At 42.0% G+C, this 228,305-nt stretch overlaps 5 protein-coding genes and 1 long non-coding RNA gene across 12 annotated transcripts; 3 read left to right on the top strand and 3 right to left on the bottom strand.

The window, feature by feature from the left end:
- Window positions 1-14,466: 14,466 nt before the first annotated feature.
- Window positions 14,467-22,823, top strand: LOC109888758 (placenta-specific protein 9). Of its 2 annotated transcripts, none has more exons than XM_020479928.2 (4): window positions 14,467-14,589; window positions 14,688-14,779; window positions 19,930-20,021; window positions 21,276-22,823. In XM_020479928.2, the coding sequence occupies exons 2-4, from the start codon at window positions 14,716-14,718 to the stop codon at window positions 21,429-21,431; spliced, it is 312 nt and encodes a 103-aa protein (XP_020335517.1). In that variant the 5' UTR covers window positions 14,467-14,589; window positions 14,688-14,715; the 3' UTR covers window positions 21,432-22,823. The 2 variants fall into 2 exon arrangements, with proteins under 2 accessions (XP_020335517.1, XP_020335518.1); XM_020479929.2 differs by having other exon boundaries at window positions 14,494-14,589; window positions 14,699-14,779.
- Window positions 22,824-26,668: 3,845 nt separating this feature from the next.
- On the bottom strand, window positions 26,669-170,087 carry LOC109888954 (serine/threonine-protein kinase 32C). The gene is made up of 12 exons (XM_020480101.2): window positions 169,553-170,087; window positions 114,074-114,129; window positions 72,532-72,683; window positions 57,840-58,013; window positions 46,532-46,569; window positions 45,549-45,638; window positions 45,201-45,304; window positions 44,813-44,929; window positions 39,769-39,894; window positions 38,476-38,604; window positions 37,501-37,568; window positions 26,669-29,950 (listed from the first exon to the last, which is right to left on the bottom strand). The coding sequence occupies exons 1-12, from the start codon at window positions 169,632-169,634 to the stop codon at window positions 29,755-29,757; spliced, it is 1,332 nt and encodes a 443-aa protein (XP_020335690.1). The 5' UTR covers window positions 169,635-170,087; the 3' UTR covers window positions 26,669-29,754.
- A 570-nt stretch (window positions 170,088-170,657) lies between these two features.
- Window positions 170,658-177,172, top strand: LOC109889814 (leucine-rich repeat-containing protein 27). 3 transcript variants are annotated; one of them, XM_031823386.1, is made up of 12 exons: window positions 170,658-170,714; window positions 171,242-171,544; window positions 171,647-171,777; window positions 171,872-171,930; window positions 172,183-172,335; window positions 173,063-173,291; window positions 173,729-173,869; window positions 174,348-174,453; window positions 174,754-174,912; window positions 175,636-175,775; window positions 176,644-176,770; window positions 176,887-177,172. In XM_031823386.1, exons 2-12 carry the CDS (start codon window positions 171,338-171,340, stop codon window positions 176,992-176,994), a joined length of 1,560 nt encoding a protein of 519 aa, XP_031679246.1. In that variant the 5' UTR covers window positions 170,658-170,714; window positions 171,242-171,337; the 3' UTR covers window positions 176,995-177,172. The 3 variants fall into 3 exon arrangements, with proteins under 3 accessions (XP_031679246.1, XP_031679247.1, XP_031679248.1); XM_031823387.1 differs by lacking the exon at window positions 174,754-174,912; XM_031823388.1 differs by lacking the exons at window positions 170,658-170,714; window positions 171,242-171,544; window positions 171,647-171,777 and having other exon boundaries at window positions 172,183-172,310.
- LOC109889816 (uncharacterized) lies at window positions 176,290-183,172 on the bottom strand. Its single transcript, XR_002255334.2, has 2 exons — window positions 183,100-183,172; window positions 176,290-176,747 (listed from the first exon to the last, which is right to left on the bottom strand). It is a non-coding gene; the product is annotated as an uncharacterized LOC109889816 (long non-coding RNA).
- LOC116352705 (PWWP domain-containing protein 2B-like) lies at window positions 177,725-187,252 on the top strand. Of its 2 annotated transcripts, none has more exons than XM_020481549.2 (3): window positions 177,725-178,329; window positions 180,552-182,279; window positions 184,481-187,252. In XM_020481549.2, the coding sequence occupies exons 1-3, from the start codon at window positions 178,190-178,192 to the stop codon at window positions 184,485-184,487; spliced, it is 1,875 nt and encodes a 624-aa protein (XP_020337138.1). In that variant the 5' UTR covers window positions 177,725-178,189; the 3' UTR covers window positions 184,488-187,252. The 2 variants fall into 2 exon arrangements, with proteins under 2 accessions (XP_020337138.1, XP_020337139.1); XM_020481550.2 differs by having other exon boundaries at window positions 177,860-178,329; window positions 180,552-182,283.
- An 8,039-nt stretch (window positions 187,253-195,291) lies between these two features.
- Window positions 195,292-206,300, bottom strand: LOC109888757 (cysteine sulfinic acid decarboxylase-like). Of its 3 annotated transcripts, none has more exons than XM_031823385.1 (15): window positions 205,557-205,578; window positions 205,126-205,221; window positions 204,765-204,919; window positions 204,365-204,491; window positions 204,070-204,160; window positions 203,578-203,800; window positions 203,413-203,492; window positions 203,246-203,300; window positions 202,841-202,957; window positions 202,532-202,596; window positions 202,225-202,306; window positions 197,625-197,824; window positions 196,662-196,713; window positions 196,481-196,574; window positions 195,292-196,341 (listed from the first exon to the last, which is right to left on the bottom strand). In XM_031823385.1, exons 2-15 carry the CDS (start codon window positions 205,205-205,207, stop codon window positions 196,310-196,312), a joined length of 1,455 nt encoding a protein of 484 aa, XP_031679245.1. In that variant the 5' UTR covers window positions 205,208-205,221; window positions 205,557-205,578; the 3' UTR covers window positions 195,292-196,309. The 3 variants fall into 3 exon arrangements, with proteins under 3 accessions (XP_031679245.1, XP_031679244.1, XP_020335516.1); XM_031823384.1 differs by lacking the exon at window positions 205,557-205,578 and adding an exon at window positions 206,271-206,300 and having other exon boundaries at window positions 195,800-196,341; window positions 196,485-196,574; XM_020479927.2 differs by lacking the exon at window positions 205,557-205,578 and adding an exon at window positions 206,271-206,300 and having other exon boundaries at window positions 195,800-196,341; window positions 196,485-196,574; window positions 204,765-204,901.
- Window positions 206,301-228,305: the final 22,005 nt, after the last annotated feature.

Raw genomic sequence — 228,305 nt, 5'->3', positions numbered from 1 at the left:
GTGTGTGTGTGTGTGTGTGTGTGTGTGTGTGTGTGTGTGTGTGTGTGTGTGTGTTTCAGAGCGAGAGAGCACTGGCTTTCTAAACAGGCAGATCCTAGTTGGCCAGGAAATAGAAGGTAGAAGGTTCCCCCACCACTGATTTCTAAACTAGTATGAAGATGTCCCCTACAACTTCCCCCACAGTCAATGGAGGATCAACACATCCTTTGACTTACTTCAGATAGTATAGCTGTATAGCTCACTCATTTGCATATTTCTGTACTATTGTCATAAAAACCTGGAGGTTTGGAGCACCAGGACGCTTAACAGTAAAAGGTTTGAGTTCTTGTGACCAGTTTGGAGTCACAGTAACACAAGGAGTCAAGATTTCTTTAGTAAGTAGATTGGAATTGTATCAAAAATGATGTAGGCCACCCATTAAAGGGGTTAGGGTGGAATCGACTCCACAAAAGGAAAGCAAATGTTTTAAGGGATGGGGGAACTCTGGTAGCCTGCCTGCTCCTCTCATCGCCGCTCCTCGTGTTACTCAAGTTCTGTCCGCTCATCTGAATGAGCCTCTTAACAGTAACAGTCCAGTCTTCAAATCAATAGATACAGTAATGTTTAAATCTTCAACTTCAATCGTCAGTACTTTAAAAGCAGTGAGCCCTCAATAGCAGGTACAGCTGAAGTCGGGAAGTTTACATACACTTAGGTTGGAGTCATTAAAACTCATTTTTCAACCACTCCACAAACGTCCTCCTTGTCTCCATCCCGAACCATTCTGGCACACGTTGCTTCCATGGCCTTTTAACACACACCTCAATCTGGTCAAATGCCAATGGAAATGTACATTGAATTATTGATACCTGCATTCTCATGAGGGGTTGAGAATTTGGCGAAGTGGTGTCCTCCCGTATTCCCTCCATCGTAACACTCCAATGTTGACAGCGATGCTCCTATGAGTAAAACCGTGAAACTCCAAACAAGGGTAAGAGAAATGCTTAAAAATACACTGGTGCAAAAAAGGTGTGAGCAAGCCATCTCATGGCGGAATGTACAACAATAAGACCTTTTTATCATTTTATCTTCGTCATTTCATGACACTATTACACTCGGTGTGATTAAGTCAGCAACATACTATCTAGTAAATACTGTAATATTTGACGTTCTCAATATGTGAATCTGGGAATCAGTGGGAAAGGGGGAGGAACAGTGAGGGAAGAGATAAAAAACAGGGTCAAAGATCATCCATTGATTTATGAGCACAGTAGATCTCTGTATCTCTCACAGACAGTATACCCACTCCCATCTACACAAATAAACACACACAAGTTTGTTTGACTATCCTTGTGGGGACCTAACAATTGATTCCCAATCAAAATCTTATTTTCCTTAACCTAACCTTAACCTCTAACCCTAACCAAAACCAAAACCTTAACCTCTAAACCTAACCAAAACCATAACTTTGACCCCTTACCTTAATTGTTACCCAAAATATAACCCCTAAGCCTAAAATAGCTAACTGTCCCCACTTGTCAGAATTGTCCTTATTTCAATCTCCTTGTGAGTACTTCTGGTCCCCACAAGGACAGAAAACCAAAACACACACACACACACACACCAGATTTAACCCCTAATCCCTTTGTTAGTGAAAAGGAGGAATGTCTCTGCCAAATAGTTAACCGGTATCCAGAGCTGGCCTAATCTTTTGGCAAAACAATTGGGGTTTTCTAGGGTCTGCAGAGTGCTTTTAACTAGGAGACTGGGCATGAACTAAAACACTGAGCATGGGAAAGCTGTCCCTCTTCCCCCACAGCCAACCACTACCCTGGAGCTTTGTGATTTAGATGGCTGGGAGACTCTGTTGCATTCAGCACAGCTCCCTGTCTATCTGATGATGGCGCTCTTGGCAGGCCAACCACTGTTGTTCCTGGAAAGACTATTGGGGAACCTGGTTGTGCTTCCCACGCAACTCTCCTTCCGAGAGAAAGGGAGAGAAACAAAGAGAAAGAGAGAGAGAGATATGATCCCTGCATCCACCCTCACCCTCTCTTTCTTTCTGTCGATTTTCCTTTCATTTTCCCCCACGTTGGCCAGCCCCCTAGCAATTCGAGTTCAGCCAATGAGCTTCAGTCCCTCGCCATGTGAATGACAGCTAGCAAGATGCAACCACAGCAGAGAGAGAGAGAGAGACCTTTTCTCTTGTGAAAGCTACTTTCAAAACTACTGGCTAAAAAGTATACAAAAGTACCCTAGAATCCCTTTAAGTCTAAAATGAAAAGGTATTTATGTTAAATAATTTCACCCTTTAAAACCTTTCGGAATATTGTTTCAAACATTTTCTCAAATGCCATTACATAAAGGATTATTTGCCTTATACTGTTCAAATGTATTATGAAGTTATGAGCAATGTAAAAAAATAAAACATATTCTGTGGTACTAGTTCCATGAATTTCAATGTAGCGTTTGCCCCCACTGTTGGACACGGACAAACAGTATACCAAACGATGCCTATGGACCTGCCCATTCGTTTGGTACTGTACCACTTATCTCTAAAACGAGGTCCCCTACAACTTCCCCCACGGTCAAAGGAGGATCAACACAACCTTTGACCTTAGACTCTCTTCAGATAGTATAGCTGTGTAAATGCTCATTGGCATATTTGTGTGCTATTACACTCACTTGACTAATACTGTATTTTCTTATTGTGATTTAGATAGCAACATACACTATCTAGTAAAGAATGCAATATTTTATGTTTTATGTTTTCAATATGTGAATTTGGGAATCAGTGGGACTGACTAGACTCTGTCAGCAGGAAGGTGGAGGAACCGTGAGAGAAGAGATAAAACAGAGGCAAAGGTCACCATTGATTTGTGTTTATGAGAACAGTAGACTCCCATCTTCTCGGTACACACGACCTCGCTCACACATTATAAATACTTTATTTGAATCCACCAATCAAATGTACATTCAAAAGGATCCAAACATTTTAAAGATCCCTGTATGCATGAACACTCAAGGATACTGGTATTTTAGAAGTTTGTCGGCAAAGGCCTGCTCCATGTAGCCGTCAAATGAGCAGCCCACATTCAAAATGAGAACCTCCCTCTCGCTTCCCTCCACAACAACATCTGGCATATTTGGCACACAGGAAAACACATCATCATCAAACCGGCTTCCTCTTACACAATAATGTTTATGGATGTGCGCTGTTGGTGAGACGACATGTCTCACCTCGCTGGCTATCAGATCGACAAGGTGGTAATGTCTTGCAATGTATAAATCCTTGTATGAACAGCAACCATTCACAACATGGGCAACAGACTCTGTGACATTTGACTCTTGTAGAATACAAAATGGGTCATGGTTTGTAGGGTACCAGAGTGCTAGGTTATTTTTTATTTTATTTTTTATTTCACCTTTATTTAACCAGGTAGGCTAGTTGAGAACAAGTTCTCATTTGCAACTGCGACCTGGCCAAGATAAAGTATAGCAGTGTGAACAGACAACAAAGAGTTACACATGGAGTAAACAATTAACAAGTCAATAACACAGTAGAAACCAAAGGGGGAGTCTATATACAATGTGTGCAAAAGGCATGAGGAGGTAGGCAAATAATTACAATTTTGCAGATTAACGCTTGGCGTGAGTGAAGGAGGCTTTGTTGCGGAATAGAAAGCCGACTCTTGTTTTGTTGGTAGAACTTTCAGCCTTGCCTTAACAGTAAAGGTTAGAATGTCCTCGCCAATGGCAGCATTCTGGTACATGGAATGAGAGACAGAGTGGTCAGCACAGTCCAGAGCAGCAGGTTTCCCCTGCAGCCTCAGGCCAGTCCAGTGCTGCACTAGCTGCATCCGTCTGATACCGAGGAGTGTTGTCCTCGATGTAGCCTCCGCAACAACACAACACTATCTGCCACAAAGGCATCAGAGGCAGACACACACACATACACACATACTCACAATCCTCTTGTTAGTGACAGGGAGACATGTCTATGCCAAAGAGTTAACCGGTATCCAGAGCTGACCTATTCTTTTGGCAGGACAATGGGGTTTTGTAGGGTCTGCAGAGTGCTTTTAACTAGGAGACTCAGTATTAACTAAGTGACTGCTGGCTCTCTTCCCTCACCAAAGGTCCTTGCTGATGGGCTGTGTACCACTCGGCCACCCACTAGCCTGGAGCATTGGGGCTTAGATGGTGGGAGGCTCTGTTCCTCTCAGTATAGCTCCCAGTCTGAAATTATTTAGACATTTACAAATTACATTTTTATTTTATTTTGGTTGAGACAAGTATGTTAATGTTGTTCTTAGTCAATGAAATTTGACTAGCCACAGATCAGATAAACAAGTAAAACAGTTTCACTCATGGTTAGAACTAATCCTCTTACTGTTTCTGTTTGGCCAAGTCCGGGGGTATCATCGGATGGGGCCACAGTGTCTCCTGACCCCTCCTATCTCAGCCTCCAGTATTTATGCTGCAGTAGTTTATGTGTCGGGGGGCTAGGGTCAGTTTGTTATATCTGGAGTACTTCCCCTGTCTTATCTGGTGTCCTGTGTGAATTTAAGTATGCCCTCTCTAATTCTCTCTTTCTCTCTCTCGGAGGACCTGAGCCCTAGGACCATGCCTCAGGACTACCTGGCATGATGACTCCTTGCTGTCCCCAGTCCACCTGGCCGTGCTGGGCTATATAAATCAATTTGATTTTGATTTGAAATTTGATTTGTTTAATGAATCATTCTTCATCCTCTGAAATAAATGTTTTAGTTGTAAAGGTACATTGGGTAATAATGAGACACATAGCCAACACTGTATTTTACATTACGGGTCTCTGCAAACTTAACTCTGTGTGCTCAACCCAGCTAGTTGTTGCAAAGTCATTGTTTTTCAAATTCAACTAACATTCATTCAACTCAACAATTTCCCAATTTGAAGTCTAGCCAACTTGGATCTAGCCAACTTGAAAACGTAGCATTGGTAGTAGTCATAAACATAACATAGTCCCAAAATGTACAAAAAAGTGTAAGTAGGATAACTTAAAACATGAAGTCAGTATTTTCCAAAACAAGAATGTTGGAGATTTAAGGAATCGATTGCATTTCATATTTGAGGGTTGGATTTTCATTTCAAGTAATGCCCACTAACACATGGGTGTTTGTTTGTCTCGGAATGCACACTGACTGTGGTCAATTTCGTTTGATGATTGATATCTCTATGGGGCCAACGTCTAACTAACTTTGAGAAGATAACACAAAGATGAGAGAACACCTCAGTCAATTTTATAAAGCCCTTTTTTTTTACATCAGAGAGCGAGAGAGAGACTGGATCAGCAGCACAACAACAGAGGGGACAGTCAGGAGTCCAGCCAAGTAGTCCTGAGGCATGGTCCTATTTTCAAGTTTTGAAAAACGGTTCATTACTCTGAGCTTTATTATAGGTTCACAATGCACTTTAGTGACATCTGCTGGTCGTTTTTTAAACAGTTTTCATCACAACTGTGGCGCAGCGGTTAGCCGTTGGCTTCAGTATCCCACAATCAGCTTTGTGATTTTGACGATTCCTCAGAAGCTCCGGTATCAAACTACAGAATGAGATAGCAAAATCTTAGGCAAAATCATTCGCAAGGAGATTCCTGCAAAAATATTATTTGAAGATAACTTGGCTATATACACGGGTTACCAGTACCGAGTCGATGTGCAGGGGTACGAGGTAAGTGAAGTAGATACTGTATGTACATATAACTAGGACTAAAGTGACTAGGCAACAAGATAGATAATAAATAGTAGCAGCAAAGTATGTGATGAGTCAAAACAGTTTGTGCTAAAAGGGTCAATGCAGTCCGGCTAGCTATTTGGTTAATTATTTAACTAACTATTTAGCAGTATTATGGCTTGGTGGTAGAAGCTGTTCAGGGTCTTGTTGGTTCCAGACTTGGTGCATAGGTACCACTTGCTGTGCAGTAGCAGAGAGAACCGTCTAGGACTTGGGTGGCTGGAGTCTTTGACAATTTTTAGGGCCTTCCTCTGATGCCGCCTGGTATAGAGGTCCTGGATGGCAGGAAGCACAAACTTTTACCCTCACAAACTTTTACAGATGCACAATTGAGAGCATCCTGTCGGGCTGTATCACCGCCTGGTAAGGCAACTGAACTGCCCACAACCGCAGGGCTCTTCAGGGTGGTGCGGTCTGCACAACGCATGACCGGGGGCAAACTACCTGACCTCCATGAAACCTACAGCACACAATGTCACAGGAAGGCCAACAAGATAATCTAGGAGAACAACCACCTGAGCCACTGCCTGTTCACCCCGCTACCATCCAGAAGGCGAGGTCAGTACAGGTACATCAAAGCTGGGACAAAGAGACTGAAAAACAGCTTCTATCTCAAGGCCATCAGATTGTTAAACAGCCATCACTAGCACATTAAAGGCTGCTGCCTATAAACAGACTTGAAATCATTGGTCACTTTAATAATGCCACTTTAATAATGCTTACATAGCTTGCATTACTCATCTCATATGTATATACTGTATTCTATACTATCTATTGCATCTTAGCCTATGCCGCTCTGACATTGCTCATCCATATATTTATATATTCTTATTCCATTCCTTTACTTAGATTTGTGTGTATTAGGTATTTGTTGTGGAATTGTTAGATAATACTTGTTAGATATTGCTGCACTGTTGGAACAAGAAGCACACAATTATTTCACTACACTCGCAATAACATCTATGTGTGTGACCAATAAAATGTGATTTGATTTTGATTTAGTATGATATGTCATGTTTGGTATGGTTACATAAGACAGAAGGTTACTTAAGGCAAAAACGAATAACGCAAACGTCTAGCTACCCAAAGATCGCGTGTTCGAATCTCATCTCGAACTATTAGCAACTTTGCAACTACTTACTACTTTTTAGGTACTTTGCAACTACTTAGCATGTTAGCTAACCCATACCCTACACTAACCTCTTACCTAGTTAATGTTAATCACCCAGCAAGCGTTAGCCACAACAAATTGGAATTCGTAAAATATCATACATTTTGCAAATTCGTAATATATTGTACGAATTGCAATCTGTAATATATCATACAAAATGGATGATGGACATCCACAAATTACTACCGACTGCCTCGATTTGGACTTATGTAGCAAATTTGGAAATTGTGTTTTTTACATTGGATAAAAGTAGAGACTCAGAGCAAGAAAAAGGTATATCATACATTGCAGTTGAGGAACAATGGGAAAGTAATTCTGCTTTGAAAGTTGATCAACTTGTAACACCACTTTTGAGAAAATGGCCCTTGAATGTTTTGGTACACCTACTGGAGAGCTCTTCTTCATCTACACCCATTCAGCATTGTTCTCACCCTCTTAAGCCTTAGGTTTAAACTTACATTTGATTTGATACAGTGTGTTTACCACATGGCCTCACATGGGAATCCTTAAAGAGAAGGCTGGGGGCCTTCTCTTTAAGGATTCCCATGTGAATCCTTCTCCCAAAAGAGAAGCTGCATGTATGCAATGTGAGGCCATGTAAGTTTATTTGTCACATGCACAGAGTACAGAAGGTGTACACGGTACAGGGAAGTGTTTACTTGCATAGTAGCAATATCAAAAACAGAAAGTGTCCAGATAAAATATTTTATCATTATTAGATGCACTTGTCTAAATTGATGGGTCATGTAAAGGAAATGCTATAACCACCACCCAGCCACATCTATCTAGGTGGACGGGTCACTATTGTCTAGACACATGTTCATGATATACAATAGATGGCACCAATCCCTCCCAGACACACCTGGTTTATTTGATGGGTCATGTAATAATCCAGCCAAAGTAGAGTCTTTTGTATAGACATGTAGCTAGCTAGCTAGCTAAACAATGAGCCGACATAATCCCAACTCATAATACTACTAATACAAACATTGTCATAGCTGTTCTATGAATCTGCAGGTAGATAAAGCTACCAACCTCGGTTCAATCTTGTTTCCATTGATCATCCTTGAGATGTTTCTACAACTTTATTGGAGTCCACCTATGGTAAATTCAATTGATTGGACATGATTTGGAAAGGCGCACGCCTGTCTATATAAGGTCTCACCGTTGACAGGCATTGTCAGAGAAGAAAACAAGCCATGAGATCGAAGGAATTGTCCATAGAGCACCGAGACAGGATTGTGTCGAGGCACAGATCTGGGGGAAGGGTACCAAAAACTTTCTGCAGCATTGAAAGTCCCCAAGAACACAATGGCCTCCATCATTCTTAAATGGAAGAAGTTTAGAACCATCAAGACTCTTCCTAGAGCTGGCCGCCCGGGCCAAGATGAGCAATTAGGGGAGAAGGGCCTTGGCCAGGGAGGTGACCAAGAACCCGATGTTCACTCTGACAGAGCTCCAGAGTTCCTCTGTCGAGATGGGAGAAACTTCCAGAATGACAACCATCTCTGCAGCACTCCACCAATCAGGCATTTATGGTAGAGTGGCCAGATGGAAACCACTCCTCAGTAAAAGGCACATGACAGCCCTTTTGAAGTTTGCCAAAAGGCACCTAAAGGTCACTCCGACCATGACAAACAAGATTCTTTAGATTGATGAAACCAATATTGAACTCTTTGGCTTGAATGCCAAGAGACAAGTCTGAAGGAAACCTGGCACCATCCCTGCGGTGAAGCACGGTGGTGGCAGTATCATGCTGGGGGGGGAGGGTTTCAGCAGCAGGGACTGGGAGACTAGTAAGGATCGAGGGAAAGATGAATGTAGCAAAGTACAGAGAGATCCTCGATGAATACCTGCTCCAGAGCGCTCAGGACCTCAGATTGGCGCAAAGGTTCACCATCCAACAGAACAGCGACCTAAGCACATAGGCAAGACAACGCAGGAGTGGCTTCGGAACACATCTCTAAATGTCCTTGAGTGGCCCAGCCAGAGCCCGGACTTGAACCTTATCGAACGACGCTCCCCATCCAACCTGACAGAGCTTGAGAGGATCTGCAGAGAATAATGGGAGATACTCTCCAAATACAGGTGTGCCAAGCTTGTAGCGTCATACCCGAGAAGACTCGAGACTGTAATTGCTGCCAAAGGTGCATCCACAAAGTACTGAGTAAAGGGTCTGAATAATTATGTAAATGTGATATTTCAGACTTTTAAATCTAAAAACGTGTTTTTGCTTTGTAATTATGGGGCATTGTGTGTAGATTGATGAGGATTAAAAAAACAATTTTAGAATAAGGCTGTAACAAAATGTGGAAAAAGTCAATGGGTCTGAATACTTTCCGAATGCACTGTTTAATGACAAAAGAGAAGCTGCATGTATGCAATTATAGACAAGTTGACTAATAACCGACCAAATGTTGGTAATTATAAGCAGAAACATATCTAAATCATGCATATCTACATCAGACATCACATATAGTCGGACGGTTGCGGACGTGGGGGGATTCTATAAACTAATACATGGAATTGTTTAAAGATGGTCATATCATGGATTATTTAGATATTTGATTTACTTAATATATATATATATATTAAACCGTTCAATGCTTTCGTGAGAAGTTTTTGGAGTTTCGGGATGTCTCCTAGTCTTACAAACAGCGCTGTCGCACTGCCACTTTCCACCACAGATGTTGAAGGCTGAGATAGGTGGATTGAGACGATATCTCTAGCTTAAACTGACTGATTTTGATGTTTTTATTATTATGTTAACTAGATTGACGCACGGGTCTTGATTGACACACACCATCTTGATCCAAGATGGCGTAGTAGTGCAGACGTGTTTGTCATTGTCCGTGTAAATGTTATGTTTTTTTTGTGTCTTTTTTTGTATATATTTCAATCTTAAATTAAATATACCTTCCGGGAACCCGCCTCACCCAATTTTTATACCTTATAGCTAGAACCTCCATCAGAGGCTAGCCATCAGAAGCTAACCAGCTAATTAGCTACTAGCTATTTAGTCATTGTTAGCCACTGCTAGCAGCCTTTACCTTTAGCTCAGACACCAGCCGATTTTAGCCTGGATAATACCTGCCAGTCTGCACAGCGCAATATCAACCCTGAGCATATCGGACTGGTTTTCTCCACTACAACACCGGTTTCCTGCCGTAAGCTCTGGACCATCTGGATCATCGCAGCTAGCTAGCTGCTACTGAGTGGCCCAGCCCCAAAGCTGGCCTTGAGCCAGGCCCATCTCCCGGCCTGCTCAGTGGATCCTATGATCATTTGGCTACACAGCTGATGGCTCCCGGACTCTTCACTAACACGACTAGAAGCCACTACGTCACAGGATTCCTGCCGTAAGCTCTGGACCTTTGCATCGGATCATCGCAGCTAGCTAGCTGCTACCGAGTGGCTATAGTGGCTAACGCCCTTGTCCCGAAGCTAGCACCAGTTAGCCTCGAGGCCTGGACCCTATGTCGATACGGAGCCTCGCCGACCCATCACGGCTCTTCCGCCGTCGTAATTCCGTTTGATGTGCCCTCAACCGGCCTTTGCCGGACGTCGGTGAAAATGCTTCTGCTAGCCCCAGCCTGCTAACTTTATGAACGCTGTGTCTCCCGCTTGCTAGCGTAGTAACTACTACCTAACGGCTTCCCTGTTTCATACATTGCTGTTCACTGGACCCTATGATCACTTGGAAACATAGCTGGTGCCTGCTGGACTGTTCATTAATCACGGTACTCCATTTAGTTTATTTTGTTTATCTGTCGGTCCTAGCCTCGAACTCAGGCCCTGTGTGTAGTTAACTTACCCTCTCTGCCCATTCATCGCCATTTTACCTGTTGTTGTCTTAGCTGAATTATCTGTTGTTGTCTTAGCTAGCTCTCCCAATCAACTCTTGTGTTTGCTTTATGCCTCGCTTTATGTCTCTCTCTAATGTCAATATGCCTTGTATACTGTTGTTTAGGGTAGTTATCATTGTTTTATTTTACTGCGGAGCCCCTAGTCCCACTCAACATGCCTCAGATACCTCTTTTGTCCCACCTCCCACACATGCGGTGACCTCACCTAGCATAACTAGTGCCTCCAGAGATGCAACCTCTCTTATCGTCACTCAATGCCTAGGTTTACCTACACTGTAACCGCACCCTACCATGTCCCTGTCTGTACATTATGCCCTGAATCAATCCTACCACGCCCAGAAATCTCCAACGCACTAGACGACCTGTTTTGATAGCTTTTAGCCGTACCCTCATCCTACTGCTACTCTGTTCCTCGGGTGATGTAGAGGCTAACCCAGGCCCTGTGTGCCCCCAGGTGCTCTCATTTGTTGACTTCTGTAACTGTAAAAACCAAGGTTTCATGCATGTTAACATCAGAAGCCTCCTCCCTAAGTTTGTTTTACTCACTGCTTTAGCACACTCCACCAACCCTGATGTCCTTGCCGTGTCTGAATCCTGGCTTAGGAAGGCCACCAAAAATTCTGAGATTTCCATCCCCAACTACAACATTTTCCGTCACGATAGAACTGCCAAAGGGGGAGGAGTTGCAATCTACTGCAGAGATTCCTGCAAATTTGTCATACTTTTCAGGTCTATGCCCAAACAGTTTGAGCTTCTAATTTTAAAAATTAATCTCTCCAGAAATAAGTCTCTCACTGTTGCCGCCTGTTATAGACCCCCTTCAGCTCCCAGCTGTGCCCTGGACACCATATGTGAATTGATTGCCCCCCATCTATCTTCAGAGTTTGTTCTGTTAGATGACCTAAACTGGGATATGCTTAACACCCTGGCTGTCCTACAATCTAAGATATATGCCCTCAATCTCACATAAATTATCAAGGAACCAATCAGGTACAACCCTAAATCTGTAAACATGGGCACCCTCATAGATATTATCCTGACCAACTTGCCCTCCAAATACTCCTCTGCTCTTTTCAATCAGGATCTCAGCGATCACTGCATCATTGCCTGCAACCGTTATGGGTCTGCGGTCAAACGACCCCCACTCATCACTGTCAAATGCTCCCTGAAACACTTCTGCGAGCAGGCTTTTCTAATCAACCCGTCAGTAGGGGATGCCTGATTGTTCTTTAAAAGAAAATTCCTCACCATCTTAAATAAGCATGCCCCTTTAAAAAAATGTAGACCTAAGAACAGATATAACAGTTGGTTCACTCCAGTCCTGACTGCCCTCGACCAGCATAAAAACACCCCTGTGGTGTACTGCACTAGCATCGAATTGTCCCCGCGATATGCAACTTTTCAGGGAAGTCAGGAACCAATACACACAGTCAGTTAACTCCCCCCAAAATTGGGACACTGTGAAGTCCATGGAGAAAAAGAGACCACCTCCCAGCTGCCCACTGGACTGAGGCTAGGAAACCCTGTCACCAACAGCTCCGCACCCCCCACAACTACTTGCCCAAGCCTCTCCAGCTTCTCCTTCACCAAAATCCAGATAGCAGATGTTCTGAAAGAGCTGCAAAACCTGGACCCGTACAAATCAGCTGGGCTAGACAATCTGGACCCTCACTTTCTAAAATTATCCCCTGCCATTGTTGCAACCCCTATTAATAGTCTGTTCAACCTCTCTTCAATATTGTCCAAGATTCCTAAAGATTGGAAAGCTACCGCGGTCATCCCCTCTTCAAAGGGGGTGACACTCTAGACCCAAACTGTTACAGACCAATATCCATCCTGCCCTGCCTTTCTAAAGTCTTCGAAAGCCAAGATAACAAACAGATCACTGACCATTTCGAATCCTACCGTACCTTCTCTGCTGTGCAATCCGGTTTCCAAGCTGGTCACGGGTGCACCTCAGCCACGCTCAAGGTACTAAACGATATCATAACCTCCATCGATAAAAAGACAGTACTGCAGCCGTTTTCATCGACCTGGCCAAGGCTTTCGACTTTGTCAATCACCATATTCTTATTGCCAGACTCAACAGCCTTGGTTTCTCAAATAACTGCCTCGCCTGGTTCACCAACTACTTCTCAGATAGAGTTCAGTGTGTCAAATCGGAGGGCCTGTTGTCCGGATCTCTGGCAGTCTCTATGGGGGTGCCTCTGTATACGTATATCAATGATGTTTCTCTTGCTGCGTGTGATTCCTTGATCCACCTCTACGCAGACGGCACCATTCTGTATACATCTGGCCCTTCTTTGGACACTGTGTTAACAAACCTCCAAACGAGCTTCAATGCCATACAACACTCCTTCAGTGGCCTGCTCTTAAACGCTAGTAAAACTAAACGCATGCTCTTCAACCAATCGCTGCCTGCACCCGCCCGTCCGACTAGCATCACTACTCTGGACAGTTCTGACTTAGAATATGTGGACAACTACAAATACCTAGGTGTCTGGCTAGACTGTAAACTCTCCTTCCAGACTCATATTAATCATCTCCAATCCGAAATTAAATCTAGCATCGGGTTCCTATTTCGCAACAAAGCATCCTTCACTCATGCTGCCAAAAATGCCCTCATAAAACTGACTATCCTACCAATCTTCGAGTTCGGCGATGTAATTTTCAAAATAGGCTCCAACACTCTAATCAGTAAACTGGATGCAGTCTATAACAGTGCCATCTGTTTTGTCACCAAAGTCCCATATACCACCCACCACCGCGACCTGTATGCTCTCGTCGGCTGGCCCTCGCTACATATTCGTTGCCAGACCCACTGGCTCCAGGTCATCTATAAGTCTTTGCTAGGTAAAGCTCCGCCTTATCTCAGCTCACTGGTCACCATAACAACACCCACCCGTAGCACGCGCTCCAGCAGGTATATCTCACTGGTCATCCCCAAAGCCAACAGCTCCTTTGGCTGCCTTTCCTTCCAGTTCTCTGCTGCCAATGACTGGATCGAATTGCAAAAATTGCTGAAGTTGGAGACATATCTCCCTCACTAATTTTAAGCATCAGCTATCTGAGCAGCTTACCGATTGCTGCAGCTGTACCCAGCCCATCTGTAAATAGCCCATCCAACTACCTACCTCATCCCCATATTGTTTTTATTTACTTTTTTTTGCTCTTTTGTACACCAGTATTTCTACTTGCACATCATCATCTGCATATCTATCACTCCAGTGTTAATTTGCTAAATTGTAATTACTTCGCTACTATGGCCTATTTATTGCCTTACCTCTTTACTCCATTTGCACACATTGTATATAGATTTTTCTATTGTGTTATTGACTGTACTTTTGTTTACTCCATGTGTAACTCTGTGTTGTTCATTGTCGCACTGCTTTGCTTTATCTTGGCCAGGTCGCAGTCGTAAATGAGAACTTGTTCTCAACTGGCCTACCTGGTTAAATAAAGGTGAAATATATATATATATTTTTAAATAGACTCTTAAGGATGATTTTTTTCTTCACTCTGAATTCACCCAGTGTGTCATTACATATCATATCGTTCCACAATGATTACAACCCCACCTTCATGCCCTTTCTGCTAAATGTTATCCGTGTTGGAGTATGCTTCAGTGCAGGCTCCAGCTAGGCTGAGGAGTTCCACCCTAGAAACAACCCCCCACCCCTCCCCTCAGATAAAGGGCTTTTGTTCTGCATCTAATGTTTTCATTAGGAAACTGGGTGCAGCCGAGGGAAGAGGAGAGACAGAGAGACTTTCAATACGCTTTTGGGCACTGAATACACTGTGAGTATTTCTTTCTCTCTTTATTCCTCTTTCTTTTCTACTTCCTCCATATTTCTCTCATTGCAAGAGACAGTTAAGACTCTGCTTTTACACTCCAGCTGTACTCCAGGTTTCCTCTCCTACGCCATGACCCGCCCCTACACCATCTCACTTGGACTCCTGCTCCTCCTCATTGGCTACGCAGCGGCAGGTAAGAGACATGATTGGGTGTTGCTGGGATTAGAGGTCATAGGGGAAAGGGCAGGGGGCACAGGAGATGGGTAAACAAACCATCAATAGGTGTGTTGCTTACTCTGTCAGATTCTGTTTTTATCTGGAACCAAAAATGATTTTCCTATGGGGACAGCCGAAGAACACTTCTGGTACCCTGTTTTCTAAGAGTGTAGCAATGCAGAGTACTCACCATGCAATGGAGTTGAAGAGTTATTTGTGCTTAGTGAATCGCTGGAAATAATTTTTTTAATCAATCAATCAAATGTTTTTATAAAGCCCATTTTACATCAGCCGATGTCACCAAGTGTTGTACAGAAACCCAGCCTAAAACCCCAAACAGCAAGCCATGCAGATGTAGAAGCGTAATGTGATGTCGAAGCTTACATGAATTGGGGATCTTTCCACTGTGAAATGGACCTGCTCTTTAAGGAATATCAATCTTGGTCATTCAGCATATAGGTTACAGGATGTGTGTGTGCGGAGGTGATGGTTGGATGAACATGTGTGCGTGTGTGAGAGAGAGAGAGAGAAAGGCCGTGTCTGAATACCCAGACCAGAGTAGTAAATAGTATGAGAAAAAAAATGATGTTTTACAGTACGTGAAGTTTAGAAAGTCGTTTTCTGAATGAATCATTAAATGCGCAAAAGCGTTGACTCCCGCCATTCTTTAATTTTGGTGCAGCGCGTCAATTTATCTGATTATCAGCTGTTGTCGAATACGTGAGTTGGAAAAGACAATTGAATTAAAATGCCAAAATGGGTATACAGTTTATGTAGTACGCTAGTCTGGGTATTCAGACACGGCTAGAGAAGAGAGAGAGAGACAGAGAGAGACAGAGAGAGAGAGAGACAGAGAGAGAGAGAGACAGAGAGAGACAGAGAGAGAGAGACAGAGAGAGAGAGACAGAGAGAGAGACAGAGAGAGAGACAGAGAGAGACAGAGAGAGAGAGACAGAGAGAGACAGAGAGAGAGACAGAGAGAGACAGAGAGAGAGACAGAGAGAGAGACAGAGAGAGAGAGAGAGAGAGAGAGAGGAGAGAGAGAGAGAGAGAGAGAGAGAGGAGAGAGAGAGAGAGAGAGAGAGAGAGAGAGAGAGAGAGAAAAGGGACTCATGGGGTTAGAACATCTGTTTCTTATTTTTAAAGTGTCATCGACCATTCTCCATGTAGTACTTCATCAGTACAGTGTTTGACTACAAACATCTTCAATCGTATCCATATGTCCCGTGTCTGTCTCAAAACCTATCATTCCAACCTTGTTCATTACTCAAAATGACTTCCAGAGAAAATCACAAACACTTCGGTCACTCCTCCATATCCTACTCAATATAGGCTTGAGTGTGACTTCATACACCAGGAATGGCCAACTGTGGCAACAACACATAGAACCACACATTTCTCGCTCTTTCTGCCAACACACTATCGATCCAGGAAATATCCTGGAGATCTGACTAACAACTTGTTAGTCTTATTTTCATTGGCGGGCCTGTATTAGGCAATAGCTGGTTTGTGGGACCACTGGTGTTGTGTACTAACTGATCTAATGCTCTGACTCAGACTGTGTTCTTCATTATTCACTCCACCGCAAACACGCACGCCATCTTCCCGAACCCTGTCTCCCAGGGCAGAGTGTGTTAGATCAGGATCCTGTGGGCTGCTGTTTTTTCCTTTCCTATAGCCGGTTTCCTCTGAGTGTGTGGGTCAGTATTTCTCAACCTCCTGGTGCAACTATGATAGAATACACAAAGGAGTGTGCACTTCATCAGGCATGTCATCATCTGCCTCATTTGCCTTTGTCCAACACACGCTCCCCCCAGACAAGCTTTAGCTGCAGTCTTAGGGCCTTTTGGTGTCCTGACATGTTGACAGCCAAACCAGAGAAGCAGAGGCTGTTTTAACTACCAGAGCAGGGAATTCTGGCATTCAACAGCAAACCACTACGCTCAGATTACATACGCTGGATAGCTATAGAACCGTGTTTGTTTGTTATCACGCGCTAAACTTCAATTCAAAGACAATGCCCTCCATGCATCTTTCACAGATTGTGATCAATTGACATGTCACACGTCTTCCTCAGGGAAAAAGCCTTGAAGTTTGCCGACCGGCTAATATGTCCAGATGGATTTCACATACGGGAAGTTATGGGACCGTCTGTAGTACTGACGCAGAGACATGTGCTGCGTTTTTCTATTGAGAGAAATCCAAAGAGGAGCTCCATCTCACATTCATCCTTTGGGATTCCTTGGCTTTTCTCCTGGGTCCACTTGGCATGCTCTGTGGTGGTGTAATGGAGCTTGTAAAATTGTACCGTGGGATAGCGCCATAAAAACAGCACAACTGGTAATTCATGACTGCTGTTCACAGGGCACTGGAGGACAGTCATGATGTTGGAAAAGTAAATGCCCCTTATGTTGTGTTACTTTTGTGACCGGCAGGGAACAGACTACTATACATGTGAGAGAGGCCAAATTCAACCCTCAACAGACATATATATATATATATATATATATATATATACAACATATATATATACAACATATATATATACAACATATATATATACACAACATATATATATATATATACAACATATATATATATATATATACAACATATATATATTATACAACATATATATATATATACAACATATATATATATATACAACATATATATATACAACATATATATACAACATATATATATACAACATATATATATATATACACAACATATATATATATATACAACATATATATATATACAACATATATATATACAACATATATATATACAACATATATATATACAACATATATATATACAACATATATATATACAACATATATATATATACACAACATATATATATATATACAACATATATATATATATACAACATATATATATACAACATATATATATACAACATATATATATACAACATATATATATATACAACATATATATATATATAACAACATATATATATATACACAACATATATATATACAACATATATATATATATACAACATATATATATATATACAACATATATATATACAACATATATATATACAACATATATATATATATACAACATATATATATATACAACATATATATATATATACACAACATATATATATATACACAACATATATATATACAACATATATATATACAACATATATATATATATACAACATATATATACAACATTATATATGATACAACATATATATATATATACAAATATATATATACAACATATATATATATATACACAACATATTATAATATATATATCCACAATATATATAATATATACAACATATATACTATTATACAACATATATATATATATACAACATATATAATATAACAACATTATATAGATACAACATATATATATACAACATATATATATATACAACAATATATATTATACACCATATATAATATAATATATATATATATACAACATATATATTATATACAAACACTACTATTATATCAACATAATATAATATACAACATATATATATACAACATATATATATATATACAACATATATATATACAACATTAATATATATACAATATATATCAATCTATATATATAACAACATATATATATACAACATATATTATACAAACATATATATATATACAACATATTATATATATAACAACATATATATATATATACAACATATATATATATATATACAACATATATATATTATACAACGATATATACAACATATATTATACACATATATATATACGACATATATATATACAACATATATATATACAACATATATATATACAACACTATATATATACAACATATATATATACAACATATATATATATACAAACATATATATATACAACATATATATATATATAACGGTCTTTGTTCTGTGTTTGTAATGCCTTTTAGTGTGCATATCTACATTAAAAAAACTTTCCTAAGGTCCTAGGACGATATATAGTAAGAAAGACATTTCCAGCTTGAATGGTTTATGTTAAAACGTTCTGTGACGTCATGGAAACCAGGTGCAACAGGAAGTGTGGCTGAAGAGAATAGACAGGGCTCCATGCCATAGATTATACTGTACATGTTCTATGCGTCATTGAGAAGACACCTGTCTTCACAGACAAACGGACCACACATCCCAGCCACATTCCTCACTGCCATAGCCACCGGCGACCAGCGCTTCAGCTCACAGAGAAAAATAAGGGCTCTTAAGAAGGGGTAGGTGGTTAATTGGAACCATTAAACCTGCATGGCAAATGGAAAAAGGTGGTCGAACAATGTATGGATGTTTTTCCATGTTTCTCCACCACACCCAACCCATAAAGGTTCAAGGTTGATTCCAACTGAGAGCACCACACAGTTCACTGCCAGACAAAGTGTTGAGTTGTGTATCAAAGCTAAGCCAAAAGGTGTAGTCTATTTGGCCTAAGGTTATACAAGTATGCAATGCTGCACTGACTCTGGATCATCGGCATCTCTTCTGAATAAACTGGGTCACGGCCTGGTGAAAGTGAGGGTGTACTGATCCTGGTTACGTTTGCTGGAGCGCCATGTCTGCAGAATGGCATGTGGCTGGGGGTTTATGGTGAACTGATTGGCTGGGCAGCAGGCTGCCTGCAGAGAGGAGATGTAGAGGTAATAGAAAACACGTTGAACCGTCTGTGAACCAGACAGACGGGAGAGGGAGGGAAAACAAGGGAGAGGAGACAAGGAAGACTTGTTTTGGTGACCTTTACAGATTAGTTGGATTCATAATGGAACAGAACTGAGGTTTTTTTCCATTTCTGCTGGGAAGAAATTAAGCTGTGGATAGAGATAGTATAGAAAAAAAAATACACAGGGTTTTCTCAGGGAGGATTTGAGAATTCTGCTCTGGTGTGTATTGAAGTCTATAAGTATGTCCTCTAGTCTAGCCTGTTTGAAGGATGTACAGTAAGACTAAGCTATTGAAATGATAAAAGAACAGGTGTTGGTAAAGTCAGAAATAAAGTGAGAAAACATGATCTGTTCTGCAAGATAACACATATTTGTCTTGTAATCAAAAATGATCACCGATGGCCAGTTGTTTTCCATCAGGACCCGAGTCTGCGCTCCAACCCAGAGATGTCCGGTCGAGTGCCTGTCAGGACCACAGTACTCTTCATGACAGACTGGATGTAGTGGAGAAGGTGGAGTAGTAATCAATGCTTTTCACGGTCTTGTTTGGTCACACATTAAACAAAACACATCTAATAAAGCCTTTATAAAGCCGTTATAAGACATATGTTTCTGCTTCACAAACCACTCATAACCAAACATCATAGCATAATAAAAGGTGATATAACAGGTCCTTACACATGCTGCTTTAAAAAAAAAGTGGTGTGACCTTTATGGCACTCTTTAGTATGACACTTAAAGGGTTCAATCAGACACTCGATCTTTGAAGGAATTTGGAAGATTTCCCAGTGGTTTGTAACATTAATACTGTATATCAACTTGTTTTTCGTTTGATCGACGGCCAAACTATCTGCACTATTTCCTTTTAAGGATCATATTTTTTTTAATTTTTTTTAGCTAAAGAGCCCATCCAAACGACTCAGCAGTGGAATTCACTCAGTTACTAACATTTCTTCCTCTTTAAATTCACGCCACCCAGAGAGTATTGATGTTGAGTGAGTATTGAGTGCATTTGAGGAGAACCTATCCCCGGCGGGTAGCCTAGCGTTTAGAGAGGCGATGCCAGTTTGAATCACGGGTCTGACAGGGAAAATATGTTAGGAAGTGAGCTGATAACTGGAGGGTTGCTGGTATCAAATCCTAGATGCTGTTGTGCCCTTGAGCAAGGCACTTAAACCCTCAAAACAGTGGTGGGTATTGGATAGGTAAAAACAATGGTAATAGCTTCAGCTTGTACATTGATATGCTATATGGAAACTTTGCCATATCTTACTTACGATCCAATTCTTTAAAGAGATTCTCCGGTACTTTTTAGTCATTAGTTCTGAAAGTAGGCTCACGACCAAAAAGTGATCCCCGAAAATTGCTTACTACGTCACATACGTGCAGATATGTGCACCGTGTCATTCCTCTCTCAATCGTTCTGTGTGCATCTTGCTAGCTGTCACTCAAATTGCTTGGGGGCTGGCCCATGTGGGGGAAACTGTAGGGAAAATGGCACCACACAGCTCCAGAAAACAATTGTTTTCACACTAGGGATTTCGTGGGTAATTAAGGTAAAACAGTAAATCTGCTCATAGATTATGCATGTATGAACTACACATGGACACATCCAGCCCAAAGCGGGAGTTAAAAAAAATAGTAACTAGTCGCTAAAGTTCCCGGAGCAAGTCTTTAAGATCGACACTCAGGTCTAGGTTAAAGGGACAGGGCCTAAGAATCCATGTGAATTGGGCTGATAGATGGTCCCTGTCTGTCTCCTGCAGCATGTAGAGGACACAGTACAAAAGCTGGAGGCTGAGCTGGCCATGCTGCTGGATGCCATAGAAGCCCCTGAGTGGAGTCCCCTGCTGGAAACTGTTGGAAAACCTGTGGTGGACATCCTGGACGGCCAGGGACTGGGAGAGAATGGCGACTCCTGAGAGAGGAAGAGGAGAAGATCTCTGTTGAGCAGCTACTAATTATACTTCACTTTAGCTTTAGGAAGTGATGAGGGTGCACCTGGCTAGGTCAAACAATGAAAGACTAATGTACAGTCTCTGCTGTTTTGCTGAAGTTGTATTTTGTAAGTAGACAAAAACGGTATAAAACAATCCTTCTAAAGTGTAAACACAGGCTTAGTATATATTCTGTGGTACAGTCGCTAGATCACAACACTAAAGCGTATTTGTCCCCGTAATACACTGCTCTGTTCCTCGGGCACTCATCCTTTCTCTCGTCTTTGGCTGAACTTGAATCCCTACACCCAGGGGTAACTGTGTCCCCAGCCTCTCCGGATGTTTACATCAAAGTCATAAACCATTGATTGTTTTCTCTGGTAATGTCTTCTGTTTTGGGTGGGATTGACCCTTTTCTGTCCCATATGCCTCTCTTCCGCCCCCTGGTGTTAGTCAAGAGTGACACATGCAGCACCGAGTCACAAGGTAGACCTTGCCCTTTAACACAGATCAAGAATCAGGTTACCCTAACCCCCAATCCAATACCAAACCATTAGGGGGCTGTAAATAATACCTGACCCTGTATCCGTGGTTAGGGACCACTAATCATCTCAATGTGGATGAATGACAAAAACAAAATCATTACAGAGACTACTAGAAGGAAGGTATTTATTTATCAAAGCAGATAAAGCAGTATGTCTCAATACACAGAGCAGTTTGAATAGGTACAGTACAAGGCTTCCACTGAGACCCAGGCTAGTTGCAAGTGTATTTATTTAGTCACCATAAAAATCTTACAGAACATGTTTAAAATCGGATCACAAAAAGGAGGGGGGTCATAGATCATCAAACCAGTTTTTTTTTTGTTCTTAAAAATAGTGTACACTATTTTACTAAATGTTTCTACAAAGATCAGACACTAATGTTAGATGTGAGAGCGTTGATCCTTATCCAGTTCACGGTAAAGGTGCTGTGGTAGTTGGTCACTCGCTCTGTAACAATGCTGTTTGAAACACCCAGGTAAATATACTTACAATGTTATCCGATAAACTAGAATGTAAACACATTGGTAAGAACATAGTTTCGATTTTTTTGCGAGTTAGGTAAGCAACATCCGATCAGGAATGGAGATGAATTTTAGATACCAAGGGAATGATATTAGGCTACAATATTGTTGAAAAAAAGCTATCCAGGGTTCTATTAAATTCCATGACTATTCATTACAAATACTGAACATAATTACATGGCCATTTCTAGCAGTGGAGACTGAGCATCCAATCAACTTTTTAATCTAATCGTCATTAGAGAGGACAATGTAAAGACATGTCGAAGAGCTGTATATATACTGTATATAATAAACCAGTGGTTTGAATTGAAGAGAGCGGTCCAGAAGCGTAGAAGAAGGATATCAAGGATCTGGAAGGATTCTGTATGGAGGAATGGTCTAGAATCCCTCCCAAGGTTCTCCAATCCAGAAAACATTTTTATTTTTTTAAATGTCTCAGTACTGTTATCCTCGTGAGGTATTGAAAGGTATTGAAAAAAGGGTGTCAATAATTTTGACCCCTACCTTTTGAAAAAAGTCATAATATGATAGTATATGCCATTTAGCAGACGCTTTTATGCAAATATGAAAGTATTACTTGTTAAACAAAATATCTTTCTCTGAGCAGTTGTATTAGTATAAAATAATATAATTTCACAAACATTTTTAGCATACAATATAGCTCAGTATTTGAATTATTTATATGGTCATTTTTGCTAATTTCTTTCAAGTTTGTGATTGATTTCAGACCCCGCTGCTTGTGTGTGTACATACATACATACATACATACATTGCATTCGTACAGTATTCAGACCCGTTGACTAAGTTTTTGATACGTTACAGCCTTATTCAAAAATGGATTCAATTGTCCCCCCCCCCATCAATCTACCCCATAATGACAAAGCAAAAACAGGTTTTTAGACATTTACTTAAAAAATGTAAACTGAAATATCACATTTACAAAGGTATTCAGACCCTTTACTCAATACTTTGTTGAAGCACCTTCGCGAGTCCTTTAGGTGCCGAGACTTCTTGCATATGACGCTACAAGCTTAGAACACGTGTATTTAGGGAGTTTCTCCCATTCTTCTCTGCAGATCCTCTCAAGCTCTGTCAGGTTGGATGGGGAGCTTCGCTGCACAGCTATTTTCAGGTCTCTCCAGTGATGTTTGATTGGGTTCAAGTCCGGTTTCTGGCTGGGCCACTCAAGGACATTCAGAGAAGCCACTCCTGCGTTGTCTTGGCTATGTGCTTAGGGTCGTTGTCCTGTTGGAAGGTGAACCTTCGCCCCAGTCTGAGGTCCTGAGCTCTCTGGAGCAGATTTCTTTCAAGGATCTCTCTTTCCCTCAATCCCGACTAGTCTCCCAGTCCCTGCCGCTGAAAAACATCATGATGCTGCCACCACCATGCTTCACCGTAGGGATGGTGTCAATTTCCTCCAGATGTGACGCTTGGCATTCAGGCCAAAGAGTTCAATCCAGAGAATCTTGTTTCTCATGGTCTGAGAGTCCTTTAGGTGCCTTTTAGCAAACTCCAAGCGGACTCTCATGTGCCTTTTACTGAGGAGTGGCTTCCTTCTGGCCACTCTACCATAAAGGCCTGATTGGTGGAGTGCTGCAGAGATGGTTGTTCTTCTGGAAGGGTCTCCCATCTCCACAGAGGAACTCTGGAGCTCTGTCAGTGTGACCATCAGGATCTTGGTCACCTTCCTGACCAAGGCCCTTCTCCACCGATTGTGCAGTTTGGCTGGGCAGACAGCTCTAGGAAGTGTTTTGGTGGTTCCAAACTTCTTCCATTTAAGAATGATGGAGGCCACTGTGTTCTTGGGGACCTTCAATGCTGCAGAAATGTTTTGGTACCCTTCTCCAGATCTGTGCCTCAACACAATCCTGTCTCGGAGCTCTATGGACAATTCCTTCGACCTCATGGCTTGGTTTTTGCTCTGACATCCACTGTCAACTGTGAGATCTTACATAGACAGGTGTGTGGTTTTCCAAATCATGTCCAATCAATTGAATTTACCACAGGTGGACACCAATCACATTGTAGAAACATCTCAAGGATGATCAATGGAAACAGGATGCACCGGAGCTCAATTTCAAGTCTCATAGCAAATGGTCTGAATACTGATGTAAATAAAGGTATTTCTTTTTTTAATACATTTGCAAAAATGTCTAAAAACCTGTATTCGCTTTGTCGTTATGGGGTATTGTGTGTAGATTTATGGGGAAAAACAACTATTTAATCAATTTTAGAATAAGGCTGTAACTTACCAAAATGTGGAACAGGTCAATGGGTCTGAATACTTTCCAAATACACTGTGTGTGTGTGTGTGTGTGTGTGTGTGTGTGTGTGTGTGTGTGTGTGTGTATACACACACTACTGATCAAAAGTTTTAGAATACCTCAGTCGGGTTTTTCTTTATTTGTAGTATTTTCTGCATTGTAGAATAATAGTGAAGACATCAAAACTGCGAAATAACACATATGGAATAATGTAGTAACCCAAAAAAGTGTTAAACAAATCAAAATATATTTTATATTTGAGATCATTCAAATAGCCACCCTTTGCCTTGATGACAGCTTTGCACACGCTTTCTCTAAACCAGCTTCATGAGGTAGTCACCTGGAATGCATTTTAATTAAGAGGTGTGCATTCTTCAAAGTTAATTTGTGGAATTTCTTTCCTTCTTAATGAGTTTGAGCCAATCAGTTGTGTTGTGACAACGTATGGGGGTAATATAGAAGATATCCCTATTTGGTAAAAGACCAAGTCCATATTATGGCAAGAACAACTCAAATAAGCAAAGAGAAATGACAGTCCTTCATTACGATAAGACATGAAGGTCAGTCAATCTGGAAAATGTCAAGAACTTTGAAAATTTCTTCAAGTGCAGTCGCAGAAACCATCAAGCGCTATGATGAAACTGGCTCTCATGTGGACCGCCACAGGAATGTTAGACCCAGAGTTACCTCTGCTGCAGAGGATAGTTTCATAAAAATTATCAGCCTCAGAAGTTGCAGTCCAAATAAATTCTTCACACAGTTCAAGTAACAGAAAAATCTCAGCATCAACTGTTCAGAGGGGACTGTGAATCAGGCCTTCATTGTCAAATTGCTGCAAAGAAACCACTACTAAAGGACACCAATAATAAGAAGAGACTTGCTTGGGCTAAGAAACATGAGCAATGAACATTAGACTGATGGACATTTTTCCTTTGGTCTGGAGATATTTTCTTCCAACCGCCATGTCTTTGTGAGACGCGGTGTGAGTGAACGGATGATCTCTGCATATATGGTTCCCATAGTAAAGCATGGTGGAGGAGGTGTGATGGTGCTTTGCTGGTGACACTGTCTGTGATTTATTTAGATTTCAAGGCACACTTAACCAGCATGGCTACCACAGCATTCTGCAGCGATACGCCATCCCATCTGGTTTGGGCTTAGTCCCACTATCATTTATTTTCAACAGGACATCTAGTCTTGAAGGAGTTCCTACATATGCTGAGCACTTGCTGGCTACTTTTCCTTCACTCTGTGGTCCAACTGATCCCTAACCATCTCAATTGGGTTGTGGTTGGGTGATTATGGAGGCCAGGTAATCTGATGCAGCACTCCATCACGCTCCTTGGTCAAATAGCCCTTACACCACCTGGAGGTGTGTTGGGTCATTGTCCTGTTGAAAAACAAATGATAGTCCCACTAAGCGCAAACCAGATGGGATGGCGTATCGCTGCAGAATGCTGTGGTATCTATGCTGGTTAAGTGTGCTTTGAATTCTAAAATTCTAAACCAGCAAAGCACCCACACACCGTCACACCACCTCCTCCATGCTTCACGGTGGGAACCACACATGCAGAGATCATCTGTTCACCCACTCTGTGTCTCACAAAAACACACCGGTTGGAACACAAAATCTCAAATTTTAACTCATCAGACCAAAGGACAGATTTCCACTGGTCTAAAGTCCATTGCTCATGTTTCTCGGCCCAAGTAAGTCTGTTCTTATTGTTGGTGTCCTTAAGTAGTTGTTTCTTTGCAGCAATTCGACCAGGCCTGAAGGCCTGATTCACGCAGTCTCCTCTGAACAGTTGATGTTGATGTGTCTGTTGAATCACTTATTTAGGCTCTAATCTGAGGTGCAGTTAACTCGAATGTTAACTCTAATGAACTTATCCTCTTCAGCAGAGGTAACTCTGTCTTCCTTTCCTCTGCGGTCCTCATGAAAGCCAGTTTCATCATAGCGCTTGATGTTTTTTCTGACTACACTATCCACTATTATTATTATCACTATTATATTACTTAACTATTATTCTACCATAAAGAAAATAGGAAAAATAAGGAAAAACCCTGGAATGAGTAGGTATGTCCAAATTTTTGACTGGTACTGTATATGTATGCATGTTATTTAGCAGCAATTTAAGACTTTTCACATAGCCAAGACCATCTAAGGGCATACTTAAACACTACCCCAAACCTTTGGGCTTATACCTTTTCCATATACATAACTAAGCACATAAAACTCAAACTTACCCACATTGGAGCATAATTACTGACTTATTAAAACATCCATTTAAGGAAGGAAAAGCCTGTGCACTTGAACATATTCTTAAGACAAACTACGGGATGTCAAAAGTTACTGCATACAATCTAAAATATTATACCATCCTTTTAACACTGGGAATAAATGATTTGTACAGTTGTAGGAGATCGTAAATCTTGTTTTTAGTAAACCTAGACATCACATAGACAGGCAAACAGGGCAGGGCTACACTGATTGGACGAGGCGAAAGTCAAGGTATGCTACTGCCATAGACGACTCATCTTGGTATCTATCCCATTATAGCGTCTGAGAGCATGGGCATCGCCATTGAAGTGGTCAAATTTCTTCTTCTTTTGTGTTTGAAAAATGCATACAGCTTATATTGGTGATTTACCACCACCTGCAGTGCAGGAGTCCTGAACCAAATCTTGTGTGTAATTTATTTATTGTGGCCACTAATGGCATTGATACAGTTTAATTAAAGCCATTTACCAACCAGGTAATCCAATTTGAAGTAGAAGCAAATGCTTTGATTATTAACTTATTGCTCCCAAGCATAGGAATCCCCACCCAGTTGACTACTTTAAAATTGAGGAAGCCCTCAATAGCAATGTCCATGAAAAAACAGATTATTGCCAAGTAAAGATCTCTATCCATCTCTATGGCCGAAGCTTGCATGTGCACATACTGTAAGCCATGCAAACCCTAGCATTTGGCTCTCCTACAAAATCAGAATAAAACCTTGAATAGAGGTACATGCAGGGTTCGAGACACTATCGTTGTAGTTAATGCGCTTATTTTTATAGGAAAACTGCATTTTTCCCACCTCACCTTTAAGAGGCATCTTGATTTTTTATTATATAATTAAATACTATTTAATTCCTCCCAAAAAACATTCATTTATCTATAATCACAATAAAATGGTTGTATACAAATGATAGTATTTTCACTTGCTGAAGGAACAGTGGTTCTATGCAGAGAGGAAACATACATTCACACACTCAAAGTTCCTAAGAATTGGCTATGCAAATGGTAGAAAAGCTTTGGCATATGTGCCTACAAGTTGTGCCTGCACACTTGGAAATAAGATCAGTACAACAATGTATGAAGGTTTGGCTTCATACAACTCTTAATTTAGTAACATTTACGTTAATTTAGTAAGAAGTCCCACATAAAACTGTGGAGAGTTAGGCTAGTCTATTTACACGTTTTACTTTGTTAGGCCTTAGGGTTTTAAGGCGGACTATGCTACATGTTCCCAGATGCCCATGCTGAAAGTAAATGGCACCACCTTAAATGTACCACTGTCTCTACTAGGTGAAAGTTTCAACTACACAACTCAAAACACTGCCCAATGATAACTTTCTATATGAAATGATCGAGACAATCATATTTGAGAGACAATTGTCAAATTCCACTAGGTTATAGCTATTGTTGTCTATTAAAGGATAATGTAGCTATTCAAAAGAAGTTGATCATTTCTGATCCATAGAAATAGAATGACTAGAACGACTGATCCCCTGTTAGTGACAAGGTTTGTGTTTAACAGGTAAGAACTAAAGCAGTACCAGCATGTAGCCCACAATGGAACAGTGTGAGAAGAACAGCATCTTGGCAACAGTCACAGAGATCGATGGTGAGGGAAACCTTCCATTTACACCGCAGTTGTACTTAGGGCCTTTGGAAATATAACACCGTAGGGGAATATGTTTTGGTGGAGGAGCGTAATCACTGTAGGAAAATCAAACTGGCATGCTGATGCATAATGTAGATATAACTATGTGTGATGAATGGCTATTGATTAACAATCAACACCATTTAAAGTGGTTTTACAGTATTGAACTAGTGATTTATTTACACTTGCAAAACCTCCTTATCCTTAATGGCCCATACAGGATTATATGCTAATAAGGCTCACTCTCTGCGACTGGGAACAGTATTAACCTCTTAAAGTCTCTATCCACTGCTTAGAAATAGAATCACATAGAACATAGTAATATAATAGTAATCCTATTTCTATGTGCACTACACTGTATATTGGCATTGTGATACAATTATATATTATCATTGAAATGAAAGGCATTTGGGGAAGGTAACCCAACAGTACTATTGTAGTTCCGAATAGGGTGCACAGAGAGAATGAGAGGGATTGAAAGAGCTACACAGGCAAAGAAAACAAAGAGTGCCTAACTCTATTTGAATAATTCAGCATGTGAGTTTGCAGTGGGAGCTACATCTAGTCGAGGTTGAAAGAGCAGGGAGGCTCTGCTAAAAAAATATCTTACACTCTTAAACCTGGCTCCTATTGCTCTGTATGTCATCAGGCTCATATACTGTGTCTGCGGCTACTGCTGCTTGTTATCCCCTCTCGTAATGATACCGTACCTTCCTGCTATACTGTACGTTGCATAGAAGAGAGTTAGCGCTTACTCTAGGGGCGCGGAGGGCAGGACCGCTCTGGAACCTGCAGTCCCATTCATGCCTTAACGATGGATGCTACAGAAGACAAAATAGGGGAGCCATTTTGTGTCCTGCTGTGTATTGTTGTTCTGCTGTGCGTCCCTGTTCCCACAGTCATCATGGCTACATAGGAGAGGTTAAAGTATCTATAGGCATGGTTACACACACACACACACACACACACACACACACACACACACACACACACACACACACACACACACACACAAGCCTGTGAGACCACCAGGTGGCGGTGCGGTGCTAGGAGCTTCCAGGAGAGGAGCAGACCGAGCCGCACATGCTCAGTTTGGAGGAGGACTCAGGTTCGGGTTCAGGATCCTCATCCTCTGTGCCTCCCTCAGCCTCTCCGGATCCGTCTCCATCACCATCATCACCCCCCTCGGCAGCTCCTTCACACTCCCCTCCCTCTGCACCCTCCTCCTGACTCTTTTTCAACCTGAGAGACAGATGCAGACACACGCACCAACGCACACACACACACACAAACACAGAGACGGAATAGAGAGAAAAGCCCATGTGTGATTAAAATACATAGTGGGAGTCTAAAGACTATGATATACTCTCTGTTCAGAAATGATGCCCAAGTAGTAAAAATAGAACTCAAGCTCCATTAATTACAGCAATAAAGAAACTCCATTTGCCATGCAGGAAGAATTCCAAATTATGCTGCAATCTCAGACACTGGTAAATAATGAATGGGGTATTCATTTAGATCAGGGCTGAACCAATATTCTCTCCCTCATGATCACAGAGCAGTCGCTGTGGTGGTTACGAAATTTAATCAGCCGGTGATTGTCAAGCAAATAACTGTCGGTCTCAAGGTAATTGACCGTTAATTAACATAAACACATTTAGCATCTCCTGGCTTCCACACATAGCCTACAAGACATTTTAAAAAGTCTAATAAATCCATGTAATATACAGTACCAGTCAAAAGTTTGGACACACCTACTCATTTCAGGGTTTTCATTTATTTTTACTATTTACATTCTAGAATAATAGTGAAGACATTAAAACGATGAAATAACACATATGGAATCATGTAGTAACCAAAAATGTGTTAAACAAATCAAAATATATTTTGATGACCACTTTGCAGAATACTTAGTGGTTTTTGAGGTCGGTTTGGTTTTGGTTTAATTATTTAAAAAATAACTTTATTTTATTTTTATAATGACAAAATTATTTTAGTTTTTATTTATTGATTTATTTGTTGCTTTTGATTGGAAATTAGTTAACATTCAATTGCCAAAACATTGAAAATATTCCATTCTCTGTCAAATCCACATTAAGTAGACATATAGGAAATTGCTATGAAATAATAATATATTTCAGTTATTTATACTGTACTGCTTGGCATTCCTTAAAGTCATCATCTCATCTCGGCTCAGGCAGTAGCAGCCAGACCATCTAATGTTATCTCTGTGCTCCCCATACTGTACTGTCTTTAGTCATCCTATTTAGCTTGGCTAGTCTAACTGAGTATGCTGCAGAGCTTTCTCGCTAAATAATTTTACTAGTTCTTCAAAATAGATAAGGCATACTTTCACAAATTGTCTCTATCCCTCTCATCATTGTGTTGTGTACTGTACATTCCTCTCTAATGCGGTCTATGCGGATCTAACCTGAAGTAGCAGGCATAAAAGTGTATCTGTCTGAGACAGAAAGAACAGGTGCAATGGATTATGTTCATTGTAGTCAATTACCACGTTTCTGCGCTGAACTAGGTTGAATATTTGCTTAATGAAAACCAAAATCGCTCTTCAGCCCAGCGTCCCACATAGTTCTTGACTTGATTTCTCTCATTAATTATTTGATTTCTCTCTAGAGGAAAAAAAAAAATAACTTAATGGAATTGATGTAATTGAACCAACGTCGGTGAATTAATTGTTTAGTAAGAAAGTTTAAATAAAAAATGGGTTAATCGCTCAGCACTAATAGAGGAATGTCAGTGTCACTGGAAGCTACATGGTCAGGAAGGATGCAGAATATAAACAGTTATTCACCATAAAACTTAAAAATGGCAGAAACGGAAAACTAATATGAGGCTAATTCATTCTACCACGTTTTAACCCTTGATATGATGACCACATATTGCATCACTGTTCTATAAGGAATAGATACCATTGCAAATAATGGTCATAGCTCTATGATAAGATTATATAAGGTAACAATGATTTTAATGTTAATAAGCTTTTCATTAGACCCTGGGGTTCTCTTTCAGTTGTTAGTTTAAATATCTCACAAGTGGGATTCACCAGAATCTCTAAGGAGCTTGAAGAACCAAATGTACACGTCTGTCAGAGATAGACATGTCGAGTGGCGAATGGGGGAGCCGCTCCCCTCATACTAAAAGAGCCACTCGCCCGCCCCAATCATTCTCACCTCTCTTATTCTCAGAATAGTTATATCCAACTCTCCTCAGTTCTCCCGGCATCGGTTATGATGCCGAGCGCAGGGTTTTCAAATTCCTAGGTGTCTGGTTAGATTGTAAACTCTCCTTCCAGACTCACATTAAGCATCTCCAATACAAAATTAAATCTAGAATCGGCTTCCTATTTCGCAACAAAGCATCCTTTACTCATGCTGCCTTATCCTCGACTTCAGCGATGTAATTTACAAAATAGGCTCCAACACTCTAATCAATAAATTGGATGCAGTCTATCAAAGTGCCATCCGTTTTGTCACCAAAGCCCCATTTACTACCCACCACTGCGACCTGTATGCTCTCGCTGGCTGGCCCTTGCTTCATATTCATCGCCAAACCCACTGGCTACAGGTCATATATAAGTCTTTGCTAGGTAAAGCCCCACCTTATCTCAGCTCACTGGCCACCATAGCAGCACTCACACATGCTCCAGCAGGTAAATTTCACTGGTCACCCCAAAAGCCAATTCCTCATTTGGCTGCCTTTCCTTCCAGTTCTCTGCTGCCAATGACTGGAACGAACTGCAAAAATCACTGAAGCTGGAGACTCATATCTCCCTTACTAACTTTAAGCACCAGCTGTCAGAGCAGCTCATAGATCACTGCACCTGTACTTAGCCCATCTGTAAATAGCCCATCCAACTACCTCATCCCCATATTGTAATTTATTTATTTACTTTGCTCCTTTGCACCCCAGTATCTCTACCTTCACATTCATCTTCTGCACATCTATCACTCCAGTGTTTAATTGCTATATTGTAATTATTTTGCCACTATGGCCTATTTATTGCCTTACCTCCCTTATCCTACCTCATTTGCACACACTGTATATAGACTTTTTCTATTGTATTATTGACTGTATGTTTGGTTATTCCATGTGTAACTCTTTGTTGCTGTTTGTGTTGCACTGCTTTGCTTTATCTTGGCCAGGTTGCAGTTGTAAATGAGAACTTGTTCTCAACTAGCCTACCTGGTTAAAAAAGGTGAAATAAATCAAATAAAATGTTACACAGGGATCTGCTGAACCAGATGAACAGAGAGATTTTCCACCATCACCCGGATGCAATGGCCTACCCTGTGAGAGGTTAAATCTGGATGCAACAGGCCTGCTTCCAAGAGTCATTAAGACTATCCAGAGTGCTAAGAGCCCTTCTAGACACTCACTGTATGGAAATACGTTTTAGAGAAGTGGTTTGACCAAAAATAGATAATTCCTTACCATCCAAGGTTTTATGCTTTCTGCTGGACCTTTTAGACAGAGGGGAGGCTTTTCTTTTTCACTGTTAAGGTCTACCTAGCCGCTATCCCGGCCTGTCATATAACCTTCAACAAGAACATGGTGGGAAAACACCACACGGTATGTTGTTTTATGAAGGGGGTGGCTTGCATACGACCAGTTACCAAGCTTTTACTCCTGGCAAGGGAATCTCTTGTGCTTGAGGCTTTCATAGCCTTTTGTGCCGCAGGAAAACGTATTGTTGAAATTCAGTTGAAGTCGGAAGTTTACATACATTTACATTTAAACTCAGTTTTTCACAATTCCTGACATTTAATCCTAGTAAAAATTCCTTGTCTTAGGTCAGTTAGGATCACCACTTTATTTTAAGAATGCGAAATGTCAGAATAATAGTAGAGAGAATGATTTATTTCAGCTTCCATTTCTTTCATCGCATTTCCAGTGGGTCAGAAGTTTACATACACTCAATTAGTATTTGGTAGTATTGCCTTTAAATTGTTTAACTTGGGTCAAACGTTTCGGCTAGCCTTCCACAAGCATCCCACAATAAGTTGGGTGAATTTTGGCCCATTCTTCCTGGCAGAGCTGGTGTAACCGTGTCAGGTTTGAAGGCCTCCTTGCTCGCACACCCTTTTTCAGTTCTGCCCACAAATGTTCGATACGATTGAGGTCAGGGCTTTGTGATGGCCACTCCAATACCTTGACTTTGTTGTCCTTAAGCCATTTTGCCACAACTTTGGAAGTATGCTTGGTGTCATTGTGCTTTTGGAAGACCCATTTGCGACCAAGCTTTAACTTCCTGACTGATGTCTTGAGATGTTGCTTTAATATATCCACATAATTTTCCTCCCTCAGGATGCCATCTATTTTATGAAGTGCACCAGTCCCTCCTGCAGCAAAGCACCTCCACAACATGATGCTGCCACCCCCGTGCTTCACAGGTTGGGATGGTGTTCTTCGGCTTGTAAGCCTCCCCCTTTTTCTTCCAAACATAACAATGGTCATTACGGCCAAACAGTTCTATTTTTGTTTCATCAGACCAGAGAACAAAAGTATGATTTTCATCCCCATGTGCAGTTGCAAACCTTATTCTGGCTTTTTTTATGGCGGTAATGGAGCAGTGGCTTCTTCCTTGCTGAGCAGCCTTTTAGGTTATGTCGATATAGGACTCATTTGACTGTGGATATAGATACTTTTGTAGCCGTTTCCTCCAGCATCTTCACAAGGTCCTTTGCTGCCGTTCTGGGATTGATTTGCACTTTTCGCACCAAAGTACATTCATCTCTAGGAGACAGAACGCGTCTCCTTCCTGAGCGGTATGACGGCTGCGTGGTCCCATGGTGTTTATACTTGCGTACTATTGTTTGTACAGATGAACGTGGTACCTTCAGGAGTTTGGGCATTACTCCCAAGGATGAACCAGACTTGTGGAGGTCTGCAATTTTTTTTCTGAGGTCTTGGCTGATTTCTTTTGATTTTCCCATGATGTCAAGCAAAGAGGCACTGAGTTTGAAGGTAGGCCTTGAAATACATCTACAGGTACACCTCCAATTGACTCAAATGATGTCAATTAGCCCATCAGAATCTTCTAAAGCCATGGCATCATTTTCTGTGATTTTCCAATCTGTTTAAAGGCACAGTCAACTTAGTGTATGTAAACTTCTGACCCACTGGAATTGTAATACAGTGAATTTTAAGTGAAATAATCTGTATGTAAACAATTGTAGGAAAAATGACTTGTGTCATGCACAAAGTAGATAGTAGTCCTAACCGACTTGCCAAAACTATAGTTTGTTAACAAGAAATGTGTGGAGTGGTTGAAAAACGAGTTTTAATGACTCCAACCTAAGTGCATGTAAACTTCCGACTTCAACTGTATATCTCTTCTTTACGACCCCTTTACTGGTCTCCCTTACATCCGCAAAGTGAGTGGGTGAGCTATACGCACCGTCAGTTCACCATTCGTGCCTACAGTTTGTTTCCCTAGGGCTTTTCCCCCCTAGGTTACCTTGTTGCCCAACCCCGCTAAGGTTAGTGGCAATTACAAATGTCCCCCCTTGGAGCTTGTGGCTTTCCACCCACCGCCTTTCCCATCAGAAATACAACTGGCCTTCTTTAGACTAGTTGAGTATCTGGAACATCAGCATTTGTGGGTTCGATTACAGGCTCAAAACAGCCAGAAACAAAGAACTTTGAAACTTGTCAGTCTATTCTTGTTCTGAGAAATGAAGGCTATTCCATGTGAGAAATTGCCAAGAAACGGAAGATCTCGTACAACGCTGTGTACTACTCTCTTCACATAACAGCGCAAACTGGCCCTAACCAGAATAGAAAGAGGACTGGGAGGCCTCATATACAGTGCCTTCAGAAAGTATTCATACCAAATTTTGATATGTTATAGCCTGAGTTAAAACATTTTTGCATAGATTTTCTTTCTCACCCATCTACACACAATACCCTAGATTGTATTACCTAATTTACATAAGTATTCACACCCTAGTCAATACTTTGTAGGAGTCTTTTTGGGTATGTCTAAGAGCTTTGCACACCTGGATTGTACAATATTTCCCCATTATACTTTATAAAATTCTTCAAGCTGTGTCAAGTTGATTGTTGATCATTGCTATTCAATGTTGATTTGGTAAGCAACTCCAGTGTAGATTGGACTTTGTGTTTTAAGTTATTGTCCTACTGAAAGGTGGATTGGTCTCTCAGTTGCTGTTGAAAAGCAGACTAAACCAGGTTTTCCTCTAAGATTATCCTAATAAAAACTCCCTAGCACAGGGCCTCCCGGTTGGCGCAGTGGTTAAGGGCGCTGTACTGCAGCGCCAGCTGTGCAACCAGAGACCCTGGGTTCGCGCACCAGCGACTCCTGTGGCGGGCCGGGTGCACGCTAACCAAGGTTGCCAGGTGCATGGTGTTTCCTCCGACACATTGGTGCGGCTGGCTTCCGGGTTCGATGCGCGCTGTGTTAAGAAGAAGCAGTGCTTGGTTGGGTTGTGTATCGGAGGATGCATGACTTTCAACCTTCGTCTCTCCCGAGCCCATACGGGAGTTGTAGCGATGAGACAAGATAGTAGCTACTAAACAATTACCATGAAATTGGGGAGAAAAAAGGGGTACAAAAATAAAATTAATAATAATACAAATTTAAAAAACTCCCTAGTACTTGCTGATGACAACACGATGCAGCCACCACCATACTTGAAAATATGAAGTGTGGTACTCAGTAACGTGTTGTGTTGGATTTGCCCCAAACATAACACTTTGTATTCAGGAAAAAAAGTGCATTTCTTTGCCAATTTTTTTGAAGGATTACTTAAGTACCTTGTTGCAAACAGGCTTCCTTCTTTTCACTCGGTCATTTAAGTTAGTATTGCGGAGTAACTACAATGTTGTTGATCCATCCCCAGTTCTCATATCACAACAATTAAACCCTGTAACTGTTTTAAAATCACAATTGACCTTATAGTGAAGGAGCAGTTTCCTTCCTCTTCGGCAACTGAGTTAGGAACGACACCTGTATCTTTGTAGTGACTGGGTGTAAGCTGAATTAATACTTAACCATGCTCAAATGGATATTCAGCGTCTGTTTTTTGTTGTTGTTTTTTTACACATCTACAAATCGGTGTCCTTCTTTGAGGCATTGAAATAGCTCCCTGGTCTTTGTAGTTGAATCTGTGCTTGAAATGCAATACTCAATTGAGGGACCTTACAGATAATTGTATGTTAACCACTATAATTGAACACAGAATGAGTCCATGAAACTTACTATGTGATTTGTTAAGCACATTTTTACTCCTGAACTTAAGGCTTGCCACAAAAAAAAGAGGTTGAATACTTGACATTTCAGCTTCACATTTGTTATTCATTTGAAAAATGTTCTTCAAACAACATTCCACATTGACATTATGGGGTATTATGTGTAGATCAGTGACACAAAATCTACATTTGATCAATTTTATATTAAGGCTGTAACAACAAAATGTGGAAAAAGTAAAGCAGTGTGAATAATTTCTGGCACTACAGAGCTAAGAATGATGTAATATTAACATGTTTTGTATTCGTCTCCCAGGTTCAATAATTGGTTCTGCGTTTATATAATCTTAGTATATAATTATAGAGCTAACAATGCTTGGGTCAGGTGAAACAAACATTTCTAAATATCTAATCACGTCGTGTGTGTCAGGTGTCATATAGTCCTTATGTAGGTGGTATCTCAGCCTCATGCATACCACTTTTTTCAAAAAGCATTCCACAAAGGTTTAACATTAATAGGTTCTGATTTGTCTCCAGGCGAAGGGTTTGGTTTGTGGTCTTACTTCTCGCGGTTGAAGATCATGAACTCTGACTGCACGACTTCAAGGCACTCCTGTAGGTAGTCGTTCTCCTGAGGGCAGTGAAGGAAAGAGAATAGCCATTATCATCATCACCCACACAGGTCGACAATGATGAAGTACGAGATCAACCTCACCTCAATCAATCACCAGTGAGACCTGAAAGATTACAAACACCCCATTCTTCCCTCCTTTAAATCACGCCCAGTGAGATGTTTGTGTGCTTTCCCTCAAATTGGTTGTTTGGCACAGGACAAAAATAGAAGCTCATATTTCCGAAAGCACTTGGAGGCATGACATCACCAACTGATGGCTTCATAATTTAATCATCTAGGTAATAACTGAGCCCCCTCGCACACAAGAAGACTGCTCAGGCCCGGAGTAAGATGGGGGCCTATTGTTAGAAGATACAAGCTTTACTGCTTTTACAGCGCCCAGAGATCACTCTTGATAACACCGAAGGTCGACTTTAATAATGTGCTGCTCGTAATGAGGGGCTTGGCCAATGAAAACCTGGCACAGCTCATACATATGGATTGTCTAAAATCCATGTTAAATAATGGGCGCAATCACAGATGAGGTGGATTTATAATACTGTAATCATGTAAGACAATAACCGGTCTTGAAGACAAAGAGATTCATGATATTCATGAAATGAAGGGAGAAAAATAACAACTGGGGAAGAGGAGGCTACAGACTGCCCTCCGTGCCCTCGGTGTAAACCAGATCTGCCACACTGTCCTAGCACTATTTAACATTTTTTGGGGGCAACATAGAACATTTCTAATTGGACAAATTCAGGTAGTCCCTCCATGTTTCCTTCCATTTGGTTGACTTGTCTGTATTCTGTTTGAACATTGTCAAATTCTGGGTATGTGTTAAATGTACTCGGCGAATAAAGTGATTCTGATTAACATGACCCAGGTACAGTCAGTAGTGACTGGTTGATGTGACACTCACAGACTGGGAATCCTTGCTGGCTTCCCGTGACCTGTTTTTGGCCAGCCTCTTCTTCTTCTTGTGGAGGGGACGAGATTCTAGTATCATCTCCTCCAGCTCAAAGGTGGGGTCGCAATGCAGACGGCCCTTCTGTGGAACCAAGACACACACAGTACACTAATGAATAACTATATACCTAAATCCAGACACATACGTACACACACACACACACACACACACATAAAAACATATTACAGACTCCACAGCATGAATAAAATGGACTAGCATAGTTTATTGGCTACAATAGACTTATTATAGTTATTTATATTGATTTAGTGCTTGACTTGCAAGCCCTAGCCAACAGTGCAGTATTCAATATAAAAAAGGTAATAGTAATAAGAGAGGAAGGTATTTATGGGTTGCACAACTGTCCCTCGGTCGTGTCGGTTGCCTTTGTTATCAACGTTCTACAGACACCACAGCAGTATTGATGCTCAAAAGTAGAACCAGGGCTAATGACTGTTTAGTCTAAATTACACTATAGGGGCTTGGGAATACGATGCCATTGCTAAAGTAGACACATATTTAGTAGGAAACAACTTTGCCATCATCATCATGGTGACAATGTTGGCTGGCAATGTTGGCATTAGCGAGCAAAGTTAATAAAAAATAGCTAGCAATGCTAATGTTAGCTAGCTAAAATCTGGAGGTCTACCCTCAATCTTAGCTAGCTAGCTAACGTTATAATGCATCTAAAGTCCATCTAAAGTCCACCATTCAAATGATGACAAAAGGTTTTCCTACTAATTATTTGCCTTCTTTTGAAATGTAATGTGTTTTCAAGCCACAGTAATGCACTTTAGACCAAATCTTCATCAGCGCCCAATGAGGATGCATTAAGTAGAATGCTCAGTTTGAACATCAGTCCTAAAATGAACGTTCAAAACAATATTGTGACGCAAATTGCGACCCATGAATATACAAGGTCAGTGCCAGTACCACATGTATAATGTGCAGGGATACTGGAGTATTAGAGGTAGATAATGTACAGGGATGAAATAATAATAGAAATAATAACAGCGAAGCAAATACTGGACATTTCACAGAATGTAACAAGTGTGAGAGACTGGGTTATGTATAAGACTACATGTGTACGTTTATGTGTCGGAATAAATGAACAAGATGAGATAATGTAGTTAAGCTTATAAACTGTATGTGTGAAGTGTGAATCAGTGTTTACAGTCCATAAAAAGGTGAAAACACAGGACACGGCATTCTATGCTCCCATGTGATAGATTTACGGTCCATACTTACGTTAGGGACAAAGCCAGCCTCTATCTTCTTCTCGTACACAGCGTCCCAGTTGATTTCAGAGAGGTAGGGAGCCGTCTGCATGTGAGACAGGCTGGAGAAACGATGCTCTGGGTTCACCGTCAGCAGCTGGGAGACACACACAAACAGATTATACTATACTTCATTTAGTTCCATTAAAGTCTCAAACACTATCACCTCTACAGTATCCACTACATTGCTTTCTAATTTCTCCGCAGGGATTAATGAAGTCGTATTGAATTGAAAAACCTTATGGCTTGTGACTAAACAGGTTGAATGTTAAAATCAGATCCAATAATCTAGGTAGTATCGACATTAGTGGGCACTCTTAAATCAACCACAGTCTTACAGTACAGGGATCCACCCCGATTAGCATACATTTAATTAGATAAGGATTGAGATCATTGTCAGGGATACAATAAACTTGTATCAATAGTATTGTATCTACAATGAAGGGAAATCTAGGGTATTTACGAAACCTCGGTTCTATGATAATATGAGATAGACGTCTCACATATGGGGATTCGCTCTAGCAGATTCACGAAATGAAGAACCAAATCACAGCATCTTTTGGAGACAGGCAGGTAAAGTTGGAGAAGAGGTGAGCCCCTCCCCACCTTATAAGGCGCAACTCGCCCCGCCTCTGGTCATTCTCAAGCATGCCTCTCTTCCAAATGAAAGGAGGATCAAGGCACTCTTAATAGAATTCCTTTATTTGTATGGCATGTTCAATGGAAACAAAGTTTAAAAACTCATGCCTCTCTTCCTTGTGAGCATGGAAATGCAGTGAGTCATCTCACTCACATTATCACAAAACCAGGGTGGCCGAACATGCCGCATCGTAAATCTCTTGCAAAGAGATGCATTTGAACAGTGCCCAAGAAGTAACCATACCTTTGGTGGAATGAGCCCTCAGGCCCTCCCGGGGCTGTAAACAGGGCTGGGTAGGTTACTTTCTAAATGTAATCCGTTACAACTACTAGTTATAGTTATGTTACTAGTTACGTCCAAAATTGTAATCAGTAAAGTTACTTTTGGATTACCCAAACTCTAAGATAAACGGATAACTTTCAGCTCCTTTTGAATTACTTTCCCCTTAAGAGGCATCAGAAGAAGACAAAAAGCATCCATCAAACGCATTTGACATGTCATCATAGTGGTCTTGTACTTGCGGTCAGACTCGTTCAGGACGAACAAACTTACATTTGTGTCTTTTTCCAATGCTGAATTGAATGTCATTGAGAAAACAGAAAGGTTTCATAAATGTATCTTGAATCTAAAAGTATCCCAGAAGTAATCATCTAGTTTTTCAAAAGTATATGTAATCTGATTACAATATTTTTGCCTGTAACATAACTGATTACAAGAAAACGGTAACTGTAATCAGTTACTCTTCAACCCTGACTGCAAACCCTTGCTATTATAAGGCAATACAATAGCCTCCACTGTCCAATGGGATAGCCGTTGACAAGAGAGGGGCCCACTCTAAGAGTTGGCCACTCTTTCGACATGCTCTCGTTCTATCAAAGCACTGGACATAAATGGTGGAGACGCTCTTCTTCCGTAGAAGTGAAGGGCGGCGGCTGGAAAGCCATAAGCTCTAAGAAGAGACCATTTTAATTGCCTCTGACCTTAGGCATAAAGGCGGGGATGGGTAACAATGTTACCTTGGATAACACCGGTGCAAACTGTAGGCACGAATGGTGGACTGACAAATCATGCAGGTCACTCACTTGCTTTGCTGATGTAAGGTCAATCACTAAAGCTGTTTTGAAGGAGAGATATTTCATCTCCACACTATCCAGTGGCTTAAAAGGCTGCTGCAAAATTGCCTCAAGCACAATAGACAGGTCCTAAGATGGGGCTAAAGGCTTGGAAACTGGGCATAAGCAACGCGCTCCCTTCAAAAAAACGACATAACCGAGGGCGTATCCCTACTATGTTACTGTCCAAGCCTATATGACAGGCCGAGATAGCAGTTAAATAGACCTTAACCAGTGGAAAATGAAAATGTCTTCCCTCTGCCTAAAATGTCCTGCAAGAAGCATAAAACATTGGATACTAAGCATCGGTAAGGAATTATCTGAAGGCTATTGTTTACACCACTTCTCAAAAACGCACAACTTGTTTCCATATAGTGAGCGTGTCGAAGAGGCCCTTGAACTCTGGATAGTCTCAATGATTCCGATTGGCAAGCCTGTCGCATCCTCTCACGGGCCAGGCCCAGAGGGGCATGGTTTCTGGGTGAGGGTGGAAAACATCTTTATTCACTTTGGGTCAAAAGACCCTAATGGTAGCAGCCTGGGCTTATTGTAAAGCAGGAGAGTAGAGCTTCCATGGCCATCGAGTGGCTATCGAGAGGAGGGATAAGCCTTGTTCCCTCACTCTGTCCAGAGTGGGGAGTATCAAGCATAGAGGAGGAAAAGCGTAAATCATCACCGTTGGCCAAGGAGGTGTCAGTGGGTCCAACCCCAGTGGTGCATCTCCTGCTAGGAACAACGGACAGTGTGTGTGTCTTTGTTCGATGCGAAGAGATCTACAGTGACTAGATCGTGTATCTCCCAGATCTGGTTCACCACCTGGGGATGGAGTCTCCAATCCCCGTAAAGTGGATTCCCTCTGGACAATAAGTCTACTCTTACATTCAGTACACCCAGGAAATGAGTTGCGCATAATGGGAAGAGGTGAGCTCTCTTCTATTCTCAGTAGTCCTAGCGGTACAACTGAGATGGGGGACGCAATCAATCCCAGCACTCAGAGGCAGGTTTTGAGCGTGACCGAGTGGGAGAGGGAGAGGCACTATCGGAACAACGTGATGTGGTTGTCCAATAGTGTAGCACGATGAAAGAGAGAATCCTTGCCTGACAACTCAAACTGAATTAATCTGCTGCTCTATCGTTCGCTACATACTTCAGTCTGAGACTAAAGTTGTTTGTGGTGACGTCAAAATGAGGGGTGTTGTACAAAACAAAGTAAATCAGCGGTTTAGTCATCTCTAACCAATCAGAGTAATAAAGCCAATGACACATTTTCAGTCATCTTCTTCCATGATACTAGGCTAACGTTTGGCCGGTGAGATGGGTTAAAAGGGAAGTCATGTCGCATAACGCTTTTACCTGTGTTGGGGCTGCTTCCACACACTTGCTGAACGTTTGTGGAGCTAGTGCTAGCCCGAAGGGGACAGCGAGGTATTCGCAGGCTGTGTCTTGAAAGGCAAACCTGAGAAACGTCCCGTGTGCTGGCAGAATACTTATGTGAAAATAAGCATTGAGTAACATTGCCTCGACGAATAGAGCGAGACAGCACTTTGAGCGTAAGAATACGAAACGTGTACTTTCTCAGATAGCTGTTGAAGTAGGTCCAGAATGGGGTGAATGATCATTTGTCTTTTTGCCTCAGGTGCTTGTGAATGCACTGAGGGAGAGCTGTGGCACGGGGGACAGGCCAGAACATGTAGTGACCTGTTTGCTGCCCCTCTCTACAGCTGGGAACGCACCCCTAGGTCAGGTGACCCTTCTTCCCAGGGGAATCAGGTGGATGGGACCTGGATGCGGTAGCAGCGAAGGACCACATCCCCCACTGTCGGCCTCTGTAAGGGGAACCAAATGGTGGGTTCGCAGCCTGCTGTGTCGGCTGGGGGTTTTGCATTGCGAAAAAACCCTGTTGCCAGTGTGATGCCCTCTACCTGCCACGAAAAAACCCTGTTGCCAGTGTGATGCCCTCTACCTGCCACGAAAAAACCCTGGTGCCAGTGTGATGCCCTCTACCTGCCACAGAAAAACCCTGGTGCCAGTGTGATGCCCTCTACCTGCCACGAAAAAAACCTGGTGCCAGTGTGATGCCCTCTACCTGCCACGTAAAAACCCTGGTGCCAGTGTGATGCCCTCTCTACATCCGTCAATGGCTCCTCTAATGAATGTGCAGCAGACACGTAAAACATCTGGAAGATGGAGGCGGAAATGCACTCTGTCTTCCCAGGAAGAGAAGCGTCGGTCTGTGACGCAGCACTGGGCTTGAGGTCATTGGCCAGTGACGGCTCAACTACCTGGGGCTTGCTTGTGACGCTAGCTACCACCGGAGACTGAGGTGTAGAAAACTATTTATACTCTAAGCAAAACTTTCCTCTCAGTCAGTACTCAACACTATCGACAGGAGCTGAGGTCCTATGTTCTGCAGCTTTAACCTCACGGTTTCGCCTGAGAACAGTTCAGTAGGAGACAGTGATCTAGTCGCACTGAGGAGAGCTTCTCCAACAGACGCTGTGATTGGTTCTTCAGTTAGTGAATCTTCTAGAGTGAATCCCCATTTGTGAGACATCGAAACAATTATTTGAAATAGAACAGCTGTTAAGTTTCGCCGTGGGATAGCTTAACATAAACCTAGGAGAAATGATTTTGGGATGTAGTTCGGTTGCCATGTCAACCATCTCTCTCCAAATTCTCCCACTCTGAAAATTCAGACGAGTCATTTCTCCCAGAGGGCTGGTTAGGTCCGTCTAGGTGGGTTTCAGACATGGTAATCGATCCGCAGCCAAGCGGAAGATACAGATGCCATCGCCCTGGAGCCTCGTTGGCTCTGACTGGAGCAGACACGCACAGATTAGAGAGTAGTCCCTCACTACTCTGACTCCCTGTCACTCCATTTGTCTCACCTCGTCCTTATATCTCTAAATCTCTCCCTCTGTTCCCCTCGGCCTAAGGAAACTCTCCCTCCATCCACTTTCACCTCAACTACTTTTGTGAGGCCCCCCCCCCCAATGTCTTCTAACCACTGACTCGACTCTCTACTCCACTGTAGACTTTCCCCTGACAACTCTCCCCTCTACAGCAGCCCATCTCTCCACTTCTGCCCCTCATCTCCTCTCCTCACTTTTACTCTCCTTTCCTCTGCTCGCCGCTCTTCTTGGACCCCAGTAAGACTAGCTGTTGCTATTGGCATCGACTAATGGGGATTGTAATAAATCAAACATCGAAATCCCCTCCGCTCATCTTTCTCCGTCCCCCTTCCACTTCCCCTCCCCACTTACCTTCCTCATGAGATGGACCAGATCCTTGGGCCAGGTGGAGTTGTACTGCACACTGACTGTACTGAAGAGCTGCATTAAAGACTCCACTGAGTTACTGGCATGGATCTCATAGGGCCTCTGACAGAGGGAGAGAGCGAGAGAGAGAGCGAGGGAAGGGGGAGAGAGGAAGAGAGAGTAAGGGAGAGAGGGAGAGAGAGAGAGAGAGAGAGAGAGAGAGAGAGAGAGAGAGAGAGAGAGAGAGAGAGAGAGAGAGAGAGAGAGAGAGAGAGAGAGAGAGAGAGAGAGAGAGAGAGGGAAGAAAGCATAGACAGACTGAGAAATGGAAAGAAGATAGTATTAACCACATACAGTAAGCTTCAGTTCCACTTCCCATAATGCCTTTCCTTACCCATCCACGCAGCACCTCAAAAACCGTCACGCCGAGTGACCACCAATCCACCTCAAAGGCATAACCCACCCCCCCGCTCACAAAGGACTGGAAGATCTCTGGGGCTGGAGGAGATACAACACAGACAGAGTCAGTCAGCTAGGCTACACCTACACGAGACCATCAAACACGAATGGATATTTACACAGTATGTTAGTGATACGGTCCCAGATCTGTCTCGTCATAGTCGTGACTAGGACCATAGGAGTTGGCAAGACAGTACAAACAGATCTGGGTCCAGGCTAGTGACAAAGGTTTCCAAGGGCTGAAGGAATAACAGGTATAAAAAATAAATAAAAAAAGTCTTACCCATGTAGGGCTTGGTTCCAGCTAAGGCCGTGGCCCTCTCTCCATCCTTGATTATTGTAGCAACGTTGAAGTCTGTCAGGTGGGCGTGGCCTGTGAAGACAGCGCTCCTTAGAAACAAACTCAAATATACTGTAACATCCATAAAACTCCCAAAAACATGTTTCTTTCCTTAAACAAAACGATCCAAAAGAAACTTAAAGCTACGGTATCTATTTTTGTCTGAACTTGAGTAGGCTTTCTATCTTTATTGCCTGATGTAACCGAAATCAAATTTGTTGTCTCTGACTAACTTTGACTAACTAACTGACAAACAAAAACAAAACACAAATATCTTAGTAAAAACATGATTCAGTGTGTCAACGAGACATTTGTTTGCCGGAGTCTGGTCTACCCGCTGGCGACGGGGTTATGAATCCTGCCTCGGCCCCTACTCCCAGTCTGTATCTGTCTCCGTCTCTACCTTCTGCCTGTCACTGTCCTTAAAACAATAAAACATTACATTACAAATATATATATAAAAACAGACTTGAAGCAGAGAGAGTCTGCCTGAGCATTTTACTGTAAGAGCTGATGTCTATAGACCGCAGTAGTGAAGAGGACTAGTGTGTCCTTGTGCTTCTTTCTGCATGTCTTCAAAGCATGGTGGGGTGTGAGACACACATTCTGGCTATTCTGCATGAGTGCTGACCCCATTACTGTGGTGATACCTACAGTAACGTCCTGCAGAGTCATTGACTGTGTGTCCTACCTGTCACCTTGGACCATTTTCCTTCTCAGAAGCTCGCTTTACTGTACATAGGGAAATTTTTCTCTTTCTCCCTCTCTACCACACATACTGTACACACGCACATGAACAACAATGTCACTCAAATGGCCTACACGTGGCTTCATAAAGCAGGTGACAAAGGTAAAACACACACACACACGTCGTAAACATCTAATGAGTACAAGATAAAGTCATCTCTAAGAAGAGGCATTCTCACCTTGCTCATCTAACAAGATGTTGTCTGGTTTGATATCCCTGTGAGATAGAAACAGAGAGAAACACAGAAATCATTGTCTAAGAATATGGAACTGCACGTGTGTGGAACAGAATGGGTAGCTGTAAGTGTTACACGTGTGTGGAACAGAATGGGTAGCTGTAAGTGTTACACGTGTGTGGAACAGAATGGGTAGCTGTAAGTGTTACACGTGTGTGGAACAGAATGGGTAGCTGTAAGTGTTACATGTGTGTGGAACAGAATGGGTAGCTGTAAGTGTTACACGTGTGTGGAACAGAATGGGTAGCTGTAAGTGTTACACGTGTGTGGAACAGAATGGGTAGCTGTAAGTGTTACATGTGTGTGGAACAGAATGGGTAGCTGTAAGTGTTACATGTGTGTGGAACAGAATGGGTAGCTGTAAGTGTTACACGTGTGTGGAACAGAATGGGTAGCTGTAAGTGTTACACGTGTGTGGAACAGAATGGGTAGCTGTAAGTGTTACACGTGTGTGGAACAGAATGGGTAGCTGTAAGTGTTACACGTGTGTGCAAGTGTATCTGTACATTGAGGCTTGTAAGTATTTCCTGGGTCGTTCAACAAAGAGACCCTTTTGGGGGCGTGTAATGCTGTTAAGAAAAACCTTTTATTTCACCAAATGTTTATATTCTGTCATAAAGAGAGCATGTTCCACTTAATATATAAAAAAACATTTTACCCCATAAAAGAGATGAAATTAAGACATTTTTTACAAGGTTTACCATTGATGATTTAATTTTAAATCAGCCATAGCTCCCCTTGTGACAGAGGGAATGGAAGTGGAGCAAGGAGGGGCAATTGAATGCAAGCTTAACACACAGTAAAAAAAAAAACGTAACTAATTTCTAGACCATCTACTATGGGTAACAGGGGTGACATGTTACGGTCGACTCTCTCAGTTTTCTACCACAAAACACCAGAAAATGCTCACCTGCTTTCTCACTATGATTTGAATGTTCAATGTTTCTTTTGAAAAAAATCTTTTAAAAAGGAATAGTTTCACCATATTCAAATTATAGTTCAGTCCATGTGACAGGGTTGACCTTAAAATGAGGGACAAATAACTATCTTCAGAAATGACTTTGTCAAAGCAACAAAATAACCTGGGCTTTACAATGATGGTGAAAACGTTAAATGGGTTTAAATGTTCCTAGAAAAAGTGACGTGGGACATTTCCTTATTCATTAAAAAAATCTGATTCATTACATTTTCCATGTTGTTTATCTTAAAGCTAGGGCACTGCATTTAATATAACAAGCTTTTAAAATTAAATATTGGAACGACCAACCTGTGTGTGTATTACGTATGTGACTGTGTGCCGATGTGTGGACGTATGCCCATGTACAGATCCCTACACCACTATATTCGACATGGATGAATGAGAACATTGGGAACATGGCATTTTCCAATCCCAACGCCAGGGAGGCACTCCCAGGTTTTCTCCACACATGCTTTTTATGTGGGGCACCAATGCAGTGGAGACCAACATAAACAACAACACCTTGGTATTAACCCACATGCACAGCCCCCTCCAAGCCCACAGCCAATTAACAGAGCCAACCCCGCTTATTTAATTATGCAGCCTGTCACGAAAGTGTGAATAATACATTTAGTCCACATAGAGAGTCTCATACGCTAAACTAACATGATATCAGGCTACAGTAAGTCTTTTTTAACTGGTGTTTTCCTTAAGAGGTTTAATGGAAATGTGATCCCAAACCCAAGCCATTTAGTCCACAGAATCTGTGTCTCAAACACTACACTGACATAAAAAGTAATGTATGCACAAAGGCTATGCTATACCAAGAAGTAAGTCTCCATGTTAACTGGTGTATTTCTCAAGAGATTTCAATGGAAATGTACAGGAGGAACTCAAATATGAAAGTCTCTACACCGCCACAGTGGTTATTTGATGCAAAATCAGCTCATACACTTCACTACAGTAACATTCCTGTTAGCACTGACCCACTGGGAACACACTGGTAGAAGCAATGCTGCTTCCAGGTCAATTCAATGAAAAAAAAAACCAACGTGGAATAAACGTCGTCTTGACGTCTTTGCCCAATGGGGAGGCTATACTGTACCATAAAAGTAAATCTCTATGTTAACTGGTGTATTTCTCAAGAGGTTCATGGGAAATGTATTCAATTCACGTGCTCTATGGCCATGGGAGAAATTCCAATATGAAACCCTCTGCCATCCCGCTACCATGGTTATTTGACGTAAAACCATGCAGAGCATTGCTCATTTAACACACTTCTTCTTTGACGTGACTAGCAATGCAGTCAAATGGGTTTCCTAAGTATGGAATGGAAACTCCAGCAGCAGACGACTAACACGTTTGAGGTCTAATTCCACCTCTAAGGCCTTCACTATAGAAGAGGGAAGAGAAATCAATGTTCACTTTTGAGTTTTTCTTCAGTGCAGAAGAAGTAAAGAGAGGGGGGCCATTCCTTGTGTTCTTTGGGGACTTATTTGGTTGCTTAGACTAATTCCACCTTCCTCAGGCATCATGGCAGCAGCAGACTGTTGCTAGGAGACACTTCTTCCCCCATTTAGTGCAACAAAATAATAGTATTCTCCTGTCGCAAACCCACAGCGTGGAACCAAATTGCAGAGCAGGAGATACAGATAACCAGGGATTGGATTAGGCCTCCTACAGCAGACACAACTGTGTCAGAGTCAGAAGTGTTGATGCCAGGATGAGAAAACAAAACACACAGAGACTTGGGCAAACTCCCTGAATCTTCTACCGAATAACTTAATTGGTATTTAAATAATGGCCAAGCACATTTATCAAGTTGACAGGGTGAATTACTGTTTTAACTTGAGTTGAGGACAAAGTGTGTGTTCATTCTAGTTGGAACTACAGTGCCATCAGAAAGTGTTCCCACCCTTTTACTTTTTACACATTTCGTTGTGTCACAAAGTGGGATTAAATAGGTTTAAAAGTTATTTTTTTACACAAAATACTCTAATGTCAAAGTGGAAGATAAATGTGAACATTTGTTAAAAAAAGAAAGAATAATAGATAATAGATAAGTATTCAACCCCCTGAGATATTACATGTTAGAATCACCTCTGGCAGTGATTACAGCTGTGAGTCTTTCTGGGTAAGTCTCTAAGAGCTTTGCACACCTGGAATGTCAAATATTTGCACATTATTCTTTTTAAAATTCTTCAAGCTCTGTCAAGTTGGTTGTTGATCATTGCTAGACAGCTATTTGCAAGTCTTGCACAGATTTTCAAGGCAAATTTAAGTCAAAACTGGAACTGGGCCACTTTCAATGTCGTCATGATGTATATATGACCTTATGTTTTAGGTTATTGTCCTGCTGAAAGGTGAATTTGTCTCCCAGTGTCTGTTGGAAAGCAGACTGAGCCAGATTTTCCCCTAGGATTTTGCCTGTGCTTAGCTAAATTCAATTTATCACAAACAGGATTCCATTATCACAAACAGGATTCCATTATCACAAACAGGATTCCATTATCACAAACAGGATGCATGTTTTGGAATATTTGTATTATGTACAGGCTTCCTTCTTTTCACTCTGTCAATAAGGTTAGTATTGTGGAGTAACTACAATGTTGTTGATCCATCCTCACTTTTCCACTACCACAGCTATTAAACTCTTACTGTTTTAAAGTCACCATTGGCCTCATGGGGAAATCCCTGAGTGAACTGAATTAGGAAGGACGCTGGGTGTACCACTTTGAATGGTGTATTGATACACCATTCAAAGTGTTATTAATAATGGTGGGGGGGGGGGGTACAGTGATGGGGTAGTCATAAAAAATTATGTTAAACACTATTATTAGTGAGTACATGAAACTTAATTAGGTTACTTCATAAGCACATGCTTACTTTGCCATGACAAAGGGGTTGAAGATCATTCACTTATTCACTCAGCTTGTAAACATTTAGAAAAACATAATTCCACTTTAACATTATGGGCTATTGTGTGTAGGCCAGTGACATATTTTTTTTAATTGAATCCATTTTAAATTCAGGCTATAACACAACAAAATGTGGAAAAAGTCAAGGGGTGTGAATAGTTTCTGAAGGCACTGTACATGATTGCTCAACGGCACGAATGCACAAAACACACTCACCAGTATGCACGCACCCAGATATTTATTTGCACTTTAGAGGAGCAATTTGCTAAAACGAGCTTTGGAGTAAAGGTTAAAACATTGAGGCCAAATGGTTAAAACATTTTGAGTGGAGTTTGTGGTCTACAGGGACCTAAACACTTTCATTTACAGCACCAACACTTTGCACTGTGCTCAGAACTTTCAACAAAAGCTCACAACTGCAAGTCATACCATGCTGAAGAAGATTGATTGTAACAATTGCAGCAATATAGAAAAGCCTTTAAAAAGAGAATGACCAGGTCCTTATAGAAAGAATACTATTCAGCAAACAACAGACTGTTGGACAAACAAATAGGCTACTAAAGCCATTTTAGTTTCATAATCCGATGGATAAAAACTCTGATTCTTAACAAGCACACAAACAACTACACCACTGCCCAGTGATATACTAGTGAATTCAAAAGGTGTGGCTTTTCTTCCAACGAGCACCACATATTGGAGCCTACATCATTAGACCCAGAGCACAGGTTTTCCAGTACTGCAGTGCGGTGAGTATCTCCTGTAGCCGTCAGGCCACACATTAGGTGTCAGAGCTGGGAGAGTGAAAAGGACGATGCAGGACTGCCCGTTCTGCCCGGGGACACTCAAGACAGATGAGAAAAGGATGATGATGAATCATTACACCCCTTAACACAGGGGATTCATCTCCTTTCGGGCATGGAGGTGAGGAGATGTCTGTCTCTGAAACAGGGAGTAGAAGAGGGAGGGCCAGGAGTCCCAGACGTGGCACCCAGGATAGGAGTAATCAGGGAGGTACGTACAACTAAAAGCAGACAAGCAGTGATCCCCTGCTGGGTGTCAGCGAATGATGGCTGTTTACACCATTTCAGAAAATGATCCAAAAATTCTGGTCAGAGTGACCGGAATGTCGCTCTCTGCTTTTAACACAAGAAGCACAGAGGCAGTATTTTGACTGCATATTAATGTCAAAATGTAAATATCTCTGCAATTGTTTAAGTCATGCCCCCCCCCCCCTCTTTGACTTCCGCTAAATAAGTCTATTTAACATACATATGTTGTAAGAATGTTTATATCAGAAACATAATGTGTTAAAGCTGTTTTAAGAGGACATGTCATTTTCACCCAATGCCAAAAAGTGACTTTTTCATAATTCTCCTACAGAGTCTCATTCAGGTAAGACGAACAGACAGAGCCGATTCGGGGGTTTCCAACTATCACTTTTTCCAAGAATAATCGCTGTTCCTTTGCGGTCCATACATGAGCACGCGCCAGCAATTTTCAAGTTTTATGCCTTTCTTGCAAACTCTTTCCCAACAATGCAGTTATCAATATCAGTAGTACTATAAATAAAGTAATGTAGAACAAAAACCATGCGAGAAATAGAAATAAGAAGAACACGAGTAAGTAAGTAAACTAAGTGGTCAGTTCCAGGGTCAGTGGCAATACAATATTTACAAAGTGCAGGGATACTGGAGTGGTAGAGGTAGATATGTAAAAGGGGGAAAGTTGACTAGACATCAGGAGCATATATGATGATTGTATGTGAGTGTGCGTGTGTTTAGTCACTATTCTTTATTTAATTTAAACCTTTAACTAGGCAAGTCAGTTAAGAACACATTTTTATTTACAATGACAGCCTACCCTGGCCAACGCTGAGCCAATTGTGCGCTGCCCTATGGGACTCCCAAACACGGCCAGATGCGATACAGCCTGGATTCGAACCAGAGACTGTAGTGACGCATCTTGCACTGAGATGCAGTGCCTGAGACCTCTGCGCCACTCGGGAGCCCGGGGAGTATGAATGTGTGTGCATGTTGTGTGTGTGAGCAAATTAAGTGAGTATGTGTGAGTGTGCTGGAGTGTCAGTGTGTGCAAGTCCTGTGAGAGTTCATAGAGTAAGTGTGAAAATAAAGTAAAACAGTCAATGCAGATAGTCCATGTAGCCATTCTGTTAGCTATTTAGCAGTCTTATGGCTTGGGGATAGAAGCTGTTCAGGCACCTGTTGGTGTCAGACTTGTTGCTCCCGTACCGCTTGTCATGCGGAAGCAGAGAGTACAGTTTATGGGCTTAGGTGGATGGTGTCTAACAATTTTCCAGGCCTTCTTTTCACACCGCCTGATATAGAGGTCCTGGATCGCAAGGAACTCGGCCCTGTGATGTACTGGTCTAGCCGCACCACCCTCTCTAGAGCTATGCATTCAAGGGCGGTGCAGTTGCCATACTAAGCAGTGATGCAGCCAGTCAAGATGCTCTCATTGGTGCAGTCACCTCCCCGTTTCCTGTGGTCATCATCGCCAGTGATCAGGCCTACCACCGTCGCGTCGTCAGCAAACTTGATGATGGTGTTGGAGTTGTGCGTGGCTACGCAGTCGTGGGTAAACACAAGAGTACAAGAGTGGACTAAGCACACACCCCTGTGGGTCCCCCGTGTTGAGGATCAGCGTGGCGGAGGTGATGCTGCCTACCCTCAATACCTGGGGTCAGCCCATCAGGAAGTCCAGGATGGTGACGAGCTTGGAGGGGACTATGGTGTTGAACGCTGAACTGTAGTCAATGAACAGCATTCTCACAAAGGTATTCCTCTAATCTAGGTGGTTGAGGGCAGTGTGGAGTGCAATTGAGATTGCATCATCTATGGCTCTGTTGGGGAGGTATGCTTGGAGTGTGTCTAGGATGTCTGGGATGACGGAGTTGATGTGTACCACAACCAGCCTTTCAAAGCGCTTCATTATTACAGATGTGAGTGCTACAGGGCGGTAGTCATTCTGGCAGGTAGCCTTAGAGTTCTTGGGAACAGGAATGGTGGTTGTCAGCTTGAGACGTGGGGATTATAGACTGGGACAAGAGAGGTTGAAAATAACCATGAATATTCTTGCCAGCTCTTCTGCACAAACATTGAGAATACACCCTGGAATAGTTCGGCCCCGTGGCCTTGTGAGTGCCGGCTGGGGCCCTCATGCACAGCTCGGTGTTGTTTTTTGCCGAAGTGAGATTGTTTAGTAGAAAGGCACTGTTGGGCATATCACGGCTGGGTCTTCCTTTGTAATCCATCATGCCACATGCGGTGGGTGTCAGAGCCTGTATAATAGGATTCCACCTTATTCCTTCTGTCCTTTTGTTAGTTTGAAACCTCTGCAGCGGTCATAACAGGAGTTGATTGTGTCCTCAGCCGTAATGCTTGGGGGTTGGCAGTGATAGCCCTCTCTACGGTAAGCCTGGTCTTTATCTTAGTGCCAACCTCTGTGTTAATCCAGGGCTTTTGATTGGGGAAGCAGCGAAACTTCACTATGGGGACCACGTCAGAGGTGCATTTCCTAATGAAGCCGGTGACGGAGGTGGTTAGCTCGTCGATGTTATCAGAGGAGTTCCAGGACATATTCCAGTCAGCTCTAACAAAGCAGTCCTGTATTATAGCCTCTGATTCGGCGGACCATAACTCTGTGGAGCGAGTAACGGATAGTTCCTGTTTGAGCTTCTGCTTGAAGACAGGAAGCAGGAGTATAGAATAATGATTGGCCGAAGGGGCGATGCATTGCCTTTTATGCTGCTTGTGGGTAGAGTAACAGAGGTCTAGGACTTTATCACCACTAGTGGTGAAGGAGACGTATTGATGGAAGTTGGGCATCACGTAAAATGAAGCAGCCTCCGTCCGGGTGCATGGTTTTCCTGCTTGTTTATATCCTCAACTACATATCACCTTTAGTAGCATAAATGCTATTGTGTTCTTGGAAATGCATTGTTTCTCGTATTCTAATGTTTTCAAGACTTTCATAAACACAACCAAAGGATTATTTCTCCGATAGCATACAGTATATGACTTTTATTTATTAGACTGTTAGCATGTTGCAGTCAAAAGGGCTGCTTATTGACATAGTAAGGGGGATAGCGAGGAGTGGCAGTTCTAGTGTTAAACAGTTCGCCATCGCAGTGTGTTTGAGCTCTAAAGGAGGGCCAGGAGACGCAGACACAATTTTGGTTAGCGATGGCTAAAATTAGCTGAAGTTAGTAGTGGCTGTTTATAGAAATCCGAACAGTGGATTACTGTCCTGGCCCATAGATTACTGTCAGGGTAAGAACCATATAACGGAAATCCTTTTAGCCTGACATTTGGATTTAACACTATTACGAAGGCAAGGACACACTGTGTCATACACTCAATTAGTATTTGGTAGCATTGCCTTTAAAATGCTTAACCTGGGTCAAACATTTCAGGTAGCCTTCCACAAGCTTCCCACAATAAGTTGGGTGAATTTTGGCCCATTCCTCCTGACAGAGCTGGTGTAACAGTGTCAGGTTTGTAGGCCTCCTTGCTCGCACACACTTTTTCAGTTCTGCCCATAAATTCCCTATAGGATTGAGGTCAGGGCTTTGTGATGGCCACTCCAATACCTTGACTTTGTTGTCCTTAAGCCATTTTGCCACAACTTTGGAAGTATGCTTGGGGTCATTGTCCATTTGCGACCAAGCTTTAACTTCCTGACTGATATCTTGAGATGTTGCTTCAATATATCCATATAATGTTCCTCCCTCATGATGCAATCTATTTTCTGAAGTACACCAGTCCCTCTTGCAGCAAAGCACCCCCACAACATGATGCTGCCACCCCCGTGCTTCAAGGTTGGGATGGTGTTCTTCGGCTTGCAAGCCTCCCCCTTTCTCCTCAAAACATAACGATGGTCATTATGGCCAAACAGTTCTATTTTTTCGTCATCAGACCAGAGGACATTTCTCCAAAAAGTACGATCTTTGTCCCCATGTGCAGTTGCAAACCTTTGTCTGGCTTTTTATGGAGGTAATGGAGCAGTGGCTTCTTCCTTGCTGAGCGGCCTTTCAGGATATGTAAATATAGGACTCGTTTTAGTGTGGATATTTATACTTTTGTACCGGTTTCCTCTAGCATCTTCACAAGGTCCTTTGCTGTTGTTCTGGGATTAATTTGCACTTTTCGCACCAAAGTACGTTCATCTCTAGGAGACAGAACGCGTCTTCTTCCTGAGCGGTATGATGGCTGCATGGTCCCATGGTGTTTATACTTAAGTACTATTGTTTGTACAGATGTGGTACCTTCAGCCATTTGGAAATTTCTCCCAAGGATGAACCAGACTTGTGGAGGTCTACACATTTTTTTCTGAGGTCTTGGCTGATTTCTTTTGATTTTCCCATGATGTCAAGCAAAGAGGCACGGAGTTTGTAGGTAGGCCTTGAAAGACATTGACTCAAATGATGTCAATTAACCTATCAGAAGCTTCTAAAGCCATGACATAATTTTCTGGAATTTTCCAAGCTGTTTAAAGGCACAGTCAACTTAGTGTATGTAAACTTCTGACCCACTGGAATTGTGATGTAAACAATTGTTGGAAAAATGACTTGTGTCATGCACAAAGTAGATGTCCTAACCAACTTGCCAAAACTATAGTTTATTAACAAGAAATTTGTGGAGTGGTTGAAAAACAAGGTTTTAATGACACCATCCTAATTGTATGTAAACTTCCAACTTCAACCCTTCAAGGAAAGTGTTGTCGTGAACTAGTGAATTGTGTGTCTGTATTGAGTGTAAAATAAATACAAATTTGTACACTGCAAATTGAATACAACTAAACCCAAAAGGAGATTTTAATTGACAATAAAAATAATTTCATACAGTTTTAGCTGAATTCCTGGGGAATTCCCTCCACAAAATATATAAACTCAGCAAAAAAAGAAACGTCCTCTCACTGTCAACTGCGTTTATTTTCAGCAAACTTAACATGTGTAAATATTTGTATGAATATAAGACTCAACAACTGAGACATAAACTCAACAAGTTCCACGGACATGTGACTAACAGAGATGGAATAATGTGTCCCTGAACAAGGGGGATCAAATTCAAAAGTAACAGTCAGTATCTGGTGTGGCCAGATCTCCTCATCATGGACTGCACCAGATTTGCCAGTTCTTGCTGTGAGACGTTACCCCTCTCTTCCACCAAGGCACCTGCAAGTTCCTGGACATTTGTGTGGGGAATGGCCCTCGCCCTCACCCTCCAATCCAACAGGTCCCAGACGTGCTCAATGGGATTGAGATCCGGGCTCTTCACTGGCCATGGCAGAACACTGACATTCCTGTCTTGCAGGAAATCATGCATAGAACAAGCAATATGGCTGGTGGCATTGTCATGCTGGTGGGTCATGTCAGAATGAGCCTGCAGGAAGGGTACCACATGATGGAGGAGGATGTCTTCCCTGTAACGCACAGCGTTGAGATTGCCTGCAATGACAACAAGCTCAGTCCGATGATGCTGTGACACACCGCCCCAGACCATGACGGACCCTCCACCTCCAAATCGATCCCGCTCCAGAGTACAGGCCTCGGTGTAACGCTCATTCCTTTGACGATAAACGCGACCGACCATCACTCCTGGTGAGACGAAACCGTGACTCGTCAGCGAAGAGCACTTTTTGCCAGTCCTGTCTGGTCCAGCGACGGTGGCGATGTTGTTGCCTGTGATGTCTGGTGAGGACCTCCCTTACAACTGGCCTACAAGCTCTCAGCCCAGCGTCTCTCAGCCTACTTCGGACAGTCTGAGCACTGATGCAGGGAATGTGCATTCCTGGTCTGCCACTGCGAGGACTATTATCTGCTGTCTGTCCTGTAGCGCTGTCTTAGGCGTCTCACAGTACAGACATGGCAATTTATTGCCCCGGCCACATATGCAGTCCTCATGCCTCCTTGCAGGATGCCTAAGGCACATTCACGCAGATGAGCAGGGACCCTGGGCATCTTTCTTTTGGTGTCAGTAGAAAGGCCTCTTTAGTGTCCTAAGTTTTCATAACTGTGACCTTAATTGCATAACGTCTGTAAACTGTTGGTGTCTTAACGACCGTTCCACAGGTGCATGTTCATTAATTGTTTATGGTTCATTGAACAAGCATGAGAGACAGTGTTTAAACCCTTTACAACGAAGATCTGTGAAGTTACTTGGATTTTTACTAATTATCTTTGAAAGACAGGGTCCTGAAAAAGGGCCGTTTCTTTTTTTGCTGACTTTAAATATATCTATATTTTTTTCTAAAAACTTTGGGGGGACAAAATAAAACACTTTTGCCACCTGTTGCCAACCCCTGTTGTATCTCATACCAGTGCAGTGGATTCTGTGTCTATGGATAATGTCCATACCTGTGGATGATGTGCTGGCTCTGCAGGTAGTCCAGTGCCAGGGTCATCTCACACAGGTAGAGTTTGACAGCGTCCTCATTGAAATGGACGTTCTGTTGGAGGTGGTAGCGCAGGTCCCCTCCCAGCAGCAGATCCACCACCATGAACATGTCCTCCTCGTCCTGGAACGAGTACCTGGGATACAAGGCAGGGGTCAAAGGTCAAGAGGGCTCAGTCAACATCCTGCTAGTGCCAGGACACCGACAAACAGTCAGACAGAGACTCATACACACAGACACTCAGGATTGAGAAACACACACACACACACACACACACACACACAAGGCACAGAAACACACAGAGAGACACACAGACACACGGGAACAAAACTCAGAAACACACAGGTGCAAGACAACATGCTGACCACATGCATCCTGCCCAGATAAATAATAAATAAAACATAGTAGCAATAAAACATAGGAGCATATCTTACTCAAGAAACTCACTATGTATGTGTGGAACTAAGTGTGTGTGCAACGACTGTGCATAGATCAGGGCTCTCAACCCATTCCTGGAGAGCTACCGTCCTGGAGATTTTCACTTATCTAGTGCACATTATTTTAATAATTAGCTGGTTGAAAATCTGAGTCAGATTAGTTACAACTGGGGTTGCACAGAAACCTACATTAAGGGTAGCTCTGCAGGAACAGGGTTGGAGAACGCCGGCGTAGATGAATAGCCGATAACGTGTTAATGTATCCAGGAGGTGGTGTGAATGTGTATTCACTTGTAAGCTCAAAACAAGCACAGTGGGAGCCATTACACTTTGAGATTGATTATCATCTTAATGAGCTGCCATTTGTTTGAGTGAATGCAGGAGAGTGACTGGCAAATTAAGGCAAGAACAGAGCCAGCCTTTGATTGATGTCTCTTAACTGAAAATGGCTGGTGGACGGCTTAAGATCATAATGATCTGGGTGGGGTTTGTGACAATCTACTACACCATCTCGCCACAGGCATCTACTAAACATCAAGCTCTACTGGCACACTACAGCAAGCCTTGTACAATAGAAATCCAATCCAAACAGTACATAAACAAAACGTCAGAAACCCACAATCACCTTTCTGTAATCATGAAAAGGGAGAGATCGAGGGAGCAAGAATAAGAAAGTGAGAGAGAGCGCGCGGGAGAAGCTTTCCGGAGGTTCTCAATCCGTAAAAGGTAAAAAACAACTGTATCAAACCCAGGTTCCAATCCTGGTCACTATTTTTTTCTTCATCTTGGCAGATTTCCTATATAGCTCCATTTCTCCGAGCTTAGCCCCACACACTCAGGGGGCATTTTGATTGGCCCTCTCCAGGCGCAATTTCCTGCTATCTATATCTGACAAATGGAGCGCCATGCTCAGAGCGAGCAAAAATAATTCCATCTCACTGGGACATCAGTTCTGCAAAGCCAAACACCGTTAATAACAGTACACTATACAGGTCCAAAGTTTGGACACACCAACTTATCCAGGGTTTTTCTTTATTTTGACTATTGTCTACATTGTAGAATAATAGTGAAGACATCAAAACTATGAAATAACACACATGGAATCACGTAGTAACCAAAAAGTGTTAAACAAATACAAACATGTTATATTTGAGATTCTTCAAAGTATCCAACCTTTGCCTTGATGACAGCTTTGCACACCCTTGGCATTCTCTCAACCAGCTTCATTAGGTATGCATTTCAATTAACAGGTGTACCTTGTTAAAAGTTGTGGTATTCCTTTCCTTCTTAATTCGTTTGAGCCAATCAGTTGTGTTGTGACAAGGTAGGGGTGGTATACAGAAGATAGCCCTATTTGGTAAAAGACCAAGTCCATATTATGTCAAGAACAGCCCAAATAAGCAAAGAGAAATGACAGTCCATCATTAATTTAAGACATGAAGGTCAGTCAACATTTCAAGAACTTTTAAAAGTTTCTTCAAGTGCAGCAGAGTTACCTCTACTGCAGAGGATAAGTTCATTAGAGTTACCTCTGCTGCAGAGGATAAGTTCATTAGAGTTACCAGCCTTAGATTGCAGCCCAAATAAATGCTTATCTTCTTCTTATTCAAGTAACAGACACATCTCAACATCAACTGTTCAGAGGAGACTGCGGGAATCAGGCCTTCATGGTAGAATTGCTGCAAAGAAATCACCACTAAAGGACACCAATAAGAAGAAGAGACTTGTTTGGGCCAAGAAACAAGAGAATGGACATTTAGAGCGGTGGAAATCTGTCCTTCATCCTGGTCTGATGAGTCCAACCAACGTGTCTTTGTGAGATGCAGAGTAGGTGATCGGATGATCTCCGCATTCGTGGTTCCCACCGTGAAGCATGGAGGAGGAGGTGTGATGGTGTGGGATGCTTTGCTGGTGACACTGATTTATTTAGAATTCAAGGCACACTTAACCAGCATGGCTACCACAGCAGCGATATGCCATCCCATCTGGTTTGCGCTTCATGGGACTATCATTTGTTTTTCCACAGGACAATGACCCAACACACCTCCAGGCGGTGTAAGGGCTATTTGACCAAGGAGGAGAGTGATGGAGTGCTGCATCAGATTACCTGGCCTCTACAATCACCCAACCTCAACCTAATTGAGATGGTTTGGGATGTGTTGGACATGCAGCCAACAAGTGCTCATTATACTGTATGTGGGAACTCGTTCAAGACTGTTGGAAAAACATTCCAGGTGAAACTGGTTGAGAGAATGCCAAGAGTGTGCAAAGCTGTCAACAACGCAAAGGGTGACTACTTTGAAGAAGAAGCTTAACCCTTTTTGGTTACCTCATGATTCCATGTGTTATTTCATAGTTTTGATTTCTTCACTATTATTCTACAAATGTAGAAAATAGGAAAAATAAAGGAAAACCTTGAATGAGTAGACCAAACTTTTGACTGGTACTGTATATACAAAAATATGTGGACACCCCTTCAAATTAGTGGATTCGGCAATTTCAGCCACACCCGTTGTTGACAGGTGTATAAAATCAAATATTGGCAGTAGAATAGCCTTACTGAAGAGCTCAGTGACTTTCAACATGGTACCGTCAAAGCATGCCACCTTCCCAACAAGTCAGTTCGTAAAAAATGTGCCTTGCTAGAGCTGCCCCGGTCAATTGTATGTGCTGTTATTGTGAAGTGGAAACGTCTAGGAGCAACAGAGGCTAAACTGCAAATGGTAGGCCAACCATCTCACCGAACGGTACCACAGAGTGCTGAAGCGCGTCAAAATGATCTGTCCTCGGCTGCAACACCCACTAACGAATTCCAAACTGCCTCTGGAAGCAAGATCAGCACAATAAATATTAGTCAGGAGCTTCATGAAATGGGTTTCCAGGGGCGAGCAGTCGCACACAAGCCTATGATCACCATGCACAATGCCAAGCGTAGGCTGAAGTGGTGTAAAGCTCGCCGCCATTAGACTCTGGAGCAGTGGAAACACATTCTCTGGAGTGATGAATTACACTTTACCATCTGGCAGTCCGACAGACCAATCTGGGAGGGCGCTACCTGCCCCAATGCATAGTGCCAACTGTAAAGTTTGGTGGAGGAGGAATAATGGTCTGGGGCTGTTTTTCATGGTTTGGGCTAGACCCTTTAGTTCCAGTGAAGGGAAATCTTAATGTTACAGTATACAATGACATTCTAGACAGTTCTGTGCTTCCAACCTTGTGGCAACAGTTTGGGGAAAGCCCTTTTCTGTTTCAGCATGACAATACCGCCATGCACAAAGCGAGGTCCATATAGAAATGGTTTGTCGAGATCAGTGTGGAAGAACTTGACTAGCCTGCAGAGCCCTGACCTCAACCCCATCAAACACCTTTGGGATGAGTTGGAACGCCGACTGCAGTCCAGGCCTAATCGCCCAACACCAGCGGACGACCTCACTAATGCTCATGGCTGAATGGAAGCAAGTCCCCACAGCAATGTTCCAACATCGATTGGAAAGCCTTCCTAGAATAGTGGAGGCTGTTATAGTAGCAAAAGGGTGGACCAACTCTATATTAATGGCCATGATTTTGAAATGAGATGTGACGAGCAGGTTTCCACATACACTACATGACCAAAAGTATCTGCCTGACATCAAAAGGAAAACACAGAACAATTGATAAAATGGTTAGATTTTTAAAAAAAGACTCCCATCTTAATGAATATTCTCCATAATATTTCTGTTTAATATTTCTGTCTAAAGCATTGGTTCAGAAGAAGTTCTTATGGACAACTGGTAGGGATTGGCAGAGATCCATGATAAACAAAATATTTGACTTGCTGTGAACCGCATTGTATAAGGTTATAGTAAGTCAGTGATATCATCTACAGCCTAGTTGTAAAGTACAGCCTCTTGAAGCCAAAAACAGCATGAAACTGGAGGATTTCCACCAGACCTTCCCTCTCTTTCAGACCAATAGCAATCCCATGCAGAATCCATCCGTCGACAGCCTGGTGACGTGTCCAATAGAAAATCATTCGACCAAGCTAACAAACCTAACCTGTGCAAGATGACGGGTCCCCCACTCCAAACGCATACAGCTTCAACAGAAGGCCAGTCTGAGATTGGTTGAGATGGTGTTTGCTGGCCACAGGTCCAGATTATTATCACCCTATTATCACCTCCTTGTCATCCCCTGATCCCGAGAAGCATCCAGCTGATGGTGAAGGCCCTCTGTGGCAGCCAGTGTGATGCCAGTGGTATTTGAGCCCATTTTCTGAGTCTCCTTGGCTGAGATTAGTGCAGTTTCCACATTTCCTTCACTCAGTGACAGGTAAACTGTCAGACATGGTGGTGACATCTGAGCCATATGAAAGCATGGAGAGTGATAGCGGTGTGACCTTCAGATGTAACACCAAGGACAGAGAGAACAAGAGAGAAAGAGAGTGAGAGAAATGAAGAGTGATCATTGCAGATGAATGTTTTTCCACAGCATGTGTCTCACTCGATATGTTTGGGGAATTCAAAAACAGAGCCCACACACAATGGCAGTAAAAATTGTTCAAAGAGAGGCCAAGAACGCAGGTAAGACAAATGGATGAGACTAACACAAGTTAGTGAAAGATGAACATTATAAATCTGTGAGACTAGACACAAATGGAATTCTTTAAATGTCTCCTTTTGTCTCTTCTCCCATGCAAAAATATAATACAGAAGTTCAATTTCAGACCAGAAACTTTAAAGAGAAAGTTATAAGAGGAAGCGGTTTGAGAATGGACTTGTCATGGGTCAAATATGCCCAAAACAGATGATTGGGGACCTGGCTAAGGCCTGAGCCCTGGGGGCGCTGTGACAGAGCCAAGGATATGGGCCATGTGGAACAGCCAGGCAAAAAAACTGACTGGGACAGCAGAGCACAATCAGGCCATGATGAAAAATGAGCTGAGGGAAACAGAGGGAGAGGGCGAAAGAGAGAGAGAAAGAGATGAGTGAGAGAGAGAGGGATGCAGGGGGGAGAGAGGGTGAAAGAGAGATGGGGTGATATGGGGAGAGACCGAAGTAGAGCGAAAGAGGAAGAGAGAATGGATGAGAGAGACACTGGGCTCTGAATGTGGTCTGCTTTGTGACTGTGGCCTAGATAGTCTTGTGATAGAGAGACAGCTTGGCTGAGGCTGGTCAAGGGGCTCGATCACAAGACACACCTGGCTCCTCTGAGGATCCATCTAACAATGCAGTGAATGTGTGAGCACTGCCTCTCACCCTGCGGTCCCCCGCCTAGTCCCCCCTGTTACCCCCCTCTGGTCCTGTCAGCACATCTCTCTCTCCACCCCCACTGGCCTTATTTCACAAGGTGCACTTCTGACGGACATCCTACAGGAACTTAAAATGGTAAGGTGGCTCTAGAAAGTTCCAGCCGCAGAGAGAACAGAACACCACTAATGGTGAGGTGGCTTTGGAAAGTTAGAGTCCTTTGACCGTGATGTTAACGCCTGTGACGTTCTATGTCTACTGCAGAATAAATGCGTGTGTAACAGCAGAAGACGAAAGTGAAAAGAACTAAGCCCTCTGAGGAAATATCCTTCAGTTAGTTTTATGGATGACAACAGAACCTAAGCTGCCACTAGTGGCGGCTCGCCAGCTAGGGCGTTAGGGGCGGCACCCTACTTGTGATTGGTCCAACCCAAAAAATATTACCCAACAAAAATATATTATATAATGTTTATAAAAGTGTGGTAAATGTGTACATTTTCCTGCTTCAAATATTGTTCAAAACAAGCTGTTTAGTTACTTAATACTCTGCCCCTCTGTGACTGCCAGCAGTGGCAGCTCCACTTCCATTGGGCGCACAGGCCGTGCAAACATTGCTTGAATTGTTTTGCCAGCAATTTGCTATGAGGGGGAACTGCCCCAATGATAGGATTTCGTAGCATAAATTATAACAGCACAAAGTAAATGGACTGTCCTGGGGTGCTCAAATGTGTGTTCAGTCAGAACTTCTGGGTCTGCTCTAGTCTCCTCCTCCCAATGAGTCTCTTGAACCAGAGGGCTGTGAAGGACTAGATGCTCGATCAGGTACAGAAGGTGCTAAAGCCAAAAGCTAATTGTAATGAACTTGTAAAATAAATAATCGTAACAGTCATAGAGGCCTGGGGCCTGACAAACCAGGCAAGAGTCAAAGGACAGCGGGATACACTAGCTAGACCCTTCTCATCGCTGATCTGGTAGGACAAAAAAAAGCATGGCATATTTCATTGTTTCCCCCTGATGTTGTTTATCAGGTTCTACTCTTCTTATCAGGTTCCTCAGGGTGACATGTGGACTAAAACAGCATAAAACCTGGAGTATCAGAAAGCATTATCAAATTAGCCAGCTAGAGTAATTTTGAGAAACATTGATAAATAGTTAAATAGTTTTTTTTGTAAACTTCACTCACCAATTATTTGCCTTTGATAAGCAGCTGGCTAGCTATTGCTAGCTGGAAGCTTGCTAACTAGTTAGCGCCCACGTAAATTTCAAGCCGTTATAAACTCATATCTGACTAACTCGGAAATATGAAACATGCTTTGTGACATTATGTTAGTAAGCTATCCCCAGTTTGATAATGTGTTTTCACTTACTGCATCTGCATGCTTGTTGGGTTAACAACCATATTGGTTAAATCAGAGGTGGTCAGAGAGAGAGAGAGAAGAAGCAGCATTTATAAAAGGATGCTTCCCCTGTAGATCATGTACCTCTTGTAGCACCATAAGGATGTGTTATAACTTTGTATGCCCTCAGACTTCTAGGACCTATGAGATAAGGTCAAGTATTTATATGTTACAGTGTTCTTGTCATAAGAATTCTATTGGAAAAACATCCCACACCTTGGGAGAACCTAAATCCACGAATAGACCTCAAGATATCACCTTGCCAGTTGCTAGACACTATATAGCAAAAAAACATTATATTAATGAATTGCGTTGCGTAAGAATCAAAAAAGTTAATCCGCCATGTAGATGAGGTGATTACAACAACAAATTACTCCAAAGAGAAGCTCTAAGGTCTAAATTAAGATTTCGATTTCACCTTCTTATAAGCCAAATTTACTGTTATACAAGAACACCGTCCATATCAGATTTAGCATATCGTTTAACAGTTGGCCCCATATATTTATGAACGGCTGTACCTGCTGTCCTCTGTGGTGTGCCATCTCATGAATTGATGATGTATTCAGGTGAGCGGACACCTGGGGCAGTTGATTCGTGAGTTGCCCTTCGTGCCCACTCCCATACCCTATAATTCTGTATTTCCTTGTGTCGAATTTGTATTTCTTTGTGCCTAATTTGTATACATGTAGACCAGAAAAGCCACATCCAGATGAGTGGCAACCATGATTAGAAGCACCTGCTGCTAATCGGTTGTTCTCTATAAATGCTGTTTTGAATAAAACACATTTTTTTTACCTACACACTGAGGAAGGCTGTGAAGCCAAAACGTCTGTGTACGCTAGCCCTGATGCAGTGAAAAAAAAAAAAAATGTAATAATGAAGTAAGATTTTTGAGTGCGAACCCACAACACCTTTTTGAATTCATGGGTTTTACACACCAGCCAAGCTTCTCTGGGAGCGCGATGGTTCTCTTTTGATGCTTCTTGGGTTATCCCCTGGTGCACTCGTTCATTCGTGAGCTGGCTGCTCATTCTACATAGTATAAATCTGTTCAAAACAGTAGCAGCATGTGCAGCAGTGGTCATTCGTTTTTGCAAAAGTGAAATAGATGCATTTCTGCTGTTTGCACAGATCACTGTATATACGGTGCATTCGGAAATTATTCAGACCCCTTGACTTTTGCCACATTTTGTTACGATACAGCCTTAAACATTTTATTAAATCGTTTTTTTTCTCATCAATCTACACACAATACCCCACAATGACAAAGCAAAAATAGGTTTAGACATTTTTGCAAATGTATGAAAAAAAATGAAATATCACATTTACATAAGTATTCAGACCCTTTACTCAGTACTTTGTTGAAGCACCTTTGCAAGCGATTACAGCCTCCAGTCTTCTTGGGTATACGGCTACAAGCTTGGAACACCTGTATTTGTGGAGTTTCTCCCATTCTTCTCTGCAGATCCTCTCAAGCTCAGTCAGGTTGGATGGGAGCGTCACTGCACAGCTTTTTTCAGGTCTCTCCAGAGATGATCGATCGGGTTCAAGTCTGGGCTCTGGTTGGGCCCCTCAAGGGCATTATGAGACTTGTCCTAGTATTATGAGTACTTGTCCAAAACCACTCCTGCATTGCCTTGGCTGTGTCCTTAGGGTTGTTGTCCTGAGGTCCTGAGCGCTTTAGGAAGAGTCTTGGTGGTTCCAAACTTCTTCCATTTAAGAATGATGGAGGCCACTGTGTTCTTGGAGCTCTACTTTGCTCAATTCATCTTTCCCACAATCCTGACTAGTCTCCGAGTCCCTGCTGCTGAAAAACAACCCCACAGCATGACGCTGCCACCACCATGCTTCACCTTATGGATGGTTCCAGGATTCCTCAAGACGTGACGCTTGTAATTTAGGCCAAAGAGTTCAATCTTGGTTTCATCAGACCAGATAACCTTGTTTCTCATGATCTGATAATTATTTAGGTGCCTTTTGGCAAACTACAAGCGGGCTGTGGTGCCTTTTACTGAGGAGTGGCTTCCGTCTGGCCCACTCTACAATAAAGGCCTGATTGGTGGAGTGCTGCAGAGATGGTAATCCTTCTGGAAGAGTCTCCCATCTCCACAGCGGAACTGTCAGAGTGACCATCGGATTCTTGTTCACCTCCCTGACCGAGGCCGTTCTTCCCCGATTCCTCAGTTTGGCCAGGCGGCCAGCTCTAGGAAGAGTCTTGGTGGTTCCAAACTTCTTCCACTTAAGAATGATCGAGGCCACTGTGTTCCTGGGAACCTTCAATGCTGCTGTCATTTTGTTACCCTTCCCCAGATCTGTGCCTGGATACAATCCTGTCTCTGAGCTCTACGGACAATTCACCCCATGGTTTGGTTTTTTGCTCTGACATGCACTGTCATCTATGGGACCTTATAAAGACAGATATGTGACTTTCCAAATCATGTCTAATCAATTTAATTTACCACAGGTGGACTCCAATCAAGTTATAGAAACATTACAAGGATGATCAATGGAAACAGGATGCACCTGAGCTCAATTTCGAGTCTCATAGCAAATGGTGTGAATACTTATGTAAGTAAGGTATTTCTGTTTTATTTTTATTTTTTTATAAATTTGCAAACATTTCTAAAAACCTGTTTTCGCTTTGTCATTATGGGGTATTGTGTGTAGATTAATGAGGAAAAAATTATAATTCAAGCAATTTTAGCATAAGGCTGTAATGTAACAAAATGTGGAAAAAGTCTAGGGGTCTGAATATCGTCCGAATGCACTGTATCTTCTCAAAGAAACTACTGGTCGTTTTAAAACATATCATTATATTTCTGTCATGCTGCTTTGTTGACAACTCCAAACATCTTGCGTCCCAGGTATTCAGCCAATCAGCGGCTGCCGCTGGCTGCCACCCAGAGCTTGTTATGACTATTGTGTTTGGGGTAAAGCCTAATTCGTCTCAACGTCTCCCAGAGCTTTGTTCTGTTCAGCCGGGAATCAATATTCTAAATGGACATCGAGGAGGACAGGGTGTGCATCTATTCTCACCACAGTGACTGCTCCCTTGCTCTCTCTGAGATGATGGATCGACAGCGGAAGATGACTGCGAATCAGCGGATCCCACTGATGACCTTACAACCCTCTTAAAAAAGGGTCTCCAAAGCCGTAGCTCATAGACGACAAAAATCCCAGTGCTCAGCGCTAACATATTCACTCCCTCTTGCTTCCCTTCTTCCTCACTTTCCCACATGGCTGCTTGGCGTCTCACTTGGTTCAGCTTTCAGAGCCTCTATCCAGATCTCCGGGGAATCTGGCCAATGGTGTTTGAGAGTAATTTGTTGCAATGTAATGCTTAAGGCAAAACCTTGCTCTGGTGATGATTAACACTGGAAAGTGCAAGGGATCAATTTCACCGCGTACACTTACGGCATGTAATACTGTCCGTCTGGGTAGGGGAATATGACCTCCAATTTAGAAATACAAATTGATCGCGGTGGAAAGAAAGCATCTACACCTACCTATGCTGTGATGGCTTATGGGATTTGGGTGGATTCTTTGCACGCTGCAGATAATACTTTCAAGGTGGCTAATCCATTTAAATATATCCCACTCCTACACATCATACGGTATCTATCATCAGCAAGTGAATGGTCACGGCAATTACTGCATGCAGCAAACTTGACAGTCCTCCAGGCTTAAGCAGTCTTGTTCTAGTTTTGTGGATTCAGTGCCTAGCATTACAGATTCCCTCTGATTTTCTCTGAAGCAATGGATGGAGCTTCAAAGAAACCCAGCAACATTCAGGACATAATGAAAGCAAACATAGGATTCAAAACAGTGTGTGAGAGAGAGAGAAGAAAGCAAACCAATAGACGTTGAAACTCTGTTGGGACAAAGTAATCAATGGTCAAATCCCTTCTTAACACTGCCTTTTACACCCCACCCCCCCCTCCCTCTCTCAGCTTTCCTCTCTCTTCCTTGCCTTCGCTGTGATTTCAGGAATCATTACTTTCCATGATGGCTGTTTCTCTCACGCTCCCGCTCTCCCCCTTTTTGGCATTGTACCAATAAAACAACTCCTACTAATCTTAATCAAAACTGGCGTTCTCATGAGTTGCATTCTCTGATATTTACTTTGGGGAATATAGGCACTGCAGTTCCTAGAATTCATTGGTTGGCCCATCTTCAGTACATCAATAATGGAACATGTCATTGCCCAAACTCATGCCCATAGATTCTGCAAATGATCTGCAAGTCAGCAGGGATTTATGATGTGCAGAAGCATACCCACACACCGTACCAATTCAACTCCTGGTCATTACACTGTGCAAATTGTAGTAGAGTAGACCATCACCAAATATAGCTCAACATCGTTCTTATGAAAGCAAGTCAAAGTTTATGAAAGGGAGTTTCCTGTTTAAACAGGAAGTTATGTTATTATACACCAAAAAAATGGAGTAATAGTCACTGTGAATGGGGAAAGCATTTATGTAGACCAACAGTAGCAGTCAAAACTTTAGGCACAACTACTCATTCAAGGGCTTTTCTTTATTTTGACTATTTTCTACCTTGTAGAATAATAGTGAAGACATCAAAACGATATAATAAAACATATGGAATCATGTAGTAACCAAAGAAGTGTTAAACAAAGTGTTAAACATGTAGTAACCAACAAATATATTTTTGATTTTAGATTCTTCATAGTAGTAAATTATATATTTTGATTTGTTTAACACTTTCTTGGTTACTACATGATTCCATATGTGTTTTTCATAGTTTTGATGTCTTCACTAGTATTCTACAATGTAGAAAATAAATGAAGAAAAACCCTGGAATGAGAAGATGTCCAAACTTTTGATTGGTACTGTATATACAACCATTCCCAAAGCAAAATAAACAATGAATCACTTTGTCTCGGTGCTGAGCTCTCTTTCTCTGGCTTCAGGAGATAAGTCTGAACTCTCTCAAGAGATTTTTCACAGAGCAAGCAAGTTAGTCTCAGCAGGACATCAGATGTCACCTTCAGACATGCCTAGTAAAGGCCAATTTATGCTTGATCCGACCATGTGGTCCGGAGGCTCCGTACATAGGGTGTGACACAATTGCAATGTCTTCGGAGGCTTGCGGAGGTATCAAGCTCCGTACCGCATCGCCATGCGCCTCCCAAATGGTGTAACAATGCAGAGGGCTCCGTATAGCGCCGCATTGACTTGTTTGGTTGACAGTAGTTGGGGGCGGTAAATCCCGTATAAACACAAACTCACTTCCTTGACAACAAAACATCATCTTTATGATACAGTGTGTAGGGATTTCAAAGACATGAAAATGAGTTTGAACTCACGGAAAGAGATAGGGGAGGTAATGAGGATAGATGCTGGTAAAGAGGTCAATGGAATGCAGACTGTGGGGGAAAGATGGATCCCGGATTGGCGCAATTTTCAACAAATCTGATCTAACAAAGTGGATATTTGTAAAATCCTTCATGATTGCTGTATTTATTGTAGCAGGCCCACAATGGTGGTTACTAAAATCAGATTTGGATATATTTGGCAGTTTTTGCTGCATAACATTTAAAATTAGTCCTTTTTAAGGTTTAGAAAAAGTGACTGGTAAATGCTAACTCCCATTCGTATAAGCTGGTAGCATAGCTAGCATACAGATATCAGTGGTGGTAGTCTAAGTTGTTTTTAAACTGTAATGCAGTTGATTGGTGAAGATGACAGGAACATGCATTGGGGTTGACATCCATACAGCATTATACTCTGACTTTTACCTCAACATAGTGTGAAATACACATATATACAATAGACTAAATGTAGGCTAATTTTGCTGAGCGGCAATGGGGAGACTCGGGATGGAGATGCAGGTGGGAAAACAGTGCTATCTTGGCAGAGCTCCTATGTCAAGCACTGGGAAACGGACTCCAACATCTCAGAAGAGGTACGGTCTTGTCTTTTTGTTTATCCAGTTGCTTTAATTACCGGGATGGCTATAGAGATTAGCTCTGAATCACTATGAGTGGTGCAGCGCAGACCAATTCATTGGATGCACGACAGCTCCCTGAAGCACAAGAAGCATGAATGCTCTCACTACTGCCATGGCCGCATCGCAGTAAGTGCTGTATGGCCACCGCAGACATTGAATTGACCATGCAGAGCCTTTAAGAGTCCAACATAGCCACAGGGGGGCCAAAGCAACAGAGAAAAAAAATTTGTCTGCACAAATAGTCTCTCCATAGATCCACAATGAGGCTAGCGTGATTGATACACTCTGTTAAGTTATTTTCAAAACTCCTTGAGCGGAATAGGTGGAATGGTAACAACTACATCAAACACATGGTTTCCAGGTGTTTGATGCGATTCTATTTTCTCAGTTCCGGCCATTATTATGAGCTGTTCTCCCCTCAGCAGCCTCAGGTGCTGTGGCCTGACAGGCAGGCCATCGCCATGTGTTTTTTTTTCTTCAGATTTCTCCCTTTTGTTGCTCAAATCTGGTCAGTTTGATGGTGACGGCAGGCAGCCGCTTGCGAATGTGTCTCTCTATCACCTCCCCAAGATATTCACCAGCAAAGGGATACAGAATAACACAAACATTCTATGAACCGTCCAAAGCGTATACTGGATGAGAGTGACGTAACCAATTCCACAGCATACAGGAGTGTCTTGGGTATTGTTCAGGAGGCTGTACGAGACTACGAATGATTGTTGTTTTGTTCCAGTGTAATTTGAGATGGGCTGACCACTTTCACAATTTTTCCCTCTGAAGTAGACTTGAATTGCAGGAAGATGCGGTGCGATCTAAGGAGCCCGATAATTTCCGCCTATCCATAACGCTGCTGTCTGCGGTCTTTGTCGCTAATGGGGCTTTGATGTGCCATAGATGTAGAAATACAGAGACAAGCAGAGCAAAGCAGGGAAACTAAAACAAGGATGGGCTGGCAGATGTACACTACTTGAGGGAATTATAATATAAAAAAGACACTGGCCCTACTACCACCTCATTAAAAAACCCTCTGCTTATTTTAGTTGGGAGGACGCTTCTCATTGAGACCACCCCCCCAGTGTTATTAAAACTTTGCCAACTTTGGAGAGAAAAAAAACATGCATACAAGACATACAGTAGTGTGCGGGTGCACAGTGGGTGTGGGTGCACTTTTGTCTTGGTGTATGTATCCGCTCAAATTCTTTATGTACTAAAGGATGTGTATGAAATGATTGATGCTCCCTATATCAATTACTCAGAGAGTAGATAACCACCGAGAGCAATATCATTCTATCAATTACACAGGAGTAAAGTGCTTTGGTGTAATTTGCTGTGAACATTGTGCCACCTGCCCAATTATATTTAGAATATGTGCTGCAGAGACACTGGAGATGGTTAAATAATGAAACGGGTTCCCTACTTCACCCAGATATCATACTCCTGGGAGGGAAATATGGGGTCATCTGACTTTACAGTGCAACAATTAAGAAATGTGTGGTGCAATGGGCCCGCATTCCCACATGCCCGAACACACACACACACACAACACACACACAGGGTACCAGCAGTGGCATGCAGAATGTACGAACAGTATATAAAATGAAAAAAAAACACAGGATAATCACCAGAGGTTTACTAAAAAAACATGTTCAATTTCCTGTAGGATCTCTAGCTCTCTAAAGACGTTTCGGACCTCGTCTCTCTCTATGCACTGCTGTTTGTTCATGTACTTCATGGCGTACATCTTCTCTGTGTCCCTCTTCTGCACAATGCACACCTTCAGGGGAAATAAGGACAGAAGAACAGAGAGTAGGTTACCCACTTAGGACTGGAACCAGACTTGCATAAAGCAAGTAAAGACAGATGCAGACAGACACCTTAGTATACAATTATATACAGTATACCAGAGCATGTGACAGGATTGGCTTTTCATAATGGCTGATATTACTGCCCTCCATTAGAATATTTACAATAGGGCTTGGAAAACATTTACAAAAACACAAACAAACAGTCTCCGACCTCATCATGTGCTCATTAAAAGTTGATGTTTCGTAGAGTGGAGAAATGTCAATGTGAAATGTCAAGAGCAGGACAGGGGGTATGGGAGGGCAAGCCTCATTACTGTAACATTCAGTCATTAGGAAGCTATGACCTCAGCTACTGTTACGTAAACAGTCGCTGCAGAAAATAAACAATGGTTTGGAAAGAAAACTCACTTCTATAAAGAAATACTAATCTCCAATGAAGAACGCCAAATTCTGGCATTATTACAGAAAAATCAACTGTACCGAGTAAAATATTGAAGTGATCAAATATTATATTAACACACTGTTGATACCTATCCCACACCCAAGTAGAGTAATACAACAATTCATGCAAGTTTGGAACAATTTCACAACTTTTCTTTTTATATATACTTTCTTTTTATTGAAGAACACAAAAACACAAAACAGGAAGGCAGGTAGAGCACACATCATACGTACATCAGATTAGTTACAAGTAACATCATCTTTGAATTAGACAACTTCCAAGTATGGATCCCAAAATAATATTTTAGGTTTGGTAAGGCCATACTCCCACTGGGTTTTGGTAGTTGTAATGTTGTATATCTAATTGTTGGTCTCTTACTGTTCCAGATAAACCTTGATATCCGTTTATCCCATTCCCAAACTGTTTAGGTGGGATTTCTATAAGCAGTGATTGGAACAAATACAGTAACCACGGCAGGATATTCATTTTGATTGTTTCAATTCTACTACTAAGATCCAAAGGAAGTGAATTACACCTGTCCAGATCATCATATATTTTCTTGTTGATGGGAACATGATTTCTTTCATAAGGTTTTGGTGTATCTTTTGGTAGATTTACTCTAATATACTTAATGGATGAAGAGGTCCACTGGAAGTTATATTTACTATTCAGCTCTTGCTGTGGGTATACTTATATACAAGGGTTTGGGTCTTTTGTACCCTGAACATACCCTGAAAATGTTCCAAATGTTTATAAAACATTCGTCAATCTACTGTACACTTGAACCTGGGTCTTTAGGAAATATCAGAACGTCATCAGCACACATGTATACCTTGTGTTCATTGCCTCTTATTGTTATTCCCCTGAGGATGGGTATTTTCTTACTGCCTGTGCTATTGACTCGATGTACAAGGAGAAGAGCGTGGGTGAAAGATCACAGCCTTATCTTGCCACTCGTTTTAGACTTATTGTTTGTGACAAATGTCCATTAATCTTTATTCTGGCAGTCGGATATGAATGTAGTGTTTTGATGCACTGTATCACTTTGTTGAAATCAAATCTATCCATAACTTGGAATAGATAATCCCATCCCACTGAATCAAATTATTTTTCTGCATCTAGACTGTCCTCCATTCTTTTTGCTATTATTGATGCATACAGTTTATAATCCACATTAAGAATTGCAATAGGTCTTTTGAAATTGCATTCCTTCTTATCTTTACCCTCCTTTGGAATTACAGATATTATGGCTTCTCCCCCCCCCCCCCCCCCCCCCCACCCCCCACCCCCCACCACCAAGATGCCTTCTATGGTTGCTTGTACAGATTTGTATAGTATGATTCAAATATATTCTGTATTTCATCCCATTTGCATGTAATCATTGTTTTATATTTCAAAAGTTGTATTCTGTGCTTTTTGTTTTCTGAGTCTCCATTCTGGCAATTTTGTTGCCTTGAGCCGGCTTCCTAATATCGTAGTTTCAGGGACCTGGGCTTTTTCTCGACTTCTTCACTATAAATCTGATCAATTTCCTGTTTAACCTTTTGAATCTCAAGCATGCAATATACACTACATGACCATAAGTATGTGGACACCTGCTCATCCAACATCTCATTCCAAAATCATGGGCATTAATGTGGAGTTGGTCCCTCTTTTGAAGCTTTAACATCCACTCTTCTGGGAAGGCTTTCCACTAGAGGTTGGAAAATTGCTGCAGAGACTTCCATTCAGCCACAAGAGCTTTAGTGAGGTAGGGCACTGATGTTAGGTGATAAGGCCAGGCTCACAGTCAGAATTTCAATTCATTCCAAAGGTGTTTGATGGGGTTGAGGTCAGGGCTCTGTGCAGGCCAGTCGAGTGCTTCCACACCGATCTCAACAAACCATTTCTGTATGGACCTCACTTTGTGCATGGGGGCATTGTCATGCTGAAACAGGAAAGGGCCTCCCCAAATGGTTGCCACAAAGTTGGAAGAACAGAATCATCTAGAATGTCATTGTATGCTGTAGCGTTAAGATGTCCCTTCACTGGTTTTAAGGGGCCTAGCCCAAACCATGAAAAACAGACCATTATTCCTCCTCCAAACTTTACAGTTGGCACGATGCATTGGGACAGGTAAGTTCAGATAGCCATCAAGAATATGCCACCGCCTACCGATCAAGAGGGTGCACAAAGGTTCTATGTGCACAAAGGTTAACTATGTGGGTGAATTTGTACCTAATCTGGCAACTCACATGAGTCTACTCTGTAAAACTAGAGTGGTGTTGGAACAGTATAAACAGTTTGAGGAGCTCAAGGCATGAATCACGCATGCTCCAGTACTGAGGTTCTATGATGAAAAGCGCAAAACCAAAATCTCAGCAGATGCCTCTATAGCAGGTTTCCAGTGCCTTGCAACAGTAATCACCCCCCTTGGCTTTTTTCCTATTTTTTTGCATTACCTGTCATTTAAATGGATTTTTATTTGGATTTCATGCAACGGACATTCACAAAATAGTTCAAATTGGTGAAGTGAAGAAAAAAAAATATAGCTTGTTTAAAAAAAAAAACATAAAAAAAAACAGAAAAGTGGTGTGTGCCTACTGTATGTATTCACCCCCTTTGCTATGAAGCCCCTAAATAAGATCTGGTGCAACCAATTACCTTCAGAAATCACATTATTTAATTCATTAAGTGTGGTGAAAACAGTGGCAACCAGATCATATGATGAAATGACACCTGAGGGAGTTACATACAGGATAAAATAAGAGACAAGAAGATACAACACACTACAAATAGAAAAAGGTTGCCGACCCCTGGTGTAGCCTATTAGGAGCATAACAGCAGAAGTGTAACAGCAGCGGGAGGATGAAGGTCGAGAACAGTTTTTTTTTTCCTTCTTCTCGTTAAGCTATCTTGATCTCTGGCTCCCTTGAGTCATTTGGGTCTTAGTTATTTAATCACAGTTTGTTTGAAGCATCAGACAAGCTCAGTAGCCTTCATATAGTGGACTTCATTAAAACACATAGGGTGTGTCTATATAGGGAAAATGTGTTTAAACATTTTGACCAATCGATTAGTCGAAAGAACAGACTACTCTAGGTCGACCAAGATTTGTTGTAGTTGGGGAACAGCCCTCATTTTAATTAATTTGTTTATTTAACTAGGCAAGTCAGTTAAGAACAAATTCTTATTTACAATGACGGCCTACCAAAAGGCAAAAGGCCTCCTACGGGGGCTGGGATTAAAAATAATACAAAATATAAATATAGTACAAAAACACAGATCACGACAAGAGAGACAACACTACACTACATAAAGAGAGACCTGAGACAACAAAATAGCAAGGCAGCAACACATGACAACACAGCATGGTAGCAACACCACATGACAACAACATAGCAAGTCAGCAACACAACACAACACAACATGGTAGCAGCACAAAACATGGTACAAACATTATTGGGCACAGACAACAGCACATAGGGCAAGAAGGTAGAGACAACAATACATCACGCAAAGCAGCCACAAGTAACTCTACAAGATCACGGTCGAACCAGGGCCTGAACCGGTTGTTAATTCTCATTTTCTTTATGAGGGTGTGTTTGTTAACAATAACACTGAAAATATCAAAAAAAGAAGAAGGTCCAAGCATCTTCTACACAGGGGATCAAGCTGATTCTATCAGTTCATGAAGGAAGGCTTGCTCATTAAAGTTTTATAGCAAGCTATGACAAATCAGGACAGCTCGTTTCACTGAGCAGCCAATACAAACACAGGCTGTAAAACAGTGATCACTAAGGTCATTACAGAAAACACCAGACTGATACCTATCAGGATTATTTGTGAGGATAACATCAAGAAGAGTAGCCTTTTCTGGGTGTTTGGATTCAAACCTTGTGGGATTGGTAATAATATGATAAATATTTAGGGTTGTCCCATTGCTTTAGGACTTGGTCAGGTGGTTTAAGTATGTCCCAATTTAGGTCACCTAGAAGAACAAATTCAGACTTAGTGTAAGGAGCCAGGAGAGAGCTTAGGGCAGGTAGGGTACAGGCCGGTGCTGATGGAGGAAGATGGCTCCCAGCAACAGTCAACAAAGAGCTATTTGAAAGTGTAATACTTAAAACCAGCAAATCAAATTGTTTGGCGACAGACTTGGTAGAGACAACTGAGTACTGAAGGTGATCCTTGGTAAAGATTGCCACTCCCCCAACTTTGGAAAATCTGTCTTGCTGAAAAAGGCTATAATCAGAAAGGTTAAGAACAAACACTCTTCCTTATCCACATCTTAGTAATGACCAACACATCTGGATTGGAGCTGTGAACCCACACTTTCAATTGATACATTTTAGGTAATAAGCTTCTAGTGTTAACATACAGAAAACCCAGGCTTTTATGAGAGCAGAAATCAGTGAAGCAGATATATAGCACATGTCAGAATTGGGGCTAGCAACTGTAGATGGGCCAGGGTGTACATGCATATTTCCAAATATCATCAACAGTAATACAATCAAGGCACGGCAGAGGACAGGGAGAGCTCTGCAGTGCTGATTTATGACATCTGAATGTGCATCAGATGGCAAAAATATAATATTTTAAAACAATTTCATCAGGTAACATGAATACAAAGCCGGCGTAGAGGTGGTTAGAATGGGATGGGAGGCCAAAAATGAGTGTAACCAACAGAGAGTATGAGTCCCGAGTGTGGGAACAAACAGTCTGTCCCAGGGTTGGGAAATGAAAGTTCATAGTCAACAAAGCATGCAGGAGTCATGAGGCAAATAGCAGAATGCACAAGAAAAAATATATATATATAAACGACTTGGGGCTAGCCACTAAGTTCAAAGTCACTCGCTCCAGCAGTGAGTGTGTGTTGGAGGCGAGCGAAAGTTGGGGGGGGGGGGGGGGGGGTCAGAGGACTGTCTCCTGCCTATGGAGTTTGAGGGGGATGAGTCTGGGGGATGGGCCCCTCGGCCAAGTATCAAAATACATGCCGCAGTTGCAACCAAAACATATTGGTCACCTAGACACATCGCTTGAGTCAAAGAGAAAGGTGTATTGGTATTGTGTGCAAAGGGGGTGAGTATATAGCCCATAATAACCTACTATGTGTTAATATAAGCCATCAACCATATGCAATTCATTTATTGAATCCTCTTCATGTTATAGCCTTCCATGACGTTGTCAGTGTCATTCATCATTATCTAATAGATCTGTTATTAACGTGACCATACCTAAGGTGCCAGTAGAGGCCACATACTTCAGGCTACTCACCCTTAAAGCAGTGGGGGAAAATTGGGGAGCAGTTTTATCTCTTGCAAAGTCAACCATAACGGCCCAATATGTCTAACAGCTGGCTGTAATTTAAGTCTGTTAAATCCTATTCAGTAACATCTATCTTCGCGTTGGAAATTTCTGAGTCTGAGCCTCTTTCTCCACGACTCTGCTCGCACGCCACGGGTCATGGGGGGAGCTGCTCGAGTATTTCCAATGGTAAAGTCACCGGTCTTCTGGCGGTATACTCCACTGGGATGCCCTTCGACTTCAGGTCCTCAGACGCCTCGTCCACATGTTCGTAAGAAGCCAGCTCGTATAGTGCCTTCTTGATAGCTGTGTATTCCTTCCTTCTCAGTATCTTTCCCACGTAGTCATGATCAAATAACACCCGTTGACCTTGGAAGTTAACAGGCTTTTTCAAGGCTGCACGGAGGACTCTCTTTGACGGAGAATTGTAGGAAACATGCAACTATGGATCCCCACTATGGTGGGGCAACGCTGAGGGGGTTTGAGGCCAGAGCTCTGTGTTCTCTCGATTCCCAAGTCAGTGTCATCTTCTAGTATGTCCTTGATTATAAACTGGATGGTTCAAGCCCTAAATGCTGATTGGCTGACAGCCGTGGCATATCAGACTGTATACGGGTATGCTCTAAGGCCAATATACCCCCGGCCACAGAATAAAGTCTAAATGTTATTATGACTTGAAAAAAATGAGTTCTACCACTTTGCTTGTAGTGCGTGTTGGCCTTTCAAAGACTGCACAAGTGTGTCCTTGACCGCAGTGTTCCACGTAACCGTTTCCCCAATGCGCTGTTCTGCATCCCCCAATTGTTGTAGATATGGGGTGAAGTTCCTCTTTTTTCCCTTTGAATTTCTGGTTCATGACCCTCTTGAACTCATTCAGTTATTTTCGTACATCTTCTCGAAGCCAGCGAGCGCCTCATGCAATTCCTTCTTTATCATATCACGGAATGAGGGTTCTTTTGCTGCTAGCTGTTTTGTGTTAGCGTTAGCAATCTCTGCTTCGTAGACAATTTTAGCTTCTCCTACTAGAGGACTATCGTTGCAGCTCCACTACCTTTTCCTGCTTTCCCCTTTTACATTTTATTATAAGTTACTAAAATACTAAATACTTGAATTTATGAGGAAAATACCCAACCAATGTGTAGTTGCCATTTCCTAAATTACATCACCGGAAGTCTCTCACATAAGAAAAGTTATGTGAAAAAGTCACTTCAAACCCATTTAAGTTAAGAGTACTCAGAACAGGAGGGAAATAACTATTTTTAGAACAATTGGTACACAATTATCTATGCGCAACAATGCCTAATTAATCATAACTATTAGATAACAAATCCTAATTGCCTCATATTCAGTCAATAAAAAACTATTTACATTTAATTTATTTATTGAAACCGTAATATAAACTGATTATATTATATCATGGAACACAATCTTCAAAAAGGCAGTAACCTTGTAAAAGTCTATGGCTGTTTTGTTCATTTAGCAATACACTCTTATTTCCCGTGCCCGTATTACAGTCAACACACTATTTTATAGCAAAGAACATTATGTAATAACAGAATAAAAAACGAAACAATATTTTTCTCAATGAAAACATTTGCCAGTGCGAAGTGATGTGCATTTGGCGCTTCTGGAACAGTTTCAATGAGTGATCATTTGAAACAGGCTTAGTTTGGCACATTGAAATAAAATAACAAAATTCAAGGTTACAAACCAAAATCTGTATTTGAGGAAAAAAAAAGGCCTACAGGTGCTCGATGTAGTTTATTCTGCCTGTTCTTTAGAATTTTCAGTTCCACATTGTACACTGCATGGTGATGAATTACAGCCACTATATCTGTTGGCTGAGTATGTTCTAATGAAAATACACTCTTTGTCTATGTTTAGGGGGTTTATAGCCTAGGCTAACCATTTCTAAATGGCACTAGCAGTTCGCAAAGTAGCCTATGCGAAAAAACTTCAGCTCGTTGTTGGAACACATATTTCCCTATTTTAATCCAGTCCATTTTGAATTTGTGATAAAACTGTCATCATTTGGCAAGGAATGTAGCTTGTGAAACCCATCAGTTAAAATTTCATTTTTTTCCCACGACAAGCCACAAAAGCACATTCTACCAAATAGTTTTACAGTATTTGAAATTTGGGTCTCTGAATTAAGATGGAGTGTTGACGTCTGTTTGAGTACTAGATTACTCATGGCCATCCCTAGTACCAGGATGATACAGCCCACCCCAGCTGTCACGTCTCAGGTATTATCAAGTTACTGCGGCGCCAGAGGCAGAGTGATGTGTTTGAGCTGCTCCAGCTATCCAGCACCATACAGCAGAAGGGTCTAACTGAATTGTCCACAAAGGCCCATGTCTCCTCATTACAGCTCGGCAGATGGCTGGTTTACAGCATTAGAGGAAGAAATGTCAGGAGGAAAGCTATTACCCTACAAAACACAATCTAATTGCCCGCCTCCCTTTGAGCAGGAGCACAAATAAGAGCTGCTCTCCATCTTGCTCTCCTTCCCTACACAGGTTTTTCCCCCCTCTGCCTTTGTCATAGGCTCATTACAGTCTAGTATAAACTAATACCATTTCCCTCCTCCTTAAGGATCAATGTGAGTAAGGAGAGAGGGTGTGGGAAGAGACACATCAGGTAGATGACAGAGGACAGGTTTGTGGTGGAAGAGAAGCTTGCGGAGTAAAAGCAGGCTCTGGTTTCGCCATCATGGAAGTCGATTGGTAAAATGGACAATTCAGGGGATGAAAGAAGTTTTTTTGTTTTTGTACTATTTTGCCCTCTCATGGTGACACTGCGGTTCATGGCCCATTTCTATTTCCTCCTTCCTCCCTTGTTACCCTTCACACAGACCCACTTTCTCTAGCCAGTCATCTGCCCTTTGCGAGGGGATGGACGATAAAGGGAAATAAATGAAACACTGCAATTGCTAACCAAACGTCTAAAGCTTTTCCCTCTCGTCCAGCTCAGGCTGTTAGCTTCCCTTATGATTACACTTGTTGCTGTAAAGCATGGAGAGCTGGCAAAGGCCTGTGATTTCCTGTGGTCCCCAGAGCAAAGCAGTCTTTCACACTCTTGACAGTTAAACTGAACTATCTACTGCACCGAGGAGCCGACGACCTATCAGACCTGTATCAAATCATCAGTCAAATACCCCATCTCTGGCCCCTCATTTGAGTTCAGATATGTTTCTTGACCGACCATCAGCCAGAATTACGATTTGTTAAGAGTTTATTCTATGTCTTGTGAATACATGCCCACTAAGAACATTGAGGGTTGATCAACACTATTTTTATTATAGATGTTTATGTAGTGTATCAAGAGTATACATAATGTATGGAGTCAATATAAGACAAACATGTGGGTAAAGACCCATCTCAATACCACACGTGGTGGATAATACTGAAGATTTGTTATTTATTTTACCTTTATTTAACTAGGCAAGTCAGTTAAGAACAAATTCTTATATTCAATGACGGCCTACAAACAGTTCTGCCTTGTTCAGGGGCAGAACGACAGATTTTTTACCTTGTCAGCTCGGGGATTCGATCTTGCAACCTTTTGGGTACTAGTCTAATGCTCTAACCACTAGGCTACCTGAATACATGAACGTGTGTGACATGGAATGTCAATGGAATTGTGCACCCAGCCCAAAATAATTAAGGTATTTTCTTATTTGAAAAAGAATAACGGCAACATTGTTTATTTTTCAAGAAACTCATCAACAATAGAAAGTGAAAGGTTTGGGCAAGCTTGGGATGGGTTGGCATTCTCCACCACTCAGTGGTGTAAAGTACTTAAGTAATAATTTAGGCTCTGTACTTTACTATTTATATTTTTGACAACTTTTACTTCACTACATTCCTAAAGAAAATAAGTACTTTTTTACATCACATTTTCCCTGACACCCAAAAGTACTCATTACATTACTGAGTCCTCTCACTGTCAACTGCGTTTATTTTCAGCAAATTTAACGTGTAAATATTTGCATGAACTTAAGACTCAACAAGTTCCACAGACATGTGACTAACAGAGATGGAATAATGTGTCCCTGAACAAGGGGGGGTCAATATCAAAAGTAACAGTCAGTATCTGGTCTGGCCAGATCTCCTCATGGACTGCACCAGATTTGCCAGTTCTTGCTGTGAGATGTCACCCCACTCTTCCACCAAGGCACCTACAAGTTCCCGGACATTTCTGGGGGGGAATGGCCCTAGCCCTCACCCTCCGATCCAACAGGGCCCAGACGTGCTCAATGGGATTGAGACCTGTCCTGCAGTGTGATGTTTGGATGTACCGATCCTGCACAGGTGTTACACGTGGTCTGCTACTGCGAGGATGAACAGCTGTCCGTCCTGTCTCCCTGTAGTGTTGTCTTAGGCGTCTCACAGTACAGACATTGCAATTTATTGCCATGGCCACATCAGCAGTCCTCATGCTTCCTTGCAGCATACCTAAGGCACGTTCACGCAGATGAGCAGGGACCCTGAGCATCTTTCTTTTGGTGTTTTTCAGAGTCAGTAGAAAGGCCTCTTTAGTGTCCTAAGTTTTCATAACTGTGACCTTAATTGCCTATCGTCTGTAAGCTGTTAGTGTCTTAACGACCATTCCACAGGTGCATGTTCATTAATTGTTTATGGTTCATTGAACAAGCATGGATAGTGTTTAAACCCTTTACAATTAAGATCTGTGTAGCTATTAATATTTTTACGAATTATCTTTGAAAGACGGGGTCCTGAAAAAGGGATGTTTATTTTTTTGCTGAGTTTATGGAGGTTGTATCATGTCTTAGTCTTTACGTTTGAAAAATAAGACCAATAAAGAATTAGAAATACTAGAACAGAAAGAAAACAGCTTAGATATAAATGTTGACACCCTTCAACAGTTGAACACTTCTTAACTTAAATATAATAAACACCCGGATGTTAGTTAATTCTGGAAAAATCCATTACTATGCTGTCTTTAATTTTTTTTATGAAAAACTGTATCAATCCGAAAACAAGCAGGCCCATATTAACGTGAACAGGGCTGTAGTGGAGCCGGTCAAGAGTTTCAAGTTCCTATGTGTCCACATCATCAACGAACTATCGTGGTCCAAACACACAAAGACAGTCGTGAAGAGGGCACGACAACATATTTTCCCCTCAGGAGACTGAAAAGATTTGGCATGGGTCCCCAGATCCTCAAAAAGTTATACAGCTGGACCATCGAGAGCATCCTGACCGGTTGCATCACCACCTGGTATGGCAACTGCTTGGCATCTGACCATAAGGCGCTACAGAGGGTAGTGAGTACAGCCCAGTACATCACTGGGGCCAAGCTTCCTGCCATCCAGGACCTTTATAATAGGCGGTGTCAGAGGAAAGCCCCCAAAAATTGTCAAACAATCCAGTCACCCAAGTCATAGACTGTTCTCTCTGCTACCATGCGGTACTGGAGCGCCAAGTCTAGGACCAAAAGGCTCCTTAACAGCTTCTACCTCCAAGCCATAAAGCTACTGAACAATTAATCAAATGGCTACCTGGACTATTTACATTGACACCCCCCCACATTCGTTTTTTTACACTGCTGCTACTCGCTGTTTATTATCTATGCATAGTCACTTCGAACCCACCTACATGTACAAATTACCTCAACTAACCTGTACCCCTGCACATTGACTCAGTACCGGTAACCATGTATTTAGCCTCGTTACTGTTATTTTATTGTGTTACTTTAATAATGTTTTACTTTCGTTTATTTGGTCAATCTTTTCTTAACTCTTTCTTGAACTGCACAGTTGGTTAAGGGCTTGTAAGTAAGCATTTCATGGTAAGGTCTACACCTGTTGTATTCGGCGCATGTGACAAATAAAGTTTGATTTGAAACTGACACCATTTTGGGATAATGCCTGTACTATCATATCATTGTATCTAGGAATTTATATCCATCCATCTCGATTATGTCTGTTGGGAAATGTAAATATTGGTGACCAATATCAAAGAAAGTTTTGTAACTTGTGTAATTGCAGATTTTTTTTTTTTATAGCTATTCATCGGAAAGCATCATACTCACTGCCAATAACAAACTCGAGGGCTGAACTGTGAATTGAAAGGGGAGACTACTATGTGTTTTTGTACGTTCATGGACAGGTGTGGGCATGTTGTGGTGTGTATCGGGTGTGGTGGTTGTGTTGTTTTTGTGTTCTGTTGGTTTGAGTTTATGAAAAAACACCCCTACCACCCCACAACATTAATTTATTCATATATTTATAGAGAATATTTGCAATTCAATAGCTCAGAGACCAAGGTATGGAAAATTGGAATCGTTTTTTTTTTTAGCTGGTCTGTATCTGACATTTCCCATAAAAATTACCTCATGAATATAGAGTACAGTAAAGACCTTTCAACTGTCAAAACAATAACACGTTCTATATGCACGCACAACCAAGAGGTTCCCCAGTGAACATCCGTTGCTGCCGCGCACCATAATTGCTAACTAGCACAGCAAATAACCACAGGTCTAGCGTTAATGAAGGTAGAAAACGCTCACCTTACCTTCATTTCTATGAAGACAGCCAACACTATAACTAAACTATAACTGTAACTAGCATACGAGTTCAATGTTTGACTGCCACATTGATGTAAACAAAGTTAGCGAGCAGCAGTAATTACCCTGCTATTAACCTCTCTCTCCCCCCTCACTAATCTCTCTCCTAGCTCTTTGTCTGCGTCCTCCAAAATGCAACTGTATTTTACTCAGGTGTATTGCCCACTTAGTTTCAATTAAGAAACATACTGTAGTTTTAATGAACCGCTAGCTTGTACTAGGGCATGTATTATCGACCTCCCCTTAGGACCTCTAGCTAAGCTAGGCTATAATACAAACGTTAGCGACGACACGTTGTGGTGATAATTTTGAACTGCATATAATTACACCAGGATGATACATAACATGAAGCTAACAAATTGCAACTTTATTTCAAGCAACATGTATTTTGAAATTAAATCAAATTCATTTTTAAAATATTCCTTTCTGCACACCCTCTTGATCGTGAAATTTGCTGATAACGCTTCTCTCCTGAGCATGTCATCCGTAAGGCCTACCTTCATTTCAAGGGTAGGGCTTGCACTAATCAATCGATTTAATGAAGGCATGTGCAGTAGCTGTAGAAGTTAAATGTGGTATCCTTCAACATGGTAATCCTCATTAATTGTTAAATGAAAAAGAAAAACACACATTTTTTAACAGTATAAGCATTTTCTTTGATTTCAAGTTATTAGCAAATGATTAACACACAAGTTCTCAGATGTGAGTGCTTTTCCTATTTCTTGTTGTATCATTTCAAAATGGAGAAAACTCAGCAAAACGTTTTAAAAAAAATTGAGGATTTGCGATTCCTGTTTCAGTAGAGAAATGACAAGCCACATGTACAAGTGCATTGGACATGCCCACGAGGCCAATACTAATCCCATCATGTCTGCATTCGCAATGCATGCCATAAATAATCTCTCATCCACTGTAACCAAAAGGGTAGAGCATATAGAGAAAAATACCCTGGAGAGTGACCACAGCGAAGGGTCACTTTTACATGGGCTGCAAATTAGCTATGTAATATATGAGTTCCATCCCTATATGGCTGACCTGGCCCCTAATCCCTAATCAAATTACATTTGTAGCTAGCATGCCAACCACTGAAGGAGGACAGTGAGTGTAGCAGAATGAAGTAAATCGGAGCATAATTGCAGGAGGGGATCCTCCCGTAGCCGAGACGCTTACAGTATTAAAATATAGATCCATTCATGATTGACAGGTGTAGACACTACTTCCAAGTCTCAGCGGGGAATGACATCTAATCACAATGGCTACTAGAACTCAACTACAGCTCACGTCTGCTACAGTCACACCCCTTTCACCTCCTCCTATGCCACCGACAGTATAACTCAGTTCACACAGTCTGCTCTGCTGGCTGCTGAGGTTGATGAGGACAAGGAGGTCAGTGAGTGTAACAGAGGGGTGAGTGTGTGGCACATGTGAGCTAGTTGACAGGTGAGTGCTAGGCTCTCTCTCAATTCATTCTTCCTCGATTCCTCATCTCCTTCTAAAAACCCAGTGGAGAAGTCAGAGGGGAGGGACCTATTACCTTCTCCAATACAGTTGCTGCTTTGTGGATACAGGGGAGGAGATAGGATGCGAGTAATTAAGGAAAGACAAAGTGAGAAAGCCCTAGTAGCCATCGTGTGGTGATGTCACCCGCCCTGAGATCTAAAGTACTGTTATCCTAGCCCAACTAAGATCAAGGTTTTGGTATGATAATGGATGCTGCTTTGTGGATTTGTAGTGCTGTTGAGGACAGTTAGGGGTGTTGCGGTGACCATAATACCGCCACACCAGCAGTCATGACCGCAGTAAAATTCCACATGACCGTTGAGTCGTGGAATCTCCTCTTATATACTCTTGGACATGCTAGGGTAGTATCCAACTAGCTAATGGCCTGGCACTCAGGGCTCTGTTGTCCTTCTAACCACTCGGACATCAATGCAATCGAAAATGAAAAAAATCACAAAACAGTATCGTGCTTTTAACTCTTCACTGTGATTGATCTTCTTTCTTTAAATTGATCAACAACAGGCTGAAACTGAGTGGAAACAAGGTCATTGTGGATGTTGTTTCAAAGCCAAACAACGAAATGGACAGCGCTTTCTAAAAGGTGATGATTAATTCAAAACACATTAGAGCTTATACATACTCATAGGCCTACATATGAGCCCAAGCCTGAAATGTATTTTTATAAAAATAAAGATTGTGCCGTTCCTCATACAATACCGCATATTATGCACTGCTGAAACACATTTAAATAACAGATTTAAGAGGTCTTTAATTCAACTAGCCTATAATCCAAAATTATACTTTGAGGGTGGACTGTGTTTTTATGCATACTGGATGGACGGGTTACCTTATGCTACGCTCCAAAGTTTCTATTCATGCATCTGGGAGAGAATGTATAGGCTGTTGGATCATTTTTTAAATGTATTTTATTTTACCTTTATTTAACCAGGCAAGTCAGTTAAGAACAAATTCTTATTTTCAATGACGGCCTAGTGGGTTAACTGCCTGTTCAGGGGCAGAACGACAGATTTTGTACCTTGTCAGCTCGGGGATTTGAACTTGCAACCTTTCGGTTACTAGTCCAATGCTCTAACCACTAGGCTACCCTGCCGCCCCACAATCATTGATTGTGAATTTGTATTTGATTTTGAATAGCCTAGTAATAGTGAATTTTTATAATTAATAAGATGACACACGAGCCTACCCTTAGCTACAGAATTTCTCACCACTGAGCTTCCATCTCCTCCCCTTTCTCCATCATTACTTTCTCAAGCATGCAGAAGGTTTAATTAAATAGGTTTTGTTGTGAAAATGTGTTACTTTCAATGTTTCCAAACAGATTTCACATGGTTTCCCAAAATAAGCACTTGTTAGCTGCCAGAACAGGGTTGGGGAGCCCATGGCATAGAGTTTGGATGGAGTTTCACCTGTCACACAGCGTGAGGCTGCTTGCTCCTCAAACAGTGGTTGATGTGGGAGTGAAATAACCTAGCCTACCTGGAAAAACAGGCGGGAAAGCTGCTTCCCCATTCCCTATTTGAGTGTATAACCGGATGATGTCATTTTCCCCTCTGTCCCTGTTCCTGCCCATTTGATAACAGGCCATTCTAAATCAAAACAAATTAGCCGCGTCCCTCAGAGCATGCGCAGACCAGCTGGCTGGAGTGTTTACGGACATATTCAATCTCTCCATATCCCAGTCTTCTGTCTCTACTTACAAGATGTCCACCATTGTTCTTGTAACCAATAAAGAAAACTGAACTAAATGACTATCACCCTGTAGCACTCACTCCGGTCATCATGAAGTGCTTTGAGAGGCTAGTTAAGGATCATATCACATCCACCTTACCTGACATCCTAGACCCACTCACCAATTTGCATACCGCCCTAATAGATCCACAGACAATGCAATCGCCATCGCACTGCACACTGCCCTATCCCATCAGGACAAGAGGAATACCTATGTAAGAATGCTGTTCATTAACTATAGCTCAGCCTTCAACACCATAGTACCCTCCAACTCATCATTAAGCTCGGGTCCGTGGGTCTGAACCTCGCCCTGTGCAACTGGGTCCTGGAATTCCTGACGGGACACCCCCAGGCGGTGAAGGTAGGAAACAACACCTCCACTACGCTGATCGTCAACACTGGGGCCACACAAGGGTGTGTTCTCATTCCCCTCCTGTACTCCCTGTTCACCCATGACTGCATGGCCATGCACGCCTTCAACTCAATCATCAAGTCTGCAGACACAACAGTGGTAGGCCGGATTACCAACAATGATGAGACAGCCTAAAGGGAGGAGGTGAGGGCCCTGGTGGAATGGTGCTAGGAAAATAACCTCTCCCTCAACATCAACAAATAAAAGGAGCTGATCGTGGACTTCAGGAGACAGCAGAGGGAGCACGCCCCCATCCACATCAACGGGATCGCAGTAGAGAAGGTGAAAGGCTTCAAGTTCCTCGGCGTACACATCACTGACAATCTGAAATGGTGGACCCACACAGTGTGGTGAAGAAGGCGCAATGGTGCCTCTTCAACCTCAGGAGGCTGAAGAAATTCCTAACATGGCCCCCTAACATGCTGACCACACCACTCGCGTCACGGTGCGGGAGCATTGCAAAATAAATGTACACATACATATTATTCAAATCATTGCACCCTCACTGCTCACACGCATCAACGAGCGTCTGCATAGCCAGCCACTAAAATAGAACTTGATTCTATTTATGACACTTGAACACGCTGCAGGTTCCGCATCTCCGATCTCCTCATTGGCTTTTAGGAGCATATACACACATGGACATATTCAACTCAACTCATGCTCAGATCCTCATTGCTTTTTTAGGAGCATATACCCACGTGGGTGATTGAAAGATGAACTGAGGTTCACACTCCAGTCCAGTTGGTGGCGGTAATGCACCTTAAAGTTGGTTGCCAACCACCATATCAAGTTTGGAAGTCCTGCCTCCAATCAATTAATTTGTTTTCACAACGAACATACTTCCCGTACTTCCTGTAAACAAAAGCCAATGTGGGTGCTTTATTGTCCATCCAGGATGGATATTTTTCTTTGGCATCACCTTCCATTAAAAGGATCACATACATTCTCACATCAGACACATTTAAACCAGTCAGTCCATCATGTTGCATACACTAACAACATAGAGGACATGAATACATTCACTCACAAACGACCACTGACCCAACTGCACTGGATAGATAAGTACATGTACTGATGCAATTTCCATTGCATTTAGTAGTCCAACAGCACAGGGAACTAATTAATGTTTGAACACGCTCTTCTTGGCCATGAGCATTCTGAAGCGCCTGCCAGAGGGAAGCCTCTTGAACGGAGGGTGTAGAGGGTGGGGGCAGCCAGTGCCAACGGCAGCCAGTGCCTTCATTTTGGTTTACTTGTGGAACAGTCAACCAATTACTTGCCTGGCTGCGTTTACTGTTCTGGTCAGTTTGCTTTTGCTCCTCATGCTCAGATTACCACACCAGACTGTTATACTGAACGTGAGGATGCTCTCCACCAAGCTGCTGTATATCCTCTCCAGAACATCCTGGCTGACCCCAAACCCCTTTAATTTCCTGATTAAGAACAGGCGCTGGCTTGCTTTAAAAAAATAAAAAATACAGTCTGCATTCTCTGCAAAACTCAGCTTATCAACTGGTTGGTCGTTCAGAGATGGTGGTTGGGACATTGGTATGTTACTGCCATTGATGATCATCTCCTTTGTCTTTCCCACATTGAGGTGGAGGCCACTTGACCGGCACCATTGTTGAAGGTTGATGGCCTGTTTAAAATAGCTGTCCATATCTGACGTAGCAGCTTTAAAAAACAGTCCCACCAGAGCCATGTCATACGCATACTTAAAAACATTGTTTCCTTGGACGTTCATCTCGTTAGTGTAGATAGAGAACAACAGCAGTGAAGCCTGTGTTCAGGGTCAGTTCATCAAAGTGGGCCCCATTCGGTGGGCGGGTAGTTTTAAAATCCTTGATCCAACCTGCGAGGCCTCCGTTGACATTCAGGTCCAGTAGTCGTTTCAGCAGTGTGTGTATTTGCATTGTATTGAAAGCTGAAATAAAATCAATAAATAAAACGGTTGCATATGATTTTACATGTTAAAGGTGACTAGCCACCATGCTCAGCAAGGTCAGGGTAGCATCCTCAGTCCCCCTCTGTGCTTTATAGGCACTATAACGGGTCCAGTTGATCTGCTATGGAAAGGGTAAGGTGTTTACTAACAACCCTTTCCATGCATTTGGCCAAAAGGAGGGCCACAGGTCGAAAGTCATTTGGTGATTTGGCCCCGACTTCCAAGATTTTGGCACTGTACAGGTGCTCAGCAGGAGTTGAAACAGTCGTGTGATAACTCCCTTGAGCTGGTCAGCGCAGACCTTCAGTACTTTACCCCATTGTCTGTCTGGGCCCGGTGCTTTGTGTGCTTAATATTTAACAAGCATGAGGCCACATCATTCTCTGTTATCTGGACAGGAGAACATTTAGGGATACTCTCACCTATGTTTACATTAGTCTTTAAAATCAATAGAATCAAATCTTCCATAAAAAAAAAGTTTAGGTTGTTTACAAAGGATGAACAGTCTGCCATATTACTGCTCTCTTTTCCTTTCTCTTCCCATCATTGCATTAAGCCCTTCCTATGCTTGTCTTGGATTGCCTATACAGAACCTCTGTTCCACTTTATCCTGTTGGGTTCTGAGAATATGAAATATACTTATTCATGTCACTGAGGGAGAGAGGGTAATGAATAACCTTTACATTATATCAGGGATTCTATTGAAATATTGAGTGCTTAGGGTTAGAGGATCTACACCAGAAGTTAAATGGTTCTGTAGGAGAGGGTATATAGTGTGTACAATTAAGCTTGTAAGGTGCTGACTGCAGGGAAAGCGATCAGGTGGCAGGCATTGATAAGGGGAGAGCGCCATGGATTAGTGATGAAGGGGGTTGAGGTCAGGTCAGGTCACGTTAAGGGAGAAAGAAAAAAGTGTATGGACCGTATCACTTAGTGTCCTGCTGAGCAGTAAAGATACAATGTTTTTACAGATGTGTAGGAGGAGACTCAGCCTAGGAGGAAGGGTTAAATATCAGTGCTTGTGTGAAAATATCTTTGTCTAAATGCAGCTGTACTAACCCTCTGAAGTATAAACTTGGTTAAGCTTTCATAGTGTCCACAGAGTTTTTTAAATCTGAGAATTAGAACCGAACACCTTGAAGTCCTTTTTGTCTTTCATATTTCTGACCTGACTTAATTTTCTTTCTCCTTTACAGCATCAGTATCTCCTTTCAGGAATGTAATCTTCCTTTCATTGCGGCATATTTTCAGGTCCTTAGACACCCAGGGCTTGTTGGGAAATACTCTGACAGTTTTTGTGTTAATGACGGTATCCTCGCACGTCTTCAAGATACTACAAGGATCCAACTAAAAAATACGTGGTCTGGAGAGAGATAGCAAAGACCAAGCGCATTTCAGGTAAAGTATAACAACCCAATGTTCATCCTCCAGTATAAAACAAACCAGCTAGCTGAATGTGAATGGCATGTGTGCTGTATGCTTTTGTTAATACAGAAATCGTCTGAAGCCAACAGTCATGTGAGAAAATGAGGTGGAAAATTACTAGTATTTCCATTTTTCAAATGTTCATGTCTTTTTGTTCATTGTTGAAATAATGGTGGAATTGTACAAAAGTTGCAAAGTGTAGAATGAATACACAAAACAAACGAAGATGTTGTCAAAGTTGAACTTACTGTCCCATGTTGATAAATCAGGTAGAAGGATTTTTTAACCACACACACAGCTTCGAAGTAGGCCTAGATACAACCATTCGATCCTGGAAGTAAATTCTGCCTGCCACAGAGGTGAAATACTTTGTAAACTTTTGCCTGACAGAAACTGCTTCCTGACCTGCTCTGTTGGCCTAGATGGCTATGCTTTTCATGCATTGCCTCACCCCTGCCCCCTTCTGCTGTAGCCACATCCCCAGATCACAAGGCTTTGTGAGGATGTTATGGGGGATGCATGTTGCAACCACTAGGGTATCAACCTTGCATGGCAGTAGGTTGATTTTCTTGTACAGGATCCTCCATCTGGCCGCAAGGATCCCGAATGCCTTCTCCACTGTCATTTAAGCTCGACAGAGAAGATAGTTAAAGATTTAGTTCTCGTAGCTGATGTTGTGCCCGGCATATGGCCTAATCAGGGAGGGCTTTAGTGGGAAGCATCCCCCAGCAGCGTCCCCCAGCAGTGTGTATTTTATCTTTCCCAAATCTCCACCCCCAGGCAGAAAGGCATCTTGAGGCACCTGCAGAGTTTGACGCCATTGCCCTTCCAAATGGGGAGTTGGCATAGACTCCGTCGTCGCTGTTTCTCCCAAAATCCCCCACCTGAATAGCTGTGAAGCAGTATTTGTCATCCACAAGGGCGAGTAGCACCACGGAGAAGGTTCCTTTATAATAAAAAATAAAAAAACATCTCCCTGAGTTTGGTGATCATAATATGTTTTCCATCAACCAATCCCAACAATTGGGGAAGTCCCATTTTTCATTAAATTCTTGAGAAGTTTGTCTCTACGTTTCCGCAGTGGGTCACCAGCATCCTTCTCTCTATGGCCTCACAGGTCTCCATAATGCACTGCAACACTGTCCCGAATCCAAGACAATGGGTGAAGGCCAGGCTGCAAATAGAGTCTCCAGATGCAAAGTGACAAAATAAATGTTCTGTTTTTGGTTAACAATCAATTCTATTTTACTCTTCACAGAAGTTGAATTGTGCAAAACCAGATGGAAGTCCCTCCGTGACACTTTTGTAAGGCACCTAAGGAATGCCCAGCCCAATGGTACTGGGGGAACCAATCAGAAAAATACATGAAAATATTATCATTCTTGATACCTTACGTCCACCAAGAAGGTAAGTTAAAATATACATTTGAATTGATTGCACTGAATTCTGAATCTCAAGGTCTTGCAGTCATAGACTGTTCTCTCTGCTACCGCACAGCAAGTGGTAACGGAGCGCCAAGTCTGGGACCAAAAGGTTCCTTGACAACTTTTACCTCCAAGCCATAAGACTGCTGAGCAATTAATCAAATGCCACCCAGACTATTTACATTCACTATGCATAGTCCCTTTATAAATTACATCAACTAACCTGTACCCCCACACATTGATTCAACACCGCTAACCCCTGTATATAGCCTCGTTATTGTTATGTAATTTTCTGTAAATATTTTCTTAACTTAATTTGTTTTACTGCATTGTTGGTTAAGGGCTTGTATGTGACAAATACAATTTTATTTGATTTATTATATTTCTGAATTAGTGACTATATCGGCCTATAGATTACGAATCAGTCTCTTATTACAGAGGAATGATGAAAACCATCAGTGTTAGACTTTGTGGCCTAGATTTGAGAAAGATTCATTGAGCCTGAGCTGAGGTTTTTAAAGTTTACTTAAACACATTTGACTTCACATTTATATGTTGACCTATTTTCAGCTCAAGAGGCAACCTCTGCCTTGAAAACGCTGATTCGTCTCAGCTACAACCTGTGGAGCCCGATGACACTGAGGACGACATGGTGTCCCCGAGCTATGACCCTGTGCTTCAGATGCCTGAACAACAGTCAAGACCAACCACTAAAAGACACGGTTCAAGACTAGCAGCCAAGAATTCGAAAACAGAAGGTCAACCATCAAAATGTGGATGAAGAGCTGCTTGCATTTGTCAGGAAGTCAATCCCTTCTGCTACTACCTTGGAGGATGAGTCATTTGTGCCCAGCCTTGTGCCAGAGCTGAAGAAAATAGGAAGAACCAAGGAACGTCTGAAAGTGCAACTACCATCATTGATTGTAAACTGGGATGACCAGCATGCAACACCTCTGCTACCACCACAATGGCTCTTTGATGCTCCGCATGGAAAAGTTGGACTGCAGCCTATGATGTACGGCCAGCCTAGGCATCAATACTCCTACTCACCAGGATCTAGGTCTCCAACACATAACTGGCATAACGAGCAGGTAACACCACTGCCACCACCACCGCCCGCAAGTACTCTGCACAGAAGAGGTGGACTGCAGCCAATGATGTACGATGAGGCGAGGGATCAATACTCACCAGAACCTAGGTCTCCAACATATAGCTGGGATGACAGTACATTCAGTACATTCTCTCAAGAGACCTGTTACAGAGACTCCCAGTCACATCAATAATCACCTCCGAAAGGCAGAACCCAACCCTGCGCATACTTAGGCCGGTGTTCTGTTTTAGAGTTTCAAAAAGGGAAATGTTTTTGTTTACATTATTTGCACTTCTTTGTTGTTGCAGTTATATTTGCATTGCACCTTGTATTTAACTTTCTTTTAAATTGTAATTGGAATACTGTCTTCCTTACATTGAGTATAATGAAAATACACTATAGCACCTGGTGGTCTTGCTGCTCCCTTAATGTAATGAAACAGACCTACATCTGTGGAGCATCATGATCACAAGTTTGCTGGAGTTTCTTTATATATCCATGCTCCTGTTTACACAATACAACCTTTTCCAATAACTAACCTTAGAGTGACTGCTAATCTTTGCTTAGGCTCTTTTGGGGTCCAGTAGTTGGTCATCTGCTTGGTGAGGTCTGGGCCAACAAAAGACAGAAGAGTCTCCATCTCTTCTGCACTCATCTGGAAGTATCGGTGATGTCGGGCAGGGTCCAAAAGCAACTCCTGGACAACTTGGTAGTATTGCCCATGCTCCCTTCTCAGCACATTTATGGGATGCACCCATAACCACCTCCTCCTTCCCTGTCTGAGCCTCAATAATACAAGGGCGACCAACTTGTCTTAACAGGTGGCATCTGTTAATCCATGCTGTTTAGAAAAGCATACAAAATATAGCTTTTTTTTTTTTACTTCTTTGGGTGAGTATAATATTAGTTTATATCTCATACCAGAGTGGTTTGGTTGTAAGGTGAAAGAGACTGGCTAATTATAGTACTCAGCCTGTCATCATGTATACTATAGGAGCATGGGAGTCAGTGACAGGAAAGTGCCTAGATGTGCAAAACTATAATTTGCATTTATTAAAATATACTCCTGTCTTGGCAATAATATCACTATTTTACAATATGCAATCATGTACTTACCCATGTTACCACTCCTCAATCGCAGTGAAATCAGAAGAATCAGAATACATTTCAACGGGGTAACTGAAAAATGCAGGCAAGAAAAGGCCCTAGCAAAATCGTCCCGCCCCCAAAGTAATATCATTGGTTCAGAGTTTGTTTTGATATTTCAAACTGCGTGTCCTGATCGTAGGCCGTCATTGTAAATAAGAATTTGTTCTTAACTGACTTGCCTAGTTAAATAAAGGTTAAAAATCAACATGCGCACGATCGCCAGCATGTAAGACCCACAAACTTTTACAGATGCACCATTGAGCGCATCCTGTCGGGCTGTATCACCGCCTAGTACAGCAACTGCACTGCCCACAACCGCAGGGCTCTGCAGAGGGTGGTGTGGCCTGCCCAACGCATCACCGGGGGCAAACTACCTGCCCTCCAGGACACCTACAGCACCCGATGTCACAGGATGGCCAAAAAGATCAAAGACAACAACCACTCAAGCCATGGCCTGTTCACCCCCCTTATCATCCAAAAGGTGAGATCAGTACAGGGGTATCAAAGCTGGGACCGGGAGACTGAAAAACAGCTTCCATCTCAAGGCCATTAGACTGTTAAATAGCCATCACTACCACCTGGCCACTCCACCCTGTACCTTATAGGCTGCAACCCCATGTACAAAGACATGGAATCACTGGTCACTTTGATAATGTTTACATACTGTTCTACTCATTTCATCTGTATATACTGTATTCCAGTCAAAGCCACTCCGACATTGCTCATCCTAATATTTATATATCTCTTCATTCCATTTTTTAAAACTTTTAGATTGTGTGTATTGTTCAATACTACTGCATTGTTGGAGCTTGGAACATAAGCATTTCACTACACCCGCAATAACATCTGCTAAATAAATGTATGTATCACTCATTCAAGGGTTTTTCTTTATTTTTACTATTTCCTACATTGTAGAATAATAGTGAAGACACAAACTATGAAATAACACGTATGGAATCATGTAGTAAAAAAAAAAAAGTGTTAAACAAATCAAAACATTTTATATTTGAGATTCTTCACAGTAGCCACCCTTTGCCTTGACAGCTTTACACACTTTGCATTCTCTCAACCAGCTTCACTTGGAATGCATTTCCAACAGTTTTCCCACATATGGGAAGCATCCCACATATGCTGAGCACTTGCTAGCTGCTTTTCCTTCACTCCGCGGTCCAACTCATTCCAAACCATCTCAATTGGGTTGAGGTCGGGTAATTGTGGAGGCCAGGTCATCTAATGCAGCACTCCATCAATCTCCTTCTTGGTAAAAATAGCCCTTAACACACCTCTAGGCTGTGTTGAGTCATTGTCCTGTTGAAAAACAAATGATAGTGGGACTAAGTGCAAACCAGATGGGATGGTGTATAGCTGCAGAATGCTGTGGTAGCCTTGCTGGTTAAGTGTGCCTTGAATTCTAAATCAGTGTCACCAGCAAAGCACCCCACACCATCACACCTCCTCCATGCTTCACGGTGAGAACCACACATGCGGCAGAGACAATCTGCTTACCTACTCGTAGTCTCACAAAGACAAGGCAGTTGGAAACAAAAATCTCAAATGCAGATTCATCAGACAGATTTCCACCAGTCTAATGTCCATTGCTTGTGTTTCTTTGCCCAAGCAAGTCTCAAACGCATTAAAAAGGAAAGAAATTCCACAAATTAACAAGGCGCATTCCAAGTGATTACCTCATGAAGCTGGTTGAGAGAATGACAAGTGTGCAAAGCTGCCATCAAAGCAAAGGGTTTAGAATCTCAAATATATTTTTATTTGTTTCACACTTTTTTGGTTACTACATGATTCCATATGTGTTATTTCATGTCTTCAAATATTATTATACAATGTAGAAAATAGTAAAAATAAAGAAAAACCCTTGAATGAGTCGGTGTGTCCAATCTTTTGACTGGTACTGTATACATAAAGTAATTTTGAGTACTTCAGTACTTTTTTGAAGCACTTTTGGGAGCGATTACAGCATCGATTCTTCTTGGGTATGACACTCCAAACTTGGCACACCTGTATTTGGGGAGTTTCTCCCATTCTTCTCTGCAGTTCCTCTCAAGCTTTGCCACGTTGGATTGGGAGCGTTGCTGCATAGCAATGTTCAGGTCTCTCAAGAGACGTTCGATCGGGTTCAAGTCCAGATTCTGGCTGGGCCACTCTGAAGACATTCTTACGGTCGTTGTCCTGTTGGAATGTGAACCTTTGCCCCAATCTGAGGTCCTGAGCAAGTTATCAAAGCACTGGAAATTCTTTAGGATTCCAGGGTTCACCTCCACTCCTCCTAAAAAAAAGTTGTTAAAAAGGTCTATACACTATACTTTCTAAGATTCAAATCATTGGAGATGGGCAAGGACAGATAGATTAGCATGGTGGTGGTCTTAGGACTGTAGCACAGACAGTCAGGGCGATAGCTTCTTGGTATGAGCCTTTCTCACTGTAATGGACACCAAAGTGAGCAAAAGGGCCATCTCTAAAATGCTAATGGTTGGTGCAGTCCAAAGAATTATGGTCCCGCTGGCTATACTTCATTGTTAAATATTAATTATGAACACCATTTAGGCTAATTTCCGAGTAAAAAAATCTGCAGAGTAAAAGGTCAACCCTTTTGGAAACTGGGGCCCAACCCGGATGATGAACTGGCATAATCGCAGGAACAGACTGTGTTGCCTGCTTCCAGATTCCACAGTTTCGGTGGCAGGAGAGGCACCGTGGCCAGCATTGCCTGGAAGTGAGGCACCTGATGTAGTGACAACGTTGGCTGAACTGTTGTCATCTCTGACCACCAGCTGCACAGCACACCTTATCTTGCCCCTTAAGAGGCCTTTAAAGGGAAGGCCTGCCCAAGGTTTGATATGGATTTCATCACTGCAAAATCTTGGGGAGTAGGAAGTGTGCAGCAACTGATTGATGTGGAAAGAGTCAAAGGAAAGGAGGATGCTAGGAAGCATGGAGGCTAAAAATTTAAAAAACATCTGCCCTAAAAGAGATCCACAGCTCAAAGAAACACTGAATCACTGGGAAGGTTGTAACTTTTTTCTCTTCACACAATCAGTGTTCAGTGACCAGAAAGCAGATAATATACTGAACAAAAATAAAAACACAAGAAGTAGTGTTGGTCCCATGTTTCATGGGCTGAAAAAAGAAAATACATTTTGCATATGCACAAATTGGTTTACGTCCCTGTTAGTGAGCATTTCTCCTTTGCCAAGATAATCAAACCACCTGACAGATGTGGCACATCATTAATTGATTAAACAGCATGATCAATTCACAGGTGCACCGTAAGTTTTTAGGGAGGGTGCAATTGGCATGCTGGCTGCAGGAATGTCCACCAGAACTTTTGCCAGAGAATTGAATGTTAATTTCCCAAACATAAGCCATGTTCTTGGGGACCTTCAATGCTGCAGAAATGCTTAGGTAGCCTTCCCCAGATCTGTGCCTCGACACAATCCTGTCTTGGAGCTCCACGGACAATTTCTTCGACCTCATGACCCACATGTTTTTAAAAATCTTTGCAAATGTATTGAAAATGAAACATGTAAATTATATATATATAAGTTTCACACCCCTAAGTCAATCTATGTTAGAATCATCTTTGGCATTGATTAAAGCTGTAAGTCTTTCTGGGTCAAATGGGTCTTGCCATAGATTTTCAAGCAGACTAAGTCAAAACTGTAACTCAGTCACTCAGGAACAATCACTGTCTTCTTGGTAAGCAACTACAGTGTAGATTTGGCCTTGTGTTTTAGGTTATTGTCCTACTGAAAGGTGAATTAATCCCCCAGTGTGTAGTGGAAAGCAAACTGAACCAGGTTTTCCTCTAGGATTTTTTTTCTGTGCTTAGCTCCATTTAGTTTGTGTTTTATTGTGAAAAACTCCCCAATCCATAATGATTACAACCATAATCATAACATGATGCAGCCACCACTATGCTTGAAAATATGGAGAGTAGTACTTAATGTCTTGTATGGGATTTTCCCCAAACATAACACTTTGTATTCAGGACAAAAAGTTACGCAGTTATACTTTAGTGCCTTGTTGCAAACAGGATGCATGTTTTGGAATATTTTTTAATTCTGTACAGGGTTCCTTCTTTTCACTCTGTCAATGAGGTTAGTATTGCAGAGTAACTGCAATGTTGTTGATCCATCCTAACTTTTCTCCTATCACAGCCATTAAACTCTGTAGCTGTTTAAATTCACCATTGGCCTCACAGGGAAATCCCTGAGTGGTTTCCTTCCTCTCTGGCAACTGAGTTAGCAATAAAGTATATTTGTAGTGATTAGGTATATTGATAAACCATCCAAAGTGTAATTAATAACTGCACCATGCTCAAACGGATATTCAATGTCTGCTTTTTACTTTTTACCCATCTACCAATAGATGTCCTTTTTGTGAGGCATTGGGAAACTTCCCTGGTCTTTGTGGTTGAATCTGTGTTTGAAATTCACTGCTCGACAGAGGAACCTTACAGATAATTGTACAGTTGAAGTCGGAGGTTTGCATACACCTTAGCCCAATACATTTAAACTCAGTTTGTCACAATTCCTGACATTTAATCCTAGTCAAATTCCCTGTTTTAGGTCAGTTAGGATCACCACTTTATTTTAAGAATGTGAAATGTCAGAAGAATAGTAGAGAATGATTTATTTCAGCTTTTATTCCTTTCATCACATTCCCAGTGGGTCAGAAGTTTACATACACTCAATTAGTATTTGGTAGCATTGCCTTTAAATTGTTTAACTTGGGTCAAATGTTTTGGGTAGCCTTCCACAAGCTTCCCACAATAAGTTGGGTGAATTTTGGTGTAACTGAGTCAGGTTTGTAGGCCTCCTTGCTCGCACACCCTTTTTCAGTTCTGCCCACACATTTTCTATCGGATTGAGGTCAGGACTTTGTGATGGCCACTCCAATACCTTGACTTTGTTGTCCTTAAGCCATTTTGCCACAACTTTGGAAGTATGCTTGTGGTCAGTGGCCATTTGGAAGACCCATTCATGACCAAGCTTTAACTTCCTGATGTCTTGAGATGTTGCTTCAATATATCCACAGTTTTCCTCCCTCATGATGCCATTATTTTGTGAAGTGCACCAGTCCCTCCTGCAGCAAAGCACCCACACAACATGAAATCTAAACTGTGTAGAAATGATAATGGACCTACATTCATACAGTTTCTTGACTGTGTCCAGCTCATTAATAATCACTGAAATGAAAGCTAGACTGTCAGGGAGCATCAAAAATTCCCCAAAGTATGGATAGAGGACAATTTCTTTGGCTAATTTTGACAGTGAGGAAATACACTGCTCAAAAAAAATAAAATGGAACACTAAAATAACATCCTAGATCTGAATGAATGAAATATTCTTATTAAATACTTTTTTCTTTACATAGTCGAATGTGCTGACAACAAAATCACACAAAAATTATCAATGGAAATCAAATTTATCAAACCATGGAGGTCTGGATTTGGAGTCACACTCAAAATTAAAAGTGGAAAAAAACACTACAGGCTGATCCAACTTTGATGTAATGTCCTTAAAACAAGTCAAAATGAGGCTCAGTAGTGTGTGTGGCCTCCACGTGCCTGTATGACCTCCCTACAACGCCTGGGCATGCTCCTGATGAGGTGGCGGATGGTCTCCTGATGGATCTCCTCCCAGACCTGGACTAAAGCATCCGCCAACTCCTGGACAGTATGTGGTGCAACGTGGCGTTGGTGGATGGAGCGAGACATGATGTCCCAGATGTGCTCAATTGGATTCAGGTCTGGGGAACGGGCGGGCCAGTCCATAGCATCAATGCCTTTCTCTTGCAGGAACTGCTGACACACTCCAGCCACATGAGGTCTAGCATTGTCTTGCATTAGGAGGAACCCAGGGCCAACCGCACCAGCATATGGTCTCACAAGGGGTCTGAGGATCTCATCTCGGTACCTAATGGCAGTCTGGCGAGCACATGGAGGGCTGTGCGGCCCCCCAAAGAAATGCCACCCCACACCATGACTGACCCACTGCCAAACCAGTCATGCTGGAGGATGTTGCAGGCAGCAGAATGTTCTCCACGGCGTCTCGACTGTCACGTCTGTCACATGTGCTCAGTGTGAACCTGCTTTCATCTGTGAAGAGCACAGGGCGCCAGTGGCGAATTTGCCAATCTTGGTGTTCTCTGGCAAATGCCAAACGTCCTGCACGGTGTTGGGCTGTAAGCACAACCCCCACCTGTGGATGTCGGGCCATCATACCACCCTCATGGAGTCCGTTTCTGACCGTTTGAGCAGACACATGCACATTTGTGGCCTGCTGGAGGTCATTTTGCAGGGCTCTGGCAGTGCTCCTCCTGCTCCTCCTTGCACAAAGGCGGAGGTAGCGGTCCTGCTGCTGGATTGTTGCCCTCCTACGGCCTCCTCCACGTCTCCTGGTAGCGCCTCCATGCTCTGGACACTACGCTGACAGACACAGCAAACCTTCTTGCCACAGCTCGCATTGATGTGCCATCCTGGATGAGCTGCACTACACCTGAGCCACTTGTGTGAGTTGTAGACATGCTACCACTAGAGTGAAAGCACCGCCAGCATTCAAAAGTGACCAAAACATCAGCCAGGAAGCATAGGAACTGAGAAGTGGTCTGTGGTCCCCACCTGCAGAACCACTCCTTTATTGGGGGTGTCTTGCTAAAGGCCTATATTTTCCACCTGTTGTCTATTCCATTTGCACAACAGCATGTGAGATTTATTGTCAATCAGTGTTGCTTCCTAAGTGGACAGTTTGATTTCACAGAAGTGTGATTGATTTGGAGTTATATTGTGTTGTTTAAGTGTTCCCTTTATTTTTTTGAGCAGTGTATATAAAATGTTCAATGTGGCTCTCCAGACCACATTGCAGACCGAATGTGCCCCCCGGGGAAAAATGAGTTTGGCACCCTTGCCTTAGAGCTTTTAGTAGGCCTATGCTTAATGAGGAGATTCTCACCAGCAAATACAAAATAACGATTGTCGGCTTGTCAGGATTGTGGTTGGGAGCATCCACTTATGTAATCTCAAAGCATTCGCTAGTTGTTGCTAGCGTAAGTGTCTACTCATTATCTACCCCAATCCCACACTCCATCCCTCTGACTCACTCTCTCCCTGTCAGGGTATTTGGAATCTCTCTGCAATTCTAATGGAGTATAAATTCTTAATTGGACCTGAAAAGGTGACGGATACAGCATTTGACTGACAATTCAAAGGGAACCTGCTGCAGACGGGAGACGGTGCCAAGCGTACACCGCAAAATTAATAATCTGAGGTTTATCCGACAAGGAAGTAGAGCCTGTCACTGAAAAAGGCAGGCAAAGATTTGATATAGCCTATTGGCATGAATAACTACATATTACAAATGCAAAATGATTAATCATGCCCAAACCAGGCATTTAAAGAAAATAACTGGTTTTCAGAAAAGTAGGCCTATCCTGTACTGTGTATCAAACGAATACCCACATAAATCATAGGTGTCAGTTTACCCCTCTCTGCATTACTAAATTACTTTTTTTCTTTGATTTTGACATTAAGAACTATTGGAGCCCACAACCCCCAAAAATAATGGATTCCAATCTGTTGAAGCACACTGTGTCTCAGTTTTTACAATCAACAACATTTTAAGATGACCAGCTCTTGAAATACCTGTTTTATGGACCAATGAATAGTTTATATCCAATAGCAGAGCTTTGTACTGACACATTTATGGAGGTCACTCAAAGAAGAAGAGAGGAAAAGACGATAGACAGTTCCAAATGGATAAGCCATCCAAACTGGTCAACATGAGAAAACGAGGCAGAAACCACTTTGGCCCTTATCTAACAAAACACCTTACCACCACACATATAATCTGATATGAAATCATAACAATCCCTTAAATAACATTAACGTACCTGGGTCTTGGATGCCATGCAATACGTTACCTGAAAAGCAGCCATTTTCTGCTGCTAAAGGGCTTAGGCAGTAATATTTGTTGTTCTAAAATGTTATTTTATATAATTTGACTTGACTGATATGGCGTGTACCCTGCTACCAATCCCATTCCTCAGCCTCCTGAATTCATTTCTCCCAGCCCCCTCTGGCTCATTACCATGTTAGCAGCTACCAGTACATGCACTTACTAAATGCTTATTAGCTGAAGTACTACTTTTTTTTTTAAATGCTCTTTCATGCCGTGCTTGGCTTCAAAGTGTGGTAATGAAAAATGGATCTCCAAGGTTGGCTCGGGATGTTTACCTTTTAAAGAACCCTTATCCCCTTGGTTATGCTATAGTTAGAAGCCCTATCAATTGTTGTCACGGCCCAGAACTCCAGGGAGCCCTCGGCGTGGTGAAGGAAAAAGGGTTGGCTATTCAATTCAGTGTAGTCAGGAAGCATAGGATTTATTTTTCTAGGTCAGCTAAGTGCCAAGTGACTTTTTTTGAGGACACATGGGGAAACATGAACAGCATCAGGCACCTGTCTTAAGAGATTACAAAGAAGAATTTCCTCATAGCAACCAAACTATGTGTTCCTTTTTCTGGGGGAATGTGCTCATATCAACATCAACATCTATCAACATCTCAGATTGGGCTTTCAGGCTAGGTGTTGCGTGAGAGGTTTGGTTGTGTCAGTATAATAGACTAGTGCTTGACATACTGTATGCAAACAGACTACAATGATTGAAACAGTGAGTGGTGCAAGCATAGAATAATATGCATCAAGACCCACACACACACACAAAAAAAAAAAGACAAAGTGGGCTATAGCCGTCTGTTTTGTCGAGAGGCAGTGATGAGCAAGGCAAATATGTTTTCAGGCTCTGATGGACTTGTCAGCCAGAGAGAGAAGACATAATCCCCTTTATTTAATTCATTCCCCTCGCCGCCATCTTCCCTTATATCATTAGTGACAGGCAGGAGGAAATTCAAGTGTTTACCAAGCTTGGGCAGCCATTTTCAGAGCTACACGACGCGCTATTAAGGCTGCCATTGTCATTAATAACAACAGAGAGAGAGACTGGCCTCCATTTGACTGTTTGAGCGTGGCCTCAAAGTGAGATAGTAGAGGTATACAGGAACTGTCGCCCTCCTAGTGCTGGGGAAGGATAAAAGAGCTTTGTCATCGAACTAGTTTCTTCACACTGGCCTGTGGTTGCATGGAGGTCCCCACAACCTCCTGCATGCATAAATTATACATTTCATCTCACACAACGCTTTAGTTGGGGTATTTGGAATGAGTTGAAAAAAGATCATATGACTTATTTCTATTTAGTCATTCAAACGGTTTCTTACAATACTGGAGTAGGATATTTCTAACAGTGATAGGAAAAGCACAGGTGAGAACAGGGAAATGGGCAGTAGTCGACTAAAGAGCTGCAAGCTAGGATGGATACAACAGGAGGTTGGTGGCACCTTAATTGGGGAGATCGGGCTCGTGGTAATGACTGGAGTGGAATCAGTGGAATGGTATCAAATACAGCAAACACTTGGTTTCCAGGTGTTTGATGCCATTCCATCTACTCCTTTCCGGACATTATTATGTTGGAAATTTACCTGCACTGAGATGGTCTTTGACTGTGAGGAAACAAAAGGACAAACGCTGGACGCAGGATGGCGAATATAGAATATATAGAATATAGAATATTTGATGTACTTTGTGCTGTACTTTGTACTTGAGGTGAGCCAGAAATGTAGCAGAGGAGGAGTATTTTGGGGCTAATAGGTTGCCTAAGGCCAAACTGTTACTGTGCCCATCTTTCCACAGCTCCACACTGCAATACCAGGCAATCTGCAGCCTGAGCATCTGCGGTACAGATGTACAGTAATATCTTAAATTGAGCTAGTTTGCTACAGCAGGAAAATAATCTTGCCTAAACAGGAAATGTCAATTATGTGGATTATATTTAATTGACCTTTTTGATACATTTTTCATAAGGGAAAATCAAGTCTGAAATTTCAAAGTGGAAATTAAAAACTTCAGACGCATTTATAAACCCCCAAATATACCACGATTTTTAAATGTCCTTCATTGCAGGAAAGTTCTCCTGCAAACAGGGTAATCAAATTCAGATCCTACATCTGTATGAGGCAAGCCTTCATAATCAACCAGTGGAAGCCTTTCCAGTCAGTCTCTATAAGCAGGATCATGCATGTATCAGACTGCATCTGAAATGGGTCACATTAACCTATATAGTGCAATAGTTTTGACCAGTTTTGATTAAAAAAAGTGTCCATTCAAAAGTAGTGCTCTGTACAGGGAATACAGTGCCATTTTGGATGAAGCCATATCATGCTGTTCTGCCTGACTATAGATCCGCTCACAAAGAACTGTCAGTGATCACAGGTGGGATCAAGTCACTGTTATTAGAGTCACAAGCAAGTCTCAAGTACCAAGGTCTGAGTCTCAAGTCAAGTCCCAAGTAGAATGGGTCAAGTCTCGAGTCAGCTCCAAGTCATGCAATCTAAGAGCAAGTAAAAAATATATTTTTTAAACTATACATGCAATAACTTGATCAACTTAGTATTGCGCAGTAGACCGAAACTAGAACATGAAAAACACTTCAGTATTAGAATTTTTGTTACTTTCGGTACTTCTGTCAAATGTGTCTCATGTCGTCTACTGATTGAGAGAGTCTATTGGCGGCGCAGCCGATGTCACCTTATAGCGAGAGCACACCGTGCCTGCACCATGCCTGCTCCACTTACTCAATGCTACAGAAACTCTAGCCTGTCCTGAGGAATTACTGCACTCACTGGGAGTCTGGGCTGCATCATATTAACGCCCCACTCATGCTGCACAGAACACACCTGAATAATGCAATGCAGCATGCAGAAACAAAACATTGTCCATTAGACTATAACACTTTACAATGCAAGATGGAAGCTAGCTACCGATATATTCAATCTTTGTAGGCTAACTTTCCTTCCCAGCTGATGCTTACATAAATTCACTACACTAGTGCTTTGTTTGTTGTAATATACAAACCATAACCCAAAATATGCTGATTTCAAAGCTGACTGTCACCAAAAACTACAGTCATTGCCAAAAACGTTATTCCTTCTCTTCGCCTCCCTCATGTCTCTCACCTGTTACATTAGGTGATGTACCTCCAGTCTCTCTCACTGTGTGTGTGAATGAAGGCATTAGGTATTTTATAAAAGAAGAGATTTCTTCTATGCAAATGCTGTTGATCAATACAATAAAATAAGTACCAAACGGAAGGGAAACAGATATTTTTCATCTGTAGCCTCTGACATCAGCCAAAACAAGTTTAACTCAATGCATGCACACACACCTATTGAATATGCATTGACCTGTATTGTGGATAGGCCTACGCTACATCTTGATTTACCCAGTTTATCAGAGATTTACCATTAAAATACATGATTACCATTGTGATGTTGTGTAGTTAGATTGTTTTTACCAAAGTCAAATTTATTGTATGATTGTATAATTTATTCATTAATGCATACATGGCAGTAACTGAAAAAATTAACATAATAAAAATAAATAATAATGATATTGAACTCTGGCTGGATCAAGTGCCATTCATATGCCTTCTTTGTTTGCCTTGCTATCGTTTTGGTATAGTTTTGGTATGGAGTATCGTGATGGTATCAAGTACCATGATAATAAACCTGGTATCGGTATCAAAGTAAAAATTCTGGTATCGTGACAGCACCAGTTCAACTACAAATCTTTGTCTATTTATTGATGCTACCTGACAACCCTTTACATTATTTTGTCTCCAATATAATGATAATATATATTTTAAGCAACAAATTCTAAATGCAAGCTTCATAAGTAAATGATACATGTCAAGCAATTTTGACATACCAAAAGACCAGTAGTACTATGCTAGTAATTGTTGCTTGGTGCCCCATTGTTGGTGAGCTTGCAAAGTAAACAATCAATATTCTTGATTACCAAACTATTTTTGGAGCTGCATATTTATTTATGGCAATCCTCTCTCCCTACAATTTGACGTTTGCACTGCACCCGATCCTATAGCTGTACAGAAAATCAACAATCTGTTCGCTAGCTCACCCGACCTGTGTTGATTGACAGTTTGCTGGTTCAATCAGAGGGCTGTGTGTGCATTTCCATAGCCAATCTGTTGCATGTTTTTTGTATGTGCGATGCTGTGGCGTCTGTCTCTGGCTGAATGTAGAGTAAACCGCTGAGACTCTGTGCCACAAAATGAGTGACAAAATGTAACAAAGTCATCAGTCTCAAGTGAAAGTCGAGTCCCGAGTCTCCAACTCCACGTCAAGTCTCAAGTTATTTTATATTAAACAGAGGGAGAGGCAATTCATCCGTGGCCTGTATGTGGGCTATTCCCCCTTGCCCAAGGAGGATGTCAGTCTCCATCGCGACTGGGGAAAATAAACACACACTGCGTGTGCGTGTGGAGAAGAGAGCCGGAGTGGACAGGCACAAGAACCTGTATCAGCACCTGAGGTCTTTTAGAAAGCCAGGGAGGTGGTGTCAGCAGGGGTCCGCAGCTCCAAACAGCTCTCCCACTGAGAGCCTCTTTTAAATTTCCAGCAGGCAAGCTCCCGCTCCCAGCACCGCCCGACCCCCCCCCCCCAAATAGGAAAATAAGGCTCCCCACACATGCCTGGCTAACACAAACACACAAAAACACCAGGGACATTTTTAACACATTATTAACACAGAGGCGATGACCTATGTACGCTGCTAAACGCAAAACACCTCGTGTAGCACAAACACACATAGAAACAAACGGTCAGCACAGACTCCTGTGTGAGAGTCCCCTATTGGTAGGAAGACCATGCTGCTCTTTAACAGCATGCATACCAAGTGCAGCTACATCACACAGCTACATATAGACAAGATGACCTCCTTAAAACTATCTGTGAGTCAGTGAGCTATATCTGTCTGTCTGTCAGTAGACCTCATGATACACCTGCAGGTGTGTTGCTATCTATCATCTCCACCCTCCCTCTGGCACAACCAACACATACCTACTTAGACCTTGAGCTACAAGGAAGTGTTTACAATTTAGCCTGCATTCCAAACAATGAGAATACAGAGAATACCGAGCACACACACAGAGACATAGATACACAGACACACACGCTCAAAATATGGCACAAGCAGAGACATGAGGTGTCAGGTGAAAGAGGATCAATGACAAATGGCAGGCAAACACAACAGGTACAGGAATGATGGTTTATGGGTAAACTACTAAACAGCCAAGTTGACTACAGAGCAGACCTGGGTTCAAATACAGCCAGGTCCATAATTGACACCATTGATAAAGATGAACAAAAAAAAGACTTTATAAAATAAATAATACAAATACTGAGCTATATTGTATGCTAAAAAGAAATCCGGAAATAATATTATTTTATACTAATACAATGGCTCGGGAAACAATATTTTGTTTAACAAGTAATAAAGGCAATCTAAAAAAGATCCGGGTCAAAATGACTGGCACCCCTGTTTCCAGAACTCTAGTACCATCCCCTTGCGAGGAAAACGACACTATGCCTTTTTCTCAAATGTTTTATGGATTGGAGAACCTTGGGATGGATCTTAGACCATTCCGCCATACAGAATCTTTCCAGATCCTTGATATCATTGTCTGCCCTAATGGACTGCCCTCTTCAATTCAAACCACATGTTTTCAATGGGGTTCAAGTCCGGAGACTGATGGCCATTGCAAAATGTTGATTTTGTGGTCAATAAAGAATTTGTTTATATTTTATTAGTGATTGGGAATATTGTCACAAGTGTCAGCCTCCTGGCAGTAGGCAACCAGGTTTTTGAAGGCTAGGCCAATTTACCAGACACTGTATAGAGTTTACAAGCCTGACATGCAAGGTTACCTGAAGGCCAATTTCTTGGTCACATCTACAGTACCTTCGGAAAATACTCAGACCCTTTACTCAGTACTTTCTTGAAGCACCTTTGGAAGCGATTACTGCCTCGAGTCTTATTGGGAATGACGCTAAAAGCTTGGCACACCTGAATTTGCATTCTTCTCTGCAGATCCTCTCAGGCTCTGCCAGGTTGTTTTCAGGTCTCTCCAGAGATGTTCGATCGATCAGGTTCAAGTCTGGACTCTGGCTGGGACACTCAAGGACATTCAGAGACTTGTTCTGAAGCCACTCCTGCTTTGTCTTGGCTGTGTGCTTAGGTTCGTTGTCCTGTTGGAAGGTGAACCTTCACCCCAGTCTGAGGTCCTGAGCATGTTTTCATCAAGGATCTCTCTGTACTTTACTCCGTTCAGCTTTGCCTCGATCCTGACTAGTCTCCCAGTCTCTGCCGCTGAACAACATCCCCACAGCATGATGCTGCCACCACGCTTCACCGTAGGGATGGTGCCAAGTTTCCTCCAGACATGACGCTTGGCATTCAGGCCAAAGAGTTCAATCTTGGTGTCATCAGTCCAGATAATCTTGTTTTTCATGGTCTGAGAGTCTTATGGTGCCTTTTGGCAAACTCCAAGTGGGCTATCATGTGCCTTTTACTGAGGAGTGGCTTCCGTCTGGTCACTCTACCATAAAGGTCTGATTGGTGGAGTGCTACAGAGATGGTTGTCCTTCTGGAAGGTTCTCCCATCTCCACAGAGGAGCTCTGTCAGAGTGACCATCGGGGTCTTAGTCAGCGAGGTGACTAAGACCCTTCTTCCCTGATTGCTCAGTTTGGCCGGGCGGCCAGCTCTAGGAAGAGGCTTGGTGGTTCCAAACATCTTCCATTTAAGAATGATGGAGGCCACTGTATTCTTGGGGACTTTCAATGCTGCAGACAGTTTTTGGTACCCTTCCCCAGATCTGCCCCTCGACACAATCCTGTCTCGAAGCTCTACGGACCATTCCTTCAACCTCATGGCTTGTTTTTTGATCTGACATGCACTGTCAACTGTGGGACCTTATATAGACAGGTGTGTGCCTGTCCAATCAATTGAATTTACCAATAAAGTTGTAGAAACATCTCAAGGATGATCAATGGAAACTGGATGCACCTGTGCTCAATTTCGAGTCTCATCGCAAAGGGTCTGAATATTTATGTAAAGATGGTTTCACTTTTTTAAATTTTTGATACATTTGGAGAAAAAATTAATCAAAAAACCTGTTTTCGCTTTGTCATTATGGAGTATTGTGTGTAGACTGCTAAGGATTTTTTAAGCCATTTTAGAATAAGGCTGTAACGTAACAAAATGTGGGAAAAGTCAAGGGGTCTGAATACTTTCTGAAGGCACTGTATGTGTAAAAGTGTGTGTTGTACATGCATGCGTGTGTGCCTGTATGTGCGTGAGAGAACCATCAGGGCTGCCTTCCCTTTCGCTCTGGGTTTTCATATCCAGTGAACGTCTGCGTCTCTTTCTGTAATACCTTTTTGGACACTAGTCTAAGGCCAGATGTGTTGAATGGCTCAGCCTTTAAACCCCTGGCTGGATGCTGTGGATTTCATGCCTTACTGCAGATACTCGCTCTAACATGATAAGGGAAGTGACAGCAGCTTGAGGGAAAGAAGCAATAAGTAAAATTAACATAAATTCAGATGGTAATGTATTCTGCAGCTGGGGCTGACTTGCTGTGTAAAAGAGACACTTATTTTGCCAAAAGATTCCATTTTGAAAAGAGCAAAGAGGAAAGATTGCAAAAAGGTTCGCAAAGACTGCAAGTATAATGAACATATATTAGTCAGGATATTTCAGAGGATTTAAAGAGTTGTGGTATTAAGTTTCAATACCCGCACAAACGCACGTGCACACATGCACACAATTTCCCTATTGGCAATTCATTACACAAGATAAGCATTAAGCAAAATGACGATCTGAGCTATTTTGCCTTATCTGTAATTAGATTTAAGACAGAGGGTCAAATCTACTTACATCCCAACTGACACAAGATTATATTTAAAGAAACAAAATGCAGTTAGAGTGAAATTAATTAACCGCTACGTTTAAGATTAATCAGAATTAAAATGTAATTACTTCAGGCCCAATTCACCAGACCTTCTCTGCTTCCTTGTTGAGAATAATGAGTGTGAGGGGTAATTAGTGCCACAGAATTACCCAGAGTCATTTGAATTCCATAATTTTGCATTTGTATTGGGATATTAAATTTGAATGTATTATTTTTACATTTGTAATGCACCAATTGAATCATTGAATTCAGAAATTGAATTTGCATTTAATGAATACTGCATTCAGTTTTTAAATTTAATTTCAATTGAATCTACACATTAAATATTTACATATTCCGTTTCAATATGGTAGATATTGCATTCATTGTCCGTGTATCAAGTTCACAAACTATAATTTCCCGTTTATTAAAGTTTCAGATATTCAACATCTCAGATGCATTCAGATTCAACTTTAAAATGCATTTCTTTAAATTCAGATTCAAATCCAGAGACAACATCCTGGTACTTTGCCAGCTAGGAAAAGTAGAGGAGAACAGATAGAATCAAAAGCTCTCTGTGGTAAACAGTATCTTCTGGCGCCAGTTTCTGGAGCCAGTAGACATGTTTCCATTGATCCAGGTTAGTTTGACAAAAGCAATCATGCCCAAAAAAAAGAGACACATGTGTAATGGAAATAGAGATATTGGAGAAATGATCTAAAGATTGACAACGTTTGGATCCATTAGTCAGGGGTGTATAACTTTCTTTATTGGGACAAATGATGATGGAAACTGTGCTTTTGAAATAAATGATGATTGTCAAATTATTTTGAAGGCACCTAGGACATGTGATGTCACCGTGTAACTATAAAGTTCCACTCACAATTCATTCTAAATGCCTCTGTCTTGCAAAATCCATTTTTTCCCAACTATAAAATGTTTCTTTGCAGGACAAGGATTGTCCTGACTTTCAAGAATACCTGAATTGCTTGGACTTGCTTTTCTGGTTGGCTGGAAAGTTTCACTAGCCAAGTATCACCATGGCACGGTACCGTGGAGATACGTTGGCACATGAGATTAATTAGAATATGGCGAATATTAGTCAATTATTGCATTCTATCCATCCTGGCTTTCGTGTGCTACCTGAGAAGTGAAACAGATAAGCGTTAGCCTGTTTGCCCTCCCACCTATTTATTAATGCGCAATTTGCCTAAATGGGCAACTGAAACACTTCAATCACGACAAATTTATTCGACACTAGTTAAATCATCACGTCCAGCTGTTTTCATCGACACAAGAGATTTAAAATGGAAACGCACCCTAGCAGGCAACTGTCGCATCTATTTTTTATGCAAAACTTTGTAAATATTGACAAATAAATAAATAAAAATCCCTGGACAAGTTCATGGAAACATAGCTACTGTGGCATGCTAAATCCATTTTTCTTCCTATGAATTTGACTCTAGTGTTTGAATCGTTTTGGCTATAACCTTTTATGACCCCATTCCTGAAAGCTAAGATGCTCTGGAACATGGTTGTGCCTTCTGTTCCCCCCTATAATTATCACAGGCTACGTTAGAAGGGAGTGTCACAGAAATCGTCATTTGGCCTCCATAAGAATATAGTTGAACAGCCCTTAGCCCTTCTAAGGCTAGCCGTCACACTCCCTAGTTAATCTTGCTCTTGTGACTGACTGAGTTCGAACCAGGTCTCCTGCACGTCACAGGATTGGGTTAGCCCACTTATGCCTGTGGAGAAGAGTTCAGGAAGTTTATATAAAAAGGACAACACTTTGTTCCCCCAGGGGAACAGAAGGCACGTCCATGTTTCAGATCATCTTAGCTTTCAGGAATGGGGTCATAATAGTTTATAGCCGAAACGGTTCAAATGCTAGAGCCAAATTCAACAGAAGAAAATAAATTCAACATGCCACACTGGTTTCAGAAACTGCCAGATGCTACTGTTTACCACAGAGAGTTTGACTTTATCTGTCCTCCTTCACCTTTCCTGGCTGGAAAAGTACCAGGATGGTGTCTGGTTTTGAATCTGAATTTAGAGAACTGCATTTAAAAACTGAATCTGAGAAGTTGAGTATATGAAACTTTGATACACTTGAAATAATAGTTTGTCAACTTGATACACAGACAATTATGACCTCATCTACCATATTGAAACTGAATATATAAATATTTAATTTGATTTGAATATTCAATTACTGAAATAGAATTTTAAAACTGAATGCAATATTCATTCATTTCAGTTTCAAATCGTGAAATACAAGTTCAATTCATGAATAAAATGATCACATTTGTGCATTACAAATGAAAAAAATTATGAATTCAAATTCTATATCCTAATACAAATTCAAAATTATGGAATTCAAATACAATATTTTGTGTGGCGCTGAAAGCACATACGCACACACAGAGTAGCTAGAGAGCAGAGGGAGTCGGAACGCCGACTGCATTACCTTTCCGAAGCTTCCCTTCCCAATGGCCCGGAGAATCTGGAAGTGGTCAAAGGTTACTGGGAAAACAAAGAAAACAAATCTGTCAGTGACACAGATCGGACAAGTTGCTTTGTTGGTGTCATACAGTAGTAGCAGCAAACATTTTGAAAGCAGAAAGGAAAAACTTGGGACAGCAGTAACAGGGAAAAGGTTATTACAGGTTATTACAGAAACGTCTACAGACAATAAGCTCCATTTCTAAAGACTGGCTTGAGCCTTTTAGGATCTCATAGTATGCTATTATACAGTAGATACAGTAGAACATAATCCATTACTGTGAAATAATTAGCTTTTTGTAACACTGGTAATTTAAATGTGTTATGTGGATAATTTGCAAAGCTCACAAGCGATTAGAGGGTATCATCGCGATTGCAGATCATCAGTAATAAAACGATCATGCCGCTGCGTCGTTGACTGAAAAGAAACAGTGTAGCTGAAAACCACTAATTTGCAATTGGTGCATCTGATTGGAATGTCATGAGCAGCGGGTTAGCGTTTTTCGGCATGAATCTTGTTCTGGAAGCAGCTATGCAGAGTGGTCACTATCTAGCACACCCACAAAGTAATCAAATCTGAATTTAAACCTAACCACAATGCCTAAACTTAACACATTTTTGTTTTCATGAATTTTTTCAATATTGCCAATTTTTAATTTGCAGCTGGCCTCTAATGGAACATCTCTCAGTTCTGCCTCCAGGATACGACTCTTGACATTAATAGTCAACCTGCATGTCATGGTGGGTAAGGACCATGGAGAAGGGAGCCTCTGCTGCCCTGTCAGAGTGCGTGTCGTGTGGGTGTCATGAGGGCTTCTGCTGGATTCACCCTGTGGCGTGTGTGTGTGTGTGTGTGTGTGTGCGTGCGCCAGGCTGGAGCTTCCCTAGGCAGACAGCTTCTTACTAACTAACTTACTCCACGCTATGCCATCCACCAGACCAGACCTTGGCACACAGGCCGTGACTGAGAAGCCACTGCAGAGGCGCCACACAAAAGGCATCAGGCCTGGTTAGCATGTTTTGCTCTGGAAGACGAGATAATCCTCCCTGGATTCTTCCGGTTCAACATTTTGTACATAGCTAATCTTTAAATATGGCAGAGGCTTTGATGGAACCACAGCAGATGAACGCGGGAACAGTGGAGAAGATGGGGGGGGGGGGGGGAACTGACTGTACTTGTAATGTAACTAGATGATTTAAATGGATAGGTGCACAGAAACGTCAACAGACAGGACCAAATCCATGTTCTTGTTATACAGGGATCAACCTACATTGCAGTATTTATACAGCATAAACATCTTTCTATCCCGGGTCAAATAATGTTGCAGAATAGTTTGGGGCTCTGTGAAGTGGGTTCGGGAGCAATATTTGTGTAAACAAATACGCAACAAACAGGAAACACTATGACAGATTTGATTCAATCCCGTTTCCAGTCTCAGCCTACAGGGAAAAACATCATATCCACACCAGTGAGTTGGATTGCTATAGCAGAACATTCTCTAGGCTACAATAAGTCTCTGTGTGTATTGAGATTGTCTGTCATACACGGAGTCTGACAAAATGCTGTGTATGATGGAGGGCCGAAATGGGAAAATATACAGCATATTGCATTATGCCACCTCAACCTTTCCATCCATCTCATCAATCTGGATCTTCCTTAGAAAGAGTGAATCATTGTAAGATGGGAAACATACAAAACGGCCCCCTGCCTCTGCCGAAGCATCAGCCCGTAGTAGCCCTGTGAATAATGCTATTCTTTTGAATTAGTGTCAAGTAGAAAAGGCCTGGGGCCTCATGTATAAACGTTGCGTACACACAAAAAATACCCTAAAACATGCATGCACCAGTTTTCATGGAAAAGTTGGCATTTAGAAACTCAACTTGACATGAGAATGTACTTTGCTTCCCATAAACCTTAGGCCATGCGTGTGCAGTTTCTAATAGTTGAAGTCTTGCATTGCAAGCAGGAAAGTAACTGAAGCTTTTTCTGCAAATAGAGGATATGATGACATCCTTAGGAGAGAAAAAAACAGGTAAATATACTGAAGGTGCCTAAACTCTGAAAGCATGTTACTGTTGTTCGTGGCAAAATGCAAATCCCCCAAGATGCTAAAATGACTAGGCCAGTGACACTGACATCATTGGTGATGAAATCATTTGAGAAGCTAATCAAGATGGATGTACTGTGTCAGATTGAGAATTCCCTGGACCCCCCAGGGGTGGAGGACGCCACTCTAACCCTTCCTCTACAAGCACCAGGAACGCCCACAAACCCATGCGAGGCTTCTGTTCATCGACTTATCGCCGGCCTTCAATACTATTCCAGCCTCACATGCTAGCAGAGAAGTTTCTCTCCCACTTAAAGCTGGACGTGATCATTGTGGGCTGGGTAGTGGACTTCCTTACCGACCGGTCCCAACAAGTGTGAGTAAATGGCGTCATGTCAAAGCAGCTCTGCTCCTCCACCGGATCCCCACGAGGCTGTGTGCCCTGTACATACTATACACTCATGACTGTCGCAGCGGATAGAAAAACAGGCACATCAAGTTTGCTGATGACTCAGTCATCGTCGGTCCACTACAGGATGGGAGAGTCTGAGCATGGACCTGTGGTAGAGGACTGTGTCATGGTGAGAGAACTGATTCAACTGAATGTCTCAAACTAAAAGATATGGCCGTTGACTTTAGAAGGCAGCCACTGAACCCCACATCCACTGTGGTCATGGGAAATGACTGGTCAGTACTGACAAGTACATGGGAAATGACTGGTCAGTACTGACAAGTACATGGGAAATGTGCTGGACAACAAGCAGACGTTTGAGGAGAACACAGATGCCATCTGTAAAAATGGGACAGCAGCAGCTATTTAGTTTTTTTTAAAGCTGAACACTGATTTACAGGACTTATATTGAATCCCTATTGATGTTCTCGATGGTGGACTGGTCTGGCAATCTTAATGTTTGCAACAAAAATAGGTTGGACAGGGTGGTTAAGGTGGTCAGCAAGGTCATCGGGGGTGCAACAGGCACAGGTCTTAGTGACATTCAGAAAACAACTTGTGAGTGGAGCGAACAGTATCCTAGACGGTCCTGACCCCCCCCCTCTGATGATTGTGCGCTTTTCCCCCTCAGGTTTGTCGTTTTATAACTTCCCAAACTCAACAGCAACAGATACAAGACCTCTTTTATCCCACAGGCCATAAACCTTCTGAAGCTGCACATGAAAGGACATTTATATTTATTGCTGCACTTTTGCACAATGATACTCCTTTTAACTGTTTAAAAAAATAGTTGAACCCTGACTGCACCCTGACTGCACAACCAATTTTACTTGACTCATCGCGCTCTAGCGACTCTTTATGGCGGGCCGGACACCTGCAGGCTGACTTCGATCGTCAGTTGAACAATGTTTCCTCCAAAACATTGGTGCAGCTGGCTTCCAGGTTAAGCGAGCGGGTGTTAAGAAGTGCGGCTTGGCGGGGCACGTTTCGGAGGACGCATGACTCGACCTTCGCCTGTCCCGAGCCCGTTGGGGAGTTGCAGCGATGAGACAAGATCACAAAAAAGGGGGGTAAAATTATGCTTTGGTGACAAAACATTGATTAAAATCGAATTATATTCCATGTATGCATGGTGTTGAAATATCATTCATGACATTGAATGACAAAGACTAAATTACTATTGTAACAATGGACTAACCGGTTTCCCCGCACCGGTACCCCCTGTATATAGCCTCACTATTGTTATTTTACTGTTGCTCTTTAATAATGTTACTTTATTTCTTTTTGTAATTTTTTAACTGCATTGTTGGTTAGGGCTTGTAGTAAGCATTTCACTGTAAGTTCTACACCTGTTGTATTCGGCACGTGGCAAATACAATTATTTGATTGGTATATGGAAATTGCCTTTTACATTGTAGAACCGTTTATTGGTTGTAACTGCCAATTGGGTAATTGTATGGTCCTCGGGGAGTCCAAGTGGTCAAGTGGTCCAAGCGCTTATTAAATGTAGGCCTACCGGTTTGAGCTCCTGTTAGACAGATTTGATTTGGCTTTCTCAAGGAGAGTCTGTACAGTCTTGCCCTCTACCGATGTCCATTCAAATAGGACAGGTTAGGGCTGATAAAGGCTTTTTCTTTTGGGATATTGCCCATGCATATTTGGATACATCTCCTTGTATATTTTGTATGATATGGCGCTTTCACCATTGGATCACCAAGACCTGTAAATAAATGTACACTGAGCCAGTCTACCTGCCTTGCCTTCTGCTCATTTCATGCCCGTATGGCCCTATTTTACAATTACATAGGCTGTCTGGTAGCCTCAATAAATAGACAAAGATTTGTAGCATGTATAGATGTATCTTTTATTTTCACTTGAAAACGTGCGACTCGACCATTTGGCTCTTAGAATGCACGACTTGGAGTCGAGTCTTGACCCGTTCTACTTGAGACTCGGACCTTGTGACTTGAATAATAGTGACTTGGTCCCACCTGTGATATCTGGTGTGACCACCATTTGCCTCATGCAGCACGACACATCTCCTTCGCATAGAGTTGATCAGGCTGTTGATTATGGCCTGCGGAATGTTGTCCCACTCCTCTTCAATGGCTGTGAGAACTTACTGGGTAGGAACTGGAATAAGCTGTCATACACGTCAATCCAGATCATCCCAAACATGCTCAAGGGGTAACATGTCTGGTGAGTATACAGGCCATGGAAGAACTGGGGCCATTTTAAGCTTCCAGGAATTGTGTACAGATCCTTGCGACATGGGGCCATGCATTATCATGCTGAAACATGAGGTGATGGCGCCGGATGAATGCCACGACAGTGGGCCTCAGGATCTTGTCAAGGCATCTCTGTGCGCTCAAAATTGCCATCGACAAAATGCAATTGTGTTCGTTGTCCGTAGTTTATGCCTGCCCATACCATAACCCCACCGCCACCATGGGGCACTCTATTCACAATGATGACATCAGCAAACTGCTCTCCCACACACGCCATCTGCCCGGTACAGTTGAAACCAGGATTCATCCATGAAGAGCACACTTCTCCAGTGTGCCAACGGAATTGAAGGTGAGAATTTGCCAACTAAAGTCGGTTACGATGCCAATCTGCAGTCAGGTCAAGACTCTGGTGAGGACAACGAGCACACAGATAAGCTTCTCTGAGATGGTTTCTGACAGTTAGTGCAGAAATTCTTTGATTGTGCAAACCCACAGTTTCATCAGCTGTCTGGATGGCTGGTCTCAGACAATCCCACAGGTGAAGAAGCCAGATGTGGAGGTCCTGGGCTGGTGTCGTTACATGTGGTCTGCGGTTGTGAGACCGGTTGAATGTACTGCCAAATTCCCTGGAATGATGTTGTATGCAGATAAATTAACATTACAGACTCTGGCAACAGCTCTGGTGGACATTCCTGCAGTCAGAATGCCAATTGGATGCTCCCTCAAAACTTGAGACATCTGTGGGATTGTGTTGTGTGACAAGACTGCACATTTTAGATTTAGTGGCTTTTTTTGTCACCAGCACAAGGTGCACCTGTGTAATGATCATGCTGTTTAATCAGCTTCTTGATATGCCACACCTGTCAGGTGGATGGATTATCTTGACAAAGGATAAATGTTCACGTACAGGGATGTAAACACATTTTTGAACAGTATGTTCACAAATTGAAATATTAAATATTTCTGGGATCTCTTATTTCAGCTCATGAAACATTTTATATGATGTTTACATTTTTGTTCAGTGTAACAATTAAATAGACATACTAGGACAATGTTTAAAAACTCGCAGGCAGTGCAGCATATTTACGTTCAGAGAAAAAGTTAATGCAAAACATTTAATTCAAACTGTTTACAGGTTCACAACAATTTGCAATTGTTTTTTTCTTTCAGAAACTGTCAGATACGAACTACAAAAATCTCTGAAACTGGAAACACTTATCTCCCTCACTAGCTTTAAGCACCAGCTGTCAGAGCAGCTCACAGATGACTGCACCTGTACATAGCCCATGAATAATTTAGCCCAAACAACTACCTCTTTCCCTACTGTATTTATTTATTTTGTGAATACTTTGCACATTCTTCCACTGCAAATCAACCATTCCACAGCCGGCTCCGGAGGCTCCTGTGCCTCGGCCGAAGCTACCGGGGATGTCTCAGCAGGCTCCCCACGCCTCAGCTAGCACGGCAGGATCCCGCGCATCAGCCGAAGCAACTGGGGACGCCTCGGCCGGTTCCCCGCACCTCGTCAAAAGAACCAGGGATGCCTCGGCCGGTTCCCCGCACCTCGTCAAAAGAACCGGGGACGCCTCGGCTGGCTCACCACGGCCGGCTCCCCTCGGCTCCCTTCTGCTCTACAGGTTCCAGCGCCTCAGCAGGGGCGACCGGCCCTCTCCTGGTCCTCGGGACCGTCCCTCTGGTTGACATTGTCCGGCAGCTGGAGCTGCGCGTCAGGGAGGGAGTACAGTCATGTTTACTCCTGCTCACCCTCTACGGCACACCTCCCACCATCGTTACGTGCATCTGCGCATAATGAGATTCACCTGGACTCCATCACCTTCCTGATTACCTCCCCTATATCTGTCACTCCCTTTGGTCCTTTCCCCAGGCATTATTGATTCTGTTCCTGTGTTTGTCTGTACGCTGCTCGTTTTTCTTGTTTTGTTCCATTTCAGTTTATTTATTAAATGATTCACTCCCTGTACTTGCTTCCCGATTATTAGCGTACGGGTTAAAGTTCCTATTAAACTCAACGACTGCACCTGCTTCCTGACTCCCTGCATCTCCGTTACAGTAACAACTTAGACATAGAAACACCATATTTTAAAACATTTTGATCACAGACATACATTTCAATTACAGACACATACATGTGTCATGATTAAATAAAAATATATGTACCACCACATCATGACCTAATGACAATCACATTCTTCAGTAACAAGATCCTGGAGTTTCAAGCTGGTCTGGAGAGAATTCCAAGACCACCGAGCTGAGTTACTAAAACACTTTTTGCTAGAACCCAGTCTGATTTTAGGAACCGTTAAAAAGTAAGCATTAGTGTAACTAACTGGCATTTATTTTCTGACCTTAAAGATCATAGTATACCAATGTTTAAGTCCACAAAGACCAGCCAACAGCACTATAGAGATCACAGTGGTGTGTCAGATGCTTTTGGTTGGTAATAAACATAAGAGCTGCATGATACATGGTATCAAGTGCCTTCAGGGTAGTGCTTGAGGTCTGCATATAACATGAATGGACACCATACCAGCTCTTTTCTGGACTCCAAAGAAAAACAAGCCTTATGCCAGTAATAAAAACCTATTCTCAACTTGATCTTTTTTACCAGGTTTCTCAAAATGACTAGACAAGCTCAGCTTCTCACCCACCCAAACTCGAAGATATTTGTTAGTCTTGACTTGCTCTATTGAATTTGCTTCCAAGGTAGTAATAATATAAATGAGGTCCCTGGCCTTGTTTCATTCCGTGGGCAATTAGAAAGGACACGCTACTTCCTGTAGCCATCCATTCACTGTCAGAGGCCCTAGTCTCTCCACATGCCTTGCTAGCTCACAGTCATGCTGAGAGCTTGATTATGGGGAAGGCAGTGCCGTGCTTTCATGTTGCAGACCTCCCGGGCATGGATTAAGCCTGCTTCATAACGCAAATACTCTTTAGCTGAGGGTAACTCCTGACTAACACATCTCTCCCACTGGGATTCGGTAAGTGTAGTTCAGTCCAGTTAAACACATTTCACGTTATTTTTACCCAAAGCATTTTACTGCAGTGTGGGACGCAGATCCTGCCTCGTCTGTAGTCGTTTTTTCTACTTTCAACTCTTCCTAACCATGGCATTATACCACCATTTCAATAATGTGTTTGCTTCCATTTGCCTTCTTTTCACAATGAGTGTCCTTCTTGCACATCAGACACAGAATAACGCTCAAGAACTGATTCCTGTGAATCTAAAGTGAGAGATAGCGGTTGCCTATTTTAGGGTTAATTCACACTAAACGAAGGGACACTTAACGTAATTTATTGCAATCCATCTTCTGAATCAGCTCTTCTGTTAACTTTATGGGAAATTACCTACAGTCTGAGGAGAAATGTTGATATTCAAACAACAAAAGAGTAAAAGCTTCCTGTAATTTGGGTTATTTCTGGGTTAAGTGGTGTTCAACGGAAGCTGGTAGCATCTGCAATCACGACATTGACTCTCCTCCCCTTTCTTGCCTCAGGTTTCTGTGAGTGCTGCATTAGGGCTGTGGGTTTTGGCCTTCATGCAGAGACAGAGTGGCATGCATGGTGTAGGGGATTTTGAACTTCTAAAGTTGGAAATCTACAAGCATGGTGACGAGGATTGCACATTTTGGGGAATATTCATAGGTGGAAACTTTCTGTGAGAATAAAACGGAAATATATGGGAATTAACGGGAATATGCTAATTAAAATTAATACCATTTTAATGTTTTTTTTTGCATTGGATATATTTACCATATAAGGAGACAGAAACAAACCTTTAACCTTATCATAAGACATAATTGAAAATGATTCAATCCTTCCAATAGAAAAAAAAACATTTTTAGTTACGAATTAAACTGATTAAATGAGTTGACACTTCACATGGGATGATTTCACTGAACAACAAAATAAAGGGAATATTGAATGATCCCCAATGATCCATCGCATCTCCCAAAAACGTTTTAAGGTCTCAAAATATCCACTAGTACATATCAAATGGTTAAACAATAAGCACACAACATGCATCTGTAAAATTATAGTCCAGAAACTAAAGCTTTGGTTGTCTTCCTCTCAGGCTTCCATGTATCCTCCCCGGACCTCCTCAATGTCCACCTCTTGAACATCAGAGACTGTCACTTTCCAACCTTGTTGAGGGTGTCTCGTTGTCAGGCTCAAAAAGTCTCACATTTTCCCGGATGGCCACCACTTTTTCAACCCTTGTATTGGTTAGCCTGTTAAATGTTTTGGTGTGTGTGTGTGTTCCCAAACAAGGACCAGTTGCCCTCGGAGGCGGCTGATGTTGGGGGATTTGGAGGATGGTGGAGGGCAACCGGCAAAAGAGCCTCAGCTCCACAAAGTCCCTTCCACCAGGTGGCTGATGAAATATGTTGGCACGACTGCCATATTGCTTCTCCATCCAGAAACCCTTGATTGGAAGTGTACTTCGCCAGACTGCCAAGAAACTTGGCCTCATCCAGGCCAAGGTGGTGAGACACGGTAGTGATGACACCACAAGCCTTGTTCATCTCTGCACCAGACAGGATGCTCTTGCCAGTATACTTGGGGTCTAACATGTACGCTGAGGCGTGTATGGGCTTCAGACAGAGGTCTTCACAGTTTTTGATGTATTTCAGAACTGCAGTTTCCTCTGCTTGGAGCAACAGTGAAGTGGGAAGGGCAGGACGGATCTCTTCTCTTACATCTGCAAGCAGAGTCTGAACATCAGACAGGATGCCATCGTCTCCATTAATCCATGCAATGGCTACTGCTATATGTTTCAGGATGCTTACCACTCTCTCAAAATACATCATACAGGAGGATCCTCTTGATGGGGCTGTCCATATCAGCAGACTGATATGGCCATTTCTCTCCAGGAGACTCTGAAACATAATGACAACACCACCCCAATGGGTGTTTCTGGGCAGCTTCAATGAGGTGCTCTTATTCTTCTCACTTTGCTTGGTGAGGTAGATTGCTATTATAACTTGATGACCCTTCATATACCTAACCATTTCCTTGGCTCTCTTGTAGAGTGTATCCATTGTTTTCAGTGCCACGATGTCCTTGAGCAGCAGATTCAATGCATGAGCAGCACAGCCAAAGGGTGTGATGTGAGGGTAGGACTTCTCCACTTTAGACCAAGCAACCTTCAAGTTCACAGCATTGTCTGTCACCAGTGCAAATACATTTCAAGTCGTAAGTTTACTTACACTTTAGCCAAATACATTTAAACTCAGTTTCACATTTCCTGACATTTAATCTGAGTAACAATTCCCTGTCATAGGTCATTTAGGATCACCAATTTATTTTAATTATGTGAAATGTCAGAATAATAGGAGAGAGAATTTTTTATTTCAGTTTTTATTTCTTTAATCACATTCCCAGTGGGTAAGAAGTTTGCATACACTCAATTAGTATTTGGTAGCTTTGCCTTTAAATTCTTTAACTTGGGTCAAATGTTTTGGGTAGCCTTCCACAAGCCTCCCACAATAAGTTGGGTGAATTTTGGCCCATTCCTCCTGACAGAGCTGGTGTAACTGAGTCAGGTTTGTAGGCCTCCTTGCTCACACACACTTTTTCAGTTCTTCCCACAAAATGTTCTATGGGATTGAGGTCAGGGCTTTGTGGATGGCCACTCCAATCCCTTGACTTTGTTGGCCTTAAGCCAAGTATGCTTGGGGTCATTGTCCATTTGGAAGACCCATTTGCGACCAAGCTTTAACTTCCTGACTGATGTCTTGAGATGTTGCTTCAATATATCCACATAATTTTTCTTCCTCATGATGCCAGATATTGTGTTAAGTGCACCAGTCCCTCCTGCAGCAAAGCACACCCACAACATGATGCTGCCACCCCCGTGCTTCACGAATGGGATGGCATTCTTCAGCTTGCAAGCCTCCCCATTTTCGTCCAAACATAACGATGGTCATTATGGCCAATCAGTTCTATTTTTGTTTCATCAGACCAGAGGACATTTCTCCAAAAAGTACGATCTTTGTAAACCATGCGCAGTTGCAAACCGTAGTCTGGATTTTTTTATGTCGGTTTTGGAGCAGTGGCTTCTTCCTTGCTGAGCGGCCTTCCAGGTTATGCTGATATAGGACTCGTTTTACTGTGGATTATAGATACTTTTGTCCCAGTTTCCTCCAGAATCTTTACAGGGTCCTTTGCTGTTGTTCTGGGATTCATTTGCACATTTTGTATCAAAGTACATTCATCTCTATGAGACAGAACGCGTCTCCTTCCTGAGCGGTATGATGGCTACGTGGTCCCATGGTGTTTATACTTGCGTACTATTGTTTGTACAGATGAACGTGGTACCGTCAGGCGTTTGGAAATTGCTTCCAAGGATGAACCAGACTTGGAGGTCTACAATTTTCTTCTGAGATCTTGGCTAATTTATTTTGATTTTCCCATGATGTCAAGCAAAGAGGCACTGAGTTTGAAGGTAGGCCTTGAAATACATCCACAGGTACACCTTCAATTGACTCAAATTATGTTAATTGGCCTATCAGAAGCTTCTAAAGCCATGACATCATTTTCTGGAATTTTACAAGCTGTTTAAAGGCACAGTCAACTTAGTGTATGTAAACTTCTGACCCACTGGAATTGTGATACAGTAAATAAGTGAAATAATCTGTCTGTAAACAATTGTTGGAAAGATTACTTGTGTCATGCACAAAGTAGATGTCCTAACAGACTTGCCAAAACTATAGTTTGTTAACAAGACATTTGTGGAGTGGTTGAAAAACAAGATTTAATGACTTCAACCTAGGTTTATGTAAACTTCCAACTTCAACTGTACCTTCTTTGGTCCAAGGTCATTGATGACTGCCTTCAGCTCATCTGCAATGTAGAGACCGGTGTGTCTGTTGTCCCTTGTGTCTGAGCTCTTGTAGAGTACTGGTTGAGGGGTGGAGATGTAGTTAATTATTCCTTGCCCACAAACATTCGACCACCCATCAGAGATGATTGCAATACAGTCTGCTTTCTCTATGATTTGCTTGTCCTTCACTTGAACTCTGTTGAACTGCATCCAGCAAATGAGTAGATAAAGCATGTCTGGTTGGAGGGTGTATTTTGGGTGAAGAACTTTCATATATCTCTTCCAATACACATTACCTGTGAGCATCAGAGGTGAACCAGTTGCCTACACAGGTCGAGCAAGACATTGATCAGCATTTCTCTGACTATGTTCCTCCATTGAGTAAAAAACACTTCTGATTTCAGGAGGACCATGAGCTGTTGCTATCGATAAGGTGTCTGATTCATCATTTCACCTCGAATAGAAGTAGTGGGACATTTGTCAAAGGTTGCTTGTTGTGAGCACTGAGGGAACTTGGCCAGATGATTCTGCATCTTTGTTGCATTCTTCACATGATTTGGCACAGTATTTGCAAAAGTACACAACTTGTTCTTATACATTAGCTGCATTGAAATGTCTCCACATCAGATAGTGCCTGTGGCATTTTCCTGTAAAGTTTTGAAAAGAAATTAGTAAAAATGACCCAAATACAATTCCATGTACAGATAAATAGTTAAGCAGTTAGATTAAACAACTCCTTTGTAAGATAAATGCTTTAAACTGAAACATGTATAGAAACAGGTGAATTAACACAAATCTAAAACTCACATGGTAGCAAAAACTAACTAGCAGAAAAAGTTAGAATTGATTTAAACACACTTTGCTCTAGGCTACTATTTACTAGTTAACAAAAATCATGATCAGTATGTCATATAAAATATATTCACCCCACCCAGTATTGTAATCAAAACTTACCAGAAAGCATGTAGTCCTTGGCTCAGACAGTGTAGTAGTGTGGGCTCAATAGCATTTCATTAGTGTGCAAGATCTTGAGAATCAGCTGTACATGTGATGGAAGAATGCACTGTGAATGCAAAGGGTTGCAATTCCATTGAATTGAGGATAGTTTAACAAAAATATGCCACAAGACCTAGAATTGCCATGATGTGTATCCCCCCCCCCCCCCAAAAAAAGGTTCACTGTTAAGCAAACTTTTTTGATGAATTTAAGCAAAATCCCCCAAATTCCCAGGCTTAAATTCCCATGGAAAATGTCCGGAAAACTTCCGAAAATTTACCGGAAAGTTTCCGACCCTTTGCAACCCTAATGGTGACATCCACAATAAGAGTCTGATTGCTGACCCCCCGGGTGGAAGTACTGAGCAGGCTTCACTGTGTGATGTGCTTCTCTCTGGGTGATTGGTTGGCTCCTGGGGAGGTGTGCTGATGTTGGCCCAGAGCCCACAGAGTAGGTTCCAGAAAGTGTGTGTGCGTGAAGTGCGTGTGTGAGACCTCTATTACACTTGGGTAAGCATCCATGACATACTGCAGCCCGATTGTAAGATTTGACATGACACACTACGACTGCAAAAGAAGGCATTTAACTTCAGACACCAGATAAGCCAGATTGTGAATATCATGATAAATCTTTTCATCAGCCTTTCTGATACTGCATTCCACTCACTGTGCATGGCACTACATCAGTTTGACAAATGGCTAGATTTGATGGGTGCTATGCAGAGGCAGCTTAGTGTAAAAAAAGATAATGCTTTGAGAGACAGCTCTACTGCAGGCCTCACGGGGGATATAAATGGTGGGTTGAGGGAAGGGGGTGGATCTCACCCTCCCTCTGGCTTGTTCTGACAAAGGACAGTAGCTGTTCTGGGACTGGGAGCACAACACCCTGAGCAACTCTGGCTCCAGTGATAAAACAGGAAGTGCCTAGGGGGACAGAGAGAGAGAGAGAGAGAGAGAGCACCATACTGTAGCTCGCAGGTCCACGATCCTATAACTCTATCAAAACCCCCATTTCAACCATCTGGAGCTGCAGAAATGACACTGATATTGAGCAATGAACACAACACGGTAGCAACCCTTGCTTAGGAAGGCTCATTACAATCTTCTCTAAGTAGGTTAACAATATTGGAGTAGTGGTTAGCAAGTTTACCTACAGGTTGGGAGACATGGTAACCATGCTGAGTTGAGTGAGAGACGTCCAAGACTCTGCAAGGTGGGCAGGATCATTACCGAGACTCATTCTACCCAAGACAATACTGACAGGTACAGTTTGAGTTCTGGAAACACATCCCTTCCAACCTTTCATATAAACAAGGTTTTTTTACACAGCAAGTTACAGCAAATGGAGAAATGGAATGAGGAAACAGCAATGAAAACAATACAATGGGAATCGTACTTAAATATTCTGTGCTTTAATAAAACAACAAATGGTCAATATATGAAAAACTAGAGACCGAAACACGGTGGGGTGTGAGAGACTTTGTAAGGCTTTAAAAAAAAAAAGTGTAATAGATGTATCACAAATGTATGAAAATTTATGGAAGTGTCATGTATAAAAATGACAAATTCTCTTCCAGGCGCTGAGCTTCTTTAGTCATATTTTGGCAGTAATTGTGTATCCAGAGATGTAATTTTCATGAGCCGTTCTTTATTAATCACCATCACAGTCACCACTCCCGGCACAGAGTTGGTTGAGGGGTGGGGGGTGTCATCAGGAACGCAGATGCAGTTGAATTGTGAGATCAGTTCTATACGTTAATGTGGACCTGCAGTTCGGATAGTACAGAGATTATTAGCTAAAACATATGTTCAAAGCCAGGATGTTCAGGGTTAATGCAGGTTTTTAACCTTTTAATGTAACCTTTAATTAACAAAGCATAATGCAGGGTCATGTTGGTGTTTGTGAGAATTGGAGGGGGTAGGAAACAAAAATATTGTCAGAAGCCTTAAATAAACATAAGGACATATCTATAAATTCTTAATGTTAATACGTATACATATTTTGATTGAATTATCACGTCACAATTCAATATCAAGTTCAAATAAACCTAATATCATTGGAAGAAGACGTCACCTGCCGCCACGACAGTTCCTTCGGACAGGACTTAAGGGCCCTCAATTGGCTTGAAGGGAAAACCACAAAGAGACTTGGTGACGAGCCAGCCATTAAATAATTTTCTTTGTAAATCATAGGCCACCAAAGACACGCCATGCTACGTACGGTATGTGGCATGACTGGCCTCTTAGATCTTACTTTTGTGGAACCCTGAGTAATTTCAGTGGGTGAGTGTCTCATCATAATCAATAAACTAGGCGGTCTGATACTGTCCTCCCTTTATCCAAAATGGAGGTACTATAGACCATATGTGGGACGTTTTCAAGGACTAGAGAGAAACAGGAGTGCTTGCCTAGGGGCAGGGCAACTCGATACCCTTGCTGTCTGTGGAGCTACAACTGAACCCACAGAGAGAGAAATGCTATAGCCTAAGCCTACTGTATCGAGGTGTACTTTAGGTCCAGCATCTAAGGAAATACTTAGAGCAGAGTAATGCCACTAAAATGTATATTGTACCTTGTGACAAGCAAATGAGTACAGACGCTACTACTGTTACAGTAATTTGTGTCTTATGTAAAGACTAGACCTGCCATTTTTTCAACCAGGTCAAATCCATATTCCACCATTTCCTTTTCTACAAGTTGGCAATTCAGTTCCACTCTTCCTTTAATTTTAATACGTTCACCTTTGATGTTGCTGTGGATACGGTCTGGAAAAATTAATAAATGTTCATTTGAGTAAGCGTCTTTGAGCCTTCCAGGGGGTGACCCTTGGCAGTTGGAAGGTGAATTGAAACTATTAAGAGGTCCAATATTCACTGCTGGTAAGAGGCCCAACATTAAATGCTTGCAAATTAAATAAAAACACTTATTGAGTATGGATGAAAGGAGAAATTAAAGGCCTAATAGCCTTTGAAAATTCAACTGAATATCCAACTCCAGGCTCTGACATTCACAGAATATACACTGAACAAAAATATAAACGCAACGTGTAAAGTGTTGGTCCCATGTTTCATGAGCTGAAATAAAAGATCCCAGAAATGTTCCAGGAGGACAAAAAGCTTATTTCTCTCAAAATCTTTGCACAAATGTTTACATCCCTGTGTGAGCATTTATCCTTTACCAAGATAATCCATCCGCCTGACAGGTATGGCTGATTAACAGCATAATCAGTACAGAGGTGCACCTTGTGCTGGGGACAATACAAGGCCACTCTAAAATGTGCAGTCTTGTCACAGAACACAATCCCACAGATGTCTCAAGTTGAGGGAGCATCCAATTTGCATGCTGACTGCAGGAATGTCCACCAGAGCTGTTGCCAAAGATTTTAATGTTAATTTCTCTACCATAAGCCGCCTACAACATCATTTTAGAGAATTTGACAGTACGTTCAACCGGCCTCACAACCGCAGACCACATGTAGGGCGTAGTATGGCTGAGCGGTTTGCTGCTGTCAACGTTGTGAACAGAGTGCACCATGGCGGCGGTGGGGTCATGGTATGGGCAGGCATAAGCTACGGAAAACGAACATAAAAGCATTTTATCAATGGAAATTTGAATGCACAAAATGCACTGAGACATGATCCTGAGGCCCTTTGTCATGCCATTCATCCACCGCCATCACCTCATGTTTCAGCATGATAATGCATAGCCCCATGTCAAAAGGATCCTGTACAGAATTCCTGGAAGCTGAAAATGTCCCAGTTCTTCCATGACCTGCATACTCACCTGACACGTCACCCATTGAGCAAGTTTGGGATGTTCTGGACCCACGTGTATGACAGCGTGTTCCAGTTCCCGCCAAAATCCAGCAACTTCACACAGCCATTGAAGAGGAGTGGGACTAGATTCCGCAGGCCACAATCAACAGCATGATCAACTCTATGCGAAGGAGATGTGGCTAGCTGCATGAGGCAAATGGTTGTCACAGATACTGACTGGTTTCTGATCCACTCCTCTACCTTTTTTTAAGGCATATGTGACCAACAGATGCTTATCTGTATTACCAGTCAAGTAAAATCCATAGATTAGAGCCTAATGAATTTTTTCAATTGACTACTTTCCTTATACAGTGGCTTACAAAATGATTCACCCCCTTGGCATTTTTCCTATCTTGTTGTTTACAACCTGGAATTAAAATTGATTTACACAACATGCCTACTTAGAAGATGCAAAATATTTTCTCTTGTGAAACAAAAAAGAAATAAAGACAAAAAAAATGAAAACTTGACCGTGCATAACTATTCACCCCCGGAAAGTCAATACTTTGTAGAGACACCTTTTGCAGTAATTACAGCTGCAAGCCTCATGGGGTATGTCTCCATGAGCTTGGCACATCTAGCCACTGGGCTCTTTTCCCATTCTCCAAGGCAAAACTGTTCCAGCTCCTTCAAGTTGGATGGGTTCCTCTGGTGTAGAGCAATCTTTAAGCCATACCACAGATTCTCAATTTGATTGCGGTCTGGGCTTTGACTAGGCCATTCCAAGACATTTAAATGTTTCCCCTTAAACCACTCGAGTGTTGCTTTAGCAGTATGCTTAGGGTTATTGTCCTAATCAAATCTCTGGAAGACTGAAACAGGTTTCCCTCAAGAATGTCCCTGTATTTAGTGCCATCCACCCTTCCTTCAATTCTGACCAGTTTCCCAGTCCCTGCCAATGAAAAACATCCTCTCAGCATGATGCTGCCACCTACATGCTTCACTATGGGGATGGTGTTCTCGGGGTGATGAGGTGTTGGGTTTGAGGCTGACATAGCGTTTTCCTTGATGGCCAAAAAGCTCAATTTATGTCTCTTCTGACCAGAGTACCTTCTTCCATATTCTTTAACTTCTTATGGTTGCAGGGGCAGTATTGAGTAGCTTGGATGAAAAGGTGCCCAGAGTAAATTGCTTGCTCCTCAGAAAACACTGAAGTTTCTAAAACTGTTTGAATGATGTCTGTGAGTATAACAGAACTCATATGGCAGGCAAAAACCAGAGAAGAAATCCAAACAGGAAGTGGGAAATCTGAGGTTGGTCGATTTTCAACCCAGCCCCTATTGAATACACAGTGGGATATTGGTTGTTGCACTTCCTAAGGCTTCCACTAAATGTCAACTGTCTTTAGAAACTTCTTTGAGAAATCTACTGTGAAGTGGGACCGAATAAGAGAGGAATGAGTCAGAGGTCTGCCAGCTGGTCACGCGCATTTCACATGAGGTAGCTCCTTTGCTTTTCTGAAGACAAAGGAATTCTCGGGTTGGAATATTATTGAAGTTATGTTAAAAACATCCTAACGATTGATTCCATACATTGTTTGACATGTTTCTACGGACAGTAACGGAACTTTGACATTTCGTCTGGAACTAGGGAACACGCTTCATGACTTTGGATTTGATTACCAAACGTGCTAACAAAAGTAGCTCTTTGGACATAAATGGACATTATCGAACAAATAAAACATCTAATGTGGAACTGGGATTCCTGGGAGTGCATTCTGAGGAAGATCAAAAGGTAAGTGAATATTTATAATGTTAGTTCTGATTTCTGTTGACTCCAACATGGCAGATATCTCGATTTGATTTCTGCGCGCCGTTCTCAGATTATTGCATAGTTTGCTTTTTCCGTATCTGACACAGCGGCTGCATTATGGAGAAGTGTATCTATATTTCCATGTCTAACAATTGTATTTTCATTGACATTTATAATGAGTATTTCTGTAAAATGATGTGGCTCTGCAATATCACCGGATGTTTTAGAAACTAGTGAACATGTGGTGCTTTCACTGTAAAGCCCATTTGAAAAATCTGACACTTTGGTGGGATTTACAACAAGATTACCTTTAAAATGGTATAAGATGCATGTATGTTTGAGGAATTTTAATTATGAGATTTCTGTTTGAATTTGGCGCTCTGCACTTTCACTGGCTGTTGTCATATCAGTCCCATTAACGGGATTGCAGCCCTAAGAAGTTTAAGGCAAACAAACTTGTTTGCTTATTTTTTTTCTTTATGCAATGCCTTTTTTCTGGCCACTCTTCCATAAAGACCAGCTCTGTGGAGTGTACGGCTTAAAGTGGTCCTATGGACAGATACTCCAATCTCCGCGGGCTTCATAGTAAAGGGATAGGGGTTGAACACATATGCACACACCACTTTTCCATTTTTTTAACAAGTTATTTTTTTTTCATTTCACTTCACCAATTTGGACTATTTTGTGTATGTCCATTACATGAAATCTAATGAAAAATCCATTTAAATTACAGGTTGTAATGCAACAAAATAGGAAAAAACACCAAGGGGGATGAATACTTTTGCAAGGCACTGTATGGACTCTAACACAGTAAAATCTTAGAAATTGTTGCATGTTGTGTATATCATCATCATCATCATCATCATCATATATCATATCATATCATTGTTCAGTATATTCTCTAAAGTGAAAGAGTAAAGCGGATCTCGCAGTGAGTGAAAACTCCCGTGTGCACTACTGAACCGAGCTGGCACAGACTGATGGGACCTGGATCACAAAATCTCCCATCAATCACCCTCTGTTTTTCTCGGAGAATATGCATGAACACATGAGAACCCACCACACCGCAGTGATCATAGTATCATATCGCTGTCAAGGCTGACCTATAAAAACTCTGGTTAAGAGACCATGACTCTTTCACACAGGATTACTGAATATTTCATTGTTGGATAACACACACACTGCACAGGCTTTAGTAGAAGAACTACTCCTAACACAGGGACAGAGTCTTTGATGACGATCACCTGAACAAGGCCATCTAAAGCAGGATGCGGGAGACAAGTATGTTCAGCCGTGATCTGTGACAGCTTTGCTGGTGGTGTTCTTCATTTTTCATGAGAGCTCAATGTTGGAGCGCAACTTGTAAAACCGAACTCATCTTGTGACAGGCCTTGGCTTGGCTTTGATCTTTTTTTATCCACCTCTTATTGGGAGCAAGAGGAGAGAAGACTCACATGTTCTTTTGAACTCTTGTCTATGGCAGCATGAGGGCCAGCAATTCCCAATTTCTGTACCCGACACGTGCATTGGTCTACCCTCTCTACATGGTGAATTAGCTATAGCATCTTGTGTTCAAGAATGATAGTGAGTCATTGCCTATTCTCCTGAAATTGCATTACCATATAGGTTGAAGAACAATCATAAGACATGGTAGAACTACATAATTGATGGGCTTTAAATGGATTTGCCAATTTGCAAAGTGAAACAAAAAAAAGACTGCAAAACAAGTGACAGCAAACACTTAACATAAAAGTTAGTCAACATGCATTAAATACAGGGAACAATGCAACACGAAAGACTACATCTGTTTACTTCAATTCCTGTCATCATTAAGCAGTCATCATTTGACCCTTTTACACTGCAGCCCTAATACAGTGTAATTGCTGGCTCTCCAAACAGACACTCTAATGCATACTTATGAGCACAAGCAGTAGCAGGTCCAATGTCTCTGCATGCTGGAGAATCTCAACTAGGCATTTCCACTGACCTATGGACAATAATGATGTTGAGATTAACAGAGAGCATTGCAACTGGATGGGCATAAAGTCAGGAGGCCTATACTTGGTCCACTTTGGTTGACTTGCATGTGAATAAGCTTTCTTTGAGTCTCTGGCTTCTGTATTAATTGTCCATTGGACATTCTTTCCCCCCCTTTTTTTAAATCTCATCCTCAAATGCAGTGCAATACCCCACATCCCATTTCGGACTGCTTTCATGATAACACAAAATAAATAGACTTACAGGGAAATGAAAGCGGCCACTGAAGCTTGGATCAGACTGTTGTGCTATTCTGTGTAGAGGTCGACCGATTATGATTTTCCAACGCCGATACCGATTATTGAAGGACCAAAAAAAGCCAGTACCGATTAAAAATCGGCCAATTTATTTATTTATTTGTAATAATGACAATTACAACAATTCTGAATGAACTCAAATAAAATCTATTTAGCCTCAAGTAAATAATGAAACATGTTCAATTTGGTTTAAATAATGCAAAAAAAAAAAAAAGTGTTGGAGAAGAAAGTAAAAGTGCAATATGTGCTATGTAAGAAAGCTAACGTTTCAGTTCCTTGCTCAGAACATGAGAACATATGAAAGCTGGTGGTTCCTTTTAACATGAGTCTTCAATATTCCCAGGTAAGAAGTTTTAGGTTGTAGTTATTATAGGAATTATAGGACTATTTCTCTATACCATTTGTATTTCATTAACCTTTGATTATTGGATGTTCTTATAGGCACTATAGTATTGCCAGTGTAACCGTATAGCTTCTGTCCCTCTCCTCGCCCCTACCTGGGCTTGAACCAGCAACACAACGACAACAGCCACCATCGAAGCGGAGTTACCCATGCAGAGCAAGGGGAACAACTACTAGAAGGCTCAGAGCGAGTGACATTTGAAACACTATTAGTGCACGCTAACTAGCTAGCCATTTCACTTCGGCTACACCAGCCTCATCTCGGGAGTTGATAGGCTTGAAGTCATAAACAGCGCAATGCTTGACGCACAACGAAGAGCTGCTGGCAAAACGCACGAAAGTGCTGTTTGAATTAATGTTTACGCAACTGCTTCTGCCTACCACTGCTCAGTCAGATACATAGATACTTGTATGCTCAGTCAGATTATATGCAACGCAGGACACGCTAGATAATATCTAGTAATATCATCAACCATGTGTAGTTAACTAGTGATTATGATTGATTGTGCTTATAAGATAAGTTAAATGCTAGCTAGCAACCTACCTTGGCTTACTGCATTCGCATAACAGGCAGTCTCCTTGTAGAATGCAACGAGAGAGAGAGCCAGGTGGTTATAGCGTTGGACTAGTTAAATGTACGGCTGCAAGATTGGATCCCCCGAGCTGACAAGGTGAAAAACCCACCGTTCCTAGGCCGTCATTGAAAATAAGAATGTGTTCTTAACTGACTTGCCTAGTTAAATAAGAAGGTATCTAAAAAAATACACTGCTCAAAAAAATAAAGGGAACACAAACAACAATGTAACTCCAAGTGAATCACACTTCTGTGAAATCAAACTGTCCACTTAGGAAGCAACACTGATTGACAATACATTTCACATGCTGTTGTGCAAATGGAAGACAACAGGTGGAAATTCTAGGCAATTAGCAAGACACCCCCAATAAAGGAGTGGTTCTGCAGGTGGTGACCACAGACCACTTCTCAGTTCCTATGCTTCCTGGCTGATGTTTTGGTCACTTTTGAATGCTGGCGGTGCTTTCACTCTAGTGGTAGCATGAGACGGCGTCTACAACCCACACAAATGGCTCAGGCAGTGCAGCTCATCCAGGATGGCACATCAATGCGAGCTGTGGCAAGAAGGTTTGCTGTGTCTGTCAGCGTAGTGTCCAGAGCATGGAGGCGCTACCAGGAGACGTGGAGGAGGCCGTAGCAAGAACCCAGCAGCAGGACCGCTACCTCCACCTTTGTGCAAGGAGGAGCACTGCCAGAGCCCTGCAAAATGACCTCCAGCAGGCCACAAATGTGCATGTGTCTGCTCAAACGGTCAGAAACAGACTCCATGAGGGTAGTATAAGGGCCCGACATCCACAGGTGCAGGACGTTTGGCATTTGCCAGAGAACACCAAGATTGGCAAATTCGCCACTGGCGCCCTGTGCTCTTCACAGATGAAAGCAGGTTCACACTGAGCACATGTGACAGAGTATGGAGACGCCGTGGAGAACATTCTGCTGCCTGCAACATCCTCCAGCATGACCGGTTTGGCGGTGGGTCAGTCATGGTGTGGGGTGGCATTTCTTTGGGGAGCCGCACAACCCTCCATGTGCTCGCCAGAGGAAGCCTGACTGCCATTAGGTACCGAGATGAGATCCTCAGACCCCTTGTGAGACCATATGCTGGTGCGGTTGGCCCTGGGTTCCTCCTAATGCAAGACAATGCTAGACCTCATGTGGCTGGAGTGTGTCAGCAGTTCCTGCAAGAGGAAAGCATTGACGCTATGGACTGGCCCGCCCGTTCCCCAGACCTGAATCCAATTGAGCACATCTGGGACATCATGTACCTATGATGAAAATTACAGGCCTCTCATCTTTTTAAGTGGGAGAACTTGCACAATTGGTGGCTGACTAAATACTTTTTTGCCCCACTGTATGTATGTATGTATGTATGTACGTACAGTGCCTTGCGAAAGTATTCGGCCCCCTTGAACTTTGCGACCTTTTGCCACATTTCAGGCTTCAAACATAAAGATATAAAACTGTATTTTTTTGTGAAGAATCAACAACAAGTGGGACACAATCATGAAGTGGAACGACATTTATTGGATATTTCAAACTTTTTTAACAAATCAAAAACTGAAAAATTGGGCCCCCTTAAGTTAATACTTTGTAGCGCCACCTTTTGCTGCGATTACAGCTGTAAGTCGCTTGGGGTATGTCTCTATCAGTTTTACACATCGAGAGACTGAAATTTTTTCCCATTCCTCCTTGCAAAACAGCTCGAGCTCAGTGAGGTTGGATGGAGAGCATTTGTGAACAGCAGTTTTCAGTTCTTTCCACAGATTCTCGATTGGATTCAGTTCTGGACTTTGACTTGGCCATTCTAACACCTGGATATGTTTATTTTTGAACCATTCCATTGTAGATTTTGCTTTATGTTTTGGATCATTGTCTTGTTGGAAGACAAATCTCCGTCCCAGTCTCAGGTCTTTTGCAGACTCCATCAGGTTTTCTTCCAGAATGGTCCTGTATTTGGCTCCATCCATCTTCCCATCAATTTTAACCATCTTCCCTGTCCCTGCTGAAGAAAAGCAGGCCCAAACCATGATGCTGCCACCACCATGTTTGACAGTGGGGATGGTGTGTTCAAGGTGATGAGCTGTGTTGCTTTTACGCCAAACATAACGTTTTGCATTGTTGCCAAAAAGTTCAATTTTGGTTTCATCTGACCAGAGCACCTTCTTCCACATGTTTGGTGTGTCTCCCAGGTGGCTTGTGGAAAACTTTAAACAACACTTTTTATTTATATCTTTAAGAAATGGCTTTCTTCTTGCCACTCTTCCATAAAGGCCAGATTTGTGCAATATACGACTGATTGTTGTCCTATGGACAGAGTCTCCCACCTCAGCTGTAGATCTCTGCAGTTCATCCAGAGTGATCATGGGCCTCTTGGCTGCATCTCTGATCAGTCTTCTCCTTGTATGAGCTGAAAGGTTAGAGGGACGGCCAGGTCTTGGTAGATTTGCAGTGGTCTGATACTCCTTCCATTTCAATATTATCGCTTGCACAGTGCTCCTTGGGATGTTTAAAGCTTGGGAAATCTTTTTGTATCCAAATCCGGCTTTAAACTTCTTCACAACAGTATCTCGGACCTGCCTGGTGTGTTCCTTGTTCTTCATGATGCTCTCTGCGCTTTTAACGGACCTCTGAGACTATCACAGTGCAGGTGCATTTATACGGAGACTTGATTACACACAGGTGGATTGTATTTATCATCATTAGTCATTCAGGTCAACATTGGATCATTCAGAGATCCTCACTGAACTACTGGAGAGAGTTTGCTGCACTGAAAGTAAAAGGGGCTGAATAATTTTGCACGCCCAATTTTTCAGTTTTTGATTTGTTACAAAAGTTAGAAATATCCAATAAATGTCGTTCCACTTCATGATTGTGTCCCACTTGTTGTTGATTCTTCACAAAAAAATACAGTTTTATATCTTTATGTTTGAAGCCTGAAATGTGGCAGAAGGTCGCAAAGTTCAAGGGGGCCGAATACTTTCGCAAGGCACTGTATGTATGTATTTTTCAATTATTATTTTATTTTTTATTTTTTAATCAGCGCCCAAAAATACAAATTTTCGATTGTTATGAAAACTTGAAATTGGCCCAAATTAAAATCGGCCATTCCGATTAATCAGTCGACCTCTAATTGTATATTCCTTCTGCCCACTTACTAAACTGATTAACTAATGCAATGCACATCTCTTCTAAAACATACAGTGAGGCATATGAAATCCATCCTTTTTTCCCCCAAACCTGTCTAAACTTGCTGATCGCTTTAGAATGAACTCGAAATGTGTGAATCTCAGTCGGATCAATAGAGGGCACAGATCACAGGATTTCGCATCAACACTCTCCACATTATTGGGTGGCTCAGCAGCAGCAAATGGAAGTAATTGATTCCCCCCCCCCCCGTGTGGTCCTGCCTGCTAATTTAAGGATCCACATCCTCAATGATTGTCAGACTCAGACAGAAGGGGGAAATAGGCTCAGTAACCAGGTTTCACAAGTCTACCACTACAGTCCTCTCCAGATTGTGGGTCTCTTTTCAATTTCACCTCTTTATTGCTTTCAATAACACTCTTTAGCTTGCCTAGGTCTTTGTTTTTCTAGATATTGCCTGTGAACATAAATATTTGGTCTACTCTTTATACTTTCTACTCCATCTTACCATTCTTTGTAGGCCTATTAAATATAATAAGTGACGCCTTATCCTTGAACGAGGTTTTCACATGATCAGCCAACCTCATCCTGCCTCTCTTAGGTGTACCCTGTCATTACAGTCTCTTGCTTACAATAAGCAGTGGCAGGCTCCCTCCCCACACCGCTGTTAGACTGATGTGCCTCGTTGGATGTTTGTACACACAATGCAAACGCACAAACATACACATACTCCGAAAGCACTGCTGCTCTACACATCTCACAAAGTGGCTTGTTTACAGCAAATTCTCCACACTCAGCAGGAAGAGATCCAATTGGCTGTGTGTGTGTGTGTGTGTGTGTGTGTGTGTGTGTGTGTGTGTGTGTGTGTGTGTGTGTGTGTGTGTGAGTGAGAGAGAGAGACTCATTTGTAAAGTTGGAGGTACAACAAAGCCACACAAACAGGGATTCATGCGGGTGAATGTGAAATTTGACTTTGCACCCAGCATTCACAACAGGACACTCACTATACAGTGATTCTAAGGGGAAAGGCTGTCAAAATAGAGAGGGAGAAAGAGAGTACAGAGACCTTCCTCTACCCTTCAGTTGATCGCTCTGTGCCGACGCATAGGGACTCTCATGCAATACGCACAAAGCAACACGACCAAAATCCCAAGAAAACATATCAGGTTACCATAGTAACGATATGACACATCGTCATAGAACACCATCATCCTCTGTTTGCTGGCTGCATTCTCTCTGCTGAAATGACAATGAAGTAATTCACTGTGATTCCATGATTTTACTATTATTCTCCTATTGGTCAGATGAGTCCTCATAAAAGACACTCCGGGATCGTATTAATTAAGCACCACACAGAATGGACTGAAACAAAGAGGGACTACCGGAACTTGTCCAATATGAAATAGGGATGCACGATATATCGGTAAGGATATCGGAATTGGACGATATTAGCTAAAAATGCCAGCATCAGCCAGATGTGTAGTTTAACGCCGATGTCCAAAAACCGATGTCAAAGCTGACCTGCATACCTATATAAAACGTAGGTAGATGACGTAATGACGCCATGAAAAACAGCACTACACTTGCAACACAGCATTCCTAACCTAGCCCACAATGTCTGCTGTGGGGAACTATTTGGATGCTTCAGAGGAAGATAACAAAAAAAGCCATATGCAACGTTTGTGTTGCTATTATTTCCCGTGGGGAGAAAGTGAAATCCTTCAATACCACAAACCTAATTACTCATTTGAAAGTGCATGAGTAATTTTCAATTACTTGGTTAAAAGTCTGTGCCAGACTGATGTGTCTCTAAATGGATAGAATTTTGTAGATCTGACAGAGGTGTGGGTATTGCCATATTCCTAAAAATGACTTTGAATGTCGCTGTGTGTATTACCACCGCTGTCCCCAAGCAATTTGATGTCTTGTCCTACATGTGCGACTGGGTAATAATGCCCAACTAACGTCAGTGGGAGTTTATCACCCTCCGTCGGCCCTCCCTATTGCTCTTAGCAAGTTGTGGGACTTGCTGTCTAACTATGCTAAATCTGAATGATTAATATTGGGTGATCTTAACCTGGATTGGTTGATGCTAGTTTTGACTTGAAATATATTTGTATTGAGCTAAATTGAACTAAACCAACCTGCCCCACCATAAAAACACCGGGATAAATCTACTATTTTGGATATTATTCTTACAAACGCCACTCATATGTATACAGCCAATGGAATCTTTGCTAACGAGCTCAGTGACCATTGCCCGATAGGCTGCTTTAGAGATGGTAAGCAACCTAAACGGCTCCGCGCATTATTACAAAAATGTATTTTCGAACTTTGAATCAAGTAACATTTCCTGGAGTTTTGTGATTGGGAGGTTGTGTCGTCGATCTCTGATTCGGATCCTTAAAATGTGTAACCTCTGTTTAACCTGTTGCTTCGAGCAATCCCGTATCCGGGAGCGTAATTATAGCCTCAAGCTCATTACCATAACGCAACGTTAACTATTCATGAAAATCGCAAATGAAATGAAATAAATATATTGGCTCACAAGCTTAGTCTTTTGTTAACAACACTGTCATCTCAGATTTTCTAAATATGCTTTTCAACCATAGCTACACAAGCATTTGTGTAAGAGTATTGATAGCTAGCATAGCATTAAGCCTAGCATTCAGCAGGCAACATTTTCACAAAAACAAGAAAAGCATTCAAATAAAATCATTTACCTTTGAAGAACTTCGGATGTTTTCAATGAGGAGACTCAGTTAGATAGCAAATGTTCAGTTTTTCCAAAAATATTATTTGTGTAGGAGAAATCGCTCCGTTTTGTTCATCACGTTTGGCTAAGAAAAAACCCTGAAAATTCAGTCATTACAACACCAACCTTTTTTCCAAATTAACTCCATAATAGCGACAGAAACATGGCAAACGTTGTTTAGAATCAATCTTCAAGGTGTTTTTCACATATCTATTCGATGATAAATCATTCGTGGCAGTTTGGTTTCTCCTCTGAAGCAAATGGAAAAATACACACAGCTGGAGATTACGCAATAATTTCGACGGAGGACACCAAGCGAGCACCTGGTAAATGTAGTCTCTTATGGTCAATCTTCCAATGATATGCCTACAAATACGTCACCATGCTGCAGACACCTTGGGGAAACGACAAAGTGTAGGCTCATTCCTTTCCTCCATATAAGGAGACATTGGAACAAAGCGCATTCAAAATCTGGGGCATTTCCTGTTTGAAATTTCATCTTGGTTTCGCCTGTAGCATCAGTTCTGTGGCACTCACAGACAATATCTTTGCAGTTTTGGAAACCGAGTGTTTTCTTTCCAAAGCTGTCAATTATATGCATAGTCGAGCATCTTTTCGTGACAAAATATCTTGTTTAAAACGGGAACGTTTTTTTATCCATAAATTAAAAGAGCGCCCCTATATCCAAGAAGTTAATCTGTTATGAGGCTTGCTTATCTGCAACAGAGTTAAGGGTAAAGGACAGATCTAACTCATGGTTGGTTCACTCATGAATTGTCTGAAAGATTTCATGAAAGAAACGTGGGCTAAGGCTAGACTGACTAATTGTACCTTTGACTGGCAGTCCTTCAGACATTTGAGAAAGATGTTGTACTCTGATTTTCTAACCAGAGTCAACATACTTCTTGAACTGTATATCTGAGAGTGGTGGAAATCCATCTACATTCTGGAAAGTGGTCAAATCTATTGAATAAAACTCCAACCCACATTGCCCCACCAGGTTATGACAGCCTCTGGTCCCATAACAGACAAAAATATTAATTTGTGGGTACTTTAAATAACCATTTTGCCTCAGCTGGCCACCTATTTGAAATAATAGTTTATGAAAATAAGTTCCACTAGAGGGGGTCCCCTATTCACCTAGCAGAGAATGATGCACTTCCAGGCACTGACTTTACATTTTTTTTAAATAGTTTAACCATTTTGTCAATGTACTAAGTGCCTAGTGATTTAAAAAAAATAAAAAATCCACATGATTTACTGTAGCTTTCTTCCCCCTTCATTATAGAACCTTTGATCCAAATGTTGTATTCAACATTTGCTTCTGGTGCTATCCCTAAGATCTGGATAAGTATCGCCCTTACCTTGCAAAAATATTAGTCACTGGCAAACTCTCAACTATTAACTAACTTCAAATGATATGCTTAACGTGCACCAATCTGATTTTAGATCTGGACATAGCACAGTCTCAGCAGCTATGCTAGTCTTAAATGATGTGTTAAATTGCTTAGATCATAGGAATCACTGTGCTGCCATATTTATAGACCTAGCCAAGGCCTTTGATACTGTCGACCATCCCCTACTCATCCAAAGGTTGTCTGAAATGGGCCTCAACCAGGCATCATGCAAGTGGTTTGGGAACGATCTGTCAAACAGGACACAATGTGTGCTTTCTGATGGTGTCAAGTTACCTCGATTTTACTAAAGGTGTCCTGCATGGGTCGATTTTGGGACCTGTCCTCTTTACATACATATTACTGGTCTATCTGCAAAAACCTGTAACATTCACCTGTACGCAGCTGACACTTATGTATGCTATTGCCCCTACTGCTTACCAGGCTGTTAGAGCTGCAATCAGATTTTGTTGCCTTGCAGAAAGCCTTGTTGATTGAGAATTGGTACTTAATGCATTTTCTAATTATCGTAGAACTATTTCAGGTGGTTTACACATTTTTGCATTGGATAGTTCTCATCGAGCAAGTTTGCCTATAAATATCTGGACTTTTGGATTGACAAAAATTTGATATTTACGAAACATACGGATGAGCTAGTCATGAAGTTGAAATTTAAAGTAGGCTTCTTTTATAGAAATAGATCATGCCTCTCCCTAAACCACAGGTGCAGGCAGCTCTTGATTATGGTGACACCATTTATCAGAATGCAGCAGCCACTATTCTAAAACTCTTGGATGCAGTGTACCATAGCGCGCTTCGCTTTATCACATTGACAGGTTTAATACTCATCACTGCATCCTTTATCATATGGTCAGCTGGACCGCTCTAAATTCACAGAGCACTTAATTTCTCCCAAAGTTCTGCTGCACAAGCTTCCAAAATATCGCAATAGGGTTTGTTAACTCGAGGTCCCTCGTGTATCTACCATCATAGGTAATAGGGCAAATTAAAATGCTGATGAGGAATGAATTCACTGAGGTTTGCAAGTGTCTTGGTTGATTGTATATTTGTGTTGATGAAATGTAGTGCATCTTGTAGTTTTTTTGTGTGTGAATTGTTTGTTCTCAGGGCACCACTGAGAATGAGACCCTGATCTCAACTGGGCTCCCCTGAAGAAATAAAAGTTACATAAAAAAATAACACCAACAAAAATGTGCTACATTGTGCCCTTATGAATACAACTCAGGCAAGGGCTCCACACAGACCAATATTAAAGCCATTTGTCCTGAGTGCATCCTGAAATACCCTCTCTTAAGGTCATACTGCATCTCCACACTCAAGAGTCGGCAGAGCTGCAGCACTCAGACAACAGATCAGCATTAACGGTCTCCATTCAGACCACAGAAAGCATAGTCAGGTCACGGGCTAAGAGAGTATGATTACCACCATCACCATCTCCTTTATTCATCATCATAGCACTGCATGGCGAAATTGAGAGAGCTCGGAGTCTGTCTGCTGTTTTGTTTGTTTGTAATATGATCAAGCTATTGAATTGATCATAAACATCGTTATCATCAAACTGTCCTCTAACGTCTTCCTTCGCTCCCACTGAATCAACAAACCATTTGGCGGGAAGAAGTCCTGGTAAAGTATTGGCCCATGCTGCAGGGTTAAAATGCCATGTTATCCTCTTCACAGAACACTAGGGCTGTCAGAGACTAAAAATCGATTGGTTGAAATGTAAAAAGAATTGTGTTTTTCCATATATAGACCCACCTTATGTTAGAATAGAATGAACTACACTGCTCAAAAAAATAAAGGGTACACTAAAATAACACATCCTAGATCTGAATGAATGAAATATTCTTATTAAATACTTTTTTCTTTACATAGTTGAATGTGCTGACAACAAAATCACACAAAAATTATCAATGGAAATCAAATTTATCAAAGAGTCACACTCAAAATTAAAAGTGGAAAACCACACTACAGGCTGATCCAACTTTGATGTAATGTCCTTAAAACAAGTCAAAATGAGGCTCAGTAGTGTGTGTGGCCTCCACGTGCCTATATGACCTCCCTACAACGCCTGGGCATGCTCCTGATGAGGTGGCGGATGGTCTCCTTGAGGGATCTCCTCCCAGACCTGGACTAAAGCATCCACCAACTCCTGGACAGTCTGTGGTGCAACGTGGCGTTGATGGATGGAGCGAGACATGATGTCCCAGATGTGCTCAATTGGATTCAGGTCTGGGGAACGGGCGGGCCAGTCCATAGCATCAATGCCTTTCTCTTGCAGGAACTGCTGACACACTCCAGCCACATGAGGTCTAGCATTGTCTTGCATTAGGAGGAACCCAGGGCCAACCGCACCAGCATATGGTCTCACAAGGGGTCTGAAGATCTCATCTCGGTACCTAATGGCAGTCTGGCGAGCACATGAAGGGCTGTGCGGCCCCCCAAAGAAATGCCACCCCACACCATGACTGAGTCTCGACTGTCACGTCTGTCACATGTGCTCAGTGTGAACCTGCTTTCATCTGTGAAGAGCACAGGGCGCCAGTGGCGAATTTGCCAATCTTGGTGTTCTCTGGCAAATGCCAAACGTCCTGCACGGTGTTGGGCTGTAAGCACAACCCCCACCTGTGGCCGTCAGGCCATCATACCACCCTCATGGAGTCAGTTTCTGACCGTTTGAGCAGACACATGCACATTTGTGGCCTGCTGGAGGTCATTTTGCAGGGCTCTGGCAGTGCTCCTCCTGCTCCTCCTTGCACAAAGGCGGAGGTAGCGGTCCTGCTGCTGGGTTGTTGCCCTCCTACGGCCTCCTCCACGTCTCCTGATGTACTGGCCTGTCTCCTGGTAGCGCCTCCATGCTAAGGACACTATGCTGACAGACACAGCAAACCTTCTTGCCACAGCTCGCATTGATGTGCCATCCCAGATGTGCTGCACTAACTGAGCCACTTGTGTGGGTTGTAGACTCCGTCTCATGCTACCACTAGAGTGAAAGCACCGCCAGCATTCAAAAGTGACCAAAACATCAGCCAGGAAGCATAGGAACTGAGAAGTGGTCTGTGGTCCCACCTGCAGAACCACTCCTTTACTGGGGGTGTCTTGCTAATTTCCTATAATTTCCACCTGTTGTCTATTCCATTTGCACAACAGCATGTGAAATTTATTGTCAATCAGTGTTGCTTCCTAAGTGGACAGTTTGATTTCACAGAAGTGTGATTGACTTGGAGTTACATTGTGTTGTTTAAGCGTTCCCTTTATTTTTTTGAGCAGTGTATTTTTTTTTATATACCTTCTTATTTAACTAGGCAAGTCAGTTAAGAACACATTCTTATTTTCAATGATGGCCTAGGAACGGTGGGTTAACTGCCTCGTTCAGGGGCAGAACGACAGATTTTCACCTTGTCAGCTCGGGGGATCCAATCTTGCAACCTTACAGTTAACTAGTCCAACGCTATAACCACCTGCCTCTCTCTCATTGCCTTCTACAAGGAGACTGCCTGTTATGCAAATGCAGTAAGCCAAGGTAAGTTGCTAGCTAGCATTAAACTTATCTTATAAAAAACAATCATAATCACTAGTTAATTACACATGGTTGATGATATTACTAGATATTATCTAGCGTGTCCTGCGTTGCATATAATCTGACTGAGCATACAAGTATCTATGTATCTGACTGAGCGGTGGTAGGCAGAAGCAGGTGAGTAAACATTCATTCAAACAGCACTTTCGTGCGTTTTGCCAGCAGCTCTTCATTGTGCGTCAAGCATTGCGCTGTTTTCTGACTTCAAGCCTATCAACTCCCGAGATGAGGCTGGTGTAGCCGAAGTGAAATGGCTGGCTAGTTAGCGAGTTACATTGTGTTGTTTAAGTGTTCCCTTTATTTTTTTTAGCAGTGTATATCTAAGCTACTGAGCTTGTCTGATGCTTTGAGCACTGTGACAGAAGACAAAATGAAGACACTAATTACTAAAAAAGGAGCAAGAGTTCAAAATAGCATAACCAGCAGAAAAATAAACTGTTCCAGACCCTCCTCCCGTTGCAGCTGGTCTTGGCAGATTCTGCCATTACGCTCCTCAAGTTGCCAGTAATAGGCTACACCAGTGGCCGGCAACCTTTTCAATTTGGAGTGACAAGTTATCGTACCATTTATACTGATCTGCATGCCAGTTATGGTTTTCATGTGCACATTTTTGTGGAACAGCTAAATATCTCAAAATCAATGCCATGTGGTTAATCAAAATTATATCTAAATGAAAATTATACAAAACTAAAAAGTAACTAAGGCCAATATGTAAAAATGCACTACATAAACCAACAAACAAATTACATTGCAGCCTACAGATAGGATATTTATTTTTATTTTTTAAAATCAGGATATTTTCTACATATCACATTGGCCATGCATGGCCTATCTGCAAGGAACTTGAAACATTGTATCAACTATTAATTTGGTCCATCCCAAACATGTTAATAGTTTCCTGTGCCTGTGAGCTCCTGACACACAGACACAGCTGTAGACTATTTGCCAAAGGATAAGAAGTAATCAGGTAGGCCTATTTCATGACATTTCTTTTCCCATTTCATGCTGAGTGGTTATCGAAAGGGAGAGAGCTGAAATGTTTCTTCAAATAGGCTACGTTGAGGGACTATTGTCATTCTCAATGGATGTAAAAACAGATGTTTCCAGCGCTGCAGGAGCGGTGTTTACTTTGCTTTGTTCCAGAACAATGTGGACTGTGCTGACTTTCAATGTAACAACTGCTTGCTTGCAGAGGACTAAAGGGGCGAAGTGGCTACTCTTATGAAGCAGGTAGCAAACCTACACAAGCTACTGGGGAACGCCCACGCCCACCTACTTCTTATTGTTCTTCCACACCAGTAGCCAGATGCCGCTCTGGTGGAAGTGTCGCCACCGTGTTGTTTCTCCACAACGTCACTCGCCGTGGTAGTCGAAGAAAGTGTCCTCTGGCAATGGGGGTCTCCTTGATGTTAAGCCCGGACCTGACACAGACCAGAAATTACTTTGCCGGCCTGGATCCAGAGGTTCCGGCGCCTTCTTCATTAGGGGCTTCCCATTCGAGATCGGATCCGGAGGTACCAGCGTCTTCGTCCTCTGTTCTGTCTGCCTCTCTGGTGGCTTCCCCCACAGGTTCAGATTCTCGGAGCTCCCACCCTCAGACTGCGAAACTGCCTGCGAGACCGGCCCATTCAACCTCACCAGCTGTGCTATCCAGGAGCACGAGTGCAGAACATCATAAGGCTGCTTCCAACCATTCTACAACAGATGCTGGGAGCTGACACTGCCGTAGTCCATGTGGGGTCAAATGACATCAGGAAAATAACTGATTTTAGCATTAAAAGACTACGAAAAACTTCCAATAATTTTAGGTCCAGTACCATAGTTGGGCCGCAGGTGTTAAAGATTCAGCAGGTTACAGCAGGTTACTGCATTACACATGTGGCTAAAAGATTACTGTAGCTCTGCTGGAATATCTATAAAAGTTAACTTTGACACCTTCTGGAAAAGAAGATACTCTACAGGAATGACGGAGTCCATCCAAATCATCTTTGCTCCTGGAATAATGTCCACGCATTTCAAGGCTGCATTGAAACAATGACTTGAAACAAGACCATCTCAGCTAATCCCTACCATTGTGACAAAGAGTCATGCTGCATCGGATGTATATTATCCTAGGGGCGTTGGCAGACAATGCAAGTAACTTAGCTTATGTCCCCCTAATTGCCTTGAATACCTCTGTGATTAAACAGTTATTGCATGCAGTAATCATGAGCCTTGAACCAGAGTTACTGGTAGCAATAAGGTGGTGTGCCCTAATAGGAAGTCCACCGTGTACAGCTCACCCTGCACTATCAGCTCCAATAGAAATAACATAAGCAAGTCTACTTATGATAACCGTCCCAGTAAAGCATTAAAAACAATCAAGCAAACCAGAAAAATGCTACAAAATAGCCCATATTGACATATGCAGCCAGGGGAACAAGGTCTATGAGGTCAAAAACTTGCTTGTAACAGATGACATTCATATCTCTGAAATACACTTAGATAATACCTTTGATGATACAGAGGTAGCAAAACATCTACCGAAAAGACAAATGCCAAATGGGGCGGTGTTGTGGTCTATATTCAAAACCACATTTTTGTAAAGCTTAGAGACGATCTCATGTTAAATACTATTGAAGTAATATGGCTTCAGGTTCATCTTCCTCACCTAAAGCCCATTCTGGTGAGAAAGCTGCTATAGACCACCAAGTGCTAACAATCATTATCTGGATAACATGTGTGAAATGCTTGATAATGTATGTGATATCAACAGAGAAGTATATTTCCAGGGTGATTTAAATATTGACTGGTTTTCATCAAGCTGCCCATTTAAAGAAAAAGCTTCAAACTGTGACCAGTGCCTGCAACCTGGTTCAGGTTATCAATCAAACTACCAGGGTCGTTACAAACAGAACAGGAATTAAATCAGCATGTATTGATCACATCTTTACTAATGCTGAAGAAATTTGCTTTAAAGAAGTATCCAAATCCATAGAATGTAGTGGTGATCACAATATAGTAGCCATAGGAAAACCAAAGTTGTAAAGGCAGGGCCTAATATAGGGTATGAGAGGTCATTCAACACATTTTGTAGTGATTCATATGTTGATGATGTAAATAATATTTGCTGGTCTGTGGTGTGTAATGAGGAGCAACCAGACGCTGCACTTGACACATTTCTGAAATTGCTTATTCCAGTTGTGTTTTGTAAATAAGATTTTATTCTTAACTGACTTGGCTAGTTAAATAAAGGTTGCACACAATTACTAATAAGCACTCACCCATTAATAAAATTACTGTAAAAACTGTTACATCCCTTTGGATTGATGAGGAATTGAAAAATGGTATGGTTGAGAGGGATGAGGCAAAAGGTATGGCAAATAAGTCTGGCAGCCCAACTGATTGGCAAACTTAAGAAATCATGTGACTAAACTAAATAACAATAAACTACACTATGAAACAAAAACTAATGATATAATGAATGATGGTAAAAAGCTTTGGAGCACCTAAAATTACATTTTGGGAAAAAGCCAAACTCGGCTCCATCATTCATTCAATCAGATGGCTCATTCATCACAAAACCCACTGAGACAAATACTTGAATGACTTTTTCATTGTCAAGATAAGCAAACTTAGGTATGACATGCCAGCGACAAAACGCTAAGATTACACATCCAACTATATCTGACCAAATTTTGAAAGACAAGAATTGCACTTTTGAATTTCGTAAAGTAAAGTGTGGAAAAGGTGAAAATAATTGTCGTCTATCAACAATGACAAGCCACCGGGGTCTGACAATCTGGATGGAAATTACTGAGGATAATAGCGGACGATATTGCCACATCTTCAATTTAAGCCTACTAGAAAATGTGTGCCCTCAGACCTGGACGGAAGCTAAAGTCATTCTGCCACCCAAGAATAGTAAAGCCCCATTTACTGGCTCATTTAGCCGACCAATCAGCCTGTTACCAACCCTTAGTAAACTTCTGAAAAAAATGGTGTTTGACCAGATACAATGCTATTTCACAGTAAACAAATCGACAACAGACTTTCAGCACGCTTATAGAGGACACTCAACAAGCACAGCACTTACAAAGATAACTGATGATTGGCTGAGAGAAAGTGATGACAAAATGATTGTGGGGGCTGTCTTGTTAGACTTCAGTGGAGCTTTTGACATTATCAATCATCGTCTGTTGCTGGAAAAATGTTTGTGTTATGGCTTTACACCCCCTGTTATAATGTGAATAAAGAGTTACTTGTCTAACAGAAAACAGAGGGTGTTCTTTAATGGAAGCCTCTCCAACATAATCCAGGTAGAATCAGGAATTCCCCAGGGTAGCTGTTTATGCTTGGAGTAAAGCCAGTGAGTCTATGTATGCTGATGACTCCACACGTCAGCTACTACAGCAACTGAAATGACTGCAACACTTAACAAAGAGCTGCAGTTAGTTTCAGAATGAGTAGCAAGGAATAAGTTAGTCAGAAATATTTCCAAAACTAAAAGCATTGAAATTTGGGACAAATCATTCACTAAACCCTAAACCTCAACTACATCTCATAATGAATAATGTGAAAATTGAGCAAGTTAAGGTGACTCATGGTCAAAACATATTGATACAACCGTAGCTAAGATGGGGAGAAGTCTGTCCATAATAAAGCGTTACTCTGCCTTCTTAACACTATCAACAAGGCATGTCCTACAGGCCCTAGTTGTCGCACCTAGACTACTGTTCTGTAGGGTGGTCAGGTGCTACAAAGAGGGACTTCGCAGTTGGCTCAGAACAGGGTAGCAAGGCAAGCCCTTAAAAAGTACAGAGAGAAATAACATTTATGTCAATCTCTCATGGCTCAAAGTGGAAGAGAAATTGACTTCATCACTACTTGTAAGAGGTGTTGACAAGCTGAATGTACCGAGCTGTCCGGTTAAAATACTTGCACACAGTTCAGACACCCATATATACCCCACAAGACATGCCAGAGGTTTCGTCACAGTCCAGAAGAGACTATGGGAGGCACACAGTACTACATATGCCTCCATGGAACTCTATTCCACATCAGGTAACTGATGCAAGCAGTAGAATATTATTATATATTTTTTTTGAAAGAAGTCATTTTTAAGGTAAAAATACACCTTATGAAACAGGGGGGGACTGAAGAGAGACACAAAAATGTACAGACACGTGCATACATTGGGATATTGTTGTGGGGTGGTATTAAACATTTCATATTTTAGATATGTAGATATGTAGTGGTGTAATAATGTTATGATGTACTGTTTAATCTTTTGTTTTATATGTAATGTAAGTGCTTTAATATGTCATGTAATTAGCTGATGTGCTTTAATTAGCTGCTGCCGAGGCATGGGGATCCCTAATTAACACAAAAATACAAACCAAACAGTCGACCAGTCGACTTTATGGGGTCAGTCCTACAGAGCACACGGGAAAACACTTGAGATCTATTTAGAGACCACAGGGAGAGAGGGATGAGGGGAGGAAATGGAACAGAGAAACAAGACGGGGGCGAGAGGAGTATAGTATATTCATAGAGTATGTGTAGCAGCCTTCAGTCTTCAGATTGGAGGAGGTTGCAGTTGGCTATGGGTTGGATGTGAGGAGAGGGCATTACACCATAGTTTCATTTTGTTACTCTCCCCGAAGTGAAAAGTAGGCAGAGGGCTGAATCATGCATCTTTACACAAGCTGTCCACACACACACAAACAAAAACAATTATGGAGTAAATTAAAAGTATGGTGCAAAGAAATGGGAAGAATGAAAAACCTAAAAATAATACTTTCTGGCATATTTGGATTCCTAACAAGAAGTGATGATGGCAGATACAAACTTCAGATGTGGGGGTTCAGAGAGGAAATAGAGGCTGGCCTAGTTCTCTGTCCAGTTCTTGGTTGGGGCTGCGGCAGGACACGTTGAGTTCTGCCCCAGATACACCTAACTTCTGTGAGCCTTCATAGATATCTAGGACACAGTGCTCCATCCACTATACTGTTCATGCATTAACACAAAGACACACACAAAGACACACACAAACATAACGCACATACATGCATACATGCATACACACACACACACGCTGCAGCTACTGTCTATTATCTATCCTATTGCCACTTTACCCCTACCTATATGTAAATACTGTAGCTACCTCAATTACCTCGTACCCCTGCACATCAACTCGGTACTGGTACTCCCTGTACATAGCCTGTTATTTTTACTCATTAGAACAGTGTATTTATTCCTTCCTTTTGATGGCGTCACATTTCAGGGCCGATTCATGGGTTCAGTGAGCAGTATTTCATCAATGAACCAAGTGTGCTGCCACTGTGAGAGTGACACCACTCCCTCTGGCATCATGAGTGAGGCCCACAGCTCTACAGAGGCGTGGTGTAGTGAAGGGAGCACTTATCATATCAAGGGGAATGTCCTAAGCCCAACAGGCTGCATGTCCGCTAACTCCAACACATTGGTTGGTTGTTTTAATATTATCACATCTCAAAAAGTCTGGAACCATATTAAAGGGATAGTGCGAGATTTTGCCAATTCAACTCTTTCTACTTACCCAGAGTCAAATGAACTCATGGATACCAGCATGCTAGCTGTTCCAGTAGACTTCCAATCATTGTGCTAACGCTAGTTACCAATGGCTCTTCAACTTCCTTCAAACTGCACACAGAGACCTAGAAATGGTATCCATTGGTTCATCTGATGCTGGGTAAGTAGAAAAGGGCTTAATTGACAAAACCTTGGCCTATCCCTTTAATGATATGCCAATCAAAATGACATTAATTCAATAGAGCAATCAATATGCAAAGTGAGGTAGACAGGCAACTAGCCTGAGAATAAAGCACTACAGTAACCTCCCCTGGCCTCATTCTCTTACTGTTATGGTTGTGCTGCTGGACACAAAATACAATCTCTGCCTGTCCCTGACCTCCAAAGAGTCACATGAATAAATTAACACTCTAAACCTCTCCAAGGCATCTCTTATTCCTGTTATATAACACTAGTCAAGTCCAGTCACATGGTGTAGAACTTCCCTAGCACAATCTGAGGCTTGTTTAAGATGATCTGTAAGTGGAGCATAATTGGTTCAAGGGGCATCTCTGTGGAATGTCTAAAGCAGAGTTGCCACCCCCCCCCCCCAAAAAAAAATGCAGGAATCTGGGCTGCTTTCAGCGCACTCCCCAGGGGATTGAGAAGAAGCTCCAGTACTCTGTTCTGAACAAGCAACGCACGCACGCGCACACACATTAATGAAAACAGCTGGTCTGAAAAAGAGAGCCTGGATTTACACATACTGTAAATTAATTGATTGATTTTGTCAAACATCTTCATTGATTTTGTGGTTCAAAATCTACATGTTTATCCTTTCTCTTCTATTTAAAACTGTATCGTTCTTGCTTGCTTTCTCATGGACATGTGAATATGCACTTTGAGTTTGACAGGCTACTAGGCTTGGGTGGTATACCGTGTATACCAGGGTATTTTGAAATACCCACGGTAACATTTCAATACTGTCATTTGAATATTTGTTATATACCTGCAGTTAACTCGTGGACTTGGTTAATAGATCAATTCTTCATTTCACCTTTTGCATAATTTTTTTCCCATTATGGAGATATTCCCCAAAGCAGCTGATTGTAAACAAACATACCATGTGACTGGCTCAAAGAGCATATGTCGGAAACGGATGCTTGGCAAAGTGACGATCCACAGTTGTGCAGCGCAAACGAGATGATGAAAGTCACTACTAATGTTTGCCAGCTAAATATCATAACTAGAAAAGTTTAACTACCTAAAATGTGGCAAATAAATGTTCTTCATCTCAGGGATCCAGCTATGCATTTGGTTTGCTAACTTGCTAGCTAAGTAGCCATCTTGCTAGCTAAGTAGCTATCTTGCTAGCTTCTCAGTTGCAACAGAGAATAAATCAAATCCCCTCCTGGATTAAGAGCCATGCTGTATAATATTTGTTGTGTGCAGCAAACTGTTTGGCTTTTTTAGATATGTGTGTCACTTTATGAGATGGGTTGTCTGTCCTTGCAATCAGGTTGTGTTCGCCTACACTTCGCTGGTAATCATTAAGCTAGCATCCACTATAGGAATTCACTTGTACTTTGTTAGCATTCATTTTTTAATTAGAAATAGCACCCCGTGTGTGCACTACCGGTAATACTGTATGCCCTGGTATGGTACAGCAAAGGTATGAAAATCAGAATACTGCCCAAACCTACCATTGGGAATAGTCAAGAGCTGTGCTCCTTTCTCACAATCAGATATAAAGTGGGGTCTGAAATTATTGACACCCTTGATAGGGTTGTAGAGTCACAAGCTTGATGTACTCATTGCGAGCTAGAAATATGGGACCAAATACTAAACTTTGGACTACTTTATTTATAAAGTATCTTTAGGGGTGTCAATCATTTTGATCCCTAAATAAAAAAAAAATATTACTTGTTAAACAAAATCTAAGACATTGTATTCATATAAAATAATATAATTCCCCAATTTTTGGGAGCACAGAATATAGCTCTGTATTTGATCTATTTTATGCAGTAATTATTACTAATCTTTATCAAGTTTATCAATCATTTCTGACCCTACTGTATATTGTTGACTGTAAACAAAGGGGGCTATAAGCTGTTATATAATATGTTTTGGAGGTACGTCCAAACGGCTTCTTCACCTGCGGGATTGTCTGAGACCAACCACCCAGACAGATAATGAAACTGAGAGTATTTGTGTCTGTAATAAAGCCCTTTGTGGGGGAAAAACAAATTCTGATTTGCTGAGCTTTACTCCCCACACATGGCTGCGCCCCAGCCCAATTATGTGAAATCCATAGACTAGGGCCCAATTTATTTATTTCAATTGACTGATTTTCTTAAATGAACTCTAACTCAGTAAAATGTTGAAATTGTTGCATTTACACACAGTGGGGAGAACAATTTTTTAATACACTGAGTGAAGGAGGTTGTTGGCCAAGATCTCGAGATACATGGCCCCATCCATCCTCCCCTTAATACGGTGCAGTCGTCCTGTCCCCTTTGCAGAAAAGCATCCCAAAAGAATGATGTTTCCACCTCCATGCTTCAGGGTTGGGATGGGGTTCTTCGGGTTGTACTCATCCTTCTTCCTCCAAACACAGCGAGTGGAGTTTAGACCAAAAAGCTCTATTTTTGTCTCATCAGACCACATGACCTTATCCCATTCCGCCACTGGATCATCCAAATGGTCATTGGCAAACTTCAGACGGCCTGGGACAAGCGCTGGCTTGAGCAGGGGGACCTTGCGTGCGCTGCAGGATTTTAATCCATGACGGCGTAGTGTGTTACTAATGGTTTTCTTTGAGACTGTGGTCCCAGCTCTCTTCAGGTCATTGACCAGGTCCTGCCGTGTAGTTCTGGGCTGATCCCTCACCTTCCTCATGATCATTGATGCCCCACGAGGTGAGACCTTGCATGGAGCCCCAGACCGAGGGTGATTGACCGTCATCTATAACTTCTTCCATTTTCTAATAATTGCGCCAACAGTTGTTGCCTTCTCAACAAGCTGCTTACCTATTGTCCTGTAGCCCATCCCAGCCTTGTGCAGGTCTACAATTTTATCCCCGATGTCCTTACGCAGGTCTCTGGTCTTGGCCATTGTGGAGAGGTTGGAGTCTGTTTGATTGAGTGTGTGGACAGGTGTCTTTTATACAGGTAACGAGTGGAGAACAGGAGGGCTTCTTAAAGAAAAACTAACAGGTCTGTGAGAGCCGGAATTCGTACTGGTTGGTAGGTGATCAAATACTTATGTCATGCAATAAAATGCAAATTAAATACTTAAAAATCATTCAATGTGATTTTCTGGATTTTTGTTTTAGATTCCGTCTCTCACAGTTGAAGTGTACCTATGATACAAATACAAAGCATTTAGAGGTCTGTAATTTGTAAGTAAGAAAACCTGCAAAATCGGCAGTGTATCAAATAGTTGTTCTCCCCACTGTACATGCATACATGCAATATAATATTGCCTTTGTATCTCAATCTAAATGAAAATTATTCAAATCTAAAAGATAAAATTCAACCAGAGAGCTCCCTGAGAGCATGGGAAAATGGCCACACTTGACCTTTGCACGTCAAACATACCCACAGTGAATAGCTAGGCCTGCTACGCTAATGAAACCACACACTATTGCAAAGACTTTGATATTACTGGCCGCAATTGATATGGTGAAAACAATGTGTGGGGAAGCAGAGGCATATGAACTCACATCAATACCTTTGTCATATAACACTGTTAAAACGCCATAAATGCGATTGTTAGCAATCAAGAGGAAACTGACTGAACGACTCAAACTCTCCAGCTCTCCAAATGGACTTTAGCTGTGAGGGCCGAGATGCCCATGCACTGACTTTTGTTCTCTATACATGTCGGGGTATGGTATTTACGAAGACATGTTCTTCCATCTCACGATTTCCGAGCGTGAAACAGCATAGGGATGTTCAGTGGGCTGCTATATTGGCGAAAAACAGATTCCATGGGATCGAATGGTGGGAATTGTACAGATGACGCTCCATCTATGGTGGGACTGCGGGCATGCCTCTGCATTTTAGTTATGAATGTGTATCCCTCTGCATATGGACCCATTGAATGATACACTGAGAGCAACAGGTGACAAGAGCTGAGCACTTTGGAACAGTGGTGTGTATTCATGGATGCCAAGGGAAGCCAGGCTTCATAAAATGAACAAAGAAAAATGATTTAAACTCATTATTTATCTTTCGTCTCGTTGAGTTTCATACATTTCCTTCAATTCGCAGGAGGCTGAATGTATCTCACTGGAGAAAGCATCTGAGCTAATGAAACAGCGCCCCTCTTTCTCAGTATGTGTAGCGTATCCATCTGATGCTGTTTGGTCAAAAAGTGTATGGCATTGTTGCTGCCCGTAGCGTTGAAAGCATTGGAAGCCAGCGAGCATTTGGCATCCCTTGATAAAAAATTATAGCCAATCAGCGAGTGAGGTCAGCTGTGAAATGGTCCTGCAGCACCCAAATAAACATTTAAGGGACGCCAGTTTGGATTTAGCTTCAGACCAACCACATCAGATGCCAAACGTCACTGAAGAAAAAAAAAAATACTTCAATTGTTGCATCTCATTTTGCTGTTGTCCTTTGGGAGAAATTGGAATGCTGACTGCGAGCCAGGCCTAATCTCCCACCATCAATGCCCAACCTCACTAATACCTGTGGCTAAATGGAAGCAAGTCCCAGCAGCAATATTCCAACATCTAGTGGAAAGCCTTCCCAGAAAAGTGTAGGCTGTTATAGCACCAAAGGGGGACCAACTCCATATTAATGTACATGATTTTGGAATGAGATGTTCGATGAGGTGTCCACATAGTTACACTACATGACCAAAAGTATCTAAGTGGTTAGCTTCTTCAAAAAAAAGCAAGCATTTTCTTGGTAACAGCAGAGAATCCCCTCCTGGATCAATAGCCTTGCTGGTTAATATTAGATTTTTGAGTGCATCAAACAGTGAGTAGCATTTTTTAGATACTTGCATAGTTTAGGTCAGAAACTGTACTAAATGTCCGCAACGTGCTTGTTAACATTTAGCAATCTGGATACCGCCCAACCCGATGTTGTGGTTTTAATTAATTATCCATACTGGCCAATGATTAATAACAGCAATTCTGACACAACCAATAATCATACATTGTGCCCCTGGCCTGAAAGTATGGAAGTTCAACATGTAGCTAGATGTAGTAGGCGAATGTTAACTAGCTGGCCTGGCGCATCGTTGCCCATTAAAGGAAGTTAGGCTTGTTAAAATGCTCGCTAGCCTAGGACTAGAGGTCGACCGATTATGATTTTTCAACATAGATACCGATTATTGGAGGACCAAACAAAGCTGATTAAAAAAATAAAAATAAAAATTTTAGGCAGATTTAAAAAAAATATATATTTGTATTAATTACAACAATACTGAATGAACACATTAACTTAAATGTAATACATCAATAAAATCAATTTAGCCTCAAATAAATAATAAAACATGTTCAATTTGGTTTAAATGCAAAAACAAAGTAAAAGTGCAATATGTGCCGTGTAAGAAAGCTAACGTTTAAAATTCCTTGCTCAGAACATATGAAAGCTGGTGGTTCCTTTTAACATGAGTCTTCAATATTCCCAGGTACGAAGTTTTAGGTTGTAGTTATTATAGGAATTATAGGACTATTTCTCTATACCATTTGCATTTCATTAACCTTTGACTATTGGATGTTCTTATAGGCACTTTAGTATTGCCAGTGTAACAGTATAGCTTCCGTCCCTCTCCTCGCTCCTCCCTGGGCTCAAACCAGGAACACATCGACAACAGCCACCCTCGAAGCAGCGTTAGCCATGCAAAGCAAACAAAACAACCACTCCAAGTCGCGAGTGACGTTGGAAACGCTATTAGCGTGTACCCCACTAACTTTGTTACACACAATATGTTTTGTGGACTTCACAGGACAGATGTTGCTGTGTTTTTTTTATGAAACAAATGTGTGGTTGAATTTATTCTGCCACCGTGTCTTCTTATTGTCTCAGCATTAGGCCTACAGTGGCTTGCGAAAGTATCAACCCCCCTGGATTTTTTCCTATTTTGTTGCCTTACAAATTAGATTTAAAATAGATTTTTGGGTGGTTTGTATCATTTGATTTACACAACATGCCTACCACTTTGAAGATGCAAAATATGTTGTTCTCTTGTGAAACATACAAAAAATAAGGCAAAAAACTTGAGCATGCATAACTATTCACCCCCCAAAGTCAATACTTTAAAGAGCCACCTTTTTCAGCAATTACAGCTGCAAGTCTCTTGGGGTATGTCTCTATAAACTAGGCAAATCTGGCCACTGGGATTTTTACCCATTCTTCAAGGCAAAACTGCTCCAGCTCCTTCAAGTTGGATAGGGTTGCTGGTGTAGAGCAATCTTTAAGTCATACCACAGACTCTCAATTGGATTGAGGTCTGGGCTTTGACTAGGCCATTCCAAGACATTTAAATGTATCCCCTTACACCACTCAAGTGTTGCTTTAGCAGTATGCTTATGGTTATCGTCCTGCTGGAAGGTGAACCTCTGTCCCAGTCTGAAATCTCTGGAAGACAAACATTTTTTCCTCAAGAAATTCCCTGTATTTAGCGCCATCCATCATTCCTTCAATTCTGACCAGTTTCTCAGTCCCTGCCAATGAAAACATCCCCACAACATGATACTGCCACCACCATGGTGTTCTCGGGGTGATGAGGTGTTGGGTTTGCACCAGACATAGCATTTCCATTGTTGGCCAAAAATCTCAGTTGTCGTCTCATCTGACCAGAGTACCTTCTTCAATAGTTTTGGGGAGTCTCCCACATGCATTTGGGGAACACCAAACATTTGTTTATTATTTTCATTTAAGCAAGGGCTTTTTTCTGGCCACTCTTCCGTAAAGCCCAGCTCTGTGGAGTGTACGGCGTAGTGGTCCTATGGACAGATACTCCAATCTCCGCTGTGGAGCTTTGCAGCTCCATCAGGGTTAACCTTGGTCACTTTGTCTTTCTGATTAATGCCCTTCTTGCCTGGTCTGTGAGTTTTGGTGGGCGGCCCTCTCTTGGCAGGTTTGTTGTGGTGCCATATTATTTCCATTTTCTAATAATGGATTTAATGGTGCTCCGTGGGATGTTCAAAGTTTCGTATATTTTTTATAACCCAAACCTGATCTGAACATCTCCACAACTTTGACCCTGACCTGTTTGGAGAGCTCCTTGGTCTTCATGGTGCCTCTTGCTTGGTGGTGCCCCTTGCTTAGCGGTGTTGCAGACTCTGGGGGCTTTCAGAACAGGTGTATATATACACCGAGATCATGTGACACTTAAATAAAGTCCACCTGTGTGCAATCTAACTAATGTGACTTCTGAAGGTAATTGGTTGCACCAGATCTTATTTAGGGGCTTCACAGCAAAGGGGGTGAATACATATGCACGCACCAATTTTCCGTTTTTTTTTTTATCTTCACCAAATTTACTATTTTGTGTATGTCCATTACACGAAATACAAATAAAAATCTATTTAAATTAGTTTAATGCAACAAAATAAAATAAAAAACACCAAGGGAAATGAATACTATTGCAAGGCACTCTATATATAGTGTCAAGGCATTTCAATTAATGGGTTATAGGAAAGTAACCAGAAAACGCAATTATCAGAACTCATACGTTGTAATATGGCTTACTTTCCTGTCCTGGCTTCCCCGGTCATTTTACCCAAGCACAGCTACTGATTTGTGACCCAATCGGTTTGACTGTGATCCTGGCTCAGTTAACATTTGGGTAAGTGAAATCGAACAGCTGATCGAGCGGTCATGTGACCGGAGGCTGCAGTAAACGCATTCACAGGTCACTAAGGAGGTGTCTTGGTTCCTGACTCAAAGGGAATACCCTACAGTCTGCATTAAAACCAAAATATCGATACAGGTTGGATGTGACAGCAGAGATGAGGTGCGTAATGTCGACCACTCCCCCTGACTTTGAGAAAATCCGACACGACATGCGTCAAGCACACTTATCTCATTAGTGCTGCTGAGATAAGAGACATTATGACAGACTAATTTGCAATTGACCATCATAGCTCCACATGAAACATATGTGATGGTGAGTTGAGAAGACAATCAGAAATCACAATTGGTGTTGCGAGAATTTTCAGAAATCAAAATGGGGTCATGGGCCAAAATAGCCTAATACGGGGGTTCCCAAACTATGTGAGAGGTTATAGACCTAAAGTCAGTGTCAAGATTTCAGTTAGGCTATTCGATTTAACCCACCTGAAGAGTTGCCTTCAGTTCCTTGATGTGCCATTTTGAAGTCCCCGTCTTGTGACTGTAGAATTTGTATTGCGCCTCACAATCAAAAAACAGCTTCTGTCTCTGTCCCAGCTTTGAAGCACCTCCACTGACCTCGCCTTCTGGATGATAGCGGGGTGAACAGGCAGTGGCTCAGGTGGTTGTTGTCCTTCATGATCTTTTTGGCCTTACTATGACATCGGGTGGTGTAGGTATCCTGGAGGGCAGGTAGTTTGCCTCCGGTGATGCGTTGTGCAGACCTCACTACCCTCTGGAGAGCCTTGCGGTTGTGGGCGGAGCAGTTTCCGTACCAGGCGGTGATACAGCCCGACAGCATGCTCTCGATTGTGCATCTGTAGAAGTTTGTGAGTGCTTTTGGTGACAAGCCAAATTTCTTCAACCTCCTGAGGTTGAAGAGGTGCTGTTGCGCCTTCTTCACCACGCTGTCTGTGTGGGTGGACCATTTCAGTTTGTCAGTGATGTGTACGCCGAGGAACTTAAAACGTACTACCCTCTCCACTACTGTCCCGTCGATGTGGATAGGGGGGGTGCTCCCTCTGTGGTTTCCTGAAGTCCACGATCATCTCCTTTGTTTTGTTGACGTTGAGTGTGAGGTTATTTTCCTGACACCACACTCCGAGGGCACTCACCCCCTCCCTGTAGGCCATCTCATCGTTGTTGGTAATGAAGCCTACCAATGTAGTGTCGTCGGCAAACTTGTTAATTGAGTTGGAGGCGTGCAATGCCACGCAGTCATGGGTGAACAGGGAGTACAGGAGAGGGCTCCGAACGCACCCTTGTGGGGCCCCAGTGTTGAGGATCAGCGGGGTGGAGATGTTGTTTCCTACCCTCACCACCTGGGGGGCCTGTCAAAAAGTCCAGGACCCAGTTGCAGAGGGCGGGGTCGAGACCCAGGGTCTCGAGCTTAATGACGAGTTTGGAGGGTACTATGGTGTTAAATGCTGAGCTGTAATCAATGAAAAGCATTCTTACATAGGTATTCCTCTTGTCCAGATGGGTTCGGGCAGTGTGTAGTGTGATTGCATCATCTATGGACCTATTGGGGCGGTAAGAAAACTTAAGTGGGTCTAGGGTATCAGTTAGGGTGGAGGTGATATGATCCTTGACTAGTCTCTCAAAGCACTTCATGACGGAAGTGAGTGCTACGGGGCAATAGTCATTTAGCTCAGTTAGCTTTCTTGGGAACTTGAACAATGGCGGCCCTCTTGAAGCATGTGGGAACAGCAGACTGGGATAGGGACTAATTGAATAGGTCCGTAAACACACCAGCCAGCTGGTCTGTGCTTGCTCTGAGGATGCGGCTAGGGACGCAGTCTGGGCCGGCAGCCTTGCGAGGGTAAACACGTTTAAATGTTTTACTCACGTTGGCCGCAGGTTTTGTTAGCGGGCCGTGTCGGTGGCACTATTGTCCTCAAAGCGAGCAAAGAAGTTTGTCTGTGAGGAATACATCGGGGTCCGCGACGGGGCTGGTTCTCTTTTTGTAGTCCGTGATTGACTGTAGACCCTGCCACATACCTCTCGTGTCTGCGCCATTGAACTGCAACTCTACTTTGTCTCTATACTGACGCTTAGCTTGTTTGATTGCCTTGGAGGGAATAGCTACACGGTTTGTATTCGGCCATGTTTCCGGTCGCCTTGCCCTGATTATAGGCAGTGGTTTGCGCTTTCAGTTTTGCACGAATGCTGCCATCAATCCACGGTTTCTGGTTGGGGAAGGTTTTAATTGTGGCCTTGGGTACATCATCACCGATGCACTTGGTAATAAACTCGCTCACCGAACCATCCCATCGTGCTTTTCCATCTTACTGCTTTTCCCAAAAATGTTTTTAAAAATGCACACTTTTTCTGGTTTTCGTTTAAATTATATAGGTACAGTAGTAATAATAAAATAAAATAGAACTCTGGGCAAAAAATAAAGTCCATAATCACAGTAAATTGTTATAATAGAAAGAAAAAAAAAGTATAAAAAAAATATAGAATAACATAATAAACAAAACTTTGGCCGAATGTGCCTACATGAAGAATCTCCTCCCCAATAGGTCCCTTCACCCTCAATAGAGCACCCCCAGTACCTCCACCATCAACTTCCCCCCCCACCCATCAACCACAAAGCACAATAATGATTATGGGGGGGGGGGGGGGGGGGGGGGGGGGGGGTTCAGCAAGGCTATTTTCTTGCCTGCCGAAATATCCCACCCCACCTTCTATTTTAGGACTGCAAGGCCCGGCACACTTCATAATCATTTTAACCAACATTATTCAGAAGTGTGCCAGGCATTCTATACTTTCTATTAAACAAACTTCACATCAGGATAGGCAACCAAAATTAATAATTAATGTAGGCAAGCAATAAACATTTCAGAACAACTACTAGTCGAATAAGACATGGGCGAGATGACTAATTTTGGCAAAGATATTTATTTATGGACTAATGCACTTGAAACAAATAGCCAAACCGAAAACTGCAGACATTAGTGCCTCCCCCACAATCAAACCGACATAAAATAAAATTCAATGAAACGCAGCCTAACGTGATCAGAAATATCAACTAGCAAGCAAGTCGCAGCAATGAAGAATTGAGTGTATACGCATTCACGCGAAGGGGGGGGGGGGGAATTCTGGCAGGGGAGAGCTTTTGGCACAACACCAGCACTGCGATCATCCTTCTTTTACAACTTCACCAAATCTTTACCAAACATTAAACTACTGCTCTGGCCAGTCTATTTATTTTCAACTCTCCACTTTTATTCAATAACTCCAACATTGTCATTTTTGCCTCAGTGAATCGACGTTAACTTTCTGTTCACAAAAGTATCTGGCAATTGGTGTGTTTAGGGAATAGTTTTTTTGCACGCTACTGTTATGCCCTAATATTTAGGTTTAGGCTACGCACTAACGCCATGCAAAATAATTTAAGAAAAACTTAATATAGCCTATAAATATGAATTGCTCAATAATGATACATTTATGGAATGTTAATGCATTGATTTCTCTTTATTCAACCCTTCCTCCTGCCACCCACCCACACAATATGTCATGACCCTAAAATCAGCACATCCCGCAGATATAACCACAGGGACTGCAGGTTATGAGTCAACCGTGCATCACTAACTCACGCGCACCGTAAACCCCCCCTCACACACACACACACACACAGAGCGACCTTTCTCCTTTCTGTTTTTATCTCAGCACCCAGCTGAGCTGATCTCTTTGAAGACACCTTTAGTCTGAAACTATAATTTTGTAATGAACACAGTCTCCTGTTTATCACCAGAAGCGAGTACAAGGTTAGGGAATTGTAAATATTGAATACCTTTAGAAAGTGGCATCTTCTGTAAGTACAGAGATATATAATTTTAACATCATTTCTACAAAAAAGGGTTCCAAAAGGGTTCTTCAGTTGTCCCCATAGAATAAAAAAAATTCCCCCAGGTAAAAACCCTTTTTTGGTTCCAAGTATAACCGTTTTGGGTTCCGTGTAGAACCCTTAAAAAGGGTTCTACATAGAACCCAAAACGGGTCTACTTGGAACCAAAAGGGTTTTGCCTGGAACCAAAAGGGTTTATTCAAAGGGTTCTTCTGATGACAGCTGAAGAACCCTTTTAAGTTGTATATTTTTTGTTAAGAGTGTAGCCTACTACTACACAAAAGGGGATAGTTCTAAACAGTCACCCAAAGTCCAAGGGTTGTTTGGGATGTTATTGCCATCCTATTACAGAACAGTATGTCCAACTTGTGAAGTTGGTGAGGTATTCCTTTCCCACCACGAATCAGATACTACAGTATGAACACCATATATCAGCAAGAGGAAATTAGTCAGTACTAGTAAGAGGCTAAAAGCTGCAGGCACAGGGCTACCGCTCTGTTTAATAGATGGAGAGAAAGAGAGTAAGAAATTGAGAGTAATGCTGAAGATGAAAGAAAACTGGGACTCCGTATTCCATGCAATCTTTTTCCATGTCTGCCCCGCTGTTTTGTTCTTCAAAGCCTCATGCTCATGGAACGCACATACCCGAGTCACAAACTTGCACACACACTACTACAATAGAGCTCATTACACACACAGTGCATTACTGCAGTGGTAAGGTGAGGCTTTGTCAAAGCAAAGTGCTTCTTTCTCTTGGGAATTACCTTTGCTCATGCTTCAACACTTTCATCCAGCTACTGTTTGCATGACCTTTGTAAAGAAAGGCTTGAGTGTTGCAGTGGGATCCAGCCATATGATGGTCTGTTTATACGACACTAGCTCTAAGTAGTTCAGAGAAATAATGCAATGTATAACAGCCATGCAAGGAGTGCCCCATTCAATCCGATAGGCTCACTCTTATTTCCTCGCTATAAATCAAAAAAATCTACTAAAATAGCCCTCCGGCAGCTTCTCTTGGACATCAATCTGAATACTTGATTATGGTCGAGACCTTTGTTGGCAAGGAACGCTAATATTACTGCCTGATGTAGGCCATGTGCAGTTTTCCAATAAGCCAAGAGATACTGTTTCTTAGAGACCCAAGTAGAAAACAAACAACACTTAGTGGATGCTCTTGACATGAAACCAACTCAGCAACTTCCATACAATCGACTGAATGGCATCACTACCGTTTTAATGTGTAGAGATCAGATACGGCGATGGATAACGCATTAAAACTCCTACAGCCCCACCGTGACGCTGGCACGTTTTGGACTTCTAACCCCTTTTTAACATGGAGTGTTTGAGCTACAGACTGCTTGGGTTGTGGACCCATCGGATTAGTCTATTTCATCTGCACCATTAGTCTGTGTGATTGACGCGGGCAGAGCTAGAGCGACACAAGTGTCGTTAGAAGGTAAGAGATTCTACATAGAAGATCATGGGAAATCCCAGGACATAGTGTCTATAATGCTGTAATAAGCTTACATACAAAGTTGCTGTCACAAATTCCAAACAGTTGTCACTGACAAGTAGGATATTCATGTCCCACTGAGCTAACAATTTCTGTACTTACAGCATTCAGGTTTTTTCTTGGCGGACATTTGTCAATACAACTCACGAATGCAGCTGTATACGTCAAATCATTTTGTGTTGTACTTTTAACACTGGATGTCCTGAAAATAAAATGGAAAAACACTTCCAAGTGAGGCTAAACTGGGACTAACAAAGTCTCTCTCGCTCTCTCTGCAAACACAGTCTTGAATTAATGCCCTCAAATGTTCACGATGTGAAAGGAATTCTATCAACCGCCCCCTTGCACCACGGCATAACATTCACCTAATGTATGTGCATCTACGCATAATGATAATGGGGAAGGTGATGAACATACACAGCATGCTGGGTGAGGTGGAGTGGAGGCGGGGTTGTAACTGAAGTAATTAGGTATTCATGTAACTTGTGATTCAGAAATAAACAGTACGTTATAGAATGCGAAGCAATCGAGATTATGTTGTTTCCTCCCCATTTTTTCCATGCCAGCCTTGAGCCTCAAGGCCCCTCCATTAATCAAAAGTAAAGGGGGGGGAAGAAAAAAAAAACTTATAACTGCCTCCCTCTTTCCTCTGGAAACAGAGCCTCCTCTGTAACTTTGAATTTGACAAACTGTACATAGCTCCATATGAAAAAGAACACTGACAAAAACAACACAGATTGTACGGTTCATTGCTTCCCATTACACTTTCCATTATTTTTACATAACTTTCACTGACGTCTGTTGATTCATTAAAAAGTACCATTTTAACGTTATGGACAAAATGTAGCTTCTAAATGGGTAACCCTTGTAGCTAAAGGGCATTTCCATGTAAAGGACCCATGAGCAGCAACGTGTTCATGGGAGCAAATTGGGTGTCAAATGAAAGCTAAGAGTCCATATTTTGGAGAAGAAAAGGCATAGGCATAAGTAATGGCATTGATTTCTGGTCAAACAGATGCAAATTGATCTTAGAAAACATCTAGCAGATAAAGTCTTAAAAAAAGGTATTAGAAATACTTCAAAACACAATAATGTTGAAGTAAAGACCCCTGCAAAATAATATCAACACGTATATTCCGTTTGAGAAATTACTTGAATTAAATTAAGTTAAAGAAATATTTCCTTGTGCCGTAAAATTCTGTTACCAACAACCCATATATCCCTCATGAGGGAGGATAATAAAAGTTCACAGAAGTAAAAAGTAAAAGGTAAACCAACCAATTAGTTAAGTTTTTACTGATATACATTTTTGTTTGTAACTTAATTGATCAAACTCCAAATTCTGTTCGGTAACAGAATGACCGAAAAATCTGTAATGGGATTACTGCAATTGAATTGGCTACAATGGGAAATCATAGTAGTCACAAACCACAGTTCGGTCACCTGCTACTGTCCTCCCTTCCACTGGCATACTGTTATGGTCAGCTCATAACTGTTTTGGTGGTCAAAATGAGTGTGAAAACAGTCTGGACAACCTCTCTCCAGTTAATGTTACCTCTCCTCTCTTTCCATTTACTGTAACTAGCATCCACACCCACTGAGCACCGACCTGCACCAAACGTCCACGGACATTGAAAAGCAGTTGAAATTTGGTCAGTCCACCATGTCCTTGATTTCAACGTCCACAGGCATTGTTTTTTGATTTGAACATCTATCTATACACACACACACACACACACACACACACACACACACACACACACACACACACACACACACACACACACACACGTTGATTTTTACTCCGGGTGGGACCAGCCTTGATTTGGCCCAAACGTACTGTAGACGTCTATGATTGGTGACCAGATCACATCTGAATTAATCATAGACATCTGTGTTGTTGTTTTTTACAAGTTTGGACAGCACAGTGAAGAATAGTCGAGTTCAGTACTCTAGTTTGATGTGCTCTTCGCCTACCAGACACTCTTATCCAAAACAACTTACAGGAGCAATTAAGTGCTTTGCTTTAAGGCACATCAACATATTACCTTTAGGTTACTGTCCCAACGCCCTTAACTGCTAGACTACCGGCGACCTGTCACCTCTACTGTGATGTCCAAACTTGTGAAACAGACATCTATGGTTTGTTCAGATTTTTGTGAAATGTTCTGTGTAAATTGTTCAAAGTAGTCCTCGTGCATATGGTTTTATAGTTTGTTTAACTTTGAAATCAATGGTTTCTGTTTGGCATACATTTTAAAGTGAAAAATCTGAGTCTCAGCGTGATTCTGTTACCGTAGAATTGCCCCCCCCCAAAAAAATAAAAAAATCTCCATCCCCCTTATCATATGACCTCAACTCTATAGTGAACGGACCTCATTTAGTAGGCGCTTCTGTCATTTTAGAAAACTCGTTGGCAACATTATTATTTTAGCTCATTAAGGGGTATTGATGATTCAAAGCAAGGTATATTTGGTTAAGCGCCAATGGGCTTACTCTCCTTTACACTAACAGCCACAAATTTGCCTTACTTTCATGCGTGCCACTGTTCTTGTCTTAATTCTTCGATTATTGTTATTATTCAGTCCTGTGTAGTTCAGTTGGTGTAGCATGGCGTGTGCAATGCCAGGGTTGTGGGTTCAATTCCCATGAGGGATCAGTATTTTTTTTTTAAGTATGAAAAATGCACTCACGCTGGATAAGAGTGTCTGCTAAATTACTAAAAATAACAACTTCACATGCTTATATTTCTTTGCATTCAGCCAACACTTTACAGAGAATGATAGGGAAAATGTTCCTTCTGGAAAGGCTGAAGAATAACAAGAAAACAATGAGACTTCTGCATTGTATGTAATCCCCATAAGTAATGATAATGGCTTTAGACACTAACCACTTGATTGATCTAACAAATAGATTGCAACCAATATTTCAGTGTCATCTTTCTGGAACAGTTGTTTTCTTGTCATAAAGAACAAACATTACATTGGCATAGTTTGGCAAAGACAGTTGTGAAATATGATGTTAGTTGCTAGACTATGTATGCCCTACATTTTACATTTTGTTTCAGTGTCCAATCTAAAGTTTAACACCACACCCCCGACCTCTCCTTTCATATCTAGGCTGCAAGCAAGACCTTACTTGAGGAGGATATAATTTGAGAAATATTTCCTCCAAAATTATCGAGGTGGAACGAGTTTAGCCTAGAATGCCCATCGTCACCTATTGTACAAGCAGTAGGCAACACAGGGATGGAATTGCTTGATCCAATGAATGTAGCCTTCAGAAGGCTACACTGTAACTTTGACTCACGTGCAATTTGAGTGGCACTACAACGTTGCACTGTAGTTCACCATGAACTCAAACGAATAGCAAGCAATGCTTTGTGTTTTCTTACCATCTTCCTTTTCATCGTAGACCGGTCTCTTAGAAGAACTATTCGCGCCCATCCTCTTCTTCCACTTGCCCCAGTGAAACATTGATGCGCGAGCTCAGATAGCATTCCTCGCTCGTAAAAAAAAAAACTACAGCTGTGTGTTGGACACGTTGAACAAATGCATCGCTCCCTCTGTTATTGTTTCTAAAAAATATATATATGTTTTTTTTATCTCATTTACGCACTGCGACTTTGCCTCACTAAAACAACAAAGACGATAGATTAGATCGGATAGTGAGCCTCAATGCTGTTTTAAAAGAAAAACAATCGGCTTTCCTATTTTTCTCTTCCGGTCCTCAACTGACTTATGTTCGCGGAGCCGTGTGTGACAGTTCTCTAGTCGACGTTTGAGTCTCACTGTCATGCATGTGAAGAACCCAGCCTCTCTGCAGCTCTCGTTCTAGCGGCTAGACCTTAAGAACATGTTTTAATATTATAGGAAGTGCTGCTGTATATTCTCTAACTGGATACGGTCATTGCAAAAATGCGAATCTAATTAGGAAAAGGGTGGCGCCAGATCATTGAAAATGGGGTTAACACTTTACTTCCCTGACCTTAGAATAGGCTACATCATTAACAGATGTGAGATTCCACTTCATGCTTCTTCATGCCATACAGTGTGAATGGGATATGTCTAGATTTCTGTAAAAATAAAAAAAAATGCAGAAAATGATTTTGCTTTGCAAAAAAAGTAGGCTACAAACAGGCATTGCATGCAGATAACATATTCACAAGATATCATATCAGGTCAGACAACATCACAAGACACAACATATCTACGCAGTAAATGGTTGAGTTATGGTGATGCTAGTTAGGCATGGCGTGGATGATACTTAATGGGACATTATAATAATACTATAAATACTTAGATTTTCGTTCCTTTCCTCATTTAAAAACAAGTGTTTTTTAATTTTTACTCTTGGTTTGTCTGTCAACCTAAAAGTCAACAAAAACGGCCCCTCTCTAGGCCAATGATGCTGAAGAGACTTGTTAATTGCGTCACATGCCAATTGTACGCACTGTTTGATTATTGACACGCCCTGTATTTGATGTTGTCCTGCCACCACGGTTACCATGGTAATAGCTGATCACACGACTAGTTGGCTAACTACTAGCTAGCTAGGTAAATAAACTACCTAGCTAATGCCTCTACAAAAGTTGAATGTATTTACTTCAGCTTGTTGATAATCCTATAATTCATACGTTCTTATACATTTGAGTGATTGCTTGGTTTAGGATGATGAATGACGCGTTGTACAATATCTTCACCAAATGTTTTGGGTTTGCATATCTAACGCGTTATCGAGCTAACAGTTATGGTAACGCTAAACGCGTAAGCTAACTAACGTTAGCCTACGTTTAAAATGTTGCATGTCAGAAATATTCCATGTGGACAAAGTAGCTAACATAGCTATAGCTAACAGTTGTTCACATTTCAGTATCATGCGTTCAATTTTAGTTGTATCCAACAATGGGGTGTCTCACGGATGTGATCTATGCTTGTTAACGTTACATCAATATCTAGTCGAGAGTTTTTACACGTTTAATGATTAAATTCTCCCAAAGGGCCAGGACATTAATTTGACTGTCACTGTATTTAACTGGAAGATGAGTTTCATGTCTGACATATTTTCTTGTTTCTCCCTCTAGCCATGGGCGTCGACAATTTCAAGATGGCACTTTGATGATGGGCTGAAGGATACAACTGCTTACTAACTGACCAAATGAGATAACAGCACAGCAGCAATGTCTTCCTTAGAAAAGGAAATTACTGACCTTCATTTAAGCCTTGATTGTGGTGATAATGCTGTGAAAACACATACCCCGCACATTCTACCAGAGTGTGTTGGACCTATACAGATCACTGAGTATGTCACATCTGACACCCAATATTTCAGCAGAAGAAACTTCAAATATGTTGTGGATTGCATTTTGAAGAACACTACTTTAAAGGTAGGCCAAGCAGATTATTCCGACGCTATTATTTTCAAGAATATGCTTTGTTTTTCAGAACTAACTGTATCCTCTCTAACTGTATCTTTCTGTTGTTTTAAGAATTTGTATCTTGAAGGTAATGAAATATCCAGGCTTCCGGATACGCTGTTCACCAGTTTGTCAAACTTGGTGTGGTTAGATCTCAGAAATAACCAAATCACAGCCCTTCCTGCAAAAATTGGTCTACACAGGTATTTTAGGCTAGTTTGTATGGGCTTTTCAACCAAAATATTTGTAGACGTGCTGTGGATTTTAATGGATTCATGTATTAATTGGTTGATGCAGATGTCTGAAAACGTTGCTGCTAGAAGGGAATCCTATCACAGAGCTTCCACTGGAATTGGGTGAGTTGAATTCTGTCACCTTGTTTCCTTTATCCTTTACACAAGAACCACATTGCATTTTATCAACAGTATTCAGTGACTTTGACAGTATTTTGGGATAGGCTGCATGTCCTTCAGGATGCTTGGACTTCATTTCCTTTACTGGAAGAGTGGGTGGGACATGTTGTTTTTTTCCCCAGCTTATTCTTCAGTGACCCAACTCCAGCTGTGAACTGCATTACTTTTTCTGACATATGTGTTTGTACTTCTCAGGTAACGTGATTACTCTCAAGGCCCTGAGTTTGAGGCATTGCCCCATCACGTTTCCACCTCAAGAGGTTGTGGGGCAGGGCCTCCAATGCATCCTACAGTACCTACGGAGTGCCATGGCCGAACGACCGGTTAGTGTGCGGAACTCTCTTCCAGGTGAATGATAACTGTAATGTCACCTGATGAAGTTGAACAATGTGACGGCAAGGTGTTTGTGTGGTGTCCGCCCTTCTGAACACGCCCACCGCCATCTGTTCGATTGTATAAGAAAGAAAGGCTGGCCACCAAAATAGCTCCTTGCCCTTGTTCTACTTCAGTGGTGTGACTTCTGTTCCCTTGGAGACGGTGCATGCAGCAGGCAGACTTTTTGTGCAGCTCTAGCCAGTAATATTTTTAGCCCGATTAAAATGATCGATAACCAGTGGGCTTCTAACAGAGGCACTTTGTCATCAACCACTGTCTAGTAGTGCCTATTGGTAACCAGCCAAGGCACCCCTCAGCAGAAAGCTTACACCTAGAACAAAGGTGCCCTATTATATCTTTATATATTCATGTTATTAAAAAAGAGGATCAAGGCTCACTGTCTCTCTGGAAAGGTAATTTAATCTTGATGGATATTATGTTGTCACTGCAAGGGCATTCAGATCGGCATTCAGATCATGTCACACCAGATTTCATCATGTTATTTCGTGAATGAGGGGACATGCTTACTTTGGGCTCATTACAGCTTCAACTTTACATCTAGTATTCACTCAAACTTTTATTTCAGCATCGATGCCAAAGATCCAGAAGAGGACAATTGTTTATATAGGAAGTGACAGATGTATTATTTTGCTACCGTAATCATTTTCATGGAAAGTTCTTGTTGATGTTTTTGTTGCAGACATGCCCCCAGTGGAGAAGCTACAGTTGACAGAGCTTGTAAAGTCCAGTTTGGACCTTTGTGAAGAGGTGGTGGATGAAGATGAACTGCAGAGGTTCAGAGAGCTGAGGCAGAAGATGAGCCAAATGGACAGAGCTGAGTTGGGCTATGCCCTCCCTATTTCACGCCTCCCTAGAGCAGCAGAGGGTGATAGAGGCCACAAGACATACCCTCTGCCCGTCATTAAAAGGTCAAGTCAAAAAGGTTCAACCTCTGGTAAAGTTTTGGGAGAAATGACAGGCATCTGGTAACTGCAGATCTAGGGGAAACTCAGTAGTCTATGATGTTCTCTCCTTATTTGAACTGCCAAACTCTTCAACCAGACGTGCCACTATACTCAGGACAGTGGACAGTATGGTTTACGAGGATAGCAATGATAGGTGAAAGCAATATGGTGGATGCTTTCTCTGAGGAACTAAATGCTGTGAAGGAAAGGTGAAAAGAGAGGGAGCCACTGTAGACGAATAGGCTATTGAGATGGAAAATACTGCATGGACAGTTTAAGAATATTTTTATGACAGTCTCTGAGGAGGAGGCCTAGCGATAAAATCTCCCAGGCTCTGTAGGGACACGGTCCTTCTGAGAGCAATAAAAAAATAAAACATTTTATTTCGATTTCTTTGTCAGAAAGAAAGAGATTACCAGGGGAAATATATTTCCCGAGCTCCCTCCCTTTGACATGCAGTACTGGAAGAGGTCAGAGGAGAGAAGACTGGCTGCAATGAAAGAGCTTAAAGAAAAACAAGCCATTCTTGAACAAAGGAGGAAGTAAGTAAGTTAATAGTGTTGGATTTTTATCAGTGTTGGATTATCTCACATCAGTTAGCTATACCTCTGACTCCCTACTTAAGAGAGTCAAGCCCTTGAGAGATCAACAATTGATGAATGCTACAGTAAGCAATGTCATGGCCTTTTGAATCACATGAATTACATACAGTATTTAGTTGCTAACTATGTTATACCAGGGGTGAGAGAGAATTGTCTCTCTACTTGCAGTTTCAGAAAGCAGGGGTGTATTGTGTCAAATTGGCATTTGATGAAGTCCCAGAAAGGGAGGGATCAATATTATGTGTCTGCAAAGGCCAATGCCAATAAGGGGTAGGTAAAGAAATCCAGCAAGGTCTAAGATGAGCTTATCCCACCCCAATCCTAACCTAAACAAAATAAAACCAAACTTAGATCAGTGTTTATAGGGTAATGAATTCCTCACAGTGCTTTATATGGTCCTGCCTTTCTTTTCCCTTAGAGACCAAGAGCTCCTCAAGGAATGGCGTACTCATGCTAGGGTCATGCAGGAGAGGAAAATCTTAGAGCACAAGCAGGAAAGGCGTGAGAGACATAGAAGAGAAGAGGTATGTCTGTTCTGTATGTCTGCTTTCACTCCCATTCTATTTTTGGAATACACTATTTGTTCACTCACAGAACTGAAAGCATTTTTCTGATTCAAATGTTCTCCCTTTCCAATGACCAGAGGAGGGCAGCATAACACCAGCCCGAGGAAAGGCTTTCACAGTCATTGGAAAGGGAGAACATTTTAATTATAAAAATGTTTTCAGTTCTGTTCTTGTTATAAGGAAACTGTCTGAGAGAAGTTAGAGTAGAAAGAGAGAGACTGACTGACTGGAGTCCTTGTTTTCATTCTGGGTGAGCAGACGTTGAAAAAGATAGCGTCAGGCTGCGCAGACACTCAGTTGAGGCTGTCCAGGTCAGGGGCAGCGACAGGCCTAGCTAACGATGGATCACTGTGCCTCCAGTGTGCCGAGTCAGTCATCCTGCAGTCAGATGTCCCCAGCGAGGCTGCACCACAGCTGGTAAACATAACCCTTCCACAGAATGCTAGCGCACACGCACACAGTCAGATACAAAGCAGCAGACTAGACTGCGTGGCCGCACACAACTCCAACGCCATCATTAAGTTTGCAGACGACACGACGGTGGTAGGGCTGATCACCGACCGATGAGATGACCTATAGGGAGGAGGTCAGAGACCTGGCAGTGTGGTGCCAGGACAACAACCTCTCCCTCAACGTCACAGACAAAGGAACTGATCATGGACTATAGGAAACTGAGAGCTGAGCACGCCCCCATCCACATCGACGGGGCTGTAGTGGAGCAGGTCTAGAGCTTCAAGTTCCTTGGTGACCATATCACTAAGGAATTGTCAGGCCATCATTGTAAAATAAGAATTGTTCTTAACTGACTTGCCTAGTTAAATAAAGGTTCAATTAAAAAAATTTAAAATCATGGTCCACACATACCACCATAGTCGTGAAGAGGACATGACAACGTCTCTTCCACCTCATTAGGGTGAAAAGATTTGGCATGGACCCTCAGATCCTAAAAAGAAAAGAAAAAAGAAAGCAACGCTGTATATCTCATATCTGACCTCTTCAGCAATGTGCCAGGATAGTAGTAGTCAATCTGTGTCACTGATAGACCTATCATCCATCCTTAACTTACTGTAAGTTCACAGTTTCAGTTGTATGAAGAAAAGTCCAGCTTTCTATAGAAATTCATGTATTTTTTTGGTACAGGTACCGATAAATGCTCCATACGCCACAGAGTCTCTGTGTAGTGTTGTTGAAAGTGGTGAGGTCAAGACCCACAACCCCCCACCAAAGAGGATCCAGAGACAGAGATCGTTCCTGTCCCAGAAGGAACACGAGGAAGCCAGGTATGATGTAGCTAATCTACTGACAGTAGCCACCAAAGAAAGCAATGGCAGATCAATCAAAGATGTTCAGAGACATTTAGTGGAAAGAGGGTTTTTGTACAGACATCTCTTTCGTTCAAAGCATATATTTTGTCCCCTGTGTCAAATACTTTGGTTCAGCTGATTTGATTTAATTAATTACTTTTTTTCTGTTGTCCAGTACTATACCTAGTCCAACGGCGCCCCTGCACATTGACTCTATCGGTACCCCCTGTATATAGCCTCACTATTGTTATTTAACTTTTTTGAATTTGTTTTTGTTTTTTATTTACTAATCTATTTTTTTACTTAACAATTTTTTTTCTTAACTGCATTTTTGGTTAAGGGCTTGTAAGTAAGCATTTCACTGCAAGTTCTACACCTATTGTATTGAATGTGACAAATACAATTTGATTTGATTTTGACAACGATAGACCAGTACCTGTCTTTTGAATAAATACTGTTCATGTAAACTATTGATTCAAAAGAGTACACCTCAGTATAAGGTTTAGTTTATTGTCAAGGTGTACAAGAGCTGAATTGCAGCGTACAGTCCATCGGAATAAATAAACAAATAATTATATCAATCAATCGTGTGAAATCGTGTGATAAATGTATATGTGGAGGGAGGGAGCATTGGTCAGTCACAGCCAGGTTAAAGTATCAGGAGTCTTGATTAGGGACAGGGTCAGACAGGTCCGGACTCCGAGCATCTGGTCTCTGTAGTCTGTAGCTAGCCAGCTAATCCTCCACCACCAACAACATGCAGCACCCACAGCGGTATGTAACTAAGAGAATCTTTAGTTTGTGGAATGGTGGTTCATTTTACCCTTGACCTGTGTGACCCCAGGGCAGCCCGCGACCGGGAGTTAGAGCAGCGGATCAGGAGCCATGTTCAGATGATCCAGGAGAGGCGCAGGAGGCCCAGTGGCACTGCCCAAGAGGAGACAGAAGCTGCAAGGCAGGACATGGAGGAAGTATGTTACTATTCTACTGTATATCAAGTAACCAGTCAAGTCATTTTCAGTGCTCAATGACAGCAGCCCCAGGAATTAAATGAATGTCTAGGTTTCTTCCATTGCTTCTGTTTCAGGCCAAGAGATTGCAGTCGGAACTTGCTGAGAGGAAACAGGAGAGCGACATCGAGTATCGATTCATCGCATTTACTGGGGAGAACTCACCAAGATGCTATGACAAGTGAAAGTATTTGTGTGTGTAGACCTACTGCCATTTAGAATTATTGCCGTATTAAATGAATTGACATTGTATGCAAAGAAGTCGTACAGGACAGGGTAGTATGGAATTACAGCACTCTACAAACAGTTTACAATGGCATCCGATACCCATTCATCAATAAACATTTCAGCCTGTTACACGCATATCATTAGTTAAGTGTAAAGTGCTTGTGTTCCAAGATAAACACACCCTCATTCATCAAGTCAATCAGTGCTAAATAGCAGCCTAATAGGTCACTGTATTTCAGGTCCTTGCAACTGTACAGCAGCTATACAGGGGTTGATCATGTATACTTATTTGACTGTATGTGTGTTTATAGCCTAAATTCAGTGCTTGACTTTGACTTCAATAGGTTCCGGTACTCCTTTTGGGTGCTGGAACTGTTTATATTAAGGTGCAGAAGCTCTATAAGAGTATTCTATAAGAGGAACAGGAGCTCAAGCAGTAGAGCTCCTGCCCAAGTCAAGCACTGCCTAAATTACTTATTGATACAGTTGGCTTGGATACAGACAGTAAATATGGGGGTGATTCATGTAAACCAGGGCAGTTGGAAGGTAGGAATATATGTAATTTGGAATGGCACGATAAAAAAATGGCCTGACGCTAACATTAAAATGGAAGGGGGAAATGTATCAGTGGGCGGCTGGTAGCCTAGTGGTTAGAGCGCTGGGCCATTTGCCGGTGTTTGCTAGATCGAATCCCTGAGCTGAGAAGGTAAACATCTTTCGGTCTGAGCCTGAACAAGGCAGGTAACCCACTGTTCCTAGGATGTCCGTGTAAATAAAATACATTTTTGGACTTGCCTAGTTAAATTACAGTTAAAAAAAATGTATTAGCTAGATAATAACTAATAGTGATGAAATAGCTATTGTTCTGAAATGGTGGCTACATGAGCCAACAATAAACGGAAAGCCAAACGGTATAATTTTAAGCAAGACAGAGGGGCAACCTCAAAATATTTTTATCCTCTGTCTTTGTGTGATGTCACCAGTGGCAGAACTGTTGTAATTGACTTGGTGGGGGGTGATGGCGTCATTTCGTGCCCTGGTGTACCCTCCCGTGCTCGAAAGTAGAAGGGAGAAGCATCTTTAGCAGAGGCGATCGTGGCTCCCAGGGCCGGGCTCGAGTACCGCCAAGCCGGACACCTCACGCCGGAAAATATGGAGGCTGTGGCCGAGGAGCTGCGGGCCGGCTCTCGGATTCCTGTCACTGTTGATCAAATAGTTAACGATACACTAGTAGTGACGCTTACCTATCAAGAAAGGTGCTACATGGGGATATTACTCGATTGCAACAAAAAGTGAGTCTTATTTATTCGAATAATTGTATACTTGTATCACAAAATAATTAGCTGGTTAGCCTGCTAATGTATGCTGGCTAATTTAGCATGCTAACTAGCTAGCTACATGGGCCATCATACAATAGACTCCAAGGGGTTGTAGCTAGCTTGCTAGTTAACGTTAGCCAGCTAACTCTGATTTGCTCACTTTTACAGCGAACATATTAATAACATATAAACACGTGTATCATTACTAGGACGTTTGGATAAAGCCAACCACCCCGTGAAAGTAACGTGATTGGCATTTCAACAAAAGTTATGCTTACGTGGGTAACGTTACCTCATTGTTAGCTCAACTATCAAGCTAGTTCAATGTTGGCTAGATTTAGACTGCCAACAATGTAACCCAGCTATGGCTGGCCTTACTGAAACACCCTTTCTCATATTAGACTTTTGTACATACATTCTTATAGCTACCTATCTAGTAATTATTACATCAAGGTTACGTGTTTTAATACTAGATATGCAAAGTGATGGGCATCACATCATTATAATTTTGCCTACTCCTGTTCTTGTGCTTTCAGTAATGTAGGCCTATGTTAAACTCAGTCATCCAATGTTACCCTTAGCTAATGATACAATCAGTGTAGGCCTATTTATAAATGATTGACTTGAACCTCTAAATAAGATATTATACAGCTGTGTTTTGCTGTTAAAGATGGCACTAATTGTCGCGTTTCCAAGGAAATTAGACACCAGCAAAACTAGGCTATAGGCCCACTTTGTACTTGACAAAGGGTGAACTACACAATGTTGGCAAGAAATCCCATTTATGCCTATGTATAGGGTGTTAACAATAGAGTTAAGGTATCAAATGTTATTTGAATGATTGGTATTCATATGGAGCATGTTATCTGGCACGCAGTGTGTGTCACATGTACTGGCCTTGTGTTGCACTAGTACATGCTAGTACAGTGCAGTGGGTGCACCTTTTTTAAATGCCACAGGGTTTATTTATTTATAGACTCAGCATCAGAATCTTACCAGCTTTTCATATCGGTAGGCCTTCACTGAGACATGTAGGCCTACACATTCACGTGATGGATCACTCCAAATGCCTTGAGATTGACCTTCCCCAGTGGAAAAGATCTAAGCTTAAACAAAGAACAGTGGTTTGGAATACAGGCATATTTTGCTTTGGGAATGTCTTTTAGGTTTATAGGAATGCATTTCCCTTAATTGTGCGTCTCCAGTTTCCATGTCATGTATCCTTTGTGCAGGATCTCTTTATTTGGTTGTAGTGTATGTACAGCATTCTATGTTAAATGGAAACAGGATTTGTCATGGCCTGTTAACCACTATGTCCAGCCTGTGTCAATCATTGTGATGGCTGAGATTTTGTTGCTCAAGAAGGGCCTTTAAAGGTCTCCTCTAAAGCACAGGAAACAGGCCTCGCCGGGCCTCTTTATTTAAATGTGACAATAGCCGCTCATGGGGAAACGCCTTTCGGGCTGCCTAAATGTGCTTTAATTAATCATCTCATTACACACAAGCACCCAGCAGACACTGATGCGAAAACAAGTGAATCTCCTGGCTCTCTCTGGGTCCCGAGTGATTCACGGGGTTGTTGTTTTTTTCAGTCAGATGGAGTGGAGGGGGCTCCTGGGTATCCTGTAGTCTCTTTGTCTGCTGTCTCTGACAGCAGAGTGGAGCACAGCCATGTTGCTGCTGCTGCCTTGGCTGCTCTCAACTCCCTTTTCAAATGGCTCCTTAGAGAAGCCCGGCTTGGACACGTCACGCCTGTAGGCCACTGGCATGAAAAGGAACATGTGAATTTACAGAGAAAACACGCACTTCAGCTTTTTCAGTTTGAAGCGCAAGGCTGTAGGGGTGGGCTATAGGCGAACTAGACAACGACCTGCTTGCTTGCTGTCTCCCAACCCCCACTCCAGTAGAAAACCCAACACAGGTGATAAATGTGCTGTCTTTTACACAAACTAAAGTGTTGCAACCATAAGAGGTTTGGTTGCAACATTGTCAGAGGAGTGCATTTGTTGTGCTTAGATTTAGTCGAGCTAATGTTCTTGACCCGAACAGGAACTTAAACTAAAGAGTTTAAATTCTTGCTTTATCCACAATGATAAAGTTGAGTGCAAACAATTTGACTTCATCATGATTGGATCTAATAACCCAGAAGCTACAAAGCATACTAAAGTAATTTTTTTTCTCACTTTTTCTCTTAGGACTGGGCTTTTCTGCCTACCGGATATCACAACAAAGCCAGTGGAATGCCCTGCATTGAAACCTGGTTGTGAAATCCCTGAAGTCCTGAGAGAGGAACCTGTTACTAAACCTCCCAGCCAGGCTTCACATCATAGACCAAAGGATGAAAACACGCTCCCTGAAAATGACCCACTAGGTGCCAGTCTCCCAGCCCCTCTGCCCACAACAGTGCCTGCCGGGCACGGTCCATACCCTCCATATTTTGAAGGAGCTCCCTTCCCTCAGCCCATTTGGGTGCGCCACAGCTATGGTCAATGGGTACCCCAGCCACCTCCGCGGACCATTAAAAGGAAGAAGAGGCGGACCCGAGAGCCCGGGCAGATGACCATGAGCACCATCAGACTCCGCCCCCGGCAGGTGTTGTGCGAGAAGTGTAAGAACACACTGAACAGTGACGAGGACAGTAAGGACGGGATGCCCACAACCAAGGCTTCCAGGAAAGAGAACGCTCCACAGAGCGATGAAGACTCCAAAGACGGGTCTGTGAAGTTGACCAGGAAAGAGGATGCAGATGCCACCAAGGATAACAGCAAGAGGCGGGAGAATGGCCCCACCGGCTATGACAGCAAGCGGCTCCGGAAGGACAAGAGGGATGAGGAACCAAAGTTCCCTGCAGTGGACATCATTCCCCACAGCCCGGTCATCAAGATCTCCTACAGCACTCCGCAAGGCAAGGGCGAGGTGATGAAGATCCCAGCTCGGGTCCACGGCTCTGTCAAGCCCTTCTGCCCTAAGCAGCTGATGCAAAATGGCCTAAAAGGCCAGCTGGGCAAGGTGCCCGAGCCCACCACCCTAACCCAGACCCAGGAGCAGCGCCACATCCTGGACGCCACCAGGACGGGCCTGACTGTGTCCATTCCCAAACTCAAGCTCCCCAGACCGCCAACGGCTGGCCTGGACTTCCCCTCCCCCAAGATTCGAGTGAGGACCCTGGGGGACGGAGAGGACAGCTTGACGGTCTACGATTCAGAGCTGGTAGAGAGGCAGAGCAGAAAGAGCCTCGGGGTCCCGGTCCCTCGTCCCCTGCCCCACTCGGAGGACTCTGGGGAGAAAACCCCAATGGAGCTGTGGTCGGGGAGCTCTGGAGAGGAGGCAGACCGAGGCCAAAGTGACCTTGCGCTGCTCATCAACCTTCGCAAGAGGAAAGCGGACTCCTCCAGCCTGTCCGTGTGCAGCACAGACAGTCTAGACGAATCCAAATCCTTCAGCTCAGATGGCACGTCCCCAGAGCTGTGCGACCTAGCGCCCGGCGAGCACATCTCCTCCATGTCCTCCTCGATCTCACAAGACGACAGCAAGACTGTGCCGCCACTCACCGTGCGCCTGCACACACGTAGCATGACCAAGTGCGTGACGGAGGAGGGCCACGCGGTGGCCGTGGGAGACGTCGTGTGGGGGAAGATCCATGGGTTCCCCTGGTGGCCTGCGAGAGTGCTCAGCATCAGCGGCAGCCGCAAAGAGGAGTCTAACTGCGAGGTCCAGTGGCCAGAGGCCAAGGTGGCCTGGTTCGGCTCGCCCACTACCTCCCAGCTGTCCGTTGCCAAACTCTCCCCCTTCCGGGAGTTCTTCAGGTCGCGATTCAACCGCAAGAAGAAAGGGATGTACCGGCGAGCCATCGTGGAAGCTGCCAAGGCCGTGGGCCACATGAGCCCCGAGATCACCTCTCTACTCACCTCTCACTGCGAAACGTAGGTGAGTCCACAACACTCAGACCATTTGTGAGTTTGTTCACTAAATACACTATTCCGGTACCTTTGATTAAGGATACACGTTGGGCAATGTTCAGGCGAAATACCCACCCTCTCTTTGAATGTCTAAACTACATTTTTGCTTATCTCATACATACAGGCATGGAAATGTTGTATAGTAAAATATTCTTGATTACATTTTTTGGGGTTGTAATTTGCTTAAAGAATGTTTGGCATTTTTACAACTAACTAAGCAGGGCCCGGTTTCCCGATAGGGATGGAACTGAAGCTTACAAGTGTTGTTTTTTTAACGACACATCGTTCTTAAACCCGCCGACGATGTCCCATGCATATCCCGGGAACGCCTCGTAGAGAGAACGCTCACCAAGTGCGTCCGTTGTCGTCGGAGCATCTGTCAATACTGATAGGATCAAAAGGATGGCAGCGCTGCTCTCCGATCATAAACATTAGAATTCTTCCACAATACTGACAACGGATCAACTCCTAGTAGAGATATTATCACTTGGCCGATATGGCTGCTAATATTGAGTCGGCTTATTCTTATGTTCAGACTACCCTATAATAATGCAGTAATTCACAGATCTGGCACATCATTGCGCACACGCTGTTACACATCATGAAATAGTATATTGAGGCAACAGTTACAGACAGTAGCTTAGCCTTACAATTAGCACAAAAAAAAACTAATTTGTTGAACATGGAATTGGTTTCAATATGATTTAAATATACAACCCTATGTAGTGTATTTATCTTTTAATGGAGTCATCTGTTTTCATTTGAAGCATATTTTTGTCCTTACCTTGGTTGTAACAATTTCGAAGACATTGGCAACTTTGTAGTGGTAGTCAACTTTGTTCTGATGTTATCTGTGGTCACAGAGACAGTGAAACATCTTTCTGTTTAGTTTTTTTGTTATACATTTGCTGAAAATATCTAAACTTGTTTTCACTTTGTCATTTATGGGTTATTGTGTGTAGATGGGTGGGGGGGGGGGGGGGGGGAATATTGAATCCATTTTTAATTCAGGCTTAACACAACAGAATGTGTGATAAGTCGAGGGTTATGAATACTTTCTGAGTGCACTGTAGAATCATGAGAATTGCAATACATATCGTATCAACACTTAAGTATTGTGATAGCATCGTGAGGTGGCAATTCCCAGCCCTATAAATAATGAGTGTTTTTTTTCAAGTGGAACTTTAGTTACAATGGTTTTGGGGAAACTGCTCAGATTTAACGAAGCACCTAAGAAGGTTCTAACGATTAACTAAGCCTGTAAAAAAATGTATGCACGCCGGATTGTAAGTCTTTTTGGGAAAAGCTTCTGCTAAATGGCATATATTATATTACTTTAAACAGCCACTAAGAACTGAAGTGTATTTTAGCCATGGCTAGCTAATAAATCAATGTGAGTTAAACCAAATCACCTTTTCAGTAACGTCACACCAAGTCATTGAGTTGATTTGGTCATGCAATTTGAGAAAAGTGCACGTTTGCACCCATCATTCCGGTAGATTTTTAGCTAGTTTCATGATTTTGGTTGACTGAACTCAGGGACTTATGATGATTTGGTCTCAGCCTGCCTATCCCCCTAGTTGTCATAGAACATTGTTAGGCCTGATCAATCAAAAGCACAGGCCCATGTTCCCCTGGTATCTGTTTGTTGATTGTGTGGAATCAGACCCCATGTAGCCAAGCACCAGGCCCTTCACACACACACACCTAGGTTAAATATTGTCTCAGGGTGATATGATCCAGCCAGACAGCTCCCAGGACCACTGTTTGCTCTGGCGACGCCTCAGTAGCTCTGTGACGGTACCTGTACTGAGCTCTGTTCATAATGCTCACCAGAAGCTGTTGAGAATGCCTCTCTTTCGAATCACTCATGATGGAAATAGTTTTTGCCATGTCAGCTGTCCAGAGATTGTCCAAGCGTGACTTCTGAAAGTTAAGACAGTGTCTTGGACTCACGTAGAAATGTTCTGTCTTGAATGGTAAAGTAAGAATCCATCTATTCTACATGCACATCTCTCCCAGTGCAAAGTCTAGGCCTGCAGTTAGAATGTCCCTCCATGGGAAACTGCCATTATTTGCTCAAACTCATTACTCTGTTTGTTCTTTCTTTCTCCTTCTCTCACGTCTCTCTCTCTCTCTCTCTCTCTCTCTCTCACTCTGTGTAGAGGCTGAAGGCGGAAGAATGGTCTTCTGTCAGAGGTTGCGGATCTCTGACTCTTGAGTCATCTATCCCCTGGAGAGAGAGGGAGCGTGTGCAGTTTCCACGGTCACTATTTATACAGCATTTTCCCAACCCCACATGGCTGGAGGAAAATGGCTGCTCAGGTGGAATGTTGTTGACTGGATAAGGGAGCAAGAAAGGGCAATTTTGAGGCATCTCATGGACTACACGGAACAATTCCTCAATTTTGTATTTTTTTATTTTATTTTTTAGATGTAACTACATTTCAATAGAACTGAATAGCAACATACTACAAATCAGAATGTATTTATTATCTGTAACCATTTATTATCCATAACGATTTAAGTTGACCGTTCTACAATCCCCATGAGATCTCCATACTGCTGCTTTTGTGAACGGTCCTCTCGACCGATTGGTCGCGAAGCGGTTCAACGACAACCAGTCAGAGGACCTTGTCAGGTTCGTTCAGTCCCAGTGCCATCCTCATCGGAAGCCCAGCAACTCTTTTCGAATAGACCAGGAAGCATATCCACAACATTTCTGGTGAAAAGTCTTACTCTTAAGTTCATTACTTTCCAAATATGAAACTGTGAAACTGTTCCATCCAGAAATAGTACTGTAGTTTATTCTATCATTACAGTGTTTCATCTTTGTAGCCTTCTTCAGCGTTGCTAGTTGGATACGTCGATGTAACGTTATTTATACGTAGTTTTTTTTTTTTTTCAAATGTTTCTCTCTTCCATTTCAGTTTGGTTTGAATACTTCAGAAGTGTGGTATCTATGGGTTATTTGTGAGCGATCCCAGAGTTAATTTTGACTCACTTTTGAATTATTTGTGTCATGTAAAGAAAAGCACTTTATCTGTACCTTTTGTGGCCTGCTGTAAGCTCATTGTCCGAACACTAACTGGAGTTACAGCACTGACAGGCAGCGGGAGTTCAAATGTCCCACGTTGACTATCCATGGCCTTGGAGATGTACTTTTTTTTTTAAAGTTTTGGGATGCCAGAGATTGATCCTTTCAGGGGTGGTTGTGTACACTGTATTCTTGCATTTTTGTCTCCGGTGTGTCTTTGTACATTCTCTCAACCCACCCCAGTTCTATCCCCGTCAAATGTTTCCACTGGAGAGAGTGGACAAAAGTGTCAAACACTATGCATCAATTAAAGCTTTATGGTCACTCAGAAATGCTGTAAGAATACTGTGAATTCGACTCTTTTGAGTGTGCGTGTGAAGGTGTGGGGAGATGGGTGGCTGCTCACTACTGGCTACAAGTCTGGAGATGGAGAAGACTGCAGGATCGACCTTTATTGATCTTAGTTGAATGCAGCACTTTTGGAATGTAGGGGGGAAGGAAGGGGAGTCGGGACATATACTACATGGCCAAAAGTATAGGGACATTCTTGGAATTGGTGTATTGGGCTATTTCAGCCACAGCCGTTGCTGACAGGTGTATACAATTGAGCACACTGCCATGCAATCTCCATAGACAGACATTGGCAGTTGAATGGCCTTACTGAAGAGCTCTGACTTTCAACGTGGCACCGTCAAAGGATGATACCTTTACAACAAGTCAGTTTGTCAAATTTCTGCCTTGCTTTAGCTGCCCCGGTCAACTGCAAGCGCCGTTATTGTGAAGTGGAAACATCTAGACGCAACAATGGGTTTCCATGGCCTAAGAGCCACGCACCAGCCTAAAATCATAATGCGCAATCGCAAGAGTCTGCTGGAGTGATGTAAAGCTTGATGACATTGGACTCTGGAGCAGTGGAAATGCTTTCTCTGAAGGGACGAGTCAGGCCTCACCATCTGACAGTCCGGTGGACGAATCTGGGTTTGGCGGATGCCAGCAGAACGCTACCTGCCCCGGTGCATAGTGCCAACAAGTTTGGTTGAGGAGGAATGAAGGTCTGGGGCTGTTTTTCATGGTTAGCCCCCTTAGTTCCATTGAAGGGAAATCTTATCTGTGCTTCCAACTTTGTGGCAACAGTTTGGGGAAGGCCTTTCCTGTTTCAGCAGGACAATGCCCCTGTGCACGAGGCGAGGTAAATACAGAAATGGTTTGTCAAGATCGGTGTGGAAGAACTTGCCTGGCCTACACGGAGCCCAGACCTCAACCCCTTCGAACACCTTTGGGATGAATTGGAACGCCAACTGCGAGTCAGGCCTAATCGCACAACATCAGTGCCCAACCTCACTAAAGCTCTTATGGCTGATTGGAAGCATGTTCCAACATCTATTGGAAAGCCTTCCCAGAAGAGCGGAGGCTGTTATAGCAGCAAAGGGGGGACCAACTCCATATTAATGCCCATGGTTTTTGTAATTAGATGTTCGACAAGCAGGTGTCCACATACTTCTGGCCAGTGTCGGTAGTTCAGTAGGCCCCAAACAGAATAAAAAAGCAAGGACTACCTGTACTTGTCCAATAAGAAATAGCTCATTTTAGTTTTCTGTTGCAAAATGTTTTCCGTTGCAAGCCCCAATGAACACGACCAAGAGCTCCTGATGCGGTTTTTTTTCCCCATTTTGAATCGCTTTGGTTTTTGTTGACTCTTTAGGAGTGTGGAAGGAGAGAGTGCCTAGCTCCTTTCACCTGTTTTATGATTAAGATGGAAGCGGATGTCAGGAAATGTTGTGTTTTGATGAGCAACATGGCTGTCTGCTGTTGCCCTCGTTGGTCAATGTTATTGGCTATTTTCAGTTTTTTTTTGTATATGTGCTGTACGTAAAATAAAATATACAGGCAATACTTGGCATCTGCTGGTTTGTGTATTTCAATGTACTATCAGTTATGACTACCTTTTTTTATGTAGTTTAATTCCAGCCTAGCCAGCCTTTAACTTTATGCAACCATTCTCTACCTCTTTACTCGAGGCAGTAGCCATGTCTGAAATCTCTTGCCTATTACTTACTAAACTACATACTGTGTACAAATTATACTACATACTATTTAGAATGTACTATTTAGTCAAACTAATGAGATAAGCAACAAGTATCGGCAAACTAGGCACACCCATCCTGAGAATGTGTCATCTAATGCCATTCGTTCATTTGGGTACAGCGTGTCCTCATCTCATTGTCAGTGTCAAACACAAGTCAGTCTAGAAAGACAATTCTCTTCCTCAAAAGTGTGCAGCGAATTCTACTAGATGAAATGACACTAACATCCTGGCATTTAAAGAATACTCATTTTTTAAATGTGTTTGTATGTCACATACTATAAGACTTTTTTTCGCATACCTAAAATGGCTACTTCACTGAACAAAAATATAAACGCAACATGCTACAATTTGTAAGATTTTCCTGAGTTACAGTTTATGTAAGGAAATCATTCAATAGAAGTTAATTAGTTGGACCATAATCTATGGATTTCACATGACTGGGAATACAGATATGCATCTGTTGGTCACTGATACCTGATAAAAAAGGTAGGGGAGTCAGTGGGTGACGTGTCAGGTGAGTATGCAGGCCATGGAAGAACTCGGACATTTTCAGCTTCCAGGAATTGTGTACATATCCTTACGACATAGGGCTGTGCATTATCATGCTGAAACATGAGGTGATGGCGGTGGATGAATGGCACCACAATGGGCCTCCAGGATTTCGTCACGGAATCTGCATTCAAATTGCCATTGATAAAATGCAATTGTGGTCGTTGTCCGTAGCTTATGCCTGCCCATACCATAACCCATCGCCACCGTGGGGGCACTCTGTTCACACATTGTCTGGCGCTGTAGGCATCAGTCTGCCATCTGTCCGGTACAGTTGAAACTGGGATTCATCCATGAAGAGCACACTTCTCCAGCGTGCCAGTAGGAATCTATGGTGAGCATTTGTCCACTGACATCGGTTGCGACTCCGAACTGCAGTCAGGTCAAGACCCTGGTGAAGACAATAAGCACTCCGATGAGCTTCCCTGAGACCGTTTCTGACAGTTTGTGCAGAAATTTTGTTTCGCAAACCCACAGTTTCATTAGGTGTCCGGATGTGGATGTCCTGGGCTGACTTGGTTACTCATGGTCTGCGGTTATGAGGCCGGTTGGACGTAGTGCCAAATTCTCTAAAACCAAGTTGGAGACGGCTTATGGTAGAGAAATTAACATTCAAATCTCTGCCAACAGCTCTGGTGGACATTCTTGCAGCCAGCATGCCAACTTTAGACATCTGTGGTAATTGTGTTTGGTGACAACAGAATATTTTAGAGTTGCCTTTTATTGTCCCCAGCTCAAGTTGTGTAATGATCATGCTGTTTTAATCAGCTTCTTGATATGCCACATCTGTCAGGTGGATGGATTCTCTTGGCAAAGGAGAAATGCTCACTTAACAGGGATGTAAACAAATTTGTGCACAGAATTTGAGGGGGAAAAAGCATTTTGTGCGTATGAAACATTTCTAGGATGTTTTATTTCAGCTCATGAAACATTGGACTAACGCTACATGTTGCGTTCAGTGTATTTAGAACGCAAGTATGGCTATTCAGACAGGCACAGTATCTGGTACATAGTCTAAATCAACTACTCGTCCTCCACTCGCCCCATTGGTGATATGATAGTCATCCTCCCCTTATTATCACAGTGATTGACTACCCGCGTTGAACTATTTTCATGATTTTAAGAAAAAGAACGAACTGCTAATCGAATTGAAATCTAAACTCTCACCTATCCATCCTGTCGTCCATACCTCTCCGCCTCATCGTCCCCAATTTGAACCCTTGCTTGCATTATACTGAGTTGATACTAATGGGCTGCTTTGTTGCTCTACTCTTTCCAGCATCCTGGATGCCTCTCATTCATTTGAAGTCATGTCAATGTTGATTTATATAACCCCCCCCCCCCCCCCGACTGCTGGGTCAGATATAGGACTGTATCTATGTCATTACTGCATTACCAGGGGGATAGCAGCACGCCGGCCAATCCAGGATTAGGTGTTGTCCCCCCCCATCTCCCAATCAGATCATCTTACCAGGAACCTCAGAAGCTCAGCCTCGTGCTCCCACCCCAGACTCCTCTCATACCACTGACCTGCTCTTCTCCCTGCTTGCCAGAGATTTTATAGCTCTCATTCCAAGCTGTTTCCTTTGGCCCTAAACTTGTCCAAATATGATGAATAAAGACTGGATACTGCAGAAAGCTCGAGGCGCACCCGGCTAAAATGTCAGTGAGCTATTTTTTTTTCCGCAACAGGCATACAGCAAATTGTGCTTTTGATAATTGCGTGGTTTTTTTAATTGTTTTTTTCCTCCATGGTTATTGTTGTTGTTTTGTCGGTTTTACGTGTTTTCATGGCTCGACAAGTACCGTCTTTGCCTGCGGGCATAGTGCTGACCATCATGCTCAGAGCTGCACTTTGCTCAGTAATTGTTGCCAAGCATCCATTCCACCCCCAGAACCTCATTCTATGCTGGTGAAGTAAGGGGAAGGAATGCAGGCTTGCAGTGTTTTCGAAATCCTGTGGTGAATATGGTTGTGTTGGTTGGTTACAAGGATACCTATCTTTATTCTAGTTTGTGCTCAGAGGGGCACACAACACACATATACACACCTCCAACAAAGAGACTCTTAGGAGACCTTCAGAATGATGGTAGCGACCAATGGGGAAAGGAGAAAGATCTGCTATACAGATTGTGATATCCAGTGTGGCCTACATTAAGTGATACAATCGCACTAGCAGCCTACATTCTAGCTTCAATTCACCGTAGTGCAGTGGTTATTTTGTAACGAGCACAGCATTCAGTTCAGAACCATTTATGTTCCCATAACCATATTTCAGTAGAGAAGAATAGGATACTGAATGCCTATCTCAGCCAAAGGGTCTCTCCTGCACTCTGTCTCCCTGCAGGTGCCCTGCCTGGTGGGACACCGCAGTGGGCTGCATCTCTGCTGAGTGGGCCCCAGCCATCTGTCTGCTCATGTAGAAAGGAGAGGGGGAAAACAGGCTAATTGCATCTGGGTCTTTAAATCTACAGCTCCTTTTTGTCCTGCATGTCCCAACCAGTCCCCTGGAGCAGGGAAATGAGCGACATCAAGGTTAACCGCTCCACTGTTTATATAAAAACACACATGCTCACACAACACACACTCTGCCTCTTTTTAATCCCCAAACTTCCTGACATTGAGCTAAGGGTCGTTCACAAATGCTCTCCACAACCACATGTGCATAGAGCCCACACTGATGCATGCTCACATCCCAAGTATCTCACGTGTACTACCACTGAATAGGAGCATGTACGAAAGCAAGCACACATACCAAATATACTGAACAAAAATGTAAACGCAACATGCAACAATATCAAAGATTTAGTGAGGTACAGTTCATATAAGGAAATCGGTCAATTGAAATAAATTCATTACTGCCCAATCTGTGGATTTCACATGACTAGGCAAGTGTGCAGCCATGGGTGGGCCCGGGAGGGCATAAGCCCACCCACTGGGAAGCCAGGCACAGCCAGTCAGAATGAGTTTTCCCCCACTAAAGGGCTTTATTACAGACAGAAATGCTCACTAACACGGATGTAATCAAAATTGTGCAAACATTTTTTGAGAAATAAGTTTTTTACATGTGTTTATATTTTTGTTCAGTGTATGTATTCTATATATTTCACCAAAGTTACACCTCAAGCAGCATGTGTGGGGCAGTGGAGGCTCCTGAGAGGAGGAAGGGGAGGCCCATCCTACTCAGTGAATTTCAGAATTTTTAAAAATGAGATACAACTATATTAAATATGTTCATGACACCAAATACCTGATTAAAACTAACTGTTTTGCAATATAGCTCTACAATAGCACTCTAAGATTGCGCCATGATGTAGCCGGAGGACCGCTATTCCCCGTCCTCCTCTGGCTACATTGACTTCAATACAAAATTGAGGAGGCTACAGGCCTTACCCCCTTCCATAGACCTAGAAGGTAATTATGACCACTTCCGGAGGACGTCCTCCAACCAATCAACGCTTTTGCATTATGAACTGACATGTTGTCCATCCAATCATTGGATTAGGATCAGAGAACGAACCTAGGGTGGTATGCTGTTGTTTTGCCGGTATGAATTTAGTAAAGGCGATAACATATCATTCTGGACAGACACAAGCAAAAACTATTTCAATAAATGTTCTTGTATAGGCACACTCAAACATTACAGATCTGACATGCTGTATGGGATGAAAACAAGATGATTTTTCAGTCTGATGCTAAATTATTAACTGGAATTAATCAGTCAACATAATAGTGATGACACCAACTGTACATTTTTTATTAGGTCTACAGTTGCATAGGCCTAACATGCATAAAGCAAGCTCAGCCCTGTGAGTTGTATTGTCCATCAGTTGTTGTCTCTGTGTTTGGGTCGAGGAAACCCTCCTGTTAGTCTAGTCTAAATATAATTTGCTGTAGTTTGACAGTGTTTTCACCCCCCATGGCCAGGATTTGTTTCCAGGAGTTTTTTCAAAACCATGTAACCTGATTTAAAAAACGGGTCCCATCAATAGCCTGTATAAAACCGTTTTTTTTATTTTATTTTTTACATCTGATTAATCACTGTTATACCTTATACCCTATAGGGTTCAAAGGTTTCCTGGTTAGGTTACCAGAAAAGGAAAACTCTGGGCCCCAGGGGAAAGAAATTGTCCCACCACTAAGGGACCTACGGTATGGTGCCACCACTCTGGGACCTACAGTATGGTGCCACCACTCTGGGACCTACAGTATGGTGCCACCACTCTGGGACCTACAGTATGGTGCCACCACTCTGGGACCTACAGTATGGTGCCACCACTCTGGGACCTACAGTATGGTTCCACCACTCTGGGACCTACAGTATGGTGCCACCACTAAGGGACCTACAGTATGGTGCCACCACTCTGGGACCTACAGAATGGTGCCACCAGTCTGCTTGTAGTTGTCAGTTATTGTCAGGTAGTATGTGGATGATCAGGGCTTTATCCAGGAACATTTCTTGGGCTATTTTTGATGTGTCAAATGGGAGAGATGCGCAGTCTGTGTTGGACTTTGTGAATTCTGAGATGTCGGAGTTTAACTTCATGGAGAAACTTGTTGACCAAAACTATGGTGTTGCTGCTGAAATGGAAGTATGTGCTATTTGTATGTTTTCTCTCCAAGTACTGTGAGTAGACCTGTCAATTTTCTATGTAGAGTCAATCATGTACACAAAGACAATCACATTATTACACATCAATGATTTTACTCCTTGCTTGTACTAACTCATTCTTATCTCTTTTGTTTAACTGTGTAGTGTGTTGTTATTGTTTTTTGTCTTCCCAGTCAAATCCTGTCCTGCCCTCAGTGGATGAGTTGAGCTCTTCTCCATCCCCATCCATCCATGATGAACCTGTCCTACACTGAAGCCTATGAGCACCTCAACCTCTCTCCTGCACTGAAGTCAAGCCTCTGAAAACCTCAACTCATGCCTCATACCCTCATTGAATCACTGCTGTGATCACTTCTCAGCACTGTGTAAGTAGCCCTCTCATTCCCATTCCCCATAATATTGCACTATAAATGTCTCTATGAAATGATTTAGGTTAAAATAATTAGTCTTTCACAATGTTTTAAACACGCGTTGTCGTGTCCGTGCGTTCCTCGCCTATACCATGGGTCTCCCATCCTACTCAATTTTGCAAGTCACCAGCCTCCACTGGTGTGGGGGTAATTTGATGCTTTCGTGGATCACTGAAACAGAAGTCTGTGGTGAAAAGGGAGGCACATGGCAGTAGAATTCTGTGTGCAATTACTGCTAATGATATGGCCCCATGCAAGCTGTGGCCAGAATTAATTTAGGATGAGGCCTGGGATGGGTGAGCTCTGTGGAAAAGAACAAAAAGCACCTAGGGCTGCACTTAGTCCAATGCTGGGAACCAAACATGCCATGAATACATTCAAATCTCATATTTGAAACTGATAATAGTGATTACTGGCTTATTTAGTGTCAAATTCAGGAGGGTACCTCGGTATAGAACGTTCAGATAGAAAGTGTCAAATTCAGGAGGGTACCTCGGTACGGAGCGTTCAGATAGAAAGGTAGGCTTTTGTGTAGAATAGTCATGATTCGATTTCATGAAGAATAGGATGACATGTCAGCTATATTCACATTTCGAATAAGCCCCTAACTTCTAACCTTTCTAAATATCACTATCGTATTGCCCCATAGGCCTGTGTTCCCATGAGGACATTTTACTCCAGTCCATACTGGGGTTATAGTGCAAGATAATTAAGGACTGGGTATCTTTTCTCTTTGGCAGCACCTGTAATAATAGGAATCTGATCTGGGTCTGGTGGCTGTACATTTGAAATATCCCACCCGCTCCTAGTATAGAGTTGCTAGGCAAATGGTAAATGGCCCTGATATACAAACCAGAGGAGGCTGGTGGGGGGAGCATTAAGGGGGCAGGCTCATTGAAATGGCTGAAATGTAATTAATGGAACAGTATCAAACATATGGATACCACATGTTTGACTCCGTTCCATTAATTTAATTCCAGCCATTACAATGAGCCCATCCTCCTATAGCTCCTCCCACCTGCCTCCTCTGATACAACCAGAGATCCTGGCACATTTCCAGACCCTGATATACAGAGTTCTGTCTTCTGTCCTTGATACCTTGGTTTAATTGTACTGTCCTCATGTTTTTTATTGGTTGGTTGATCTTTTTATCAGATCCGTTTCATTAATTCAGGCTCAGTAATCATTTGGAGTTTTTTGCTGAGAAAATTCCTCATGTTGAAATTCTGTGAAACCCTGCTGATCAGTTCTGCTTCTACTGTTGTACTGTAGCTAACTACTGCATTGACTACATTTTACTTGGCTCGTTAAGATCAACTGATCAAGCTATATTGGAGAATTGCTTAAAATTAGAAAGTCATTACTAAGATGTGTTTTGAAACCAGCTGTCTATTTGCAAACTCACTAGGGCTTGCCTAACATGCTGCATTCCCCAAATTGATTCATGTTACCACAGGAAGCCAAACTGTGTCCCTTTGAGAGTTTTAGGCGTAGCCCATCTCTTTGGCCCCAAATGCAAACATGGCCCTCAGGGTGCAGTGACCTCAGTCAACATGTACGGTGCGTTTGAAGGCAGGAAGTCTGGGCCGGCCCTAGGCATAAGCGACATAAGCGGTCGCTTAAGCCCCCCGATCGTTAGGGTTAACTGAAGTGTCGGGGTCTCAATTTACTGTTAGAATAGTAGAATACACCAGGTGCAATTTCAAAATGTTGTTGTGCATCAGCAGTTTCCGTCTTCAGCAGTCACTCAATTGGCCCATGTCAGCTAACATGTTTAAGATTTATAAATTAGTCAAGCAAGCTATCTAAATTTAGGGAGCCCCCATTGATTTTGTTAGTCACTCTTACACAGATATCCTATCAACATGGGATAAGTCATGGCAAAATGTGTACAATTTCAGGAAATTAGCTTTAAAAAGGTAAAACATTAGCTCCACCGCATGGCGAAATTATTAAATGACGAAAACAATTCTCAGGCACATGGCAAAATGTGTAGAATTGTAGGAAATTTACTTTAAAAATTTAATTTTTTTGCTCTCCACCATCAAAGTGGGGGCCCCCCCAACCAAATTTTGCTGAGGGACCTGAAAAGGCTAGGGCCGGCACTGCAGGAACTGGCCTCAGAGAAAGCTTCTTCATGGACTTGTGACCCCAGCAGAGTGTTTTTATGCATCACGCCCATGTCAGCTGCAAAGCCTTAGCTCCTCCCCACCCCCCCCCCCCCCCCCCACCGTACACACTCACACAACTGCTTAAACATTAACATAAGCAGACACATTGAGTAAGCATCCACCCTTCTCAGACAAGGCCATCTTTAATCCAGGCACGTTGGGTCACTCAAGTTCACTGTTTATGCAGGGGTGACTTCGTCCATGCAACCGTGTCCAGGATGTTGACATGGTTCCGCTGCAGCCCACAGCCCATGGGCTCCTCTGTCTGTCTCAATGCTTCATGGCATTGATCAGGATTCCCTTGGCATCTGTCATGGATCTTTTTCAGAAGGACCTCCTACATCATGTTCTACAACCAAATAATACATAAAGGCCATACAATATATATATATATATATATATATATATATATAGTACCGGTCAAAAGTTTGGACACACATACTCATTCAAGGGTTTTTCTGTATTTTTACTATTTTCTACATTGTAGAATAATAGTGAAGACATCAAAACTATGAAATAACCCATATGGAATCAGGGAGTAACCAAAAAGGTGTTAAATACTAACCAGAATAGAAAGAGGAGTGGGAGGCCCCGGTGCACAACTGAGCAAGAGGACAAGTACATCAGAATGTCTAGTTTAATGAAACAGACACCTCACAAGTCCTCAACTGTCAGCTTCATTAAATAGTACCCACAAAACACCAATGTTTTAAAACCATTGAATGTGTAGTTTGACTGGTACTGTACTTTATCACAAAGTAGTTTGTATGTAGTGAGCTACTTTTTCAATGTAACTTTAGTTAAGTAAATTGCTTTTCTTAAGGGTATCTTAACTTCTTCCATTGTGAAGTAATTAGTAGCTTAGTAAACTATATTTTCAATGTAGCTTCCCCAAAAACTGTAGAAAACAAGTAATATTATTGTTTGAAAACAGATTCTGGGAGCCAGAGGAGTCAGTGACATAAATGGCGATAACTAGAATGACTATCATAGATTATTCCCTAGCCTCTCAATCTCATCCAGAAAGAAGGTCATATCTTGGTAGGAGAGCTGCGGAGAGATGACTATCATGCGGAAGAAGTTGACTCGTCCACCCAGAGGCTGGTAGCCCACCATCATAGTACCCTGCTTAATCATACGCTCCTTTATCACTGGAGCCACCTGGTGATGAAGATACAAGATCACAGCATTGTGTCAGCCAGACCAACAAAAACTAACTGGTTTAAATGTAGAATATGTCATAGAAATTGAGTTGAAAAAAATATATAACTGGCATCATAGTAAACAACTTGACACACACCAACCTTTGACAATCTGTCCTGGTAGTCTGGGCTGTTCTCCTTTCCCCTCAGACTGGGTGGTATGAACCAGAAACACACGTTCACAAACTCAGGCTGTTTAACAGGACAAAACCAAAAGACAGGTGAGATGAAAATGGGAGAAGAAAATGTTAGTATACATTTGATAAAACAATGACTTACCTTCCCTATAAGTTGAAAGCCCTCTCTTTTCATCATCTTCTCCACCAGATATCTGCGTGTGGGACAGTCAACACACAGATCATTGTTCCATGACGTTTGAAACGTCTTTAATTGACATAGATTCGATTAACTGCTTTAAATGAGAGCTCTGAGCTGTTTTAAGTGAGGAGCTTGACTAGTCAGAATTACAGCTGTAGGTTTTGTAAATGTCCCAGCTAGCACATAACGTTCTGAGAACCATATGTTTCTTAGAGCTTGGGGAGTGTGGTTGTCCTATGGCCCTCAAGCTCACCTTTGGACCTAGAAGCCAGTTCCACTGCAGTTTCTCATTGTTCCCCTCTAATCAGGGACTGATTTATACCTGGGACACCAGGTTTGTGAATTTAGTGCAACAGAAACACAGCAGGCTCCGGACCTTGTAAGGTAAGAGTTGAATAACCCTGTCCTATGATTATTTTTCATACAACCTTCCCATAATGTTCTAGGAATGGTGCAAGATAGTTGCTTGGCCTTAGAACATTCTCGGCACATTTACGATATTTCACAAAAAAAAATGTAATTTTATGGCTAGAGAACAGAATATAAAATGTGTTTGCACGATTAATACCTAATCCAATGAATTTCCATGTGTCCTAATTTCCACACAGTTAATCTAAAACGGCCGTGTTAAGTCTTATTGAAACATGTTCTCAGAATGTTATTTAATTACTTTAAAATAATTTTAGTTCTAAGAACATTGATAAAACTTCCAAGGAAAACTCTCAGAACCTTCCTGCAAACAAAACATTTACATTACCAGAACAGATGGCATTTTTATCTTCCTTTCTCAGGACATTTAAAAAAGTTACCTTTTACCAATCAGGAAACATATGGCTTTGTTCCCAGAACCAATGGGAAAGCAAAAATATACGTTCCCACAACTTCCAAGGAACCAAATGTGCTAGCTGGGGTTTATGTTTGTACCTTGTATGGGCGAAAGCCCTGTCCACACGCTCTTCCAAGCCTTGTGACCCCACAGCTTTCCACATCAACCACAGCTTCAGGCAGTCAACCTTACGGCCGCACTGTATGGACTTGTCCCCCGTGTCCAGACTCATGTCATAGAACTTGTCCTGCTGGAAGAGGTATGTTGCATCTGCACTGTGGCAACGTTTCAACAGGTCCTGGGGAAGAGATCAAGAATAGCGGAGAATTTGCTCAATAATAATGGTACGGGTGACAACAAAATGAATCTTTAAAATGTGTAAGGTGCCTTTGGAAAGTATTCAGACCCTTTGACTTTTTCTACATTTTGTTACGTTACAGCCTAATTCTATATAAGGTATCATTTTTTATTTTCATAAAATACATTTCCACAAGATATAGTCCTGACTCAAATTTAGGGTTACTACCCAAGCCGGCTGGTCGTTCGGTTTGGTTGCCGGAGACGTGACCCAGTCGTAAAGTCTTTTGAGCCCTGAATGCTGATTGGCTGACAGTCGTGGTATATCAGACCGTATACCAGGGGTATTTTTACTTCGCTAATTATGTTGGTAACCAGTTTATAATAGCAATATTATCACATCAGTCACCGGCTTCATTAATAATTGCATCGACGACATCGTCCCACAGTACATATCCCAACCAGAAGCCATGGATAACAGTCAACAATCCTCACAGAGCTAAAGGCTCCAGCTGCCGCTTTCAATAAGCGGGACACTAATCCGGACTCTTATAAGAAATCCCACTACAACCTCCGACTAGCCATCAAACAGGCAAAGCATCAATACAGGACTCTGATCGAATCCTTACCACCCCGGCTCTGATGCTCATTGGGTGTGGCAGGGGCATGCAAACTATCCCGGATTACAAAGGGAACCCCTGCTGCAAGATGTACAGTGATGCGAGCCTACCAGACGAGCTACAGTGCATTCGGAAAGTATTCAGACCCCTTCCTCCACACTTTGTTACATTACGGCCTTATTCTAAAATGTATTAAATGAATGTTTCTCCTCAATCTACAAACAATACCACAGAATGACAAAGCAAAAACAGGTTTTTAGAAATGTTTTCAAAAAACAGAAATACCTTACTTACATAAGTATTCAGACCCTTTGCTATGAGACTCGAAATTGAGCTCAGGTGCATCCTGTTTCCATTGATCATCCTTGATTTTTCTACAACTTGATTGGAATCCACCTGTGATAAATTCAATTGGAAAAACAAAGCCATGAGGTTGAGGGAATTGTCCGTAGAGCTCCGAGACAGGATTGTGTCGAGGAACAGATCTGGGGAAGGGTACCAAAAAAAGTCTGCAGTATTGAAGGGCCAAGAACACAGTGGCCTCGATGATTCTTAAATGGAAGAAGTTTGGAACCACCAAGACACTTCCTAGAGCTGGCCACTCAGCCAAATTGAGCAATCGGGGGAGAAGGGCCTTGGTCAGGGAGGTGGCAAAGAACCTGATGGTCACTGACAGAGCTCGAGAGTTCCTCTGTGGAGATGGGAGAACCTTCAAGAAGGACAACCATCTCTGCAGAAGTCCATCAATCAGGCCTTTATGGTAGAGTGGCCAGACGGAAGCCACTCCTCAGTAAAAGGCAAGATTCTCTGGTCTGATGAAACCAAGATTGAACTCTTTGGCCTGAATGCCAAGTGTCACGTCTGGCGGAAACCTGGCACCCTCCCTACTGTGAAGCATGGTGGTGGTAGCATCATGCTGTGGTTTGTTTTTCAGCGGCAGGAACTGGGAGACTAGTCGGGATTGAGAGGGAAGATGAACGGAGCAAAGTACAGAGAGATCCTTGATGAAAACATGCTCCAGATTGCTCTGGACCTCAGACTGGGACTAAGGTTCACCTTCCAATAGGACAACGACCCTAAGCACACACGCAGGACATCGCAGGAGTGTCCTTGAGTGTCCCAGCCAGAGCCCGGACTTGAACATCTCAGGAGAGAACTGAAAATAGATGTGAAGTGATGCTCCCCATCCAACCTGACAGCGTTTGAGAGGATCTGCAGAGAAAAATGGGAGAAACTCCCCAAATACAGGTGTGCCAAGCTTGTAGTGTCATACCCAAGAAGACTCAAGGCTGTAATCGCAGCCAAAAGTGCTTCAACAAGGTACCGATTACCGTTAACGCCTCCTATACTCTCTTCGAGGCAATTACCACTGAACCATGCATGAGCACCAGCTATTCCGGATGACTGTGTGATCACGCTCTCCGTAGCCAATGTTAGTAAGACCTTCAAATAGATTAACGTTCACAAAGCCACAGGGTCAGATGGATTACCAGGATGCGCACTCAGAGCATGCGCTGACCAGCTGGCAAGCGTCTTTCCTGACTGACCCAAAAGTATTGGGACAAATTCACATGTCTATTAAAGTCGTCAAAAGTCTAGTATTTGATCCCATATTCCTAGTACGCAATGATGACATCAAGCTTGTGACAAACTTGTTGGATGCATTTGTTGTTTGTGTTTCAGATCATTTTGTGCCCAATAGAAATGAATGGTAAATAAGGTATTGTGTCATTTTGGAGTCACTTTTATTGTAAATAAGAATAGAATGTTTCTGAAAACTTCTACATTAATGTGAATGCTGCCATGATAATGGATAGTCCTGAAGGAATCTTTAATAAGGACGAGTGAGAAAGTTACATAAGCACAAAAATCATATATCCCCCCCAAAAATGCTAACCTCTCCTTTTATTGTAATGTTGAGAGGTTAGCATGTCTTGGGGGTATGATATTTGAGCGTCTGTAACTTACAAACTAACGTAACATTCAACCTTAAAATGAATAACACATCCATGGTCACATTAATGTGACTGTAACTATACAGTACATTCCTTCTAATGTAATCATATAAAGCGTGCATGTTCAAGATAGCAGGTCGTCTCAGGTCTGTGGATATCTTCAATTGCTCTAATGCAGAATCTCGAATGGCATTGATCACTTGCACCATGTACTGTGCTTTTAAAGATGTGCTATGCAGAAAAATCGCTCCACTGTTTCCTGGTTGCTAAAACTAATAGTTTGCTTAATTTCAATGTATATGACAAAATAAGCTAGTATAGTGTAGAGAATCATTGTACCATCCAAACCACTGAAATGTTTTCCATAAGCAAAAATATTGTTGTTTCTGCTGTTTGAAGCTGGTGTACAAAACCGAAAGTAAAATTGTATGGTAAGCATAGAAATTGCACACATAGAACATATCTACCTCTTCTTATGCTTGCTTTCAAGTAGAATGATAGATCTACAACTTGCATTTCTATGTGAATTTGTCAGGTCGCCAAAAAAGTTACATATTGCCACTAATGTAATCTCAACTGCAATCCAGGACATTTAGTCATTTTATTAGATGATGCACATTGATAACACTAATCTGTTGTATAAATAAATGAATACATATGACATTGTATTCTCATTTGAACTTGCTTTGCTTTTAAATGGTTGAAAGTGCAGTGACAGACATCCAACTAAGCCAGAAATCAGACATTATTTTTCCATTGTAATTTAGTTGGGCTATAAGATGGTTGAAAGCATAGGGATAACACATTCGAAAGTCAACTAACTTCGGCTGTCTTTTTGAGTGGGTGAATATAGGTTGTAATCTCATTGATCAACATCTAAACCAAATATTACCCAATTATCCACGTTGAAATTATGTGCCCAGTGGGTACCTTCAACTTCCTTCAAACTACACATAGAGACATAAAATGGTATTGAGAAGATTCTAACTGAATAAGTAGAACAAATGGCTTATTGACAAAATGTCTAACTATCCCTTTAAACAATGCAGGAACATAACGTTTTTGATTATAAAGGACTTGCATTATGTTTTGTCATTGACAAACAGTTCAATTTAAACATGTATGAGGTGTAACTATTTGTAATTTTACAGTGTTTTCCATAATTGCAAAGGCGAGAGTGCAAATGCCACAGTAATTCAACAACAACTCTTTGGGTAATGAATCTGATGAAGCAACCTCGACTCAGGGGTAGACGTAACATAATCAACGTAAAAATGGGACACTCCAAATAGTATGATATGTTACGTTTCGTATGGTATGTATTAATTTGTGGATGTCCGTCATCCATTTCGTATGATATGTTAAGAATGACAATTTTTTTGAAATGTTAAATTACAATTTGTACAATATGTTACGAATTCTAATATGTTCTGGCTAATGTTAGCTAGGTGGATAACGCTATTATTAGCTATGTGGCTAGTGTTAGCTAGGCTAGGGGTTAAAGTTATGGTTAGGCGTTAGCTAACCTTAACACTTTAACCTAACGTGAAGTCATTTAAAAAGTAGTTAGTAGTTGGAAAGTTGCTATTTAGCTAAAATGCTAAAGTTGTCAGTGATGAGATTCAAACATGCAACCTTTGGATTGCTAGACACTCATGTTATACACCTACCCATCCACTCAAAATGTGTTTTTGCCTTAAGTAACCTTCTGTCTTATGTAACCATACCAAACATAACCTACTAATTTGAGGTTCTCAGATTTACATTACAATGCTAAGTCTAGTCTATGAGACCAGGCTGGGTGGAGGGATGTTGTGTTTTCTTACCGTGGTGTCCTTGAGCAGAATGGCTGAACACTGCAAGCCAGTCAGCATCATCTTGTGTGGATTCCAAGTTACTGAATCGGCTCTGATCACAAACATATTCACATAATTACACTCGGGAGTCAAAGTCATATGTTGAGCCAATACGGAAGACTAGCCCAGTCATGCGAGACATCAAGACACCTAACCTATACTTTGGTACACTTTATCTCACACAGGCTGAATTACATTGAGGTTTTTTGCAGCACATTTATATAGTGCAAAATTGCATTCAAGCAACTGTATTCCTGAGCATGCACCTGACTCCCACCTCTCAACTCCTCTCATGAGATGTCTGTGTTCCTTTGAGAAGAGAACACTCCCTCCCCAGGCTGCCTGTGCCAAACCACAAGACAACACCAATCAGTGTTCTTCAGCTCGAAATCACATGGGAAAGATGGTCACTGTTGCAAAGGATTTAATTTGACGGTGGCCATCTTGGACAGTATTTTGGGTTATGAAGTTTGATCGGCATAACAGATGCTGTTGGGAATCATCTTGACAGAAGACTACTTTTGTGGTCTGAAAACGTTGGACAAAGTTTGATTTTGAATGAAAGATCACTTTAAGAAGGACTCACATCAACATGCATCCATAACCCCTGTCTGTCACAGATGTCAGCGATGGGCTCCAGGGGGTCGAAGGCACCTTGTACAGTCGTTCCTGACGTGGCGTGGACAAGGAATGGTACTGCCCCCTGGTAGGTGAGGAGGGATAATGAATGATATCCTTACATCTCTACTTGGTGCTTTGCAGTGTGATATGTGCTTTGCCAATAGACTACTAGGAATTGCAGATAAAATACTTTGAATGCTGACGGAGTACTAGGAATTGGCCAGATCCTTGTGTAAGATATCACTGATTGTCTATCAGCAATTCCCATTAGTCTAGTGGCAATTCCAACTGTTATCTGTGTAATTACTGTATCACAGCAGATATAATAAAATTGACACAGTAAATTACAAGGTAACCACAGTAAACTTGCTTGAGATTTCGCCAGCTCAATTTTCTCACTAAGGTCATCTGTCATCATGCAACCCCTGTAGGATAACAGAGAGCATGAGTTAAAATCTGTAAATCATGCATGCCTAGGAATCATAGATGTCAATGAGATGACTTACAAGAGTCAAAGGAAGGTTCTTATCACTTTACCTATCATCCACGTTGACCTTAAACACGTTCTCTGTCCCAATACCCTGAAAGGCAGCTGCTTTCATCACAGAGTAATGGCTCTGGAGGAAAGTTTGTGTAGAACGAATTAATATGTGAATGTGAAGTTAAATAGTGCATTACTTCTACCATACTGTTTTCCCCCACCTCTTGAGATGTAAAGACAGCCAGTCGAGGGAGCGCCCACTGCCCCTTAAGTTTAACTTCTGGGAAGGCCCGATAGCGTGCTAGGTTCATGGCATACATGTTAGACATGGTACCGCCTGGGCAGAAGATGCCATCTCCCTGTGCCCACCCAACTAGAGAACGTAGCTTGGAGAGTACCTCGTCTTCCATCAGGACAAATACTGGCGCTACTTCATAGGTATACCTGTCAAATAAATGATACAACTGTCCATCACAAGCCCCTTCATAACATACTTTATGGAATGTATATATGCATATACTGTATATCAGCGGAGGCTGGTGGGAGGAGACATAGAATGATGGGATCATTGTAATGGCTGGAATGGCACAATATCAAACACAAAGATATGGAAACCACATTTTTTACTCTGTTCCATTCCAGCCGTTACAATGAGCGCATCCACCTATAACTCCTCCCTCCAGCCTCCACTGATATATATTGCTCCCTCCTACTGGCTAGTGTTAAGAGCCTCCGTAAGGAATCGTCCTGTCAAGGCATGGTAGTCCACCCCTGCAAAGAGCTGATTGAAGAACCGCGGATGATCTGGAAAGAGAGATGCGCTTTACTTTAGTGCATGCATTCTGGACAGTCCCAAGCCATTGCATTTACCAAGAATCGTCTGTAACCAGAACCACACTCATCTCACTCTAAGGTTTCCCTGTGGGGTCGGGTGGCTCTGGTCTTGGTGAGGCCAGCAGCAAACCACCCTAACACCCAGGACCAGAGCTAGGCCCGGGGTGGACTTACTGGTCTTGACACTGTACTTGGCCACGTCCCGTACTCTCTGCAGCAGCTGGTACTGTTGCTCCCCATACTCTCTCAGCTCCAGATCTAGCAGAGTAGCCAACTCCTCTGGCTCGCGCCACTCACACACCTATAACCAGGGGTATAACAAGCACAAGAAACCCCTGAAAATACAGTACTGAGTGTGTACCTCTATGGTTAGATTGTGATGCACAGTCAGGTGTGACGATGATATCAGTTAACATAATGGTACTAGCCCAGTGGTTCCTAAAAATGTTTGCTACATGACCCACCAGGACAGCTATCTGTCACTCAAGACTTACCAAAAGGCTTGTGCAGCAAAACATTTAACAATATGACACAGTGCAGAGACAGTCAACAGTTTGATTTAGGGATGTGAGACCTTCTCGTTGACGTCTGTGCCCTTACATAGCACCTCCTCAAGGATGACTTTAAAAGCCTCGGTCAGGAAGAGCTGACCCTCTCTGTGGTCCAGAAGAGGTTCATTCAGGTGCTGCTGACCATAGGGTTGAGAAGGTCCTGTAGTTGTCACATAGTCTAATGAGGTTAAAGCAGAGAGGGTTGAATAGAGTCGTGGTAATCTGATCCTAAAGTCAATAATTACAATCACCAACAAGTTCTTTGCATGGTTTCGATATTTATACAATACCAATTCATGGCATTGTAGATATCTATTCACAGGTTGAGAACTCTGGAAAGTACACTCTCCTCCCATCAGATAACACAAAAGCATTTAAAATCACCTTGCTCTGAAGCACTCTGACTACTCCACCAGTCAATGAAGGAAGACCATCCCAGGTTCCAGAATCTAGGTAGTTGACTCATGACTTAAAACCACACTGCAAATAAGATCAAATAATTGAGCAAATGCATCCCTTAACAATTTCACATTTCTAAAGGGGTAATTTACACTACGTACATTTACAAGAGAGTTTAATACCTGCGTGTACACATATTACTGTAGTATACATTTTTTATATCTCGTATGTCAACCTTCCTAGGTAGTGTGCGAGACTGCTCCTAGACTTGCCCCGATCCCAAGCAGTAGAGTTTAGAATTGTCTCAAGCCAAATGCTCGTACAATAAAAAATCTTAATAGCAGAGAAATATTTTTAAAACAGCTGAACTGTATAGACATTTTCCATATATTTGAATCTCGTTTTATTGAGTTTACCTGAAATTGCAGTGTTAATGTTTTAATTGTCGCAGTAGCTTTAAAAAAAAAAACATGTCAAAAGAATGGTCATTTCAAATGGAAAGGCATCAGCAAGCAGGTTCATCTCCACAGTGAATGAAACTATTTCAGTCCCAATTCACTTCCATCTCATGTCATGATTTACATGATGTTAATCAAATTAAGCCTGTTTTGTTCTAAGCTCACTTTTATATGCTAAAGTTGTAATGTATAAGCTGTTTAGCTATGGTTCAGCTGGTAGCTAAAATTAGCATTCAGCTAATGATCGATGTTGATTAAGTGGGTACTATGTGTTACATACATAGCTCGCATGCAACCCGTCATGTCGCTGAGTCTATCAAAAATGTATATCTGACTCCATGAAGATATATCAATGTGCAAGAAAGTATTGTTGAGTTACAGGAACAGACTATCAAGAAAGGTTCTGAGAATTGCAGTCTGGGTACCAGTCTGTTTTGCTATCATTCCATTTGATAGACAATTCTATCAAAGGCAAACATTTAAATACATTTTAAAATGTATACATTCACATACAAGGCAATCTGTGCAAATCTCAGAAACTAAAATCATGATGAACACACAGTAACATAGCTAGCATCACTCTTACTATATGAAGTCCACAGTACTGTGGTGTAAACTGTAAAAAAGCGAGCAAGAAATGACATCACCAAATCATGAACTAATCGCTCTCACCTGTGCCTGCTTGTGAACTGTGGCCAGAACCCTGGAGAGACTTTTATAAGGCAAAGCCGAGAGCACAAGCAGGTGATTGGGGGGGGGGGGGGGGGGGGGGGGGTGCTTTGATGAGCATTGGGCAATGTTGCCCTTGCTTATATCTTTATTGCACTCACTGAAATGGTGGGAGAGTGTCGTTTGCCGCTGTGTAGGGCCGCCGCCAACGAAGACAGGGAGGGAATAAGATAAGGTTATTATAGTTGTGTTTTTCCATTCTTCTTTTTTTTTTACTTTAGTTTCAGTTAGTTTCCAGACCTACTTTGTTATTTAGTTTAGTGTTATTTTTTTTTAAATCGTTTTTCTATTATTTAGTTATGTCGTTTTTGTGTTAGAAACAGAAAGTAGGAAAACATGCAGATTGTAGCTTTAGATGTAGCCTACAATCTAAATGTTTTATTAGGCTACCCCTTGATTCTCAAAGAATAGGCTATCCAGTTTTATTAGGCTACCCATTGATTCTCAAAGAATAGGCTACCCTGTTTTATTAGGCTACCCATTGATTATTGATGAATAGCATCTAAACTTATAAATGCCTTATAAGCTTTAGCGCAATTGTCTTTCTTGATCACAACCCCAACCAATTTGAACTGAACATAATTTGTTGATTTTTATTTTAGTTTGTTTTGCAGCTAAATATAGTTTCAGTATTTCTACTTTCTCAAACAGATCTGTTAATGATTTTATTTCAGTTCACTAAATAATTTGTTCATGGCTAGATTTAGTCTGCATTTTAGTTTACTATAGTAACCTTGGTTTCTAGGAGTGCTTGCCCTCTCCCCTGTGTTTCTGTGAGTAGAGCATGCTGAAAATTGTAGCTTGTTTTTCTATTCTAAGTAATTAGCCAAATCCCAGCATAGCTGTTGCTCTTGTCCAGTCTCTTAGCCTAATTAAGCCTTGTTCACAATGTCAGTGACTCAAATCACATTTTTTGGAATATCTGTCATTTTTCCGGAAGTCTGAACTGCCAAAAAGCACAAGGAATCGGAAACTTCGTAGGTGGTTTGAAATCAGATAGAAATCAGATTTCTGGCAATGCGATTTGAGTCTGGACGGTAAAATATGATTTATTTGCCATCAAGTGGTTTTTAGACTTATTTGGCATATCTTGCTGCTTGCTAGCTATTCTGTTGACAGTTGACAAGAACATGTGGTGGTAACGTTAGCTCACTATCTTGTTAATTGTTTACAAACAAATTAGTCAATGTGCTAGAAAGCTAAACAGCTAGCTAGCTTGTTGACAGCCGTGGCTAGCCAAAAACGACTCATTTTGAAAGTTGGATCACCTTATACTTTGAAGCTTTAATTGTTCTGACACTATGATTTTGAACATTCAAAGCAACTGGGAAACGTCAGTGGCAACTTGCAGCATAACTTTTTAGTGATAGGAAGCACGAGCACCACCAATCAGTCTACACCACAGCGCACACACCTGTCATTACTATGACAACTAGCATAGCCATGTCAGCAAATGACTGGTCTGAACGCACACATCCGATTTGGTCACTTTTAACTTGCCATTTGGACAGTCAATATTCCATTATGGATTTGAAAAACAAAACTGATTTGAGCATTAAGGCCTGCAGTGTGAACAAGGCACTATAAGTGCTTGCTTACTATCGGCTTTGCATCTGCTATGCAGTCGGTTCAGGAAGGTGCACACCCACTGGTGTGTGGCGTCAGTTCAATGTTTAGTTCATTTACATTTGTTTGAGTTGTCAACCATTGTGAAATCAACATGACATTTAAAAAAAATGTCAGCATGTCGTTCGATTTAGGTAAAAAATTATTAAATGGCCTTACATTGATCAAATCAAATCAAATGTATTTATATAGCCCTTCGTACATCAGCTGATATCTCAAAGTGCTGTACAGAAACCCAGCCTAAAACCCCAAACAGCAAGCAATGCAGGTGTAGAAGCACGGTGGCTAGGAAAAACTCCCTAGAAAGGCCAAAAACCTAGGAAGAAACCTAGAGAGGAACCAGGCTATGTGGGGTGGCCAGTCCTCTTCTGGCTGTGCCGGGTGGAGATTATAACAGAACATGGCCAAGATGTTCAAATGTTCATAAATGACCAGCATGGTCGTATAATAATAAGGCAGAACAGTTGAAACTGGAGCAGCAGCACGGTCAGATGGACTGGGGACAGCAAGGAGTCATCAAGTCAGGTAGTCCTGGGCATGGTCCTAGGGCTCAGGTCCTCCGAGAGAGAGAAAGAAAGAGAGAATTAGAGAGAGCATATGTGGGGTGGCCAGTCCTCTTCTGGCTGTGCCGGGTGGAGATTTGAACAGAACATGGCCAAGATGTTCAGATTTGATTTGATTTGATTTACATTGATGACTTTGGAAATCCAATGAGTTTTCCACATTAATGAAACGTCATCACATGGATTTTCTTTGGTTGAAATAACATGGAAACAACATTGATTCAACCTGTTTTTGCCCAGTGTGCATCCTCAGACCCCTACTGTAGTGTCTCATTGGCTGGGAAAGTGTTTTTAAATGCAACATTTAAACGTTTAGTGTAATGTCCGTGTCTTATTGCTTTGGCCTACTCTTGTTTAATGTGTCTAAGCTGTTATATTTCGCTTTTTAAAATACAATGTGGGTCAAGGGGGGGATGACAGTGCCTCTATGGCGGCCTCCTGTATTCAAGTGGGCTGAGGGGGGTCTAAATAACACTATCCTGTTTGATATCGGCTTATCCTCTGGCCCAATTTGGGCGAGGTCCACTGTTAAGAGTGCCAGGTTTCTCCTTACATTTGTCAAATTGAGAATTAAAGTGGTATCACCGAGGTAGGTTGAAAATGTATATCCCATGCATATCACGTCAAAACGAGAACTCTGCATGGGAGGATAACCATCCATCCAAAACACAGGGCTCTGTCTTGAGCTATACTTGCTCCACCTCTTAGGTGGTCTCAAGGTTTAATGTAAGCGCTAATGTAATTGTTTTAAAGGGTTTCCGTCATCCAGGGTGACACTGAGGACTTGGGGCGAACAGGGAGGAGTAAACTATTGAAAGTCCCAGCGGCCTCCCATTGGCCCCCTTGTCAGAGCAGGGCCACCGAGGCCATGGCCGAATTAGTCTTTGGAGCCGGTAGCGATGTGCAGTTTGAACAAATCGTTATTTTTGAATGACTCTTTTTCGATTCAATTCATAAGGCTTTATTGGCATGAGAAACAGTTTTACATTGCCGAAGCACGTGGAATAGATAATAAACAAAAGTTAAATAAAAAATCTGAAATTAACAGTAAACATTAATCAAAAGTTTCAAAAGAATAGCAGACATTTCAAATGTTATATTATGGCTATGTACAGTGTTGTAACAATGTGCAAATGGTTGAGGTATGAAAGGGAAAATAAATAGATAAAGAGTTTGTATTTACAATGGTGTTGTTGCTTTACTGGTTGCTCTTTTCTTGTGGGAATGGGTAACAAACATTGCAGCTGTGATGGCACACTGGTATTTCACCTAATATACACAACAAAAATATAAACGCCACATGCAACAATTTCAAAGATTTTACTGAGTTTTACAGTACATATCAGTCAATTGAAATGAATTAATTAGGCCCTAATCTATGGATTTTAAATGACTGGGAATGCAGATATGCATCTGTTAGTCACAGATTTAAAAAAATGTAAGTAGGATCATGGATCAGAAAACCAGTCAGTATCTGGTGTGACCACCATTTGCATCATGCAGCAAGACATCTCCTTCACATAGAGTTGATCAGGCTGTTGATTGTAGCCTATGGAATGTTGTCCCACTCCTCTTCAATGGCTGTGCGAAGTTGCTAGACATTGGCGAGAACTTGATGTCATACGCGTTGATCCAGAGCATCCCAAACATGCTCAATGAGTGACATGTCTGGCTAGTATGCAGGCCATGGAAGAACTGGGACAATTTCAGCTTCCAGGAATTGTGTACAGATCCTTGAAACGTGGGGCTGTGCATTATCATGTTGAAACATGAGGTGATGGTGGCGGATGAATAGCACAACAACGGGCTTCCGGATGTAGTCACGGTATCTCTGCAGACTCCCTCAAAACTTGAGACATCTGTGGCATTGTGCTGTGTGACAAAACTGCACATTTTAGAGTGGCCTTTTATTGTCCCCAGCACAAGATGCACCTGTGTATACAGGCACCCAGGAAGACGTCTTGGCATTCCTTGCTTATCTAAACTCTTTGAATGAACACCATCACTTCACCATTAACTATGACCTATCACAAATCAGTTTCTTGATGTGATGGTTATTAAGGACAAAACCTCCCTCTCTTACAGATCTTTATAGGAAACCTACAGACAGGAATACCCTCCTTAGATGTGACAGCTTTCATCCACGTCCACTTATTAAGTCTCCCTATGAGTCAATTCAGTCGTATCAGAAGAATATGCAGCTCTGATGCTTCTTATCTGAAACCGACATCGAACCTCAAACAAAGGTTTAAGGAAAGGGGGTACAAATACAATTGTGTAAAACATGCCAATGATCGTTTTGAAGGACTAACACAGTTGGACAGCCTTCAACCAAAAGTAAAAATAAACTGGGATATAAATGGTCAAGATGTCACGCAGAGGAGGGGACATTGAGAGGAAACTTCTTCAAAGGGAATCTTTCTGGATCCACAGGCTGAACACACTGTCTCCTGGAAACAGTTTTTTATAGTTTCAAATAAGTCTCAATTCTGTTTAAAAAAAAAATCCTAATTGAATATTGTATGTGTGATGTCACTGATGTCACTGAGTACTGCCCCTATATATAGGACCTTCCGCCCCCACCTGGGATATGGATGCCTGATGAAGAACTAAGGGTCGAACCGTTGTAAATAAATATCACCTGGGAGCATGAGTGGCAGTGGGCAGCGTTTTCCTTTCTGTTTTCCTAAAATTCTAACATCTGTGGAAAGTACCTGGATGTGCGTATGTTCTTCAGTTTTTGCACCTGTGTAATGATCACGCAGTTTAATCAGCTTCTTGATATGCCGCACCTGTCAGGTGGATGGATAATCTTGGCAAAGGAGAAACACTAACAGGGATGTAAACATATTTGTGAACACAATTTGAAAAAAATAAGAATTTTGTGCGTATTGAACATTTCTGGGATTTATTTTAGCTCATGAAACACGGGACCAACACTTTACATGTTGAGTTTAGATTTGTTAAGTGTCTTCGGAAAGTATTCAGACCCCTTGACTCTGTCCACATTTTGTTACGTTACAGCCTTGTTCTAAAATTGATTAAATAAAACAATTTCCTCATCAATCTACACACAATACCACATAATGACGAAGCGAGAACAAGTTTTTAGACATTTTTGCAAGTGTATTAAAAACACAACACAGATACGTTATTTCCATAAGTATTCAGACTCTTTGCTATGAGACTCAAAATTGTGCTCAAGTGCATTGATCTTCCTTGAGATGTTTCTACAACTTGATTGGAGTCCACCTGTGGTAAACATGCTTTGGAAAGGCACACAAATGTCTATATAAGGTCCCACAGTTGACAGTGCATGTCAGAGCAAAAACCAAGCCATGAGGTTGAAAGAAGAGCTCCGAGACAGGATTGTGTCGAGGCACAGATCTGGGGAAGGGTACCAAAACATATCTGCAGCATTGAAGGTCCCCAAGAACACAGTGGCATCCATCATTCTTGAATGGAAGAAGTTTAGAATCACCAAGACTCTTCCTAGAGCCTGAATGCCAAGTGTCACGTCTGGAGGAAACCTGGCACCATCCCTATGGTGAAGCATGGTGGTGGCAGCATCATGCTGTGGAGATATTTTTCAATGGCAGGGACTGGGAGACTAGTCAGGATCGAGGCAAAGATGAACAGAGCAAAGAGATCCTTGATGAAAACATGTTCCAGAGCGCTCAGGACCTCAGTCTGGGGTGACCGTTCACCTTCCAACAGGACAACAATCCTAAGCACACAGGCAGACAATGTAGTTGTGGCTTCGGGCCAAGTCTCTGAATGTTCTTGAGTGGCCCAGCCAGAGCCCAGACTTGAACTGGATCCAACATCTCTGGAGAGACCTGAAAATAGCTGTACAGCAACGCTCGTCATCCAACCTGACAGAGTTTGAGAGGATCTGCAGAGAAGAATGGGAGAAACTCCCCAAATACAGGTGTGCCAAGCATGTGGTATCATAACAAAAAAGACTCAATGCTGCATTCGCAGCCAAGGGTGCTTCAACAAAGTACGGAGTAAAAGGTCTGAGTACTTATGTAAATTTAATATTTCAGTTTCTTATTTTTAATTCATTTCTAAACCAGTTTTGCTTTGTCATTATGGGGTATTGTGTGTAGATTGAGGTCGAAAAAATCAAATGTAACTTGTGGTTGTTTGTTCTCAAATTGTTCTGGGAACATTAAGAACTTAAACCACAAATTAACGTTCTAAGAATCATTTTAAAACATTCTGTTCTCAGGACTTAAACTTCCCATTAAAACCACAAAACTTGAATGTTCTAAGACTGTTGTTTAAAAGCATATACAGTTGAAGTCGGAAGTTTACATCCACTTAGGTTGGAGTCATTAAAACTCGTTTTTCAACCATTCCACAAATTTCTTGTTAACAAACTATAGTTTTGACATGTCAGTTAGGACATCTACTTTGTGCTTGACACAATACATTTTTCCAACAATTGTTAACAGACAGATTATTTCACTTTTTATTCACTGTATCACAATTCCAGTGGGTCAGAAGTTTGCATACACTAAGGTGACTGTGCCTTTAAACAGCTTGGAAAATTCCAGAAAATGATGTCATGGCTTTAGAAGCTTTTGATAGGCTAATTGACATAATTTGAGTCAATTGGAGGTGTACCTGTGGATGTATTTCAAGGCATAACTTCAAACTCAGTGCCTCTTTGCTTGACATCATGGGAAAATCAAAAGAAATCAGCCAAGACCTCAGAAAAAAAATTGTAGACCTCCACAAGTCTGGTTCATCCTTGGGAGAAATTTCCAAACACCTGAAGGTACCACGTTCATCTGTACAAACAATAGCACGTAAGTATAAACACCATGGGACCACGCAGCCATCATGCTGCTCAGGAAGGAGACGCATTCTGTCTCCTAGAGATGAACGTACTATGGTGCAAAAAGTACAAATCAATCCCAGAACAACAGCAAAGGACCTTGTGAAGATGCTGGAGGAAACAGGTACAAAAGTTTCTATATCCACAGTAAAACAAGTCTGATAGGACGCTCAGCAAGAAAGAAGCCACTGCTCCAAAACCACCGTAAAAAAGCCAGACTACGGTTTGCAACTGTACATGGGGACAAATATCGTACTTTTTGGAGAAATATCCTCTGGTCTGATGAAACAAAAATAGAACTGTTTGGCCATAATGACCATCGTTATGTTTGGAGGAAAAAGGGGAGGCTTGCAAGTCAAAGAACACCATCCCAATCGTGAAGCACGGGGGTGGCAGCATCATGTTGTGGGGGAGCTTTGCTGCAGGAGGGACTGGTGCACTTCACAAAATTGATTGCATCATGAGGGAGGAAAATTATGTGGATATATTGAAGCAACATCAGTCAGGTAGTTAAAGCTTGGTCGCAAATGGGTCTTCCAAATGGACAATGACCCCAAGCATACCTCCAAAGTTGTGGCAAAATGGCTTAAGGACAACAAAGTCGAGATATTGGAGTGGCCATCACAAAGCCCTGACCTCAATATTATAGAAAATATGTGGCCAGAACTGAGAAAGTGTGTGCGAGCAAGGAGGCCTACAAACCTGACTCAGTTACACCAGCTCTGTCAGGAGGAATGGGCCAAAATTCACCCAACTTATTGTGGGAAGCTTGTGGAAGGCTACCCAAAATGTTTGACCCAGGTTAAACAATTTAAAGGCAATGATACCAAATACTAATTGAGTGTATGTAAACTTCTTACCCACTGTGAATGTGATGAAAGAAATAAAAGCTGAAATAAATCCTTCTTTCTACAAATTTTTTCTGACATTTCACATTCTTAAAGTAAAGTGGTGATCCTAACTGACCTAAGACAGGTATTTTTTTACTAGGATTAAATGTCAGGAATTGTGATACACCTTAGTCAAATACATTTAAACTCAGTTTATGTAAACTTCCGACTTCAGCTGTACATACCATTCTCAGCATCAACAAAACTCTATCTTGTTAAGTGTTTTCCGGTGTTGGCTGAGCCCACTAATTGGCCAGACACCTTAATGGGGTCTGTTTGAATAGACTAAAATTAACAGCTTTGTATGTGTAAAAAAAAACACGGCATGCTAGCGCCATCCTGGTGGTGCATGGCCAATAAATCATCAATTAAAATCCTACTGATGCTGCATCACAATAAATCTGTTGCATGATTAAATGAAATTCATTTCCATGTGTCTTATCTTTAAAAGTCGTATTGAAACATTCAGTGAACGTTTTAATGAAGTTATTCAATAACCTATAGTTTCTGTTTTCAGACCGTTAATAAAACCCCCAGGAAAACGTTCAAGGAACCAGAGTAAAATGTTCTCAGAACCTCCCTGAAACATAAAAAAAAACGTTCCCAGAACAGGCAAAATGATCATTTCTGTTCTCAGAATGTGGAACATTTGTTTAATTTTACTAGTCAGGAAATGTATGGCTTTGTTCCCGCAACCAATGTGAAACCAAAAACATACATTCCCACAACTTCCAAGGAACCAAATGTGAGAGCTGGGATGTCTGAGGCTTTTAGGCAAAGCAGTGGAAAATCCCCAGTGGAAAATTTCCGATGGAAAATCTCTAGTACAAAGTCTATATTCTTATCATGAGATGACAATGCAGTGTTGTGTTGAGCTTGACCATTTCATTACTAGGCTTGTGGTTGAAGAGTGACAGAAGATAAAATGACCCCACTGGGCAAACCACATAATTTCAATGTGGACAATTGGGTAATATTTGGTTGAGATGTTGATCAATGAGATTACAACCTATTTTCACCCACTCAAAAAGATATCCTGAGGTTTGTTGAATTCGCATTGTGTTATCACTTTGATTTCAACCATCTAAAAGCACAACCAGATTTTTTGGGGACCATTTAAAATCAGAACCAAGTACAAATGAGAATACAATGTCAGATATTTTGTTTATTTATACAACAATTTAACTTAGATTTTTGGTTGAGATGGAGAAGTGAATCTGACATTAATTATTAACTTGTAGATTAAATTGAAATCAACCAAAGCTTGAAACGCTAGGCCTATATTTATGCACCAATTGACCCTAGGTTACATCATTGATGATGTGTCCAATGTCTCGTCATCATTGCACACACCTGGCTCCAATCCCCACTCTATCAATGTATATATACAGGGGTGGCAGGTAGCCTAGTGGTTAAAGCGTTGGGCCAGTAACCGAAAGTTTACTAGATCGAATCCCCGAGCTGACAAGGTAAAAATCTGTCGTTCTGCCCCTGAACAAGGCAGTTAACCCACTGTTCCTAGGCCGTCATTGTAAATAAGAATTTGTTCTTAACTGACTTGCCTGTTTAAAAAATATTCTCTGTCGGTTATTTCAAATTTTGCGTGTTCTCCTGATATAACAAGTGCGCGGAGAGCCGGGAAGCAAGTTCAGGGAGTGACATGAAAACAGAGTCAATAACACCTGAAAGAACCAAGGGCAGTGACAGATAATCAAGGAGGTGATGGAGTCCAGGTGCTTGTTATGAGGCGCAGGTGTGCGAGACGATGGTGACAGGTGTGCGGGATAATCAGCAGCCTGATGACCTAGAGGCCGGAAAGGGAGTATACGTGACACCTGAGAGGAATCTCTCCTACTATTTCCTGAGCACATTATTATTTTGCACTTTGGGTTTTGTCCCACTTTTATATGGTTCTTGAATAAATTCACTAGTTCTAAATGGCTTTCTTTATGTTCTGAGAACATAGCTTTAAATAGAACCATGTGGAAAGCTGCAGAAAACATTATGCTGAAGTACGGAAATTACCACAGAAGAATATTGTTTCTTAATATTCTCTGAACGTTATGAGAACATGACAACCGACTACGAGCATAGCAAGTGTTTGTGGAAAGGTCTGCGAGAACTGCCGAGGCCTAAAGGTTCATCAGTCCCAGATGAAATATTTGGAGGCAGGGACACAACACTCAGATAGCAAACCTGGTGAGACGCAGGAGGAGCCAGGCACAAGGAGGCCAGTGAGGAGCAAAGACCTCTGTTGGCAATGCTACAGAGCATCCTAAGAAAGAAGCTGTTGACTTCGTATTGCTGACTGGCAAAGGAGATGCCGGAAAGAAAGAGCCAAGGATAACCTTCATAGCCAACCCCTTCAGCTTCGCAAAACAGCTGCTGACGCAGAAGAGCAGGGGGCACTTGGCGTGCTCCAAGGAGGAGATCGAGCTGCACATCCAAAGCACAAATAGCGACCCCGGCAGGGAGCAGGAGCTGGGTCAGTGAGTGCTTGATAGATCCACCAGCACCATTCACAGATTTCGACACGAGCACTGCCCTCTGTTCCTCAAGCGGCTCTGGAAGATCCTAAAGGTCATCTGGAGGAGATGATAGGTTGCTTAGCAACAGAGATTCACCGAAGGAGTCTGGATAGCAAAGGAAGAACATTCCAAGAGAATCGACCAATTCAGGATCATCTCCTTACTGTGTCAACGGAAGATTTTATTCAGCATTGTAGCTAGGCGGCTCGCAGAATTCCTCTCCAACAATAGCTACATCGACAATTCAGTGCAAAAAGGAGCATCTTAAAAGTACCTGGGTGTCTGGAGCACACAGGAGTGTTGTCCCAGCTCATCAGCTGTTACACCCTGACCTTAGAGAGCCGAGAGCAGATTTTGCTGCGAAGAGACAGAATCATTAGATCACTTACTGTGGTATTGCCCCTATGTAGCTTGTTTCTGGTCACCGGTTCAGGAATGGCTAAAGAATCACATTTACCGAAAAGTAACACTACAAATAGCACTGTTGGAAGATTTGGAAAGCCATAGTCAATCTACAATATAATAATACTTTTAGTAAAAACATTCATCTTTAACTTACAATCTGTCTATACTATGCGATTAGGAAGGTTCAGAAGTCATGTGAAACATCACAGCACAGTTGAAAAATATATGGCACATGGAAATCATAAGAGGGCGGTTTATGGAGATAGGTGGCATGGACTGAGAGTAGTTGAGGGGACGGTTTAAAAGCTCATGTTTTATACTAGTTATGACTTAAAAACATGATTTATAATGTATACCGTATGTGTTTGGCTACTGTTTATCCAGCTGTGCTCTATATCAGGTAACTATATTCTTGCTATGTAACTACCGTGAAGAAAATAAAGTGCCATGTATGTAAAATGTGTGTAGAATGTACATGTAACAACAACCTGAAAAAGCTGTAAAGTCATATGGGCAAAACATATATGATAATAAAATAAGAACATCATGTTCCAGGCAAAGTCAAATCAAATTGTATTTTTATTTGTCACAGGAGCCGAATACAGCAGGTATAGACCTTACAGCGAAATGTGACAGACCTCATTCTGGACTACCACAAACAGTTAAGCATTGAGAGTCTCATCATGGTCAGTAACAACAGTATGACACAGACTTGAGGTGGGAATCAGATAGGATTGCACAATCTCCATGATGCTATTTGAACATGATTGTGAAGTCTGCTGAAGCTGAGTACCAGGTCCCCAAAACCAAATACATGTATACGATGCAACAACCACAAATCAGGTCCATCATGGACGACCTGACAGTCACCACAGAGTCAGTGCTAGGAAGCAGGTGGATTCTGCAAGGGCTGGAGAAGCTGATCGGATGGGCGAGAATGAGCTTAAAGCCAATAAAATCGAGGTCTCTGGTGTTGAAGAAGCGCAAGGTTGTGGACAGATTCTGCTTCAACATTGGAGGAATACTGATCTCATTTCAGAAAAGCCAAGAGCCTTGGCAAGGTATTGAACGGGCTGTGCCCGTGCACCATCGTGCATACATTTATTTTGTCCCCCCACACCAAACGCGATCATGACACGCAGGTTTAAACTATTTTAGCCCTTGACAACGCAGATGCTCGTTTGCGCGAGCTTGCAGTGTGGGTGCAATAATTGAACACCATAGATTTCGAAATGTATTTTGCAACGCGAGTGCATGCGACGCGAGTGGTGTGGTCAGCCTGTAACACCGAACCCAAACCGGTTGCTCGTGCGCCATCTTGCAGAAATGTATTTTGGCCCCCCACACCAAACACGATCACGACACGCAGGTCAAAATATCAAAACAAACTCTGAACCAATTACATTAATTTGGGGACAGGTCGAAAAGCATTAAACATTTATGGCAATTTAGCTAGCTAGCTTACACTTGCTAGCTAATTTGTCTTATTTAGCTAGTTTGCTGTTGCCAGCTAATTTGTCCTGGTATATAAACATTGAGTTGTTATTTCACCTGAAATGCACAAGGTCCTCTACTCTGACAATTAATCCACACAGAAAACGGTCAACCGAATCTTTTCTAGTCATCTCTCCTCCTTCCAGGCTTTTTCATCTTTGAACTTCTATGGTGATTGGCATCTAAACTTTCATAGTATTACCACGACAACCGGCAAAAAAGTTTGTCTTTCAATCATCCATGTGGGTATAACCAATGAGGAGATGGCACGTGGGTACCTGCTTCTATAAACCAATGAGGAGATGGGAGAGGCAGGACTGGCAGTGCGGTCTGCGTCAGAAATAGGAATGACTTCTATTTTAGCCCATGGCAACACAGATGCTCGTTGACGCGCAATTATTGAATGACATAGATTCCTACAGTTATTTTGCAACGCTTGCACATGCGATGCAAGCGGTGTAGTCAGGGTATAAGACCAGGCAGACTATCTGGGGTGGGCTCTTTGTGATGGTGTTAATTTAATTAATTTTAACACTTGAATTGTGGGGTACTGTTAGGGTACATACACTAATGAAAATGCTATTGTTTACTTTGAAATAGATTTTATTTCCGATTCTAATGTTACCTAAGACCTTCATAAACACAACCAAATTATTATTTTTGCGATAACATATATGAAATGTATTTATTAGACTGTTAGAATGTTGACATCCAAAAGACTCATCATTGTCTCGAAGGGGGGGGTCCCTCATAACCAGGTTTTTCTAGTGCTAAAACATACCTGCTTTTGACGATGACAGAGGAGCACCTCTCTCGCCACGCTCTTCTTTTAATGGAAAGAGACATTACTGAGAATATCGGTGTGTACAAAGTGATAGACAAATTTGCACAAATTAGAAGATATTTGGCATACTGATTTGCTTGTGTCGGGGGAGCTGTCCAAAACGGTTTCTTTATTTGTATCAACCCTGTTCATGAATTCTTGATGAATACTGTTCATTTCATACCTTTTATAGCCTAATGTTAACATGGAGTGGGAGCTTCATGAGTTTTTTGTTGTTAGAGGTAGGCCTATATGAGATTATCATTCAAAGTAACAGGCTATTTATTTGGTTAATCATTCACCTGGAATGCAGGCCTAAATCAATTCAGCTCTTTGCAATTGAGCTGTTTGGCATGCATGGACTATTTGCTGTAATCATTAATTGAATTACTAACCTAATATGCCATTTATAGGCTACATCAAATCCTTTTGCCAGTGCGTATTATTTACAACATGGATATATTATATTGCTATACACAATGTATTTAGCTATAGTTTAGGCCTTGCCTTGTAACTAGAGGTATACGAATTTACAGTGCATTCGGAAAGGATTCAAACCCTTCACTTTCTCCACATTTTGTTATGATACAGCCTTATTCTAAAATGGATTAATTAAAAAAATGTCCTCATCAATCTACACACAATACTCCATAATGACAAAGTTAAAACAGGTTTTTACAAATCTTTGCAAAATTCTTACGAATAAAAAAACTGAAATACCTTATTTACATAAGTATTCAGACCCTTTGATATCAGACTTGAAATTGAGCTCAGGTGCATCCTGTTTCCATTGATCATCCTTGAGATGTTTCTACAACTTGATTTGAGTCCACTGGGGTAAATTCAATTGATTGGACAAGACTCTTCCTAGAGCTGGCTGCCTGGCCAAACTGAGCAATCGGGGGAGAAGGGCCTTGGTCAGGGAGGTGACCAAGAACCCGATGGTCACTTTGACAGAGCTCCGGAGTTCCTCTGTGGAGATGGGAGAACCTTTCAGAAGGACAACCATCTCTGCAGCACTCCACCAATCAGGCCTTTATGGTAGAGTGGCCAGACGGAAGCCAATCCTCAGTAAAAGGCACACGACAGCCCGCTTGGAGTTTGCCAAAAGGCACTTAAAAGACTCTCAGACCATGAGAAACAGTATTATCTGGTCTAAAAAAACAAGATTGAATTCCAAGCTTCACGTCTGGAGGAAACATGGCACCATCCCTACAGTGAAGCATGGTGGTGGCAGCATTATGCTGTGTGGATGTTTTTCAGCGGCAGGGACTGAGAGACTAGTCAGGGTTGAGGGAAAGATGAACGGCGCAAAGTACAGAGAGATCCTTGATGAAAACCTGCTCAGAGTGCTCAGGACTGGGTCAAAGGTTCACCTTCCAACAGGACAATGGCCATATGCACACAGCCAAGACAATGCAGGAGTGGCTTTGGGACAAGTCTCTGAATGTCCTTGACTGGCCCAGCCAGAGCACGGACTTGAAACACGATCGAACATCTCTGGCGAGATCTGAAAATAGCTGTACAGCGACACTCCCCATCCAACGTGACAGAGCTTGAGAGGATCTGCAGAGAAGAATGGGAGAAACGCCCCAAATACAGGTGTGCCATGTTGTAGTGTGATACCCAAGAAGACTCAAGTCTGTAATCGCTGCCAAAGGTGCTTCAACAAAGTACTGAGTAAAGGGTCTGAATACTTATGTAAATGTGATGTTTCAGATTTTTTTGTAATACATTTGGGGTATTGTGTGTAGATTGATAAGGGGGAAAAAACAATTTAATCAATGTTAGAATAATGCTGTAACGTACCAAAATGTGGATAAAGTGAAGGTTTTTTATGTCCCAAGGTCCTTAGCTTAGTGATGAGCTTGGAGAGCACTATGGTGTTGAATGCTGATCTGAATTCAATTTACAGCATTCTCACGTAGGTGTTCCTTTTGTCCAGGTGGGAAAGGGCAGTGTGGAGTGCAATAGAGATTGCGTCATCTGTGGCTCTGTTGGGGCAGTATGCGAATTGGAGTGGGTCTAGGGTTTCTGGGATGATGGTGTTGAAGTGAGCCCTGACCAGCCTTTCAAAGCGTTTAATGGCTACAGATGTGAGTGCTAGAGGCAATATTCATTTAGACAGGTTACCTTGGCATTCATTGGCACAGGGACTGTGGTGGTCTGCTTGAAACATGTAGGTATTAGCTGATCGTGGACTACAGGAAAAGGCTGGTCGAACAGGCCCCCATTATCATCTACGGGGCTGTAGTGGAGCGGGTCAAGAGTTTCAAGTTCCTTGGTTTCCACATCACCAACAAACTATCATGGTCAAAACATACCAAGACAGTAGTGAAGAGGGCACGACAAAGCGTTTTCCCCCTCAGGAGAATGTAAAGATTTGTCATGGGTCCCCAGATCCTCAAAAGGTTCTACAGCTGCACCATCGAGAGCATCCTGACCGGTTGCATCACCGCCTGGTATGGCAACTGCTTGGCATCTGACCGTAAGGCGCTACAGAGGGTAGTGCAAACGGCCCAGTACATTACTGGGGCCAAGCTTCCTGCCATCCAGGATCTATATAATAGGCGGTGTCAGAGGAAAGCCCATAAAATTGTCAGAGACACCAGTCACCCAAGTTGTAGTTTTCTTTGCTACCACACGGCAAGCGGTACCGGAGCGCCAAGTCTAGGACCAAAAGGCTCCTCAACAGCTGCTACCCCCAAGCCATAAGACTGCTGAACAATTAATAAAATCGCTACTGGACAACTTACTTACCCCCCCAATCCCTTTTGCACACTGCTGCTGCTCGCTGTTTATTATCTATGCACAGTCACTTCATCCCCACCTACATGTACAAATTACCTCAACTAACCTTTCCCTCAGCATAGTGACACAGTACCGGTGCCCCCTGTATATAGCCTCCTTATTCTTATTGTGTTACTTTTTATTATTACTTTTGATTTTTGTATTTTCTTAACTCTTCTTGAACTGCACTGTTGCTTAAGGGCTTGTCAGTAAGCATTTCACGGTAAAGTCTACACTTGTTGTATTCGGCGCATGTGACAAATAGAGTTTGATTTGATTTGATAGGTTGAAATGTCAGTGAATACACTTGCCAGCTGGTCAGCGCATGCTCTGAGTGCACGTCCTGGTAGTCCATCTGGCTCTGCGGCCTTGTGAATGTTAACCTGCTTAAAGGTCTTACTCACATCGGCTACGGAGAGCGTGAGCACACTGTCATCTGGAACAGCTGGTACTCTCTCGTATTGTTCAATGTTGCTTGCCTGGAAGCGATGACGTCTTCAATGCACTTATTCATGAAACCTGGTAACTGATGTGGTAAACTCCTCAATGCCATTAGACGACTCCCAGAACACATTCTGGGAGTCTGTTCCTGTTTGAGTTTTTGCTTGTAAGCAGGAATCAGGAGGATAGAGTTATGGTCAGAATTGACAAATAGAGGGGGCAAGGGAGAGCTTTGTATGTGTCTCTGTGTGTAATAGGGCTTTGGGCCCAGAACAGCTTCAATGCGCCTTGGCATCAAATCAAAATCAAATCAAATGTATTTATATAGCCCTTCGGTCCTGCAATGCAATGCTCTACTTTCCGGCTACCCGGATAAAGCACTAAATAAACTTCAGTTAGTGCTAAATACGGCTGCTAGAATCCTGACTAGAACCAAAAAATTTGATCATATTACTCCAGTGCTAGCCTCCCTACACTGGCTTCCTGTCAAAGCAAGGGCTGATTTCAAGGTTTTACTGCTAACCTACAAAGCATTACATGGGCTTGCTCCTACCTATCTCTCTGATTTGGTCCTGCCGTACATACCTACATGTACGCTACGGTCACAAGACGCAGGCCTCCTAATTGTCCCTAGAATTTCTAAGCAAACAGCTGGAGGCAGGGCTTTCTCCTATAGAGCTCCATTTTTATGGAACGGTCTGCCTACCCATGTCAGAGACGCAAACTCGGTCTCAACCTTTAAGTCTTCACTGAAGACTCATCTCTTCAGTGGGTCATATGATTGAGTGTAGTCTGGCCCAGGAGTGGGAAGGTGAACGGAAAGGCTTTGGAGCAACGAACCGCCCTTGCTGTCTCTGCCTGGCCGGTTCCCCTCTTTCCACTGGGATTCTCTGCCTCTAACCCTATTACAGGGGCTGAGTCACTGGCTTACTGGGGCTCTCTCATGCCGTCCCTGGAGGGGGTGCGTCACCTGAGTGGGTTGATTCACTGATGTGGTCATCCTGTCTGGGTTGGCGCCCCCCCCTTGGGTTGTGCCATGGCGGAGATCTTTGTGGGCTATACTCAGCCTTGTCTCAGGATGGTAAGTTGGTGGTTGAAGATATCCCTCTAGTGGTGTGGGGGCTGTGCTTTGGCAAAGTGGGTGGGGTTATATCCTTCCTGTTTGGCCCTGTCCGGGGGTTTCCTCAGATGGGGCCACAGTGTCTCCTGACCCCTCCTGTCTCAGCCTCCAGTATTTATGCTGCAGTAGTTTATGTGTCGGGGGGCTAGGGTCAGTTTGTTATATCTGGAGTACTTCTCCTGTCCTATTCGGTGTCCTGTGTGAATCTAAGTGTGCGTTCTCTAATTCTCTCCTTCTCTCTTTCTTTCTCTCTCTCGGAGGACCTGAGCCCTAGGACCATACCCCAGGACTACCTGACATGATGACTCCTTGCTGTCCCCAGTCCACCTGGCCGTGCTGCTGCTCCAGTTTCAACTGTTCTGCCTTGTTATTATTCGACCATGCTGGTTATTTATGAACATTTGAACATCTTGGCCATGTTCTGTTATAATCTCCACCCGGCACAGCCAGAAGAGGACTGGCCACCCCACATATGCTCTCTCTAATTCTCTCTTTCTTTCTCTCTCTCGGAGGACCTGAGCCCTAGGACCATGCCCCAGGACTACCTGATATGATGACTCCTTGCTGTCCCCAGTCCACCTGGCCGTGCTGCTGCTCCAGTTTCAACTGTTCTGCCTTGTTATTATTCGACCATGCTGGTCATTTATGAACATTTGAACATCTTGGCCATGTTCTGTTATAATCTCCACCCGGCACAGCCAGAAGAGGACTGGCCACCCCACATAGCCTGGTTCCTCTCTAGGTTTCTTTCTAGGTTTTGGCCTTTCTAGGGAGTTTTTCCTAGCCACTGTGCTTCTACACCTGCATTGCTTGCTGTTTGGAGTTTTAGGCTGGGTTTCTGTACAGCACTTTGAGATATCAGCTGATGTACGAAGGGCTATATAAATAAATTTGATTTGATTTTGATTAGATTTGATGGTTTCTGTTAAGTAAAATATATTACATTATATATATTACAACAAATCCAATAACATAATGTTTGGCAAAACATCTTCTCCGTCGGTCAGATTCATGTTTTGAGCATCAGTCTTTTGTATCAATCAGATTATTAACCAGTAACATAATAACTGGTTTACAACAGCTTCAAACATCACATGGGCCAGATGTGTGTGAATCTGGGGTGTGTACTGAGGGAAGGCTTTTGGATTGTTTTCACCCATGGGTGTGTTCATGTGTAACCTCTCAGACAATCTGTCCCTCTGCCTCTGGCTCTCTCCCTTTCTTTCTATCGTGCTCTCTGTCTCTGTGTGTGCAATATCTATCCATGTGTGTGTCACAATGAATCAAATAGCCGTAGCCAGCAGTCCTCCTGCTGCCAGCCAAAACTGATATCTGATATCTTCAGATTATCAATCGAGATTTTATGGACACACACACACACACACACACACACACACACACACACACACACACAAACAAATGCACACACTATTGAGCAGCCAGCAGGAAGACAAGTGGAGTGAATAACAATTCCGGTGAGTTTAGTTGGTCCAGATGTGCACACATGCTCTTCTACATTGAGCCATGTTGTTACAGAACTGTTAAATCTACAATGTTCCAATGTACAGTATGTGCCATGGGTGTATGTCTGTGTGAATGGAAAGAGCGAGCGAGAAAGAGAGCTCCGCCGCTCTCACACACGTGCATGTCCTTCATATTTCACATTCCACGGCCTTTTATGGCAGATCTGAGTCAGTTACAGTTACACAAGAGTATTAATGCTGCTAAATCCCCCGGGGCGGTCTTCCTCAACAGTGATCACAACCACAGTGCAGAGAACCGTCTCCCAGTGTATAGTCTGAGATCATGCTCCTAGTCTCACTTATGTAAGGAATAGCATAATACACACCATTTTCTCATTTTTAGTGACAGTCTGACTCATTTACACTCTGAAACAGGGTGCTTTGTGAGATCTCTCTCTGTCTCTGTCTCTCTGACTCTGACTCTCAACCGTCTCTGCCCGGAACAGAACGGAAATGGCAATGTGAGTAGTCATGCCTGTAGCTGTACAGTCATTCACTCGATGTCAAACATAGGCATTTGTGAGCACTGACTCATCAAGTGGTTTTGGAGATTCATTCACAAATGTGCAACATCAAGATTCTCTCTCTCAGCAAGGTAAGAAGTATGTGAAACATAAATACTCCATAACAAAGAATCAGTCATGTACACTCTAAAAAGAAAAGGTTCCTGGAGTATCGTTAGGGGTTCTTCAAATTGAAACTGTGGGGAAACCCCTATAAGTTCTTAGAAGAACCCTTTAAACGGGTTCTTCAAAGAACCCCTTTTAATGGATCCTTGAAGAACCTTTTGTCGAACCTTTTGGGGTTAATTTTTTAACTAACCCTCCTACCCTATTATTATCAATAATAATAATATGCATAACAATATCAACAATAACACATTGTTTTAGTTGTCGGTGTTTTATGGTTTTAGTGTCAAAGCAGATTTTTTTTTTATTGAGGTAAACTCCAAGCAGAGCCCCAAGTCCAATGGGTAATGTGTTAAAGTTCTCCGTGTCCATAGCCAGAATGATTTTTCAGGGCATGGTGATCTAATATGTTTCCTGTTATTTTCAGTGGTGGAAAAAGTACTACATTTTCATACTTGAGTAAAAGTAAAGACAGCTTAATAGAAAATGACTCAAGTAAAAGTGAAAGTCACCCAGTAAAATACTACTCGAGTGAAAGTCTAAAAGTATTTGGTTTTAAATATACTTAAGTATCAAAAGTAAATGGAATTGCTAAAATGTACTTAAATATCAAAAGTAAAAGTTAAATAATTTCAACTTCCTTATATTAAGCCAACCAGACGGTACTATTTTCTTGTTTTTATTTAATTTGCGGATAGCCAGGGAATGTAGTGAAGTAAAAGTTGCCAAAAACATAAATAATCAAGTACAGATATCCACAAAAACTACTTAGGTAGTACTTTAAAGTATTTTTACTTAAGTACTTTACACCACTGGTTATATTCATCAGAGGTGTAGGGAGGGTAAAGTCTGTGAATCCATGTTTTTATTTTTATACAGATGATTAACAAAACATGCACATAACAGTATTCATATCTTGGTTTTTGTGGTAAATGTGAATGAAAAAAAAAACTATTTTGATCATGGTTTTCATACACATACCTTGTCCATAATGTAGAGGCCTATGGGATATTAATTGAAGAGGTAAGGGAGGAAGATGTGATCTGCATAACATACCAATACCAATTGGCAAACCTCTGTATGCCTCATCTATATACATACAGACACAAAGTGAGCAAATCAGTCATCTGCACCCAATACAGATAGCATTCAACATATTCGTAATGCCTACATATTGTTACCTGTTTGTTGATTGATTGCCATTGAATTGTCTCCATGTTCTGTCTGCAGTGCCTGCACCTTCTCTCCTTTCAAATCCAAATGTTTCATTTGGGAAGTTAGGTTCCTTGCAAGAACCCCCACCAACTAAGGAGGTTCCATGATGAACCCTACCTCCTATGGGGTTCTTGGAAGAACCTTTTGGGGGCAAATTTCAGTGTCAAGAACCCTAAGGTTCTTCAAATAACTTTGAGGATCTTAGAAGAACCCTTGTTTAGAGTACTAAATGGAACAACTTGCATGGTGGTTTTTCAGAGCCACACAGATGTAGAATCTTAATTTGAGCCAGTTTGCTACAACAGGAAAACAGTCCTGCAGACAACAGGAAATGTAAATTATTACGTGGATTATAATTAATGGACATTTTTGTTCGGGGTTGATACATTTTTGTTTAGGGCAAATCATGTCTGAAATTTCAAAGTGGATATTTTTATACCTCAAATACACCAGACTTTTGCATTTCCTGCTGTGTATTTCTCAGCAACAAAATAGTGATCAAATTAAGATCCTACATCTGTACATTGTAAGCTGACATCTAACTGATTTTGTGGCGTCCTTACAGGCTCCCGAGTGGCGCAGCATCTCAGTGCAAGAGGTGTCACTACAGTCCCTGGTTCAAATCCAGGCTGTATCACATCAGGATGTGATTGGGAGTCCCATAGTGTGGCTGACAATTGGGCCAGCGTTGTCTGGGTTTGGCCAGGGTAGACCATCAATGTAAATAATCATTTGTTCAAAACTGACTTGCCAGTTAAATAAATAGAAATGACATTTAAAAGCCAAATTCACAACGACATACTGTAATTTTGGATTCTCTGAGACCCTTAGCCAAGTAATAAATCATACGATACCATATGATCTATAATGTGGGTCAACCACGTATTTTATCTGCCCATTACAGTACAGTAACAATACAGTACAGAAAATAATTTCACTGTAACTCTACCACAACGTTGGGGGGCGTGAGATGAGAGAAATGCATCTGAGGCCACATATTTCTCACACAGAATTCCCAGAGGCCCAGTGGTATCTCAGTGCTATCTCAGTGGTATGTCCCAGCGGCTCAGGCCTCTGACAGGTCT

The sequence above is a fragment of the Oncorhynchus kisutch genome, linkage group LG4 (assembly GCF_002021735.2).
Source record: "Oncorhynchus kisutch isolate 150728-3 linkage group LG4, Okis_V2, whole genome shotgun sequence".
NCBI lineage: Eukaryota > Metazoa > Chordata > Actinopteri > Salmoniformes > Salmonidae > Oncorhynchus > Oncorhynchus kisutch.
This window is presented reverse-complemented; position numbering and strand designations above follow the sequence as displayed.

What these genes read in the sequence shown, in the direction of transcription:
- LOC109888954 (XM_020480101.2), bottom strand. Translation starts at nt 169,634, where the DNA reads ATGTTTCACTGGGGCAAGTGGAAGAAGAGGATGGGCGCGAATAGTTCT. An exon ending in AGCCAGCACATCATCCACAG is followed by an intron (nt 46,570 to 57,839) that starts GTATGGACATTA and finishes TCTATCTCACAG; the next exon opens with GGATATCAAACCAGACAACA. An exon ending in CCAGCAAGGATTCCCAGTCT is followed by an intron (nt 37,569 to 38,475) that starts GTGAGTGTCACA and finishes CACTGCCCTCAG; the next exon opens with GAGAACGACTACCTACAGGA.
- LOC109888758 (XM_020479928.2), top strand. Translation starts at nt 14,716, where the DNA reads ATGACCCGCCCCTACACCATCTCACTTGGACTCCTGCTCCTCCTCATT. An exon ending in CATTGGCTACGCAGCGGCAG is followed by an intron (nt 14,780 to 19,929) that starts GTAAGAGACATG and finishes GTTTTCCATCAG; the next exon opens with GACCCGAGTCTGCGCTCCAA. An exon ending in GACTGGATGTAGTGGAGAAG is followed by an intron (nt 20,022 to 21,275) that starts GTGGAGTAGTAA and finishes TGTCTCCTGCAG; the next exon opens with CATGTAGAGGACACAGTACA.
- LOC109888757 (XM_031823384.1), bottom strand. Translation starts at nt 205,207, where the DNA reads ATGAGTCAACTACCTAGATTCTGGAACCTGGGATGGTCTTCCTTCATT. An exon ending in GGTTATGGATGCATGTTGAT is followed by an intron (nt 202,597 to 202,840) that starts GTGAGTCCTTCT and finishes GGTTTGGCACAG; the next exon opens with GCAGCCTGGGGAGGGAGTGT. An exon ending in GCTTTCAACTTATAGGGAAG is followed by an intron (nt 196,575 to 196,661) that starts GTAAGTCATTGT and finishes CCTGTTAAACAG; the next exon opens with CCTGAGTTTGTGAACGTGTG.
- LOC109889814 (XM_031823386.1), top strand. Translation starts at nt 171,338, where the DNA reads ATGTCTTCCTTAGAAAAGGAAATTACTGACCTTCATTTAAGCCTTGAT. An exon ending in AGAGACATAGAAGAGAAGAG is followed by an intron (nt 174,454 to 174,753) that starts GTATGTCTGTTC and finishes CTGGGTGAGCAG; the next exon opens with ACGTTGAAAAAGATAGCGTC. An exon ending in AAGGAACACGAGGAAGCCAG is followed by an intron (nt 175,776 to 176,643) that starts GTATGATGTAGC and finishes GTGTGACCCCAG; the next exon opens with GGCAGCCCGCGACCGGGAGT.
- LOC116352705 (XM_020481549.2), top strand. Translation starts at nt 178,190, where the DNA reads ATGGAGGCTGTGGCCGAGGAGCTGCGGGCCGGCTCTCGGATTCCTGTC. An exon ending in TTACTCGATTGCAACAAAAA is followed by an intron (nt 178,330 to 180,551) that starts GTGAGTCTTATT and finishes TTTTTCTCTTAG; the next exon opens with GACTGGGCTTTTCTGCCTAC.